The sequence below is a fragment of the Numenius arquata genome, chromosome 17 (assembly GCF_964106895.1).
Source record: "Numenius arquata chromosome 17, bNumArq3.hap1.1, whole genome shotgun sequence".
NCBI lineage: Eukaryota > Metazoa > Chordata > Aves > Charadriiformes > Scolopacidae > Numenius > Numenius arquata.
The window spans coordinates 521,905-734,897 of NC_133592.1; the positions used below are offsets into that span (position 1 = coordinate 521,905).

The window sequence follows — 212,993 nt, forward strand, 5'->3', positions numbered from 1 at the left end:
CTTCAGATTACACTACGTATGAAGAAATGGAGAGATGTTTCATATATGTTGTACAGTGTCAGATAATCTTTTATAGACAGGGCAGCGGTGGGATTCAATTCAACTCACCAGACTAGCAGCAGAGCTTCACAAATGCAAAGATCTCCAGCCCGAGCAAAGAACCTTGCAAGAACACGGGACGAGGAGAAGATCTCAGTTATGTCACAGGTATATTAAAGAAGGATTAATATTAACATTGTTTATGGAACTATATTTTCATATACCTCAGATCAGGTATTGCAGATAAGCGTGATACCTACTGAAGTACATCAGGAGACCTTTGCAGAGCTGGATCCAAACGACTTGTCAAGCTCATAAATTCTGTGGCAAAACAAAGGCTGAATTCACTTCTTCTGAGGACTGGCGCTGTACCTGACCCACCGAACCACCTGTTCCTTCTACTATCATTCACCATATATTGCAAGGACATCGTGTCTTTCACCTGCCAAGACCCCACTCTGTGTGGAGGACCTGCTTCCTCCAGCAAGGGAAGGTTGGCAGAGAAGCCACCATCATGTTTCAGAGAGTTGAGTCTAGAAAAAGGTAAACTTGAATTTTTTTCTGAGGAGCTATAGGACTGAATTTCTTTTTTAGTCCTACAAAAGATCATCTGAAGTGAGCATGAATAGTTTCAGATTGTCCTTCAGAGCTGAAGAAATGGTCATCTTAAAGGAAAAATATCGTCATGCCACTTGAGGGACAACAGCTTGGCCTTGATTCTATTATTCCTTTTAATATATTAAATATTCTTTGGCTTAGTCATGGGAAGCAAAGCAACACAACTGCTTTCTAATAAATAAAATGTGCTCAGAAGCAACTCTGAAGCATTCCATATAACTGCATTTTGAGTTTGCCAGGAAGCCAGATGCTGCTATTGGAAAAGTAGCTGCTATGGTTTGTCATCTGAGCCTAGAAATTGATACCCAAGAATGATATGACGAGACAGATTCGATGATAGCCCTGCTCTTTCTATAAATAATTTGAAGAAAATGTTTTTTCATCTCAAAAAAGTCCCTTTTGCTAGAGACTTGCACAGCAAACCAGAAAATTAAAAAGGATAGGCATGCTGTGCTTGAATGGGGCCATCAAAACAACACAATATACACAATTTATAGAATATATAGCAGCTCTCGCACATTTTACACTACATAGGCTGTATTTTCTCATAATACCAATAGGTATGAAACCCATTATCTTTTTCACAATGGAGAAACGGAATATTATTCCTTTACCTGCTTGATCATGTCAAATGTCAAAGCAAATTATGAATGCTTGTCCTTCAAATACTCATCCCTCCTGGTGAGATATTAAATATCAATAGTGTTCACATTCAGCTACAGAATGAACTAATATTGCACACATCTCACAGATCTAAAGTTCACCCTGCCCGTTACCCGTTACGTCATGCCATCTCTTCTCTCAAGTCCTACCTCTTGTCTGTGTCCTAAGAGCTGGGAAACTCACTGTGGTGGTAAATGCCACATCAAAGATTATCTGGAGTACGAGTTAAAACTGTGAGCGGAGGTTATGCAGGAGTTTACAGTGTTAAAAAGGGAATGTGAGAAAGAACAAGGGGTTAATAGGACCAGAGCCTTGATTTTTCAGCACGGTTCAAAGGATTTGGAGAGGCAGCATCCTGATGAGACACTACGGGAAGTTTCTAGCACAAGAGACCTGCTGGATAGTGGAGTGAAAAAACTCATTATCTTTTTGATGGGGGAGAAATGGATGTGCTCACTGAGGGTTCGTCCAGACAAGGCACTACTGCAATGAGCTGTGTTTGCTCTCAAGGCAGCACCCAGAGGGAAATGCAAATTCTTTTTGGGAATACAATGTAATGAGGGAAGGCGAAAAGAAAGGAAAAAAAATCTGTGAGGTTTTGTCACACCACCCATTATCAGTCAGTTCTAAGGAATAATTATGCACCTGTAAACAGCCCAGCAACAGGCTATTTATGCTATACAACCAGACACACATGCAGCTACTCCACACACCCGCACGGGAACTTCAGACAGACTAAAAGATGAAACAGGAGTCAGATGTCACTGTGATGGATCGCACTTCTGAGGGCCCTCTCCCAGCTCGCGCCTGCGCATCCTGCTGATCCCTGCCAGGACTCCCGAGAACCAGTTCCTAATCACTCCACAAACAAACACTAGTCTCTTTAATGTCCCTTTAAAAAAAAATTAAAAAATATATCCTCTTTCAGACACAGGCTCCTTCCCAGACCTGAGGGAGAAGGTGCTGTAGCAGAGCATCATGGCAAGAGTTGCCGAAGTCACATGAAGTGTAAAATGAGGCAATCTGTTGGGGAGCTTATTGCCTCTGAACCACTGCATCATCCACGCACCCAGAGGATGGAGGAGAATTACCCCTGGCCAGTGGAAGGGAAATTGCTTGCTGCACTCGGATTGCATTTTAACCTGAAAAGAAGGACTTCAATGGGAACGTGTTAGGAGGCAGATTGAGCAAAACAGGTTTTTAGGATGTCTTAAATACTTAAATCAATCATGATAACTTGCTGCACTGAATTTATCTCCTAAGCTGCCTAAAGTAAATTCCTCAGATCTGTCTGAATAATTCTGAGTTGATAATGCAGCATTTGAGTAGGAAGGCTGTTGCCCAGTGAAAGGATTTTCTTATTAGAATTTCAGCCGATTATTCACCAGAGAGATGGTCTTTCAGGAGCACACCCTGGCAGCTCACTTGGAAAAGTTTTATAAACACTCAGTCTACTAAGAAAGGAAATTGGAAGGTAAAATTAAAACTAGCCATTACTTCTGAGAGGTCAGTGATATACCAAGAATCCAAACCAAGGTTTATCTGATCTTCTCTGTGCTCCGGTTCTTTTATTTCTACACAAGAGACTAGGAAATACTTTTAGATGAGCCTGCTGCAACAGCTGGAGCTGCAGTCTCTGGTGCCGAGCACAAGTTACCCCAAAAATGATCTTGATCAGATGTTAGTAACACTTACAGGTCCAAAGAGCTGTTTTTCTATAGAATTACACCTGTGAGGTGGATACTGAACCAGATAAAGCTTTTCTGTGAGACTCCTAACTCCACTGGACTGAGATTATCTGAACCGAGAGGCTTTAAGCCTCTGTCAAGGATTTCTCATGTCATTGCTCTTCTCCACTTTAATACAATTAGTTTTTCAGACAGAGAGACCAGCGAGCAAGGTGGGGGATGGCAGGTAAGAAATAGGGAAACCCGAGGGGGAGTTTTACCATTGTCTCAACAAGAAGAGCAGAACTTTAAACCCTCTCCCAATTCATGAGCTGACTGAGGTGGACTAAATGCTGGAGGAGCCCATGCACCTCTTTCCATTTAGCAATTGTGTACGTGGAACAGCAGAAACCCCTTTCCACAGACTGTTATGTGATAGCAGCAGCGAGGAGAGGAAGAAAAGCAATAATAACAAAGCACCCTGACATAACGTTTTGAACGAGCTGTAAATACAGCCAGCAGAATGCCATGAAAACTTGCCATACACATTGCAGTAGAACCGTAATTTGTGCTTTCACTTTGTAAATCTACACCAGTGTCTCAATGAAGTATTTTGTTTGGGCTGAGTAAATGGCAAATGGTGTATTTATTGATTTTTATCTCTATTCACACCTCAAATGCTGCCTGTCTGCTCAAGGCCAGGTCACAGCACACTTATTCAGCAGACACCTATTCTGTGGCTAAACCATAAACTCTTTGAGACAAAGACAGTATCTTTAATCGGCATAAGATTCCAAGGGTTTCTCCTTCCCCCCCTTCTTTTCCAAAGAGACCCAGTGGTCACCTCAATGTAGCACAGACCCCCAAGGGAAAAGCTGGTAGGACCAGTAGTGCTTTACATACTATTAATGGCAAGGATAAAACTGTTTGAACTTTGTACAGTTTAAGCTGAAGTTTTTACACTCAACATGGTGATTTAGTACATCTAGCTGCTAACACCTGCAGGTGATGCTTAAATGCTTCTCCCATAGTGGCATGGATTTTTCGGGGGGGGCAAATAGCTCTACAATAGACACTTCGCAGTAAACTGTAAATACAGAAAAAATTCAAAGAGGGCTTTTCCTAGAGCAGCCAATCTACTGCAAATATGAACCAAATCAAAAGCAATGCAAAAAAAACCAAACCTCAACCCCCTTGTACTTGAAATTGTCAAAAAATAAGTCAGAGACACCTTGAAAGAATAAGATCACAAACCAAAACGACCTTCTCTGTTCACTCACCTAGAAACTCTTCTCAGGAGGATGATTAGAAGAACCTGGCAGAGATTAGCAAGATCCTGGATAGTCTGGTGGGACCTTGCAGTCCTTCAGTGGTCCTCGTGCCGAGGTGCCATCAGCATCCCTGCCCCAGTGGATGGGGTAATGCTTCACTTTTCCCAGGGGCTGACGACTTGTCATCAGTTTGTGATGGGCAGGAGTAGGTAGGGGTTATCTGAGGAGCTGGAGGACAGCAGAGACCCATCCCCATGGTGGAGTGAGCAACATCACGTGCTTCCAGCCTGCTTTAGTTTCCCCTTCCCGGGTAAGTGCAAAGGCAATACCAGGCTGCACCCACCAGAGCTCACGGAGCCGGGTCGGTGCCGCGCTGGCTCCAGGCGGCTCTCGAGGGCTGTCAAAGAGCTTTCAGGAAACAAGACGTTTTGCCCAAGAGAGCTCAGGTCTCATCGGCTCGAAAGAAAAATGGCTTTTGGAGAAATATGAGAAATTGCAGCAGCCGGAGTTGTGAAAAGCCTTGACAAAATATTTAACACAGAGAAAAAGAGAGCGCTTGCCAGTTGCTAGAGCCTTCCTAATTCAGGTTATTAGATGGTTACTGCCACTACTATTAAAAAGCCACTATATTCTGAGTGATCTATGCAAAGAAGGGCTGGAACACACCTACAGGTTTTCCATGTGCTTTTAGCTCTGCTAATGGAGAAAAAATATTCCTCTCATACATATGAGACTCAATTGAATAATTATTCAATTCAATTAATAAATAAGTAATCTGCTATTTTGTGAGGTATCCAGTAAATATATGCCTAGGAAATTCAATAGATAAATCTCTAGATACTGTTTTAGGTTTCATCACATGTATGTTGATGCAACTGGATTTATTTTTTTTTAAGCTATCTATGAGCAAACCATAAAAGAATGAGGCTGAGGTTTAAAAAAAACCAAACCCACCAAACAACAACAACAACAAAACCACCTGAAAGGAATTAGCTTTCCACTGAGCTCCATGCAGCAACGGTACCGTGTGAGTAATTCTACTACGATTTACTTAGTAGAACGAAAAATAACAACAGCTATTCCGGTTGTAAATAACCTCTTTTCTCATAGCAGAGACCCATTACAAGGTCAACATCTACTGTCAGACTACATGATTAGGCTCATTAAAACCGTTGTGTTGATTTTTTTTTTTTTTGCAGAAAGTGCCTGCTTTTCTTGAAATTTGTACATGTTCTTACAGGGAACTTGGAAATCCAAAATATGAACATCTGCTCCTTCTGCACCCCACCCTTCCTCAGGTCCCTTTTTTTGCATTATTTAGGTGAATGCTCCTAGCAAAAATATTTTTGCCTTTTAACTAGAATTTTTACACTTTTCACAGGCAAGCATTCCAATATCTCTATTAATACAATGGTTTCTAGGTAGCAAGGAAAAAAAACCCCACAGCATCTCTACTGAAAAAGCTGGCAGATGTTGACTTTTTATCCATAACTGTAATGCCTCTACAAAAAGGAGTGTTTCAGTCTTACAAGCGTTAAAATGGAAAATAAATAGAAGTGGCAAATATGGCACACCAAAGATTACATGCGAGGGACCAGAAATTCAAATCCCTTCTCAGAGGGGACATTGCAGGGGTAATGAGAAGATGCAGAAGCTTTTCAATCTCCAAAATCAGTCCCTCATGGAACATCACCAAGGCAGACAAACCAAACCGGGCAGCATGGGCGGAAAGGATTATTTAATGAGTATTGGCTGATGCGAGACACCCACAGACACCCCAAACTGCAGCTTTGCAAAAGAAAGTGCCAGAAGCCGTTCCCATTTGCAGTAAACTAATTACGTGTCGGGGATTTTCTTCTTGTTTGGACAAACCATACTGTTTTATTTATGGTTCTCTGCGCTTTTGCAGCCCCATGGAGGTGGGAGAGGGTGCAGGGCTTCCCCGGACGGCAGCCGCGGCGCTGCGAGACGCTGGGGAGCACTGGGCAGTGCCCTCCTTATTACAGGGTTGGTAATGGGCAAGACTGGGCAGTCCAACACCATTCTCCCAAGACGATGCCTTAAAGGCCACTGAAAATACCATGCACACAAAGGGCTGGGGACACACAGGCTTTTGCTGTCCTGAAAGAGCATCCTGGTGCCACAACGTATGGCTGTGGGGATCACAGGGGCTCCCTCTGACCTCAGATGGACTGGGGGCTAAAGACAGGAGATTTTGGTAACTAAACGTCTAAGAACAACCAGCTTAATTATTGTACAGAAAACTGCCTTGCTAAGAGTAAGAGAACAGCCAGGTCCGGGCTGCACACACATACTCCTACCTTCTCTGGGCTTGGAGCCTGCAGGGTACCTTTTTTTCCGCCCCCTACTTCTGTAGCATGGCCAGCACTTCTCACAATCCTAGCCCAGGGCTGGAGAAGAAACAGCATCCTGCTTTGTAGGAGGAAAGAAAGGCAAAGTGGATTCTACTCTGTTTCTAAAACCTTGGAGTAATTTGCACTGCTGTAATTCCAGCAGATGAGATAGCCAGAAAGATATGTTTAATATTTCATTTTTTCTGCTTCCCCCCCCCCGACATTTTTTTCTCAGTGGGGGAGAGAGCTAACAATGACTTCAAGAGCAGAATGAAGTTTAAAGCCCAGATCTTTCCAATTCTGCTTATTCCTTTAAGCTATTCCAATCCCCTTTATGTTCTTTCTGCATACACACATCTGTCTTCTTCAAAGCCTTAACCATCGCTGACACACCTGACCTTTCCATCCAAGCGCAATGGTTAGATGCAAAGAAAAACCCCTTTACCTACAGCAAGTAACTCTTTGTTTTGCTGGTCCCACGCCTGAAAATTTTGCTGCTGCAGGAAGTAAAGCAGTGAGCAACCTTTCCTTCTCTATTGAAAAATGGAACTGTCATCTCTTCGAGAGAAATAACAGCTTATCTTTATTTTGTCAGACACGACTGTTAGTTATTAGAGTATTCTTAAGAAAATGCTACAAGAAGAATTAGGACAGTATTGTCGCAGAAGTGTCAAGAGTTCAGAAATTAATTTGACAAGATCTGGGAGATCTCAGATATCAAATTAAACTTTCTGTGACAGTTATGTTGTGTAAATACTGGAAATCTATTAAAATAAAGAATCAGGTAAAACTAGTTTCCATATTCAATTAATAGATGTTACACCCATTCAACAGCCACTACTCTGATTAGACCCATTCAGTTCATGCCAGTAAATATAATTTCATCTATTCATGCACACAAAGCTCATCCGTTTTTAACTAAAATATCTTATAAACTTACTATGTTTGTTCGTACTGCTATATTTTTTGCTGGAATGTATATAAACAACCCCCTCCTCCACTTAGTGAATGAGACCACACATTACCATACGATAGAGCACACGCAGCTCTGTTTCTGAAGGTTTTAGAATAATTTCTGTAGGGAAAAACTTGTTCCATAGCTGAAGAGAATTTAGGCTAAGAGGAACTATGGCTAATAGATTCTGACCTCAACAGGCTATAATGCAGGCTGGCTTTGCACTCAGTAATATTTGCATCAAGCCCATATCTCATAGCTGTGCTAAATCATATCAATTCATCATTTAAAGAAGCCACTACATCCATTAGTAAATTGTTTTAATAGTTAATTATTAGCAGTATAAAAAGAATGTGATTATCCCCAACCTGAGTCTCCAGGGGCACTGTCAACACGTGGATTATACCACTGCTGCAATTCCTATCAAAGCCATCAGTTTAATGAAACATGAGAAACATTTTTGAAAGCAAAGGTGCTGGCTCTGGTTAGCCAACAGCTGGATACCGGAGCTGCCAGTCTAGGCTTAGACAAACAGGGTTCAGGTGTTTGCCACGGAGGAGCTGGCACAAGCCCATCCCCATTTGCCTCTCGTCCCCCAGCATTGATCTGCCACAGGGTTGGCCTTTTCGGCCGCGCACGGGGAGGCTGCGCGTCCCCAGGGATCAGTACCAGGCCGTGTGTGGTTGCTAAGCAAGTTCATCAATACCAATTAATCCTGGAGGTGATGTCTCCTGCATATGAGCACGGCCAGGAGGTGCACGTTCTGCAGCTGAAGGACGTGATTAACAACCACCACAGCTTCAGCAGCGAGGGTGGCCGGCGCTTCCAGCAGCGCTGAGGACGGAAGTGGAAAGTCATCGAGCCAGCTCGTTGCTGCCAGAGAGACCTGCACAGTCATCTTCAGTGGATGCAGATGAGCTAGATTTAAGGAACAATACTCAGAAGCTGCTCAGTACACAAAGTGTTTTTGTTACAATAAGAAATATCATAAATCAGATGTTTCCATTATTTGCAGCAATTTCTCTAACTGATCGTTTGTCTTCTTAGCGCTGGGGCTGGCTAGGAAGGAAGAGGAGCATTTGCCATTATAGCTTTTGACAAGGAATTCCAATAATTTCATTCAATTCCCCTCCCAAATTATTTTCTGATGCAAAGACATGAAAATTATTAGTTGAATTTCAAGTTCATTTTGTTCTTTGGTAATTGAACAATGCTTATTTTTCAACTGGCATTTTGTCTCCTTCTGCACCCTCAGTTCTTACCCCCACCATCTTTTTCCATCTCTTCTCCTTATCCATTTAAGCTTTATTTTCAGATTGCTTGGCAGAAGACCCATCCGAGGGCAGTTACCTCTGCAGGTCCTTTGGGGCCAGAAGTCACCTCTGCTCTGGGGGCCAAAGGGGAAATGTGCATCTCTGCAGCAGCGTCCCTGGGAGAGAAGCGATACACCAGAATCTTCATCACCAAAATCAATGAGCCTTACCCTGGGCGTTCACACTGAGGGGGCAGGACCAATGTTTGCAGCTGAATAAGGGGAAGGCACAGCCCAGTCAAATTATCTCATTCTAATAAAAAAAAAAAAACAAACAAGTAGGAAGAATACAATTATTAAAAAAAAAAAATAGTGAAGGGTTCTTTTGTAAAGTTTTGTTTTTTAATGATTAAAAAGGAAGGCCCAAACCACCTACCAGCGTGATTTGTTCTGGAGGCAGGATAGGACAACATCAAATCCCATAAGCAATTGTCAGTGCTCTCTTACCCAGTGCAGTCTGGCAAAATAACTCCCTGCTTCACTTAAAACAGCATCTCTGTTCCTGGATAACCCCCAAACCCATGGCGAGTAATGAATAAGAAAACAACGGGCTGTTGTTTTACTTCCCGTTCCCAACACTCACTCTGCATTAGGCTCCATCATTTCACAACTCACTTGATGTAACAGGATGTGGCAGAGTGTACCCTCGTCCAGAAGTGAGCCCTGACGCAAGGCAGAACGGATGCCTTAGACTGAGGCTGCTCCTTCCTTGCCTTCCCTACCTTTGATCCACATTTTCTGCTTGTGACAGGCTGTTAAATAAATACCAGTGACAAGGCTTAGTATGCATTTGTTTTTCTGCAGCCTGCTTTCTTTTTGTTCAGCTCTCCAAGCTGCGTGTCTTGTTGACAAATACACAAACTCCATTACCAATTAATGGTTTTAGCCTGGTGTCCTCTACTCTCTTTACTCCCCAGTGCCAGTTCCACACATCAGCCCGGATAACATTCAAAGATAATTGTGTTTCGTTTATTTGTTTTGGGGAGTAACAGCCATAAGACAGGCAAATCCTAGTCCTTATCAAAGTTGCAATTCTGTTTTCAAACGCAGCCTGCTCCGAGGAGAGCTAGAGAAACACACGCTGCATTTGCTCAGGGAGGAACTTCACTTTTCTTCTCTCACTCTTAATTTTTTCATTTCCAAGAAAAGAACATTTTTCTTGGCACCCAGGTCTGTTTTCAGGCTTTGCACATCTAGGGGTATGATTTCTGCAGACTCTTAGTTTGTTTCGTCACTCCCTAAAGCCCACCCTTGTCATTTACTGCTGTTGATTGAAAATGAGAAGTCACTCTTGGTGATAGGTGTCAGCCCCAGCACACCGTATGAATGCTCAGGGTCATACATATTTGTGCACAGAGACCTATTTTAATGTTTGAGGAAACATTTCATGCATGTTTTCAAAAGCAGCCATGGGCTTTGGGTAACTCCATTTCCACCACAGGTAAAGCAGCATAATTTTTGAAGATTGGGTACTTGGGACCTGCGCAAGCCGGAAACCCAGAAATCCAATACTCTTAGGAATCCAGGTAAATTAAGTCTCTGCAAGTTCTCTATGGAAGAAAAACATTTGATTAATGTTAATTAATGTTTGATTAACTGTAAGTGCAGGCAGAGGCAGTACAGCTTGAACATGTTAACATGGCTGCAAAAAAGAGCAAGCAAAGGGTGAGCTTAATTCAGGCTCCGTTTGCTGCTCCAGAGATGTAAAGTCCTGCTGAACAGCCGTGACTGTGCTACATGTTAACTGAGGAGACAGGAGACACAGTTGGCAAAACACATTAGCATCTTCCGCTCTGATAATTAGTTTAGTGAAAAATTATTGTGTTATCTGTTTGGTTTCACTAGAGACCAATTGCAGTCCTAAAAAAAAAAAAAAAAAGAAAGAAAGCTCACATTAGGTGCTTTTAATAAGACAATAAACTGCATAGTGTTTCCAAACAAGATTTAAAACCCATTCAGCACGTGAGTAATTAGCACAAGTCAGGTTGGAGGCCAAATGCATTATTTAGTAACGGAATTACATTTGCTTAGAAAGAAAGAAGCCCATTAAAAATCCACAAAAATGCCTAAGTGTTAAGGCAATGTATTTAAAACATACTGCAATAGAACTGCTAATTTGGCACTAGGATGCGGTTCAGATTTTAGCAAATATGGCCCCAATCTTGTGGTCAATGGAGATTTTATTCCAGCGATGCAGGGAGGAATAATCGCAGCAGTGCCATATTGCACAGCAGGTGTTCATCTCGCAGATGAGTTGAAATCAATTATCAGCACTGACTGCTGTACCACTGGGCAAGAAGTTTGAGATTCTCCAAATTACCCTCAGATTGTCCATATTTGCATCCCAAAGAGCCACTGGAGATAGTTTTCCTGGTACAGAAAGCCCTTCCCCTCTAAGTACAACCTGTCTTTTTTCCAGGAATGTGACACACTGACACAGAGCTGTATTTTCTTACATGCTGTATTTTTTTTTGTGTGTGTGGCATGGGCAAATATACTTATCAATACAAAGGATTCTGAAGCATAGTGTATTTTTCCTGAACCTCCAGCAAAAGTAGCAGAACGCACTTGACAAAACTTGCACTCTGTAATGAAATTCCTACGAAGGCATTCAGTACTTAAAAACTAGGACAAATTATGCTGTAAGGAGCAGAATATGTAAACGCGGCAAGGAGCTTCATTTTATATTCTGGCTTCAGAGGGGTTACTTCCAGTTGACAGCAGTGTAAACGAGACCAGAATAAGACCCATGCCCACCAGCAGAAAGATGAAGCGGGCTTTGTATAAGGAGAATATAGAAACATCCCCTAACCAGGTCCATGAGCAGGATATTCTGAGAAAGGAGGTGTTTGCATCTCTGCCGTGAGTAGGTTCAGACCCTTTTATGTGGCAGCTTAAGAAATGGCAACAATTTTGGAGCCGAATTACCAGCTGACAAACACCCTAGTGACTCGCCAGCTCATCCCTGTGGTAATTCTGCAAACCCAGTGGTGCATGTACCATGCTTCCCCGGTACCAACAGGACCATGATAATTTCCACAGTAGTCAGCCAGCAGTGACAAATGGAAAACAAAAAAAGAGCACAGAAGCAAGAAATGTGGCAGCTCACCTGACCCAGAGACTGGCAGCTCTGGGAAGAAGAAAGGATGGCTGCTGATCTCTTACAGCAGAGTATGAGGTTTCCAAGTCCTCCTTCAGACCCCTCAGCTCTCGGGCTTTTCCCATAAATGTGTCTCTCTGGGTGCCTTCTTGAAGCTCATGTTTTCATTGCAAACCAGCAGCAGAGCTGGGAGTTAGAAGAGGTGTCTGGCTCTCCCCGGCAGGGCTTATGGGCTCTTTAGATAAGCACTTGCTGCAGAGTGATTTATGTTCCCAGGATTTGGACTTATTCCTGCCTCCTGGGGTAGCTGTCTACTTTCAGAGCCAGTTTCCCTGATGGAGCAGGGATACCCACTTCTTGCTTTTCCTCCCGTTTGCTTTCCACCAGAGAGCAGGGGCAGGGACTTCGGGTGTCCCGCAGAGAACATCAGTACTCCCCAGCCACACACCTTCATACCCAAAAGGTATCTTTGCCTTCACAAAAGATACACAAAATGCAGAATGACTCTGGCCTGATGTATAATTCAAGCAGCCCAAACAGCTCAGGGTGTTGGCATTTTCATTTGCAACCTACAGTCAATCTGATTTGCTTCTCATTCAGTGGTGCCAATGGACAACCCGGCGTTGGCTGGGACACCCCTCACTTTTTCCCTTGCCAGACCAAATCTGTGGGTAGGGCTGCAGAACAGGGCTCATGTCCCAGCCCAGCGCAAACAGCTTTTGCTCCAGGTTCACAGCAACACACCCGGACACAGGGATCTCTCATCACAAGGTCTGAATAAAGCTTCAGCACAAAACAGCCTGACAGGCCTGAAAGAAGTCAGTGATCTAAGGAAAATGGGTTTGTAGGTGATGCAAAGCTCTCACAGATTCACTCCAAAGCTGCTGAGCCTCTTAACATCTTCAAAACCTGTTTTCTCCTCTGGGGGTCACAAAGGAGGCTGCGTTTCCTGGAAGGCAGCTTTGAGAGGTTTGAGACTCCAGGAAAGCCATGACATTAGCAAAGGTCCTGCCACAAACTGCTTGTAAAACCAGCAGATTGAGCTCTCCGTAGTGCATCCATCTTCCTTTCAGCCACTTGCCCTTGTTTCTCAGCTGGCCACTGAGTGAAGAGCCGTCCCCACCGATGATGCTGAACTCCACGGGCAGATTTTGTGCTCTGGTTTTTCCATCTTGACCCTTCAGGCAAGTTTTCCAAAGGCACCTCACTTCTACTTGTGATGTCAAGCTGGCAACAGCTGGACTGGGCAATGCATGGTGAAATGGGGGTGCTGGTACATCCCCCCAGCATCCCTTTGGCACGTCAAGTCAAAATCTCATTTGCCATCCAACTCCTGGCTCCTCGCTGGTCCCAGGAAAAGCTCAGAAACCTGCCCAAGTTGGGGTGGCAAAACCTCAACTGGAATTCATTACGGCCATAAAAGCATTTCACCATGCCTGGGTTTCTCGCAGCTAACCCATTTAACAAGGGCCTTAGAAATTTGACCAAAAGTGAGGGTGTGGCCTGAAAAGCAGTTTTGCGTCAAGAACTCATGCACCAGCGAGAGCCCTCTTCCCAGCAGTTGTTGTAATGAGTTCAGCCCCTGCATAGCTAATGACTGTCGCACATCGAAACCCAACCAGAATACTTGGCTGGGGAGAAAATTAGACATTTCTATCGTCATCATTACTAAAACGGAGACCTGTGAAGGATTACTTGCATATTATGGCAAGCTTCAATTGAAATGGGCCATTACTTGCCTCATTAATATTTCAAGTGTGTTTGAATGCACTATGGCAAAAATACATTACTTGGAAACAAATTCAGGTAGAAGGAAAAAACCCCACAAAACAAATTTCATTAAATAATGAACACGCGCTACACTAAACCATCCTGAGATTCAGCCCAATAGTGTCAAAGACAAAAAATCCTGGTGTTCTACTTATTTATAAGGCAAAATTATCTATTCATTTAGGAAAAAGTAATCATGCTCAGTTAGACACACCAGACAAGCATATGAAAAGAAAAATGGCTTTGAAGCCACTCCTGATAGCAAGCCTAGACAGCTCAAGAAGAAAACTCCGCAATCCAGGCTTTTTTTTTATTTTTTAAAGTATACATTAGAAAGTCTATTAAAGAAGTGAATTGGCAATTTTTTGTTACATAACATTTTTGAATCTTTAAGAGAACATTAATGCAATACAGCTCATTTTTCCAGTACCCACGCACTTCAGTTGAAAACAATTCCCAGCTAAAGGTGTTCCTTATAAATTGGATATTAGCAGGGAACCGAGTAGAAGGTACACCCCCACTGCTGTCCTGCTTGTCTCCAGATGAAGCATTGCCTGCCAATTTTCCAAAGATACGGGGCAGGAAAGTTATCTTTCATTTATAGTTTTTAACTACCAATAATTAGTCTCACTTGGGTAAGGAAGGCTTGTTACTTACCTTTGTTTGTTCATAACGTCAACGTGTGTTATTGAAATCAAATGTTGAACAAATAAGGGTTTTGGTCAAAGATCTCCACCAGGGATCTCAAAGGATCCAGCTCTATGCCAGGCTAAAGGCTTTCTCCTGAATTTGGACAAAGGCATACCTAAACAAAAGAGAGAGAAAACATATCCTGGTATAGAGAGAGAGCACAAACCGAGTTTTCCCCTCATCGCCTGGAAGCATGAAATTCCCTGTTCTGGGAAATGGCTGCTGGAGCCAAACCTTCCTGAAGACCAGATTTTCCCCAAAATACAATTTTTCAGCGAATGACTGACAGTTCAGCCCCGTCAGAGAGGGAAGGTGAAGAAACAGCTCCCTCCATATGTAAAGTCTGAGGAGACTTTTCTGAAGCTAGGGAGTTAGTTTCTTGGGACATCAATTTTTTACCACCTTTTCTTGCTAAAGCTACTATTAATGGGTGATGAGCAATGTCAAGCTGCAGCCTGATGATTAGGTGAAAACTGAAAATCCCAACTATAACAGGAGCTTGGCTGCAGTGGAAGATGGATAGAGGAATTAGCAGTGTGGTTTATCTACGCAGTTTACCATCCCAATTACAGCATTCTCTGGTTGAGAGTTAGAGGAACTCATTAATATTTTAATCAAAGTATTCCTCACCAGGACCATAATTATTTTCTCCGGCCCATCTTCCCTGCCCTGCTCCTGCTTAGGGGGCAACATCTCTTGTTTTCACCTGCACGGGGTTTGTATACACAGATCAGGAGAGTGCTTTTTTTTTTTTTGTTGTTGTTGAAGACAGAAGCATAAAAATATGCATTTTAAAGCTAACAAACAGCAGCTTTCATTTCACTTAGAGCCCTTCACATCAACAAACCCTTTTCCCTCCCCTTGGGCCCACACCACAGTCCAGCACAGAGAGGTCCCCACCTGCCCAAACAAGCCCGGGCCCCGCAGCAGCTCACACCACCAGAGACGGGCTTTGCTCGCCCCAGCTTAACCTCTGTTTTCCAGGCAAGAAGCTCAAACTGCTGCCCCAGCAGGTTCTCCAGTGGTACTGGCCATAGCAAGGGACCTCTGCTGATGCCTGCAGAGGCTCCTGAGAAAAATCAGTTTTCAGGGTAAGATGAGATAAATTTCAGTTGAAAAGCAGCAAAGTTGGAGCAGAGAGGACTCTTACCTGAGCTACTGCCCCCCCTTCTTCCCCTTCCCCTTCCCCTTCCCCCCCGCAAGGCAGGAGTGATGCAGCTCTGCCCGGCGGAGCAGAAACCCTTCCAGGAGCCTCACTGCAGACCTTTCATAGCCCCATCACCTCCCACCTCTTCAGCTCAAATTAAAGGGGCCAGAGCCCAGTGGGGCCTGAAAGCAAACCCGGCTGCCCGGGGAGGCAGGGGACGGCAGGCGGTGAGGCTGCCAGCCCTGAGCGCGGGCCGTGGAGGGGCTGAGAGCCTGGGGGGACCCGAGCACCCACCCCTCTGCTGCCCTGGCTAACGAGACCCACTGCTGCGGGCGCTGCGGCTCCAGCCCTCGGCGCAGCCCGCGGCCACCCCTGGGGCAAAGCCGTCCCGAGGGAAGGGGCATCTTCTCTTTTTCTGCACTGGGAAAAATTACTGTTCTGCACAGAGGCATTGAAAAAAAAACCAACCAACCAGAAAAAAACAAAAGGCAGTTTCCTAGTTTCTGTCTGCCTGCACTGGAGTGCTGCCTCTTGCATGAGCTGTGTCAGGATCAGTTCCATTGCTCTGTTCTCAGATGTGTATTAGGTGCTGTCTACATGAGCACGTTACAAAAAAAAAACCCTCAAAGACTGAGAAAAATGACATAAATTGAAAAATGAAATAAATTGATAGGTTTTACTATGTCCTGATTTGCCCAGTTCTTTGCTGTGCCTGTAGCTTCAACACTAAAAGCTAACAAATACATATTTTTTTAGGATAGAAATTCACAGATTTCAAAAGCCACAGGCCTGTTTCCAAGGTTAGCCCACCCCTGGGAAAGGCGTTGCCATCTAGATCCTGTGCCCTGGGCTGAGGCTGTGGGCACCGCCGCCACACTGCGCCCCGAGAAATTCAATGCTTTTAAACTTTTGAGTAATATCACAGCTGCTTCTGCCAGGCACTCAAAGCAAACTCGTCTGCCACCTTCTGTTCCTGAAATGATATAACTCCCATGGAAGAAAATTTTCCCATTTTTCTTTGGGCAGGTCTGGTAGGTAGGGCTCGGTGAGAGGAGTTTTTGCAGTTAGGTGCTGATTTCTGGCTCCTGCCTGCCCTGTGCCGGAGCCTGGGGCACAGTCACTGCACAGAAACACAGCAAGGAGAAAAAGCACTTTCATTTCATGGCTAATGTACAAACAGAAGGAGACAGATAAATGATGGGTGCCAGGGCTGTGGCTTCCAGCACACGTGCTGAGAGGCATTCCCCCCAGGTACATTCGATGGTGATAGGAATTTCCTTCCAGAGAAAGCCTGGGCTGGGTTTGCTTTACAGCAATACAAAATGACAGCTGCACATGGTCATACAGCTAAAAACTCGGTTGCCTTTAGCCATATTGATGAATCACAACGTTTGCTTCCTGATAGACTCGCTTAACCAGGCAGGAATAACCTCGGGTACCCAGGGAAGCTGCCTTACCTTCACCGATGGGATGCGAGCTGCAGCCCAGACAGCGGCTCGGCACGGCTCCACGTGCCCTCCCGGGAGAGCGGATACAGGCACAGGAAGGCAAAACCCAAACTGGCGTCTTCTCTGTCCCCAGACTTGTGACTGAAGGGATAACTGAGAAAAATAATCAAGAACAATGACTGCTCCACAATGGTGGCAAATTGGGTTGATACTCTCAACGCTCCTCAATTAGTCTGTATAAATGCTAATTGGAATAGTTCCTTTCTGTGGCACAGTCAGTCAGCACAAATCTCAAAACCCAAGATAGTTTTTCTTTTTCTGCAACCCATCTGTCATGATAATGTATCTTATTGCTCAGAGTTGATGCTTGGTTTTTTCCTTTAGCACCATTACAAGGAGAGAGCGCTGTTTCTCCCAAACCCAGCCCTGGGCTCCTCCATGGAGGATGGTTTCTCTCCGGAAACCAGCAGCTTTCCCCATAACCCAAGATCCGTGTGCTGCTAAGCGCTTTGTGGTGGTTATTAATATTAAAGGCTCCAGGTGCCCTCCTGGATCAGGGGCCTGCACACTTTGAAATTGCTCTGAAGAAGAGCTGCAAATAAGACCCTCAGCTGATGCTTCTCTTTCCCGGGATTGATTTATCTTGATACCTATGACTGCCTCTCAAGGTGCATTTAATGATTCATTCCCTTTAATAATGCAAGCAGATATTGAGGAGGTCTTCAGCTTCCTGAGATAGGCTCTTTTAATAATAAAAAACATTTTCATTTGCTTTCTTTTCAAAATAATAACAGGAAGACTCAGGGGGATTCTTGGTCTTGGCACATCCTAAATGTATAAGGAAATCTTTGAGCTCTCTCCTCCTGTCATACTCTGGTCCTCAGTGAGCCACTGTGGGATGCGGGAGGACGTGCTCACCCAGCTCTTGTACACGATGGACATTTTCTGTCCCATCTCCCCTCTTCCAGCCTTTGTCAGATAACTCTTCACCCCCTGTCCCAGGCTGTCCGTGTTGAAGCCAGAGCAGCCCACCTTTAGCCGCCCAGCATTGCAGCCTGGCTGACGCGGGGCAGCTTTTATTAGGGCAGCACTTACTAAGGGGTCAATTCTGTCTACACCGAAGCATTCAATTCTTATCAGCAAAAAATCCATGTGTTATGCGTAGCTGTATCCCCGAGGTCGTTGCAGAGGCCACACAAATCAAAGTTCAGCTGCCAGAAATCACACCAAAGAGGTGTTTATTGACACATCTCTTTTGCCAGAATAAAAACTGCTCCATTATTATATGATAAAGTTCCTGTCCTGGAGCTACAGACACAGAGAAGGGCAGGATATTCCCCATGGCAGGCTCTTTCTCCTTTGGGGCATTTGCTCCCATTCTGCTTTCCCATATCCAACAGTGCAAACACTGAGTATCCTCAATGTCTGAGCAAAGGCAGGGATGTGATACCTTTTTCTTGACTGTCATAAAAATCAGCATTCCTACAGTGCAGAAAATCCGGGGACACTGAAGTCTCCAGTAACCGCATGTGACAGCATCTGGCAACTGGAGCCTGACACCTGCAGTCAGCATGTTTCCTGACAGACCTGGCCCTCAGAGCCAGCGACGAGCAGAAAATACAGAACAAAATCAACTATTCAGCTCCAAGATGCCTTCCACGGTGCATGGGGCAAGAGGGCTGGGAGGACGCGCTGGAGTTGGTGAGACCAGCCACGCAGCGGGTTCTCAGGCTGGCAGGAAAACTTTTACCTGGGTATTTGCTGCTGTGTTTTTGCCTTTGTTTTCCAGTAAGTTCCCAATTCCTCTTTTCTGCCACTCACAGCACAGGACTGGGTGCTTTCTGCATCCCCTCCTGCTCCTCTATGCTGATTTAAGTGGCTCCTTTGCTTCTGCACTTTCTGTGTCCTTTTTCCAAACCCACACTCCTGTTCGGCTCTGTCTGCTGGAAGGTGCTGCATTCCCCCCGTCATGGTACTACTTGAGTGGCACTTCAGAGGTCCTTCACTTGGCCCTAAAGGCCTTTCATATTGTATTCCCATTTGCAGCATTTTTTCTGTCTGCTAAGAATTCAGAAAACTTTCAGCTTTTTTTTTTTTTTAACCCTTCCTTCCTAAGAAAATGTGGTTTGTGTGGTCAGTCTGCGATGCTGGCTCTCTGCATGTTTGTGTACCTGTAACTTTCCTTGACCGCTGACCTGTCAGTCTCTCTCCACACCTTTTGAACCTTGGAGCTGTTTCACTTTGATGCAGGATACAAGCTGGACCAATATCAGAGTGCTGCAAAGTCATTGCAAATGGCTGGATGAAAGATGAGGATGCTAATGACCCTCCTGGGGGAGGGATTGCTGTGGGAGTGCATCTCCTCCAGACATCAGAGAATCCACCACATGTCGCAGGTCCATCAGAAACCAGGCTCTGGTAGTTTTTTCTCAGCTTGTGAAAGTATTAGTTTCCCTAAGAAATTTTTTCACACCCCTACAGTAGCCCCACATTTTCTGCTGATTCAGCAGTGTGGCTGGTTTAGATCAGAGCAAGAGCATCTGCGAGAGGCTGCACCGTGACTGCGACAGCGCAGGACCAGAGCGGATGCACTGCAAGGATGGTGATGGTATTATTTACTTCCTCTTCAGTCACTGCTCAGTCCCAGAGCAACACTTTGTGTCGCCAGCCAAGTGACTTCACACTTCTTTGCCTGTGTTAATTGCTCCAGCCGCACAGTCACTATGGGAGCAGGTTTCCCTGATGTTAAATGGGTTAATTCCTTTCTGCTCTTAAACAGTATTATATATAATTTTTTTTTTTTTCTGAATCTGCCCCAGTCTTGGATTTTTTAAAAAAAAATATTTCTCCTCTGGCAAAATCCCGATAGACTATGGGAATTACCTCTGAGTGATGACTTAGAACTCTGCTTTTACTATTTGAACAAACTTCTTTCTGCAGAAGGAGCACAGTTTCTAGAGGACAGCAGCACCACTGCCCCCCAGAAGGAGTTTCAGCTGCCAGTATTGATCCTGACACCAATATAAAATCTACAAGGATTATACTCAGCCAGTTCTATCAGGAGGAAGCCGTGCACTCCCAGCAGGGATGGCCAATGTGGGACACCGTGAGTGCTGCGGCTTCAGGAGGAAGGGAAGGGCCCAGGGGTCCAGCACTGGGGCAAGGAGTTCTCTGGATCCCAGCTATTGCAGAAGAGAACCGACACTCCTCAGCAAACTTTCTAATTTATGTTGAATGTGCCGTTCATGCAATGAAATAACCCTCTTGACAACCTGGGTCAAGTGCCTGGGTCTCGCTCCTCCTCATCCCTGCACCTGGCTGGCTTGAAAACACTGAGACCTTGAAACCCACGGACCAGAACTGGCTCTAAAGTAAATATTTTCACAAATTCAGAGACTAGAGTCTTCTAAACATGCAGGTTCCCCTAGTACTAGAGGAGATCTTACTGAAACGTAAAATTACCGAAGGAGAAATCACTGCTGTGTCGCTCAGAGCCGGGCTGCGGGTGCTGTTTCTCCACAGGAGCAGGAGGGGGAGCTGCGAAACAAGCGGCGGGGGCTGCGGGGAGCGGGACTCCCCCCGGCACAGCCCCAGCCCCTGAAACAGCCATTGTCTCCGAAAGGGGGAAAAGGTTAAAAATCTTGCTGTAGCAAAGCGTTTCAGCATCTCAGTGATGCGCAGTCCGGGGTGGAAACTGCTCCACAAGCTGATTCTGCAATGATTTTTAACTCAAAAAAAAAAAAAAAAAAGAAAAAAAAAAGAAAGTGTTCATAAAACCACACTTTAAATCCCCTGGTTTTCAGCTTTTCTGTCTCTGGGATTAAAGGTGAACTTTACAACATGTTCTGTCTTCCATGAAGGAAAAGCGGGTGGGGGTTCTCCTGTGCCTGATTTAATTATCAATCTCTGCCTGGGCCAAACGCAAGCGCTGGAACTGGCAAAAGTGATTCTCACACCGGTGCCAGGCAGAAGGGTCCCATCAGGCTGGCGATGTGCTTGTCCCCTTGTCCCAGCATCCCTCTGCTGGGCACTTGGTATTCAGGCACCCTGGTGCAGTTTGCAAGAGAAAAACAGATGTAATGAATTTTTAGTGCTGAAAAGCAGCATAACCTGGGCAGGGAGCACAGGGATCATGTTGGCACCCTCTTTTGTCCATGGAGCCTGTCTGATGGCAAGCTCATGGGCAGGGAGGTGCATTGGGCAGGGGCAGGCACAAGACTTTGTGCCTCAAAACCAGTGGAGAAGTGGGTTTTCTCCCAGCTTTTGCCTGTCTGGAGCTAGAAATCCTTTGGGGTGTTATGGGACAGAGGCCCCAGTGGCAGTGGTTCAGTGATGGTGGGTGCCGCCACACAGCCCTCTCCGGTACCCGCGCTGCAAACCGTTGAACAAGTGTTTCCCGTCACCATTTGGAGCTGCTGAGCTGCTTTTAGGAGGATACTCTCCTGCAGCTGTGGATGTGAGACATACAGAGCCACCAGTGCAGGGCTGGACTCCTCAGGGTACTTACCGGGGAACCGTCCTGGCTACTCTTAAATATTTCAGTCTGTGGGGCTTCCCTCAGCCTTGTTAGTGAAGGTCCCTTCAGTCCCTCCCGACGAGCACTCGCAGAACAGGTCTGATGCTGGCTGTCAGGGGCTCAACCTGCCAGCGAGGCGGACGGAGGAGCTCTCTGCATCCATTTGAATCATGAATATTTGATGGGATGAGCGCTGCAGCTGGGATTCTGCAGAAGCTGCTGGTCTTCCCATGCCTGCTGCATGCCCAGGACATGGTGAGCAGCCTGAGAGCAATAACACCAGCACTCCTGCAGGGCCGAAGATGAGACCAGGAGCCTCTCCTTAGCACTTGCAAGTTTTGGTTGAATTTGTTCCATTCCAGCCTCCTCCAGCCTGGCAGTGCCTTTGTGCGCTGGACTGAAGGGTCCTTTTGCGTCTGATGTCTTCTCTGCTGTGACCCAGCTCTCTGATGTTTTAAATAGCTGGTGCTTTGTCTCAGTTTCGCTGCAAATTGTGAAAAATATTAACTCCATCACCGAGGGCATATGAAACAGGGACCGTACTTCCTAAGGGTTTCTCACCCTTCCATCCTTCCCATGGGTTACCCCACTGGCAGAAAGCCGTCGCCCCTGGGGTGGGATGTGCAGATGCCCTCAACACGGAGGAGTGCTGTCAGCAGATGGAGAGATGTGCATGCTCCTTCGAACTCCTGGGGATGAATTTGGAGATGCAGAATGAAATTGCTTTAAATGAAATAGGCTGGAAGAGGCAGTGATGGAGAAAACCTCCTCAGGGGGAAGCCCACAATATCACAGGTTAGAGACCAGCCAGAAGGTCATAAAGGACAGTTATAGGGTTGGCTGATGGAAATACGTGGTGGATTAATGGCCTCACCTTTGAGTGTCCCAGTCTGAAGGTTTCCCAGCCTGACCAGGACAGCGAAAGACAAAGGTACACAACATTTGTGTGCCAACCTTTTTAATTGATTTGCCTAAACAGGCCCTGACCATTCCAAGTTTTAATTGTTACTCTGAGCTAAATGAAACCTAATTTATTTTCAAGCATCTTTCCTGACATCTTAAAAAAAAAAACCCAACCAAACAAAACCCAAAGACCCGCAAGCAAATAGGACAGGTTGACAGATCTATTTTCACAGTACTTTAAATTGCATTGTAATCTTCCCAACCTCCTGTTTCCTGTGCAGCTCCAGGATAGAGAAAGAAGACCACTGTCCCTCGCTGGCTGGAAAAGGGTGTTGTGCGTGGAAAGGACAGTTCTACCCCCAACAACAACAAAGAGAAATAACCAACCAAACCAAATCCCAGCACAAAAGCTCAATGGCATCACGTGGAAGAAGGACAGACCTGGCCAAAGAGAGGAAATAATAGATTTTCTTACACCCCCATTAATGACCCACTGGTGCCCACAGAGGAGGTGGTGGTGGGAGTCCAGCCTCAGTGTGGCTGGGGCTGGGTTTGGTGCTGTGAAACCCTTCTCACACACCCCTCTTTGAGAGCTTCAGGGTATCACCTTCCCACCTTCCTTCTCGAACAAAGGCAAGCTAGACCTAACTCTATTTTTTTTTCTCTTATTACAAATGAAGCACCAGAAAACTAGGAAAATGTGGTAGAAAGCACCATTCTTCCTAGCTCATTTTTTCCTTCTGTTTCAGGCTCCTCACTTTTCTGAGGGTGCAGGTCCCTCAGACAGCCCTGGCCTCCCTCTTACGGCAGTTTGTACAAGCAGCTGCAATTTCTGTTGCAGTGGAAAGACACAGCCCCACACCGAGGAGGGAGCATCCTGCCAAGAGGACCTTAGTGCTAATCACCATGTGTTAAACCTCCAGAAAAACATTATTAATTACCTGTATGCATACAAAGGGCAACACGTTTCATCCAAAGTTCCCAGAGTACCAAGATATCAATCAATAATATGGTTTCTATTTTATAAATCGGGAAACTGAGACAGCCAAACCATGGTTTACTGCAGAAGTGTGTTTTCCCAAGGGCTGTAGCTCCTCTCTGCCCTCCGGCAGCCCCCCACTCACCGTGGTACCTGTGGGGCAACCTCTCAGCCCCATCGGAAGCAGCTCTGACTTGCCCCAAAATATTTTACTCGTCAAAATGAAAATGCAGCTATTGCTCATGAACACGCTGACACACGCTCTCTAAGTATGCACCAGGAGAGGGGCTGACACTTTTGCTGTTGGACTTCAGGGCCTCCTCTTCTCCCCTCGTGCAAAGCGATTCCCAGCTTGCTCAAGAGCCTTTTGAGAACACTAATTGGTAACACAGGCTTGGAAAAATGCAAATATAGCAGAGATGATGGGGCAGGGGGAGAGGGAAAGAAAAGAAAAAGCCCCCAGGAATGTGGAGGTGGCAGTGTTATAATCTCAGACTGTCATCGGTTTAACATTATTAAACAACTTCTTAAAATAGCAGCCATAATTATTCCTATATGGAGCTCAACCTGGAGAGCGTTAAGCACTTTCTCCCCTCTCCTGCGTTCCTCCTCCCAGTCGGGGGGTCCACGGCAGAGGAGGGGGGACCTGCCCATCCGGCAGCAGGGCTGTGCCCCGAGGAATCCAGGAATCAGCCCTAACCCAGTTCCACTGGGCTCAGCTCTGTTGCCATGAACATCGTTTTTGTTGCATTTTTAATTGTAAAAAAATGTGTTTATATGAATAAAATACAGCTCAGTTGGGGATATGACCTACTTTTTATGGGAAGATAAAACAACCGTAGGTTTGTATTTTTATTTCATTTATTTCAACTGTTCTAAGCCAGACAGAGCTGCTGAAGCAGATCAATAAGAAATCCACAACTGCCGGGCTGCTTTTTTCTGTAAATAATCACATTCTGATTGAAATGACAGGGAGCTGCTACGTTTCCGTGATGAAGCCTTTAACCTTCAGATCAGTAGAGCAGTTTTGACAGTACATAATTTATATGGAAATAAATAATTTGACGTGGCTTTTACATGCACAGGTTCTGTGCTGCTAGAGAATCTTTCTCTGTTTATCTAAATTATGAATAATAATACTAAATAATATATAATCCTATTGTCCTGGACAAACACGGTCATTCTGAAGTTCGTTAAGCACAGCAGGAACTGGGGATGCTCTCTCAAGAAACAGACCCTGTAATTCCTGCTAAAATAAAACACAATTTGCTTTTCACGGGTAAATAAGAGCTTTCACTCAGCTAATTGAAGTTGTCTAGCATTGAAGCAAGGCAGCTTTCAAAGCCGTATTATTTCAAGGTAAGATGTTGGCTGGGCACAATGCAGCCCCACAAGTGCCACGGGATGCCTGACTTATCCCCTCGCTCACGGCAGCCTTTGATGAGCCGAGCTGGAGACAGATTAAACCAGCATTAAGGCCCGCACAGCACTCAGTTATGCTAAATCTAAGTACCATAGATTTACTTATTAAATACAACGAAATGAGCAGGGTCTGACCTGCGCTGACGTGACAGCGCGCTGAGATGTCCGACACTACTTCTTGCTCGTGTATATGACAGTAACAGTGTCCCCTGGCTTCAGAAATGTCCTGTCGTCCCACAGAGGTGAACTCCCCCAGCTCACCTCCAGAGAAACCAAGTGACATTCCGGTACTTATTCAAATTAGCTGTTATTAATTAAATAACACCTTTCAGCTTTCTCGGCAGATTTTCCCCCTGAAGTTGCAGCAGGAAGCTGGCGTGTGTCAAGATGCCAGGCAGATGCGAGAACCTCAGGGTTATATTTTCATGAACATGCACCTCATTAAAGATGTTATCGGTATGGGAAAATAAGAAATTTATGGTCATGTCTCTTTACTGTCTCCTCTTTTGTGCCATCCAGCTCCCCCATTGCAGAACCCCACAACCAGGTGCTTTTAAACATGCCCACAAAGACAGCTCTTGTTCAGCAGAGCTTCGCTTGGGCTTAATTTTCTCTCTGATGTGGATCCTGCTGGAGTCCGAGGGATTTCAACGTGTGCCTACGCACCTTGTTAATCAGCAACAGAGAGCTGAAGCCCAGGTCTGGGGATCTCTCTACACACAGATTTACAGGTGCTTGTTGGTAGCGGGGACTAGTTGGGGCGATATGGACTTTGTTCCAAACCGAGGGATTTAAACCCAACCCAAACGTGGTGGCTCCCGCCGCCCTCAAGCAGCCTGAGCTGCATCAGCCGCAGTTTAAGCGGCTGCAAACCTGAGTGGGTCCAAGTCATCAAACACCTTCTCTGCACCCCCTCACATGGGGTTTGCCTCTTAGAAAAATGAATGCACACTGCCCTAACATTAAAGATTAAAAGCAGCTCCATCTCATCGCAGCCAGAAGATTTACCAGGAGATGATGACAAAAATGATGGCTTATTGGGGAATAACCTTGAATGTTGGTGCTGCATGTTTTCAAGGCATATTAATGACAATTTGGGTGTGAATACTTCACCTTTCACTGGAAACAGAGAGAGGGGGGAGGCTTGAGGATTTCTGAGGTGGTTTGATTAAAAGTGCTGGCAGAGCCTGCAGAACAGCACGGTACCAACTGCTCAGGGCTTGAAAACACCCAGTTAGAGCCAATGTACTCCTCAAATGTGGCCCTTAGGACAGGAGTCTGGCAAGAGAATCGAGTGGGGCTAATCTTTTGGTTGAAATACCTCTTTCTTGTGTTGCAAATTGTAATAATAAAAAACCTTAGTCTTTCCCCTACTGAAGACTGAATTGGCCAGAGACTCGAAGATGAAGTGGTGTGAAAGCAAGAAGGATGTTGGCAGAGTGATGCTACACACCAACCACAGCTGCTGCCGGGGTGGGCACCAGGGTACAGGACAGCAATGCTGACAGCGTCTCCTCCTCATCTATCCCTGCTCTCACTGGATTCATTTGTGACACAAGCCAGCGTGCCTAACTGGCTAAAGGCCCTCCCTTGTATCACCCGTAGTGACATGGTGGGCACAGCCTATCCGCGCACTCAGCACTGCAGTGCCCTTCGCCAAAATCAATGTGACCTGAGCACATTTTTTGCTAATCACATATTTTACAGCCACAGGGAGGGCCAGGTGGTGGGCAGTCCCATGCCATCCAGAGCCACCTCTCCTTTCCTTTTCTTTCCAGGGTTACATCCAGAGGGCTGGTTTGCAATTAAAGATACACTGGGTAATCGCTGCAGCCATCGCCTGCCCATTATAACTGCTGCACTCTGAGGTCACCACAACCCAAAATCTAAGGTATATAGAACTGTACATGAAGATACAGAAAAGAGGCAGCTCTTCCCTTTCTATAATCTACTGTATCCATGGGAACAGGTTACAATTTGATATCTACACAATAGCGATAGACAGAAACCCCATGGTGCATGGAGAAAAGGTCAGGGGAGCACCCCAGCCACGGCAGGCACGTGGAGTGGCACCCGCTGAGCAGCCGAGGTGCTGGGGACACCCCAGCCCAGCAGTCACACCTTTAGTGAGCACAGCATGGCTGTGGTGCTGCCAGTTTGCAGAAAAAAAAAGCTAAAAAGCTGATGTGGTTCTCTGGAGGGGAGAGATCAACATGACCCGTGCAGCAAGGGATGCTGCAGCAGGGTGAAGGAGACCCCACCAGGACGTTCTAAAACTGAACAAGAAAAGCGAGGAGGAAAATCCTGGGGTTTTTTCTAGCTAGAGGTGTAAGTCAATCCTCTGTGGTGGGAAAAACAAAATTGGAAGTAAATAAATAAATCTCACAATGAAGGAAGAAGAAAAAGAAAATGATTATCTCTCAGCTACTGCTCATTAGCGGAGGAGCGTTTACTTGGGTCAATATTTTGCCTGTTCCCACAGCATCCCCACCACGGACGCGCTGGTTCTGCACAGCTAATAAGCTGTCAGCAGGGAGGAATAAGACTATTTAATTTCTTAGCACACCTTGAACAGCCCATGGGGCTAACTCACATTTGGGAAATGAATACAAAACCCTGACAAATAGTATTAATTATGCAACACGAGGATTTGCAAGCAGAGCGCTGTGAATCTCCAAATCATGTACACTGTGCCCGAGTCAGCTCTTTACCCTGCCACAGCGATACTTGGCTGAAACCCACCCTAATACAATACCTGTGGAGACCGCCTGCTCGAAGCTGATGAAAGGGCACAGGTCTTCAGACCTGTGTCCGGAGGAGGCAGCTGCAAGGTCCATCTGGGTTTCCCCCAGCTGCAGGGATTTGGTCTCCCCCTGCCCACCCAAGCAGAAGCTCCATGCCATCCTCTCAGGCAAGAGCAGGACCAAGTTGCCCCAAAACACCTCCCTAAACCTCACCTCACCACAGCAGCAGCTTCACCAGCAACCAAAAGAGCTTAGCAGTGCTCTTGGTCTGTCCCTGCTGGGAGTTGGTCACTGCCCAGTGAGGGCTCCTGCCTTACCTAAGCCTTCCTGGTGGCTCCTCACGCCCACTAGCAACATGGGTGCAAGAGCAGCAGCACTGGGGGACATTCCAGCTGTACCTATATCTAGATTTATATACTTAGAGGTAGTTTTTTCCACTGGGCAAGACCGAGCTCTGGAACCACAAGCTGCTCCAGCAACAATCGAGGGAGAAGGTGACCCAGCACAGCCTCGTTATTCCTCGCTACTTAATTACTACTCACAATTGGTCTCTAATGAACCTCTTGCAGCCATACCTCATGATTCAATAAGGGTTTGCAGGACAGTCCTAATGGGCAAATGGAACCTGTTCCCACCGGGCCCTGTCACACGTAGGGCCACTGGAACGATGTGGTGAAAGGGTGCAACGAGGAGAGCGTGTCCTAGGGGTGGGAGGGGAGATGCTGGCAGAGAGGAGCTTTCGTGTCCTGGGAGATAGTCTAGAAAATGCCTCCCTGGGCTTACAGAGGGGGCATTTAATTTAAAAAACCCAAAACACCCAGGGGAAGGGTGGCTCCCAGGAGTTCCCTGAGAAGGTCTCAGGGCACCTGGCTTCCTGACCAGCCTCCCCCGAGCTGTGCAGGTTGGGGGGATCGCTCGCCTCCCACGCGCAGTTTCTTCAGTTGCCACCCATCTCTCCCGGTGCCGTGAACTCCATCTGGCACCCGGGCTGCCGGGATGGATGTGTGCACCGTGCAGGAGGCTGTGGCAGGGACAGAAGAAGCTTCCGCCCGCTGCAGTCAGAGCGGCGTCGGGGAGCAGAGAACTGCACGGGGATCAGGCGGCGCCGGGTTTTTATTTAACCCTAATCCCAATAATTTGCTCTAACACTATAGTTCAAGCAGACACAGCCACACGCACAGAGTCTGACACCAATTAGTCATTCATGCAAAACTAGAGATTTTTTTTTTTGCTTCTAAGTGCAAACAATTTTCTGCAAAGTGTCAGATGAGCAATTACCTTCCTACGGGCCCGTGAGCAGCTTGACTCGTCCCATCGGGTAAATTTAAGGACTTTAGTCTCATAGGGGTTAAACCTGTGATCTAATTGTTAGTTTATCCTCAAATTCCATTTTAATTTATCGCAGTCCAAGCAACAGACACAGAAAGAGCACAGCGGGAGGCCAGCACTGAAACCGGGGCGGGAGAGAGACCGAAGGAGGCAAGAGAGTGGTGTTATTCAAGGAGGGAAGGATGTGGCGTGACAGAGATTAAGGTGGGGTGAAACCTTGCCAGATGACGAGGAGAGGTGTTTGAATGATGAGCAGGTGTCCTAAGGGGGCACTACATTTACTTACTGAGCTTTTATTGATGTGGAGAACATCAGCCATGGGGTGATGCTATGGGGAGAAGGACCTCGCAGGGTGGCTGGGCTCCGCAGCTCACCCCACCATCTCGCCCACACCATACTCATGTCTCTGTGCCTCAGAGGCTCTGGAGAAGTTTCTCCGCAGCCAACGAAGGTGTGATACTTGCATTTAGAGGCCCAGAGCCACCACGCCAAGAGCTGCTGCCACGCCGGGCACTGTCAGAGGGACAGCAACACCCCTCGGGCAGCACAACCGCTGCGGCCTGTGCTTTATCCAGCACGGCATTTTCCTACCCCAAACCGGCATTTACTGAACCAACAGCACTTATTTTGACAGATTTCTTTTGCCAGACCTGCACTTACAGAGGGATTGTGCTCACTGGATGAATGTGTGAACTCCCAGGCTCACAAATGCAGCCACATGATGACAATGTCTCCAATGAATTAAAATAATTACTTTTCTAATTCGCCCCTAGACTCTGCTAAACCTTCTGGGGCCTTGAGGAAGGAGCGAAGTTTTTTTCACGTCTTCTGCTTATGTAGGCAGACATTTTAATTTATAAAATGAATAATTCTGTATTTAATTAGTACAAAGGAAGATTCCACTCGGGGACAGGGACGTCTCACGATGCTGCACAGAATTAACTGCACTAAACGACTCCCCAGCATAGGGGAACACAGCCCTCGTGCCTCTGAGCATCACCGATCTCGGTGATCCCAAAGGTCTCCCTCCCAAGAAGGACTGAGAAAATAAGGGATCCATTAAGGGGAAGATGCAAAGGCAACTGGTTTTGAGCCACCAGAAACCGCTAACACCAAGCCCAGCAGACTACACCAGGCCCTGTGAAATGCAAGATCTCCACTTGTGAACTCCAGTGCTTTCTTGGAGCCTAATTCACACCGAACCAAGAGATCCCGGTGGAAAACTGATGGTTTATCTGGCTGAGGTGAACAGACGAGGACCAGCAAGTTTTGTCACTGGATGGTGGGGCTGGGTTGTGCTTTAATGCTTGAGCCTTCCCAGCAATAAACCTGTCACAGAACACTTACAAACAGGTTTCAAAATGAGAAAACAGATGCTCGAGGGTAATACAAAAAATAAGGGTAAATACAACTGTGTCTACAAAAAGATGCCCTGGTTTTAAAACTCAGTAAATTAGGAGTCAGTGACACTAGACATACACTAGATAAACTTTACTTGCTTATCTGAAGGAACTGGAGAGGGAATAATCCTGCTCCAGGGCTGGCTGGATATGCACCTGCAGTGAGGTCCCTTGGGATGGGTGTCAGAGTCTATGCAAATAGTGGTGCTGTGCCAGGACTTGGACCCTACTTTGGAGTAGTTTATAAATAATAAGTATTAAATATTAAATAATAACAAAAAGATGCAACATTCATTACACAGTGTGCTACAAATGAGGTTAAAAGTGTGTATATTCTATTTGTTTTAAATACAGTAAGACAAAACAAGCTCAAATATACCAAGAATCCCTGGAGGGTTTTGTTCTGCAGAAAGGAAATTTTCAGAAAGGTTTAAAATAACAAGGACAGAAATAAAGTTTGGAGAAAGCTCTTTCTCCTGTGAGGTGACAACTCGCAGCTTGCACAGGAAGGAGCACAGTCTTTTCCTTCCCTGCCCTTCATTTTCAATCAGAGTGATGCTCTCACCCTGGCAGCTGTCTAGGACCAGAATGCCAAAGCGTCATATGGAATTTTAAAACTTAAAACCCCAAAATAAGGTTTATACAGACACAAATGCAGCTAAAATACCAGGTTCTCACCAAAATTAAATAAAAGCCAACTACTTTCCTATGCTGGACTAGTGCCATTAATTTCAGCTACTTCACTTTATAGTGGTTTGGGATCTTGCCTTTCACCAAAATAACTTGCACTTCTGGCCATGATCTCCCCTAAATCCTGTGCCTAATATTTCCTATGGGAATGTTTTAGCTAGTTTTCCACTCAATGCTGCACTGACTCTCCCAGTCGCTCTTCAGACCTCCAGTCTATGGGATGGCAGAGGAAAAGTGGGTGCCTGAGACACCCAACAGCCCAGACACCCCAGGGCTGCAGTGCCTCCAGTCTAACAACAGGGATATTTAAGCAACAGTTTGCAAGTGGCCATGGAGAAACAACAACCTGCTTGTGTCTAAGCCTGCTGAGGTATAGTCAAGAGAGATGGCTATTTCCCATTGCAGCCTGGTTAAGAGTGATATCCAGCAACAAGAGATATCAATCAGTAAATACTGAATCAAGACACAATTTACATTTTTCTAACAATGGTTATTTCTCAGAAGTTTACACAAATCTTTTACGCTTTCTGGCACTTAGGCCAGTATCTATAATTAAATGATACAGCCAAATACACAAACTTTTGCAGTCTAAACCAAAAAAAATATGCCTTTTTTTTTTTTTCTTAGCTCTACTCTATTTTCTTTTTTCTGCTCTCGAGTCCAGCCCTGGATTTATCCCCCAGGCAGAACTGCTGTTTGCTCAGTGGGATGAGCTGAAAGAAGAGGACTTTGGAGATATTTAGTTATGCAGGGAAGAATCAAAAAAAAACCAAAACCAAAGAAAGGGAAACATCCCAATTCTCTAGGTTACATTATTGGTTATATAACCAATCTCCTGGTTATATTTACGCTCCTATAAATAGAGAATTGCCCCAAAAGAGTGGCCTAAAAAAATAAATGACAAACGGAGTCAGGATGCGACGACCGTGGGCGCGGGGCCGGCAGGGCTCAGCACGGGGACGAGGACATCTGGTCATAGTCGGGGCACTTGAGCAGAGCCGGGTAGTTACTGTTCATCTGCAGGGACGCCTCGCTGGAGATATCCGAAGGGCTGCGTCCCCGCGCCCACGCGTCCGGGTGCAAGAACTGCCCCGAGTAGTCGGAGCAGTTGCTCAGACGGGGCCGGTAGAAGCCGGGGTGAGGCCGGTAGATGTCCTCCGCCGTGTACCGCTTCATGAACAGGTAAACGGACATCACCCCGGCGCTCTGCAGGGGAGAGAGACACGGCCTGATGCTCACCCTGCCAATGGCTGCCTTCCCCACCACCACCAAAACAGAACAAAAATGTAAATGGCTTTTTTTGCTCTGCTGACGATGCACAAGGGCCCCAAGGAGAGTCACTTCACTGCCCTGGGTTCCTGCGGTAAATAACGTCTCCTCCTCTGCATCCAAACTGTGGTCAGATGCCCCATCAGTGCTCCAGACCTGGGGTCTATCCCCACTGTATATGTCTCCCACCATACTACATATCTGCCCTCATAGCCTACCCCTTAAACCCCATCTCAGTCCTCCTTTTGGTCACAGCCCCAATGCCCCCCTCCACCCCCTGAGAACGGGATACACTCGTTACAGGGATGTGAGAACTCCCGGGTACCTCTGTGAGAAGGAACGAGATGGCAGAGAAGGCAAACGACCACCCATATTTGTAATTGAAGAACGTTTCCGAGTCCTTGGTCCTGTTCAGCATCTCATCGTTAATGCTGGATATGTAGAGGACCAGCCCCACCACCAGGGACAGACCTGGGGAGAAACCAAGGAGAAAGAGGGTGGGAAACGCTTCAGGGATGAAGCTGCTGAAGAAGCACCTTCCTTTAAGACCTGACTTATGTGTGAAAGTGTAAAACTGGAAGTGTACCTGAAATAATTGGGGAAGAAGCTGCTTTCCTGCTGAGCTAACCCAGGGCACTCCTCACATTTCACTCAAACCGTTACCTGCTCAAGCAAGTCCATGTGCACGGGGTAGGAGCTGGCTTCAAAGCTCTGCTGTCACAGCTATTTGTTTAACACTAGCACAACACCATGAATAAAACATTCACTTGTCTCATGTAGAAACACCCCGGCTGAGCAGTTTGAAGTTTCAGATCTCTGCTGCGACCGACGTGCCGCGAGAGGCATCCTCTCCCCCAGCACCTGCTCCTGCACAGGTGGTGGGTGCTTTCCCCCACATCTCCTTGCCGCTGCCACAGGCAAGTCTTGCACCAGGGGATTTTTCATCCCGCAGAACCCGAGCAGGCTGCGGGGCCGAGCTGGGAGCCCCCACGGGCAACGATGCCAACAAGGAGCCACCACAGCAGGTTAGGAGAGCACTGGGAGCTACAAAAGCCAACGTACTCCATGCTCGAGGATTTTCAGGAGAAAAGCTGGCTAGCAGAACTCACCCGACAGGATGAAGAATATCCCCGAGACGAAGGCGAGGATGGTCCTGTGAGGCCGAATGTGGCCGATGTTGCTCAGGATGAAGCCGATGAACATGAAGAAGAGGCTGACCAGAGGGAAGGGGGTGGCAGAGCGGATCATCTCTGGGGCGAGAGGAGCAGAGGAAAGTGAGAACAGGGCAACCCTCCCACACAGCACAAGAAACGGGTGAGATGGCCCCAGCCCTGCTGCCCTCTGACCAGGTTGTGTCCTTCCTCGCCTCTGGTTAGTGTGGGTGCCCCTGAGCTGCTCCCCAGGCCCTGGCAGGGGTTCCCCTCTCTTATGTGTCTTTGCTAATGAGCTGAGTGAAGAGGTGACTGTCTCGCTGCGGAAACCTCCGTTAATGTTTGTATTTCCAGGAGTTCCTATGTGAAGTGCTATGTGGTGAAAAACCATCAGAACCTGCATTTTTCTCTAGCTTCACTGCAAAACTGTTTGCTGAACACTTTGATTTATTAAATCAAAAATGACTGCAGAATTCATCATGAGAGCTGTGACACTCCATCCTTAATTCATCCCGCTCTGTAAAGTGTAAAATTGATTGCTGCAGAATAAATACAGCTGCAAATTACGGAGAGGAGACTATAAAGCCAAACACTTCCATAAACATCAGTGCTGAATAGCCCATGAAAGGAAATTGTACAGCCTAGAGCCTCTGGGAGCACCCTGCCATTAGAAAGGGACGTCCCCAAAAGCTTAGGAGCACATTGGGTGACTCACATAGTGAAAAATGTAGCTGCCTCCTTGCATGGCAGCACCACCAGGGAACCAGGAGCTTCTCCAGCAAGGACTCAAAGAGGATTTCTTGGGGGGATCCCTAGTGACCCTCTGGTGCTTTGCAGGATGCAAAGAGTAAGACCCCACCGAACCACTCACTCAGGACGTTGACTGTGGATTCAGACGTCAGCTGGATGTTCATGGGCATGACGTACTCAATAGTGAAGCACCGGCCACGCTCTTCCCCTGCAGCAAACAGAGACCAAGTCACACCCGCAGCGTTTGTCTGCTTATTTTCAGTGTGGGGGAGAGAGTGGCTTTAAAATTAATTTCAGTGCATGCATAAAAAAAATCTTGCTTTTTAGTGCCACTTCCATCTTGGGTGTCAGTGTCTGAAGACAGACATCTCAACTACCACCTCCCCTGTGCAAAAGGATTCCTTTGTATGCAAAAGTGTGAACCCTGAGGCCAGAGGATTTAAGGGGACCCCAGGGACGGTATCAGAACTCCTCACTCCAGCTTTTTCAGAGCAGCAGTTGAAACTTCGTGACATTCAGATCGGTCACTTCATCCCTGCAGCCAAATCGCTGCATCAGACTTGGCGCAGACGGAGGGAATGGTCCAGCTGACCTGAATCTCGATGTTGCAGGGACAAAACAGAAAGTTGTGAGCTGCTGCCCAAGGCGATGGGATGGAGCGGGACGGGGGGCAGCGGGGTCTGGTACGGCAGCGGCAAACCCGCCCAAAACCTCCGTGCAATGGCACACTTATCCATCTGACTGTTAAAGCCGGAGTGATGGCATTACTCAGGTTGTGCTAAGTTTGGAAGCAAAGATGGGCACAGCTCTAAAAAGCCCATCTTCCCCAGCCCTTTCCCATGGAATGACACTGACAGACAGCAAACACCACCTTACAGGGGATGTTTTGGGGAGAGAGGTCATACCTGCCAGAAAGCAGACCCTCCAGAGCCCCGAGTGCAGCGACAGCTTAATTTCGGCCGTCTGGTTTTGGGGCTGGACGATGCCCTCCTCCAGGTAGAGCCAGTAGTCGGTGCTGACGGAGATGCCCAGGAGGCCGAGGCCGCAGACGGCAAACACGCTGCTGAGCAGGGTCAGCGCCTTCCTGCCACAGGCGCTCATCCCCAAAAGCATGGGGGGCCGAGGCGGCGGGGGGACGGCTGCCAGGAGAGGGGACACAGCCATCAACACGGGGACGTCTACTGCTTTTTGGGGGAGTGGATGTGTTAAAACTTCGCTCTCTGTCCTTAATTGCTTATTTAGGTCGAGCTGAAATAAGCCATTAAAACAATCACGGCGTGCCCTGACAGATGGAGAGTTTGAACCAAATCCCACCTGACTGCTGCCCCATGCCTCATGGATGTGCCAGGTGCTGGCAGCGGGGGGGGAGCAATGCGGGATGGCCAGGAGTATCTCCTCGGCTCCCGTTTGATCTGCTGGAGGTGAATTCCTGCTGCTCCAGCCAAACCCAGCGCTCGTCTACCCCAGGGATGTAGCCGAACCGCAGCATCTGCCATCCTCAGAGCCTTATACAAGGGTGGCAGCACCAGCTGCGTCCCCTCAGCACAGGAGCCTGGTGAGGCTCAGGGACACCATGTCAACAGGTCAACAAAAATACAGCTGCCAGAACGAAACCCGCTCCTGAGCAACTCCAGTCACCTCCCCACTCCCCCGAGTATAGCCATCTTTCCTCATCCAGAGTAGATTTACCCACTGGGGGATCAAGACCCCAATTTTGCAAAAACCATGCTACAGTTATGCCTGCTAAATGACATCATCAAACGCCTCGAAGCAGAGCAGCATGACGCAATGGCCTGCCTTTTTTGCTCTTTATTTCACCTGCTGGATCAGAGCCACAAGCACCGGCATCAGCTGAACACAGAGACTGAACTGGTCCAAACTGGGCTTGTGCTTCAGGGGGAGGCAGGGAAATGGGGCCAGAGAGCCTCAGTCAGGCCCTGGGAAAACCTTACAGAAGGAGGCAAAAAATCCTTCCCTCGTCCTCAATGCTGCTTATGGATGAAATTTTTTTCTTTTATTTTTGCTAATTTGTGGAATTTAGCAGTTCTCACGGTGCCCTGCAGACTGATAAAATGCCATGAGAAATCAGAGTTCTTGTTGCAGCAGAGAAAAAGTGCCATTAGTATAGGGGGGAGAAAAAGCCACAGAAAGGAAAGATTAGAGGAATAAGAACAAGAAGGAAAAGATTCACGGAAGAGATGGTCTTCTGGGGAGTGGGAATGAGGCAGATAACACTATTGACTGCTTTTATAAAGGCAGTATGAATCACAGATAAGTGTCATGTCACATATTTTCCAGGGCACATTTTGCTGTTTAACACGGCAGGCAATAAGGAAAAGAAAAAATCCAGCTAGACAACAAAAGCTGCCAAATTTAACACAGCAGCAGTGGGATGCATCTTCCTTGGGCTCCCTTTAAAATTGCACAAGGCTCGTTCACGCCACGTGAAGTTTCAAGGGACAAGCAATGGCAGAGAGCTGGGGGCAGAGCACAGCCTTCCCCCGCTGTGTCCCACTGCCTGGGGAGGAGGGCAGAGTCCTCCTAAACACACCTTTTTGTTTGAAACACCTATTCCCAAAATAACGAGGGATAAACAATAGTCCTGGGACACGTATGTCATCCATCTCCCCGGGTGTCAGCTTTTGATCTGACGCAGAGTAGCTCCATCACGCCGGTGCTCCCCGCCGTGGGTGCCATCGCCAGCGGGCTCTTGGGAAGAGAGGTCTCGATGCTGTTATCACTGCGGCAAAGCTGGTGGGATTTAGCGATTAAATTGGGAGACGTGGCTCCTGCCTGGGCCAGGAGGTGACGGCTGGCTGTTCTGATATGTCTGAGCAGACTGGAGGAGGGCTTCATTTCTTGCACCTCTGATATAAATATATTAATATATACTTGCTTACAGTGGCTCTCAGAGATGCCAAGAGTCCTCACAGCTTGCACTTTTACACTTGAAAGCCTCCAAAGATAATGTTCAGCCATAGTTCCCATATGATTAATACAAGCGGCCGATGCTGATAGCCATTTCTTGCTGCTGATCCCAGAGAGAGCCAGGGTCTCCCAGGGAGCTCCGTGCTCCCACAGTACCCGTCCCCGGCACATCCACCGCACAAAGGCACGGCCCCAGCCTCCCCCACCGCCTGCTCCTGCGGCAAGTTCCACACCAGACTGATGTGAAGGAAACTTGGAGTCCAAATAACTGCATTTATCAAACAGATCCAATACACCCAAGGCCTGTCTGCACCTCCAGCTCTGCTCTGGGCAGTCTAACAGAGAAAAACAGGAAATGCTGCTGGAAGAGTTGCAAATTTTTCAGAGAAAGGGAGAGAGACTTTTATTATCACATCCTACCCTGAGTCCAAAGCAGACAAGTACATCTTGGTAGGAAGCAGATGTACTTGCACCCTCAAGTGCTGCAACAGCTCTGACAATTCCCTTCCATATGAAATTAAGGATTTGGCTCTTCCTACGTTCACACTGAGCCATTTCCCAGAAGGTACCGACCTACGGGAAGGGGAGTGCTGTCGCTTACGGACAGCCCAAGCAAATGCTCACACTACCCGAGCTTTCCACCTTTGGCTTTGCTAAAAACCCTCATTTTTCATGTTCTTATTTAATATTTCCCTCAGCTCAAGAAAGGCAGGACGTGTTCCCAGGATGGACACCTCCCTGCTAGGGGTGTGAGGAGTGAGATGCACAGGCAAGATGCCCAGATTTTCTTTTCCTGAGGATTCGGGAGGCAGCAGCTAAAGGAGAAACCGGTAGCCATGGGGCAGAGAAACACGTCCTGCAAAGGTAGCCCTGCACCTTGATAGCCTGAGGACAATCTTACTGTCAAAGGGAGAGACCAGCACAAAGCTGTAGATGCTAGGACACCACTTTACCCCTTCACTGGATGGGAATATGCCATTTCCCATCTCTTTATAGATGCTATTTCATCCAGCAGTATGACCAGGCAAAGCACAGATCCTCTGGCTCATCTGTTCTTTTCCCTAACTCACTCAGAGCCATATTTTCTAGTTGTTGCCTCAAAATGAACAGTGTTTACTACAGGGTGTCTCATCCCTCTTGGCATTTTGGTGCAAAAATGGTAAAAGGAGCTGGAATCTATTCTTGGCTCATTTATCATCAACAAAAGTCCTCCCTGCACATTTTCTGTTAATGAGGAGCCAAAAATCAAAGTAGAGAGTATGTGAAAGCCCAGATAAAGCCATTCAGGAGGAAATAATTACGTATTTCCTATGGTTTGTTGTCCATCGGCACCACGCACTGGAAAATATACCCATTTGGCATCATTTATATTGGTCATTGTGGCAATGCTAGCAGCAGGGAGAGGGTCAGGCATCAGAGTCACGCCTCTCAATTGCCTCATTTCCTTTCTCTCTCACACTTCAATTTCCATGTAATCACAGATGCATTAGAGAGTGATCCCTATTACTATCTTGCTGGCACATAAAATGGAGCGGATGCAGTGGGGGACAGGAGGCAGGAATGGTGCAGAGCAGCCACTCAGAACAAACCTTCCTCCATATCCAGCGCCTGGAGAATTAGCAGGGCTCCCAAAAGGAAGATTTTTCAAGGACATGATCAGGAGCTTGATTTTCAGCAAGGATTTAGTCCCCAGTAACTTTTACCAATTGCGTTATGCTTCCAACAGCGGAAAAGGTGATGCTGTTTGGTTTCCAACAGTAGCTGTATTTTAAATGAAATTAATATAGCCCCAAAGATTTCCAAGAACTAGAACCTGAGAACTGTTCCTGCTCCTTCAATCACACTGTGCCTTCTGGTAGTAGTCCAGGGAATAATAAAGGCAGTCTGCAATGTAATCTGCAGTCCTCATAATGACTTTCTTTTTGTCTTGGAGCCATAGCTTCTGATGGGAATTGCACATGGTCTTTGCTGGGACCGACCCCTTCTGAAAATGAAATGAATATTGGCTTTGTTCCTAATGAAGTTGACCCAGATCTAAGAGCGAGTTGAAGTCCTTACCTATTGCTCCATGGTCACAAAAAAAAAATATTATCCTGGTTCAGATTTCTGAGCCCACCACTCCATGACCTAAAGCTGAGCACAAGCCACCGCTCTGGGCTACATGGATGAGCTAAGAAAAATAAATATATCGCTGGTCAACTGCCTGGACAGGATGGGTCATATCAATAAATCACTGCTCTGAATTCAGCAGAAAACAACGCTCCTTCCTGCCCTGGGTAAAGGCAGAAAGAGCAGGGCCAAGCCAGGCCAAGGAGGCAGCTATTGATTTTTATGTGGCTAGAGCATCATTTCCAATTTCCTGACATTTGTGAGGAGGGGAAGCACAGCTAAGGTTATTGGAGCAGACGGGAGGGAAGGTTTTGTTTGTGGAGGGGTGCTGGGATCCAGGACGAGCCTGGCGACTTGCCCCTGCTGTTGTGAAAGCCTGGTCCCTGCTGCAAGCCAAGGGCCAAGGGAAATCAGAGGTTAAATGATGCACCTGGAGCAGTGGGAGAGGCTGAACAGAACATAAAGGAGAAGGAATAAAGTTTGGTGGAAGGGGGGTAGGAAACCCACTGAGTGAGCAATCAATGTACAAAGAACATCAGGGACCTGGGTAAGAGCCGGGAAACGCAGGAGAGCGTGAGCTGTGATGAAGCTGAACTGAAAGGGCCAGCTCCCACTAAGCTCCGACAAGAAAATTGGGCTGGCTAAAAATAAAGGGCCATCAAGCAGCACGATCGCTTCCTCAGGACACAACGCAGGCCACGAACGCGGGCAAAAACAAATAGGTCAAGGAGAGCATCTCTTTCAGAAGTAAACTTCTCAGAGCTGGCAGCGCTTGGGCAGGGCTGTGCCAGGGGGGGTGGCTGAGGCCACCACCACATCATCACCCTCCTTCAGGCAGCTCAGTGTCACCCTGGCTCCATCGCGGGCAAATCCAGAAGACCTTAATTTGGTCATTAATAACCACAATGGAATAGGAAGGCAATCACAAAACGGCATAGCGGTTCCCACTGAGCTTATGGAGCACTCAAAGGGTGCAGATGCTCTGATGTGTGCAAGATGCAGCCTGAGTCCAGCTGGCTCAAAGTGATGCTGTCGGTTTGCAGCGAGGGTTTTATCCATGGGAGGAGCACACGGTGAGATGGCTTTAGCCACAGCCAGGCGTGTGCAGCTCAGCAGAGGAGAGGAAGAGGAGGAGACGGTGTGGGCAGTGCCCCCTGCTCCATCTGGGAACCCAGGAGAAGCAGCTCCACAAACCTGACCTGGAAAACTGGGCGGTTGGAACAGATGGTTTTGGAATTACCGCTTGGGAAGCAACAGTCCCTCCTGAAGCTTGGAAAAGGTGTACTGCAGGCAGGAGAGAAACATGAGACTGCTCTGCTTTGGTATAACAGCTGAAGGAGAGCAGGGATGGCTGCAGAGAAAAGCAGTGTCTCCTGGGCTGGTACACTGGGAGGGAGATGGCCAAAGGGGACGTGGCTGGAGCTGGTCCGTAGCGTTCCCAGGAGCCCTGTCCTGGGCTGCCGGCGCCCATCACCTCACGTGGTTCATGGGAAGACAGAAATGTCTAAGGCAGCCTTACAGAGCTGCATTAGTGTCATATAAAAATGTCAGCTTGCTTTCTGAGAGAGAAATTATGTATTGGAAAAAAATAAGTACAGAAATAAATCTTTTTGATGTGAAAGAGGTTTAGCCTGATATTAAGAAATGAAACAGTCCATCTCATGGCAGTTTGAACAAGCGCTAGTAAGTGCAACTACGAGCAGCCATAAACTTCAAAAGGATCAATATTGGACTTGAAAGCTTCCCCTGGGCTGCTCACAGCGGTGCGGCACGGCTGGCCCCGCACACAGCACTGCCCTTACGGCCGGACAGAAACACAGCGCTGAATCAGTCGAGCACACTGGGCTCACAGGCTCTCCAGAGCGGGTTTAAAAAAAAAAACAAACACAAAAAGCACCAACAAAGAAAATGAAGGCTGGTTATGAGTTATTTAAACCTAGATTGAGACACAGCAACCATAAACCTATTAATTTTTTGCTTGGCATCAGAAACAAGCAACACAGAACACCTGAAAAGCAATCGGAGGAAACAATGTGCGACTGCCACAGGCTGGAATGCTCACCACTAACTAATTCTATGAGTGGGGTTACATGGGATTTTTCTCTTAAACTTGACTTCCATAATTTTTCTGAGACATTCCCCTTTTCCCTAGCACTTCCCATGCTTCATTTCTTGTCCAAGTTATTTTTTTAAGCTTGATCAAAAATCCTTTCACAGCAGTGCAAGACTGAAGGAAATGCTGTATAGACAGTACCATATTTTTCTGCTGAACCCACAGCCTGCTTAGTGAAGCCCCAAGGCTGGCCCATGGCTGCTCTTCCCTCTCCTCCCTTACCACACAACAGCCTTTTCTGCTGTGGATTGCTCAAAATCTGCCCGTTTTGTCTGGGTCAGGTTTACAAGGTTGTTACTGATTAACTGAGCCCACCTCCAGCACCAGCACCAAAATACAAGGAGCTCAAATGATATTCCCAAGGTCAAAGAAGCAGCATCTGAGATTTATTTCCCCACTCCAGCCCTCCAACCAGACACTATCCCGACTGGGCCGCCTCTGCCGTGCCGGGCTGATGGCTCCGCTCCAGCTCACTCACACTAATGGCTTTGGATGATGCCAGCAACTTTCAACAAATAAAATCATTGACCGAACAGCCCCCCGTGGTCCCAGCTCAAGCTGCCGGCACAGCCCGTGTGTGTACAGCCGTGGGCCCATTCACATGGGCTTTCTGGATCCACAAATATCCCCCCCCCCCCCCAACCTTTTATAGAGCACATCCCACCCATGTGTCTCCTTTCTCCCTGGTTTAAGGTTCTTACCTCTTTTAACCCCAGCTGGAGTGATGCTTTGGCAAGTGGAAAACCTGTGAGGTTGGCTGTGAAGGCGGGAAGCTCAGGTTCTGGCAGAGTGACCGCGAGTCAAGTGTCCCAGTGAGGAGGGCCCTCGATGGATGCTTCGGCTGCTGGGTGGCTCTGGGAGGAGCTGGGAATGGGGAGGCTTCGGCAGCGGGCACGGGAGAGGTCCTGGGCTGTAGGAGAGGGCACAGCCTCGGCTCTTCACCTCCGACTGACTCACACAAGGGATGCACGAGGCTGGGACGTGGGGAAAGGCAGATGGCAGGCACGGCTCCACATCCACACGCCGACAGCTCCTACCCTGTGGTTTTGTAGGAAAAAGTGTTACACAAAGTGCATTTCTCAAGAGGGAAATAGGAGCTAAAGCTCTGAGCTTGCAATATTGCCTATGCACCCAAGTCCAGTTCTCCAGGTCTAAACTATATATAACTTTACATCACCAACAATAGCTGAGCCCTTCCCAACACCCTCTCACCCTCTGCATATCAAAGCTGACACACAATATTCACCTCCTTGCAGTGTGTCAGAGCGCTCGCAGCCAGGGACATGAGTCAAACTGCTGGTTTCAATACCCTATAAAGAGCTACAAAAGCAGAATAAAAGGGGAAGTATCTAGTGCTGCAAAGCAAACCAGCTGGGGACTTTGCTATAAGAGCTGCAGAACTCTGGTTGCTGTGGGCTGTGCAGCGCCGTGCCTGCCCATTAACCTCTGCGCACTGTACATGACAGGTTGTATTTACATCCTAACTACATAAACTCCAGTAACCTGACGATCCAGTGACCCTCTTCTGGCTTTGGCGTAGTGATTCCCTCCGCTCACCTTGGCTGGTGCAGAGGGAGCCTGGGAAAACCCAAAGCAGGGGCAAGCAACGTACCCTCCACAGCTGGAGGAGCTGCCGGCACCAACCTCCCACCAGGACCACGGCTGGTCTGGTCTAGGGGAATAGTAAATCTTTAACAGTCGGTTCTTGTTCACTTCCATGTGACATTTAAGATGGGTCAAAGTCCTGCAATGGTCTTGTATATTAAATTCCTTGCATAACGACAGCTTTTCAAGGTCTCCGTGTCCTTCCACCAGCAAGGCAGGTCACAGCGTGACCAAAGATCTCAGGCACCTTTTCCGTAAGATATTTATGTTGCTTTAACCTGAAGTGGGTATGAACAGAACCCACAAATACAGTGTAAGCCCTGCAGGAGCCATGAATTATGAACACCAGTGCATGAAATTTCCCTGGGCTACAAACTTCTGCTGCCTCAGAAGGTCTAGGAACAAGCCCCAGTTACCAGCCCAGGTTTCAGGAGAGGAGGCTGCTCCCGCCAGGTTGTTCAGCAGAGAGGGGCCAACATCCCCTCTTCCTTCTCTTCCCCTAAACTATCAGTGCCCGACAGCTTGAGCTAAATTAAGCAGCACTGGGAGGTAAAAAATAGCATCAAGAGCTAATTAAAATCCTTCTGCCTCCCCTGCATGGGTGGTGGGGAGAGGGGAGCTCAGGGTACCTGTGCCATGAGGCACACAGCCCGCCGCAGCTCTTCTCGTCAGCGCTGGTGGCTGGAGTGTTTTTATGAACACTTTCAGTGTGATAAAGAGAGAAAGCAAGAAATCCCCTGGGTGCCATTGGCGTCTCTGAACGCCGAAGGCTGCAGACAAGCAGCACGTCGGGCAGGCTGCATGTGCCACCACGGCCACCGAGACCTCCGTTCCCTCGGCGTGATTAAACATGACTGCTAGTGTGAAGCGGACACCTTGTTATCCAGGAGATTGCATTCCCTGCTTCTAGAAACCAGCTTTCCCCACAAAGCCTCCAAGTACCGAAAGGATGGCATGAAGAAAGCAGGGAATGACTGTATCATCCACACATCAGGCAAACATCTTAATAACCCAAGTGCCATTTGTGGCCACCATTACACCCCGTTACCAAACACAACGGCTGCTCCATCCAGCTTTGCTTAAGTGGTTTGGGACACAGCTCCTCAGATGCCGGTGGTGGTGTCCTCGTGCACAAGGTCTCCAGGTCTGATGCTGAACTGCTGCAGAAGTCTGGTCCCATCTTCAGAGGAAAGGACTTTGCTTTGTGTGGCTTGTCAGGTTTAATAGCCAGGGATCTTAAAGTACATAATAACCATTTATATGTCATTGCAGATACTAAACTTTCTACCACCCAGATTTTAGCAAGATTCAGAGAAAACAGAGCCCCAGCTTGGGTCAGGTATTTTGGCAATGCCAAAGGCAAAGCTTTCTGTTCCCATACAAAGCGATGGCACCTGCCCTCACTCAGTTGAAAGGCATGACAGCAGGAGATGAAGGTAGAGCAGCCATCGGTCCCACCACGGCTTCACCCGGACCTTGCCGCAGTCTGCGAAGGGCTCTCAGATAACAAGCTTTGAGTCTTGCTCCCAGCTGTGAGACGGGCAGGACGTTCATGGTCTATTCCTCCATGAGAGCCGACGGAGGATGCTCCAGGATTTCCCATCCCTCCTTGTGCCAGAACCTGCCGTGTGTCCCCTCTTCAGTGCCTCTCACCTGCCTCTGGTACAGTCTGTGGTGTCCAACTTGAGCTTCACCTCGGTTAGGTATTTTCCAAATAGTTAAATTTTTTTCTTCTGTGATGTACTGCATCTCAGTCCCTGAAGTGCTATTCCTTACAAGAGAGGTGGCTCAGCTTTTGCACGGCATGTGGCACCCAGGGTGTGACTTTGTCCCGGGAAAGGGAGGACTGGAAAATTCTTTTTATCTGCACGTGTCTAAGCAATGTTTGGAATGTCTCACCCGGGCTTGGTGTTATGGTACCAGGTACTCTGTTGCTGAATTTCTAATAACCAAACCAATACAGAGACTCTTCTCCCATCTACACCCAACTTTCTGACTCCTGCAAAAAGGGAGGCTTCTACCCACCACGCTCACAGCTCTGCTGTCCCCACTGTCCTGCCAGATGGAGAAGGCAGGGGAACATGGATGCCCATCCAGGACCCTGCTGCAATCCCACGCTCAGGCCACCTCAACCAAAAAGAACCCACCACATCTCTCCGAGATGAGCAGAGCTATTCCCAGCCAGAGCTGCGGCAGAGAAAACGGATAACCAAGCGCCTAATCTCTCCCAAGAAGCAGCCAGGGCCATGGGGCTGCCCACCTGTAGGGCTTCGAGGCCAAGCAAGGTCCTGCCCTGGCAGATCTGAGCCTCTGCTCCCTGCAGAAGGGGACATCACCCGGCAGCACTGCACAGGCACTGAGTGGGAAAAGGAATTATCCACAAGTTGTCTTGGGTCAGTGGATGCCATCTGCTGTGCTGCTCCAATAATCCCCCCTCAGTGCAGCTGTGAGCACTGTTCTAACGAGGTTTTTCACTGAAGAGCAATACCTCCCTCATAATAAAGGAAAAGCTGCAAGTCCTGTCTTCCAGAGTGACCAGACACAAACCCCACTCACCTGTAACAGCCCATTTTCCGAGCCTGACCATGCATCAGTGTGGTCCTTTGACAAATTCCATTTTCCCAGTAAATATTTTACTATAAATGTCAGCAGTTTGTGGCTATACAGCTATAAAATTGGTGTGATTTGATTCCGAATCCTCTTCCTAGAGCACATCTAGAACCCAAACCCCCTTTAACTTCAGTGAGATTGAGACTCCCTTTGTCCCAGACTCCATCATCTAGTTATTTTAAAAATGCCACCTTAAAACCAGGGCTATAAATCTTCCCAGCTGACTTATGAGAAGCTCCCGGCGCTCGCTCCAGCCGTGCACTTGCGCAGCTCACAGCTTGCCCAGGCTGTTGAAGCCTCTGTGGGCTTTTGCATTATTTCCCTTCTGTATTTTATATTCCCTTCCCTCTCCATAAGTGAAGCCGAAGCTGCAAACGCTGCGGTATGGATGCTGCCAGGTGGGGATCCATTCAGCTCAATGAATATATTCAACAGCTACAATAATACAGCACGGGACTGGAGAAATAAACACACAGAAGCATTTCTGTCCCCTGGACGCCACGTGGAGCAGCTGCAGGGTGGCCGAGGGGGAGGTGGTGTCAGCGGGACAGGCTGCTGGGAGCCAGTCTCCTGCCCTGTGGCTTTTACGTGGGTCATGATGTGACAGACTGCGACGGTGCCCCTAAAATCCAGCAGCAGCAGAACCTCTGAAAGGAACCCAAATACACGATGTTTGTGAAACCAAAGGGCAGAAACAATGGAAATGTGGGAACGCTCCTCCAGCAAAGCTGCCTGCCCGGGTCACACCACTGGCACCAGTGCACAAAACCGAGCAGAAATACTCCTTTTTAGCTGAAATACTCCTTTTCAGCATTCTTGCTGAAGTAGTGCTATTTTCAGTGAATGCAATGCCCTTGCTGCCCTTCCCAAAGGCTCACCTGCTCCATGCAGGCCACCTACCAGCTCCGGCAAGGCCTCCTCCTCGTTGCCCTCTCCCCCACAGAGGGTCAGGGGGTGCGAGGGACACAGTGGTGGGGACAGAGGTGCTGCAGGTCAGACCGGCTCTCCGGACACCACCGAGGAGGCTCCTGCTGCTTTGTGCCTGGAAGACCCAGCCCTAAAAGCTGCAAAAAGCGTGCATCAAGGGCTGATGAAGTTTCACAAAATGCCAAGCAATTAATCAACAGCCAAACGGGGTGTCAGAAACCCGCCCAGCTCGCTGCTGCAGTGGCTGAAATACCACATTTCACATCTCACCACCTTTCACAGGATATGAATAAGTAGCGTGTGGAGCAGTGGAGACAGGCTCCATGGCCCCATTCGCCTGTTCATATGGTAACACATGATCCAGCATTTTTTTCCCCTCTCTACTTTACTTCACTTAACAACCAGGTCAGGTTTTTCTCAGATAGCTTCACTTGAATTCCCACTCCCCTCTCCAAGGGATTTACTACTCTGAAAAACACTGGCAGCAGATTTAATATTCCCTGTGAAAAATACACTTCCTTTCCTCAGCCCAACGTTCAAAAGTGACTGGTGAAGACAAGGATGCTCACAGTGCCCAAGAGATGGTCTCTGTGTCTCCGAGCAGCCTGGTGGAAGAAAAGCCTTGGGATGAAGAGCCGGGATCAGCTCCTCATGTGTTAAGTGAGGTCCACCCCGGGCTTTCAGACGGGGCTCTGGCAAACCTGAACTCCATTGCTTGAGCGGTGCCGGTGGAGCGGAGACGGTGCAACCGGGGCAGGTACCGCAAACCGGGGCAGGTACCGCAAACGGCTCGGGCGCGGCGACACGGGCAGGGACAGGGTGACCCGGCTCCAGCCCGGGCTGGGCGTTGGGGCCGCGCGAAGGAGGCGGCTCCGGCCACCGGTAGCCCCGGCGCTGCCCCCCCTCTGCCGGTGCCCCCCGCCCCACACACCTTCCCCCCACCCCGGGAGCTACCGAGGGCACGGCCGCCCCTGACTCCAATGGGGATATGGAAAATATCCCCATATATACAGAAATATTTACCCTAAACCCTGCCGCTCCGCACCCAGGCGGCACCTCCCGGACACCCCCCACGCGCGCTGTAAACTTTCATGGTTTTACATCCAAAGTGGGACTCCCTCCGCCCCCTCCCCAACCTCAAAGCCACCTTCAGGACTGTGCTCCCCCCCCCCATCCCGGAGGCAGCCCGGCCCGGACACGGGAAGGGGCCCCAGGCTCCCCCCTCCCCGGCACTCACCGGCCCCGCGGGCGCGGCTCCGGCGGCGGGACGCGGCCGTCGGCCTCGGGGATGCTCCGCGCCGGGGAGGGCCGGGAGAGCCCAGGGAGGAGAAGGCATCACATGGCGCCGGCGGGGACAGCCCACCTCCCCCTCCCTGCATACCCTCTTTTCCTCCCTCCCTTCATCCCTCCTTCCCTTTCTCCATCCTCCCCTTCTTCCCTCCCCTTTTCCTCCCTCCCCTTTTTCATCCACACCCCTCCTTCCTCCCTCCCTCCCCCCCCCCCCCACTTCCCTCTACCTCTCCCTACTCCTCCCTCCCCTTTCACACTTTCCTTTTATCCCCCCACTATCCCTCTATTCCCCTCCTTTCCTTTCTCCCCATGTCCCTCCATCTGTCCCCAGTTCTCAGGGGTGGGAGCCAGCATTGCGCCTGCCCCTCTGTGCATCCTCCCTTCCATGCACCCCCCAGCCCCTCCGCACCCCCCACCTGGAAAAACAGCCCCCTCTGGGCTGGGACTGGCCAGGGCTGGCAGCGCTGAGCGGGCTGCGCTTCCTGGGATGCTCGTTTGGGAGCTGGAGAAGGAAAAACTGGCTCTGGCCATCAGTGTCAAACAAATCCACATCTAAGGACACAACAGACAACGGGGAGGATTGGAGGGCAGCAAGCCAGTGTGCTGGAGAGAGCCAGCTTGGCAGGGCTCGGGTGAGGGCAGGGAGAAAGCCAGGGCTAAAGGAGAGAGGGACACAAGGACAGATGCTGTGGGCTGTGGAAACCACTGCCAGACTGAGTGATTCAGCCAAAACACACAGAAAAGAGCCAAGAGCCAAGAATAAGGACGCAGCTCCATCAGGGTGTCCAGCCATGGGACACTTCCTTGGATACAGCAGGAAGAGGGTCACACACCATGTGGGTAACCCCTGCTATGTGAGCTGCCAGACCAGGCGGCAGGGCCGAGGGCAGCTCGTGGCCACCCTGGCAGCGCCTGAAGCTGGGGTTTGTATGGCAATTTCTCCAGCGAGAGCTTACTCTGTGCAAGCCGGGTGCCCGCAGCAGGGGCGCAGGACAGCAGGGTGGCTCCCAGGGAAGGCACTGCTGAGGTCTCCCAGCAGGGAAACAACAAAAGCGTTCTATTAATTGCAAGTCTAATAAATACGGGTCACTAATTCCCAGTGCTCTGGCTAAAATGCACCACACCTCTGCCTGATATGTCCTCAGTTAGCAAAACATTACTATCTTAAATAGAATAATTCAGACTAAAGTGAGATATGGGATGTGGAGGAGGTGTTGTTTGGATGGCTTGTTTGAAGCCAACGGAGCCATGTGCTCTGACTTGTTGAACTCTGTTTTGATTTATAGAAATAAGAGAAGCCGATGCAGATGTTTAAGTTTTGATTTCTCCAACCAGAACGCAGTGGAGCCTAGTACAGCAAAGCCCCAGTGAGATCCAGGCTGGTGGAAACCTGCCTCCCAGTAGGGCCCCAGCTGGCAGCCAGACCATACTGGTTATTTGTCTTTGCGGGACTACACCTCTGTGTATGTTCTTTCACACAAAGTTGCAGTGATGCTTAAATTATAGAGAATTCAGCATGTTTTCCTGGGCTCATCTCTCAGCCCCCTAGGGAAGAACTGGCTAGCATTACAAAGATGCATCTTTCAGTGCATCCTTCCTTGCAGCTGGAGCTCTCAAAACACCCCCCCAATGTATTCAGTACCTCCCAAACACCTCTCATTCGCTTTTGAGGAAGAATTGACGGCAGCAAATCCATCAGGAGATGGATAGCAGGGAGAGAGCAGGGGTTCGGTCACCAGAATGGATTCTGCACCGGAAAAAGGCAGTCAAAGAGGCCATGTCCTCCTGAACCCCCCCCCCAGCCTCAGGGAGGAGGATGCTTCCCTGGGACGGAGCTGATCAGCAGCAAATTACCAATAAAGTAAAAAAAAAATCTGTAAGAGGCAGGTTAGACCTGGATGTTCATCATGTTCTGTCAGGGTACGTTATTTTCATACAGTAATTGGCTGTTCATAATTTTTCTTGTCTCTGTATTGTTAAAAAAACACCCAAACCGAAGCAGACCTTCATTTTTCTCCAGACAGGCAATCTGCTCTATCAGCTGCCTGGGCACTGGGCAGGATTATTTGAATACAACAGGAATAAAGGCTGCAGCACATAGAGCCAGTGACATAATTAACCATTACAGTGTAAGAGGCCCCCAGCAGCCATGCATATAATCAATTAGAAATACACATTTTGGGCTTCAGTCTCTCCCCCCCGCCCCCCCTGCTGCTGTGCAAATGTACTTAGGCTAAAACACTCGGATGGATTTTCCATTGCTGCTTGTCTCATACAGCAACTTCTGCTGTGGTGAACCATGTGCACAATGCCATCACTCCCACCAGGAGCATTTCCCACGGGCGCGCTGGGACCAGGCTGCAAGAAGGCACCAGCAATTCCCCCCCCAAACCCCCGTGCGGCCCCAGAAGCACAGCTAAGCCCTCCTACCTTGTTGGCAGCTCTCCATAATTCCTTCCCCATAACGCCTATCTCCACACTGATGGCAAAAGGCGGTGAAGTGGAAACCCCTTCTCCCGTCCAGGATCTCAGAAGGGCAGTCCCAGGCAGGACAACTGGCACTTTGCATCTTCTCAGCATCCTCCAAAATGCAGAGCAGGACCTTGTCAAATCCTGGAACAGCTGTTTTTTTATTATTTTTTTTTTTCTCTCTGTTTGATGTATCACCATCCAGAGCCACCTCAACATTTCCAAAGGAGTATTGCTTTGGCTTCCCTACTTTTCACTACTTCCTGCCGAGCTCTCTCCTCCCGAAGAGGGAGGATCCTCCACTGCAGCCACATGTGGAGTGAGTGGAACCAGGTGGGATTTTGCTCATCACAGGACGTTACTCAGCTGTGCCAGTTTCTGCAGGGCTGGAGCTTGACTCAGCTCTGCCAGCCCTCATGCTGGTGGAGCAGCCTTTCATATCATGTTCAAAACCAGTGTGGAAGCACGAAGCTCCATGGACACCTCAGCAGGCAGCTTTTAGGATGCACCCAAGGTCAAATCTTATTAGTGAGGAGGGATTTAAGCTTCATTATTGGCCCAGACCAGCAGCAATTCTTTACAGCAGCTCTCCCTGGACTGCTGGTGATGCAGCAGGTTGCTGAGGGCCCATCTTTTAGCTACAAGTGTTTAATTCCTGCAGGTGACATCTGTGGGGAACCTTTTTCCTGCTCTTTTCCCTTCCAGCAGTCACCTTGAAGGCACTGAGGACATTATACAATAAAAGGCCTGGTCCTGTCAACCTGGGCCACGAACTGATAGCCTCAGGTTTGCCTCCCCTCCCACTCCCTCTAATTTACTCTATGCTTAATTATTCAGACAGCAAACCAGACCAGCAAACAGCCTGGGATGAGCTGTGCTGTGGGCAGCCATCCCTGGAGCCCACGCGTGGCTCTGGTCCGGCGTTGCACAGCAGCTATCGACCAACTTTAATTGTACACCAGGCTGTAAGAAGCATTTTGGGCACAGGAGGGGAAAGCCTGCACCAGCCAGAAACTGCAACGTTTGCCCAAGGACAGGGGAGAGGGAGCAGGTAGATGCAATGAACCGGTGACACGATGCTGAGGCTGCTGTGACTGGTGTGGGAGGTGACGGATGCTCCATGCCAGATACCTCGGCGCTTGCTATTTTTTGTCGTGCCGTGGGCAGCAGGGCCGGGGGGAGGCCTGGGGAGACGCCGCAGCATGGAGGAGACGCCTCAGCAGCCCCAGCACAACCCTGGGGGAACCCATCACCACCCCCGTGCAGCTTCCGAAGGTTGGGAACCACTTGCTAGAGAGACTTGTGAGTTTTATCTCTTTCTGTGAGAGGGTGTTGGCAGGAGAGATATGGCATGGGATGGCAAAACTGGCGTCAAAGCCTGGGTTTGGGACCCACAGCACCCACAGCTCCTGTGCCAGCGGGACGTGCCCTTGGGATGGGCTGCTCCGTGGCAGGAATCAGCACACACTTGTACAATGTCTGCTCCTTACCCCAGCAGCAACATTATTATTTTTGTAGCTTTTGAATACCGAAAGCAGGAAAAGAAGGCAAATTCATGGCACCAAAGAACACCAGCCTCTCTTCCCTCTCTGGGGAGGGTTTTTCACATCCCGCTTGTGCCATGACTAAACTAAAGGAATTAACTCCTGTGGGCTGTTGGAGTTGAAGCTCCATTTGCTGTTTCTCCTGCACATCCCTCCTCCTGGAGCCGCTGCTCCGGAGGAAGCTCAAGGAGAGGTGCAACATTATTTTTATCTCCGCACCCACATACTGTGCAAAAGCTGGAAAAAAAAAAAAAAAAAAAAAGCAAAGCGCAGAGCCTTTCTCAGGCAGCCCCCCTGCGAGGCTCTGACGCACGGAGAAAGAAAGGCACACGTGTGAACAGAAGTTATATACTTTATTTAAAACAAAATACCCTCTGTGATTGTGTGGGTCTAAGTTGAGCTAATAAAAGCCGAGGATGTGCCAGTTCAGGAGTTTTGCCCTGGCAGCTCGGCCAGTTCCATCCTTTAGCCCCTGTGGTGGCCCGGGCCAGCAGGAACCACTGGCTCAGCCTGCCTGGCTCCTGTGGTCTCCGCTCTTGGGGGAAGGAGGTTGGAAAGGGCATGAAGTGCCCACATCCCCCTACTGCATCATGCCCTTCAAAGAGAAAAGCTAGAAGAGAGGCCGGCAGTAAATTTGCTCTCACTCCTGGTGTTTTCTGCTAACCCCCTGCAAAAGGAGTGGTGGTCCTGGCAATACCCCCCTTTCACGGCTGCTCTGTGGGGCTGGGACACGTCCAGGTTCCCCAGCACAACCCCGTCAGAGCCAGCCAGGCCGGCTGGAAAACAGGCTGCTTGTAGGATGAGGGATGGCTCTGGCCACAGCAATCAGTTTTGAAAGGTCATGTTTTGGAAAGCAGTTTAGATGACATTAATTATTAAAGCCTTATAACACTTGTATTAAGGGTAATAGTTTTCCATATGATTTATATAGCACTGAAATTCATTACCAATCTTTTAATGATGTTAGGGTCAATCAGGCACAAGAATGCTAAATGACTTAACCCAAAAGGACCAGGAACCGATCCAATGAGCTTTGGGATGCTCCCACTGCTGGCCTGCACTCTTTTCCTCCTTCTGCCCTTGCTCTCATTGCTGGTTGCTTTTAAAACCATTTCTGATGGGTTTTTCCTGAAATCACACCTAATCAGTGTCTCGGACATGGTTATTCTTGTAGGATAAGCAAATGAATCCTGTTAAAAGAAGAGTGTTTCTGGAGGTGTCACTGAAAATGTTGAAGCTTTAATGAAGTTTTACATGGATTGTTGTGGAGTGTTTTATACGAATTTGTAAGTCTCCCTGTTAGGGGAGGCTCAGTAATAAAACGGACTTTTATTAAGTGCTCTGAATAAAGGAACGAGATAAGGGACGGGGATGGATGAAATCTCTGAGGCTGAAATAAAAATAGCACAGACATGGATCGAGCATTGGTTTGTAACCTGAGAAACGACTGCTTTGTGTACAGGCTGCCCAGGTGCCTGCACGCCCTGGAGCTGCACTCGAGTGGCAAGTAGGGAATAAGCTCAGGGCTGCTGAAAGGCCAGTCCCTGAAAACCAGACTTTACTGGGCAAACCCAGCAGCTGAAATGCTGATACAAACACCTGAGCATCCCGAGCATCCCACTCACCTGGGTCTGGGGGGGGGCAGCTTTGTAGCGCAGGAGTGGGACAGGCAAACAGCTAACACAAATGAGGACAAAACCGTCGGTCTGGTGGGAAGAAGGAGCATTGCAAACCCCTCTGGGCACTGCAGACCCCCCATGGCACTGCAGACCCCCTTGGGCAGCTCTGGCTCGGCCTCTCTGTGGGGCAGCAGCAGCGAATTAGTCTCTGTTAAACTAATGCAGGATACATCAGTATGTGTACACAGCCTTCCACAACCCAGCTCCTTTCACAAGTAGTTTCTGAAGTTTGCAGTAACCCAAATGCTCACCAGTAATTACAGTACGTGCATCCCATGTTCCTGAGAGGCAGAGTCAGGTCCCCATCGCATCTGCTCCAACATCCAGCCACATGGGCCAAATAATTGGCATGACCTTCACCAGCCCAGCAAATGGCCACGCTGCCATTGCCTTTGAGGACCAGTGGAATTTTTGCTCCCCCCTTTGCTGTGGGGAGGGGTCTGAACCCTCTGAGGACCAGGAAATTAATTCCCAGCATGTGAATCACAGGCTCTGCTGTGGCAGAGAAAGAGATGGGTGATTTTTGCCAGCCTTGTTGAGCAAGAATAAGATTTAAAACACTTCTAAGCAAACTTCCATCGTGGGATTGGGTTTTTTTTTTCTCACTTGGTTATTGCGCTTTAAATTGCTTTTGGAATTTTTTTCCCCTCCTTCATCAGATTGTGCAAGAACATCTCCTGAGGTGGGATGTCGGGTGCTGACTCAGGGACCAGTAATGTACGCTGGAAGTGGCAGCTGGTGTCTGACACCGTCACCCTGGCAGCGAATGCGCCAAGTCCCTTGAGAAGGAGACAGTGTTGACTCATTTCTCACGAGAGCTGCCTTATTTCATGCTCCTCCTTGGAGGAATGCAGGAAAAAAAAAAAGGCAAAATGGAAACCCTTGCAGGTAACTGTGGGTCCAGACTTCCCACCAACTGTTCTTCTGGTCAGATCCCCATTTCTTTGGGTTTAGCGTCACTTTGGGAAGGTGACAAGTGAGAGAGGCAGTTGGGGAAAACACCCCTTTGAGGACCATCCATCCACACATGGCAAGAGCTTTCCTGATGTGAGCCCTCATTGATTTGTCTCTGCTTTACCACGGGGCTTACTTGGGGTTTTTTTCAGCCAGGCACTGAAGGTTGCCTTTGCCAATGCAGGTGGGATTATAATTGCCTTGTGGTAATTAATGCAGTCATCATTTTAGCTACCCTAGCAGCTCTCAGAAGAGTTGGTTATATTTGTGACTCACGTACGAGGTCTGTAAAAATGTTCTGAGATTTCTAAGTCAAATACCCAAATCTCTAAAGGGAAGTTGGGGCTGGGAGAGGGAGGTCATGCCTTTGGCTGGGGGTGGTGGCCGGGACTAATTGCTGAGATTTATCGAGTGCTGGAAGTGTTCCTGACAGAGACACTCTCATGTATGGGATGCAGCCGGCATGGAGAGATTCAGCCTCTCCTGCAGAAGCCTTTAACTCTTAATTTTCCCAAGGACCACCAGCCAAATCTTGCTTGCTTAGAAAAAATCAAACAAAAATGCACAGTTTGTACAAATTCCCTCTCTTCCACCCAGGAGTCCATCTCCACCCTGGGCCAGGGCAGCAGAGGAGCAGGATCACCTGCAGCCAGTTTGCTCTGAAAGCCCCAGCTCCTCAGCGCCTGTTACTGATACTCGTGTCAGGCTGGAATAATTTTCCACCCACACACCCCTCCACCAGCCATGCCTTTTCCCAGGGACAAGTCTGGAGGGTGCTTAGAGACTCTGGTCTAATGAGCTCTGTCTCCCCCAAAAAGCCAATGACGCTGTGAATGGCTGCTGTGTTTGATAACCCTTTTGGTGAAGAAATTCCTCCTAATATCCAGTCTAAACCTCCCCTGGTGCAACTTGAGGCCGTTTCCTCTTGTCCTATCACCTGTTCCTTGGGACCCTGCTAGTGAGACTGCAAATAGTTTGTTGGGACAACATTTCTGAGATGTTTAAAGGCTGCGTTGTTCGTATTTGTTGGTAATTTGGAGTATTAGGAGCCTCAACAGGTCCAAATGTCCCAATGCTGTATTTCTGGGGAGCTGAGTGTTCCCCTCGCAGCAGAGCCAGCTCCTGAGTTCACCCTGAAGGCATGGCTGGGAATGAAATCCCACCCAGCCCCTGTCCAAACAGCCAAGGCGGTGGGAGACGCAGGTCTGGCAGGACCTGAGGACCCCTTTCCTCTTGCACCGACTCTGCACGTGCAGCAGCTCAGGGCAATGATGTCGCCCCTAAATCCCTCTTCTGCTCCACAGAAAGCTCTCAAGGCCTGAGAGGACGTGCGTCCACGGGATGCGGGAGAAGCCGTGCTCATCAGACGAAGGCTGAGCAGCATGTAGCAGCCTGGAAACGCTGCTGATGTGAAAAAAAAAAAAAAAGCATTTCAACCATTCCTTTGGGCAAACTCAGCCAGAGTTTTCTGCAAATTAAACTAACCCAATTATTGAATTAGCATGAGACTCAATACATTTGAGACCAAGCAGAAAAAGAAGTTGTGTGTCAACTTGACACAGTATTTGTACATTGCTTTCAAATTCTGACAATAAAACGATGTCAGCCTAAACGGGGCAAGTGCCTGGACTCGGGGTGAGTACGGCTGGTGGGAATGGGAGGTTGTGTCCTCTCCTCCAAGAGGGCTAAAACAAGTATTTCATGGCAAAGGTGGGCCCCTGAGGGTCATGAATCACCATGAAACAAACCCTCTTCCCAGGAAGACCTGGCAGAGGGTGGAAGGAACCACCCAGGGCTCACGCACACGGGGATGTCAAAAAGTGAAGTTTGAGTTTTCTTGGGGTCTAACTGCTAAGAAGGAGGGCACATCCCTCCACCAGCAACTCTCACATCAAGCTTTGAATCAGACCCTCCAATCTGAGACCTCGCTTCGCTTCTGGGGCCATTCTTCCCTGGGGCACCTACACCTGAGCCCAGCGAGGAGGTCAGCCAGGGACGCGTGGGCTCCCAGAGCCACCCGCTCACCTCTCAGCATCAGAAATCCTCTTACAGACATATCTTTTCCCCAGTTAAGCCTCTTTTTCTCTTGATTTATTAACAGGAATTAAAAAAGGGCCCAGGTTCAATTTCTGTGTATGAATGGAGAACCAAGGGCCGGATCTGGGTGACCTCAGGGCTGATCCCCCCGAAATCTCTGCCGCCTCCGGGCCAGAGGAGTGATGTCCTGGGGCTACCTTTGCCGAGGGAATTTTGAAATGAAATTTCATAAAGACAGGCCAAACTCTCACAAAAGTAATGATCAGTATTTTTATTCATACACACTGGCTTTGAAACTACAATTAATATTTAACAAAAGCATTTCATGCAAAGAAAGATTGAAGATATTGCAAATTTAGAAAAAACAGATGCTGTAATTTATACATCAGTCTTGCCCACTATACTTCCAACGATTTTTTTGTTTGTTTGTTTTTTAAAAACATGTATGGCCTCTCCAAATTTTCTGGTAGCATCTTGCAGATAAATGATAAGAAAATAAATAATGTTCTCCTCTTTATAAATACAAAATTTGGGTCTTAAAATAATATTAAAAAATATGGATGAGTTCAAGGTGGGATTACTCCTTGTTTAAAAAAAAGATAACATTAAAATAACGTGCAATCATCTTAAGTTTCAGGTGTGCTCTGTATTGCCATGCAAAACCATACATGTGGTGGGAATCGCATGTTTTTAAAAGAGGCAATAAGCTTCAATTTGTTGAAGTTATTTTTCTTACATTCATTTCAATAGCGCATGAGAGAATAAATGAAAGGCTTTGTGGGGAACAAGCCAACGATTAAATTTGTATTATCACTGCAAGAGCGTTTTTTTCTGCCCCAAGCCAGCAAGGCATCCGAGTGTGCAAACTCCGCTGACTTCTCCAGGAAGTGGAACTGCGCTGCTCGAAGGTAAGCCCCAACCTCCGTGCTCTGCTGAGCACCGATGGGCGCAAGCACAGACTTAACATTTTTGGTGAACTGGGGCTCAGAGGCTTTTAGTGCTGCCCTTCCTGCTGCCCGGGGCTGGACACGGCGGTCTTGGCTCCAAGTAAGCACTGAGCACACCACGAGCTCCCAGCACGGAGCGGTTCCACTGGACGCCTTGGACGGTCAAGAGAGGAGCACAGGAACCTCTGGAAGGACGGAGCCTCTCAGGGTTCAATCAGAAGGAAGATAAATACAATCCAAATAATTCTTAGGAAAAGGTTTATAAAGATCAGAAATACAATTTTTTTTCCTAGTAAAATGTTCCTGTCACCAACTTAAAATTACAAAACAAATTTAAGATCAACTGTAGACTTTCCAGTGTATCCCTTAGTGAGACATGAGCTTCACAGGAAGCAGGCTGGGGTCAGTGATCAGTGCTCTGGCTCCTCTTCCTGCATGTCACTGCTTAAAGTTATTAATAGACCACTGATTTATTTTTTTCTTTTGGTCAACTGACATCAATGGAAGAAAAATCATAGTTTCTAGGGCAGTTTTCTTTTTAATTTGAACTATGACGTCACACACAAGGAAAAGAAAAACATGAAGATATATGACACAGGAATACATTAAAATATCAACGGAATGAACCTGTCATGGACGGACCAGCTGCATAAAGAATATCGCTTCTCCTTCAATAGGAGTCAGTATAAACATTACTAGAAAACAGTTGTGCTGACTTCATTTACCCATAGGGAATCCCACCCTACAATAATCAGTTCTGCTAAGACTTCCATTTACATGGAATTTTTAAATTGCACATAGAAATCTCAGTAATTGGAAGAGAGGTAAGTGCAGCTGACCTACACAATCAGCAAGCGTCACTCCCCATCGCACCCTGACTCCAGTTAACAAAAGCTGGACTCCAGATTCTGTAAGAAACATATCAGATCTGATTTTATTTCTCTTTAAACGGTTTCAGCAGAATTACTAAAGTTCTATAAAAAAGTAGAAATAGCATGGCATATCCAGCAATACCATGTGAATCGAATAACCTGATTTCATATTAAAAATTATAATAATACTTACACAACTCTTTCAGGTTAAAAGTGTAATAGAAACATTACCTAAGAAGTCCTCACACCTCCCTGTGAGGTAAGTAAGTATTATTACCCCCATTTTACAGATGAGGTAACTGAGGCAGAGAGGTTAATAACTCGCCCTCTCTCTCAAGGTTTTCCTAGGAACAGGAGGGCTGTAGTGCATGATGATTATTCATTATAAGGCTATTTAATTACCAATTGTTACTGGCACGGATACTGGTTGGTATGAAATCATACATGTTTACGGAGTCAATTCTTATTTAATTCTTCAACTGAACTATTCCAGATCCCCTCTAAGAGTGTAGAGCTGAGGACGAAAGTGCTTTAGCTTGTCTATGTTTTTCCTACTTGGCAGCCGAGTGCCTGCTACCGACCAGCACCAGGTAACGCAGCGCCGAGAGACGACACTCACATCAGCGGAGAGACAAAACCTATGCACAATAACGTGTGACTAAAAGAACTGAAAACCACATTAAATGTTTCCAGAAGTTTTGTGGCAGGTCCGAAAGCCCACTGTAAACTCAGTACTGTAAATATGCTTCCTACTCATATCAAAGCTTTATTACGGGATAATTATATTTCCAATGATGCGTTTTGCTTAACAAGGAGTATCGTCCCCCTCTGCTAACGGCATGTGTCCCCCATGGCGTTTAACTGGGATTGCAGCCGGATGCACCGAATAACAGAGTTTGCAAGTGGTGCCGGACAGGCCCTTGGACACGTCATCTTTCCAGCTACAACACAGGTTCCTCTCTCACTTGACCTTATTAATTTTACAGGAGCCCAGCATTATTCAATTGAATTCACCCCAAAAGACAGGATGGATTTCAAAGGCCAACAGCATTTAGATACGATGAGTTTCTTTTAAACTAACAGCTGATTTCCAGAAGAACTTTCTTCAGCTTGTAAAGGGAAATTCAATTGTATTTCTGGAAAGAATGAAGGATCAGAAAACTAAATTGCATTTCTCTTCTAAATTGGATTAAAGGGGAGTACTTTATTATGGGAATGTGCTCTCTCCTTCTCAAGTATGTGCAATCCTCAAAGAGCAGCAAGGCTGGCCGGCGGGCGAAGTGGCCATCCTGCAAACCCACCACCCTGCTGAAGTGACTCGAAGGTGGATAAAAACACCCAGATGCCCAAATAATGAAGAAATTTGCCTATGAGACAGTTAAGTCCCATTTAATCCCTGAAATAGCTTGGAAGCTTTTCATGCAGACCTGTGCCAGCGGGAACAGGGCCGCTCCGGAGCTCCTCAGGACCGGAGCACACGTGGGACAGAAACATGGTTCCCAAAATGTCCACCCCACCTTCAGTGTATTGTAATTTTCTATTTGACTTTTAGAAATCTTTGTGATAATGTGGGTGTTTGGGTTACGGTTGCTACTGAACACAAGTGAGAGAAAAGCAGTTCTAGCGCCTCTCCCGCTGTTGATACACGTTGTCTAGAAAACCACGTCTTGTGAAAAATACTATATAAATAACACCTGTATTTAAAAAGATATGAAGAGGCTTGCTGGATACTTAAGGTTTTACTTGCCGTTATAAATTTCTGGATGATAAACAAGCCCCTTGGAGTTCTCACTGAAGGGCTGGTGCAAGTGTGAGTGTTCACGTGCGAGTGCATTGGGGAGAGCAACACAAATATTCAATCCCTGCTTTATACAACCCTGTCCTGCTCCTGCGGGACCCAGGAGTTCACAGTACCCATTCGCAAGCGTTACAGACACCTACAGAAGACGACACGAGCTGCCGCAAGCCCAGGGACTTGAGGTAACAACGTTAAAGAGGAATTTCTGCATCTACATCAGAAAAACTGGGGAACAAACACAAGTGCCTAAGACACTGGTTATGAGAAGCAGCCAGAAAGCGAGCAGCTCTGTCCAGATGTTGGACCAGCTCTTTAATGCCGCGTTCTGGTGGGATCAGCACCGACTGTCACAGCCATGCCAGCAACAACCGCCCGCAACAGGAAATCCCTGCACAATTCGTATTCCATCAGGAAAACCAGAAGCGTCTGGGAATATTGGCCTCAGGGAGCTCCTGCCTGTTCCTGGCTTGGTTCTGCCCTCTACTGCTTTTCCTCCTGCAGAAACCTGGGCACTGGTATTTCTCCCTGAATAGCCTTTTCCAAAAGTATCTTTTTTATTTTACATTCTTAAAACACATGCAAATGCTGCCTCTCTGCAGATCACTTACTGGAGAGCCCCATATTTATCAAAAATCTGAGCCTCAGTAATCTGTTGAATCTACTCTCTTCTACAGCACAATACCCAGATTTTCCTAATCTATGGCAGGCTAATAATATTCAGAAAAACATAAACAGTCATGAATGCTGCACTAGTCCACATGCTTTATGGTGAAGACCATAATTTTAGAAGTATATAATATACAAACAAGAAAATGAACTCCCAGACTTGGCTGATAATGTATTTGACACACAATGGTTTACAGATTTGTCTCCTAAAATGTTCTAAAATTTTGAGTTCTGTTTATTTAGGCAACAGCCTGAGTTCTTGTTAGTCGGTCAATACCCCTCATTAGCTCGGTGTTTCCCCAAACCTCACTCATTAACCTCTGCTCATTGACCCTTCCCCGGGCAGACGCTCCTTGCTCAGGGCTGGGGCTGCAAAAGGACCACGACCGGGCAAAAGCCAAACTTCTGGAGTGCCACAAATCGTGTGTCCTGGGCACCAAAAATACAGCTGCCGAGGGCACCACGGGCGCAGGAACAGGACACGGTGACTGTTCCCATCCAACCCCGTTTCACTCAAAACCAGCCCCGCTCCGCCACGGGTCACCCCCAACGTCAAACCCAGCCCCTTGGCTCCCATCTGCAGGACGGGATCTCTCTATCAGAATCTTTGGCACAGGTTCCATGTTTTATTGTCATAAAAGATGATTAGAAAGTAGATTCCCCTCCCACCCACCCCAGTTACATATTCTAGTATAAATTTAAGTCTTTTATGGCAAATATCTTACTGTTTGAGTATGTTTACATGCTGGAAAAATTGTAATCAGTCTGCATGCAGGAACAGAGACATCATGCTTCTGGCATCGTCATGCACATCTGACAGACAAAAGCGCCTATGGCTGCTAACATTAACAAGGCAGAAGGAAAAAAAAAAGGAAAATGCACTGACTACTATTTTACATGCTGTAACAAAACCAAAATATGCACAAAAAATATTTACTGATATTTGAATTAATATCTTCGGGTAAGTCGTAAGAGGAAATATCAAAATTTTTTATCTAAGTGATAGGAGAGGAGAAGATTGCATTAATTACAGTGTTCATCATTGCAAATAAAGTCTATTTCCTTCTCTGTAAGTAATAAGCAGACGTGAAATGAAAGCCTACTTGAACCTCGTATAAAACCTGCAGGTAGCAATTATTGTTTAAAAGTAGATCTACTTTTAAAAAAAGAGATTATACCCTAAGCCATTAACAATATCCAAAATCTAAAGTAAAACCCAAAACAATAGCAATAAAACATTTAGCTAAATCTAAATCATATCATTCAGAACAAGAACTTTCACAAATAAAGCACAATTTGTTTTATAAAATTTTTATAATACTCTTTATGCTTGATACGATTATGTCAATAATATAGATCTGCTTATTATTAACCCTTATTATTAAGAGTTATTACTAAACATGCAAAATTCATTGCATGAAGCATATGTAAAATGTATTAAATTCCATTCTATCAATAAAACAAGTTTTAGGTGCTTCTTCTTTCAGGCTTGATTATTCTACAGCCCCAAGTTTTCTGAATTAAAACTGATTATTTTAAGACTAAATCTCACTTGATTTTCATGAGTTATTCTGGAGAAATCAGGAAGTCACTCAGGGCTGCATTTTTTATTAATTTATAATATATAGTGCTTTCGTAGATTTACTGTCCTATGCTGAAGACTATAAATAAACACATGTAAATAAGATTTAAGGATTACAGTTTTGGTTTACATTCCAGGTTAACAAATTTCATAGTAAAATATTGGTATTAGAACCGGTTAACAGTAAGCTTGAGGAGGGATGTAAATTAAATTAACTGAACAAACAATGGCACCCTGGATCACAGAATAATCTCATGGAGATTAAAATTCACAAAAATATTATTAAAATTATTACTATTATTATTATTTTTATTAAAGACAAAATTTCACCCTTGAGTTTATCACATGCTACTTAGCAAAGATCCTAGAGATCTGGCCACCACTGAAGTGTGTTTAAACTCGGTGTTACTTACTCGGTGTTACTCGGGTTCACGAAGCCTCAGGGTCAAATTGGATTTCATCCCCCCCTCCCACCTACTCCCAACTTGTTTCTGTCGTATTTTCGACACAACTACTTTTCACAATTTTTTTGCAATGCCTCTCCTCCCTGGTGCCGCCGCCGTTTCAGTCTCTCGTGCTGCTGATGTCCCCGAGGTCACCGGGCAGAGCGGGGAGAAGCGGTCCCTCGGGGCCCGGTGCTCCGACCTCCCAGCATCCGCACCGCAGCACGGAATGCTCCAGGTTGGGTTTTTTTCAGACCCTGTGTTAGACTATTTCTAACACAGCAGAGTGGAAAAGGGAGCAAAAGGGCAGTGGGGAGCTACAAAAATATGTAATGTACCAAAAAATGGGTAAGTTTAGACAAGTCAGTGGTGACTTCTAGAAGAATAAGTGGGCACCGTACACTAATTTATCTCCCATGAAGACAACATCGCTGTTGCAAAGCCAAAATCCTGAATAAGTGGCCTTTCCCCCATCTTACACTTTCTAACCCTACAATTTCCAGGCCCAAATGGAATCAACAAGGCAAAAGCCTAAAAATTGTAGGGTTCCCCACTGCGGAATTTGTCCCTGGTCTGCTGTTTCATGCTACATTTTGCAAAAGGGGGTGTACAAACTGGGGGTTGACGTAAGAGAACCCTTCAAAATCTGTTTGGTCTATGTTAGCGATGACCAGCTGATCCGGAGGTGTTAACACTGGCTGTCCTCGTGTAAAGAATTTATCGAAGTTTTCAGCACCTTTGCCACACTGCAAGAAAAAAAGAAAAACAGAAAAAAGGCTGAAAAAATCAGCAATAGGTTGGCAGTTCCAGCTTTTTGCAGATTTTTTCAGTACTTAAGAGAAAATTTTTGTTTCAGGTATTTTAACAAAAAAAACCCAGGCAAACAGAGAAGTTTTAACAGATGAATTCTGATGAAAGACACAGTCAGAAAAGTTCCCATCCATCATCATGAGGTGACAAGGTAAAGAGGCTTAAATATTCAGTATTACTGGGATAAAAATGGAAAAAGGAAGTATTTTTATGGACATGTATTGGCAAGAGATACTTTATCTGGCAAGTCATTTCATTCTTCTTAAAACCTTTACGATGCAAAATTAAATTTTCATGTTAGTCTCTGTTTCCTTCGCGATCTGCAGAAAGCTTCATGGAATTCATTTACATGCTTTGATTCTTCGTTGTACAGCCTACAAACTCCTGTAAATTCAACTGAGCGGAGCTCCAGTCCTGGGGGCCACAGGAGGGAGTTGGGGCAGGGTGCGCATCCCGGGAAGGGGTCCCCACTACAAAACGTGCTGTCACAGCTTTCCTCCTTTTTCTGCCTGAGACACGTCATCTCGCGAAGGCCAGCCGAGAAGGGGGGTTATATAGAGCCACACGCTGAACACAACCCATTCCAAACAGAACACAGAAGAAATCAGGTTTGTGAAACGGATATTTTTGAGTAATGCAGAAAAGACTTGAAAGGCAGGGAAGCATGATTAGAGGCAGGTTAAAAAGCACCAACCTGGGACCAGAAGAAAATTAGCTTGGGTGCAAGAAAAGAATGCGTATTTGAGGAAAACTAGATATTGGATATTATGGAGGGGTCTAAAGGAAACTGGTAAATCTGCTTATCTCACAACAATCTACACAGATGACTGGACAAAGCGTGGTCGTACGATAAAGGCACTGAACGTTTCCTCCCAATGTCCCTGCCGTTTTCCTCTCCATCCATCCCCACGGGACAGCTGCACAGCCGAGCACTTCCGCTAGTGAACATACCCACACGTGGATTCGGGGATAACACTACACTGTTATCTTCAGGCTTAGGGTATAACTTGGAAAGGGTAGAAGATGGCTCATATAATAGACCAATATTAAACATTGATTTTTCTGAACTAATGCAACATGAATAAAGCTGCACATTTATAGGAGAAACCAACTGAAGAGGGGCCTGTTAAGGGAATTTGAGGGTGAGGTGTTTGGCTGTCGTGAAAACAGCTCAGTCAGTCACGGTTTCCAGTCTTCTTGCACAGCACCTGGCACTTCCTGGACTGGGACACGCCATTCCATCTGAGCTGCAAAGAACTTCTGCTGCCTCGGGCACAAGTTGGTTTATATTTCAGATGGAAAAGGCATGCTCGGGTACTGGAGCGCGGTGCTCAAAGGAGGACACTCGCTCAGTCTTGGAAGAACACAAGCAGAGGGACACTTCAATGGGTTTCAGGCTAATGGTAGTCTGCTTTGTCACCCAGGGTTCTGCACTCCCCGAACACCCACTGAAGCCAATGCACTTTGGTACAGAATCTCTGGAGAACAAGAATGGACAGAGCGGAAGTTTGATGAGGGGAAAACTCTCCATCACTGGAATGAAAGTCGATGTATTCCCAAATTAACAGTCATATTTAGAGGCAGTACAGTCAACTCAGAGCAGCAACAAAAGGGCTTTTTATACAGGGAAGACTTTTTGCTAAAAAGATGTTCTACAGATATGCATCCTTCTTCCACAAAATTATGCTCCTTTTTCTTTTCTTCCTTTTTTTTTTTGTCCCCTGGGAACTGAAGAGCAGTAAAAAAAAACTGTATATCAAAACAAAAGTCCCTGACTCCATTAAGCCTCTCACCACTGCTTATACTAGTGGAGGCTGAAAAATAACTCAGGTGAAATTCAGGTATTTTTGGGGTGCGAATGTAATTATTTATCAAGAAATTTGAATCTTCAGTTACATACTTGTCTTCACATTAAAGAGTAGCATTGCTATCATCAGTGTTAATGCAGTATTAAAGCAGAACTGAAAATATGGGACTCCTGGAACTCCTAAACTTACAAATACTACTGAAACGTCCTTCTTGCCAAATAACCAGCCCATGCCTATAGTCTGTGAAATGTCAACCTGGAAGGGAACATATTGCTTAAACCAACCAACTGCTGACCCAAAATCTGAGACTCTGTGTTGGAGTGAGAATCATACCTGTGTGAAAAAGCAGCAGGATTATTCCTGCAGCAACATGCTTCCTAAAGAAGATATACTTAGAAAGGCTTTCTGAAAAAAACCCACCCCAAATGAAGCCTATAAATACTCCATATCTTCAAACAGATTAAGGATCATGTGGTTTTTTTGCTTTCTAGAATCCATATAAATAGAACCAACAATCCCAATAAATGAGTTATACACAGGGTATGTAAATTTCAGACTTGGATTTTAAATTATTTTTGTCTGGGAAAGTTAGGCTCCATGTGAATACGCCTTGGTGTATTTTAATAGCAGCCTGTAGAGCTCATGATAACCACGGAGATGGAGCACAGATGCTCTAAACAGGAGCCAGGGTGTGCCACAAAATGTGCTATGATGGAACCAGACCATACTCCAAGCTTTTAGTGCCTTCATGCTGGTATTGCTTTTAGCTTCAAGGAGAGTCTAAGCACTTGTTTCCTGAACTTACAGATGTGAACGTAGATTTGCTTAAGCTTGTGATGCAAATCTGCCATAAAAGATGCTTTAAGGAGGTGCAGCTCCCCTTTGGACAGCCAGCCCCCGGCACTGGCCGGGAAGCACCCCCCCCCCCCGCCCTTGGCTTATTTACACCTTCCCTGCTTGCAAAATCCACACCGTATGAAAAGGGTATTTCCTTTAGCCCGAGACACTCCTCTCGGCATGCAACTCACTCCTGGTGATGTGGAGAAGTCATTTGTGTGCAAAAAGAGAGGAATATATTCTGCCGGTGGGTAGTGGCCTCCCTCTGTTTGTTAGTTTGTGAGACCACACTAGTGAGACCAGTGACCCTACACCTGCAGAGCTACAGCCAGCTTAGGTGTCTCAGCTAAACAGAAAGGAGTCAGAGAAGAAAGATTCAATGTTAGGACATGACAATTTACAGCTGTTCCTGAAAGCTTCTGTTCTTGTGTGGAAATACTTTTCTTTGCCTGTCAACAGAGCACAGTACATGCTGAAGGAAATTCTCTGTCAACAAACTGCTCTTCAAATCACATTATGCAAACAAGTTCTCACGGTAAGGACATCTTTCACTTGTTTGGATTTCTAAAATGTTCCTACAGATACCTGCGTGCAAACCAGTAACAAACATTAAAAATAAATCAGGGATTATTCTCACAAGCTCAGGATATGTGACTCTAGGGTGGGGAATACACCCCCCCCCGTGCTGTGTAGCCCACTGTGGAGGAAATTCACCCCAGTAATTCAGATACCTTTAATCACTGACTTCAGACGCTGTTCAGAGGAGACAGCTGGGGACCACACTCATTACAGGTCTCAAGTGGCTGATGTGCACACACAAGCTTTTCCCTGTTTTCAGCATCTCACGCAGTGCACGAGCGTCCAGCCAGGACTCAAACCACCGAGAGACTCTTTCACAAAGAAGAAAGTGCACTGGGTTATGCTGCAGGGTGCCGAAACCTTAGCAGATTTACAGACTGGTCTGCCACAATCAAATTGCCTTATTTTAGAAGTGTCCCAGATTTGCAGCACCATCCAGCCAGCACCAACCTCACCCCTCGGGAAGGCAGGACTGCGGACACATTTAGCGAGGGAAGGACTTGGCATCTCACTCACCACTTTAGGTTTGAAAGGTGGCTGAATCTCTCTGTTTTCCAGTTTTTCCCAGTCAATTCTCCTGAAGAAAGCATGTTCCCTGATGTCTCTTTCACCTTCAAGGCCACAGCCAAGGCGTTTTGCAGGATGTTTAGTCATTAGCTGTCAGGAAAAAAACACCAAATGGTTAAATGTAATGCTGGAATGAAAGCGAGAGCGAGTTTCCCCAGGCTGCGATGCTCTTGCTCCTCTCCTGAAGATGCAAGTTGCCAATAAAATTGTTTTGAAAAGCTAAAATTCATTTTTTGAAGATTAGGTTTTTTGTTCAATTACTGGAGACAGCACGTCAGCAGCAAATTTAAGGGTTGTGCTTGAGAACTTTTTCCCACTGGGCAGAGGTTGCCACTGGGGGGGCGGGCGGGCAGTGGTGCCCAGGGCATGCTGCCATCGTATTAGTTCACAACTCACTCCTGAATTTCACCTTTGGTCTTTCAGTTCAGCCTTATAAATCTCCAGAACAGCTTCTGCCCTACCTCAACAATCAATTAAACTTAATAAATTCCAATATACTAAAGCTGTATGAAGTACAACCCCCCTCTGACATTTTCTTGGGCTTGTTCAAGACATCTCATTACAGAGTCTACAATTTCTTGGCACCCAGCTGACAATATCTAATCTGCGTTTCCTCCCTTGCATCCTTAATGACATCTTGGTCAATACTATACCCAGCTGCACAGATTAAGTAGACTTGGAAAAAAAAAAAAAACAAACCCACCAGCATTTCATGCTTGGAAACAGGAATATGCCTCTGAATTAACAAGCTCTTCAAAATCTTTTCAATTGGTATGTACATTAGGAACTGAGCAATGTAGCCTTCAACTCTCAGTTCCAGTATTGTGGGGACTTCTTCAAGCTCTTTTACAAATTATATATGATTAATATACTGCTGGGAGTGATACCTCAACACCTCTTTTTAAAACCTCAGCTGTACTGCTTTAGCCTCCCTCCAAATGTTGAGTTGATCACATTCCAATTTTGAACCTAAAATAAACGCGCCTCTAAGCAGACTTTGGGAAGCTGGCAGTGACGGGGTAGGAATCACACCCTGCAACTCTCCCATTTTCGTTACCTTTTCTAAACCCCTTGCTTTAACAGTAGGTGATATAAGAAATATGAATGATTCTAGCAGTTCTAATTCTGAAGTTTCTGCTTTTACCAAACCCAGCAAACCCCGAGTCAGTAGAACAGATGTCAAGCAGATGACTCAATTTCAAGAGCACGTTGGCCTTGACCGATGGTGCCCGGCCCCGGGATCACTGAGCTACTGCTGGCTACAAGGTTCAGAAGCCTTCTCATATTGACTGCCTCACTCAGGCATCATGCTTGCTGAAACCTGGGATCAATTTGTTAGTTTAATAGAGATGATGAACAGGTTATTATCACAGAGACCCGACCTTAAGCCTCATGGTGCAAGGCAATTTTAGCTTTCTGACCTCCCTTTGCTTTAGCACCTTCCAGAACGGCAGCAAGCAGGAGAGCTGAAAACACGGTAATTAGATCAAGTTCAAACTGTGCTGTTTGAATATACGATTTTCACGACAAGGCATCAATCTGCATGTACTTTACAAAATGATATCATGTTCTGTTTTTGTTGGCCAGCATATCTGCACTGGGATAGGCTCCAAAATCAGAGTGGTCTTTCCTTCTACCTTGTTGTTCTAAACAGCTTTTCTTTTTCTTGATGACTTTTCCTTAAGGGATTAATATCCGGCTCATGTACAAGACTTCATAAATGGTTGGACAGGAAAGGAAGAAAGTAAATACCAAATTAACTGACACTAAGTGCAGTGATATTTTATCAGTGTAAGTAAGACATCAAATAATGCTTTATAGATGGTGGTTTGGAAAAGCCACAGACTGACAGTACTCTAGGGAATCACGCGGAGTCAAAGGAAAGTCAAATGAATTCTGGTTTCCTGAGCTAATCCCCTGAAGTCAAATCTATTCTTTTCCTCAAAAAAATTTAAATTAAATTAACTTGGAGTCTAAGATAAATTTTAGGCCACACAGGTTACCACTGGGTCAGGATTTCCCCACAGGTTCCTTGCATTTACACTCAGGATTTCACATAAGCTCATCTTTAACTACATTTAAAACCGATTCGTCATACCTCTTTTGCCCTGCTGCTGCCACAAGGCTACCCATCCCAGTGGAGAAATCCCCAGCCGGGGCTGTGCTGCCAGGGCTGAGGTGAGGGGCTGGGGGCGTTTCACACCATCCTCCTGCTTATAAATTCTGCTTCGGAGTTGGCAGCTACTGATTGTGACATTTGTTCCTACCATAAAACAAGTGGGCATAGCGGGAAGAGCTGAATATTTATCAGCAGCAGCAGGCGACGGGTGCTCCGGGACGATACAGCTTAGCATGGCCTGACAAGTTGCACTTAAAAATACTACAGTGCCATATCAAAGCCAGACAAATTTAGTTATTCACAAGGACTGCCAAAAAGAAACTTAATGATAAAGAAGTATCTATCTCACCCCCTTGCAGATGGAGACAGCCTCTTTGGACAGGGATTTTGGATAGGAAACATTATGCTCCATTATGGACTGGAAAAGTTCATCTTCATCTTCGCCATCAAATGGAGGCTGTTGAAAATAAATCACAGGCAAGTTACTTACTGAATTTGGGGTTTTTTTAAAAATTCTCCACTTTTTATGAAAAGGCACGACAATACTATGGCCCTGACAGGTCAGAAAAGGAGCATCCAGCCCAGCAACCTGTCTCCAGTCAGTCAGAGATGCCCAAAGAGATGAGTACACAGCAGCGGTCCTTCCCCTGGGACATACACCAACCCCCCAGCCGTCTGCAGCTTGGGATCTTCTAACCCACAAGTTTAGTCTTTATCACTCAGATAAAAATCGAGGGAAGAAGTTCATTTCTGACCACAGCATGGCAGCCAGGTTAATGAAACGTGTGCAGGATGATCTTCTTTAATTAATTTTTAAAGCTGCTGTGCACCAGACAGCCAAAATACTTCAAAGGGTGAAGTCTGGAGACTGTGATTTTCAATTACCTTGTGTTAAGGTATAGTCATTCCTCATGCAATTCCCGTTTGTTTTATAAGACATGGCTGTGGACTCTGCTTCTGTGAATGGCAGACCGTACCACAACCAAAGGCTGCATTTTATTTTTAAATATAGGTGAAGAGGAAAGTGCCCGTGGGTGAGCCCCCGGGACATGGGCACTGTGCAAGACTCGGCTAATGGTACATCTCATTTTCTCAAAAGCATTCAGACGCCCAATATTTGCAATGCAGACTGTAAATGCCAACAACTGCAATTGCTACACTTCAAAAACTTTTAAAATGCTGACTGGAATTTAGTAGAGAAACTATTAGAGGCATTTGTTAAAAATGTATGTTTTAAGCTTAGGAGATGCATGCCTTTAACCCTCTTTGAAAGCCAATTGCAGAAATCTTTTCCAACTCAGGACTAATAGAATTCCTTGAAGTTGGTAGTTATCTACCATTTACTGCAGCACGGTGTTGCTTTTCCACTTGAGTGACTCAGAGAGAGCAGCGTCTCATTAACGGTGCAGAATAAGGGGTTTGTAACTGAGCATATTTCAAGGGGCGAGACCCATACTTTACCCCTAGGACATACAGTACAAAAACTGTATTCTTGTGACTTAACTGCAATGCAGAGCATACACACACTCTTATTATGTTTCCCTGTGCTTTCAAACTGCTAAATGGCATTTCTTCCATTTGACAAGCATTTCCCTGCTCAAGTGTCTCCCATTCAATTTTGAAGATGGCTATTTATAACATTATTACAGTACAAAGAAGCCGTATTCAAAGGCAGTGCTTGATTATGTGGGTGCAATATAAAGAGCTTGAAGCCTAAATACATTCTCAGCAGTACAAGGAGATAATATCAGTAAGAAAGGCCCCGGTCTTGACCCCTAAGGGTCTAACCCTGTAGGGAGCCTGGAAACAGAGGAGGGTTGGGGAGGCAGGAGGAGGTCACTGCAGCAGGGAGGGTAGCTCTTACCTGGCCAGCTAACATCTCATAGAGCAGCACTCCGTACGCCCACCAGTCCACAGACTTCCCATAGGGCTGGTAAGCAATAATCTGTATAATCACAAAAAAACCCAAAAACAAACAAAAACCCCTATGTTAACTAACAGCCAGTCCTGTGTCGTATTAGATAGTGACATACACAGACAAATACATTTCCTTGAAAAAGCCCAGAAAGCGAATCCTGCAATCTCTACTCCAGCTAATCTCTGGATTCAGTGGGAGTTGGATTGTTTTGCAAATGCTAGTCCAAACCCAGCCCTGTCCTCTGGTACTCCAATATCTGGGGAAACGTGGCTCTTAGGAGACCCTGGGATGTGCATTTGAAGGCGAAGGAGGAAGTACGGCAGCACAGTGTAGGAGACAAGGCAAAAATGTTATTCATCCGTTTATGTCAAAAGCTTGAAATCGTGAGACTCACTTAACTTACAGATTATCAATAATTAAGCCTTTCTTTTCAATATTTATATTTTTGTTCTGCTGTAAAAGGAATCAAAATTTAAGAAAAGAGCAGAACTCTGAAAAGCTCAGTTATGTTTTCCCAAGTTGCACGAATAAGATATTCTTAGTCTGAAGCTAGATACCAGCTACACCAAAAGAAGGGGGTTTCTGCTGTTCAGCCTAATGGAAATGTCAAGTATTTTGCATCCTCTGGGTTCACATCTGACTCACAAGGAGACACAAATTGAGTTCTGACATGGGAAAGGCTGCAAGCGCCACCAGCACACAGGTCCCCTCCTGCGTCATTTTCTTCAATCGAGGCCTCTTCAGAGATCAGTGTTAATTTATTTAAGAGATGCGTTTAGGCAGGCTATAGAGTTTTGAGGTGCAGTTGTTCTTTCAGGTCTCCTTTTAAATAACTGTGAAGGGATACTGTGACTCGTGAAGGGATGCAGGACAACCCAGCCCTGGAGCCCCCGGCCCCAGCACCACTGCTCCACTGGGACAAGCAGGGAACTGAGGCCCTCACCACTCCAGGTGGGCTTGCATTTATTTGTTTGCATGTGGTTTTATTCTTTGTGAAACAAACTGCTAAGACAAGTACACATCACATAGTCTAGAGTTTTTAGTAATCTGAAAGAGAAGTTGAACTGGCAAGTTTTATAGTTTCTCAGGAAAATACCGAGTCACCAGTTCAATGAAGCAGGACTGCCTGGCTGCTAAATAAAATGAGAGTCTCTCTGTGAATATACGTTCTTCGCCGGGATAACAGCAGTACGTGAATTAAAAATCACTGCAATGTTTCTGAGCAAAGGATTTCAAAATCAATCGCACTTTGAAATATATTACACAACCAGGGGTAATAACAAGATTCTCAGCTGGAAGGTCCTACACAAAGGCAATCTCTATTAGTTGTCTTTCAGCAGTCATATGGGCTTTAAAATATATAATTGGGACATTCATTTCATATTATGGTGGTTGACATACTCGGTTACTCTCCCTTTAATTTCTATCAGCAGTAAGTTCCCAGAGGTCTGCTGGAATCAATGTTGCTTCTTGAAAGACCGAACACTTTGAAAATTTTATCAAAAAAAATAATAGTGGCCTTCACACACAGAAAATGATATAACATTTCATTCTCAACACTTCTCCAACAATCTCTCCTCGCCTTATGGAAAAGAGTATTTTATTAGAAAAAAAAAAAAAGGGATATTTTTCAGAAGGTCATTAATTTCTAAAGGCAGAACATTTTGTACAATAAGTGTGCTTCATGTAAGTGACTTTGGTAGGAACAGTTTATTTCAATTAGCAAATGAGAAAACCATGCGACCATAGCAGATAGAGTTCGATGGGAGTGCTGAAGAGAGGAAATCTTTTAACCACAGTACTGCAATGTCATAACGTGACAGATGTAAGAAAGCACGGACTCAGTGACGCTGTCTGTTTATCCAGCAAGAGGTGAGTCGAGACGGGGTTGTTCTCTAAATAGCAATCTCATCAGCAAATCTAATCTGTCCCAATTAAATCTGCCTTTGTGAGAAAATATCAAGCAGAATCATCAAGAGAGACAGAATTAACATGAAAGAAGCTCCTACATTTAACCTAACACATGGTCAGCGTCACTAAAATTTTTGTCCCATTTGATGCCACGTGTCACCATCAGCAGAAGCACCCGAGGAACAGAGCGGTGCCCCCTCCGAGCAGGCACACACCTCCCTTGCCTGAACCAGTCGCATGATGAGAGTGGGATTTGAGAACTAAATACGGACATCAAATTCCCCTGGGGCTGGAAAGGTCCCACTGCAGAAAAGTCCCACTTTTGCAAATGCAATGGAAACACTTTTTTCATTGAACTTATCGCACTGTAGGAAAAAGTGGTACTGTCCATGTCTGCTGCTGTACACAGGAAGCTTTTTCCTTTAATCCTAATTAAATACAACCAATTTGAATCACCAGCTTAACTGGTAAGGATAGGATACAAGTGAAATACAGAAAAGCAATTTGCCACTTTCATTCACCAACCTGTGTGTCACGCACAGAACCCGGCGGTTACACTCATAATATTGGGAGATATTCAAAGCATTAATTGGAAAATGTAAACGAGAGGAAAGAATGCTCACTTCAAGGAAGAAATTACATGTGGGAGGAAGCAGATGAGTTTTCAATATACAGTCAAACAGGCATTGGTACAAAGTCAGCAAGTTCTAAATGTCTTATTTTCAGTAGTTCCCTCCTCCTCATGCAGAAATCATCATGTATTACCTACCAGCTGCTGCACTCAAAGCCATCACTGGCTGCCTTGTAGCAGCTGCCAAAATAATTCTATCTGCATGCACAAATTTTGATATCTTTTAGAACAAATAGGGGTATATTAACATGATCTGTCTCACCGCAGTGTGCAGAGCAGACCCACAGAGCAGTGAGGGAGTTTGTGTGCCTAGAAATGAAGAAGACCTGTACCCTCCTCCAGCTCTGATCTCTGCTTTCTACTGGCCAGGGAATAATGGAAAGTTGGTAGGACCCTTCCCTTCCCCTCCTTCTCCATTATCAATTCAAATTCTTGCCTTTCTCCTCTCCTTTTGCATTTCAAATGTTCCATTTTCCCTCCCTATTACTATATTTTAAGAGCTCTGCCTTTTCAGGTTCTGTGGATTTGAGAGCTCAGGAGGAATTTCTCTCATCAAGCCAAACTGGCAGAGGAATGTTGATTGCTTTTTTTTTCTTTTTGTTCCATTTTGCCTCCAAGGAAGGCTCAGTTAAGAGCAGGACACAGAGATTAATACCAGCAATTTGTAGGAATGTTTAGATCATTGCAGCTTGCAGCTGGTAGCCAGTTGGGATGAAAAGATTATACCCCAGAGGCAAGAGAAAGTCTTTTGTGAACATATCTTATGTCTACTGGAAAAGTTAAAACTCAGTTATTAAAAGAAATAAATATTACTAGTACAAGAAACAGTAAATGTACACTTTCCAAACCTTTGTAACACCTATCAACCTTCTGTAATCCCAAATGCAAGGTTAGAATTTAGGGTTTTGAGGCTATTAGATGGAGAAGAAGGGGAATGGAGTTTCTAATTCAAATTCTTCTGCAATTCCAAGTCAGTGCTGCAGGGCTGCTGACGGTGGGGGTCAGCCCTCTGCCGCGGGCTCTGCTGGAGAATCCCACCCCACTAATCCTCGGCACATCCATCTCCTTCTGTCTCTCTTGACTGGTCAAGGAGACACAAAGTATTAATTGATTTCATGGCTATTTTACCACTTGGACCATAAATATTTAAGTTCAGTGCATCAATAAATATTCTTTACCAGATAACCACTTTCAGCCTGACAGAATTTGTCAAACCTGAGATTCTACCAGTTTAACCTCTGCACATTTCTCACATTGCAGAGAATAAGAAAATGAATAGTAATTCCAGTGTGTTATACACCTAAGTAATAACAAATGCTAACTTTCCCAATCATTAAAAAAGGAAAGCATTATTTTACAGTACACCGAAGTGTGCAAATCCACTCTGTGGAATCCAGCACCATATTCTCCTGCTTTTCTGTCCGGAGATTGTCGCGTGAAGCCAGCTGAGATGTCCCTGTATGGTTCTTCCAGCCATGTTCTCTCTGAACTAGGTCTGGGGGTAGCTCCTGTAGAGGCAGCACGAGCTCCTTCAGACCCCACTATCGTCACAACATTATTCCCCAAATACTGATGAAAAGAGCTAACTCTCTATTGTTGAGTTCAACACACTCACAGGACTACTCTACGCTAGATACCTTCAACAGTTTATTTAGATTTAGCTCGTTTCTCTCCACCCACCAGGGAATGGTACCATGCAAATGCATCCTCATTATAATCTATTATAAATTTATAAATTTTAGCCCATGGAAACATGCTAAAATGTTCCTGCAAGCAAAACATGAACCTTACTTTGAAGTTCAGCACAGACCTAGTTAGCAATTTGTCAGTCACAATAATGTCTTCAGAAAGAAAGAAAACCAGTCAACTAAAAAAAAAAAATGTCTGTTTGTAAGATAATAGAAAGATCAATTTCCTCCCAGTTACTGAATGTTTTGGTAAAAGGTTTATTTCTTTATATGAAATTTCCAAATAAAGTAAAACAAATCATTCCAGCACTGACCCATATTGAGCATTTTGGCACTGACAACACATTCTTTGGTATTATTTGGCACAAGACTGGTGCCACAGAAAGGACATTTTTTAATTTGTAATATTGGCTTCATTTATGTTTTGACAGGAGAAAATGAAATACTGCTCTGGCTGCTCTGATATCCTGCTGAAAGCAACAGCAATTTGTGAAAAAACAAGGTTTTATAACACACAGTATTTCACTCTGAAAAGCATGAATTAGCAACTGGAAACAAACAAACAATTTTTCATTCCAGTTTCACAGAGATGCCAAAATTCACCTTAGACACTAATTTACTTGCCCGTGTATAAATCTCCCACATTCCAACAAACATTCCATTACAGCCAGACATGTTGCAGCCAGAGCTGCCTCTCGCCCAGCTCCCGGTGAAGCACCGAGTCTCTTGGATCAGGACGCAGCCTCTCGCGCTGAATTCGCAGCCAAACAAATCAAGACTCTTGAAAGCTCAGTAGGCACAAATACCAGATTTTAATATTCATATATTTGAATCATTTCCAAATCACCACATGTGCTTGTTTTTAATGTTTTATACCTAAGCTATTGAAATACAAATCATATCCAGACTGAAGATCTTAACTCTTGCTTGTATTTATCACAGTGCTTTAAAGTAGAACTGTGTTTCTCCTGAGCACATCTTCCTTTTAGAGACACCGCTGTCGGGTTTGCCTTTGTGTGTGATTTTCAGTGGCTTGAATGCGGCCCAGGTACCACCAAGTCACAGAAAACTCAAGGCAAATTATGCATTTATTATGTCAACTCCATTCAAGCCCTCATCTTATAGCTTAGCTGAGGCTTTCAGTGACTGGAGCTTTCCCGGGATGGGAAGCAGTAACTCAGGACACCCCTGAACCATTCGTAAGACAGGGCCCAGAAAAGGCTACGGTAGTTTTGCAGGGAGGTGAGTGAAAAGCTTCAAGACCTCATGAGTCCCTTCCCAAAAAGCAACGAGTGGTTGGTGACTTCCTGAAAATGACAAACAGCCCTTAAAATATATGTATTCTGTCAGCCGTGTGAACTTATGGAGAAAAACATGAAAGAAGCAATGTTTGCCCCAAAAATATTGGCTGGAGTCATTAACCGCCTCAACAATACCCATGAGCTCTCTAGGACTTCACAAATTCAAGCACAAAGGTCTTCATAATGTTATTATATGTGTAATAACAATTGCTATTATACATATAATAATATTTCCAGGCTACAATTTAAAATCACAAGGTGGTGATGCAGCTTTTTTAGTCTTTTGTGAGTATGAACAAAATCTGAAGCACTGATCTCATAACAAGTGAGGTTTTCAATCAACTAGATATTTTTTAAAATAGTGAAGTCTTATTGATAATGTTGTATTAATTCACAAAGTTATTCAATATACCTGCAGAAGTATAGATGGTACCATCCACAGAGTATACGGAGTTACAGCTGTCAAAACGTGGTGGTGTAAAATGTGCATAGGGACAATTTTCATTTGAGAGACTAAAAGGTTCTTGAAATGGTAAACATTTACCTCTGGTGCAATGTAGTCTGGAGTGCCACAGAAGGTCCTGGTTGTTACTCCATCTAACATGTGTTCTTTGCACATTCCAAAATCAGCAATTTTAATGTGTCCTTCTGAATCCAACATCACATTATCTAATTTCAGATCTCTGTGAAGAATCACAGTAATTTAATGTTAATGTTTAGGATCAACTAGGGCTAACTTCTCTACTTCTGAGTTTAGGTGGGGAGGATGTGCAGCTATCCCGGGGGCAGAGGGGACGTGCAGGGCAGTCTGCAGACTGGAGGGAGCCAGGCAACTCACTGCAGGGAGGTAAGAGTGACCATGAGCCCTGAAATTGGACAATTAACGAAGGGACGGATGCATATGGCCATGAACACCCTCACACCGAGGCTTTGAATGTGTAAAACAATGAAGCATGTCACTGGAATGCAGAAGGTAATATTTCACATTTTCAAGTTGAGTTAAGCAGAGCACAGACGTCAGAAGAGCTCAGGTGACCCAGTGGCTTTGATTCACAGTCACCAACACAACAAAATGAACACTACAGTGATTGCTTTTTACAAAATGTCTTAAAAATGCACTTAAAGAAATGGATCCTTTCAGGTTTTTAAAATTCAGAAATTACTTATTTCAGATTATACTCACCTATAAATAATCCCTCTGTTATGGAGAAAGAATAACCCAACTGAGATCTCGGCTGCATAGAACCTGTATGAAAAAAAAGCCCAACATATTTCTTATTGCTTCATGATTTTCTTGTGACAAACTATTTTGGAAATGCATCCTGGGAACAAATGATAGTAGAATAGCATAAAAAGTATGTAATATATAGTGCGTATATAGATATTAAAGTATAAAAATACAGGCAGATGACATAACAGATACCTTACTTCAATTTGACTTTAACAGATATTTTGAGTATTTCACGGTAAAATAACACAATTTAAAAAAAAATTGAAAATGTCTCCCTAGACCACAAAAAAATGGTGCAGCTGGAGCACGGCATTTTACTGCGCTGGTCTGACTCCGTCTGCAAAGGTCATTATCTCAATCACATATCAATGCCGAATTCAGGAGACAGCTCAATTTACATTGCAATTCATATGGCACGAAATAATTTGCAGAAATAGTATTCCTTTATACAGGCTGTTAATGGATTAATTACATAAAGCTAATTCAAATGATTACCATATGAAATATAATTGCTGAATGTAATTAAAGGATACATAATATTGATGGATGTTTGAAGCCAGTTGCTGTGGAGCTGTGCAAATTATATGCAAGAGGATTATTTAAAGATAAGGTTAATTTTAAGGCTGGCATAAGGGAAAGGAAAGCTTTAGGTCTGAAGCACTTGACGAGAGGTGTTTGTGAACACGTGTGCCTGAAGATGCTCCACAGGGACAAGCTGTCATGAAGCACCAGAGTTTTCAAGGAGTGTTGGCAAGTTACATTAGCTGGGAGTCAAGGATGATGTGACACCATCTATATTTTATTCAGCACGTTGTTGAAATTTTGTTCTATATCTCGAATACCTATATTTAGAAGTCCTCCCATTTCAACAAGCCCTGATGACTTAAATCAAAACAAGAAATGATTTTAGCTGAATTCTTAAACCAGTTGGTCACACTTGATTTTAAAGTTTTATTGGTAAATGATTTAGGAAACATTAATAAATGATGATGATATGTTATAAGCATGACTGAAATGGTGCTGATGGATCTATTCACATTTGGATATGCTACAGATCATTATCAGTTGCTCACTGACATGCCAGATGTACATTACCTAAAAGGGATCATGTATGTAAACAACTTCTAATCATTTATTAAATCCTCATAAATAAATCTTATATAAAAAGTAGGATCACAGAAATGCTTGTAAGCTGTACATTGAACTTATCTTGTACAAACTATAATTTATATTGCAATGCTGAGCCTATTTGTATTGTCTTTCCCTATAGCATTAATTCAGACTGAAATGTTCTACTCACGTTTTTATATTTGCTTTTAAAAACAACACCAGAATACCAAGTAACATCTTTAATTTCCTGTTGCCTTGTTTAAATTCTTGTCACTTTTGAAGTACGCATTGCATGCCTTTGTTCCTGCTGTATATTTGAATAAAAAGGCACAGCTCCCTTTGGGCTACGTGTGCAAACAATATTTTCAAAACAAACTTCAGCTTTTGGGCCTTAAGAAACACAATCAAAAGAGGCCAGTCTAGACTTCAGACTGAACCTGGGAAGACGCTACTAGATAGTGTGATAAAGAAAACTAATCCTCTCACAGCGTAAAATTAAGATGATGACGTGATTTAAATACATAAACTTGAACACTCACACTGCTTGTGGCTCCTTAAATTTTCCTACTTGCTGAATGTGATACATGAGATCACCACCATTCACATACTCCATAACAAAATACAGACGGTCCTAGGATAAAGTATTAAAGATGCACATAAATACATTAGAGAAAATAATAGATATGCATTGATCAGCAAAAAATTCACTAATGTGTCATTATAAAGCTTTTAAGATTATTAGGACTGGTTGTACATTCTGGCAAAATTGATAGATCAGGAAATGGAAGTGGAATGTTTTGTAAAACCTGAAAGAGTAAATGACTGATGGGATCTGTCTAGATTTGCCAATTTTAGTGACGCATTTTTATATATTATTTGTCTACAATGGTTCTCATAATTATTCACATACAGTTCTCTCTGAAAAATCTCTCTGTCTAAAAATAAGTGTAAGAAAACCTTAAAGATGGTTGAAAATTCTTGCTTTGAGGCCACTTCTAATCCTTCCTAATAAGTTTTCCTTTGGAAGACGGGAGGTATTAAAAATACATTTTTTGATTATTAGACAGAGGCAAAGAAAAGTAGTTGTAGGGTTTACAGAAGTATCTGGAACCTTTACAAGTGACACTAAATTAATTTCACATAGGCGAATATTTCAGCTAGAGGCAATGAGGTATTTTGGAGGGAGATTTTTCTTGCACAGTGAGGACTTCTAAAGGGCATATCCAATTATCTCAAATCAAACATGACCACAACACATTTGACTGCATTTAAGCAGTATTTTCCCCGCCTGTGATCTTCAGACAGTAAGACTTAAAGCTGTGGGTCTGTGCCCCAGTTTTCAGAGGACTAAAACGGAGCTCTTCCAAGTGACTGCACTAAACATTGTTTACACTCTACAAACCTCTTTCATTTAGGGTGGGTGATTTTGACCACCTAACAGCGAAGATTCTGGTGGACAACATTATGGCGAACTTACTATCTGCAGTTATAACATGCTCCAGACAGCATATAAGATGCATTAATAGTCTTTCTCCCAACTATGGAAGATGCATTTTTTGGCTTCCTCTGATTTTCCTTTAGTTATTTTGGAAAGAATTATTATCCTTAAGTATTTGTAGAAAAGTTCTGATCCAATATTCTGATGGGAAAGAGACTTATTACTAAGATGCTCTAGTTCAATCTCTTTCTTTCAACATTGATTGCAAAAAAAGTCTCCAATCATCCAGTAACTAAGATTTCCGAACACCAACATACATTTAAAAGCTGTGATTTCCAAAGCTGGGTCCAGCACACAAGCCATGGGCAAAATGTTTAATTGGCCAGATCAGATTTATGAAATTTAGATTTTTGTACAAGTTGTCTTATTGTAAAATCCATGGCAACAGAAGCCTGCAGCTAAAGGCACCAGCAAAACCAATAATTTTTTCCTATGGTCACACAGTTTATGCCTTTTCTTCTCCTTAATATACGATTTCTCATTTTTGTAGCTAATATTAATCCTCCAGAACATTTCATAGCACCAAGTGCAAACCATTTAACTCTTAGGAAAACATCAAGTAGATTAGGCAAAGGTGTTAATGATTTATCTAGGCCTTATGCAGCTCCACTGCTCTTGTAAATGATAAAACAAAAAAATAATTATACTGTAAATACTAAAACCCCCAACATTTTTCCTCCATTCCCCTTAGCCAGAAAACACTAGACATTTGTACTTTTAAAATGTTACATTTAAAATGTATTTGCTCAGAAGAAGATAAGATTAAACAAAGTGGTTTTTAATTTACTGATGACACTAAGCTTTTTGCTTACTAATGAAGTTATATAAAGATAAAGAATTAGAGGGAGATAGAAGTCTATTTCTCACGGGGACCTCTCTTATCTTATTACAGCAATCTTCATATTATAAGTAGAGGCAGGAAAAATATTTCAGAAAGCAAGAATTACCAAGAGCAATAGTTCCTAGATTCATGTTTTAGCGTGATTGATTATGTCTGCAAATCTGTTGCATTCAGGCCATTTTCTGCTCAGAGATTTGTAGTCATTAAAGAGAGTCAGAAAGTGCCTCTAACACCACAGACAATTATGCCATGAAATGGTGTTGGGATGACGTGCCTTGTTTGTGGAACATCACAATGTTATTACTTCAAACTAACTGCCTGTTGTTTGTTCGCTTGATTTTAGATTAAAAACCACCAACAATGTAAGAGGTAAAAGATACGGTCAAGTGGAAAAACAACCACGTATGTCCTTTCGTCACCTCATTGAGCAACAACCCAGCCCTGGGGCACTTGTTCAAGGCCATTGTCATAAGACAGCTACAAGGTGAGGCAAGAGCGGCCTTGGCTCCTTGTGAATAAAGACCTCTACTGAGTTGGGAACATTTGGAGCCGGTTCACAAGTGTCAGGGTGTATAGCCCTTCACCATTTTCTATGTGCAGAAGCTACGATAAATAGTTTAGATACTAATAAATGTTATTGAGCTGATAAAATCCATGATCATGTAGTATGGAAAACATCAGGGCGGCAAGAAAGACAGAGCTCACGTACGACTGTTTGGAAACAAGAGTGAAGCTGTGTCAGGAACGGTGGTTTATCTTGCAATGCCAGGACTCGTTTTTCAACCATTGTACATTCAACATCATCATCCTGAATCACCACATCTTTTTTCAGTATTTTGATTGCATAGAGCTCCTCGGTCCCCTTCCTGTCTGCCAGCATCACCTGCGCAAAGAGAAACAACGGGGTGAAAACCTTCCTACCTGCCAAGGAGGGGAGGTGACTCATACACCCGAAGATTTGTATAGATGGCAATCCAGCTCTTTTATTGGTATAGACTAACCTGATCAAAACTCCAAAAATATCCTCATTACTCACCCACTGCAACGAGCTGCACCAGTCATTTCAGACAAAGCCTGTGCCAAAACCCTCTGGTTAATCACAGGCACATTGCCAAAGGGCTGATAAAATGTTAAGTCCTGGGAGACTTCTTCAGTGAAGGACACTTTATCATATAAATAGTTGTTCAAACAGAAAAATAGCAGTCCTTTCTTTTGTCTAACAGATTACAAATATATATACGCTATTCCTGCTTTTTCCCCAATATTCAGCCTTACCAATGTTAGTGACTTCCAGAACTGGCAGAGTGACCTAGGTAGTAAAGCCAGAAAAGTAAACTTAATTTCCTTGAAACTGCCAAGAAATGAGGATCTAAAAGCCAGCAACTGTTTCTTGCCTCCTGCCCAACAGTCTGAGGTTTTTTTATTATTTTTATTTTTTTGAGAAAACTGCCAATCGTGACAGAAGCCTGCTAGTCCTCAGGGAATCACCCTACTCCATGGTAAGAAATCCTCCCTCAAAAATGCACACCCTTTTGACTCAAGGTTTTGCTTCTTAGAGAATTATTCCTCAAGGAAAAAAAGAAAAAAAAAAATGCGCGTGGAATAGTTATCAGGAATTCCTACCTTCCCGAAGCTCCCCTTTCCAAGAACCATGAGAAAGTTGAAATCTGTCAGCTTCACCCTGTCCAGGTTGTTGGATGGCACACTCGAGTTCTTGTCTTCTGTTGGAGTAATGACTTTGTTACCAGCTGGCCCAAGTTTGGCTTTCTGAAGAACATACACACACACACACACACAAAAACAGGAAAGTAAGAAGAATAGCCCATTTTCTTGGCAGAATGGATCACTGGGTAAAGGTTAGAATTGGAGATGACCGTATTTGAGGCGGCATTCCCAGGAGAAAGGCTGCATAACAAAATTTGCACAGACACAACTTCGAAGACTCATTCCAACAATAGTTTTGACATTATTGAGTGAATTGAAGTAGAAAACTGTGTTCACGTATAACCAGATAAAAGCAGATAGACTTATCTGGTTAGAAGAGCAAAACCAAAGCAAAAACCAAAGCCAAAGGAAAAAAAATCACTTATTTTCATGCCAAAAGCAGGCTAATTTGGTGGTTTTGTTTTGAAATACAAAAAATGCTTTTAAAAAATATCATGCTATAATCTACACAGGGTATTTTAGGATATAAACAGTTTTTTCAGTACATTCTCTTTTAAGATGTAGTTCTTAAAGTCACTGCATAGCAAGAGTTAGGAAATCTTTGACATGCATTAAGAAAAATAACCTACATTAAACACAAAACACAACACATGAGAATTAATGCAGATGAACACGGCCACTTTCAAACTAGCAATACAATCAACTTTGATTTTCAATCAATGGAAAAGGGAGGAAGGGAAATATTACATACAAAGGTTCTGCCTTGGCCAGAACAGTCTGGTTTGCAGAAGGTTGCAACAGTCTCAGTATTGCAAATGAGACACCATGTAATTGCTCAAGTAAGTTGCATTTCAAATCTCAAAGTTAATAGGAGAGAAAAAAGTAAGACTCACCGAAAGATAATGCAGGCTACAACATAATATCCCTCTTTTTTTCTGAAAATATTCCCATATACCAGCAGAAGCAAAGCCAAGAAAGTTTAGTAATACTTTGGGATGTAAGTGCTTTTCCCCATCTATCTCGTGTGCTGGTTTGGTAAATAACCTCTAATATGGCTAATTTACTTTGCACTATTGACATACCCTTGACATTTAAGGATAACTGCTTTTCTCATGGCACTGCAAAGGACAGCATTTACATATTATCACCGTTTTACAGAAAAAAATTCCAGAAATTAAAGTTGATTCAAAGTCACATAATGAATCACCTTAAAAGCCTGGCCTGGCATATACCTTTGGCAGCCTCACTGAGAACTGCAAAATACAAACTTTCTCCTCCCCAGATCAATTTAAAACCATAAGATTGAAAGGAACGACTTGATTCATAGACTCCAGCCCTGCGCTGCTGCAGGCAGTAAAGGCAAGTAAACCTCTGCTAAAATAACCATGTCACTTGAAAAGCACAGTCAGATTGGATGACTTTTCCTGCAACTTCATAAATGCAGAAAGTCTGCAAGTGAAAAAAAGAAAAATCCTAATATCCTTTACTTGTACAAGATGAAGACATGGTTTAAAGGAGCGGCTTTACCGGCCATGTCTTTGTGGGGCTCTCGCATATGGGATCTCAGATAAAAGATCCTGCATATGAGATAAAAGAAGCAATTTCAATATCCGCCTTTTCACTAAGTAACAGAGATCCAAATCAGGCACTGAATAGAAAACACTGGCTTTATTTCTTATATTTCAAACCCACCGGGTCGGTATTCAGCAGCCTGTTTGAAAATATATCATTCAAAGCCACAAATGAAATTTTATTCCAAAGCAGTTTGTTTCTTGCAGGGAGTGCATTCTGCGGCGCTGCAATCCCAGGCTCGGGGGTGAACAGCACTTTTTCCAAAAGAAAAGGAGCGGCAGATCCATCAGCAGGTTGCTGTGCCCTCTGCCGGCTCCCCGAGCTGACAGCACCGCGCTCGCTCCCACCCAACACACGCCAGATGAGATTGTCAGGATCTGAAGGCGGCATCTTAAAATAATATTAGAGAACCAAGCCAAGGCCCCTCTGCATCCTCACAAGAAAACGCTTAGATTCAATGAGCTACAGAGACATGCTCCTCTACTTCCATTTTAAATTTTTTTTTTAATTAGATGCCGCTCTCAATTTGATAATGTATTTTTTTCATATGGTAGATTTTTAAGGAGAACATCGGGTGCCTCCTGATGGATAAGGGGTCTCCTGTGCCATCTGCTCGGGGTCGATGGCTGACGCTGGCAGGAGCAGATGGGACCGTACCCAGCTGCGAGCGACCCGTGCCGACGGGAGCTGACAGTCCTGGTTATCGCATCCCTGGCACTGAGCTCTCTCGGTGCATCACAGACACCGGTGCGTGCACAGATAGAACCCTCTTGCAAACCCTATGTAGAAAAACGTAGGAATATGGCATCCATGAAATGCTGGAGAAGGACCAGGCTGACTCAACAGAAGTGCACGGGCCCCAGTGGAATGACCGTATCAAATTATCACAACCTTATCAAAGGCCTGTATTTCCCTTCAGCGAGGCCACCCACCATTTCTTCATGAGCATGCCAAAAAAAGTTTTTCACATTTAGCATGTGAATTCCTTTTACTGCATTTTGGCTTAAGGTCCTAGTGAAAATATAGTGGTAATTTCAATGCTGGCAAACATGTACTACGAGGGAAAAAAAAAAGGAAACAATAATAATCCAAAACAAAACATTTCACAGATGATCCATTAAGAGCTTCCCAAAATACTACTGCAACATGTTTCAATTATGACTTACCCTCAGGCATGTATCATTTTGTCTTCTTCTTAGTACTATTTAAAAAAATTTCCAGAGCTATTGGAACAAAATTAGGCTATGGCCATGGAAATAAAATTAGATAAACATCATCAAACCATTACAGACGCTACCTGTGCCACCAAGTTTGTGATGGGACAGTAAGAAATGAACCCAGAAAGATCTAGTACTTATTACCTGTCTTCGAGAATTATCTGCTGTGTATATTCCATGTTATTCAATTCACCCTGAAGTATAAACCTAAACCAAAACACCTCTTACAAGCTTCATGGAGGTTTCTACACTCAGCAGAAATGTCACAACTCATCACTAATAATTGATGTTGATGGATATAAGGAAAGCCTTTAACCTTGCCCTTTTATTACAGAACTTAACCCAGAATATGGGGCAAGACAAAAGTATTTCAGGAACTCAACTGGAGATTTCTGGTTATGACTGAAGCATTAGGAAAATTTCAAGTATCAAAATTGCTTTACATTAAACACAGAAAGTCTACAAAGAGAGCAAATGTCGTGCCTTATTGTAAGCAATGGGTGAAGATACAGAGAAACATGCATTTGCATACAAGACTTAGTAAAGATTTGGAGAAAACATATCCCAGACGTGCTGGGCACAGCGTGCATGTGGAGAAGACCTCACCCACCCCCACGCTGTGGCCATTTCTGCAGGGTTTGAGGCACCTGAGGGGCCTTCATCTTACCCCCTCGTTGAACGCGTACTTGGCCATGCCCATTGGAATTGTTCAATGATGTTCTATGCAACACGAGGACTTGCAAACTTTCTTCACACACAGTAATTTTAATTTCTTGTTATGACCCACATGGGAAATAACTTGCTCAACAGATATTCTGCTAGAAAAATACTTTTCCACAGCTTTTTGAATACCTCAACATATGGGACATTTGTTTTTTCACATATAGAACAATTTATGTATTTCAGATACTTCAGATAGGGAACTACAAACTAAAACTACTGATAAATTATGGTCAAGGAGAGGAGCACAATAAAAATACAGTAAACAAAATATTACATTCCTGATGCATTTTAATTTGCATAAATGAAATGTAAACGCACACCCCATTACTTTCACTGTCACCTCTGCATCCAGGATTGCCCGTGTTTACTGTTTATTAGAAGAGAAAAGAACCTGTTTGAGGGTTATGCTTTGCTAAGGCCAATGTAAGCACTAAAAATAGGACAGATATTGGATAGAAGTGATTTCCAGAGCTCCTGGGAATGCTGTTTCAACAACAGGACTAACCACAGAGAAATAAAGAGACCCAGGGCTCTCTTGGATAGAGAAACGGTGTGTAAGGAGAGCAACGTGTGATGCAGAGCTTTGCACAGACAAAACTGGGGAGAAGGCATGGGACCTGAGACACACAGAGACCAAGGCACCCAGATGCGACACCGCAGACAGACCTCGTGTTCCCTAAAGCTGGCACTGTTAAATGGTGTCCTGCATCTTGCATAGACACATCATTTTCTCTTCAGGCTCTGGCCTTACAAACAGCCCAATAAATGTATTTTCTCAGCAGGATATAGCTAGGAAAAAGGAACAATATGGAAAACACCTGGACCAGACAGAGACGGATCTGAAAGGAGGAAGAGCTGACCAGTATCACTGGCTGCCGCCCTAGAGGAAGGCATATTTCAGAAAAAGCAGTTCTAATAGATTTACTTCAAATGTTCCATATTATTTTGGGACCTACTCACCCTCGCAGCATCACGAATATCACAGTTCAAACCATTTAAGTGGTTTTATACATTAGGGTTGTTGTTTTTTTACAATATCAGGAATACCTTAGCTTGCTTAAAATGGTCTAAAAACTCTTTTAAACTAAGAATTACTTTTGTTGAGATTAGTCTAATACAGGGACCAGTGACTGGTAATACTTATGAATCTTTTAGCAGCTGTAGAGGCAGAGCACAAAAATGAGATTCTAATTTCTGTGTATGTTAGTGTATTCTCATAAGGTCAAGAAAAGGAAATGCTCTCATTGAGCTCTGCCATGAGTTTCACACCTGATACACCTTGAGTATTGCAGAGAGGAAACGCCATGCAGCCAACACACTCTTCCCGACTCCCGGAGCAAAAACAGCTTTGCAACTACAGAAGGGACAGAAATTCAACCGATTCATAAAAGTTTATGGGAAAAGAGCAGTGATATTTTGCCTCTCCGTACCATGACTAAAGCTGAAAATAGTAGAATCCTACTTGAATTCACCTTTATTTTTTATGGCTATGAAAACTTGCAAGTTGAAGATGGCATTCCAGGCCCTGGATGCAGAATGCTTGGCTTAATATCTTTGATAAAAACACAGTATTGTTACAACGAAGCCAGCTTGCAGCAAACAAACCAGAAAAACTGTATGTTATTGACAAATTAGTCATCACTGGTAGCAGAAGAGTTAATCTTAAAAGAAAACAAGACATGCACATCATCTTACTTCCTCTGGCTTGGACGCACCTTATCTCGGCCAGTTCTTCTACCCTGAAACCACAGGTGAGACACGCTTTATATATTCAGCCCAGATGCCCTTCTTTATGGAGTGTTACAGAAGCTACAGTGTGTGACACTGGGAGTCTCCTGGAATTTTGTACGTGCTTTTTGGAAAAGATATCTCAGGTGTTCAATTTAGTTTTCATCTAAGTGTAACAATTGGTCTTTTAATTAGGTATGGGGAAAAAAACCCCAGTCTTCTCCAAACTCTAATGAGTACTCTGAAGGGAAGAAGAAAAAGAAGTGATTCAGGGAATCCATTATTGCACTAAATTTTCAACTGCATCGAATGTTCTTGCTGAGTTTTTTCAAAACTTTCTCTCTGATTTTTTACTGTGAAGACAATCTAATAATAGGACAAAACAATAAGTCTGCACATTGGCTCTTCTGCCCCCCAGTTACTATCTATAGTTCAGAAACTTAAGAATTAACAGAGCAAAAAGACTCCATCAGTCATTTTTCCCATTAGCCAATAAATAAAATTTGTGATGAATTAAAAAAATAGCTACACAATTCACATTCCCATCCCCAGTCTCTTTGGGACAATGAGCTATGTTATGTTAGTGCTTTAACACCTTGTATCGCTCACCTTCATCAATTCTCTTCTGCTGCCGTTTGTAACGTTCAGCTCAGTAAGACTGGCTTTGTTCCCGTAGGGAAAATGAACACTGGGTTCCAGAACTGCCCAAATTTGCAGCCACATCCCACCACCCTCCAAGCTCAGCTTCAGAAGGGAGAAACCCACATATTTCCCATGAAAAAACATTCAAGCCCACAAGAGGCCTTGCAACGTGCAGCTCACTAGAGGATGTATTTCTCAGTTGTCAAGGCAACTCGCTCTCAGCAAGTTCACAGATGCCCAGCGGGGAGATACATCGGTAACAAATTTTCAAGAGGAGAAAGTGAAAAATGAAAAAATATTTAACAACAATGCTGAATTCCCATCACATGCGTGGAGGAATATACACATACAGCACACGCAGCTTCTGTCTGGGAACAGCAGGCTGATCACCCCGTTTCCTCCGCTACTTATTGGCTCCACTGACACCGGGAAGAGAAACCGAGAGCTCGGTTCCCGGCAGCCGAGCCTCCCGGAGCCTGCTTCCCATTCCACACCTGCATCCTATCCCCACCCAGCACCGACTGCTGCACCCACACAGTCCCATTCAGCTGAAAATCACAACTGAACATCATGACAACAGAGAGCTGTACTGGCTTCAGACTGTTGCAAAAAATCACAATTTTGATAGCATGAGGGTCAGCTGTCTAAGGACTGCCTGAGCGGGCTTCATCTTGGGTCCCAAGACTTCCTTGAGATCCATGGAGCAGGAATGTCCCCTTGCCAGGATCCAACCCCTCTGCGAAACTCTAACAAAATCCCTGCTTCTCAGACCGCCACAGGTTCTCACCAGTTCTCTGCTGGACCCCAACACGCTCATCAAATGTCACTGGGCGATGGAACAATCCATCTCACGCTAGCCTGCCTTGTTCCCAGTGTTTCTGTTCCTAATTCTTAAATGAACCCACAGCAGAGCTACAGGTAACACTGCATAACGCTTAAAGAAATGGCAACATGGGTGGTGGGAAGCGAGGAAAGGAACAGTCTTAATAATAACATTCCAGTTTCACTGTTAGAGCCCGGGAGGCTTTGGCTGCAAACGTGTAATTAATGCTCAGCGACGTGTCTCGCTACCTGGACTCTACACAAGACACGTCAGAGCAGCTCAGGTCTCAGACAAACCACAGAAGTCACTGACAGAGCTGGTAAAACTCGTACTAAGGGCGTGAAAAGAGGAAACTGAAATACTTCAGCTGAGTCTCAAGGAAGGACAAAAGCCCAATTCAGGTTTCCAGTCATGAAAGCTCAGTGGGGATTTTGATCAAGAGATGAGCCATTAGCAAGCCTTTAATAAAGTAAATAAATCCAATGAATTCCAAGTCAAAAATCTGGAGGAAAAAACCTCCCATTCACCGAAATGTTCATCACTGTGGCAGCTTGTTTCTTACATTATCGCATTTCCAATTCCATGTAGTTATAGATGCTGTGAAGGACTACCAATTTCCTAGTTTATACAACTTAATTATCAGGATGCTGAGAATTTGAAATGAGAAGAGTCCATTTCTAAGCCCCAGCAAGACCTAATACTTCACCAGACTGAGTTTTAAGCTTAACACCATAACCTAACGCAGGCTTGCAATTCATTAGCGGCGAGTTTTGTAGTCATGGAAACAAGGCAGGAAAGAGGAAGCTGGAGCCTGAGCCGGGGATGATGGAGCAGCCGGAGAGGGGACGGCCCAGCCTGAGCCCCCGTCCTTGCTCTTGCAAGTCAACGGAGGGAAGGAACTTCCTTGGCCATTTTACCCATTTCCCTACAAAACATGTGCTGGGCCATCTGGGGAGATGCTTTAGCATGAAATTTCCTGTGAAACAGAACAAAAGAGACAGTCTCTGGCTCTTGTGTTTCTTTCCTTGGCTTACCAAATCCTTATGAAGAAGACGCCAACACACGGTGTTTCCCCACCTTCCTGCGCACTCTCACCGATTCTTATTGTTCCTCTCGAGAACAAATAACTAATGAACGAAATTACAGAGGTGTATTGCACTAATGAATGTATACACACATATTTATCCATCTAGAAAGGAGCTTGCTTGGATGGGGCTGCAGCAGAACTGACGATGCCAACGCGCACACTGCGACACAGCAAGGCCCCCCAGGGAGATGCCCCCGACCACCGACACGGGCCAGGATTTATGAGGTTTACACAGATTGTTTTTCAGCCACATATTCCCTGGTGAAATCGCCCTCTAGCAAAACTTCTTTGCAGCAAGGAGAACACTGAAAATACACAAATAAGCAGAAAGCTGCATTCTTATTTTCACAATGGCGATGTCACTACAGTGAACCAGGATGTAATTAGTAGAAAACGCAATATATAAAAATGAAGTAAAATGCATTTTTACTTCAATAGCTAAAAAAGTTATTGAAAAAAAAAAGCTAGAAAAAAATTCTTATCATTCCCATTGCTAGTAAAAAGGCATGAAGGCAAACGGGATGTTTCATAAAAATATAAATGGAGAGGGTGACAAAACTCTACCTGGGAGTTAAATATGGACTATTTTATGTCTTCAGTTTACTTTTCCCCTCATTTCCTCTCCTCCTCCCCTTAAACTTGTGTCATATGTATCCCTTTGGTTATTAATAGTAAATTTATTTAGAGGATTTGCCTGAAAACAATCTTTGTGCCATATGTGAAAAGGATTAAAAATGCCTTTTTGCAGAAAGCATGTCCAAGGACAGAGGAAACCCACCCCCGAAGCCCACCCCGTCCTCACGTAGGAACGATGACACCAGAGTGCCCATGAGCTCTTCTGGGTTACAAGTAACAGAAGAGTGTGTCCCAGAAAGAATTCCAGATGATTAGTAAAACTGAGTGATTTTGTCTAATCCTAGCACGAGCTGTGTGTTTGGATCCCATCCTCTTCTAACACCTTGGAGTTTCACAGAATTCATAAGGTAATTCCAGTTAGTGACTCAGAGATTTCCATGGAGGTCCCTTTCTCTCCCCCGGCACATCAAGCGGAGCACGATGGAGGCAGGTAACTACAGAGTCACGAGGCACCTGAAGGCAGGGATGAAGTGAGCAATATAAAGGGGAGCAGAGGCAGCACTCGCTTTTACAGCTGCAAATTATTAAATATTTTGATTAGGGGAAAAATTATCATCAGTGCCAGTTGAAAATCTTGAATAAAGAGCTGCATCTAAAGTGTTATACTGAATTTTATCAAAATAGCAGTTTAATTTAATGGGTTTGTATCTTTCTAAATATATACATACAACCAATCTGCATTATTTCATCTCTTTCAGGACTTTTGCTAGAGCCAGCTTTTCGCTCTGGGAGCTATTCTCTATTCTTTACTGACCCCTTGTGGCTTCTAACTCCAAGGAGAAATTATTTTCTCAAACTCAACATTACGTTAAACCAATGTTTTCTTAGGATAAAGGACAATAAAACAGTTTAATATACCATACAGCATCTCAACAGAGCTGGTTATTTTGGGGTGTTTATAATCATATTCCCTATTCAAATTTTTTTTTCCTTTCATTTTATTTGTGTTGCTGTATAGCAGTTAAAGCTGTAGGAAGTATTTGAATGCATGATTTCTAAAAAATCCCCACATTTGCCAGGCACAAGATTAAGGTAACCATATCCCCTAGAAAATGTAGACAATGAAGCCAAGTAACTATGAAAGACTGCAATTTGGAAAGGGATATATTTATCCTAAGAACAGGAGTTTCAGGGGATATTGCCCTGGACAAGGGCCGTCTGGCTGCGAGCAGTGAAATCCAGAGAGGGAAGAGTTTCCAGTTGCCCGTTTGGCGCTGTCAACATGTTTAATCTGTTTAATAATCCTGTGGCCACCTGAGTCTACTTTGCTTTCTGCCTTTATTGCCAAACACGCCATCCCCCGCAACAGAGCAGTGTCTAACTAGAGGAAATGTAATTAAAGAGGCTGCCTAGGAATAATATTCAAGAATTCTTGCAGAACCATCCTGTGGTAGTGGTAATAAAAAACCCAAACAACAAATACGATGCTAGAACAGCAAATCCCTAAGTGTCAAAAAAAGAACTGTTTTTATGTATGCTCCTTCCTTTTCTAATTATGCAAATTACTGCTAATTTTCAAGAATAAAAAAACCTACAGTGTAGAATTTGCTTTTAAGCATAAAAATAATTTCAATATGGAGAAAAATTATTAAAATTCTGTTCTAAAATAATCTTTAGGACTTCTGTTCTACCCGACCTCAGCGCAAACCCCTGCCACCAACCACCACGGCCGCGACACGCCGCAGAACAGGACGGATTTTCAAACCTTGGGGTTCTGTATCCAAGGCTTAACACGCTCTGGAATTATTTAATGCACACAAAGATGAAGGTGTTTTCTGCATGATGGTGTGAAAATAATCTGTTTGAATGTACACTTTGCTGGTGGAACAAAAGCAGCACAACTGCGTGACCCTTCCCAGTACCTCGTAGTTTATAAACAAGGATTTCGGCTGCCTGACCTTGCTCACAGCATTCTCAGATTTGCTATGGCACTATAAAATCATTTTTGTACATTTCACTGGTTTCTAGCTCAGAAGTCTTACGTTATCCTCAGGAATGCAGCCTCCCCTCTTCATCTGCTCCTGCTGTTTCCTTTCAATCCCAAGGTCGTGAACTCGGGACCACAACCTCCCCCCAGCCCCTCACAAGCTCCTCACTTACAGAAGGGCTCCCTGCGCCACGCTGACCCCGCTGTGATCAGCCTGCAGGGACGCTTCCGAGCTCAGCCTAGTGATGCTAAGTCCCTGCCAGCAGCAAGCACAACGGGGACTTGTCATCATTGAGAGAGAAAAGGCAGACAACCATCAAGGAAGCATTTTTTCCACAAAAAAATAAATGGAATTCTTGAGTCTCCTCTTCACGTGAGAACAGAGCGCCAACCCTCCTTGTTGGGATTCATGCCTGTAATTCACAGGGACTGAGCGTGAATTTTGCCCACGGAGCAGCAGCTGTAGCAAACTGTTCAGCTCTTTTTTTAGGTGGACTCCTATGATGAAAACAGGAACTGACCACGGCCCTTTGTCAGTACATATCGCTGCACTCCAGGGTCTGGGTTTTACAAGGAAGAGGCAACACGACGTTAGACATAACTTCGTATTTATCCCTGAAGCGTTTTTTCAGGGTTGCTTTTGCTCTGGTTTAAAATACATTTAAACACAGAAACTTGCAATTTCCCTGCATTAAACAAGTTTCATCGATGAAACCACCATGTGATTTTATTTTCGAATTAGAAGAGGTATAAAGGATTGAGGAAGGGTAGTCCTCCTCTGTACAGGCTTTTCTGAGATAAAGATACCAGATAAAGAATCAAGGTTAAGAAAAAATAAGTTACTGATTTACATGCCAAATGATTCCTGCATTAGGAAATATTTGGCAATGACAAATGGTCTTATTCTTTGTTTTTCTGGTTCAGTATTAAAACGTGGTAAAATCATACATTAATAATATAAACAACTCTTCAAAAATAAAATTTGATTTTAAAATTAAGTATTTAAATCTTTGAGCTATAACATGTAAAATGCTCTAGGTCAACTTGAATTGTAAAAATACAGAAGATAATAATGGCTTCAACAACCTTAGATTCTTAAAACAGTTTACAGCATAGGAGCTTCAAATTTTAATTTAAATTGGAACTTAACCAATGTATGAAACTGAAAGTGTGATCTGTGTCAGTAACCTTTGCCCTCATAAAGCAAGATAACTTGTTAGAGATACATGCAAATAAAAAGTCCACACACGTATGTTCTCAATGCTGATATGTATTTTCCACGGCAAAATGGAAGTGGTGATCAGTGAAAGAAGTAACATGGGAAGTAAAGAGGTGAATTGGTATTTCTGGTATCACAGCATCTGTGCGTATGGGTAATATCTCTTATGATATAGTATACTCCAGCCAACATATAGCAATATATCTAGTATATTATATCATAAAAACGCATGCTACATTATGTAAATTTATCAATTTAAATATATAGTGAACACGAGCATTACTTGATCTGTGGAAGTTATTTACAAGTTCCATGAGTGTCTTTCAAATTAAAGATGCACCATTTTCCACAAGAAAGCAGCATTCATTTAACGAATTCCTTCAAAAGGGAAGGCACACTGCTTCTGCTGAGCTTTCATGGCCCCTTTTTTGTAAGCAAACTTCTCATCTGGGGAGTACTTTGTGACAAATTATGGAAGCTTCATACATCTTTTTTTTTTTATATCAATCAGAAAAGTTTTAACTGGGAAAAAAACAAGTGCATCCTTAAAACACGGTGAGAATGAAACTGAATTTAAACTTCAAACACTGGTAGAGAAAGCTGTGTGAAGAGAAAGGTGTAGAAGAACACCAAGGAGAAAACTACCTTGTAGAAGTGGATATTTACATGACAGTCCTGGAAGAGACAGGAAAGGGAGAAACACTGCTTCGTTAGTAAAGGGCTGGCAGAGCAAAGCAACAACAATTAGTAGCAGAAGTAAACAAATAAAGATACAGCAGCGAGAATACAGAAATGGACACATCTGTTATGCACAGAAAAAACCACAGAAAAGAAACAGGGGTGTTAATCACCCCAGCAGCAAGGAGCACGGCACAGCGCAGCACAATGAAGTACAGTCTTCACGCAGCTGCTCCTCAATGATAACTCGCCCCGTGCACCCACCACATCCACACGCTCCATGCATGGAACATTCCCAATGGCATTAAACCACAGCAATGCATGATGCTAAACGTGTGCATAGATGTGTGCGCTCTGGGCTCCTGACAGCTAACCAGCTCTGCAGGGGGGTGACAGCACAAAAGGCGGGGGGTTTGCCTTGTTTTGAGACAAGCATTTAAACTTCATATAAGACTTAACGAAATCCCTGTTATCAATATGATTTCCTATGTGCGTTCTTCACCTTAAATCACAACACACAGACCCAGAAAAGCCTTACAGAAATCACAAGCCCAGAGATGTATATCATCTGGCAAAGAAATTTCAAGTTCTGGTAAGTGGATGGGAAAGCTCCAGATAACTGCATATGGGAATTCCCCACGCCAAACTATAGCATAGAACAGATGGAGACAGCTAACAGCATCTCTAAAACACTGCAAACTATTCTCTAATGATTAAATATGCACAATTTAAAAATAGGAATGAGTGCCATGGCCAAAAAAATCATCTCTTCTTTTTATATCTCTATATGCATAATGAGCGTGGATTGATGTGCCAGTGATATTTTGGCTGGTCATGATTTCAGCGTAGCTCAGTGTCACTTTCCTGAAAAGCAAATTTCATCTTCTCTTTTACAATTTGAAGTGTCAGCAACATTATTTCTCTTTTCCATGCCACCTTTGCTCAATTGCCTGAAGTTACAGTTATTACTTCAAAATGGGAACACATACTGGTTAGACACAGATATGGTAGGGATCATATCTTTTATTTATTTCTGAAAAAAAAGAGTAAAGCAACTGCAATGGAGCAGTTGCTCCAGGGCAAAACCATCGCCTCCCTTCAAAGACTTAAAAGAAACATCTCCTTCAGAGCCCTTACAAGACTTTATACAGAGACCAGAAAAACTTACAAATTAAGAAAATCACAAGCTCCCCTACAGTTTTTTTTAAATGAAAATATCATATTCAATTAGAAGACTCATTGGGTTCTTAAGAAGCTACTGGAACAGTCCCTGGAGCCTTCTGCGAAGGTCCTGGCTACGCAACCGCAGCGTATTTACCCAGCCTCCAGCTCTGAATTGAACCTGCTCCAGGATGCCTGGGCCACCGATTAAAGGACAGAAAGAAAATGTCCTTTTGACCTAAAAATGTTGTGAATATCAGAAAAAAGCCCAATTTATGCAGAAAGTACTGTCCTTCTCCTTTCCAATAAAGCAGCCAGAAACTGCTTTAAAAAATATAAAACTCAAGGGAGTGTTAAAGACCAAAGAAGTGAAACAAACTGAAAGGATGTGATGACGTTCAGAAAGGGAATGATAAATAACTGAAAGGGGTTTCTTTAGCCCTAGACTGCAACAACACTGAAACTCATCAGAAAGCTTTAATTGTGCCTTGAAATCTGTGGACATTTTCAAATAGTGTTTCACACCAGCTGTCCTGCCAGAGAGGCCTCTGGTGCAAATAAAAGCTAGCTCTGTGTGCAACAGACACGTATACACACCAAGACAGGCTATTTGGTCATAAATTCACTGCACAGGGTCTGCACAGGGTCTGCACAGGGATTAACACACGTTTGGTCAAACTAAGCAGTGTCCTGCACAGAGGAGGAGTTCAGCAGCACACTGGAAGCAAATATCTATAGCTCCTGCGTCACTGGAGAGGTTCCAGGTATTTATAACCAAGCCTGGTGGCCAAGCACCACATTGTCCCTGTTCTTATCTTTAAAATGGTACAGCATTTTAAAAGACATTTTCTTTAGGATCATAGTAACAGTTTTGTTTGGAAGCACAATGTCACCATGGACTGTACACTTCCAACTTCCAGATACAATATTTACCCTGTTCTGAACTCTGCTTCCTCTCTCCTCTTGTTCTCATCTGCTCAGTCTGCAAAAGGGAACTACAGGTCTCGCTTCTGCACAGCCTCCAGCAGTGATTCCACAGGCACGAAGCAGCCGAAAACGTAACTCCTGTGCCGGTGATGTGAGAACAGCCGCAGCGACAGCCCGGGGTGCCCGGCCTCAGCAGCTCCGGTCCCTGAGAAACACCGCAACGCTGGCCCCCTCCCTTCTGGCAGCAGAAAGAGCCCATCGGGCAAGTGGGCAATAATAAATAAGAGCTGCTCCTGATGGTTTATCTGGTACCCGGGTCAATCCCAGAAAGGGGAGACTGGAAATAGAGCATCCAACCAGTATGGAATGGTACAAAGCCAGCAGCCATGAAAAGCCACTCACACCTGATGTCAGGGCTGAAATCTCTACAACACCCACAGCTGGATACCCACGGCCACAGCGGCAGACATGGGTGTCCGTCCCCAAGAAAGCAGTGCCCAAGGTCCACCGGAATGGTCCCGCACGGATGCCCTCGGTGGGGACAGTGGTCTGAGCTCTCTCCCAGAAACTAAGGGAACGATTCTGTTCTACTGAGCCCACCCCACCTCGAGAGCTGCACTAAAGGAAATAACTAGAACAAAAGAAAATGTCTGACATCTTAAGAGCCTGTACCAGGAGGACCGTTACGTATCTGCTCCACGGATGCCTTAAAAATGAAGATTATATGGGCAGTAACCGATTCCCTCGTAACAGCTTGCTGGGATCACTTCAATTACTAAAGCTGACTGTAGAGACTGAGAGCTCCCATCACTTAATATACCTTGTACTTGGTAAATGTATCCACATGTAAGGATTATAGCCACTCTCTTCTTTTTTAATTAAAAAGAATCATTGATATCGACCATAACAGCTGCTTTGTTTTTAATAACATTTTCCATGATGGTGATGTGAAAAGAAGGGGACAGACAGAATAATTAACCAGCACACTTTTAAACCACTATTATTCTATTATTATTCTGAGGTCATGTTTTAAGTATCAGTAAGTGCTTTACTAAGCAGCAAATTACAGGAAACAGGGCTTGACAAAACTGAAATAACTTCCTACAATAGAAGTTTTAGAATTTGCACATTTCTTTTCCCCAGATAAAAAAAACAGAACAATGCCCTAAATGGCAAAAACATACTTCTAAAATCATAGCCAGGTATTAAAAATACAATAAGGTTGCATTTTTTCAATATTCTGCTTTTTTCTTTGACTAGCAAAATACTGTAAGAGGAAAATAAGTATATAACAGGTCGTAGGTATTGCAGTTAAAGGACTTGCTAGTTTGGGTCCATGGAGCCACTTGGGACTATTGGGAGTTCCCATGGCAACCTCAGCATGGACAATTACGGAGCAGCTACAATTATTCTGGATATGCCTGCTGAGAACGGAGTTTCGTTTTGAGATGGCCACAAATAATGCCATTCCGGAGAGAGAATTCACAACCAAAGGTTAAAACCCAATGAAAAACAGTGACAGATTTTATCCTGCCTCCACTTCCTACAGGAGTATATTTTTATCACTAAATATTAATAATGATGTATCATCTGTAAATCACTGAAGGCAGATTTGTTCATACTGCTAAATGAGCAGATAATTGATTTGTAAGTTTTAGTGATAGCTGAGATCTGGAAAATATGTAGATTGATTAAAATTTGTTGTATAGAAAATACAGCACTGCACTTAGGCATAATATACCTCAATTTCCATATGCCGTGCAACTTCCTATAGATAATGCACAGACAGTATACAACAAGAAAACTCCTTGTAGTAAAATCTCTAAATACTTAGTGAGGTCACTGCATGATTCCATTAATGAAACCAGTGTCCTCCTCAACGCTTCTCTTTCTCTTCCAGTTGGGTCCCACTGGTTGGACCGGGTACAAGTCGGGTGTTGATGTTTCAGCTGCTTTAGATCTGGCAGAACGGGCCACGAGGAAACTTTTTCTTGTGACAAATAGTTTTTGCTGTTCAAATACAATTGTGAGGAGAATGTTTGCATCTATTATTTATTTACTTATTTATAATCTTGTATAGCTATTTTATGATAGATTTATATTGAATAACAGACTTAGAGAATCGGTGCCAGAAGGTCCAGTAAGTAAAGCAGCACACCAAGCAGACTTGTGTGACTAATAACCACATTTAAATAAACCAAATCTTAAAGATGCCTCTTGAACTACAGATGCAGGCAGGTATGTTAAAAATTCTCATTGATTTAAAGGGGAGGCAGCTCCAAAATGCTCTGGGAGATTCTACCAAGTACATTTCTAAACTTTAGTCAAAATGGCAAAGTCAGTTTTAAGAATGTCTTAGACTTCTTTTTTTTTTTTTTTTTTTTTTAAGACCAGAAACTGGTTTTGGAAACTTCACATCTACCGGTTCTCTGATCTTTTAAAACCTGAAAATATTCTAATTCTTTCCTTATATGAAGCAATGAAATTCTCATCCTAAAGTTCTCTGTTCTTGCACAGCTCAGGTTTGTATATAGGTCTTTACTCTGAAGACCATCATTATTCATTTTAAGTATTTGGTATTAGTAATGCAATACTCCTGTAGAAATTGTTGTAATTTTGTACTCAAAATGAAATCAGCGTAGCTTGGATATCCATCACACTGTCATGTCTCAAAGAGCAGCACCACAAAGGCAGACTTGATTAGCAGCACTCCAAAGTTACTCTGCTCTGTAAACTGATAAAGGAGAAGACAGCCCCGTATGACCTCTCGGCCCAGCTACGTTCTTCATCTTCCTGACAAACCCCCTCCCCTAGTAAAATGGCAGTCAAGATCTGCAATCTTCTTCCTGCAAGGTTTCAAAGCTGATTTCAGAACAGTGGAAATATTTATTTAGATGATGTCATTAAATCACAAATAGCAGCATATCTCTCAGTGTCATCTACTTGTTCCTTAGGGTAGGGTACCTAAAATAAAATGACTATATAAGCCAAGATATAAATGATAAGAAAAATAACGCAAAAGATGATTGGAGTCAGCACCACTTATGTACCATACCAGAATAGCTAATAAGTTAAATACCAGCATTCAGACATCTGTGCTGTTAATTTTTATATATCACAGTAATTCCCCTAGAGACCAAGTAAGAAAATTCCTTGGAAGGTGCTGCTCCCCCTGTTCCTTCTCACAGCGGTAAACTCCGAGGGTAAGAGGTTGACCCTAAATCCTTTTACTGTGTAACACTGCATTGTACCAGCCTTGGTCTAGTTATAATTGCACATTTTGTTCGGCTACCAGTATCCCCATATATTGTCATTTAATAATGTTCATTATGCAACTCTGTAAACGATATTCCTGGAGACACTATGTTCACGAAAAAGCTATTTCCTTGATTAATTCAGACCACTAAAATAGCATCAACCAGGCTACCTCCAGAACAGGGAAAGCCTCAAATACCCAGTGCTGAGGCTGAAGTAATTAGACTCTGAGGCTGACTAATTATTTCTGAGGCAGAGCTGACCCTACGTGAAGCTGCTGTTTCTGGGACCCAGTCCAGTAGCTTCACAGGATGGAATCTCTCAGGATTTCTCCACCACTTCATTGCAGGACACAGATAAACCCCGACTGTTCAGTCTGCAACCAGTGTATTTACAGTAGGCTTAGGAAAAAAACCCGAGAGATTGTAAATTCAATATGCAAACAAACTGCATATAACAAACTTGCAAATAGATAATTTTAGTGACTTGTCTTTGTGCTGTCTCTGTCCTGAGAAAAACCAGGTAGATTTCCATACCTGTGTCACCCACATGGACAACACACCCGGTTCCAGACTCTGTATATTGCACAGACGTGCAAGGGGTGAAAAGGACTGCCTTTGATGCTATTCTTTCTAGGGAGACTGAAAAGTAAATATGATCTTGAATAGAAAATGACCTAGTGCAGCAAAATAAAATCACACTGGTCAGATCACAACTGTAAAGAAAGGAAAATGAAATGGAGATTCAAATACTTCTCAAATGTATAACAAAAATCATAGTTCATGCTGCAGACAAAAGTATGGTAGCTGATCCAAATGCGTTCAGAAGAAATTGATGCACCTTTTCTTTTTCTTTCTTGAAAGTTGAACATAGGCCGTTTTTCCTCACTTTCTTGGGTTAACCCATCTTTTATAATAACAATGTAGAATTCTGCCTGATGGTGAACATAAAAAATTGCCATTTCAGGATGAAAGGAACAGGTGTGTTTGCTTATGCACAACAGGTACATTAATTACTTTCTGGATAAACAGCTAGACTAAAGTTGTAAATGTTCGACCAGAAAAAAGAAAATAATATTGTAGGTTGGAATATTTAAAATTCAATATTGCATGTGCAGCTGGAAAGAGCAGTCAAGTCAGATGAGCTGAATCCATTAACACAACCCCTCCCTTCCCAAACCATTCCTTTCCTGTTGCTGGGTTTAGTGACCAGAAGGTATTTTGCTGTAAGATCGGCTGTAGTTGTCGGGAGAGGCAGGACTGCTGGCTAAGTCTGCTCACTAAGAAACATCTCCTCTGCGTGGCACGGTGAGGCCGTGCCCGTGACGACCAACCGCCCCAAGGTGCACCACAGAAGGAGGAAGACTCTGCAGAAAGTGTCACTTTTCTTTGGAGTTTCTTATCTGTACGTGACCAGCAATACCTCTTATTCTTAAACACTTCCATACCCACGTTAAAGATATCAGAATTTCAAATTACAACCTTCTACAAAGATTTTGTGGCTCCAAATAATCAGTAATTAACATTGTAAATATTTTCTATAAAATATCCCCACATTTACTGTGAAACATTCTCAGTATTAAAATACTGTTTTTTTCCAAAAACTTAATTTGTCAAATGTTATAGATACCAGTGATACCGGCTGGCAGATTTTGCAGCAAGCATTAAAAGACACTGAAATTATTACACATACTTGACAGAAAATATTTCAAAATACCAACTTACAAATGTCATAGCAGAGAAGTTGACCTGTCAGAAAAACGATACCGCTATTTAATTTAGTCACTTGGTCCAATCTTCAAGAAACCCAAAGGTACGTATTGCTGTCACAGGCAACAGAAATAGTAGCACTCTAATATGTAACTTCTTAGCAGGCAATTTTTGTGATAAAGTGAAAAATGTACGTCACACATCGTGCACCCATTTATGTTTAATCCTCACCTCAAACTTCTGTCGGAGCTCTGCATTTCCATCTTCATCAGCATCTGGAATTGGAACGTTATAATATTCACCTTCTTCTTGATTCAGCAGCTTGTACCTGTGGAACATTTGAGAAAAAATGGTGACTTTACAGTTATAGTCCTGTTAAGATTTAAAATCTGATTTAGTTGTTTATGGATGGTTTGTATCAATGTCACAGGTACGTAAAGAACTGCTTTCAAAGATACAAAGCAAACTCAGAAACAGAACGTATTTAGCCTAAAATTAGACCTTTAATCCCAAACTATGTGCCAAGGCAGTTCAATGGACATGGAAATTCTTCCCAGCCATCCTGTGATATGATGGGAGATACCAACCCTGAAGAACCTTTGTCTCCAGTGCTTCTGTAGCCCTGAACAATTATCTTTGATGAGATGTACTTTTTGAGAAGATGTGATGAGTTCTATCCGTAGCTTGGTAGGTAAAAAGATGGCATTTTACAAAATTGGTCCCACGTGCTTTGAATTTGCAGAGCTATATATAACATGATACGCTTAGTAATGAATGTATTATATTTGGGATAAAAATAAAATTCGTATCACAAGACTATGTACACAGAATTGAGTTTGCAGCAGCTCCTGGCTCCAGCAGAAGTTTCATGAACACCACAAAAGAAAAGCACTCCTTTTATTATCCTTCTTTGTTATATGTAGCCTATGTTTTCCAGGTTTAGTTGCATTTTCAGCAAATTTATAGCACGAGATTTCACTGAATTTTTCACTGAATTTCACTGAATTTTTAGAGTTGGAAGGGACCATAAAGATCATCTAGTCCAACTCCCCTGCCGAAGCAGGATTGCCCAGAGCATGTCAGAGCATGTTACTCAGGACTGCGTCCAGGCGGGTCTTGAAAATCTCCAGAGAAGGGGACTCCACACCCTCCCTGGGCAGCCTGTTCCAGGGCTCTGGCACCCTCACTGTGAAGAAGTTTTTTCTCATATTTGAGTGGAAATATGAGTGGAGACACAGAGAAAAGCTCAAAAAAAGGTAGATTATATTGAAGAAAAGTACTGGTTTCAAACTTTTTGTGATATATTCTCTCCTCTCTTTTCTGACACTTACCACCCACTGGCTGGCATTTTCATAAGCTCTGACACCCCAAATGAAAGAGATCCCATGAAATCATTTCTGGTTGTTCGATCCCAGTCCCAGACCTCCACGGACAACCGTCGGTCTTTGTCTGTAGGTTTTAATTTACTGGAAAGGAGAGAAATAGAGGAGTTTTCAATGCAACACGGAAATAAATTCTTCAATACACACAAAGATACTACATTAAAAGGCGTTAAACTTACAATGTGAATGACTCGTTCCAGTCTGGGTTCAGAGTAGAACGGATGGTTTTTGTTTTTTGTTTACTTTCATTCTTAGGATCTGGGATGAGCTTCAGTTTAACATAAGGATCTGAAAGTCCATTTGGGTCCATAGGAATTAGGTTTTTTGCTTCTCGCACTGTCAATATAAAACATATCTAACTTGTATAGGATTACAAATCACCATTAAGAAAGCAATAACATGTCAAACCAGAGTTATTGAAACATGTCGAAAAATAAAACACGTAAGATGTGAAATCCACCTGTCAGACTTGGCACGGAAGAAACTAGCTGTTGTAAGGTACGGTTGCACTTAGCAGTACTTATAAGAACGGTAGAGAGAAATGACAGGAGAGAATAGCAATTCACAAATGACATGCAGCTTCCAGGCAGCTCCTTTCCTGCAATGAAACGATTAGATGTCCAAATCCATCACTATAAATTGTTAAGGGGGTAGCAATTCTTTGTGCTTTCATTTACTCACCAGTCTTAGGTTGTACTGCTACAGGACTATCAGCCAATCACTATAAGGGCGATAGCCAGATCACAACAGATTTCAGAAGACAGGTTATTTGACACGATCCATCACTGGAAGATATCTAACACTAAACTTCCCTCGGGTTCACGGTTCATTAGTTGTCAGATGGATTTGCTGAAAGCATGATGTCATGACAGCAACCAAAGTAAAAGCGCAGAGAAGACAAGCTTAACTTCAGCTTCACAAAAATGTTAATGTAGCTTCTATTTTTACAATGTCAAAAGACGACATAAAGTGAGTTAATATAGCTCATGTTGCTGCTGATCCCCAAAGAGAGAGAGAGGAGAATAGCCAGCAATCTGCATGGGGTGCCATTCCCCGCAAGGCACATCCCCACGTGGCACAGGGCAGGCACCAGTGGGTCATGATGGCATTTATCGGGGGTTCAGCAGCTTTTGGGTCTCAGTCTGGCTGGAGCGGAGCTGAGGGGTTCGTTACGCAGTTCAGAAATTGTCTCCACTCTCATTTACCCAGAGTTCCCCCTCTGAGGGTCTCGGCACCCAGTGGCCAGCTGGAAAACCAGTTCTGTTTTCAATCCGCAAACACTCCCTCTCGCTAATAAAATTTAGCACACTGAAAGTGATCTTCAAATGCTTCTGAGGAATAACATCAAGATTAAATAACTTATGTTAGTGAAGTATTTACAATCCCAAAGGGACTAAGAACCACAAAGCGAGTGAAGGATGCAATGCAAAATGCTCTCTCTCATCCTGTATTATTTTGTTTTGGTCTTTTTTTGGTCTTCTGCACAGCACTTGTGCCTGCACTGCCAGGTTTGGCACATGAATTATTACTTTAAAACCCACTTTCTGATTTTTATTTCTATACTGTAGTTTGGCTAAGTGAAGAGCAGAACTCTCTACATGTTCTACAGCTTCCCAGAAATACACACTAATAAGTTTTTAATTAAAATTCCTTGAACAAAATTGCTTAATTTTATACACGGCATCTTCAAACTGATCCTTTATGTTTAAATTTTACCTGGAAAGGCTCAGTGTGAAACCAAGCAGTTTTGAGAAACCGGCTGGGTGGATGCAGAGCCATTCTCCGCAGCTCTGCCTTGGAGAGGTCCCTGGAGAAAGCCACCACTGATCAACCTCCACAGGCGCTGCCCAGCCCAGGAAACACCACTGGCAGCAGGGAGAGGTGGCAGCACCCTAAAACTACTGCTTTCTTTTGCAACAAACATAGAAAAAGAAAAAAAACCCCTCTAAATACAAGAAAAAAAGAGAAGCTCAAAGATGAATTGGGAAGGAAAGGTGACATACACTAAACACAGGCTGCCAAAGAAGTCATTATCTCACTCCCTGGTTTAAGATATCTGGCCCATTTGTACTTTTGTCTGCATAATTAGTACCCTTAGACATCTCCTCTCAACTGACTTTGCACTCCTTTTCTTGAGGAAACAGCAAGATGACACTTGTGCTAAATAGTGCTTATAAAGAATTAGCATCCAAGTGCCCACTTTAAGGGCACACTATTTTTAAGAGGATGGGTCAGGTTTCTATAAGAGGATTGACATGAAGAGGAGATTTTCCCTCCCCACCAAAGGCACTGTCTCTTCTGTGTGCTTGAAACACAAAAAGTTAAATGAAAAATAACTCCAAGAAAAAAAATCAACTTACTGTGGCTGAATTCTGCCAGAGCTGTAACGATAGCAAGCAATCTGATACTGCTTTATCATTATTAATTAAACTCAACACTGTGATAGAGACGTTCCTTTAATTTACAGATGGTTGAAGGGAGGTATAGTTCAGCATCACTTGGAGCATAACTTGATGGAAACCTAAAATACTACTTGCCAGATTTCTGTCGTAACTATTGAGCATGACAATGACCCCTGTACTGAGCAAAGCAGCTGGTACAAGTTAAATTTTCTAACATTTTGTCCGGATGACAATCTTAACGGGGACTGAGACTGCACACACCTGAAAAGACAGTGAAGAGATGTATATACTGAAGTTTTGAACAAATCCAAACATGCCCTGGTTTTCCTTCTAAAAAACCGAATTCATTGTAAACTTTCCATAGGGAAAAAAGTACCATTTTCCTCCTCGTTGTTAAGGAAGAAGAGATCATAAATGCTTAGTCAGCAGAAAGTGTGGACTATTTGATGGCTGTCCTACGGATGTTCTATTATGTGCTGCTCATAATGCAGCAGTATCTATCCAGAAGCTGTGCCTAAAACTGGGACACCCACTTTTCCAAGAATAGTATAAAGACATAAGCAAATACAGAGCTGGTTCTTAGGTACTCATACTCTAAATAAATATCTAAATAAGACAGAGTGGGCTGGCAGAGAACAACTGACATTTTACATAGAGAAGAAATTAAGGCAGAATTTTTAGGAATTCAGACAGTTGATGACAAAACCGGAACTTTTTTCATGAGATTGTACGGGTCAAAAGTTGCAAGCCATATGTAGCTATGGATTTATAACTTCTTGTGACACCAGCAAATATAGTCACAGGGATGAGTAAATAAATGTTTCTGTCCCTATAACAAAGCTAAATTATTATCAGCATGAGTTTACTCAGTTCCTTTTCAAGTGAGTCACAACTACCTTTTTCCTGAATTCCCAAATGTTGACAATAAAACAGTTTACTAATCACAGTGACCATTTCTGGCCAATCTTTTGCCCGCTACAGGCAACTTAGGTGAGCAGGAATCTCTCAGCTGCATGTGAAGAGCTGCTTTCAAGAAGAGGCTTCAGGTCTCAGATGGTCTCCTCTGGCAAGGTACCCAGCACAACGACAGAAAAGGGAGACCTTTGGCAGCTCCAAGACATCGTAAAGTTCATGTCTTCCCACAATAAAGCATTAGTAAATTATTCCATAATTCTCGTCACTTCCCAAAGAAGATTCTGGTACAGATTCCAGTGATCTGCCCAGTTTACAGAAGACTTAGGAGAGTGACAGAGGATCTTGTGTTCCCAGCCAAGGAACCTTCTCCCCAGTATATTCTCCCTTTACCACAATTCCCGATATCTCAATGGGAAAGATTTACCTATTACTGAAAAGAGTCTTTCTTCCAAGTTGCTTACTTACACTCTCTAGATGCAAAATCCAAAGCTGCTCAGATTTCATTGAAGATTTACTGTAAGATCTTATTAAAAGTCTCAGTGAATGCTTGCTTGCTGGCTGTGACTCTCAGGTACCACTGGCTCCAAAACAAATCCTGCTTTTCGGACAATTCCCAGTTTCTATACAGTTTTCAGCCACTAAAAGTGCTTTCTGATATGAGACTTTTCTATAACTACACCCCTGCCCAACTAAAATTTCATTTAATAGCCCTCCTGAGACCAGCTGCCTACTCATTCCACCCCTTCTCCTGACTCCTCAAAGTTGGCAACATAACAACTGTCAGCTCCTGGAACGCCTGCACTGCTCAGGTGATTTACACACAAGAAACCGATGATTAATTTCCTTCCTAGAACAAGATGAAAAATGAACCAATGTTGTACAACACTTTATTCCTCTGTATTTATTATTAACACAGTCTCTTCTACTAACAAAAAATGTACCATCATCTCTAATGCTACTTACTAAGTACTTCTGCCTGCAATAGGTTCTCCAGTTTCAATTTCAACTGCAAATCTCATAGGAGCAACTGTATTTTACTTGTAAAATAAGATTACCTTTATAAAAAATTATTATCATAAAAAACTATATACTTCTGGGTAGAATAGCCACTTCATAAAACATAAGTCTTAACACAAGATGTATCAAATTGTCTGAAAAGGGAATCAGACTATCATATTTCTAATTCTTATCTCTTTATATTCTTACATCTATATATAGCATTTCAGTTACATTTGTCATATGCATGCAGATGGCCATTTATGAAAAACTAATATTTCTTCTAAATACTACGCATTGCTTATTTTTTCATGGTAAAGTTAATTCAGCGAATGAAACGGGGAGCGCTCAGTTGCTGCCAGGGCTGGCACTTGCTAAAGGCACAGCTCTTCCTGCAAAGAACGCTGCAACCCTGAGGTTCTGGGAATGCCAGAGAAGAGAGAAGACATTAGTGAGATAAAACATGTGATTCACATTCTTTGAAACGTTATGAATGCCTCCCACATGCAAGTAATTATTTGGATCACTTTATAGGTATTTGGTACTAAAAGCTGGTCGAATAGCCAGAATATTCATATATGTTCCCTTTTAAAATTAGTTACAGAATATAATTAAATTAACGCTAACAAAGACAAACAGTAATGCCGACCTAGACACACATAAATAAAATTATTAGAGCACGTGTGTGGTGGGTTTCTTTAAGGAAGCAATTTTTATGAGAATTTAGAAATGTGCCCATATTTCCTGGTTTGTCTCTCAGGCTTCTTTGGGCAGAGACTCTGAACCCGGCTGGCCACAGCCAGCAGCGTGACGAGGCACTAATATGCAGTGCCGTAGGGTGGCTCAGCATTCATACACTCATAAATAATTTGAAAAACATACGGTGGGGAGCACAGAACTCCTGGGGAGCTCACTGTTGGAGAGCCTGTTATGTGCTCCTAACCTCTGCAGAGAGCACTGGCAGCTTTCCTCTCTTGTAAATAACAGAAGCATCACTGAAGAATAAAAGCAGATTTTCTGTATTCTTTCAGCTAATGAAAATACACTTAAACCCCCTGAAAATGCAAGGCTGTGCATATATATATTTTAATAACATTTATGTAACAGTAGGGTGCCTTAGCTGCCAGCGAGTCGGTAACACCCTGCCTCTAAATTGGCGCCTGTCGGGAGGGCAGATCTTCACTGTCAGCTGCCGTCAAACCCAGCTCCAGCCACTGACAGGTCACAGGCTAGGATCCCAGTAACGCGGCAGCTTGTTATACGTCACTGCACCACATGGGGTTATTTTCTCACAAAGGTTATTGTTTACTCACTATAAAAATAATTCAAAAATAAAATAAATCAAAACCGTGATTCAACCTCCTACAAACTCACTCAGAAGAGCCCCAAATTATGAGATGGGTCAACAAGTAAATGTGAGAGTGACAAAACTTTTAACGTACATCAGGAGGAAGAAAATTCTGTGCAAAAAGCATAAAGAATAGCAAAATCAGCTTTACTAAGCATAAAAGCAGAATCTTCAAGTCAGTCCAGCCTATGAAAGGGTCATGAATTCAGTGATTGCAGAAAAAAACAATTCAAGATAATTTCTATACAAAGCGAACTACCGAGCTGATTTACTGCAAGTGCAATACATTACTAATATCCAACACAACTCTCGAGCTAGTAGCTATAAAATAAAGCACTGATATTTAAAAATAGCAACACAAATGAGCATTGAATGTGGCACATTGACCAGCACTGGGAAGACGGCACGGTTTTGGCAAAGTATAACAATATAAAATTCCTACTTATTTGCAAAAAAGTGTTGCCAAGTCTCTAGCATGCCCACTGAAAAGACTGTACGTCTACTTTTAAGCACCCAGATTGAAGCTCTGACCTAGTAAACCAGAATGAAGTATGTTTACATACAGGACTGCATCATTCCCACCATTAGTTCAACACAAAACCTGCCAGAGTACTCAGATATTTTACTCTGGCTGAAGCACTGGTCAACCCCACCTGGCAGCCCCCTGCCCTGCCTCCTGCCTCCTACTCACTGGGAAAAAAACTCAGTCCTATTTACAGCATTTTATCAGGAAAACACTTAGCGAGTGTGTACTGTGTGGCCTTTTTTGGAAACAAAAGCCACCACAAAGCCCTCAAAGCGATTATGCAGAAGCAAAGACAAACTGCAAGGCACTGAGCAGTGTCCCCCAAAGGCCCATGTCTCCCGGTCCCCACCAAGCGGGGGGCTCTCCCAGCTGAGCCGCCCACCCAGGGTATTTGAGAGATGCCACCTGGAGTGGCACGACTCCATTTAGCAGCACAAATGTTTTGCATGCAATCAAGGCTGGCTACCAAAGAATCAGCAGGAACTAATTAACAACTAAAGCAGGATGCAATGCAGAGATATTCAGGAATTCAGCTGGAGGAGCTCAACACCTACAGAGTCATTCCTTTGAAAAAGATTTGAGCAAAGGTTCCAACCAAACAGCTGATCATTGATTATTTTTCCTGCTGTTCCTAAACCTCCTGGACATTTAATTCACCTCCTTTCCCAAAGCTAAAGGCAGTGGTATCATGCTTGGCAGCCCTGGTTTTGTCAATAAATATGTATTTCAGAAGCAATGCCATACTGGGAGAAAAGGAGTTGGAAATTTTTGCACAGCGATTTGCCCACCAACTGACTGACAATTGCTAATGTTTAAACATGCACTAAAGGTATCTGAAACTTCACCCGGCCTGGGCTTAGTCTGTATAGTACTTTTCATTAAAAAAACAAAAAACAAAAAACAAAAAACAAAAAAACAAAAAGAAGAAGAAAAAAAAAGCTTACTTTCAGGGAAACTGTCATTTTTATTTAAAGAAATTTTCTGAAAGCTTGGAAATGCTGACAAGGCTCAAGCAAAATAACAGCACCATTATTGTTATACACATAACAAGGTTATAGTAAACATTTTTCTTGTTGTCCAGAAACCTATTTAATTGTGGGATAGAAATGTTTTATTTATAAACACAAAAGTAAAAGCACTTGCCAAGTACACTCACACCAAAAAGGCTCGTGAAGAAAACCTACAAAATATCTGTAACAATTTTACCATATTCTTATTTCAGGCAAGACCTTTTCAAATAAAGTTGTGAACTAAAAGAATACCTGTCTGTGTAATTGCTTTGTAGTGCCTTGGTACCACAAAGACTTGTGACAAGTGTTTTTGTCCCCAAAAGGATTATAAACCTGCTGAATCATCAGAAAATATGTCCGTGTTACTTGACAAATTATGTGCATTATGTCAGGAAGTTTAAGCCCTATTTTAGAGCCTTGCCTCAAAGAGGCCTAGAATAATGCAAATATTAAATTTTGTCACTTGGATGATTTTCAAATCAGTTCTTCCTCATGGTACAATTACTTTTAGAACCTGCATCACCATCTCTAAAATGCCTCGCTACTCAGTGAAACCACCTTTCTGGTAATGACAGTACCTTGGACAAATTTACCCTCCTACGTCGACAGGAAGCCATTTGAAAAGTTAAGCTCCAATTAAGTATCACTTGGGATCCATTCTGATCCTTCCTAAATTTTATCATACTTTTCCTTTTCAATGCATTTTACAAGGTTTGACAGGAGAATATGGAGATATTTGGATTTAGAGAGAACAAAGCCCAGCGACAGGAGGGCAGTTTGCTGGTTCTATAAGCTGTGGGAGTGCAGTGTGATGGTCTGATTTCCATAATGTTCCTGCTTTAACTTTGCCCTTGAATTTAATTCCATTTTGCAACACCAAATTGGCACTGATAACAGCATCGTACCCCGTTCTCATTCCATACTGTGGACACCGAATTCGGTCTCTCGCAGTGCCAATGTTAACGACGTGCCAGTGTACATCGGATGTGATGCAGCAAGATTCGTTGCCTCCACTGAAGTAGTGGTGGTCACCTGTGACGACACACCAACCAACCCACTCTCCTGAGCTAAAACCTTTTGATAATTTGTGTTTTATGAGTGTCTTCTACTCCATTTCCTACATTATATCATTCCTATTTTGGTTCCAGTTACTACAGCACATATTTAAAACTTCCTTAAAGTTTTGAGCCATAAAAAATTGGCACTTTCGTTTAGAATTTAATTTATTCCTTCCCTTATTTCACTTCTATCCATCCTAATTCCTGCCCTGTGCTCTCCCTTTCAGTAAATACACTGCAATCTGATTGGCAAAGAACATTTTTTGCATATTTGTATCCAACAAGGGGGAATTACCAATAAAGTTCACTACCAACTACCAGTATCAATAAAGTGAACAATAGGTTCACTACCAACTTTGCACTTCAGCTATCAGCTACACTAATTATCAGCTGACCCCAGCTGCAATAGAAAGCTCACACAGAACACGCAACGTGCCATAAATACAAATTCTTATGTAGATCCTGAGCAATAAACTCCACTCTGATACAGCACAAGGAAGTTCTGTTGGAGCTAAACAACCTATTACATGGCTATTTAGGGGGACAAAGCAGTCCTTCAACTTGCAAAATAAATTTTGCAGATATTTTTCTGCAACTTCAGACTTGGAATGGGTTGGTTGGAGTGTGGGGGTGTGCGTCTGTGTGTGCACAACTGAAGCTTACTCATGAATTCTGGGAGAAACACTTCCAAGGAAAAGAACTGCCACCCTCTCTTTCCTTTCTCTCTCCCTCCTCCCCTTCTCAGTAATCATAACCTTACAGATTGTGATAATTTATTTTTTTATTTTCTAATTCACTGGGAGTAATATTTGGGATTGAATCCAAGTTGCCTTTGTTTATTCAATACTCTGAAATGCAGGAAACAGCTCCTCAGCTGATGATAGTTCAGGGTAGTTCTTGTGTTCTGAAGATGATGGCTAACTTCCTGAGCAGCCAGCTATCCTACTGGGCTGCCTTCTGCATGAAAAATTGACATTACAGTGATTTTCTAATTAATATTCCTGAGTTTTTAAAGCTATTGATACAGCTTTCATTTTTTATATTTATTTTTGTGAACACCAGCTCATCGTTTCTTGATTCAAGGACATGTTGAAAGGAATCCTCACACCTCTGAAGGGAAATACTCTGTCACTGGCTTTAATACACAAAGATTTGACCAAGGTACATAAACCCACAGTATATATTATACCTTAACAAAACCCGCAAAATTCCAAAATGAGTTGTTTTACCTGTTACTTCCAGTTTGTCACCAGTGACTTCGGCTTTCAGGTAAATCCTTCCTCGTTTCTCCGTGTGATCCATGCCGCAGAGGCTTGGGACGTTGATTACACATTGCTTGTGAACATTCATATCACAGGCTGTGGGTATAAAAACGGTTCAGCCAGCTTTGAGGAGCTAATAATGTGATTACACTGCAAACACTGAGCAAAGAGAAAGTTAAGATTACAATGCTAAACGGCTGGCAAGACTTTCAGAGTACAGCCGCTTGTTTTTCAACTGAACGACACGGCTAGTTTCCATCCTACAATACATTTTGTAGACAGTGAATTAAACAGAGAATAAAATAATCTACTTCAGAAACCTAAAGACATCATTAATGAAGTGTGAGGAAAAAAAAGTGAAAATGGAATAAAGACTTGCTGGGAATATTACTAAGAAAACGGAGCACTCATGCCTGCATTAGCAATGAAAGGAGTTAGGTTTAAATTGATTATTGGATTTTCTAGCAGGAGACTTCCAAGACAAGTGAAAGGCACAGAAAGTATTGGCCCTTGGCTATCAACCAAACTGAAAATTCAGTTTCCAACAGCGTATTCCCCTGACCAGCCCCAAACCAGCCTTCCTCAAAACTGCCATTTTGGTGTTTGGTGTTCTGGGATTTTTTGGGGTTTTTTTTTGTTTGTTTGTTTTTGCTGGTTTTTCTTGTTGTGTTTTTTTTTTGTTTGTTTTTGTTGGTTGGACTCGATGATCTCAAAGGTCCCATCCAACTAAAAATATTCTGTGATTCTGTCATTCTGTGATTCTTCTGCCACATCAAACTCAACACACCATGTTCTCAGCAACAGAGGTGATTTTGATTAGTATATTATTATAGTACTGAAATATCCACTTGAAATATAACAGTGCTATAAATAGCTGACATTTGAAACGGTATTTTCCACAGAAAAGAAATCAGAGGCTGTTGACCAGTGTTTCCACTTACTTTCTAAAATACCCTTTTGGTAACATGTCAGAACTCCACTTACTGTCACATTTCATCCCTTGGTGCAGCAGCCCATAAAGCAGCGACCCACAATGGTCACAAAAGGTCGGGCTCCCATATGTGTGGATCTTAAACTTGTGCTTGCTTCTGGGATCCTGAGGGAAAAAACAGAAGGAGATTCTCAAGTCATAAAAAGTAAGATTGACACACCTTTAATATATTACTTCAAATATCAAGAACTTTCCAGCTCTCCAACTTACGCTACAGAAAAATATATTGCAGCAAGTAGCTTATTCCCAGCCCTCGGAGTGGTACCTGCATCGGTGCAGGTCCACTGGCCTCGCTTCTTAATTTTCCTTCGCTTTGGGTTTTAAGAAAGAGTATGTCAGCTCAGAGAACAGGCTTGTTCCTGTGACTCATCCACACTACATTTCCATTTCCTGACACTACAGACACACACAGCGTAAGGAGGGGGTTCAGCCCGTGGCTGAGGTGTCACACAGTGGCTGCTTGTTCAGCGTGTGTCATCATACCCTCCTGAAATGATGACAAAATGCAGCAGAAGAGGAGGGAAGTAACTGTTACGGGGCTAATCTGAAATACAGTCAAATGCCTCTAAAACCAGGATCTTAAAGATGGGATGATCTTGAAATGCTGCAAATTTATAATTTATAATATTGTAAATGAAAGTGAACAAAGTCCGACTTGGCACGTAGTGAATATTTTACAGAGACTGCTACTCCCATCTGATTTTTGAACAGAGACTCTTACAGTGAGGACATTTTAAGGCCACCACCAGCTTGGAAATGCTTTCTAATTTAAGACCAGTGAAAGGGAATACATCCAAATCACTGAAATTTATGACACATCCAGATACATTTGCAGTTTCTCTAGGGGGAGAGAATCCCTTGGAAAACCAAGCACATTCATATCAAAGGAAGAAATGGCATCTTCACTGCATTCACCCATGTCAGGCTCATTCCACATATCCATAACCACAGAACTTCACCTGCCCCAGCCTGTTCCCAATGCTTGAGACGCGTGTTGCCAAAATAAAGTGTGCAAGCCCCAGACTTCTGTGCACATCACCTATGTTTTGTATCGTTTATGACCATTTCCAGCCCCAACTGTACTTCTGTCAAAACTATCACTGCACAATCTTGACCAAAAGTTGGGAAGAGCAGTGATTCTTCTTCATTAAAAAACATACCCTGGGGTTTGAAATCGCTTCGTGCTAATGTTCTCTACAGAAGGACCATGGAAATTATGAAATGCCAGGTCTGTCATGCATTAAAACGTTCTTAAACATGACTGCAAAATGAGGCATCAAAATGTTTTTCTTCTGTTTACATTTTATATTAATATACCTTTATATTAGATGACTTATTAAATTGTCTTAAATGATAAACTAACCTTTTAACTTGCCAATAAAAGCTTTCCAAAAAACCAAAAGCAAAGCACAGCATGTTATACAAAGCGGAAAACCTGCTAACTCTTTATTCAAAAATTAAAGATTCCTTTAGAATAAGTGCTTTCTCAAGATATTAAAGAAATTTGGGAACTTCTAACAGTAATTATCATAAAAACATGACTATGAGAAGGCAAAATCTTGCCTTCAAAATTTAACATTTTGCCATCCTACACTTTGTGCAGGGTTTTTTTTGTTCTGGTAAGCAATCAGTGTATGAAGTTTTTTTGGTTCTGATTCTAAGTTTTATGATGCATCTATAAGCACCAGTTTTCACTGCTCAGGCAGAAACTCTATAGTATCTTGGACAAAGAGTAAAGGCTTTACATTAAGAATTCCAATTGAGTCTATTTCACTAGTTCTGTTTGTTATACAGCCCCAGATATGAAATGCAAACTGCTAACAACCATATTTATTTTGTAAACACAGTTAACCTACATGGAATGACATTCAATGCTCCAGAGAACATCTGTTTCGTTATTTATTAAAGATATTGCCAATGGCTCTTGCGGTGCGGGGTCATGGGAACATTGCTTTACTAGAGGGTTATCTGATGGATCGACTCTGATTATGCCTTCCAAACAATTTAAAACACATTTTCAAAGCTAATTCTTCCTTAAATTGTTTTGTTTAGAAGACATAAGGGGATTTGTTGCCTTATAAATATATACACTTAACCATGACTTTGGTAAGCACATCTTATGCTGAGAAGGACAAAACCCGCAGCTTCTAAGAATGACACTGAATACACAGATTTTTGAAGTTGTGTTTAACATCTGACATAAGTGGCATTTATGAGTATAAAGTAATGATATAGAGGGGAAAGAACTATGGGAAATTATTATAGTGAATGTCTACTAAATACATTGAACCTGGATATTATACTGAAATTATCTAACAATCACTACCAAATAATTCCATCCCAACCCATGGAATATACATGGTAATTAAGTTAAGCAGGGGGGTGTGTGTGGCTTAAAAATGTTGTGACATGTAAGGACAACCAGACTGCACTCACGGCAAAGCAGCTCCTGCGCCTGTAGCATGGAACCACAGAGTACAAGCAAGAGCGTCCTTATAAGACAACGAAATAAAACCAGTCACATGAATAAATAAATCAAGTTGGATCAAGCTTAGAAGTTGGCCCTGCAGGACTCAATGTATATAATGTGAATCATCATTTGCTTTCTAGAATAAATGTTTTCTATCGTTGTGTGAAAATGCCTGCTGTATGATGTTTAAAATGAACAATTCAATATGAATTAATTCTTTTAAAGAGCAGCAAGCATGTTCTGACTATTATTTGGTATTATTCTATGTGCACACATGAAGTCACTTATTCCAAGCACAGCATAAAAAAAGAGGACAAAGGAAAACCGTAGCAAAACTACTCCTGAAATGCAAGCTTTGCATGTAGGAAACCTCTCTTTTAAAATTCCTTTAATAGAAATAAATAGAAGAACCTAAAAATATTTAACAGCTAACAAATAAGAGAGTGCGCTCTTCATCAGTATTTAATCCTATTTTCTCTTTCAATCCTATACATTTTTTTATTTTTGGTAAATTGAAGTATACAAAACTGTTATTTTGCAAGCAAGTCTGAGAACACATAGAGAAAGCCAAGAGTTCTCCATACACCCATCAGAGACCTTAAAATCTTTTTATCTTATTCCCTATATTACCAGGGGCTTCTCATGCACTTAGAACTAGCCTTGAATCTATAGTTTACACTTTAATTTTAAGTAACTGTATTATTAATAATTACTACATCACCACTACTGATTGCTTAGCATGAACAGCAATTAACTTATTGGTTGTTAATACAGTTCAGTATTTTCCAATGTTAAATATGCAATAAGTAACTTATATGCATTACTGAGGAAATAGCATCACCTTTAGTATTTTTCAGCTAGAGGTAAACTACTGAGTTAGAGGTAAGCTCCTGGAAATTTTCTTCAAAAATCCCCTTTTAATTAATGTAAACTTTCAATAATTCCCAAAGCATAGCTGGCAGCCTTATTTCATAGTAAACACAGGGAGCCAAGCCAGGATATGACAGATGAACTGCCAAATAATGGCTGCTATTTGCAAGAGAATTGAACTTTGCACTAAACTTGGCATAGATTAATTGTGAAACTCTAAAGGGAAAACCCACTTCTGTTTCCAAAATCCATCAAAATTATGAAAGGGGGAAAGTGGCAACAGGAAAGCACTTGTTAAGCAGTGATGAATTATATGCTCTATTAAAATTCATGTTAGTTTCATGCTAAAAAGTGAATTCTCTGCTATTATTAAGACAATCTCCCATTTTTATAAGTACAACTGAATGCAATATAATACAATTAAATGGGAAAGGAAACTCTGGGCAATCGATATCACAGACATTTAAACATTTGTCTTCGAAAAACCTTGAAATTGGCAGAAATCTCACCAGTGTTCTGCAATTTGACTGCAGTACAACTGACTGGAGTTTCCGAGCCTGCAGTGATACATACGGGTGCAGCGTCCCTATAAAGATGAATCACAATTGGGCATCTACACCCCATACAGCTCTGAAAAAATCAAATTATTCCCTAGTCTCAAAGCTGAGACATGCTTCTAGAGAGGCAGGCAGCCCCAGAACTGCACTGACCAGGAATCAGGTCGGTACACAGGCTTGCGCTATGGGGACCTAGAGAAAGAAAACCGAAAACGGAGCAGAAAACTCTAAAAACTAAATAACTGTTTTTGCAGAAGTGACTTGCCCAGACCGACAGCTCTGCTTCTGTTCAAAGGGGTTCGTATTTGCTCCGGAGACGGGCCGGAATCCGGGTGGGCTCCAGCAGAGGGAAGCAGAAGAACACGGAGGCATCTCAGCAGAACCCCACCGTTCCCAGTCTGAGCGCTGCCACTGAGCTCCATTTTGCCCCCCTGCAGCAGTACTGCCACCAGTCCTGCCTTTTTCCTTTGTTTAGCACAAATGAATCCATTTCCTTTATTGAACAGCAATGGAAAGCACCCCCCTGTGAGAAATCATTCCATAATTTTTCTGGCTCAAAGAGGGGGGTGTGCAATAATTGAAAGCGCATGGTTAACCAGCAGCACGTCAAACTGTGCCTTAACACATCACAAAACAGCTTATGAGCATTATATTTCTGAATTCTTTCTAAAAGCTCCCCTTTTGATTAGAATTTTATTCCCCTTGATAGCAACATTGAACCAACTATAATTTTACAGGCATTGAATCATCACTTTGCTTTTAAGTATAAAATATACAAAAACCACCACATGTGAGTTCGCGCCGGTGGAGATCTTATACACAAAGCAGCATCACATTATTCCTTGTTAAAGTCCTTTCATAGTACGGGACCTGATAGTATCAATAACTGTGTCCCCAGAACCACGTATCTCAGACCAAAACCTCTGAATCTATACCCATATTGCCTTTCATTCAGCACCTTCCAGGTGACACACCGAGACCTGGTGTGATTTTTGGAAGGAATTTAAATCAACAACACAAGCAGATCTGTTGGTGCCGGAGCCTGTATCAGTGATCAGGGTGGGGGGAAAAATGCCTGTTTTCAGTCATTAATACCAACACACACACATCAACAGGGCATTAGGCAGGATATAAGATTAATTAGTTTTTTTAAAACTGCCTATGGCTGCTGAAAGGGTTCTTTCCCTATCTGAACTGCTGGTTTTGTGATCATTAAGAAGCAGAAAACGCAAAAATGCAAGTGTAAGAATATTTTGGGAGAAACGGAAGATTACATTTTCCATTACAAAAATAACTTAAAGGGGTTCTGCAGCAGATGACCCATAAGGTCCTACGGCTGTATCAGGGCCTACAACAACAAAGAACAATTTTGTGTAAATAAATGCAAATGAACCCTGTTTTCCATATCCTACCTCCACGACAGAACCACAGGATTGTTATTCATCCCCAACCGAACACTTACAAACATATTTATTTACTAATGTAAAAGCTGTAAAGGAAAAGTAAGCTTAAAAGATCCCAGATTACTTCACTTAGACAAAAGAAAAAATAAAGTTTCTGAATGTCAGAGGCATAAATTGTGGGACTGTTTGAATTTTTATCGAGAACAGAAGGGGAGACAATACATTAAATATATGCAAAACTATACCCAAATCCGTGTAAGAGATGAGATCCCCGTTCCTCTTTACCAGCAGGAAAGCCCTGGGAGACCGGCAGGTCTGTCTTCCCCACGTTAATGCACAACCTTTAAACATTTCCTGCTGCCACAGGAACCCCGAGTCCCACACCTTTCTTTGTCCCCCCAAATGTCTTTGACGTAGGAATTGCAAGGAACGCTGCTCTAACAGATCAATGAAACCACTGCAATTTGTACCGCGTGTATTTTACTTAAAATAGCTTTAACTTCCTCAAGCGAAGACAAGTTAATAAAACATATTTAAGAAGAACCTAGCGTGTTTTTCTCTGTGTGAAGCCAAATCCCACATTCATCCCACGCTGTCCTCGGGCAAACTTCTATTTCATTTGTGAAAGTCTTAAAACTCCAGCTTTTCTAAACACCTTCCAAACAGCCACTGCAATATCTAAGACCCCATTCAGGTACCAGGTCCGTTTGACCGACTTTCCTCTGGTTTGCTATTTATTTTCCTATTGGGATAACAAAAATCTCAGTGATTTGCATGGCATCTTAAGCTGAGAAAGCAGCCTCAGGCTGGAGGAGCTGTGAGAGCCAAAGGAGCCAGATGCTTCTACTGGAAATAACTCCAGGGCTTAAAATATGGCTCCTGCGATCAGAGCCCAGAGCAAGACACAGCAAAAAGCCATTGTTTAAGTGGTCACCAGCTTTGTTCCTTCCCGAGCGAGCGAGGCTGTGTACATGGGAAAGGGAAAGCAAAGAGAATTTGAGACTCTGAGGAACGATTTAGCGATGGAATGAAATCAGCGATAGGAAGATCGTATCACTTTTTATTACAAAATGTACAAATGCATGAAGCTTGTTTCATATCTCCTCTCTCAGGGCTGCAGCGTAGAAAAGTTTTGTTGCTTTCAGTAAAGGATGGTCCAAGGTAAGTCTTCTATTGCCTGAAGAGTCAAAAATATCACGGAATCACCGAAGGGCTGAGGCCGCTGGGACCTCTGGGGACCACTGGGCTCAGCGCAGGGCCAGCTCCCCACCAGTGGGTTTTGTGGTGGTGCAGGGGGTTACTCCTCCCCAGCTCCAAGACTCGGTAGGGCTCACATCTACTCGCTGAGCACCCAAACCCAACCCTCCACAGGTTGCCATGCCGGTATCGAGAGCCCCATCCTGCAGCGGAGGAGAAGAATGACACAGCCCCGCTTCCTCACTTGGTAAGAAATCACACACCCGCTCTTCCCAGGAATGCAACCTCCAGGCAGGAGCTGGAGTTCCGCTCCTTGGAGTGACTCTGAGGAACAACCCGGAGAAAGGGCTCATTCCACCGACATCCGCAGGACGGGAAGCCTCTCCCACACCTTCACGCGCTGGTAGGCGTTCAGAGCACAAACAGAGCTGCATTCCGCTCTGCAGTAACGAAGGGAGAGGTGGGACCAGGAAATGAAGACTCAGCAAAAATACAGCAAATAAAACCTATGTAAATTATTCTTTAGGATGCCATGGAGAACAGCAGAGGTGGGCTCTTCTCATGCCGGGTGTCAGAGGCAGCAGAGGCAGGAGAGCCCTGAGGGGACGTGGACACTCGGCTGTGCTGCTCACCGACCCACACAGACCCTTCCACCCCTGATAACAGCTGCAGCGCCACAGCCCCGAACTGGATTTGGGTTCAAGGGTTGGAATTACATTCAGAAATGAAGACCGATTCCCACGTTCTATAGAAAAAATGATGATAAATGACACCCCAGCCAGAAATACAACAAAAATCTCTGTTCCCATCACTAAGACCACTTCTATTCCGTACTAACCTGAAGAGAGTTAGGAAGGTACACAAACAGAAAAAGATCGTATTTAATTAATAGCGACAATTATCAAGCAACTATTTCCTTCTCTACACTTCTATGGAAGACAACTTGACCACAGTTCAAAAACGATTCAAAAGCAGATTTTTCAGTCCCCTCCTGGAATTCACAATAAATTATTATTTTTAATTAAAAGAAACAGGTGGTCATTGAAGCAACTGATTTTGATTGCTGCCTTTTGTTCATGTTCTTCTTGTACAGAATCGTACTGATTGAGTTGGCAAACGGAGAAAGAAGATCTGCATGACTATACTCACAGGGATTTGTAACTTCCTAATTACTATAAAGACAGTTAAATTCGGAAGGGACTTGGTGTTTACTGGCTCTTTTTTCTTCATTCTTTTTTAATGAAGAAACTGCCGTATAATTACAGAAAGTGCATAAACAAAAGATCCTGTCGGAAACTGATTCATGACTGGGAAGAAATGGAGCAAGATTTTGTTTCGGATACAACTCAACATAATGTTCCAGTGCATAAATCGTTTCAGTAAAGATTGAATCCAGGGATCTGGATTCAAAAGGACTACTAGAAAGACAGAGGCACAGCTGTAAATGCCTTCTTAAAGAACTAATTCATTAGTTTTATTATCTGTTAATTTATTAATTTAATTGTTGAACATACACATCTTTCAACATAGAGTATCCTTTACACCTCAAATAATATAAAGTTTAACATTGATCAGATGGAAGAATTAATTAAGACAAATTCTTGCTGTATGAAAGGGTATTGCTATTTCTTGATAAGTACAATATGCTGAATTGTTTAATATTACAAATTAAAATGTGGTTTCTATGCTTTCCACTGGAGCTGAACCGTGGCTAGGTGTAGTGCATCAGCATGATCATAAAGGATAAACACCAGTGGGTGATGCTGTCACTGTCACTGCACTGTGCGACATCAGGCTGCATGGCAATCATTTCACACTAATATATTTGTGTACAGGAACTTCCATCAGTTTTTAAAAACTTCATTATTGGCCAACAGGCTTATGCCAGAGACGATATGACTTATTTTTTTTCCCCCATTATCCTCAGCTGGAGCTCATACTATCCTTCTGTCATTCACTTAAACAGAAGGTGAAATGAGATAAAGGCTGAAAACACATCACCTGAAGTGCCCGGTTTCTCTGTAGCAGCGGTGACCCCGAGCACAGAGGGTTCAGGCCAAACAATTCGACATCTGTCGTAGGCTGAATGCTATTCATACAGGAAGGTGATGCACATCTATCCTAGAAGTAATTGGAATCAAGGCAGGGAAAAATGGGAATGACTCCAACCACTCTTTCAGAAGCCATCACAGCGGTAAGTTGAGATAATATTTAAAATGTAAAGTCTTAAGAAAGTGTCTTTGTGATCCCAAATTCCCTGACTGTTGACAACAACAAAAACGAAACTGACTCAAGATTTTATTTGTAAAGCCAAAGCTGCCTCAGTTCTGCCTAATGTGGTTTGAATGAAGGTCTTTACAACTATTAAGTGGTAGATTTGAGCACATAAAGATGACCTGATTTGCCCAAAAATCTCAGAATAAAGTAGCAGGGGAGCTATGAAGGTGACTGTGAATGCAGCTTGCTCAGCCACTGTTCTTGCCTCTGAGCTACCTCAATACGTGAGACCCTGAATCTCGGGTGTACATTTCCCACTCCTCACCCCGCAGAGCTCTGCCTTCCCCTCGGAAATGGCGAATGCTACCGAAGAACCCACTGATTTATGAACACACACCTCTCACGCTCTCACTAAGCCCTCACCCACAGCACCTGGGCTCCTTCCCACCTCCCCAGCAGCATCTGTACGCTTCAGCACGCTTCCAAGGGACAACATTCCTGCGCCTGGGTGTATTGCTACCAAACAGGAGGATGGGATATCCATATACATCAACATATGGTTCAAAATCTAAAGCCAAGCCCACGAACTCCAGCACAGATTTGTCTGTGGAAGCCGAGTACGGCAGGAGGGGGTTTCCCGAGCAGTGGAACGGAAATCCAGAGAGAAGTTTGTCTGTCCCAGGGCATTACACACCCCAGAGCTCCGCATCTCTTTCACCTTTCCTTGAGGTTAAATTCTGACACATGTAGCTTTTTTTTTTTTTTTTTTTTTTTAACAAACTTCACTGGAATCTTGCAGTGATGTTTAACAGCACAGTTTTTAAAAACTGCACATTTGATCTTCCTGAAAGAAGAGAGGACTCTGCCTTCCTGAAGAAAGAGACTGTTCAGGGACATCAGGCTGCACGGGGAGCAATTACAATCACCAAAGGTTTTTAGAGATGACAGGCATGTGTCATTTTAAAAGGTTTTTCCACAAAATACTTTGTCCTTACTGTTAATACTAAAGAGTTTCAAGAGGGCTGTTTTGATCATCGGGGAGGGTATTCACACCATTAACTTTAGGCATCTCTCAGTAAAAGATTCCTCTCTTGTGCTCCCCGATGCCCTTTCACAGAATCACAGAATCTTCTTGGTTGGAAGGGACCTTTGAGATCATCGAGTCCGACCAACAAAAAACAAACAAACAAACAAACAAACAAACAAACAAAAAACCCAACAAAAACCCAACACCAAAACCAAACCAAAACAAACACCCACAACCACACCCCACACCCACCCACAAACAGACACAAACCAACAATCTCGGGCACTAGAGCATGCCCTGAAGAGCCATGTCTACACGTTCCCTAAATACCTCCAGGGATGGTGACTCCACCACCTCCCTGGGCAGGCTGTTCCAGTGCCTGACCACTCTCTCAGTAAAGTAGTTCTTCCTAATATCTAATCTAAACCTCCCCTGCCCCAACTTCAGACCATTTCCTCTGGTTCTGTCATTATTTGCTTGGGAGAAGAGTCCAACACCCACCTCTCTATAACCTCCTTTCAGGTAGTTGTAGAGGGCAATGAGGTCCCCCCTCAGCCTCCTCTTCTCCAAACTAAACATACCCAGTTCCCTCAGCCTCTCCTCATATGACTTGTTCTCCAGACCCCTCACCAGCTTGGTGGCTCTCCTCTGGACATGCTCCAGCAGCTCAATGTTCTTCCTGTAGTGAGGGGCCCAGAACTGGACACAGCCCTCGAGGTGAGGCCTCACCAGTGCCCAGTACAGAGGCACCATCACTGCCCTACTCCTGCTGGCCACGCTATTCCTGATACAGGCCAGGATGCCGTTGGCCTTCTTGGCCACCTGGGCACACTGCTGGCTCACGTTAAGCCGGCTGTCCACCAACACCCCCAGGTCCTTTTCTGCTGGGCAGCTTTCCATCCACTCTTCCCCAAGCCTGTAGCATTGCCTGGGGTTGTTGTGACCGAAATGCAGGATCCGGCACTTGGCCTTATTAAACCTCATCCCATTGGCCTTGGCCCATTGATCCAACCTGTCCAGGTCCCTCTGTAGGGCCTGCCGACCCTCCAGCAGATCAACACTCCCACCTAGTTTGGTGTCATCTGCAAACTTACTAAGGGTGCATTCAATCCCCTTATCCAGATCATCAATAAAGATATTAAACAAGACCGGCCCCAAAACTGAGCCCTGAGGGACACCACTGGTGACCGGCCACCAACCGGATTTCACCCCCTTAATTACAACTCTCTGGGCACGGCCATCCAGCCAGTTTTTTACCCAGTGAAGAGTACACTTGTCTATGCCATGATTCACCAGCTTCTCCAGGAGAACGCTGTGGGGGACAGTGTCAAAGGCCTTACCAAAGCCCAGGTAGACAATGTCCACAGCCTTCCCCGCATCGAGAAGAGCTTTCTCTCCTCTCTGCCGAGTTTGCACCGTACTGAATTTAAATGCTAACTTCTACATGTCCCTCTCATCACAGACCCCTGCACCACAAACACCAAAACCACTTAACACAGAAAATCCTGCAATCCAGGACTCGACCTATGGAATATCACTCCAGGATAGACGGCAGGATGAAGTTCAACAGCTGTGGGATGGCACATCTGGGCGTGCAGTCAGGGTCGCAAAGCAGCCTTGCAGCCATGAGAAATGCCAGGGCAAGAACCTTGTATTTGTCATCACTTTACTCAGTTCCTTATATCACAGCTCAGCAGCTCATTGAAATGCAATGCCAACAGTATACTTGCACTTCTGTAATTTGTAAAGAAAGACATTATATTCCTTTTTCTAAAACCTACATTTAAACAAAAAATCACATACATGCTAATAAATACATTTTTAAAATTTCCTGTCTATTACAAAATGGTGCATCTGTTTATTTTGGTGTAATGGCAAAACTGTGCTGATCATGCACAAAATCAGAAATAGTGATTTTTGAAAAGTTTGAGAAGGTGTTGGTTCAAAATCAGTCAGAATTTCATGATTTCATGACTCAGCAGCTTCTTCGTACAAGAACTTCTGGGGTGACCAATTGCTCCTCATTTGACAAATTTTATGAGACAGACACAGATTTGAAACACCAGAGCAAATTGCCTTCAAAGTTACTCATTGAATAATTCATTTTTGCCTGATAATTTATACACTGGTTAATCAAAAAAAAAAAAAAAAAAAAGGCAGGAAGGAGGGTAAAATATGCATAATTTAAACACACCATCTCAGTTTTGCTCTTCATCTCAGCTCTGTCTTTTCGGAAGTAGGGAAGTTAGCACTATGAATTAGGCTGACATTTCACCGCATGGGCAGAATTTTGTTCTCCAGAGTGAAAAATCCCATGGAATGACTGTACATACACATTCCACTAACGACTGAAGGGTTTGATGCAAATATGTTTATCTCAAAATCTACACCTCAATGTGAAAAACGCTGCCTTCAAGAAACCCCAGCCAGAATCACACCGTGGTAGATTCTAAGGCACAGAGTCCTCGAATGGTCTTTTACATTGTATAACCACCCAAACACTATTTATGCCTTGAACAGATGTTTTTCCATATGTCTAAATAACCCTTCTTCAGAAAAGTAATTCAAGCACATTAAATTTTGCAGACCAAGGAATATAGAGACATTAGACTCATTAGTATTTATAGAGCATTTGGTATCTTTTCTATAGCGAAGTCAGTATCTTCTCATTTTCAAAAGTCCCTAATGCTACTCCTCTGAGTAAAGTAAAACACTCTATAAATAGGCCGCTCAGACTGAATGTGCAGGATGCTCTGACAACAGCTTTTGTGCCCAAATCCTGACCTTATAATGGCACAGACCACAGCCAAGCTGCCTGATCCATAACATTTTTCCACAGCAGTGGAGCAGTTGCTATTTATTTATCGACTGATTAGAAATTCAGAAAACAATACTGAAACTTGAAGAAAAAGTTCACAGCGCACAATAAACCCCTGAAAGAATGACAGGCTTTTAGCGCAGCCTCTTGATTCCACAACCTTTGGCAGCGTTATTTGTGATTTAAAACCAAAACTCTATACTACTATTTGGGGAGAAAAGTGCTTCATTGTGACCACAGTTGAGAGCACACTCAGCTTAAAAGAATCAACACAGATTTTCTGCCCTTTGGGCAGGATTTGACCCTTTTGAGGTTCCTAATCAAAAACCTGCACACAATAAGGACTGTTGTAATCACATTAGAAGAAGGGCGAGCTCCAGCACCTGAAGCCCTGAAAGGAGGATTTCCTCACGGCTGCCAGCTCCGCTTTCCTCCCAAGGCTGAACGAGTCTCAACTGCTTTGCAGCATCAGGAAAAGTCATTTAGCAATGAATAATAATATCACCTATAAATATTTAATATCTGGCAATTAACTCTGCAGTGTTCAAAGCAAAAAGAAAATTAGAGAAATACAGAAAGACCTCACCAAACCATTCAGTGACATTGCAACATCGTCTCCTAACTAGGTATTTCGAGTATGCCCATCCTGAGACCGTTCCATGGACACAAGTTTCAGCAATTAGCATTTCTCCTTCTCCTTCTTTAGTGAGAGTGTTTTTCTCAAGGCTGTTGATGGCAAAGGAGCTTCCCAGATTTCACTGGAGGCTTTTAATTTGGAAGAAAGCCTGCACAGAAGCATTTTGCTGGCAGAGTACTTCCAACGAAGGGAAGACGAGTTTAGACTCCTACTTTTTATTTCTCAGAAATCACTTGTGGGTAAGAACATTCCTTAGGGAAGCCTCTGACTATGAAGATTTCGTAGCTGTAGAAAGCACTGCAGTTTATTCCTACACTAGACATTGTGAACCCCTGCAAACATTCTGTCCTCCGTGTAACTGGTTACACGAACTAACAAACCAAGGCCAAGCCTTCAACCAAGCCTATGACACTGACTTTACCAGCTCTTGAGTTTACAGGTCAAGTCAGACTCTTCTGCATACGTTTCTCTTTGGCACGGCATCTCCCAGCCTGTGCAAATTAACGGTGTCCTAAATGTTGCTGTTCATGCCACCCATCATTTCTAAACTTTGTCCTCTTGAGTGCTCTAGTTCCATTTTATACAGAAAATGTATATCCAAGAGCAACAGACAAAAAAGTGAAGAGTGAAAAATAAATAAATAGCTTGCTTTTATTCTCTTAACAAAGAGAAAAAATGGTGCCATTTTAGCTCTATCCTGGTTTCTACAGAACTCAGTCAAAAAACACGTCCTGGGAGTCCCTGCAATGATTACAACTGTGAATGATTTGCCAACATGAGGCAAGTCAGGCTGGACACCTTCTGCTCATTGCATCATGCACCACTTAGATATGGTCTTTATCTGCGAGCTCCACGGATTGATACGACTATGAAGGAAATAAAAAAATATGGAAGATCTGAAGTTGCATTCATAGACGGTATTACAGAGCCATGTTTAGTCAGGGATTACAAACTGGCAGCCATGAAAATCGCTTGTCATATATGACAGAAGAATAAGTGCATTTTTCCTCAGCTGCAAGTAATATAAAGCTTGAAAAGAAGAAGAAAAGAAACTGGTCTTCCTCTATAATCCCAGGATACAGATTAACATCGGCTTTTTCTAGCACTGCTGGCTAAGCCTTTGTAAGGCTGCATCAAAAACAATTATTAAAATTAATCCCAGGTACAAATAGAATTGCACAATATTAATCCTGCTGAAACAAAAATCTGGTATGATAAACATGTAGAAGACTGACATGAGGAGCACAGGAAGAAAAAAACCTTTTAAAAACCAGTTTTGCTGGCACTGGTGAAGTGCTGGGCCTGTAGAAACACAGGAAAATTGATGTTGTCAGTAAGATGCAAATCTTTCCTTCTACAGTGGCCACCTTGGCAACAATTAAGACATTCATAGCCTATCAAGAAGAAGCTGGAGGAAATTCAAGGTGTTTTTAGTTGAAGATAAAAAAAATATAAAGACTGGGGAGAAAAATCGTTCCATAACAGACTACCCCAAGTGCAAAACATGGAAAAACTTAAATGCAAAGCAAATATTTATAAATTGGAAGCCAGAAATTACATTATGTCTCCAAGAGTCCTTAAGAAAACTCACTTCAGCACAGAAACTCATCGTCATTCAATGAAACAAAACCAAGGAGACAATAACAGATGTCCTCCAGATGAACTTTCACATTTAAAAGAAAACAAATGGTTTCAGATAACACTTTTACAATGTGCATAATCTAAGTTATTAGATGGCAATAAACAGCATGAAGTTACTTAATGCTAACATAAATGCTTCTGTTACAGTTTACATTGAGGATTTCATACTCGGGAAAAAATATTTCATACATTGCTCTTCATTGGGCCTTTGACTTTTGATAGAAAGACATCAATTGATGAATTTCAGATTTACATGAAATGTTTTATCTGTTCAAAAAAATAAAGATTTACTGCATCAAGTAGACACAGTATTTTTCTGCATATTATTCAACACACCGTACACGGATTGTATGCTTTGCAAAATGTCCTGTAGTCTGATCCAAAACTACCATTCAGTATCACTTGATAACAGAGGCATGCAGTGAATCTATGAACTTCACCAAGTGGAGGGGACAGAGTGTATGAAGACTAGGAGTAAGCCTCAGGTGGCCGCCGCAATCCTCATTAGATTTACAGCGTGTCCATCAAAGTCATGGAGGAGTTGCGCAAATAAAAACCCTATTCCTGGTACAAAAATAAAATATCTTTTTTCAGATATAATCAACATCTTAGCCTCCTTCCCATATTCTGGACATTCAACTTCAGTGAAGATCATGCCTAAATGCTAATTCCACTTAGATTTTAGTTAGAAGACTTTACATTAACCTTTCATGAGATTTATGGCCAGCTCTAATGCCTCCTAACAGTCGGTCGCAGCGGATAATGACAAAGCACTTGTTTGCTGCAGCAGACTCAGCCTTTGCAGGTGCTTTTGGAATTTGACATATTTTTCAAGCCAATACGGGCAGCTGTCTTTGCATCTACCACCCTTCAGATTAATTCCAGAGAAACAAACTGTGTGGGATATAGCCTATGGAAGAGCAAACCTCAGTTCAGCCGTCAGACACAAACCAGCACATTATATCAACAGCCGTTCTGCCCCGGGAGGGACACCGGAGTCCGGTGGCTGCGCTGCTGGAGCTACCGAGAATGAACTGTCTCACCATGTTCTGCAAATCAGTCGCTGAGAACTGAAAGGCAACTCTTCGGAGATCTCCCCATTCGAAAAGTTATCTGACAATTTGTAACATCCTTTCATGACAAGAAAATTGTAAGACAAGTCGCAAAGCAGATGGGGTCCCTAAAACAAAAAGTTCTTTCTAATTCATCTGACACTAGAAATACCAGCCACAACCGCTACCGCACAGTTCACCCTTCCTGCCATCGCCCAGAGCAGCCATCGATTCCACGTGTGCAGGAGGCTGATCCCTTTAACACAGACTTATGCTGAGATGCAATCAAAGCAAAATCAAATTCAGTTCCCAAACCAGGGAGGGCTTTCCTGCACCTAAGCCGTTTCCTTTCTTGCCTCAAGACTCCCCCCACCCAACACGCAGCTTTGCAACAGGCTTCAGCCTAACGTTAACCACCACGTCCCAGCCTACTGCGAGCAAGGCAAAAAAACCCAAACCACAAAAAACCCCACAGCTGATCATGACCGAATCTGGCACAGAAAGCTATAAAAATATATTATTTAAGAAAAAAAATGAATTTAAAACCAGAAATCATATGAGTTCAAATCAAAACACAAATGTAGATTCAAAATAAACGTCAGTTAGAAAAAGTCAAATTCAACTTGCAGTAAAATATGACACATGGTTACAAAATAAAAAAAAACATAATAATGATGTGTTAAATATTTACAAAATCATATTATCTTCCCTAAAGTAAACATATTTTTAAAAGTGTTTAAAACAAATGCGTGCTGTTAACCACTCACACTGTTAGTCCTGAATTCACCCAATTGCTTTAAATTCATTCATTGCTTTTTATCTTGCCCACAGCTTCTGCCATTACCTATGGTCCTGGCTCGTCAATCACAGCATTAAAGACTGGCACCTCTCTGCTTACATTCATCACTTTTCCATTTCACTTCAGCACTTAGCATCATTAATTTATCAAGTCTCGTTCCATTCAACTCCCACGGCTACTTTAAGCCTGACAGAGCAAGGTCTTGTTTTATTATTTTTATTTTTTACATATTTCATGTCAGGCACAACAAATGAGGCTACTCTGCAACTGCAATACAGCATTAAAAGAAAAGCTTTTATCACAGCTTAATAAAAGTTTAAGTACACAAAGTATAAACACAACCCTACGCTGCATTTATACAGCATTTTTACTTGTAATGCAGCAGAACCCGAAACAGCTGCTCCCTTTTCCATGTACAGAGGGAGGATCATTCTCATCCCTGCATTACACGATCTATCTATTTGCAAAGCTGTATTAATGCATTTAGAGATGTTTTATTACCACAGGAATAATGTTTTTATCAAAAAAGGCTCCTTTGAAAATTTTGAGCCTGTCAACCAGCTGAGACTCCACAGGATCTGGTCCCCAGCACAGTGCGGGGACGTGATCAGCTGCTGCCAGGCACAGCGAAGCCGTTCCTACAGACTCATCTGGGCAGTTTCAAAGGTCACAGCAAAACCTGTTTTTTGACGTGCCACGTCAGATCCTCTAAGCAGAAGCTACACTGGCACAGCCGGGGTTTTTTTGAAGATTTGTCAAGCCACTGCTGTTCTAGAACCCCAAAAAGGAATTTTAAAAAAATGCAAAATAAAGGTCTCCCATCTTCTTTTTTTAATCAGTAACAAAACAATTTCATTTGGGAGGCACTGAGTTATTGTCCAGAGATTTTACATTATGCAGCTGGCAGTCCTGTCAAACTCATAAATACCTACAACTGAGAGAGAGAAGAGAAAGAATCACAACAGGTTTGATCAAATGTGACATTTATTTGTGCAACTGGGGCCACTGAGGAACTCATTTCACAGAGTAAATGCAGGCACCATTACTGAAATGTCCCCTTCTCTCATTACTACTTTTTGTATTGCACTACATTTTATACGACAAAGGGAAAACACCTGGAGTCTCACCCACAAATCACTGCAAGAGCAGCAAATCTCAAACACTCCCCAGGTACAATTCAACAGCGTGTGATGGGGAGGGAGGAGGTGAAATCCAGCAGCTCCGCACTGGGTTTGTCCTATTCCAGGTGACGGGGCTACATCCCTGCACTCCAGCTCTGGCCTCTGCTCCAGATCTATCACATCCCTCGTGCTCCTCATCTATGGATGGCAACACAGGCTAATAAAGTGTAGATTTAAAATTGTACAAGTGACTTTATCCAATCATTTAGCCTATTATTTTTCCTTTTGCTGCCAGGTGCCCTGTCAATACAGCTATCACTTACGCACGGCTTCTGCTCTAGATGCGCTTCAACCTCCTTATTCACCTTAACACTTAGACTTTCTTTTGAATCTGCCAATAATAGTAGGTTTCAGACGCAACACCATCAGCACAGATACATTTTAGTATCTCCTAAAATGTGTAACATTGTGGGATTTTGGTTTTATAAACAATGTCAGGACCCCATATAACATATTTGATAGCCTAAATTGGGCAGAGTTTAGAAAGCAGGTTACCCACTGAGCCAGAATGTGTGCAAAGCTTTGATTTTACAGTACAGAGAATAAGCAATCCGCTTAAAAATAATTAAAAAAAAAATCATCAGCCCCCAAAAGCATAGAGCCAAATACATAAAATAAAGCCAATATACTGTGTGTTGAAGGAGACATATACTTGTGCTCTGCCTACAGCTGTTAGGACATGTAGTGCCAATTCCCCAGAAAAAGCTTTTCTCAAAAATAAACAGTAGGTAAAAGTGACATGTCCTCAGGTCCCCTTTGGATTAAAAACCATCGGAGCTGCGCTCAGGTAAAGCTGCAGCCTCCACCCCTGCAGATGACAGGAGGAGCCCCCCACCTACGCCAAGCAGCCACAGAACCTCAGTGAAGGAGACGACCAGCTTCGCCCTGGGGTCTCCACCAGCCTCGTCACCCAGCGTGAGGAGAGGCTTCCTATGGCCAGCAGAGAAACCTGAACCAGACCAGGAAAGACTGCTTTATGCCCAACTATTTGCCTGCCTTTGAGATTCACTCAAGTCTTCCCCTGAAAAAAATTTCATATAATTAATTTAACTAATATTTAAATAATACTTTATTTTCAGCCTGCCTCAAGACTGTACTAAGGAACTATATTAAAAACAACAGGATAACGTTCTCCTGTCCATTTAATCAAAGACACTAAGAATCAGGTAGGTACTTTTTAAATCAAAGCTTTCTCTGTTAAATAAGGAGATGGTGAATACCCAGACTGAAACAACGCCTGAATACTGAATGTTCCTTAACTAAGATTATGTGTTTAGAAATCTCCTCTCTGGAGAACAACGTATACAATTATAACTGTCTGTACATAAACTGCAGGTTAAAAAATGAAGAATGACAAAAGCCATGGATGAAAAACACTACACAAAAGTATTAATTATTCTAGTGTTAATGAAAAAGCAACATTTCATGTTGGATCTTTACCCTAAAGCTTTGTATAACGCTTCTTGATTAAACATGTATTTGTGTTCAAGAGTTATCGGTTCAGTTATCATGCCCACAGCATCACAGTTTAGAATAAGTAGTCAATCCAATGAAATGGCAATTTATTTTTGTAACTGCAGGTTAAAATGGCAATATCTATTTAAAAATGTAACTCTTCAGTTCAGAGAGGGGCACATCCGCGTGGAGTCACTGAATGTGTTAGAACTCTTGGAGAAAAAATATGGCAAAGGAATAAAGAAGAGAAAAAAGAGGCAGTAAAACTAAAGCAGGAGAATTGGAGATGCCACAGTAATGGCACACTGTGACGAGTGGTCTGGGAAGAGCAGCATCCCAAGTTCTTTCCACGCTGCCGTAGCGTCCGTGTGTCCCGCTTCGCACCCAGGGAGCGCGCTTCCCTTGGCTCAGGCCCCTCCGAGGTGGCCCTCGGCCACTGCCGCTGTCACTGCAGGGTCCAGCACCCCCTTTAGGCTGCACGGAACCTTTCACGGACCCCACGTAACCCCCGGCGGCAGCTCCCCATCTCCCGTGGGAGAAGCCCTGCTCCCCGCTGCTGTCCCGCTCTCCCCGTGCTGCCCACGGGCACCCCCGGGCGGGAAGATCCGTCTCAAAATCACTTCCACTGGTTTCCTACTGTTTGGAAATAACCTCATGGTAGAGAGGCTGAGATGCCCGTTACGTACCTGAGAAGGCTGAACCAGAGAGGAACAGGGATTAGCCGAAGCGCACAGAGGAGTTGGAAACACCACCACAAACCCCTCTCTCTGAAAACTACGCTTTAACCAATGGAAAAAGAAACTTTTCTGTGAATAAATGGGTGCCACATGAATATGAAATCAATGTGCTGACAATCAGATATTCCCATTGTTGAGGCCTTCTGAATCCTGAAGCACAGACATCTGCTTCCAGATCTCTGGGGTTTTGAATTATTTTTAAACTCTGAACAAAGAACACTTAGTACCACATACTTCCAGTTTCACAGCTGGGTTATTTTAAGTAGGCAAAAAACTCATTGCAATATAACTTTCTTATTTTGAAATATTTTAGCTTGAAGTTATTAATCTGTCCCTCGAGAATTCAGAACATCTTAGAACACTCATTTTAAATATTCAGTATCTTTCAAAGATACAATCTTCTCACACAGCTTTAAAATAAATGCCTGAAATATCGCACTACAGTAACCCAAATGGAGCCCTTACTAAGGAAGGGATTCGGTTTCTTCTTGATTAGAAAACTTATTTCTCCCAATCTCCAATTCCCTCTCCTCTAAAAGGAAAAACTCCATCCTTATAAACACTTCCCGAGGATAAGAAGCAAATACCATTTATTTTCACAGTGCTTTGTGAAGGCAAAGAGTGCTACAGACATGCACATTCTGCAACACAGCGGGTCGGGAGCAAATTTGAGGTCAGGAGAAGGGGAATTCTGTCTCATTCACTGTATGATCCATGCAGGACTCATTTTCTCTGTGTCTAATTACCAATTTGTAAAATACCTGTGTTAAGAGGTCCTTATCGTGCAGGGACATGGAGAGAACTGATGACTGTGGAACGCCCCGAAGGCTCGCGGGAGGTGCTGTAGGAATCCTAGAGCCACGCCAACACCTACTGCTGGCCCTGCCGCGGCAGCCCCGAGCTGGCACCGGGCTGGGGAGCACCAGGAATTCCTCAGCACAACCCCAGGGGAGTGAATTTCTGACTGGGGAGGGGGAAACGGTCAGGAGAAAGAAGCCGACTAATTAATTGGTGTAACATGGTTAAAGTCACAAAGACTGAGCCGCAAGATGGACTAAGTGTCCTGGCAAGCCATACGCGGTTTCTTTACAAAGTTGGGTAAAAAATGGAAAATAAGTAGGTAGCAATAAGATGCATGCAACAAGCTCAACAAAATCTGTGCTAATATTAAAAGCCTGCTTTTGCATTTGCTCCTGCTTCATTACTGACTTGATGATTGTTTCTAGGTTCTTAATGAATTCAAACTCAATTTACTCACAGTAACATCTAGCTTTAGTAGATTTTCATCTTACATATTGACAATGAAATTAAATTTTCCTCTTTATTGAAGGATGATGAATTTTGTAGTTAAGTCTCAAACTTCAATTCAAAGTGCTTAACATTTACTCCATCAGCCTCCACTTAGTCACACAAAAAGACAGCAAAAATTAGTGTCTTCTCTGTTGTTCTGTATCACAAACAACTAAACATTTTTATTTTCTGCAGAATAATTAAATTTCTTTTAAAATATCATTAAATATGTTTTAAAGAAAATTGTGAAGTACTATTGTACAGTCACAGTGTCTCAGGACGTAATCCCGGAGAATATTCTGGATGCAGCGGGTTTACACAAGCTCAGGGCAGTGAAATACCCACAGGAAACCCCAGGACAGCAAAGACGCACGGCTCTGCAGGTGCTTGAGCTTCAACCACGCTGTTAAAGAACCGTTTGCTTCAGACAGACAGTTTTAAGTCTGCTGGGCAGTTATTTACAACAAATTAATCTGGAGAATAAAAACTAGTTGTATATTATTTCACTGTCTTTTCCATTTTTTCAACTCACTCTCCTGCGTGACCAATGAACAATATAATTAGCAGAATGTCAAAATCCGTTCTGGTTGCCAAGCCCCGTAGCGTGCTGCCGTGTGCCCCGGTCCCCACTCCACACAGGAGGGCTGCAAAGGAATGCTGAGGGCCACTAAAAAATCTGCAAGATTCTCCAGACAGAATGATGTTCTCATCTGAAGGAAAGGTGGTCACTTGCTCAAACTTCTGCCAGCTGGTTAATGAAGATACTTTGGCAGCATCTTCTGCAGAGACTACTTCCAGCAAGAAACGACACACCATCTGCACGCTCAGAGATGGGAAAAATAGTGCATTTGTACTAAAGATGAGCTCCTGATCTCACGTCTAATAGGAGAGGAGAGTTAGAGCTCAAGAGAGTAATAACAGGTTAAATTATTGTCTTAAAAGCACAATTAACTAATCAAAGATAGCAAACAAACACTGAAGTGAACTTCAGGAAAACACCACTATCGGTGTCCAGCCAAGCAAATCCCCTTAAGAATAGCAGCAGAATCAAAAATCGTAGTTTACCTTATCACGGAGACAAGAACTGTTACATACAAGTGTCAGTGGGGGCAGGACATAAAGACTTACCAGCAGTCCATGCGCTTCACTGACTCTACCTTCTGCTACCCAGTCAAGAAGAGATGCCCAGAAATCTCTTAAACAGGCCTAAAATTTAAGGAGCTACCCAAAGCACAGATGTAATAGAATAATTCAACACTATTAATTCTCATTTGAAAACGCAAAAACAATTACAGATTTTTCATGTCTTCTTATTATAAGCATTAAGTATGGAACACCTGCCAAGTCAGGATACATGAAGCACTGTATCTGTTTATTTGTTAGCTGAGTAAAGTATCATATCTGTCTTAAGAGCACCCTTGCTTATTGTTTGTAGACAACTGGTCCTTCCACACCCGAGAGCACAAGAGACCCTCATGTCCCCAAAGAGCTCTGAGGACAATCTGAGCATCAGAACAACCTGAGCAGCAGAGATGATCATTACCATAGTGCAATCCAGGCCAAGATGCCGGCTCCGACAGTGACACCCGGGATGGGAAAAGGCTCAGAGCACAAGCTCTTTGGGAGCCCCATGGAAAGGGAGGAAGGGGAAGCACAGATATGGAACAAGAAAATGAACACTAGCTAGGAAAAACAAACAGACGCAAGAACCACTAACCAAAAAACCCACCCAAAAATCAAAGACCTAAAAGCAGAGAAGTTGAGGAAGAAAGCAAATTAAAGAAGTGTGTCAAAGACTGCTTTGTAGTCAAAGACAACAAATCCTAGATCACAAACCTCATTAGAAACGTTCATTAGATTTTCAGAGAAATGAGCATGCAGAATCCCAGACTGAAAGTACCTTGGGAATAGACACGAGGAAGCTGATAAATTGAGGATGTAATGAACTGGGAGCTGTGACGACTGGCAGGTACCAGCTGAAACCAGAGTATGACCCTGGTGTGCACACACAAACACAAAAATGAAATACAACCTCAAGCAGACCTGAAGGCCATCAGCAGCAGGAGCCGCACGGTGCTGTGACGTGGTTGTTTTCCTGCTTGCGCCTGATGTAACTTCACTGGGGTTTACTGTTTACTTAAGTTTCTGTTCTAAGTGGAAAGACACACATTTTTATATCATTTTAGCTACGCAGACCTTTTTTTTTTCTGTTTTTAAGCAGACAGTAAGTATTGTCTCAAGAGATGACAATTTGTCTTGAAGGGACTGTACAGACTAATAACATGCTTTGAAGAGTATTAAGCAGGCCAATCTGTCCAATTCATTTTAATTGAACTAGACACAGACGCTATATGATTTAGTTTAATTAGGCTGTAGATAAAGAACATCTCAACATAAGGCACGCCAGTCAAGGATAAATCATTAAATAGCAGCATATACTTGAAAATACATAAGGCCAAAAAACTTGCTGCATAACTGAGAATGTTGGTGCAATATCCCTTTCCTTCAAGGGACCAAAGATCAGTCCCATTAGAAAGAATAAGGAAAAACTTCACAAGGTGGTATGGAAATGTCTGGTAAATTGAGAAAAGAGAGCATTTTGAGAAAAATGTATTTATTACAAAAACGATGCTGGTTCTTTCATTATAGAGACATAATACAATAAGGCATAGTACTCTACCACAAACTATAGTTAAAATTAAATAGATTATTCTACCCATCCACTAAGGAGATCTAATTATAGAGTATCATTAGCAAGGACTTAATGCAATCTCTTTCTTTGTTTTTTTGATTACTACCTATTATTTTTCTCCTTTTATTGACAAACTTCACTTTTAAGTTGTTATCTTTTAAGTTAGAATAGCATTAACAGACTTTTAAAAACTGGCTATACTTGGATGATTTTGCACAAGGTCTGGGATACTGGAGAAATCCAGTTAAAACATTTTTCCTAATCTGCTTCTTTGTATTATTATTCCAGCAAGTTTTTGGAACCAACAGTTTCCTGCCACTGGCCTTATTACACCTCCATCTCTTTTTAATCACAACAAAGAAAATGTATATGAAAGCTGCAAAGCTCATTAAAAAAGATCGGGGTGACTGTGTAACACCGTATTTCAGGCAGAACACCTGGTGCCCAAAGGCACATTTAATGCAACAGCCTCTGCAGGAAGAGCCCAGCTCATCACAGTGACCCTGTGCAGGTACTCACTGACAGGGATCACCGTGGTCACACAGACCTAGAGCATCATTCCATATTCCATTTTCTACTAAATGAACTATAAATTTTTTATCCAGTTTCACAGGCATCATTCAACATCGGTACTACAGCGCAGAGTGGGATTGTTCCACAAGCACCAAAGCCGGGGTCTCTCTGCCTGTGGGTCTGGAGAAGATGAACGCTCCCACATAATCAGCGTTTTCCTATGCGCTCTGAACTGAATAGATGCAACATGGTACATATTGCATATTTTTAGGTTTTATTAGAGTTGCAATGTTACAGACTCTTTATTTTTGTGTTAAAGAAACAGTTTAAATACCAAGCTTGTAAATCAAGCACAGTTCATTAAGCACTGAAGACTCCCACTGACTTAGATGCAAATTCTGTGCTAATGTTAGAAATGCCTAGAAACCCACTGCTTCTGAGACCTTTTCCTGAATTTGTCTTCACCATCACGATTTCCAAAGCAGTATTTTGCATTCAGTACATCTTACAAAACCCAACCATTAGCTCGTTCAGTTCAGAGCAGCTCTCATTTATATAGAGAGCTTTCCCTTGAAAAATAAGTGATTTCTGAAAACTGGTATGCTGGGCCGTATTATTTGCAGTACTGAGGTTTTCTAACAGCCAGATATTAGTGTAACTGTAACGCTTTTAAAACATATAGGTACCGTAAATACTTTTTGGTACATGGTGATAATGTTTATGCACATATAGGCATGCAAACGCATAAGAAAAAGCCAGTGCAAACAGCATATATCTTATTATTTTAAACTGCATACAGCACACTCCCAGATTAGCTGGTTCTGATTTATCACCTTAATTTTCATAGAATCAGAGAATAGTTTGGGTTGGAAGGGGCCTTAAAAAATCCCCCTGCAGTAAGCAGGGACATCTTCAACCAGATCAGGTTGCTCAGAGCCCCGTCCAACCTGGGGTCTCCCCAGAGCGGAGCAGGGGGGCAGAATCCCCCCCTCGCCCTGCTGGCCACGCTGCTGGGGATGCAGCCCAGGGTTCAGGGGGCTTTCTGGGCTGCCAATGCATGTTGCTGGCTCTTGTCCAGCTTTTCATTCACCAATACCCCCAAGTCCTCCTCGGCAGAGCTGCCCTCCATCCCCCAGCCCATATTGATAGCAGGGGGCTGCTCCGTCCCAGGTGCAGACCCTGCACTTTGTCTTGTTGAACCTCAGACCCACAGACCCACTTCTCAAGCCTGTCCAGGCCCCTCTGGATGGCATCCTGTCCCTTGGGTGTGTCAACCGCCCCACTCAGCTTGGTGGTGTCCACAAACTTGCTGGGGGTGCACTCCACCCCACTGTCTACGTCATTGATGAAGACATTGACCAGTACTGGTCCCAGTATGGACCCCTGAGGGACACCACTTGTCACCAGTCTCCATCTGGACATTGAGCTACTGACCACCACCCTCTGGACGTGACCAGCCAACCAATTCCTCATTAATTTTCAAAATGACCGAGTGTCTAATTTCAGCTCCTGGCAAACCCAAAACTAATGAGCATGTAAATGAACAATATCTGTGTGTATGTCAGATGTGTGTGCATGGATGAGGAACTTCACATCCTCTATAGAGTAGGGCAAATTTTGTCAAAAAGCCTGAATTAAAAAAACTTCAAAACTTAATATTAAAGTGTTCATGTGTGACATTCTCAGAAGACAAAAAAACCCTCTATTTATTAAGGAGGAACTTTATTTTTAAATGTGATAATTTTGAACGATAACTTCAGGAAATGTTTAATTTTTGGAAGCCTGTATTGATTAAGAAGCATTGGTCTTTTATTGCAATGACTAATAACCCAAATTCTTGGAGTGTATCCCAACAGTATTGGCAAAACATGCAGTAATGAACCTGAGTGAATGGACTGCTGTGACAGGAGCAGAGAGATTAAAAAAATAAAATGCAGTGCAATGACAGCTAATGTGAAAAAAATTACAACGGTACTTTTTTCCTCATTCATTTTAGAACTACTTGAAAATAAACTTTTATTCTAGTAGCCATTTCTGGACCGTTACGTCACTGAAGTGACTCCGTTTGGACACACAAGGTACCTCCTCGACAGGGTGCTGGAGCAGCTCAGGTACATGTCCTGGCGCAGAAGCGCTCTCCTTATTTGACCCAAGGGCTTTATTGTTGCCAAATACAAAGCACTAGGAAACACTGATTTGATTTGAGCTTGTAAGACCAGTAAACAGCTGTACCTTCTCACATAAGAGCAAAGGATTAATCTGGAATGGTAGAATAGAACATTTTCTACCTCTCTCATTCTGTAATGCGCTTCCAGCAAATAAAAAAAAAAGGATGTGTATTTCTACTTCTCTTAATTTTACCTCTGTGTGGCAAGTTTCTAAATTAAGCAAGTTAAATATAAAGCCATTTGCGTTTGAAGTCTTTCATATTATTTATCACAAATCCCCTTTACACAGGAATATTGAACAAAGTCTGTTGATTGCACAGTTCTTTTTATTTTCATGAATGGTCCAATCATGCTCTTGGCACATGAAGATACAAGTGACAGATGTTAAACAAAACTCTGAGGGATTATACATTTCTCCTAAAAGTTACAGGGCTGCTTTCATTTCTACTGTTTTTTTCACTGTCCTCCTATATCTTTTTGCTTTTGCTTCTCCAAAAGCCTTTTCTTTCCTCTTGCACCCTTTGGATGCCAGAGCCATGTGGGAGCTACAGGCACAGTGCAAGGATGCCAGCAGGACACAGCACAGCATCCTCCACTCCCCTACTCCAGTTGCCAATTTAAAGCAATTCTCAAGACCAAGAACAGAATTTCTACTTGGTAGAAACAAGGTCAACATGACAAAATGAACAGACTTTGAGAACAATCACATAAATTAAAGTCTCTGGTTATTAAAATGCTTATTTGTTTTAATTAAGTGAAGTAAAAAGCTTTTTAATATGCTAAAAAAGGAATGTCATTAATGTGCGGTGAGGAGCGGGATTTTAGGCTTCCGATTTAACAATACAACATGACTCATTCACTCGTAAGTAGGTCAGTCTGTAGGTACTAATAGAGACCTTGAAAAATAAAAGTGGATTTTGACTAAGGAAGGATTTCATAAAGCTATTTATAAGAAGAGATAGCCAGGTCTTCTTCCTGTTGCATGCTAGGATTGCAGGGTTCAAATTATCTTTAATTAGATACAAAGAATCTTCTCAGGAAGAAAACAGTAATTTGCGATAATCCCAGATTTCAAGTGATTCTAGAAAAAAATATTTTAGAAAAAAATCTGTGACGATGAAATTAAGAATCATCTTCGTAAACACTGCACATATGTATCTCTGGCCCATATAACGTAGGTTTTGATAGATATTCTTATGCCTGACTATTCCAACTCCCTCAAACCTCATCGCTGCACTCAGGTTGCCTTTTGGCCTACCCTCTGGACAAGGTACACCAGAATTTTTATAAACCTCTACTTTATACAAACACACTGAAAATAACCTTTCACTTATGCCCACTGAAGTCCCTACTCAAACAATCACAATTTGCTCTTCATTTCAAGAAATCAGACTGTGCAGCTGCCCCTGCCAGCTCTTTAACAAGTCACTGTATTAGTAATGTTATTTGAAATAACATGATCATGCTGATTTATTTTTTTTTAACACTTGACAAAGACATACCCATAAATAAGGACCATAAGAAATAGTACCACATTTCTATAAAGAAATGACACAATAAATTCTTTCAATAATATAGCGACAGGGTTTTGCTGTGTTATTTATACACATTAATTTGCTTGGACTCTTTTGCTTGCTTTCAAAGCTCCTGAAGTCAGATTTCTCAGCAGCAGCGTGTTACAAAGCACCTCTAGAACCACGGATCAGGAACATCTGAAGCATAAAAACTAGAGCTAGAATATTTTCAACAGGTTTCTTCTTTTCTAAATAAAGATTGCGGATTTCAACAATACAAGTAAACCAGATAAATATATATCCCATTTTTACCTTGATTTTTTTATCCTTGAAATTGTGAAGCAATGAGAGAACCATTATAAAAGGAGGCTTGGCTAAAAATAGAGATCAGCAGATTTCATTTTCAAGAAGCATCAGAGTATTAACATCAAGTTCAGATGTATATTGAACTAATTCCACATTTTTTTAATTGGTGCTGAGAATGGCACCTTCCCTACTGAAATGACCCTAGTTAAACATTGGAAAGATGGAGGAAAAAGGTTTTTTATTCTTTTTTACATGGTCTTACCCAATCTCTGGCAACACAAGGACAAAGAGAAGAATATTGACCACATGGACTGCCAGTATGTGATTCCACAATTCACACCCTTGCAATTGGACACCAAAAGGAAAATTTAATGACAACATAGCAATTAGTTGGATAGGAGAAATGGCTATTTGCAGACCAAAGATCTATCATTTCTCATCTCATTATAACTTTTATAAAAAAGAACGAAGACCCTAAGATTCAGAAAATGCTTTTTTAAGAGGACTTACAGAAAAAACACTTTAAAAATTATATTACTTCTAGTAAGTTTAGATTTAAGATTTTGTTTGTTATAAACTCTTCTTAATGTCCACAAAATCAATAATTTGCTATTACTCTACTAGTCCTCCAGCACTCTAACCTAAACAGCTACCATAATAACCAGGTTTCAAAAAAATCCAAGTTTTGGGCTTTCTTCCCCTCTTTTCTTAATTTTAAAAAGAAGAAACAAAAGCAGTGAAAGCTATGCATACCCTTTTTATAACTATTTTTATAGAGGCTTTTATCTCCTTTCTGGTCCATTCTTTGCTGGTCTGATGCTCCTGTTGCCATAGAAACAGACCTGAAGGTAGCTTTGTTACAGATTACAACGGTTCTCCCAACACGGAGAAATTTCTTTCATGCCTTAGTTCAGCAGGTACCCTTCTCATGGGGACAAAAAGAAAGAAGGATAAATCAATCTCTGACTCTTGTATCTATTAAGTTCTCATTACCAGAATTTATTATACGCTTTTGCTTTTAGTTTATGAGCTCAGCCTATGATCACTGGTACTTTAAGGATTAAGTTTCATTAATTACATGGGTCATGCTACAGTTTATTTATTTGCACAGGAACAGCAGAAATTAAATTATGAAAGAAATCATGACCAGCATAATGTTACTTCAGTAGAAGCATCAGGATTTTGTTTTTCAGCCCAGGCAATATACAGTTGGTTTAAATCTGTTTGTATCAAGTTTCATTAGGTTGTTACAAAAATCTGACCAATTACAAGAAATGAGAATATATTTTGTGACCATGATGTCATCTAATACATGTTCTCTGTATCACCGGCTATTTCAAGACAAATTCAATGTTTTCCAAAGGCTGAAGAAAAATCTGTGAACTATTTGGATCTCTTCAGAGTACCATCCCAATAATGGACAGTGGAAATTTAGAGGAAACAAACAAAATAACAGCACGCCCAAGAATGAAACCACGCTGTTCTTGTTCATGCAAAGTGACCGGTTTGATAAACGGAGCTGCAATGGAAGGGGACGGCAGCTGCTCTCCCCCCAGTCGGGATGTGCCTCTGTCTCCCTCCCTCCTTGCTTTTCCTCTCTCTCTTTCATCTCTCTATTCCAGGGTCAAAACACCTGGATAAAAGAAACTTGCTCTCTCCTACAGAGAACAAGTTGTTCTTTATTCCCCAAGCCCACAGGCGGTGTTCTGGAGTTGTGTGATTTATATTAAGAAATGGAGGCTACACCAGTTTAACTCAGTAGTCATTAGCAAATTTCTCCCAGCACCCCAAGGAAACAGCTCCCAATAATTTACAAAGATAGGTATGCTCTCCGGTGACACATTCTGGAACTATTTGTAGCATATGGGATCTACAGTGCTTTTCAAAATTAGCCCACTCATTTTATTCCAAATTAAGATTTCATCTAAATTTGGTGTAAGAACTGCCACCTCAAAAAACACAGAGTGCTAAAAACATTTGGCATTCGGCAAGGTTCCTCAGTGGTCTGTGACTGTGGATGTTCCTTCTAGCTCATAAGTTCAGTACGCCATAAGACTGGGTTTTTTTAATAAAAAAAACACCACCCCATGATTGTGGGGGTGGAACCCGATAGAAATGTCTACAGTACATCTTACACATGACACCTCACGTAAGGAAATAGATTATTAGTAAGTCTTAAGCATTCTTCGCCCCTAATCCCAGGATCATCACAGCATATTTACGGACAGTTTAAGGACTGACACAACTTTGGCAAAGGGTAAGTACAAGATGACAAGGAAATAATTAAATTCCACTTACATTGCACCATTAAATATACTCTAAGAACTGGAAAATAAGGGGTGTTGGAATCATGTCAACTTCGATTTGAGGAATTAGAAAAAGTTTTGATTGTGGAATTAGCACCCAGCAGATTGCTTAATCAGTTGTAGTTACTGCCACTGAACGGCCAACCTATCAACAAGATTTCTTTTTATTGGTGGGGATAACTTTGCTGAGAGGTCTGCCTTTATAATATCACTGCCTAATAATCGTTCTCCAGTGCTAACCAATGAAAATCACTGGTATTTTTAGATTCATCATTTATATAAATTTCCTATCTCTCTCAGCAGTACTGTCTCTGTTTAACTATTAACTCTTACAAGGACCATCCATGTTATACTGTATATTGCACAGCAAAAGCCTAAAAAAATCAAAATTCTAATTTTTTATGACACAGTTATTCAGCATTTGAATTGTTCTGGATTGGGAAAATAAAAAATATATTATTTATAAATAAAGAGCTTTCAAAGTTATGAACTTTTAAAGCTCAGAGACTATAACAAAAACCTAGTTAAACGGCATGCTCCGTGTCTCAGGTGCAAGCTCCAGAAACTGAAATGCTAAAGGCTGGGATGGAAGACCTCAGCAAAGGTGGCTCTGGAAGGCAGTCACCCATCGCGTCTTTCCTCTCAGCAGGGTGTGTACCCGCAGGGGATTCACACAGCTCTGTTCAACACCACCGTACACATCCTTCCATTCCTCTTCTGCAGACGGACAAACTCAGAGAGCCAGCTCCGGGACTGCGGTGTAGGGCAGAGGGAGGGGTGGGGATTGTACGTAGTTATGAAGGTTCATGAACCTGGTCTTTTGTCATTTAATTCTAATTTTCTTGAGGATCATTCACTCGGCTTAAAAGCCATTTTAGCTTCAATAAAAGGAGCCTGCGCTTTAATGCAGGAATAGAAGGTACAAACGTATTCTCAGTGGATGATAAACGCAAACACATTCCGGTACATGAACTGCTTTCAAGTAACCCGTGAAGCGCTTCCAGCTACTGAAATGAAGGCATTTAGGCAAACAGGGCCAGGAACACCTCTGTACAGCGCCCAACAGCAGCGACCGCCCCTCGCCGAGGGGCACGGAACTGGTGGGCCAGTAACTCAGCCGGGCAGGGGCCCTGCGCTGCGGGAAGGCACCCCAGGCAGGTGAGGGGCACGTCTCTGGACACTGGCAGTGCCTGCCAACTGGTGATGAACATAAGGTGGAGAGGGTGACATATGGCTGGATTTTATTTGTTGAGACGGGTAGGAAAACAGCACTTGGATTCTGAAGTATCCGGGAAGGGGAGAGGAATGCCAAGGGGCATAAGATGCTGTCGCAGTTTAAGAGCACTTGATGGAGGAAACTGAGGCACGTTCTCCCCACCGTATCCATCAGCCTCCTGCAGCTGCTGGCTGAACGTGAGCAGAATGTAACAGAGACAGAGCCCTTCTTGGAAGATTTCCTTCTTTAATTTCTCTCTCTTCCATTAAAATGAGTCTCACCTCAAGCCTGACTCTGTTCAAATTGAAATTTCATTGTCAATATGCTCAAATACTCATATTTCATAATGAGCCATTACAGATGCGCACAGTACCATTTAAAAACAATTTTTAAAAAAATAAAAAAAGTTATATAAGCAAGTTTTCCCTACAGTGAATTTTTAAGGCTTTGAGGTCAAAACCTTAAGCATGAAACCTTTATTCTCTAAACTACTTTGGACACTCTGCAGAGATTCAGAAGTCAGGGTAATTACAAGAAATAAAATACTTATTTTTATAAGAGGAATATCCTTGCTGTCCTCTAAAATTGTCCGCATCTAATAATGCCTATTGTAAACAAAGTAATTATGACTAATAATTTTTCCTAAACTTAGACATACAAACACATTGAGTCGGTATCTCAATTTGTAAATACAGGGGGCTTTATATTTCCTTTGTTTAGGGTATACAATGAAAGATTAATAAATCTATTGCATCAGAGCTGTTTAAGAATCACTTTAAAAAAATTCCAACAGCTTCTCTTGAAGACAGCATTCTTGCTAATCTGGCAAGCGGTAAACTGTATCTTGCCAGATCTTCCTGCCTTTGGGTATCTTTTGTGACAAAGTGAGAAGGTTCTTATTTTAATTAAAAAGAAATTATTTCTAGGACAAGATTGCCTATTATCCAAAATTCAGATTAGCAATAAATAATAAAAACCCCCAACCTTGGTGGTTATAATATTTATCAATGATGCTTATTAGTTGCTCAAGTCCCTCATGATGTTTAACACAGGTAATAGTTGTTTTTCTTTGTGAAAACAACCAAAAGGGTAAAAGCAAATCAGACGCGTCCTGCTGCTGCATTTCATTATCCTTGGAAAAAGACTGCAAAGCTTTCTGATTAAAATCCTTTTGTAACTAGTCCTACAGTAAGTCTTAATACTATGCTTCCAGTTACTGCCTTTTCTTTTCATGAGGGTTGTTTGTTTTGTTGTTTTCTGTTTTTTTTTTAATTCCCAAGACCAGCAAAGCAACCACCCGGTTTCACTCTGAAACCAGCCTCCTACACGTAAACAGTCTGGAAGCATAATTAAGGGCCGTAATTAAAAAAAAATAAATACGTATTTCAGCATTACCTGGAACTGAGCAGGAAAAGAAATCTGGTCAAGAAGACTAAACCTGCAGGACAGCCCAGTTCTATCAACTTACTCCTGCTTTGTACAGAGGTGTGACACAAGGAGGCAGATCCTTCACATCACTGGTACCCCAGCTGCAAGTATCAAACCCAAGAGTGTAACACCCCAGCAAATGCGGACACAGCATTGCTCCAAGCCTCAGGCCAAACCCAGCCCTTCGCTCTCATAATGTGAAGTATAATGCACAAATGATAATTTCCCCCTGTTGCCCCTGCATATAGATTTTTGAGGGTCAATCTTTTTCCTCCCAACTCTAAAATGACAGAAACCATAAAATGAAAAGCATGAGGGAGCCTTACAGGGCTCATCTCGCCTCCTCCCTTGGTCCCACCAGGGCACAGATAACATCTACAGTGCTGTTTACAGAAGTCAATCCCAAAACAAAAATCTTTATTTCGCCTGTTGGTAACCCATTGCAGCAGTTACCCATCATTACACCTAAAAATCTCCACTGCTCCACATTTAATTCTCCCTTGCCCCAGGCTGCCCATATGACACCTGGTTACAACTTAACAGACGTGGAAAAGATTCAAAGCTCCTGCTTTAAAGACCTGTAACATTTTAGTTCCTTTCTAAATTCCTCTACGGAAGAGCTGCAGAATTCTACATAAAATATCTTACTGAAAAAAAGGAATAATCATTTCTGACATATCCCTGCAGGAAATTCATTGCCTTTGTATCAGAGGTGCACTGTTGGCCAGAACTGAGTTTCTGACCCACTAAAAGACCTGCTTAATATTCTTCTGCACCGCTGCCTTCACTATCGGGTCACATTGATTCCGTCCCCCCCCCAGCCCCGCAATGTGATTTTTTTTTTTCATTTATTAAATTGTATCTTGATACAAGAAAACAATTTCTGAACTTATTGTCCTCTCGAGTTCTCGTACGCCCTCCTTGCTCCAGCTGCAGATCGTGTAACTACTATTATTCCAATATCCAAGCCACTGCTGACAGCACTCGGCTCCTGCAGCATCCCACAGAACCCCACAGTTGTTAAAATTTAGGCTGATTTTTCCAATGTGTTTAGGGTAATAAAACTCCCAAATAATTTCAATATCAAGAGGCTTACTGACGTTAAAATCTTTTCCATATATGTCACCTTCAGCACCCAGGAGGTCAGTCACCCTCCCAAATGGGGTGAGGTGGCTTTGCTGTTCCATTTTGTGTAAGCTCACGTCTGTATCTCACCGATTCATTCTCTTCGAGGTGCTTAAATATTGAGAACTCACTGCAATTCTAGAGGAGCAAAGTCACATTTCATCTCCCCAACTGTACAGTCTTTTGCTCTCATTTAGATTTTTTTCACTTTTTATTTCTATTTATTTATTTTGCACATAAACCTCCTTTGGATCCTATATTATTGTAATCTAAAAGGAAAACAGTGCCGATCCAGAGACGGTGATGTCTGAGTTCTTTTATGCTCTATATTAAGTTTTATAAACTTGTACTGAAAAAAATTAATACAGTCAAAAACTGTTTTAAATTACTGGTGATTTTTTTTTTTTTTTTAATTCTGTGTGACACTGGATTAGGAAAATTTTAATAAATCACATGCAGTTTGAAAACACTGTCCGGTCACTACGTTCTGTTAACAAAGGGAACAAAGATTTAACTCTCAATTTTAAGGTATCCTTTTAAAAGAAACTTGACTAGTTATTCCTTAATATTAAACACATCTTTACAAAGCTCGTTACAGCAGCAGTCAATTGTTGAGGTTGCTCCTACATTTTTACAGTAATCTACTCATGTATTAAAGCATTTCATCAATGACTTACAGTAGTTTTTATGAACACCAAGCAATCTTCCAAAAACAAGTATCTGAACGGGGGATGATGCCTGAGGTAACTGTAGGGTATGACCCCAGCAGGCCTGAGCTGCAGGAGCTGTTAAGGCACTCAGTAGCATCACAAGAGAGAGCTGGCCGGGAAGGGAAGACAAGGAATTTCTATTCAAACTAGAGAGAGCCATCAGACAGCAACAAAACAACTTCCCGCACTGGTGCTCAGGCGTCAGGGCTCACACCCTGCCAAGTATTAAGGAAATGTCAAATTTTTTGATTGTGTGAATTCTTATTTCATCTGAAGCAGGATATTGTTCTCCAGACACCTTCATTTCACTACTAGTCAAGGAGGAGCACTTTATTCACAAGTATTATTTTCTTTTTGGTACACAGACCTTTCAACCTTATGTTTTATCTAGTCTGAGTAAAGCAAAAAGAGGGTGGTTTTAAGCTTTTGTCTCGTTTACACTCACCTTCATTAAGGCATTTAGTGTGATACAGACCACAGAACTTTCATAGAGCTGAGTAGTTAAAATATATGAAATACTTAGCTATATGGCATGAAAGGTAGGAAATCAGAAAAGATCTGTGGGTAGTGCAGTCTGAAATCTCTCTTGTCATTTTGACTGTATTTAAATATCTAGAAATTAAAAAATAACTTTGTTTGCAACTTTTAAATATATTTAGTGAAATTACTAAAATTGCCAGTGGGGCTCCCCCTTTCTGCAGGGGACGCTGCAGCCTAAAAATGTTACTAAGAGCTTTGAAAAGAGCTACATGATAGAAATTTCTCTGTACACAATTTAAAGTAGCTCAATTCTCTCTTTCAAATAAGCATTATTTTAAAGATATACTTCGACCTAGTCCTTCAGCCACAGGCACGTTTCGCTTTCATGGAAGTCAGAATAAAGTTTCTAAAAATTATGGGTTTTCTCTCCTTTGGAGTCTTCCAAACCCACTAATGAACCCCAGTGCGCAGAAACCGCGCGTCCCTGGGGGGCTGCAGCGCGAAGCCACACCAGCTCGCCTCAGGACACAGCTATAAATAAGTCCTTGTCACCATGTCCCAGATGCCTCCGGGCTCAGCGGGGACGGCTGTGAACGCTCACCTGCAAGAAATCCCTCCCTTGGCTGCTAAAGGCAGTTTTGCTGCTGAGTGGGAAACGTTTTGCGCTCACATTGAAATGCTTTGCACTCCAACCCTGACTGTCACCCACCGCAGGGCACCTATCCGGCTGTTAAGACTTTGGATTCTCTTCATTAAATGAAACAAATTTGACTGATAATTATTCTAATGATGTGTTTGTAAGGTTTGCCTCATTTATGCTAAAAGTACAGTGCACGATAATTTAAATTTATTATAATATGCAAGAAACATTATTATAATATATAATTATTATAATTTATAATTATTGCTCTGGAAAAATTCATTTTATTAATGACAATATTACTCTTATAATTAATGGAAAGGTTACATCATGCAAACACGCTGGAGAATTTGAGTATGTAAATTAATTGTGCATCTGCATGAAATAATTTAGAAAAGGACTTTTTAATATTTAAAAATCTGCTAAATATTATGATAAGCTTTAGAGCACAGTGCATTTCAGAACAAAGCTCGTACTAACTCAGATAGGAATAAGTTACTGAACTGTAAAAGGGTAGACATTATAGTCAAACATTTCAGTAAATTAAAGTACAACATCCTACAATCCTCTTTGTGTAATAGGACCCACTAATGTAGCACAATTTTAATAAAACATATTTATTTTCTGTTTGCTTTTAATCTTCAAAGTGTTTTTGAGATATCGCTTCTGTGTAAATATTGAAAATGATCATTTGGTAACCCAAATACTAAAAGAAGGCATTAGGCTGATTTATTTAATCACCAAGGCCACAAAGACAAATAATGAAATTCTGTCAGCAATATTAAAGCCTGTTAACAACCTGCCACATAACAGACTCTGTAACCACGAAGAGATTCTCGATATAATTAAATGGTCTCATACACAAATGTGTGTTCTCATTGATGCCTTAGAAGAAAAAGCCTGAACAACCTGTGTTTTGAAAAAATAATCAAGAACGCTTTCAAGAGTCCAACCATTCGCTAAAGATATAGAAGACCTGCTCATGAGCGTCACCACTGAAACTGTGAACCTACAATAACTTTCATCAACATCTTATATCCCAACTGAGCACTAAGATAAAACTAGATTTAATTGTTTTATTCTACTTGTGTTTTAGGAACCAACCAAAGCAAACCAGCAATGTATGAGCTATGTTTAGAGAAGGAGTAGGTAAATAGAGAAGGAACCAGGACCGCAGCAGGAGCGGCTGATGAAAGGTGAAGAGAATTTGAGAGGAGGAGCAAAATGCAAAAACAGTGAATAGGAAGAAAAAAATGGCTGGAGAAAACGGGTGCAAATGAAATAACGGAGCATTTGATGAGTTACCAGAACTGAATATGGAAAGAGAAGGAAAGGTGAAAAGAAAGGCTTCAGTTACAATTCCATTTTTGTTATCATTCAGCTCATTTTAGCAATGATATTTCGAGTACCGAGAAGGCTGTGTTGGAAGCAGTTGCCAAAGCAGCAGCACTTGAAGCTTTTTGGGAAAGGTGCTGTTGAGGAGCTGGCTCACAAGAGGGTCTCCTCTCCATAAGTGGGGAGAGGCAGGGCCAAAGTGAGGAAGAGAGGAGACAGAGGTTAAGGACAGCAGCGTTTGTGCCACCAGCTTCAGTGTTGCTGCCACAAGGCTGTCAGGTCTCACCCTCGCTCAACTCTCGGTGCGACCAGAGGACAAGGACCAACCACAGGTATGACTGAGGCTGCCTCAGACCTGGTTTGCTCTCTGGAAGTGACTGTCTCTGTCAGCTGAACAGGAGAAACCCAATAGGGCAACTACGCTCCTAACTCTGGCATTTTTCTTACATACCTAAATTTAGATTATGTGAAAAGTTTAAAAAATAAACTGTTTTAAAAATTCTTCTCAGTTCTTTGGCATTTCCCTGTATTTAAATTAAAAAATAAGAAAACTTTTTAACATCTCAAATTTTCAAAAACCCCTTGTGGCTTCTGCCCATATATTGTTCATTGATCTCATGGCTAGCATATTAAAACAATTGATGAGAAGCTCATTAAAACCTAGCAAGAAAGTCTTCTGGTGCATTTCATCAGAGGAGATAATAGCCTACAATCTAGAGCATGAATATGTTATAAGAAACAAAACAGAGCCATTCAGACAAAGAACACTTGGAATGTATTGTTCCCATAAGCAGATGTTAAATTACTTCACTGTAAAGTGGGATTTATAAAACCCAAAGAAACGTTATTTTTATGTGAACAAACAAGATTAGTTTATTATTTCAGCAGGGTGACACAAAATTCTCGTACATGTGTCTCGCCATGGAAGCAGATGTGTTGAAAGTAAAAACTGGTTGTTGACCAAAAATGCTATGTGTACATCGAAGTATGGAAAGAGCACGACAGAACGGGTGTATCCCGATGGTATTCTAGCTCCGGCATCAATATAATAGTTTCAAAACCCTATCTCCGATAAGCCAGCTGGCTCCAGATTAAGCTGTCATCTAATTGGAGCTACAGACCCTTGTGTGCAGAGCGGACAAGGACCAGAGTCACCTCTGAAGATATACCTTCAGATAAGATGGATACAAAGAAAGCTCAGAAAAAGCCTCAGCCTTTTCTGGGAACTGTTAGTATCAAAGACTTCCAACATAAAGCAAATAAAAATAGAATGCTGACTTCACGCTTGAGTAAACACCTCAGGGTTGTCGCGTTCTGAGGGACACTGTTCTTGGTCACACGTTCATTGTTACTTTTCTTACCAAAAATAGATCTTACAGTCCTTAAATATTCGATTCGGAACTGTTAAAAACGACTCAACACTAAAATTATCTACCCTAAAGAGCCCAATGATACTGTTTGTAATTCAGTCTCACAGTTAGGTGCAACAACAGAAAACTACGTGCAAAAGCAACACGTTAAATGTCAATGTACTTACATCAGTGTCAGGTCCCTTGTCAGCCCCGGGACAAGAGAAGGTGACAAACTCATGGCATCTCTTATGAACCACAAAACAGCAAACTGGTAAGAAAAGGGAAACCAAGAGTTAGAATGGCATAGGTTGGTGGGTTTTTATCTGTTGTAAAAAATATAACTACAGAGGAAATAAAACTTAGAGTGAAGTATTTCACCTGTGAGTCCATGAAGGAAAGCAGAGCCTAATGCTAAACAGACGAGAAAGGCAGACATCAAGTAAACAATATAATAAAGGAGGAGATAAGCATGAACATTGAAAAATCAAAAGACTCTACACAATGATAAAATCTTAATGTTTCAGACAGCCCATAGTGTTAAAATACAGCGTGGGATGAAGGATTCTGTGAAGCCACGTTTCCTGAATCTATACCCCTGACCGTAACAACCCGTCAACGTGCCCCAGGCAAGAGCAGGAGGGCGAGTGAGGGACCTTGGGCTGGACCGAAGCCCGTCCCTGGGCAGGAGACTTGTCCCCCTGCCCGCCTGGGTGAAGCTGTCCACGAAGATCCAGTGTCTTCACTAGTTAATGACTTGTGTGAGAAACCAAAGCTCTGAGTGAAGACCGTTGTAGAGAACAAAGTGTTCTCGTATCACAGGATGGCAGGAGATAATGGGAAAAGAAAATTAGCTCCCAATTACAATACGACTCCCATTAAAATTTATGAATGATCTGAAAGAACTTTTTCTCTCTGAGATAAGGAAGACTTATTTTACTTGAATTATGTCCTGTGACCGAGGCTATAGGTTGTCACACAGCATAGGTCATACAAGTCCTCCCAAAATACATAAAAAGAAAAATTTTTGAGTGTGCTTACTTTGAGAAGCTGGTATTTTAACTTTTCACCCTCATCACACCCTCATCTTAGTTCACATATTTCAAAACTGCTCCACATTTCAGCAAAACAGAACAATCTAGATTTGAGATTGTGAAAAACTTGAAATAAACACCATACTACCAAGCAATGAGTCGGGAGATTATAATGAAATGATTCAAAGTAATTCACAATTTCTTTAAAGTATTCAGGGAATGTATTATCTGTAAATTTTACATTTCCAATACATAAAAATACACTATTTCAAAGGATACTTCTAAAGAATAAAATAGATTTCAATCGATTGGCAATTGCAAACACTGAATTTCCTCAATTTCAGTGAGACCCAAATTAAATTATCTCTATTTTTCTACACAGCTCATTTCCTGAGGCATCTTTAACAGTTCTCTTTCCCATTTGAAATGCGTATGAATTCCTTTCACCCCATGAAGAGGGCTGAGAAGACGTTACCGAGTGCACCTTCCTGTCACCGCAGCACCCCGGGACGATTGTCCCTAATGCCAGCCTGGCCTCGTTTACATCCTTCAGTCAGCGTCTGGCTTTGCAGAAGCCTAATCACCCTTCCATCCTTCTCCAGCTATTTTTCATCATCATCCCATGCAGCAATTGTTTCCAACTGTTCTATTTCTGACATGGCATATGTTTATTCTTTGGGCAAATGGAATAAAATGGGCTTTGCTCCACTGATTCCAGATAAGCTCTGCCGACTCTCCATGAGCCAGAGTTCTGGCTCCGTGCACGCTGCCCACTTGGTTGTCTGGTTCGTTAATCAATCTAAATCCCAGAGAATCCTGCAATTATCATTTCGATGGTTTGTTTCTACCAACTGAAAGATCACTAAGTGGCAATTACTATTAATATTACTTGCAGCTGAAAAATGTTTCACTTCCGAATTGTATTTTTGATTCCAAACCTTCCACTCTGGAAGACAATAGCCTGATTTATGTTTGCAGGAGGAAAGCACATGAAGAAAATATCTTGTTACATCGCTCAGAAAACAAAAAAAGTTAACTAATTACTTTTGTATGCAGTGATCGCACAGTTGCAAAATACAACATAATAACCTATGCAAAAGATGTGAGAAATCTCTCTGGAAAGGCTGTAGAACCGAGCCGCCTCACCGCTGCCCGCCTCTCACACGAGGCCCTTCGCTTGGCGACTCCAACTCTGCCTTCATCCCACAAGAGCGTACGTTACAAAAACTGCATCTTTGGGCATCTATTTTGGGCGACGTTTATGAAATACCATAGACATGTCCTATCTCAGAATTTTCAGCCTCTCCTCGCGTGGTAAGGAGTTCACCCAAGCAGAGACAATGCCGACCTCGTTCCTGAGGTGGGACAGGCAGGAGGGGCCGTGCCGCGCTCCGATACAGCTGCCTCCCGTGCTCCTGAGCTTAGCTACCAACTTCCCTGAAAACGATGCTTATCGCACTGCAATGGAAACTCCAATTCAGCTGCCAAAATAAGCAAACCAGACAGCACTTGTCCTTTTGGACTTTAAGCTAATTCAAAAAAAGTCACTTATTAAGGCTTCAATGACCAATGTTGACAACTGAACTACTTAAAACCTTTCTGCTCCGGCTGCTACCAGACTGACTGTTGTGTGCACCTCAGCGCCAACGGTCTCAATTCTTTTTCCTTTATTTCCCATTTGTATTTGTAATGGCTTACCTGTCTCCAAAGAGCTTGGTTCCTTGGTAAGCAATTCAAAAGCATCAGACCTGCCCCACCTTTTAAGAATACTCAAATGAGAACCAAATAGTTTGGCATAAAAATAAACAATGGAATAGGGAACTGTGATGGAATCATAAATATAAAGGTAGAAGGATAAGGCTGAACTAAAATCCCTTTTTAGCAGCCATCATTTCCATACATAAAATTTAAAATCCAAATTTTCATTTTTAAATCCAGCCATGAGAGTATATTTTAGCATTAGTTTTTAAAGTTTTCTTAATTTCACAAAGCAATACTCAGCTACAGAATTCATGTAAAAATTTACTCAGTTCAGGTAAATGCAAACAAAATGTTATCTGCTTAAAATAACATGTTGTTTTTTAGGACTAGAGATGAAAAATAACCTCTCACTTGTTACTTGTTTTGAAAAGATGTTAATAACTTCACATCACTTACTGCAGCTGTTAAGAATTCACATTATGTTCACCACCTTCCTGTAATGAAAGCTGTATTACACCACTTTGCAGTGGTGTAATACAGGGAATTTGTATTTTGTTGCTTTACATTTTAACAGGAATTAAATTTGTTTAATTTAATTTGTTCCTTTACAGGGAATTTGTTGCTTTACATTTTAACGGGAGTATAAGCAGGAGCGATCGGGCACGCATTATGCACAGCAGCTCGAGAGCAAGGGGCGTCCCAAGGCTGACAGTTAAAATTAAAAAGAAAATTATTGAGGAACGTTCATGTTTTGACAGCGCGACTGTGATCTGTGGTATATATATAACAGGGCTGTGAGCTTCCATCCTTCCCAGCTCTGGACTCGCTGGAGATAAACACCCTCTCCCACCCGGGGAGGGCACAGGGAAGAAGGGAGAGAATAAAACGGGACTTGTGCTGCAAAAGCAGGCTAACTGCGAGTTCTGCTCTGGCACGGTGTGTCTCAGGCTGATCCCACACCCTCCATCCTCCCAGCAAAGCTAGGGAGAGCAGGAAATGCTAAATGGGTACCAGGAGAACGAGGAAGAATGTGGTGAGGAGCACTCACTGCATCCTCAAAGCAAACAAGCAGAAGATGCACTACATGATTTGTGGGATTTATGATACATAATGGAGGGCAATTCATTCTATCTAACACTTCTCTGTCAGTGCACAGTATTGAGAAAAACATGTTGTTATTAATATTATATAAATATATTGTCATCAGTCAGAGTTACCAGGCACTGCCGTAAATTTCAACTGTTTTCTAAATCATGCGATGCACAAAGGTTATCATGATATATTGCCGGGTGACAGTTATCTGCTAAAAAATACTGTACTATTAGCTTTCATATATGACACAGACTAGTGAGACAGAAATGAAATATTACAATAATAAATAAGAGAAGCAATCTTCTCTATTAGATGATCCACAAAGGAGAAAAGCCATGACTGAGCCCCCGCCACCCGCCCATCATTGAGCCATAGTCTGAAGAGCTCTACAACCACACGCATTCCAAAGAACCAGGGCAAAAATATCCAGGCAAAAGTCATAAACTTTACAATTTGGAATTACTAGAAAAGTCCAAGAGACATTTTAAAAAAAAACAACACACTTTTATACTCCCACGTTTGGAAGACAGACAACAGGTCAGATGAGCCTTTCCAATAACATGAATATCTCTTCTCCACCACGGTGTTTATTTGTTCAGTAAAACAAAGCTAAGAGCTGTAAGCTAAGTGCTGTAAGCTGCAAAGCTAAAGAGCGGAGAGGATGCGTTTCGCGGAGAGTCTAACTGAACTGCCAGTTAATGCCTGTAGAGAAATCAGGGAGGTTTCTTCAAGTCATCTTTGACTCATCTTCGTAATGGTCAAGACTATTCTCCCAACTCAAATGGTAAATTTATAAAAACTTAACCACCATAAAAATAATGTATTATCTTCCCATCTAAACAAAACTTTAAAGCTGTGGCTCTGCTGTTATGACATAATTAGTGGCCCAACAACAACAGGAATACATATTCTTGCCTACATAATTTGTCTCTAGGTTCCTAGTACTGACTCTTCGAAGGCAGCGGCAGCAGAGCTCTGGCCGGCAGCCACAGGGGGGGTTCCCTGCCCCTCGGCAGTTGGGTTTCTGCTTCTGGGTTTGGAACAAGAACTGATTCCAAGTTGGACTAAGGAGTTACAAGAGCGGTATAATAAGCACGAAACCCCTCTCTGCATTAGTCTCCAAGCGCACCAGAGGATTTTGAGGGCCTCCACGGGAGTCCGGAGTGCTGCAGAACTGTTATGGTGCTGCTTCACATGCTTTGCCTGTTCAGTTGAGGGCACAGAACTTCCCCAGGGGTCCGTACCACGGGCTGACTGGTGTCTGCTGCACGACACCAAGCAAAGAATGAATGTGTCGCATGGCACACATTAGTTCATTCTAAGATTTAATACAGCAATTACATTAAATGGAAATAGGGTACTACTTCAAAATTGAGAAATCATTTAAACACCAACTGCATTTGTTATTTAAATAAGCAGTACTGTTTAAATAAATTTACTAGGAACAGATTAAACTCAGGAACAGGGAATATTTCCAGAGCAAGAAGAGTAACAATTAAGAAATGGGATTTAGCAATACTTCTGTTTTTCCTTTTCTGAATATATTGTAACTTGTAAAAATATAATTAAAATCCCCTTTATATTAAATATAAATATGACTGTAGATTATAAACCAAGTACAAGTCAGAAGAAGTGCTACCTTTGAATGTTACCAGTGCGCTGAACCCACAGGGAATTTTTAAAAATTCCATTACCCTAACTTTTTCGACATATATAATTTATAACACATCAGCTAGTTTTTCTGCCAATGTTTCGCCCCATCTAGAAGAGAGTGCTATCTCAAGAGAGAACCTAGGCTAACACTTACAACTGCTATATGCAATCTTTCTACTTGGCATTTACAGCACCTTTCTCCCTAAAACAGCCGACAGCTCAGCGAGATACACTCTGCTCCAGGAGAACATAGTTAATGAGAAAAACCACCATCTCTCCCCATCACCTTAACCTGTTAGTAAGCTCCTTAAAGCTCTTTCGTAACACCCCAAGGTCACACAGCACCTTCCCAGCACTAATCTGCCCAGCGGTACACATCCCTTTATTTTCATTGCAGTTTCTGCAAACCTCAAACCTCCTTCTCAAAGTGGCAGCAGAAACCTACCTTGAAGTCAAAGTATAGAGATTACCTGAAATCAATACTGAAAATTAGGGCTGCTTCCTACTTCTAAGCTCTAAGTCTACCTTCAATAACTGGTTCGCGCACCCTCAGGTTCATCATCTGACCTTGCACAGACTCTCAATTCGCCAGGTCCGATCTGGCCAAGTAAGCAGTGGGGAGGACACAAATACATCTCTGCTACGTATTTTTAAAATTTAAGAGAAAGTAACGGTTAACTGCAACAATATCTTAATTGTGTGAAAGGATTATACAGATCACCTGGACAGTCTTAGCGACTCAAGCCATTAACTCCTTTACACTGAGTACAAAGCAGATGGCTGTGGGGGTAAGCTGGCTTTGCAGGAGCTACACCAGTGCTCAGACACAGACTGTGCCTGGCAGGAACGCACACACATCCTCAGCTCCCACCCAGCTTCCGCAGACCCCGCAGTACAGGGGGATAAAATTATACGTGTTTACCTGCAGCTATATATGTAACACATTTGCAAAACAGTTTGGATTTAGTAAAATACCTCACGTAATACATTCAGATTGGTCTGAATACAATATTCAGAGACAGACTATACCAGATTTCTCATTTCTGCCTTTTGCTACAGGGAAAAGAAAGTATATGGTACTGTTTTTTCCCCTAACGCTGTAGCACAATGTTTGCAAAACTGAGGAAGAGTTTCAAAATGTTGAAAGTATTTAACATAATATAAAGTATTCAACACTGTTTAAATCTACTTGCTAATTATGTACTTTTTAAAAGAGATCACCGTTTCAATGTAAAGTCCTTGCTAAAATTTCACACGCTATTAATCTCCTTTGAGGTGTCCCATTTTATAAATGAATAATAACCCAGAAGCCATCTGTCAAAAACGGTGCTGGAGTAGCTATTTCAAGAACTTGTAACAGCAAAAAAGATGACCCACAATCACAGACTTTTTATATCACTTCTGTAGTTTGAATTCACTTCAGTTTCAAACTCTGCCGATGTCACCACGCTGAGGGCCAGCAGCAGGGACTCTGCTTTGTGGCTGTGCACCAGCACATCCGCCAGCAACAGCACAGCTCTTTCAATTAAAGAACACACACAATGTCAAAGCCCACAAATGTTTCTGGTGAACACTGAACGTTAGTTCTTCAGATTTTTCAACTAATTCAGCAATGACCCGGATCGCGGAAAAGGGATGTCTTAAATAAAGCAGCTGCTGTCAGCTGGATGCGTTACCTAACGCGAAAATAAGGGGCTGGGGAAGCGAGCAGTACGAAGCAGCACAGGCTGTACAGATTTCAAGACTGTATGAACTGATGGGATACAAGATGAAACCCATCTCCAGAATGCAGCTGTTGGGTTTTATTTTGTTCTGTAATACAGCTGGAATCCTGCACGCCAACAGAAAGCAAAGAGCTTTCAGAAAATCACAGTAACTGCCTCTCCTGATGCTACAAGACAGTCTCGCTGTATCCCAGTCACATCATCCAGCACGAAAAAAGAACGAGGTCCTCAGTGAGCGAACCTCCTCTAAAATCCAGAGCAATCACAACAACTTTGCTCTTACAAGCCCAGTCGCCGTCACACGCCACGTTCTTCCCCTTCTGCCTCCGTCCGCCGAGCCCCGGCCCCGTGGGCAGAGCCGCTCCTCGCTGCCGGCCATGCCGAAAGCTGCATCCTTCCCCCAGGAGATGCCTAATGCACTGAAGACAAACGTCTGAAAGACTTAGGCGATTTCTTAATCTTTCATCTCACATTAAATCACCCCATGGTCAATTTAACACAGGCCGTGCCACGCGTCACAGCAGTGTCTGCTCCCGCTCACAGCCCGAGCCACGGAAAACTGACAAAGCATAGGACGGCTCTGCAGTTCTACCGTCAGGCTTTTAGAAATATTTTAGTACTAATGATATAGCTTGTTTTTCTCGACACTTTATAATTTAATGACGCTGAGCTACTGGTGGCTGTAAACCAAAACATTTCCTTCTTTTAGTATAATTTGTATGGACACAAATATAACAAGGGAAATGCCAGATCTGAATGCCACGAGCTGAACATTAAGTATTTCAGTGTATCTGGAATTTAAGTCTAGGTTTTCAGTAGTGTTTGAGAAACCTTGTAACATACTAACAAAATTAATGAACCTTACTTGCCAGTAAACACAATCCACGCACTGATTCTATTATTGCCAAAAGATGTTATTTATTTGCCTTCAGGACAGGAAGAAGTGAGGCCAGACACTGAACAAGCTGTTTGAAACACAAACAGAGCCATATCCCAAGTACTAAACTACGAGAAATAAACTTCCTGTGACACCTGTTTGGACGTATCATAGTATAGAATTATATACATTTAAGACAGCTTAAACCATATATAAATTTATGTAATTCTAATCCACAGAAACACCAGCCCGGACACACTCCCTTCTCTTCAGCCCAATTTCATTTGCTCTCTCCAGTTTCTTTCAGCAGGGGAAGGACTAAAAGATACTTATAAAACTCCTTAAATCTTGTCACAAAAATCCTCACCACCTATTGCTTAATGATAACGATCACCCATGTAAGAGTTAAACTTGCCATCTAAATGCACTTTAAACTGCAACAATTAGCTCATTTTTGTTTGCACAATTCATCAATTCTGCAGCCTGTTCTATGGTATCTTCTGTGCTAAAATGACTGCATTAAAAATGAAAGTTATTAATTTTGTGCCCCAAAGGCACAAATAACCCTTGAAAGGCATTATTTAGTCTCTTGCTGACGCCAAACCAAATCATTTGAATATAATGAAATTGTCATATCCATTGTATTCCTGTATTTGCAGTGCCATATGTAGTAGCTTGAGTTAGAAGACACACAGGCATTCCCATTTGGTTCTGGACTGTAATGACTATTAAGATTCAAATCTGGTAATTTATTTTACATTCTCTCTAGTTTGGTAGCTTTCTTTTCCTGAACAAAACCCAGATATTAATACATAAGCATTACATCCCTGTTAATTTATTACTTACATGAAAATAATGGTCCAGGTGACTAACAAGAGGGAAGGCACTAAAGCCAGGTGAGCATCCCTGACTGGCACCGAGGGCAGCAGTGCGTGCCGGGCAGCGCCGTTACATACCGTGCTGTGAAACTTCGAAACACAAAACTCTACAGCTTACAGCTACTCTATTTTAAAGACTTCCAGCTGACAGACAATTAGCAGATAGCTTCACATGTACCTACAGCGACCCACTAGAAGAGGCAAAAGGCAAAAGCAGGGAATGGGGTGTACGGCAGAAGACGATGTCAGACACCAGCAGCCTGTGCTGGTCTCCAGTAACAAACCTGTCACCTGCTTTTCTCTCCAGGATTTTGCATAAATACAACTTCACGATGAAAGAGCCAGCAGCCGCTTGCCATTCCTGCCCCGAGGCCTCCACAAGCTTCATTCCAAGAAAATACAGATTTTTAAATTATTTTTTTCCATGGCAGTAATTATTCTCTGCCTCTCTCAACTATCAAAAGTGTGGCTTGAATAGCAAAAAGCATTTCAAAATAGAAAGGTTCAAAAGATATGGCTGAAATTTTCCAAGGATACAGAGGAAAAAGAGAAAGTTCAGCTCCTTCTAGACATGAGGGATATTAATAAAACCAACTGATAATCACTCTAGGCACTTTTCTCAAAGGGTTCAGGCTGGGGTTTTCAGTCTTACCCATCCATTCTGTTTCAGTAGTAGCATGATACCAAGAAATTGAAGAGGTTTTTTAAATTTAAGGTTTTTCCCATTGCTGTTTCTCTTCATTATTTTTATGTTACCCAACAGATGCCCAATATTTGTTGCACATCTTATCCAATTACATGCATCTTATTAAAGGGTCATCTGCTAGAAACTTCAGTATCACTTTCCTCCACTCATCAGTCACTGAAAACATAGTTTCATCCCAAAGTAACTGCAAGTTCTCAGGAAGAAAAGCAACACACACAAAGAAATAAAACTCCACACTAGGCCAATTACAGTTAGAAATTTACTGATGATGTAAGACACCGTGAAAGACAACACTGAGAGAAACCAGTTGCAGAATTAAGAAAATTCACTCTCAGCCAATATGTGAAAGACTTTTTTCCCCGAGTATGTTTGAAGGGTACATTATTTTCTCATAACGAGCAGATTAATTTCTTAGGTTTGGCAGTTACCAAAATTACACGGTTGAGTGAATGACATAAGTCACAGTAATTCATTCCAAATAGCAAAAGTGGCATTTATAGGAAATACCTGTGGGCTCAGAGGTAGGCAGTACATACATAACAAAATATTAAACCATGGAAACACACCATTTAATTATGAATGAGTTACTTACATTTGCAGTAAAACATTTAAAGAAAAAAGTATTTCAAAACCAAGAAGTCGTTGGGAGATTTGCAGCAAGAAAACCAGTAGGGCAACAGGCAGTGGAATGTCACCACACAGTCAATGTAACTTTTACAGGTAGAGGTAAATGTTGAGCATGAATTCAGGAAAATTTAACTGTTTGTACCCATCGTCTCCTCATTCAGCACTAGCCCTTCATGGGAAGCCCTTCTTACTCTACACATGGTGGTGCCCAGCGCTTTGCCAGCCCAAGCGCCTGTTGTCTCGGGGAACCTCCGCATCAGCACGGAGAGCTGACATAGTGATCACTTCTTCAGTCATGGTTAAGTGACCACTTTAATTTGACATATGGCACATTGCTGTCAAAACCAGTGGCCCTGTCTGCTTGCTTCTATGTCTCAACATTTCTGCAGTCATTTTTTTTGGCAAGGTCAGGTTTTAGCTGGACCAGTTCCCCGAGGTAGCTCAATACACACCACATGAAACTTCATGTAGCACAAAAATAGAACTACAAGATGATGGTTCTTGTAGCCTAGGTTTATGCCAGTTTTATATTAGATAAAGCAACCATGAGATAGCAACCTATATAAATGTTAAAACTCAATCCACCTTGCAGGATTAAGTCAAAGAACTGAGAAGATTTCTTCAGTTTGTCTAGATGGTTGACAAAGATTTCAAAACATTTTTCAAGTATAGACAACATTCTTAGAATGTGATTTTTATCGCAAAGTGCTCCCCAAAATTTAGCCTGTTTGAGTTCTTAGAAAGAATAACAGCTACTCTTGTTATTAAGTCATACAGAAGCTTGACTGTGGAAACAGTACACAAGCATTTTCCACTGTATGGTCGTGACATCTTTGTGCAGTTTCTCCTGGCTCACTGAAGCAGCAATATAAACAGTATTTCTCAGTGTATGTCAGACAGAATGAGTAGTATTCTCATGATATGGAAAGGCAAACACTATTTCCTATCTGCAATATATTAGTGTAAGTAAAAAAGGAGGCATGAATGTCAGTGATAGGGTAGCTGACATTCGTCTGAGGGTATTGCTTACAACAGGCAAAGAATTTTCAAGCAGCACTAAGGGGCTGAATTTAGTTAGCCATTACTGAAGCCAAAAAAACCCAACACCCCAAAGAAAAGAGATTGCAGCTCATTCCTACTCCCCATGGAACATGCATAAAGGGTCTACAGTCCAAAAGCAAAGCAAATTAATTTCTGTCATTACTGTCTTTTCAGACTATTTTTATTCAAGGTTTCACTGTATGACATATTAGCACTTTAGAAGAGATGATAAAGGCTCCTAAAGGCAACTGAAAAAATTAAAGCATTCCATAATTGCACATCAAATCTCTAACTTGGTAAAGAAAGCAACTACCAAAATTTGAGCTTTCAGTTGACAGTTTTTAAAAGCACAGATTACTAATAGGCAAATTAAGAAATCTTTTATGTGTGTTAAAAAAAAATTAGAAAACCTTTCTGAATATTTCCTGAGAAGAAACCGCTGAGCCACTTTCTTTTGAATTTTAAAGTTTTTCTGACATAAATAATAACTATTTTCCCTCACTTACTTAACTGTTCCCCCTCTTAGACACAGCACAACAAAGCAATTCAGCTTTTTCATAATATGCATTTAACATCATTAGAAATTAGTCCTTTACAAAGTCTCCACAATGCACTTATGGATACCTGGGATGCTTTATTATTCCCGAACTAATAGAAGTTCTAGTGGATCTATCCATTCTGAAAGATAAGCTATTGCTAGACACACAATATAAACCACCCCGCTATGCATCCGGGTAAGTTAAAATCGATCTATTTTATTTCTCCCCAGGAAGAATTAAGTATAGGTCAGAAATGTGTCATTAGACTCTGCTCAACTGTAGGACTCTTCTAGCACTCCTGTGACTCAGGGGGGGAAGATAAAACCCCCAACCAACTCAACACAGCCACTGGGTCTGGCAGCCAGCCCCGAGATGACATCTGGGAGCAGTTAGTCACCAGATACATAATGCATGAGCCACGGATGCGCGTCCTGCCGGGCAGCAGAGCACAGCACTTGGCTGCAAACAGGTCCCACGCTTCCAAACCACGCTGGTGGGAGAAGGAACCTGCACGAGGCCACGCGTGGCAAGGGCACAACCAGGAATACGGGATATCCGTACAACCACGGCAAAGGAACACACGCAGGAACTACTGTTGAGTAGTTTCCATCAGTCCGTATACAGAAAAGACGTGGATATCAAAATAAAAGCACTTCAACGGGACAAGATTTCTTTGTTGTGCTATGAAGCCCATACAACGATGATGGGAATCGGTGAAAACTGAGAACAGATGACAAAAGCTCAAGGTTTATTGAACAGAGTACACCATCCAGAAAGTCCGAGGCAAGCCACCTCACGTGAACAGTTTCCCCAGTGCCACAATCTATGTTTATGCATCTCTTGCTCCCTGAGTCACATAATTCAGACATTTAATGTTGCCCATTGAATTTCTACGTTCTAATGGATTAACATCTGTACTTGGCAATGTTTCTCCTCAGGCCTCAGTTGAGCAAGAAAGATTATTCCATCACTAGTTTGGAGCAAGATTTTACAAACCCATTTTTTCCCTTGCAAGATTTGTATTTAAGTCCTTATAATCAATAGCCCGAATAATGCCTTTTTATATAATGCAGCTCATTCATTAAATCTCACCCACACTTCTTAAATGCTGATTAATATTTCTGATGGTGAATATTCCATTATTTCAGCCAAAAATAGTTTTTATTTTCAATCATTTTATGCCTTTTAATGCTGCACACTGCAGGGTGCTTAAATCCTTCACAAATTGAGTAAAATAATGCAGTAAAACTGTATGAAAGCAAGTGATTTATAAAAAACTGCATGTTCTCTCTGTAAACAATGTGAAACTGTTACAGAAGTGGATGGAAAATAACTAATCCCCATAGATTCCAACTGGCATGCAAACAGATGAATTCTATATGAATTATGTTGAAGTGATATAATAAATGTAGAACTAATTTCAGGCTTCAAAGTTTGAAAAACTGCATCCCACATACAGAATGGTATCATACATCAACAAACTACTATATAAGGAATGAAACTTCCATTAATACCTGGATGCAACATGAATTTTCAGTGTGGCAGGAACTTTGCTTATAGCTGTCATGATTAATTTGCAATGATGTCATTCATAAATTCAGGGCAGAACGTTAAAACGGGACTAAACTGTGTCTCAGGCAAAAGCTGGGGAAAGGAAGAGAATGTGAAGAGGTCACAAACCATTCCAGCTACAGTCTCTCCATAAAAAGTTTCTTTGAAAAATAGTTTTTTCATTAGTCTGCGTAAAAATATCCCTCCAAACTGAAGGGCAAAGCTACGACAACTGAAGTCTCCAGTTTGAGTGCAGCAAGAATCCTCCTGTGGCACAGGCTGTCTGTGCTCGAGGGGCAGAAAACAAGCTAAACAACCTCAACCTGTCAAATTCTCTACTAAAACAACCTCAACCTGTCAAATTCTCTACTACAGCACAGAACATTAATCAGTGGTTCCCTGCCTACTGCACACAGGCATAAACCAGCATCACGAGAAGTTTCTGGTTCCTGCCCCAGACCCTCTGTTTGCTGGCCCTCTTGGCCAAGTGGGTGGGCACAAGGGTTCCCACCGTGGCACGCTACTGATGCTTATATGCTGATGTAGCAAAAACCCCAAGTTACGGCACAAGGAAGGACGGCAGGCAGACAATTAGCCAGGAAACCGCAGCTCCAGATGCCTTCCAACAGGGAGCTGTTGACCCGGGCTGTGGAACAGCACCACAGTCTTCACCAAGGAAGGCCCAGCATCTTCATCATGGAGATCAGACAGGAAAACCCCTGCGTCAGGTTTTGTGCCATTTCCCCAGCCACCTGCTACTCCTTTATTTTAACATTATATATCTCCAAAGCCTGAGACTGTGCTTTGAAATATCAATTGTCAAATTCTAAGAAAAAAACACGGAGGCTGCCTGAGTTACAGGAGATGTGATTGGTGAGAATTTCTACAACTGAGAAGCCAGTGGTTGTATTTGTTCTGAAACTCACTGACTGGATAAAACTCGTTATAAACAGATTTATGAAAGTGACTCAGAATTTGGAACAAATTGAAGCTGAGTAATAAAAAAAGAAACAAAAAAAATGTGTTATTTTCAAAATGTGCAGTGCTGAGGATGTGCATTGAAGCTGCTGAGGATGGAGCCCTGGCTTCTTTATTTCAATGCCTTTATATCTGTTCCGTTCTCTGTACTGCCTTACTTGGGGTAAGAGGGGTTTTACATTTTCTTCTCAGACATACTTCTGCTAAGCAACAGCTAACGCCACTGCTGATAATAACAGTCATACCGGGTATTACTGCAAACAGGAGTTCATAGTTAATTTCCCTGCTGCAGAACGGAATCTCATTCTTATTACAGAACTTTCATATTTCTGCAAAACAGACTTTTTAAAAAGATACTATTTCAATTGCTTTAAGCTTTTGTAGAAAAGGCACAAAAAATTATAAACTTTTCTTTTAAACTACTGCTACATAGTGTAAACTGGCATTTCATGCATTTTTATTTGTTTGTGAGGGAAAACAAAAGATCATATGTCTTTAAAGTACACAAAGGGGTTTTTTTAGTTTGGATTTTACATCCATTCACAAAAACATTAACACAGTACATCTATTAACAAATGCAAGGGGTTTCACAAGTTCAAATGTGGTAATTACTGATATTTCAGCTTTAAATGACTCTGCTCTAAAGAAAAAGATTATGGCTTTTCTTCTTGCTCTATTACCCAATTGGCATTTAAGTCAATCTGCTAAAAGTGTATCTGCTTCAATGGAAGCTCAAAATAACCCATTAAAGGAATATGCAAATCTCTGAGCTTTTTTTTTTTTTTAATACTTTAATCTAATAAGAACATTTTACATTACTAAGAAATTCTAGCTGAATCTGTTATTCAGCTCTCGTTTAGTTCTTCTGTAACTCCTCTTTTCTGTCATGAATAAGACAAAAAAATAAGCTATTTTACTGGCAAGATGTTCGTAACAACTTTAAGTCCTTATATGGGTTGCAGAAACAAACCTCCATCCCAGCACACATTCAGAACGTTCAGCAGGGTGAGGAAAGCCTTTCCCCAGACCACTGCACACACGCGAGGCGTTACTGCCATGCAGAGGAGAACAGGGCTGCTCACTGAGAAACCAGTTCCCTCTATCCTAAGCGCTGCAGCAAAGAGCTACTGTTCCCAAACTCCTTCCCCAGAAGAAGGATTACCTTCCAGCTGTGCTGCTAAACATGGCCACACCACTAAATGCACCTGGTGATGCTATTGACACATTCGATAAATACAAACCACGTTGAACATAAGAAATGTTGAAGAATATCGATTAGACCAATGGCCTTCTCAAATAAGGCACTGCTTGCTGCGGTTTCACCACTTCGGGCAGAGACAGCGAATCACCGAGCCCTAGAGGCAAGAGAGGAGGCTGGTATCTAGTGACTGGGGACAAACGAGGTCCCCTGAACTCGCTAGAATGGTTACTGACAGAAAACAATGCCTTCATTAAAAAGGGCCAGACCTATGTGGCTCTTTACATTTTATATCATTTATAAATTAGTCTTTCAATGTAAGCCAAATAAAAATAAAAAAAACCCAAATAAGTAAGAGTTTACCTTTATAACAGTCTATTTTTGCATCAACTAGCTCAATGGTTTGGAGTAAGACACAACCAAAACCTGTTGAACTCCCATTATACTTGTGCTGTTTTGACAGTAGCTGGCACAGTTTCTGATTTACAGTGAAGCACATTTTAGCTTATTTTCAGGAGCTTTTGTACCATACAAATTGCCCTGCAATGCTTTATGTTGCCCTCTTCATTTCAGGATCTCACATGTGAGGCTTTGTTAAATGGTTTTAAAAATGGCCTATGGTAAAAGAAGCAAAAAAAAAAGAAAACCCATGCCATCTTTTTAATGTGGAAAATTATTCCTACTTCAGGGTAGTTATTCAATTTGATACAAGAATTATGAAAGCCTCAGCATACTCAAAAGGCTTTCAGCCATTCAGTGAATGACTCCTCTCAGGCATACTTTGTCCATTTACATTCTCCTTCCAGTAATGCCGCACACGTTTATCATTCTGTTGGCGAGGAATTTACAACAAAGTCTGTTCTGCTTTAAGAGGAAAAAGCATTTATGTTCACTTGACAGCTTCCTTTGCACAATGCTTACATTTGTGTTCATATATTCATGCTAACGCCCTCCTGCCCGTTAAGCCAATGGACGCTGTTGTTAAAACAGAAATCCACGTCTTCACTTTCGCTGAGCGACACGACTTGGTTCCTCTCCTGATTTACAGCTGGCTTTTCTTTGTAAATAAAAATGCTACCCTTCTTCCTGACTGAAGCATTATGATTCATCGAGTTACAGTAGGAGGGGGGATTGTCTTGGGTTTCCCAATTATTACAGATTTACAAGTGAACACCAGTGGGATTTCTCTCATCTACGTGTTTAGCCATTTTCAGATATCCAATCTGTTTGAGCTCAATGCTTTATAACCGATGGAGGGGAGCAGGCCCTTTTTTAAAAAGTGTGATAAAGCACTTTAAAACATCCTGATGTAAATTGCCTGCACCATGTGGAGAGGTCCCCCATTAGAAAAGATGGATACTACTCTTTTAAAAAAAACACTTTAGGATGAAATTAATCACATCTGAGGAGAGTCCATTCCTTTGCACAGGCTATGAAGGCATTCAAGTCATCTCTAGGAGTTTAAAATTTACAGTGTTGGCATTTAAATGTGAATGGATTAATCTCATCCTATATGTTGGCTACAGTAAAATCAGGTTTAAATTAATAGGATAATGTGTGTATGCATTGTGCTTTGAGCCAGCAACTGCTGCTTGGCTGAAGCTGGTGCATCTGGCAGGTCTCTCCGAGCACACGCCATCAAATGATGAGAATTCCCTGTGCTGGCGTGGCCAGAGGAGAACTAATGCATTGCCTCCTGCCTTCTGCTTTCCATTAGTAGGACACTTACTGAAGATTTTTTCCAAGGGATTTCAGGTTAAAAACTGTTGTATCTTTTTTCGGTGTCTAAGTGCTGCCCCCCTTCTACATAGCCAGAGCTCAGGCATTTGACCAAGTCAACTTTTCTGCCTCATCCCATATACAGAAAGCACAGCAGAAAGCTCATTTAGGACCAAGCAGCGTGTGTGTAAGGACAGTCAAACCAAAGTCCCCTATAAATAGAGCATGCTGACTTTCATCATTTTCAGTTCGTTCCTTCCCTTTTTGGACCAATTTCTGGACATATTATGCAAGCTGGAAGAATAGATACAAATTCCCCAGTGGCTATTAGTGTGTCTAGACTCATTCATTGACCTAGAAGATGTCTTAATTGCCTCTCTTCTATCTGATGGGGAAAACATACTCTAACTTCTCCAGGCTGCAACCTTTGTCATTAAGTTTTCTAACTGAAATAGCTGAAATTAATGAAAAGCAGTTATACTCCATGTTCTCTGAGAATGAGTTATGTGGAGCACTTACCACAGGCTTAATGTGATCCACAGGAAACCTCTGTACACTGAAGATGTTGTTGTTGTTTTCAGGACTCCAGATTTTTTGGCTCTTGGCTCCTAGGCAAGGTAGTGGCTACTACCTAGGAATGCTACTGCCTCTTAAAATATACTAGGTTAATAAGATAAGAAGTTCCATTTACATATATGTTTTTATCAGCATTTAACATTTTCACCTTATGGAAAAGTTTAATGATTTTCAAATGTGTCCAACTTTACAAATTGCCTGTAAATGTGTAAGTTTACAGACCAGGCTGGACTCTCGCAGTGGGCTTTGCACAGAAACAAGACAACAATAAAATCGAGTCAGATGCTGTGGTACAACTTCTGCTATTATCATTTTTCAAGTGGAGAATTAATGTATTTTCTCTTTGTGGGACTCACAAAATGCCCAGATGTAGCCAGCCCCTACACAGATTACCAATGCAATTTTTAGATTAACTGGAAAAGAATTTGAATCTCAAGGTGAAAATCTGTGTTCACGTGACAGGTCTTCATTTGTAGCAAGGAACCTGTCCCTCAAATGAAGCAACACATTAGGTAGATGCATCATTTCATGATTTTAAGATTAAAAGAGCTTAAGCAGCTTTTGGACTGCATGCTGCATCAAATTTACACTGCTGCGTCAGCACGAAGAGCCAAAAAGGATTAGTAGATTTAGCAGATTTAAGCGAGGATGCATTTCACTGATTACTTCCTGCTAATGAATTTTTTTTTACTCATTTAAACTATTAATGTATCATTTGTATCAAGAATGTAATAAAGAGGCATAGTGTACACTGTACTTTTATCTCTACGGCATTTCCAATTTGAATAATAGGGTTTTATACAAAAGAGATCATCGGCTTGTGATGTTAACCTCTTTTATTCCAAACCCTTCTCTGTGTAATGCCAATAGAACAGTAATTGAAAACTGCTTTTAAAAGGTCTCCTAGGTTTCCAAGCTAAAGCAAAGCCTGAGGACTTTCCTGTTGCAATAGTAGTAAGTGACCTGTGTCATCCAGGAGGGACAGACAGCTCCCCTCAGTTCACGGTGCAGCAATTATCCTGCCTCTGTGCTCCCTCTGTGGGAGCAGAGACTTTGCTGCCAAAATATCATTCAGAGCTTTGATCCAGTGATGGCATTTTAAGACTTTATGGGCCCATTCGAGCACATACACACACAGAAAACGTAACAAAACAATATCCCAAAGCTGTGTTTTAATAAAAACTTGAAATAAACCTTGTTTTGTAAATTGAAATTTTTGTTCCCTTACTTAATACGCTTAATACTCTTTTCCATTCTTTCAACTGCTATTTTCATTCTGCTCAAAACATGACTGTCTTCAGGGACAACGTGTTCATTGAAAGTATGAATGTTTCATTCATGGCCTTCGACAGCCTGAAAAAGAATTTTACTGCAGAATATATAGCTGTGTATTTTCCGTCACCCGAGTTCCATAATGAATAATACTCTTTCACACTAGTTTAAGTGATTTCCTGGAAAAATATGACGACTATAATTCTTTGGCTCTTCATGTTTTTATATTTTTTCCCTTCCCATGTTCTCAAAAATGTATTCAGTGCTAAGGCAGCAAATTCCTTCTTGGTGTGGCTGATCGCAGCTCCTTTCGTATCAGCATACCTACAAAAGGATTATACCAGAGCAGGTTCTATATCTCAGATAACATCTATATTGTTTGAGTAATTTGCTTATCTGCTGAACAGCATCTCCTTCCTAAACTGAATCCTGAAACTGTTAGGATAAACTCTGAACTTAATATTCTGCTGTAATAATTCAGTCTTAAGAATGATTCAGGGAAAATATAAACAAACTAAAAGTCTGTAAGTGAAACACAAGAAGACTTCCTTGTGGTTTCTGAGGGAGCTGACACGTATCGTTTTAATGTGCCAGTCTCAATCTTGTCATGCAACACAACTCAATACAGACTTCTGCTGACAGCTGTATCCTGCTACACATCCCTCTGGATGTAGGACTTTCATCCACCTCAGATGTCAGGTGGCAGGAAGTCTGTGAGCAGCAAATGTTACAGCCAGATTCCAGGTGCTACACGCTAAAGAGGTTCTCAAGGGATTCTTGGTTTATAACCTAAAATACCTATTTTAAAGCATTTTAACAGACCAATTCTTGACCAATTCTTAACAGACCAATTTAACAGACCAATTGTGAAGAAATGCATGCCAAACAAATTTTTTTGGTAAAATATGGTTATATGAATAACTAATTTGTCCCCTTTTTAACTAGTCTCCGATTTCCATTGTAGATTGCTCAATGAACATTTCATATCACACGCATGGTACCGTATTCTTTCCAGTAATAAACTTGTTCTAAACTCCATTCTAAGGAAATTGCATCACAAATATGAAATGTTTGAACGTTTCATCATGCCAATAAGAAAAGAAGGACCTACAAAGAGATCAAAATAACTGAAGGATTTTCACGGTGAGATGTTGGTCAGTGTTGGGGCAAAAAGGCTGAAATGACTCCTGAGATTTCTCCCCTTTTGCTGATACAGAAAACATTTCAGTGTTCCATAGGGGACACAGGCAACCATTAAAAGTTCTACTGAGAGACATTTTAAGCATTTCCTTACTTCTGGCCACAAAGTCATCACTTCACAGAGGAAGTTAATAAGGTATTTCTAAAACATAAGTGAATTTTGTTAGGTCAGGGGTTCATCCCTCCAGATTGTGATGTTTTGTAGCATTGGCAGTAGCAGAACAACATATAGTTTCACACTTATTGCAGTGCAGAAGACAATGCATACAGATTTAATTCTAACGCAACAGAGCGGCATTTGAAGCAATGGACGTTTGCGCCGAGCTGAGCGGACAGACTCCCACGGGACGTCACTTCCATCACTGGTTCTGTAAAATATGCCAAGTTGCTGTGACAGGTACAACCATGAAAGACAAATAAAAGCTTCTCGCACTGGAAGCCCCTTGTATGAGAAACACCTTGACGCAAACTGGAGGAGTTAATAAAAAGTTGTCTCATTTTCTTTAGCAATTCAAAGTTTCAAATTTATTCTTTCAAATTATACTAAGATAACAAATGCTCTTTTCTATTACACTATTAATGTATAAACTAACTTGTTATCTGCTGAGTTATAGTACTTCACTCTTGTGTGGCAAGAAAAAGGAAAAGTTTTTTCTGACAGTTGCAGAAAAGCTTCAAGTATGAAGATGTAGTTGTTAAAATTGTAATCAAACTAATGCAAGAGTTTCTGAAAATGTAAAAGAGTACAAATATTTAAATTCTTGGTGGAAACTTCTTCTAGCTTGGACTTGAAGTTTAAACATGTATTTTCATATAAGTATCTTAATTCGGGAAAAATGCGGACATATGGAGAGACATAATATTATATCATCTGCACGTTACCCAAACCACATTTAATAACATGGTAACTTGCAAGTGGCTTTACAGATTTTAAAAATTGTTGTCCTTATTGGAAAAAGAATTGAAGTATAATTCTAACTGCTTGTTACTGACTTAGCAGCTACCTTCAAGACTCAGAGTTTTTCAGTTTAGCTTTTCTGAGAAGCCTTGTTTTCTTACTGGTTTTGCATTTAGAGATTAATGTCTGAATCAAAGGCCCTTAGAAGTTGCTAGGTGACTGCACTGAAAGAGTCTAACCAAGTAAGAAAGCCCTTCTTGAAGATGAACAGAAAAGGGAACCAAACACGATTTCACCTCATTGCTGCCTCAGCATGAAAAAAGAGGCATTCAAACTACACCAGAAGTGTTTATTCGAGAAAGAAATACCTACTTACTTTCTTTTTTGGCATAGCCTTTGAGCAACCTAACTAAACAGCAAACACAGTCTTAATGAATTTGAGAACTTATACCTCAAGAAGTTAGCTTCTTATGAAAAAAAAAAAAAGTTTAAAATTACCTTGTTCTGAAAAACTATTATGTTGTTACCCTCTACAGATAACTCGTTTTGAATGTGAGCTCAAGCATACTATTTTTGACATGTTTTGACATTTGCCTTTAATACCCTCATCCTGGCTAAACTGGGTTATTAGGGAAACCAAGACACAGAGACAATTGCAGAACAGAGATCTGAAGAACAAAAGAGGGAGCAGTACAAGTAAAAAAAAAAATTAAAACAGTAATTAAAAAAATAATAAATGACAACATTAATGGAGCTGCTGGTGGGCAGGGTAGTATGATAGGACTTGCTGTCCCTAACTTCAGTTAAAAGACCCATCAGGACATTGAAGGAGGACCAGAAGGATCAAGACAAAAATCTGGAACCGTTCATGAGACCATGCAGAAGCCACGGGACACACTGCTCTACCACACTGAGCTACAGAGGTAAAAAATAATGTAGCAGCTTAGCTAAGAGCATCGCTGAACCCGCAAACCCAACGTTTTATGGTCCCTACCTTTAATTCCATACATACAAGAAACACTCCTCGCATGGTTTTAGGAAACTTTTGACCAAAAATTTCTCCAAAAAACTTGAACGGCTCAGACTAAAGGTTATTTTTAGCTGCAGTTACACCTAAGACATTTTTACTTTTGTTCTTAAAAAATTAACATTTATAAAGTGTTGTTACATTAAAACGACACCTTTCTATCTTTTAAGTTGTCAGTCTTGATTTCAACCAAAGATGAGGTTCAAACAAACAGGCAATCCTTACTCACATATGGTAAAACTTGAAGCTCCATTCTGTCATAAGGAAGAGTTTCCCCACAGGAATACATTTTGAATGTTTCTGAGGTTTAACCTTTCTTCCTGAATTGCTTTTGTTGTCATGCCATCCTTTGTTTCCAAGGTAGCAGGAGCAAATAGGAATGAGCACTGAGCCAATCCTGTGTGTTTTGTGTGGACTCACGTTATTCCTCTAACTCCAATCTGTTCTTTGGTGCAAAAATACCGGCATTGAGATCATATGAAATTGGGATACAACTAGGATACACTCTTCAAATGGTAAGGGAATTTATTTCAATCATTTCTAGATGATAGCTAAAAATCAAAATCAATGAATTAGAGAACTAAAACTGAAGTAGAAAGAGCTACAGAACCAATGGCTCAAAATTTACAAAGAATAATACTGTGAGAAGTTCCATATGGGAAAACATGTTCTTCAGTGTTCAGGTACTTCAGTGGTGACAGCCCTGTAAATGCAATCACTACAGCTTTGCCTGATATTCTAAGATATCTCTCACATTTGAATTCTCCTTACTGGCAGAATATCTGCTGATTCCTGCCAGTTTTGAACAACCAACCCACTATCTCCACATACGACAAAGAAAACTGGGGCAAACATTCAAATTTGACAGCTTGTTGGAGAAGGACAGAGGAAATCAATTAAAAGAGATAGGCAAATATCTTCTCCTCCTCCTCTTCTATCACTCCAAAGAGCCATGCCACACTGTACGTTATGGCAACAGCCATGTTTAGTCATCTGGCACCACAAAGCAAGGCTGAAAGGTTATTGCAAATAACACTCCTGACCCTGCCTGGATAGATTACTTTAAATAAAAACAAAATGTTAATACAGCACTAATTTGTCTGCCAACAGCATTCAGTTCTTTTGAGGCTGGAACTTAGAAAAAGAGTATCTTCTGTAGAGAAGCAGACAAGTAACTGGATTGCAAGTACACAGTAACTTGGTTTTGCTCTGGGTTCATTTTAGAAGTTTAAAATTTAATCAGTCTTGTAAAAAGCCTTTAAAAACCCTGCAGCGAGCTAAAAAGCACAGAGAGCGCACCAAGTATTTTGTATTTTTGCCTTTGCACAGACTGGAAACAATGCAAATCACCACTTTCATTTAGCTTATCAAGCCTGAGACTAAGAAGAAAAGGCAAGATCAGGAAAAGGAGGGAGGGGAGAGGGAGGAGAAAAATGTGCTGATTTCTGCACACTACAGAGATGAGAAAAATGTTTCCAAATGCTGGCCTCTGTGAAGAACTACATATGTGGTACATGACACTGTGTAGGAAGGGGTCTCAGTTTCACTTGTTTGACAAATACACTAGCATTTAATCCAAACAGTCATATAGCACAATATGATCAGTTTCTAGAAACAAAATTCTTCACAGGAGCAAGCTTATGAGCAGCCGAATGTCTTCTCCATTCCCAGGTCCAATTACAGAGCTGCCCTTTGTTCGTTTTAAATGAAGTATAATCCTTTTCCCGATACATCTGACTGGATTTTCTTTCTTTCTTCCCTTTTGCACACATCTCTTACACGACTCCATCTTTCCCACAGCACCCTCACTGCTGGGAAGTAATTGTCTTTCCTACATTTCCATAGCAAACTGCCTCATATTCACTTTACCTTCAAAACCAAATTTCAAACACTTTCTAATCTCCTTTTTCCCCTCACTAACTAGTTTTGTAACTATTTTATTCATAGTTTTCCTGTAGCATTTTCTTTTCCTGTATTTAACTGTGAAAACAACTTGACATACAGTTGGAAAGACACCATAAAATAAAGTCATTCTAATGATGTAATGCCTTAGAATTTCACCAGTCCGAAATGTTATTAAAAATCACTGAGTTTTCCATTTATATTTAGTATTTACCTAATTACCATTATGATGTGGTTTTGAAAAATTGCACAGACTGAAATAACCACAGTACCCCATTTAGTTTGTGTTGCCTCAAGAAACAGAATCACAGTCATCGCCAGCTAAAGCCAATTTAATAGGAAGCAGAACACTAATTTTGTCTTTTGACGTTAATATGGACAATCCCACCAGTACTTGCTTTACTTAACACTAACTAGAAAACATTATGTAAGTCTGTTTAAAATATTCAAATGAAGTTTTGTTACATTTTTATTTAGAGCTAGAACATATGATCAGTGTAGCATCACCAAACTACCTAATTAGCCATCTGCTTCTTGAAATTGTTAAATATGTATTATATACTTCTAACAAAAGAGTATTTTATCATCCCATGTAGTCTTCTCTAATCATATTAAAGCGCATGACCAATGAAGTCTTCTCCATACACAGAGCTAATGGGAAACCAGATGTCTCAAATAACTAGCAACAATTTCTTGAGAGCCAGAAAGAAATGTTAAACAAAACAACCACCCACACAAACTCAACTTGTAGTCTTTTGCGCAATAAAAAAGATATCCATATACCATGGCCTACTGCTTTCATTTAATCCTTCCCTCCATTATGACACTTTGCTATTTCTTGCTTTCTGCTGATTATTCTCTGAAGATATGAGGACTTAGAGCACTTGGAACACCAAATTACACAAAAACCTTGTATTTCCAAAAATTACTTGTTAAAAGTGTCAAAGAGCTACACGAAGTTACTTTGCTCACGTCCCAGGAGTCTGTGACTGCCCGAGAGATCCCTTTTAATAGCTGTAGGACCAACCCCACAAACTGGAGCAGAACACTCTCTGCTGTGCCGGCGCTGCTCTCTGCCAAACCACAGGGCTCCCCAGAAACCAGAACGTGCAGCTGCTGAACTAGTTTGAAAGGAACAATAAAGCATTCAGGCTACATTTAGTCAAACAATATAGGTAACATCTTCAATATAGGTAAAGTCTTCAACTGCTTTTTTTGAGTAGCATTATTCTGAGGGGCAAAGACTCTTCTCTAAGAGCCGAATTTCCTCTTTCCATTTTGCTGCTTTACTGATCTCTTAACCAGCAAAGCACCATTAGAGCTCAGCTAAACCAGCACAACAATCCTAATGCTATTAAGCAGACAATCCAATTAAGCCATTTCCAAGTAGTGTTTGTCATTAAATAGAGCTGTAAGTGAACAGCAAGCATGTCCATAGCTGGAAATCTGTAATGTGAATTTTCTAGAAATAGTTTTGCCAAGGCTTTCAGCTCAGTATAAGAACCAAGAGAATAGTTTCAGAATATTAGTATTTGTAATATTGAGAAGTATTTGTACTCCATGATAACCTTTTTGTGACCAAACTGCATTGTATAGATTGCAATCAATACACAGTAAAAACGTGCCGACAAACACACACACAACTTTGCCAAAATTCTACTGACACGTTTAATGCCAAAGAATATTATCCTCTAATAAGCCTAATTCCAATACTACTTTCAACTACATTTCCAGCCTCATACTTCCACACAGATCATTACAGTATCTACTCTGCTGCTTTAGAATATTGTTTTTCTCTAATTTATATTTTCAAAAATGAAACCAAAAGCAGCAGGCTTTGAGCTACTCATCTGATCGCAGACTGAATGGTTCTCGTTGCACAGAACAGTGAAGCCACAGCACCATGGGGTTGTTTTGGTTTTTTAAACACTTCATATGTAGAGTTGCTTATATGCAATAAAATGGAGAGGGTGGAACCAGGAGGAGGAGAGGAGACATGCATACATGCGCAAAGTCATCGGCTAAGCAACAGAACAACCATTTCTTCACCACCAATTAATCTTACAAAGGTTAGTTTGAATGAACTATGACAGATCAACCAGCAGCAAGTGTAAGTGTTGGCAGATTGATCATACAATAGCTAATACATTATTGTTAGTTTAATTATTATGACATTCAATTAAATATTAATCTTAATAAATTAATAAAGGCTGCTAATAACATAATTTTAAATATTTAATAGGTAAGTAGATTTAATAAACCGAAATGTCCTGAACTGTAACACACAAACTCCTACTGGACACACGATGGAATTATCCCTGCCCAATGCAGGGAGGCAAACAATTTGTGCTCACCTAAACTAAAAAGTTGTGAATGAGAAAGACCAAGTCTCTGCACTAAAAATAACAGTAGTACTTTAGCTGCAGATACCAGCATATAAGCATCACATATCATGTGAGACAATAAGGATGGCCATTTCATGCTGTCTTGATTTTAAGGGTAACTTGGGCAATATACGTGCATTTGTTGCCAAGTAAGCTTTAAAAAGCTGGGGAAAAGAGAAGAGAAGAATTTTCTTCTCTTAAGGAAAGATTCTGTAGTATTTTTAGTTTAAAAAAACCACAAAACTTAATCACAGATTTTTAACCATCAAGACAAAAGAAAACATAAATTGTCTTACGTACCTCCTACCTGGAAAATGTGAATCGTTTCATTACTCACAATTTCTACTCATTTCAGCTTCAATATATTGCTTCAGGTTTGTGTTCAAGAGATAGAAGGAATGTGTGTCTACTTTAATTAAAGAAATTGTTTTGCAAATACAGTCTGTATTGATTATTTAGGACATCAAAAATCCCAACTGATGTTGTGCAACATGGAAGTCAGGGATGAGTGGTGCCAATGAAGCTACTTAGCAGAAGTGAATTTATTGGAATCTTGATACATTTCCAAGAAAAAAACCAAAAAGCCTGATCTTGTGCTCAAATCGCATCTGCAAATTCTGTCATTCTTACATAATAAACCTATATTTTCAATGGATCCACCAAAGACAGTGTCTCTACTAAGTATTTTGAACCCAAATACTGGGCCATGAGTCATCAAACTTCGAAGTAGCTAACTCCTCTGTCTTCTAGAACTTGGGCATTGTAACAGAGAAATTATGATCTTGAATGTAAGGACTTTTGCACTCTGAAATTCAGCAAAATTCTCAGCACACTGAGAAATGCTGCAATAAAAGCAGTTTTAAGAAATACGGGTGCAGCTGCAAAAACAGCTTACGGAGCTTCCACAGTATTTTTAATGAAACAGTAACCCAAGTCTCCAGCCCACCCATCTCAGCGTACCTGTGTCCAACTTTTTGTTCAATTTCACAGAAACAATGATAGCTAATGTAAAAGGAAACACTACCAACACTCTTCTTCAGGGATATAATACAGAAAGACCACAGATTTATGGAATCTTTTGCCTAAAATTATCTGATCATGAAATCTTCAGGATAAACCAGGAGTTTGACAGCTTTATAAAAGTTCCGACAATTTTTAACAGTTTGCTTACACTGTCTCCTAGAAAATACTTTCTTTCATATGAAAAATACATTTCTGGTTAGACCTCACTGCTTAATTTCTATCAGAAACAAGTTACCGATGTTCTTCTCACCAAGCCAGGAAAATCCAATCACTAGGCCAACGTCAAAAAGCCCCACCAACTCCAAGTTTTCCTTGAGACAAATAATGCAACAGAAGCTGGGGTGGCCGTGGGAGGGAAACACATGGGACATATACCCCAGGATATCATATCATACCCCTGTTTAAGCTACAAGGAAAGTCACAGCTCATAGGAGATACAAGACACAGCTGGAAGCCAGAAGAGTTTCCAAGCAAACACGCTATAATTCAGTTTAATCAACAAGACCATTCCTGATTTCTGCAACTAGAAAATCAGAGAGCTACAGAAAAAATATCATTTAGGACAGAGTAATAAAATAAAAATGATGCTTTTATAAGAAAAAATAATTATGAAAACACCAGGTAAAGAAAAGAGAAAGGACATGAGGAATTCAAGTGAACTTTTACATTTGTTTCAGTAGATAAAGAAACACAATTAGGACTAATACATATTTCTCAACTGTTGTTTTATTTATTTTCCTGGCTCATCATCCAGGAAATAATAGTGGTTATTTGCTTGACTCTATATCCGGGTTTGTAGGGGCAATAAAGATCCCAATCATGACCACTGGCCACCTCCTCATGCAAACAATTTCCTCAAGACCAGGCGCTGTATTTTTACATGTCACCCAAGGGCACGGGCAATGCACGTTGCTGAAATACGTCAGCTTTTTCCATGGTACAAACCAGCAGCACTGCATCATTTCCAGAACTAACCTCTACAGCTCAGCCCATGGTACACACAGGACCCCACACCATCACACCATCTTTATAGAACGAGTAGTAGGATGAGACTGGGCCAGTGCCCAGCAGCCAAGTAAGACAGCCCAAGGCGTACATGTCACAGCAAGGGAAATCTCAACTAGATAGTAGGAGAAATATTTTCAAGACGAAGGTGGTCAAACACAAGAACAGCAATGCTCTGTTGCCCAGAGAGGCTGAGAAATCTCTGTCCTTGGGGATATTCCAACTGCAACCTGACACAACCTTGAGCAAAGGCTGTGTCAGGTTGGAGTTCAAAAAAACCCCAAAGCTGATCCAAGTCCAAGGTTGGCCCTGCTTTGAGCAGGGGCCAGAGCAAATGACTTCCACAGGTCCCTTCCACCTCTATTTATGCGTTTCTACTGCATATCACAGTTTCATGGAAAAGTGAGAGGTGGGGGTGGGGAGAAACAGTTTACTCTCAAAATACTCTGCAGCTTTAGAGCAGAGTGATTCAAAAGGTCAGATTATTAGTTGGGGAAAGGAAAGAAATGTCATGTTCTACTTTCATTACCGCCCACTGTAACTTCACAGTTGACTGATATTCACAAAGAATAGGAAGAGTTGGATAAAAGCTTAATCTTGAGCTGCTGACAGCGTTGCCTGTACTACTTGCTTGTCTATTAATTAGAGAAGATGGTAATAGCACAACAATACAGTTCAGTTGTAATCTTAGATCATTCACCATCTCCCTTTTTTATGTACTTACTATTAAACATCTCCCCAGTGTATATTAGCATTGCCACTGTTAGTGCCATAAAAGGCCTAAAAATGTTAGAAAAAATCATGATTGGATACAGGGCAGAGTTCATATAGCTGTAGCTGAGTTTAATACAGTACCACAAACGTGCTGTGGTGTATTATCCTCATGGATACCTGGACTAAGCAAGAAGTAGACAGACCTCCGAGCAGCAAGGTCTGAGGCCTTCAGGCTGTCTGGCTTTTGGGCAGCAGCGCTCATCAAGTAACGTGAGAATGCTGGATCGTGTCCTCATTACTAGCCTCAGCTTTAACTTTTTAATTTCTATCATTAGTGAAAAGTAGGGTAGCGTGTCAGCCATAAACCACAGGCTTAAGCTGCTATAAACCCATAAGCCGCTATAAACAGTTACACACTCAGCACTTGCAAGAACTGCCAAAACTTAAAGGTAAAAATATCCTCATAGCATGATCACTCTGGTTCCATCAACTCGAAAAGGCAATTTCTTTTATGAACACTGCAAAAACGTAACTATTCAAGGACAAGGCAATGATATTGCAACATCAGCTGCATGGCAACAGTCAGCTGAAGGATTTATTCTTGTTCCGTGTAGATTTCTGTACATTACAGCTTTCATAGGTGAAAAGCCTCATTACCTGTTACCTCCTGTACGACTGACATCCCAGCCAAGCAGGGCACGGCCTGATGCAGTTTGCAAAGGCTGCAAGCGATAGAATTGCCTTGTTTATTTTGTCAATGCCTCCCATTACCTTCACCACAACATTTAAGAAATATTTCAAGATGCAAATTTATACAGTTGTAAGTCAAGCATAACAAACTACAAAAACATTGGTGAGACAGTAAGACTGCCTGATATACCCACAAGGGGATACACCATATTCCTGACAACAGAACTACATTAAAAAAGAATTATTTTCTTTTAGAACAAATGCAAAAACTGCTTGCAATTTAAAAGAAAAAAAAAAGTCATGTAATAGCATCCTCCTGTTTTGTTTCCCATACCTTGTCTTCAAAGAAAGGTCTTGATTGTGCTATAAAAACTGTATGAGGGAAAATTAATACATATGAAGCGCATAAATGCTACTGTAATTGATTGTGGTAATTCTGCCACAAAGGCACCTGAGCACAATACGCTTTAGGACATACTTAAATGACTGCAGCTTACTAAAGGTGAATTTGTTGTCACATGCTCAGGTGGTAGCGTGTTTGTTTCTGCAGAAGAGGGTAATTGAGTTTAAGTTGCAAAACCTACCTGAGAGGCTGCCTGGACACTTGGCTGAGGAGCCCTGCTCCACCCTGTGTTACCCCGACTTCCCGGGGAGCCAAGGTCTAAGCCTGGGGTGCTGCTCCTTTCCGGAGTCACTGCGACACACCTGCTAAAGCTCCGTGAAGGCTGCGTGCAATTACTTCCACATGTTCCTAATCCTCAGCACACGAGTAATTCCATGTAAGAATGGGACTTTCTGTAAACCTGCTGTTTGGCACACACCAAATCGATTTGACCGAGCACAGGAACAACGGTCAGTATTTTTCAGATTTGAGTTCAGTACCAGGAATTCTGCAACTCATGAAAAGCTGTGTAATTAGAATAAAGCAAAAGACAGATGTTCTGGAAGTCAACAAGAAGTATGCAATTTAAAGAGAGATAGGGCAATGTCCCCTCTCAAGGAAAAAAAGGCAATATATCATGGAAAACTGGGTATCAATTACATCATCTGGTGCACCCTGATGGTAACTTGCCTTACTGGAATGTACTTAGGTCATTAAAACTGCTCCCATTTTAACTACTTTTGCTAGTCCAAAAGTGTTTGGATTAAAATATTTTGGATTTTGTTATTTAAGATCTGTTCCAAACAATTAAAAACAGTTACTTCAGATAAAATGCTTTCATTTTATTTCAATAGCTCGGAAAGCCAACGCTATACTTTTCAAATTAAACAAGCATGGCAGTAATAAAAAACACGCTGAGTCCAAAGATAGAGCAATGGTTGTCAGAAAAGTCAAACATCAGACGAGAAATCTACACCGAGGTTGCACATAATGCTGATTTTAAATAGGCAACGTAATCTTAAACAATTATGGAATATTCCACCTCAATTAGTCAAGCAATAAGTGATTGCAGAACACAAAAAACTTCTAAGAACTGTTTTTGACCACTTAAATTTTTCTGACTAGTTGATTAGAAATTATTTCAAGCTCCAAATGCAACCATAATTACACAACTTCGTGCACAGCTTGAACAATGAAAGAACCTACACTCCTGACCTGTGCCCTGTCTCACGCTGCAGTGTTTATATACACCACATTTTCTTATTTTAAAGTAAGTGTAGTCATTTTCCTCAGTTCGTTTTTCAAACAGCTAAAGAAATAATAATAATAATAAAAGATCAATCAACATGTTTGTGTTCTATCACACTGACTTTGAGGTTTGAAACACAAATAGTTCAAAATGTATCAGTTCTTATTTTCGGTTTAACAAATAATGATTTCTCTCTGTATCACTAATGGAGCCTGAAATTAAAATGGATTTTTAGTGGAGCTCCTGTTCATACACTGGTATCATCATCAATATCAGCCTCGCTCTAGGAACAAGGTTTATCCCAGCTATCCATTACAGGGAGACAAGCGGCTTAGAAAAAGCACCAGGCATATTCCCAGGGCAGCCACAAACAGAACCACCATCAGCATTATATAAAGCCTGAGATTCTCTAGCACTTCACTCATTGGTCATATAAACCTAAAATTAGGTCAAACTACCTCTGCTACTGAAAGCAATGGCTTAACACTGTAATTAGGGTTAAATCCTCACACAGGTTGAGTTTCTCTAAAATATCTTAAGTACACTGTAAGTATTCAAATCCACTTGTACAACTGAGAATCTTTGTCCCAACACCAGTGATGCTGTAGTTCTACTACAAATTACTGCCAAATTCTGCATTGTTTTCAGACATCTCTAGTGCAGGTAAGTGAAATACAATAGCTTGCTTGAGGGTAACTGCACAAGGCACACAATTTATGAACTCAGTCTAGGAAAACAGTCTGTAACAAGGTAGTTCAGTCACCACCTCCCGAGACCTTGGTTTTGGTGCAGGAGAAGATACAGGGCAATTCTTTTTCAAATACCACATAATCTGAGCATTCTAAACCCAGCACAGAGTTTTGTTATTGAATCTCGAATGTATCCAATGGATGGGGGTGTTTGCATCTCTCTAAACGCAGAGTTCCTTAAAAAAACAACAAAATTCCTTGAAACAAGTTACAGAGGAAATAAGATTGAGGGGTGAAAAAAGCTCTAGCTGTTCAAATCCTATCTGTGTTTTTTGCACAGATAAGAGTCTTTAGACAACCACTCTCCTGCCGCCCCCACAAATATCGTTTAGGAATGAGAGCACTCCCTTCGTTATACCTACGGGACATACTCATTTTAGGTCTATTTGGCATAAGAAAATGAAAGGACTGAAAAAAAAAATCAGCAAGAAAACAAAGCCAAATTAAGGAGCATGCTGTATTCCAATGAATATAAAAATAACTTCAAATATGGGCTTTCAACACCTCTGTACAGGGTTTTCACAAGCTCATGAGACACGTTTATGCCAAAATTGTCCTTCCACTTGTGAAGGAAGGTACTTATTTTCCTTAGAAGACCTGAAAGAAATCAGTAAAGAGACAAATACATGCAGCTTTTACCTGCCTACAAGACTTAAAATTCTTTTTATAACCAGTGCAATTGTTCCAGAAAAGGTCCACGTAGCAAGACAAGGGTGAAAGAAGAGCTAAAATGACATAAATAAGAAAGATTTAGCACAAAACAGAACGTACATGAAAAGAGTAAACATTCTAAACTCATGCAGATTGTCTGGTATTGTTCCTAACGGCCTGAATTTAAGAATTTAATCCCGGCCATACCCCCTTTCTCTAAAAGAGGTTGATTAGGTTAATGCAAGGAGAGCTACCCAGCTGTTAAGAGTATATCCTTTGAAAGCGTGTTACAAAATGAAACTGATTTCACAGGGGCCAACTATTTTACCAATAAGTCTAACATTCTCCATCAAACTAAGCAGTTTATCATAGGATTACAAGAAGATTACTGAAATGCATCATATAAAAAAGCCCCTCCAGAACAGATTTTGACACAGTGACAGCCTGTAAGGAGGAAAAACATACGAAATCGGGTAAAAACCTTAGAGTCTTGAGTCTTCATATCATCATATTTTTACATTTCCACTAGTATTGCTGATTCTGTACATTATAATCATAGAAAAAATTAATTGAAACTAAAATCCTATCTCATATTATCAGCACTTACTAGCTCAACAAAAAGTTTTAAGATGAATATAGCAAAATCCTACTTAATTAGTAAGAGGCCTGAAAAGAACCTCCAAGGGTAATTAAATCCTGCTCCTTGCTCCTATTGGCAACCATGACACAATTCTTTTCGGAAGGTCATATTAAAATCATTCGGTTTTTTGGTCTGCCAATCTCTTTGGAAAGGTATTCCAAGACAACTGCCTTCCAATGGGCAGAAGACCTGCAATTTTCATCTTAAATTTATTAACAAAAAATATATGCTTATGTGTCCTTGGATTAACAAAAGATCACTGTCAGAAATGCTATAAGTACTTCTGAGATAAAAATGTCACTAGCAGCATTGTCAGTGAAAAAGAAAAAAGTACCTGCTAGAAATAAAAAGTGTCCCAGTGCTGAAATAACTGAGTATTTTAAACGTACAACAGCAGTCTTCCAAGTGTTCAACGAAAAACCACCTTCAGTATCTGTCAACCAATTCCAAGAGAGCACACCGAGAACTGAAGCAGTAAACAAGCAGCATGGGATAAAAGTGGTGGTACTGTCAGAAAGGTAATTTATCATTTGAAAATTGTTGCTGAAAACAAAGGACAAAACTCTCAGATCTTTCATTTAAAATAATAAGAGGTTAATAAGCTCTCCATGAAAAAGTTTGGTTTTTTTTTTTTTTAGGATGGCAGAATCTGGTGAAAAATCTAGAGCACATCAGAGACTTGAGGTTTAGCAACACTGTCAAGGAGACACACGGCTCAGAATAACCATAGTTACAAGAACCTTTACACCGCATATGCAGAGAGCATATCTAGAGCATTTGGTTGGAAACCTCTCCATTTAGGGTGTTTAGTTAATCAACATTTGTTGGCTGAAGTAACTATTACTTTGACCATGTAGGTTCCTACATAAATTACCAAATACTGCAAAATACACACATAACGGCAGTGGTCACAAACACAGACACTTTCCCCTCATTTAAATTCATACTTTTTTAAATACCAAAAATGCTGTCACATACTTCAGCTTCTCCTGTTTAAAACTTCCTGTATTAAACACTGATATGGATTTCCACTTACATTTAACAGTGAAAACTACAAAGACAATAATTAAGTTTTCCAATTCAATGCCGCCTTAGCCTTCTTACATCAAAAACTTAAAAAGATATTAATAGAGGCCCTAAAAATAAGCATCACACAGCACGGCCAGGAGAGATACCTAATACTCAACAAAATGCAGTCAAAGAGATGAGCACCACAGCTATTTTTAGCAAGAATAATTTTTTCTTTTATATGGGAGTTAAAAGACTAATTTTGTGGGAAAATGAAAAGGTTGAAAGCAAAGTACATCAAACATGTTACAACTAGTGGCACGCGGGGAGCACCCCACCTCCCCAGCACCTCCCATCCCAGCAGGAGAACACTGGTTTTGGCACCACTCATTTCATAATTTTGCTACATTTAAATTGTGAAATATATCACTTCTGGGCCACCCAGCAAGAGGAGGAGAAATTACAGTTACATTTAAAAATAAATTATATATAAACATACATGTATCTATATTCAAATAGATAAATATAAACAATGTACCAATGTACCACAGGGTCAAAACCAGTGGCTCATCACCAAAATCTAATACAGAGGAAATCTTCACTTCTAAACATTAAGGTTTTGATGTAACTTAAAATTAATGCAATTAATCAAGAAATAAGTTAATGCGTTTCAGAATTTTAAAAAACTACAATAGTTGGGGGGAAATGTGTTTCTTCTAATGTGACTCAAGTTTGATTACATCATGATTTCAAATGAATACTATTTCAGTCTTAAATGCTATAATTACACAATAAGGTGAATATAGATAAACTTGCAAAGATTAAAAGAAGCTGTGAGATGACAGCACTTAGTTTAACCAATTTAACTCTAAAGACAACCGGTGAGTTTATTCCCTAGGTTTGAGCATAGAATAAAAACTTCAGTCATGTATACTACATAATAATATATATTTAGTTAGAATATTCCACAGCTGCTCTGTAGCAAATTTCTGAAACATTCTGAAGACAAAGTGAGCTTTAACAATACTTAGTCATGAATTTAACTACCTTGGACCTAAGCTTATGTAAATGACTGAGACAACAGCAACATAAATCACAGCAGGAACAGACCTTGGGAATTTTTCCACAAACAGAATGATAATAATACAGAAGTAATAACCAATTTGCTTCATTCACACTATTGTGTAAGCACTGCATTTCTTTCAGTTTCTTAAAATGATTCTTTTGAGATTGTTTTTTGGTAAATAAATCTTTTCCCCCAAAACATTCTATGTATGGTCAACACAAAGCAAGCTTCAGTGTACAGCTTTTATTGCCATCACTATTAAACTAGAGATATGAAATCTTTAATTGTCATAACGTTCTTGAAGCAACCTACTTACAGCATAACTGACAAAAAGTAAAGAAAGGAAAACGATTACATGAGGAAAAAAAAAAGTGGCATTATTCAAATAATATATCATAGAGAATGTATAGTCCAGTCAAATATCTAATGATTTCCAACAACAACCAACACCTCCAACAGTGTTAACAGGAGTGAAACAAAAATGTTTTAAATCATCTTTTTAATCCCTTTTACAATTTCTTACGTGGAACGTGTAACCCTGTAAAATAATCCACTGACATTTTTCACGAGGAGGAAGTACAAGATGACACGCACAGTTAATGCTCATTCAGAACTACCTGCACAGAAACAAACATCCCAAGGAGATCTTATCTGGTACCAAGATGAGGCTGGCAGTATCAACAGTCCTTAGTTAATTATTTCTAAAGAGTAATAATTAATGTCTGGGAGAGGCGGAGTGGTTTGTTCTAGACCTTCCTATACAAGATATTCAAAGTCTTAGCACTTAAAACATGAAGTATGACTCCCTTAGCGGAAGTGCTCTACGGGGTAAAGTGAGAAATTCTCCTTTACAAGCTAAAACCAGCATGGCTCTAGAGCATCAGCTCCCAAATGTTTTAAGTATTTCATTTAAATAAGAGAAACAAAATAGATTGTAAGTATAATGCTCATTTTTCAGATTTTTATCAATTCTTAAAGGAATAAAAGCAAGGCAACTGCAGGCTGGGGTGATGCTGTTTAAGCTGCCATAAGCAGCACTAAGGAGCGATGCTGCCTGCTCCAGGCCCGGCAGAGCCCGGCTGGGGCAGGTACCCCGGGCAGAGCAACCCACCCAGCGAGGTCCAGCGGTGAGTGGCTGCCAGGCAGCTCCTCCAGCAGGTTCTACAGCTCCTTGGATGCTGCCAAAGCCACGCTGATACCCATACCTGTATGACCTGATAATGTCAAACTGCATCTGCAGAAGCTGCAGGAAATTCCCCGCTTGCACGCGGGTGCCCCCCCAGCCCCGGCTCTCCTCTGCTCAACAGGAAATTATAATTCATCAGTAGGGCTTGAAAGGATTAATAAATTTTGGTGTTCTTTCATAACACATTAATCTTCTATTTCTATAAAGTATTGCAGATGTATCTAGCCCATGCAGCAATTGAACCAGGTTGCTCGCAGAATCCCTCCCTCTGACAAACAGCGTTACACACGATGCTTTCAGGCACGTTACACTTAAATTGTGTCCCGGTACATTAAATGCCCCATGAGGAGCACTAGAGCTTTCCTAGATTGCACATCATAAAAGTTACTCTTCCTTGTAAGATACCCATAAATAAAAGGCTGTAATGTCACAATATAGAGGGTAGGGGTTCCTTGGCTATTTTTAGCCCAGCCCAGCTGACTGCTGTAGTTCAGAGTGCAGTTTGCAGAGTGCAATAAAAGAAAATGAATCTGACCGTAAAGTAAGGAAAAAGATGGAGGTCACATGGAATTTGGTTATAAATTGATTTCTAATTATAATATTAAATGACTACACAGCATTTAAAGAATCAAAAAAGTGTTTCAGAATACATTTCTAAAATATTTTGTTTGCTAAAATGACTTCTAATGGCAGAGCACTATAATAGAACCTGAAGATCCTGCCACTTACTAATTGCATTTTTGATGCAAGTACTATCATAAAAGGCTTTAACAAAATTAAATAGCATGAAGTACTTTTCACTTATTGCCAATAATAAAATATGAGTAATTGAAAAAAATACGGGTCTTGATAAAGACTCAACAAGAACTAGGAGGAAATAGTTCATTTCAAATGAAGTCTGAATAGTGAGAAAGTGGTGAAATATAAAACTGAAGTTTTTCAAATACATGCAAAACAACACCCCATGAAAGTTTTAGTTTCTTGGAATACATCCCTTCTTGAAGTTTGATGTTGAAAGTGTTCTGAAACCACAGAAGACCTGTGCCAAAGCGCAGACCCAGCTGCGGAACCGCTGCCGGCTGCCCCGAGAGAGGATGCCCAGGCAGGTCCCCAGCTCCTGCTCAGGGCACTGCCCTCTGCCACCGCTCCTCCCGTTCCCTCTTCTCCACTTCCTCCTCCTCATTTCCGTCTCCTACGTTTTCACAGGAATCTCTATCACGATGGCATAAATTCAGGGCAGGTAAACTCCTGCCAGGCACCAATCCCTTCCGGGGTGGGAGAGAAGAGAATTAGCCCACACAAGTTTCACCCCACAAGCCGGAACTCTCTGGGCTGTAGGGGCAGGGCAGGGCAAGCCACAGCATTGCATCTCCTGCCCCACTGCTCCAGCGCAGCCCTGCCATCTCCCAGATCAGTTACGTGCTCTCCCTCCAGCTTGAGAGCTGCTAAACGAGGAAGAATCTGACTCCAATTGAGGTCAGAGGAGCTGAAGATGAAACAGGTGCTCCAGGATGAAACAAGTGATGCCAATAAGTGCAAATTCTTCTAGAACTGAGAGGGGTTTTAGCTATGTTATATGCTGTATTTTTAATACATCTGTTTCATTCCACCAGCTTCAAATAAGGAAACATCCCAAAGATGGTGACAGCATGCTGAATTTGTTGCTATCTGCAAAAATTAGTTACTATAAATAGTTTTTCCAGGCTTTTTAAGATGCAGCTGTACGAAGTTTCCACCAGAATCAAAATCACTAAGACATCGATTTACTGCATCATTGTCTACCCCACAAAGGTTGTCGCAGTATCCCACCACCACCCCATTTTTTTCTGAAGCCACCCCGGTCACACATTTTAATCTTATTCTCTTTAAAGATGGAACACCATCTGCAACAAGCTTTTAAAAAGTTTCTTCTCTGTAAAGAGAATCCAGCAATGATAACAAGATTCTGTCAGTATGAGTGGGTAAAATTTTTCTGTGTTAATCATGACCCCAAACCAGTGCCACGGTCTACAAGGATGATTCTAAATTTTAGAAATACAGTACAAGTCACACTCTATCCTTAACATATGTTCGCCTCTTCAGCCCTTACACATAACCTTTCAGCTGCAGTGATTTAACTAAGCCAGGACACTCTATCGGTGTCCACAACAAAATGCAAAAAAATCTCCGACCCGCCTGGACTTCCTAGGTTAAATCTGTAATGGACTCAAACAGAAGCAGCAGTGCACTGACTTCCCAACCTAAATACACAAAATCCTTTAACTATGAAATCAGAATTTATATTCACACCTGTCAAGCAAGTGATAAAACAGCAACACTGGAGCAGTGAGAAGCTTGGGTCTGGCACGGACAGGGTTGTTGCAGTTCACAGAAACTCCTCACAGAGTGGAATTAATGCCAGTTACACGGATGGTCTTAGGGACAGATTGCAAGGGAGCAAGCAGCCATTGAGAGAGGTACCCATTATCCATTTGTTCTCATTTAAACAACCCTTGAGTGACGCAGCAACCTACAGAAGGCAAGAGAGGATCAGAAGAGAATATGCTTCCTGATCATAAAACTAAGATAACGTAACTCATTTTTCAGGTATAACAAGTTATAAAAATAATTCCTCGTTGAAAGCTCAAATTAACTGACTCTGCTTCTAGACAATGACCTCCTCTATAGTGTTCTGCTTGAAAAACCACAGCTTCCCACCAGCCCAAAACCCCCACACCTCATTCAGCAGAATAAAGAGCAAGGGCAAAGCCAGGAGCAGCTCTGACCAGGCAAGGCTGCACAGCCTCCCTCGCACTGCTCTGCTCCTACACCGACTCACCCCTTCAACATCCACACTCCTTCGGACAAGGATCCTTGCAAAGCATAAATACATCTTTGCACAAGACTTTGTACCACAATGATGAAAGCCAACAGTAAAAAGTCCTGTCTTACATATTTCTCATGTCCTTGATTCTGACACGAAGCGCTGCTAAACATCACTGTTTTACAGGTGGAGACAGTATTAGTCTAACATACACGAGACTCAATGCAATTACGTTCTTAATTTTTTGGAGAGCCTTAAATCAATGACAGAAATGCAGAGTGTTACTGTCCAAAGCCAACATTTAGAAAAACCAGAGATATTTTTAGTTCAGAGTACCAGAAGCATGTTAGGATCTGCAAGTCCATGTGTGAAAAGAAGCCTCAGGGTGTGCATGCACAGGTTAATGAGCAAAACCAGAACACCTGGAGCTCTGATAAAGTTCTGCCTTTTAAACATATCAGTAATCTATATGTAAGAAGTGGTGTTATCAGAGATCTTGGTGTTTTCTCAGGAGACAGGATGCAGATTTTTTTTAACCCTGAAAGAAAACACCATCTTCACAAATGGCTCTTTTCATAAAGCTGATCTGGAGGAACAGACGTGATTTTAGAAAACACACTGGTTTAGTGCATTCTTCCAGAAAAAGCTTTGAGTTTCCCATCGACACAAAAACCATTTTGGACACAGCTGTTTTGAAGGCGAAGAAGCTTTGACATTTTAAATTGTTCAATGAACCTTTGTGTAAACTGGTCTCACGAGATAACTTAACAAATAAGATGTACAGAGAGTTTTCCACAGCTTGACTGGACTCAAAAGCAATTCCCATTTTAAGACCACCACTGACTAATTTTAGAATTATCGTGCAGATACAACACATGTTAAATAATACCCGATGTTCTACATCTCCTAAAACTGAAGTCCAAAATATGCAGTAGCAAAGATTTTTTTATTTTTGGTCTGAAATTTTTGAAGGATTTATTACCACGAGCGCTGAAGGAAACTGATGTTTTATCCTGTGTTACCAAGTAATAGAGAACGCATTATCTGCCTTCAGGGCTTCCACTTCGAGCGCCACATTGACATTTTGCAAAGTTCCAGGGCTGTAATTGCCACTACGCTTTTTTTACCCCCACACGTGGGGTTTGTGGCACTTGTGAGACGAGGAGGAAGGGAAATGGCTGGGAGCACTTGCATCGGGGCTATGGCAGGCAACTTTAGAATGAAGACATGCTGTTATAAAACACAGTAGGACATCAATTTCTAAGAGCAGACATGTGGCCTTGAAAAAGCATTCTCATGGCAACGTGGATTATGCCATTAAAACAAATTAATAAAATATCGAAGTTGAGGGCTAGGCGAACGTTAAAGGGTTGATTCATAGTCCTAATGCTTTCCTTTTGAATGCAGAAATTAAGACAACGTTCCTTCCAAAACAAGGAGGCAACATACCTAGTGAAGTCGAGACCAAATCTGGAATTACAAGCAACTAGAACCTGCAAGCTTTAACTCTTGGAAAGCCACGTATGCCACTGCCCACCAGCTCGCACACAGGCGGATTTCAAACTGACAGAAAACCCGAACAAACTACAGCATTCACTTATGCAACAGTCAGAGAAACAAAACAGTTGGAGAGACGCCACATGAGCCCGACTCCAGCCAGGTCTGCTCGGATTTCTGAAAAGAGCTCATTCACATGGGCCACCCTTCGCTGCTGGGCACAGCTGTTTCCGAAGCCACTCCCCATTTTAGCAATGGTTTTCCCATCCTATTTCACAAAAGACTTAAACATATTTCCAACAGATGCGTTTTGTACTCCAGTAATTTAGTGATATTTCCTGATGACTGGTTAACACAAAAGCTGTAGCTGGTTGATCCAAAGATTGCATCTGTTACCCTGCATCTCACCATCAGGTCAGAATGAATTTCTAACTGCAGAAAGAGATACCACAGAAGAATAAATTATTCTGTTTTCAAGTCTCAACCTTGGGATAATAATTTGCCCATGCAACAAGAGCTAGAATTAAGAGTTCTATTTTTTCAAAATAGGCTGTAACGGGGGGAGGGGGGGAACACCCCCAAAAAGATATTTTCTTATCTATACTACAGATGGCACAACAGAAAATACCTCTTGATCATTTTCTCAAGCAAGATCATTCTCTTTCCCATCACACATTTGATTTCTGTCAGCTTTCTAATGTAATTAACTGCATACAGCAAAATAATCTGAACAGAAGAACTCATTTGACCTAAAACTCAATAGTAACTACAGACAGGACTTGGTTCAAGGAGCAAGTTTCTCCTACCACACCACACGTACCCAGAGCCATCTCCTGAACTTTCCTTACACACAACAGCACCACAGGAACGTTACACATTAAGTGACGAGGACTCATCTGCTGAGAACAAGTTTTAAGTACACCATCTTCTGCTCTATTGATAACTGTATTCTAAAATAAGGGGGGTGGGGGGGTGAAAACAAAGCATCATCTCCGTATCATTGAGCTTGGCAGAAGTCAGCTCTATTTGCTGAGTGTCATGGGCTTTTCCTAACAGGATCAACACCGTTGATTTCTCACACATGGTAAAATCATCCAAATTAATTCACACATGTATTTCTGTATTATACATGCACAGGGGATGAAGCCATTCTCTGAGTTTCCTAGGAAGTAAGCATTGCATCTTCTCACTACTGCTTCTTAATTACTGTTACAAGAAAGGCATGTGTAACAAGAACATTTTTTTGCATGGTCTGCAAGTTGCCTACTCTCCCCTGATGAGGTATATGATATACCCAATGAATATTTCAGGTGGCGTTTATAGCTCTGTCCTTACATACAACCATAACAAGCATAATTTACATTATATCAAGTATTTATATGACAGAATATTTTTCTGTGAAATTTTAAGAGATTATCATGCTTTTAAATTGAAATTGTAATACTGAGCTCAAGCAAATAATTTCCACTTCAAAAATCTACATATGGGAAGTGATAGAATAACGTGCACGTATCAGCACACCTAGTGTCTCTATAACTTATAAACCTTCTGTATCAAGGGCATCTCTACTAAATATTAATACAAAATTCTACATAATACGAGGCTTCAGTTATTCAGAGGATCTCTGCACTGCAAATAAAAATAAGTATTAAAGCCTATACTATTAACTACAGATGAAGGTCAGATCCCAACAGTTGTTCCATATAGAACAACGTAATAGATAAACAGTCATTGACCGCGATACTGATCCATTCATGCAAAGCAGCTTGCAAGATCCAGGCTTTAAAATGTTAAGAACATTTATTAGCTCAACATGAATACAATCCTACACTCTTACAAAGAGTACCCCTGAAGGCAGAACTGATATGAATTGTGTTTTGGAAGTTCTGGAAATGCATTAGTTCTGCTACCTGCTGGCCAGTCTAGTTTCCATTGTCTACAATTCACATTTGACGGCTCTAAAATCAACCCCACTGATTTTATCACCAATTTCCTTTTCATTTTGCCATGTTAAATGTCAAATGATCCATATGTCTGACACTGCCCTTTTAATTATTACAACAAAAGCTTAAAGATGATACCACACACATTCCCCCTCCCCTTCAAAGCAAGCCTCAGTAAAACATAGGCAATGGTAAGAATTCAAAGGTCAATATTTGAATGAGTTGAATAAAAGCCAAGAAAGAACAAGATTTATTAGAAATTTAATTCTACAGTAAGTTCTACAATTAGTACTCTTTCTAATGTATTGATTTAAATTACAAAATAAGCTCAATGGATAGTGCTTAGGACTTCATTAAAATTTACTGAGCATATTTATCAGTGCTTTTGCAGAAAGCTTGTTACAAAAACCTGCACAAACCCAACTAGACATCCCTCATACATTAATGATATATGATGAAGAGTTCTATTCCCTTCATCAATCTTCAGCTACGCATTTACTTCAATAATCAATACTCCAAAGTTGTGATGTGTCCACAAATTCATGGCCCCACATCAATGAGTCTGTTCACTCAACATCTCCTAACATGAAGTCTCAGGCACTGTCAGTCATACTAATCTCACCACCCACATTTTATTGTTCAAGATTCAAAAGTACTTAAGACAACAGAAGCAGTAAAAAGCCTTGTGACTTTACATGCCCATTACCACGACTGGGTTGTTTAAAAACTGGAGCTGTAATTGCAGCGTATGATTATAATATGCACAACAACAACATAGACCCAGAGAGAAGTTTAAGGCACAGGCAGGAAACAGAATCTGAAGTCAAAGACCTTCTACAGGAACCAGGAAAGGGATGCAACAGTGCCAAAGGTTTGTCCTCCCTCTCCCCAATATAGAAATGGCTCCATCATCAAATATTTTACAGTATTCTTATTACATTTTCTGTTCTTTTTATATAAAAAATAGAAACCTGGACTAGGACAAGGCATATTGAGCAAAAGTCAAAGTCAAGCATATCTTCTCTGTCCCAGATGCTAAAGCAGTTCTAGGCTTCCGGAGCTGTCCTGTTTGATGGACTTTCAGGAGCACCCCTGAAACTAATGGACCCTGTTGTCTTCAGGATACTTGCTGCCAAGTATCCAAAGCCATAGAAACTATGCAAAACATCTGCTGCCACGAAATGATGATACGGCATATACCAAATTATGAATAAAATAAAAGCCTTAAATATTTGTAATATAATGTATTTATATTCTAAAATTAAAGTGACACCTGGCCTTGTACCAGGTTTAATAATGTAGAACATAATTTTGGTTTTGCAAAGTGTTCAAAGAAACCTGAGCTCAAACTTAATTGAACGAACAGAACTTTATACAAACATGACAACTGAACTGTTCCTCATTCTACAGCATCAGGGAGCTGACACAGGACTCCAGTTTCGCAGAAATCTTAGAAATAAGCTTTGCTGACTTCTACACGTATGTCAACAAGGGCAGGCATCAGTTTTACAGCCCACAGTATTTATCAGGCACACCTGGGTATCTAAGGCAGAACAAAACACTAACGTACTCCTCGGTGAAACAACTGGCAATAACAGCACACACACCACCAGCGTAAAATCATCTAACGCAGCAGCATGCTGTGCAGTTGGCACAAGGACTGTGTGATCTATTAGGAAACAATACCACTTCTGAGAAAAAATATAAAATACACGCAGCACCTGCACTTTAAAACCCTCTTCAGCATCTACGCAGTTTTTCAATGCTTTTTTAGAGTGAAATCAGGGATATTACTGCATAGGCAATTCAGAAACTAACACTGAAGCACCTATACTATTTGACCCAACACACAGGCCAGATTCAGACAAGCAAATAGCAACACAAAGAAATAAATTACCATGAGAAAACACCTCCTTTTTTACCCACTGATATATTGGGATAAGAATGGAATTTTAATAAGTTTTCATATTTAACAAAATGCACTCCCCCCCGCCAGCTTTTCAGATGGTTTCAACAGTTGTATTTGCTTGTCATGGACATACAATGCAACGGAGACACCACAAGACACAGTTTTACTGAGCTGCACAACTGTATTTATTGAGCCTTTATTGTGTTTTAAAGCCTCACACCTGAGGATCTCTCAATAACATCAAAAGGAATTATGAACAATATCTAGGCAGCAAAATACTGGAAACAGAGTAAGAACAAAATTATGTTTTTCTCCCTTCTTTCCGTAACCTTGCAACATTTGTCTCAAGGGGCCTACAGACAGAAGAACTGAAAAATACCCATGTACAGGAATGTCCCTATTGCCTTCTGCTGTGTTTGCATCCATTTGTATTAACAGCAAAGTCCCATTTTATAAAAATATACCCAACAGATGTAATTTGCAAAAGCCAATGACAAGAAAGGAAGATATAAAACTGACATACTTGGAATGCTCTCAAATTTAATTCATTTAAAGTAAAAGTTGGCAAACAAGGTAAGAGCAAATCCAAAATCTGACTAATTTTAAGGTACATCAAACTCAGTCAACTAACCTGCCATGATGGAAACACCTGAAAAAAATACATATATCCTTGTTGCATTAGTCTATTTCTATATTTATTGTAACATGTTTTTTAACATTTCCTTCAAGTCAAACAAGTTCAGGGAATTGTTAGGTTGAAATCTATTTATTTTATAAAATTCTGGAATGGGAGAAGATTGAGATGCCCAGACCCTATCATCACCTTGCAGGATGGCAGCATCTTCAGACACACAAAAATCCTCTGTGGCTCAAAGCCTGGGTGCAAAATATGGAGAACTGGTTCAGGGGACAGGTACTAGAGAAGAGGCGGCCCCAGGCAATGGTTCTTTGCCCAGAGAATCAGAAGCTGCCATGGAAATGCACACAGTGTGACACAGAAGCAGGAGGAAAGACACTGCAGAGACACCCTCTCACAAGCAAAAGCAATTATGAGGGGGATGGTTTTGCACCTTCCTGAAGATCGTTTCAGCTTCTCTGCAGAGAGAAGTGGTAAGAACGCAGGTCATGATTACTAACATCATCACCTTTGGAAAAACTTTTAAAATCAGCCCACTGAAACACTAACATACACAATAGCTTCCAGAAGACGAGGCTTATCTCGGCACTCTGCCAGAAGAAACATTCACCTTTTTTTAATATTAATGACCAATTTCTTGAGAACTTCTCTTGAATACTTCGACATGGCTTCTGGCTGGTGTTCTGGTGAGTAAAAAAAACAAAGTAAAACCCCAACACAGACTACAAGTTGAAAGAAGATAAACTATTCTTCCAGCTCCTCCTCGTACATGAATAATGTTCTGTTTACTGAGGAACTAAAATAACACATTTAGTGCACATTCCAGAGAAGTTAAAAATGCTATTAATTTTAAATGAAAATGAGTGAAGTATCTGTGCTTTGGAAAGAGAGTTACATTGACAACAACGCTCAGCACTTTGAAATAAGAATGTCTCTCTTCAGCCTGTACCTTGCAGTATGCACTTTTCCCATATTTAATAGTAAAATAAGGAAGGATAGTATCTGATGCACTTTTTTTTTTTTGAGTTGCTACTTTTCTTAACATGTACTGAGGAGACACACTCATGTGCTTTATTAGTGGTTTTGAAACCCAAGCATACAGAACCCCAAATTCTAGCCGTCTGATTCCTAAAGATTTAAAATTGGAAAATGGTTAATTAAATTGGTGCCAATATTCATTATGCTATCATTCCAAGGATCATCTGGAGGCAAAAAAAAAAAGCTCATTTTCAGAAACACAATCTTCATAAAGTTTTGCTCCCGAATAAAAAATACAACTTCCAAATGCAATTACAAACTGCATTTATCTATATGCAAAGGCTTGCAACACTATTAACAGCTTTATACAATTATTTTGATTGAAGCTAAAGGAAAAAAAAAAAAAGAGGCAACGGCTGCAATCCTAGTTAGAAAATACAACTGTTTTGTCAATATGGATTATTTTCTTAGCAAAAAGAAAAAAAAGAAAACAACTTGCCAATTATTACACAAGGTAAATAAAGCCTTGAGTGTGCCATACAAGCTACCTGTGCTGATCAAGGTCCATTCGTAGACACTTCTCACAGTGTCAAAACCTATTTACATAATTGTAAATGAAGAGCAAATGTTTTTCTACATCTTGACTGGCCACTGTATAAAGACAAAGTATTAACTAGAATTTTGCAGCTTCATTTTAAAAACTAAAAACCAGCAAGTTGAGAGAGTAATAATGACCATATTTTTGGTGTTTCTGGACAAACTTGCATTTTTGAGTTAAAAAAATGTGTTCCTGTGTCAGTCTAAATAAATTTTTTAAAAGACATTTTGTCAACAATAAGAGACAGACAAAAATAATAATTCCAGTAAGCTCCTACATTTATAGGTACATACTCTAGACTTCTAATAAAGCTCATTTGATTAGAAGTTTTTAATTAGTAAAGGCAGGATTGTGTTTTCAAAATCTACATGAAGTCACTAGAAGATACTCTGAAAAAAAGGCGCATGTGTCTGCAGCACCTTACATTCCAAGTTATACAAGAAAGGAACCAAAAAAACCTTCATGTAAATTGAATTATAATTAAAAGATCAGAGTAAGTGACAATGAAAGTCACAGAACGATAGGTACACACGTGTTCGGTTGCCTGACTTACAAGGTAACTGCTATGAATCACATTTACGGAAGGCAGGATTCATGAAGAGCTGCAACTGAAAAATTAACAGCTGATAATCAACTCCCAAGTGCTCCCAGCCTCTACATGCCTTCCACAAGCACTGCTGAAATCAGCCAGAATTATAATGTTCAACATCTACAAGAATTTAAGAACACTTAAAGCGTAGTTCCTGTTATTAATTATACACAAGAGCCCTTCGCTCTTAGACTTTTATGCTTTTTACTGAAGATGTAAAAACTGAGAAACTGAGCGAAAAGTATTTATCAAATAATTTATTATTTTTACCTTTCACCCTAAAGAGAAACAGCCCACAAAAAACAAACATAAGAAATAATCATCATTACATCCTAACAGTGAAATCTGGTTTCTTTATCTTTCTACAACTTTCTTACCAACATTTCATTAAATTCTACTCATGGCATAAGTCACTCTCATCCACAAAAATCCTGTATCAAATTAACACCATATGTGGCTCCATATCAGCAGTTGATGTGCAGTATTACACCAATGCAGAGGGGAAAATAAAGAATATGCCAAACTTTTATCTCGCCCAGGACTCAAACTAGTTTATCTGTCAACTCGGAATGAGCTATCACTCCCACATGTTTAATTAGAAGCTGAAGTGCTTCACAGAATTACATCCAGGGCACTGGAACAGTCAGTTTCTTTTAACTGGAACACACTGCTGGGATATCTGACTGATTCAAGTAAACAACTCAAAACTTAACATGTTACAAGTGTGGGAAGGGTGAGGATGGTTTTGCCCTTGAAATTTAATACGAGGAAAAAAAACTTTTGCTGCATGCTAAGATTTAATTATGTTCCAGTTTTGATGAGCACAGTATCACCAAGGAAACTTTCTAGAAAACCAGAAGTACAATGGCATATTTCTCTATTTTACTGTCTCATTCTATGTAGAGTGAATTCTATATTTAGTGAATTGAGTATTATGCATCTATTTGATATATAGGTTTTTATGATGCACATGGTTGTAGTAACAGAGATTCCTCACAAACATGGATACCTGTATCTTCACCCTTCTGACAAAGATGCCCTACTGTCCTTTCTACAGAGCAATGATGGTCAGACACAACACATCCCCTTTCCGCATAGGAAACAACTGCGGAAAGCGTGACCAGTATGTCTATGCTACCAAGTGATGCTCCAACTGGAACAGATTTGTAGAGGAAAACAGTGCTAAGAACTAGAGACCCCTGCAGTCCCCGTTTCAGGGGGTTTATGTGGGGTGAGCTGTAGTGACCCATCAACCAAACATCTTTTAGCACCTGGGGGACTTTAAACATGCTGTGTATCACAGCACTCTGTTGGGTATCGCCCAAAGGAAATCCCAGTCCACCCAGCAACGCACACCAAAGCGCTCCAAAAGCAGGGATGACTGGGATACACATTTCCAAAGGGCTTTCCTGATGTGAACAAACACTGATCTACTGGCACTCATTAAGACGCAGGATTTCCATCTGCATGTCAATGCTGTTCTCAGTAAAAACTTGGAACATGGGTAATTTTGCAAAGATCTCTCAGAGTTCAGCTGTGGGGATGGGAATAGAATCTCACCTTACACTGGGATCAGGCAATTAACAGCAATGTATTTCCTCATAATATGGCACATATGCTGCAAAGGGAAGTGAAAGGGACAGCCGAAAGAGGGGAAGAATAAATAAATAAAAGCTGACAAGTCAAATGCACAACAAGCATCTTATCTGCATTCTTATAATCTGTATGTCAGATTATCTGCAGATGATGAAAATCACTGTCCTTTTGAGAAGGATTCCACAGATACACAGTCCACAGATTAGGCTGAGGGCAAAAGGCCAACGGGAAGGACAAAGCTGGCTAGAGGAATCGTGGAAACTAACTGTGCCCAGACACAATTTTTGCTCCCAGGTGTTTGGTTTTTTTTATTTTGTTTTGGTGTGGGGTTTTTTTGTTGTTGGGGAGGATTTGAGTTTGGGTTCCATTTTTGAACAGATACCTCCAAGCTATATGCACGAAAATACATTAACGAGTCAGCTGCTTTAAGTATATCTATGATAAGTTTCCATTTCATAAGAGTTCATGCTGACTGTTAAGTTACATATAAGGCATGGACAGTCACAGACTCTTAGTGACTTCCATGGAATTCATTTCTCAATCTCAGGCTTACAGAAACATTAATGTAAACTGCAGCACATGACTAAGAAGTAATAGAAAAAGTGCAAAGAAAAACACACACATTATTGAAACTGTGGTCTGTAATATCCAATCTTACCACAAAAACGATAATGATACCAGAGAAGGAGTCCTGGCGTAGAGAGGGGAACTTCCTTTGTATCTTATCCACCCTTTGGCAATAACACTTCCAAGGAAGGAACACAGAAAATATTTTCTATGAGACGAAACACAGCAATGTAATACATTTTCCTTTTTTTTTTTATTTTGTTACAAAGGAAAATGAAGATAGTGAAATGAACAAGAAACTGCTGGTAGGGGAAACAACCATAAGGAAGGAAAACCAAGAACTAAGCCGTGATCCATACACAAGAGAGAATTAACTGTGTTGCTTCCCCTATAAACCTGTTATAACAGAACTGAGGATTAACAGAAACTGTTCAGGTCAACCAGGTCACAAGTGTTCAGAGGTTTCCCTGGTTCAAATCACTAGATCAGATCCAGCATTAAAAATTAATTTCTTGACCACCTCCTCTATACAGACCTTTAGTAACACTTTTTTTAATAAAAAGAGATGATTTAAAGAGGAGGCAGCATCTGTGGATTCTTTGTTCTTTTCACTGTAGAAGAGAGGTCAAGAACTAGCGGATAAAAGATAAACAGCACAGAGGAAATGAACGGCTGGCTTAACGTGCCAATGTTATGATATTTGCAAGGACAGTAAGAAAGAATAAAATCCAACCATTTCCATTTTTAGTGAAGTAGTTACTATAGCCATCTTACGAGCCCAGAGCCAGCAGTGTTAGGAAGTGTAGCTAGCATGGCACCAGCTATTCCGAAAAGCTGACCACATCAACTTCAGATAAAATTCAACATTCAGAAAAAATAGTCTGAAAATAAATTGAGGGAAGATAGGAAACAAAAGTGGAAAGACCAATAGTTGCACAGATTGGATAACTATAATAATCTGCTTTAATCAATGTCCGTAATTTTTATTTAAGTAAATCAGAGAACAAACCTGAAACTCTTACTTCACTAGTTATTATCCTTAAGCCAAATGTATTTCACAGCTGAACTGTAGCAGAATATTGCACTTCAGTAGACCCTGCAGAAATCACGAAAGAGGGAAAACTTGCAGTTGGTAACTACAAGTTTTGATTTGGAGAGAACTGGAAATTAGGAAAAATGTTTCCACAGAAAGTGTTCTTAAGCCTTGGAATGGGCTGCCCAGGGAAGTGGTTGAGGCACCATCCCTGGAGGTATTTAAAAGACGGGTTGACATAGTGATTAGAGACCTGGTTTAGTGATGGGTTTTTTTATCAGAGTTAGGTTGATGGTTGGACTAGATGATCTTAAAGGTCCCTTCCAACCCAGACAATTCTATGATTCTATGACCACAGGTCCTTAATCGGGAACATGAGTGGAGTGCATTCATATTACCGTAACTAAAAATATTTTCACCTCGAGGAAGTTGCTGAGCCTTCAGTGCTGAACTTAACATCTAAACATAGATAAACACAGGTTCTTCAGCATACGTTTGTCACATCTCAGTGAGCCACTATTTGTTGTGCTCTCTTCACCAGAAAAAAAAAACCCCTTTTCTTACAAAACAAACAGAAAGGAACAGATATAGGTTATACTCAGAGTGTAACAGTGAATATCAAAAGAACGATGAAGCCAAAGTGTAGCTTAAAAGCTCGCTTAATTTAAAGTCTGCTTTCTTAAAAGAGGAACTTTTATACTATGGCAGACTGAAAAACAGTTTAGATTATTCCATTTTTCACATTCCTCTTGCAGTACTTCCAGGTGCACATCAGAGAAAAGCTCTCAGTATTACAGACAGCTTGCTGTCCTGCTTGACAATGTAAGAAAACAAAACAAAGCCTTAACGCACTTAAACAATCCTACCATCATGTTTTCACTACCACAAAGACAATCAACAGAAAACAGCGAAAACAAAACAGCATAATAATAACTCCTGCTTCAAAAGCACAGTATTTTAGAATAGTTCCAACAATAGGACACAAATCTCAAACAGCAAAATGCTTCCTGATATGTTTTACTATCTCCTCTTATCCTTAGGAGAAAGTTAATCCAGCTGAACTCTTTCAAGTTCATTTTCAAATTCACACATTACCAAAGACAGGCCCTGACCTCTTTCACTGATACTTCTTGACCCTGAACCCGCTCTCTGAAAAAACTTATTTCCAATAATGCACCAGAATTCTGCAGCCTCTCCAGGAAATAACTCATCACAACTCATAGCTGTAAACCTAAGCAGCCTTTCAGAATATCTGTTTACCAGTACATATAGTAACTACCTATAGTAGAACACATGCATTAAGGAAGACAAACTACTTATGACATGGACTGTCTCTTGCTAAGCATTTGTGCGGTAATAATGCAATTACACCCTGACCCTCTGCCGCATTAAGGGCTTTAAAAGACATACCAAAATTGAATTTATTGTCTTTTGCAAATTCATAGGGATCCCATAAAAGTAAAGAGAAAAAAAAGAATTTAGCAAAGCTTTTTAATGAAATAAAAGCAAATATTTCTCTTCAATTCCAAAGAACTCATGTAAATGTTTTTACGTAATGCTGAAGCTGAACGTTGCAGCAGAAATACAAGCATCGAAATCAGAAGACAAAAATGATTACATACAATCGAAAACACGTTCTAAGGCTCAAAGTAAGCCTGATGAAAAAAGGTATTAGTGGTCCAAAAAAAAGATCATTACAGTATAGCATTAAGATTTAATTGAAATAAAAATTAAATGTAAGCATAATATAAAAATGCTTTCTTTCGAGGGTATCTCAAAAATAAAACTAGAACTGCATTTATTGTGACATTTTTTAAAGGAAGTTTCAAAAATATATAAAAGCATACTGTGTTAGCTGCAATGTTTAGTACTGCATAAACACTAAGTTAGGACTTTTGTTTAATTAAAAGAATTACTAACACAAATATTCATAGAATAATTGCCGTTTCTAAGAGGATGCGTTACTATTATGGACCTTTCCTCTTCCCTCTGGTAATAAAGCCACAGGAATTTAAAACAACTTTGGAAATAATAAAACCACCAACTCTGAAACCTGCCTGACACCAGGTTTCTGTCTAGCACGAGATTTTACGACACTCTTGAAAACAGCTAAAAAAGTTTCCTATAATGGAAACTCTGACGGACCAAGAACTATAGTTATACGGGAGCTGTCACTGTAATATTCTTTCCTTTCCTTCATGTCACACCAAAATTTCCATTTTATTCTTCAGTTGTCATTCTTTTCTGTAAAGGTAGTCACTTTAATTAAAGAAACTAGGGGGTTTCTGCAACCTACCTTCTAGTTTCACACTTTTTTTTTTTAATTCTTCATGTTTTCACTAATTTTCATTACTAATTTTTCTTTCCAGCTTTATCTGGTGACTTTTTAGATGCAATCTTCAGAAAGCTGAAAAAATATGACTCAGCTGCTTAACTTTATCATGGAGCTTTGTTTTTCAAGACTATTGTCCCAAGAGACCGAACTCTTTGACTTTGATGGCAATCAAATTTAATGAATGAAAGCAAAAACTCCACTACCTAATTAGTGTGCCAACAATTTCCTACAAAATTCCTGAAATTTGAATATTTCTTAGAGATTTTGACTGTGTAGTAATACAGACAAGAACACTGAATACAACAATCTCCATCACAGAAAAACTTGCTCTGAGGCATACGAAAATCAGGTTTGAACACATTTAGATGCCTGAAAAGCATCACTTCCGAAGTACTTAAAAAATAATTAAAAAAAAAAAAATCAAATTGTTCTGCTGCTTTTACTCCTAGTTGTGTTGTGCTCATGCATGGTGCAAACTGCAAAGCTTAAGATAGATAGCTGTATCATTTAAACGCAGCCCCAATTATTCTTGCTATACCAACGGAAATCTCTGACGAACATCCAAATAATTCCTTAACTACGAATCACTGAGCTGTCCTGAATGGGATTCAGGAAGTGCCCTTCCTCTGCCAACTGAGGACTACAGACTTATCTATAGCACTGCTCTGGATGCGATGAGTAGCAAAAACCAGGAGGATACCTGCAGAATTTAGTATTAACATCTTGGGACACAGATAAATTTATATACAAGATTCATAGTAAAACCATGGCTGCATGCTTACCTTAATGCGGCATGCAACGCTTTCACCATGTCTCTCTGCAAGTTTCTACTTGCAGAAAGAAAAATATTTATTGCAACATCTTTAAAAGACATCGTTCTTTTACATTCAGTTTCTCAGGGGTTTAATTTCAAAAAGCATCAACTTCCACAAAAATACCACAGAATCCATAATTTCACCAACTACTAAGTAAAAGCAACATTCAGGATAGTCAAACATGCTCTGAACCATTAGCAAATAACCATTACAAAAATGTAATGAAAGAAACAACCAAAAGGCTAGCTAATGAGTACACAATGTACATCTGCAGGTAAAATGACGGGGAAGACAAAGAGACAACAAAAAGCCTCATCCTAATTAGGCAAACATGTGACATAGAAAAAATAAGTTGGGTGTGGTTATTTTATGATTAAATGCTAAATAATGATAAGAATTTGGCAAAAATACAGAATATGTGAGAATACAGTATATCATGCTCTGGCTTTCATGTATATAGTTATCTCCCCCTACAGCAGCTTTCAATTTCTCAAGGTTATCAGAATTTATTAAATTGGTGATTTTGTAGGGGTGGATTTTTTTGTAATTGGGTATTACATAAGACAGAAAAATGCTGCCTGTCCTAAAAAGTATTTCAAACCAAAGGTCCTCCTAAGCATACAGTGCACGAAAATTAAAACCAGGGAGTTTGGGTTATGAAAAGAAGCCATATGACTAAAAAGTGAATCCATTTTCCAAGACGCCCACACAGACAAGAGCTTCTGATGTGAAAAATGGTCTCTGCAAAAGCTAAATTGCACAGATTATTTTCACGAAAAATTAGAAGCTGCACTACATGCAGATTATATGACATTTACTGTGATGAGATTTTTTTTGTGCTATTACAGTACAAACAATAACTTGATTGTTCAATGTATATGCTATAAGTGCCAATGGTTATTTAATTGAATAATTGTCCTCCTTTAGAATTTACATAGGCAGAGATGCTTGCTTAGTTCTTCCAGGCTTGTTTCCCTCTTGCTGCAGGCAAGTTTTGGCTGCCTTCAAAGTTAGACGCAACAATGCGCACTAGCCAACAAAGCACTTGGGGCTTACCTTGGCACTGAAATCCTTGCTTCCCAAATCCCCTGCAAGAAAAAGAAAGAAAAGAAAAAAGAAGACCTGTCTTAGTATGTGTAGTTATAATTTCTTCTCAATGATCTATATCAACATAAAAACAGAATCATATTAAATAACTTCAGGTTTTGCTAAGACAGCAACAGATTTTAAAATATACAACACAGAACAGCCCACCTATTTCAGAGCAGAGAACAATAGCTGTCACCAGCTATGTCATTTCAGCTTCTGGCAACAATATTTTTATTATTATTATTTTACAAGCTATTTTGGATCTACAATTATCATCCTCTGTGATTACCGCATAATATTCCAACTCATTTAATGTCACACATATACTTAACAGCAATGTAAAATATTCCAAGTTCTAGCAAAGGCGTATAAAACAAACCAGATTTAGTTTTTCATCCAAATTTTAGGACTGCATGCCAATGCTGTTCCGCCTCAGCTAGACACCAGTTGTTTGTTGTATGGGGAGAAGATGGGCCCATTGGTTTCCTATTGATTGTTCTCCCAGCTTCCTCATTCATTTCCATAACAAAACACAAGTGTGTCTGTAATACTCTACCAATGAATCTGGTGACACACAAGGTTGTACTGGTATCCAGAGTTCCAACACATTCCAGTACCTCTGGCACTGTTGTTGGTTTTATTTATTTGTTTATATTTAAACATTCAACATTCTCTTTCCACAAAAATAAATATTTTGAGTGCCCTCCCTATAAACATTTCTCTGCATTTTCCCTCTTTGCAGAATGTTTTTATCTGGAGAGCTGGAGCTGCTTACCCTAAGAGACAAATGAGCCAAAGCCATGAACTGCAGGAGCCAGCCAGTAGGCTGTACGCAACTAACAACATGAAGTTTAATTATAAAGCTTTGTGGAACTGTTTTTAAGAAAATCGTATCAACATTTTTCCCACTTTATTTATTTATTTAGAGAAGAAACAAAACCTTCAGTACACTGTTATTTCAGGTGGAAACCGAAATTACACAGCTTGGAGCATTTCCATACATTTCTGCGCAACAGTCTCGACCTGTTACTGTTATAAGCAGGCCTAAACTAGTAAAACCAGAAGAAATATAGAATTTGTGTTGCTTGGCAGCATATGTGACTATACTATACTGTCTTTCTGCTGCTGGTATCTCTTGTCTTCACTGAAGTAAAAAGCATGTACTAGAAGCGTGCAAATGCGACTGCATTAAAGCTGACAGGACTATGAACACGAAACAGACTTCAGATAATTTTTCATCCTTTTGAACACTTTTTCATAAAGAACATTCCTCTTCTCTAGTCTAGAAGCATACCCATTCTTCAGTGCTTGAGCTGAAGCCATAGACCCACCAGCTGCAGTCCACTCCCTGATCAGTTATAATGTATTTTAAGTAAAAGATCTTAAAAAAAAATATCAACACTTGTGAAACAAAGTAGATACATGAAAGTTGTTTAAGAAGATAAGAGGCACTAAACTATTCCAGTAAATATTACCTGGCCAAACGTAATCTAAGAAAACAAATCTATTTGTGTAGTTCATTGAAAGGTAGCATTTACTATTCTTTATACCGTAAAACATGTTAATTGGCACATGTCCTGTTGGTAACAGATGAAGCATTTTTTACGGGTTATGATACTTATTCAAGAGTTGCCCATCTTCAAATAAGGAAATGAGAGGTTTTCAAGTTGTCACACACTCGATGAATGTTAAGAGCTTCCTTAGCAAGAAAAAGACAAAGAGCACAGCTACTCTTGCCACCTGTCAGCTACAGGAAACCCTTTCATTTGCACATCCATCCTGTCAGCGGGTGCCTTTTCTCGTGACAGCATTCCACTTTGTTTTTTAATTGTGCTCGTTATCTTCACAAACACAGTCTGACAATAACCCTGCAGCATTCTTTCACACCTCCCAATTCATTCTGGTTTATATTAACTTTGAACCAGTTTCTGAAGGTCTCTTTTACAATACCAAACTGCATTTTTTTTTTCAAAGAGAAAAAAATAATAAAAAAGAACAACTCAAAAAGCTGACCTGTTTCTCCTAATTTCTTCTGCAGTCTACCTATCTCAGTTTTCCTTCCTTTCCTGTCCTCCCTTTACTCCGCAAATAGATTTCAATAATTTCTGGAGCAATCACAGTCTATTCTTCAGCACGCAACCCAGGGAAAACTCAAGAAGGAAGGCAAAGCTCTGTGCCCAGGGGCATAAATAGAAAGGAAAAGAGCAAGACACCTGCCCACAGACACAGAGCCGGCTGGGTGCAGACCCCTCTAGACCTTTTACAACTTTGGCTAAAATAAATCACAGCTCTCCTCTTCAGCAACGCAACCCGCAGTGAAAACTCCAGCAGCGGCGCAAGGCTGACGCTCAGCCACCGCGCAGGTGGAGGAGAGGAAGCCCGAGCTGTTTGTTTTGGGCACTCGCTGGGTGTACAAAACACAGGGGCACACACCCGCTCCTCTTGCCTCACCCGGCCGAGGGCACAGGGAACGAGCCAGCACCTCCACTCGCCCACTCGCCGGCCGAGGGCGAGCGGAGGGCGCGGGGCGGCCGGGGCCCGGCAGCGGCGGGGAGCGCCGGGCGGCTCGGCCTGCAGAGGAGCTGCCGCCCTGCCCAGAAGAGGGCACGGCAGGAACCCCTAGGTATATTTTTCCTTAACAGCTTAGTGATCAGGGTGGAGGTAGGAAGTTTTCCTCCCTTCCCCCCCTCTCTCCAGCAAGAGCCCTTCTCTTAAAAATATCCCTCCCTTTCCTAACCACGTACTGTGCGCTCCAGCCTCCCTGCCCTCCCTCTGCAGCAGGAGGAAACAAAGCAGGCACGGATCGCAAAGTTAAAGGCAGGGCTGCAGAAGTTGTGCCACACAGCAACACCCACAGCCTGAAACAGAAAACGCCCCGTCTCTCCCGCAGCAGCTGTAGCGGCGGCCGAGCTCCCCTCCGCAGGGGACGGCGGGCACCGAGGCGGGGGCTCGGCGGGTGAAGTCAGCCAGGCCAAGCAGCACCCGGGTCGGGGGGGGGACGACGACAGGGGGACAAGAGGTGAGGAAATGCAAATCTGGATGATCTGGGAAGAGACGTCCCCCAGCGTGGCTCTTCAGAGCCGGCCGGTCCCTGCGGCACCGGCCAGCGCTGCCCCCCCGAGCGCCGGCAAGTTCCGGGGCTCCCCCCGCCCCGAGACCGGGGTGCTCCAGGCTCAGGCAGGGGCCCCTCGGAGCCCCACCGGGAGGAGGGCGCGACAGAGCCGGGGGCAGCGAGGCGACACGGCTCTGCCCCACCGAGGCTCACCTGCCCGACCCAGGGGAAGAGGTCGGGGGCAGCCAGGGGGGAACCGGCGGGTGGGACGGGAGGGACGGCCGCTCGGCGGCGGGGTCTGTCCCGGGGTGGGGGGGATCCCCTACAGCTGAGCGGGCGAGGGGGGGAGAGGCGCTGCGGCGGGTCTCTCACCAGATGAAGTCGGTGCAGTGGCTGCAGAAGGTGGGCTGCTTGAAGAAGCGCGCGATGAATTTGTGCTCCTTCACCTCGTGCACGTTCTTCTGCCTCAGGGCCCCCTTGCGAGCGAACCGCCGCGCCGCGTCCGGGGCCGCGCCGGGCTCGGAGCCCGGGAACACGTCGGCCATAGCGCCCTCCTCTCCACCCCCCTGCCGGCAGCCGGGCCGCGCCGGGAGTCGCCGCCCCGACGTCCGCCCCGTCCGGCGGCCGCCGAGTCTCTGGCAACGACGGCGGCTGGGCGCTGCCTCCCGCTCCCGCGCCTGACGTCGGAGCCGGCGCGTAGGGAGCGGGAGGAGGATCCCGGCCCCGGGCCCCGGCGCGGCTGCTCCGCCCGCGGGGTGAGCGAGCCCCCGGCCGCGGGCGGGGCGGGGAGGGCGGGGCAGGCCCGGCGCGGGGCCGCCCCCCGCGGGGCGGGAGGAGACCGGGGGGGGGGGGGGCGTCAGCACCTGCCGCCTCTCGTCAGCGGCGGCCGCCCCTCACACGGGCTCCAGCGGCTGCTCGCGCACGGCCGGCTCCCTCACGTGGGCTCTCGCCGGCTCCTCTCACACGCGTCGGCTTCCCTTACACACACACACCGGCTGTCTCCGCACACTG

General features: G+C 42.2%; 2 protein-coding genes across 4 annotated transcripts; both read right to left on the minus strand.

Moving 5' to 3' along the window:
* Positions 1–31,965: 31,965 nt before the first annotated feature.
* Positions 31,966–35,300, minus strand: CACNG5 (calcium voltage-gated channel auxiliary subunit gamma 5). The gene is made up of 5 exons (XM_074160237.1): positions 35,093–35,300; positions 34,309–34,395; positions 33,396–33,536; positions 32,612–32,757; positions 31,966–32,223 (listed from the first exon to the last, which is right to left on the minus strand). The coding sequence occupies exons 1-5, from the start codon at positions 35,298–35,300 to the stop codon at positions 31,966–31,968; spliced, it is 840 nt and encodes a 279-aa protein (XP_074016338.1).
* A 27,331-nt stretch (positions 35,301–62,631) lies between these two features.
* PRKCA (protein kinase C alpha) lies at positions 62,632–212,613 on the minus strand. 3 transcript variants are annotated; one of them, XM_074160329.1, is made up of 18 exons: positions 212,355–212,613; positions 208,898–208,929; positions 153,790–153,872; positions 114,462–114,573; positions 113,445–113,573; positions 104,140–104,296; positions 103,910–104,044; positions 102,810–102,906; positions 88,502–88,525; positions 83,233–83,376; positions 82,319–82,492; positions 79,810–79,901; positions 78,113–78,175; positions 77,474–77,612; positions 71,345–71,425; positions 69,830–69,937; positions 67,311–67,451; positions 62,632–63,506 (listed from the first exon to the last, which is right to left on the minus strand). In XM_074160329.1, the coding sequence occupies exons 1-18, from the start codon at positions 212,525–212,527 to the stop codon at positions 63,342–63,344; spliced, it is 2,049 nt and encodes a 682-aa protein (XP_074016430.1). In that variant the 5' UTR covers positions 212,528–212,613; the 3' UTR covers positions 62,632–63,341. The 3 variants fall into 3 exon arrangements, with proteins under 3 accessions (XP_074016430.1, XP_074016429.1, XP_074016431.1); XM_074160328.1 differs by lacking the exon at positions 88,502–88,525 and adding an exon at positions 95,494–95,523; XM_074160330.1 differs by lacking the exon at positions 88,502–88,525.
* Between the last annotated feature and the right edge of the window lie 380 nt (positions 212,614–212,993).

Bases quoted from the DNA above. Each gene is read 5' to 3' on its own strand.
- CACNG5 (XM_074160237.1), bottom strand. From the start codon at position 35,300: ATGCTTTTGGGGATGAGCGCCTGTGGCAGGAAGGCGCTGACCCTGCTC. The intron at 33,537-34,308 runs GTGAGTGGTTCG...CTCTCGCCCCAG, and splicing joins ATCCACAGTCAACGTCCTGA to AGATGATCCGCTCTGCCACC. The intron at 32,758-33,395 runs GTGAGTTCTGCT...GTTTCTCCCCAG, and splicing joins GATATTCTTCATCCTGTCGG to GTCTGTCCCTGGTGGTGGGG.
- PRKCA (XM_074160328.1), bottom strand. From the start codon at position 212,527: ATGGCCGACGTGTTCCCGGGCTCCGAGCCCGGCGCGGCCCCGGACGCG. The intron at 83,377-95,493 runs GTAGTTTTCTCC...TATGTTCTTCAG, and splicing joins TAAATATCCACTTCTACAAG to AAAGCCAAACTTGGGCCAGC. The intron at 79,902-82,318 runs GTACGTGAGCTC...ACTTTATCCTAG, and splicing joins ACTCTTGTTTCCAAACAGTC to GACCGTCTGTATTTTGTTAT.